This window comes from Dromaius novaehollandiae, chromosome 7 (genome assembly GCF_036370855.1).
Source record: "Dromaius novaehollandiae isolate bDroNov1 chromosome 7, bDroNov1.hap1, whole genome shotgun sequence".
Classification (NCBI taxonomy): Eukaryota; Metazoa; Chordata; class Aves; order Casuariiformes; family Dromaiidae; genus Dromaius; species Dromaius novaehollandiae.
The window spans coordinates 29,496,134-29,784,491 of record NC_088104.1 but is presented as its reverse complement, the minus strand read 5'-3'; the positions used below and the strand labels follow the sequence as shown (position 1 = coordinate 29,784,491).

Below are 288,358 nucleotides of genomic sequence, written 5' to 3'. Positions count from 1 at the left end.
ATTATTATATTAGGATTGATTTACTTCCCCTCCCTCCCCCCCCTCAAAAAAAAAAGGAAGAAGAAAAAGCACCACAGGCAGAACCACCCTCTACTTAATCCAGAGATGTACAAATCAAAGGGCAAATTAAAGAAAGTAAAGATTCCTGACTGTTCTTAGAGATGCACAGCACAATTTCAGGGAAAAGATGACTTTCAAGGATAGGCCATTAGAGCTAACTTGGTGATGCCATCCTTCCCTGACTGAATGTTAAATACTAGTGTTTGAGGGGCAATTGCACTATTCTTGGGACAGACAGATTTTGACCATGGAACCAGAAATTTGATATACATTAAGGAAAGAACAAGGGTGATAAGCACTGTATTAACCAGCTGTCTTCAAGTGATCAGTTTTACTGTATTTCAGACCTGATGTTTTCTGGAAGGCCGCTGGCAAGTTGCCTTCACACAACAGTGAACCTTGGTGGATTAAATATTCCTTCGGGCTGCTTTGTACTACTGGAGAAATAAAGATGGTCTCAGTAAAAGTGATATTCTGCTAATGTCACCAGCCAGTAGGACTGGAAAAGAAATCACTGTTCCTGAAAAGAGTCCTTTCCTGTCCAACATTGCTAGTCTAAATAAGGCAAGACTTTCTCTCCTCTCAAGAAACAGACTTCGTTTCCTTCATTTTCTCTGCTGCTCTTGCTGCACCTTTGTCTGAACTCAGGTCTCTTAGATAGGAACGGCCAGAAATCCACAGAGGCATCTACAGAGGTCAGCAGAGCTCTACTAGCATAATACAAAACCAGTAAATTGCAGTAAATTTTAATATTAACCCAATTTTTTATTAATAAGCAGAAATCTTTTCTGTGTTTGTTTTTCTTAAGGGTAAAGAAAGAAATGAGGAGCAAGGGGATGGATAGTTTGCAGTGTTTGCTATGACAGTCCTGGCTTGTAGCACACAATCTCCAAATGCAGGATCCTGGATTTGTGATTCTTTAAATTGAACTTAAAAAGCTATATTTATGTATTTATTTAAACAAGTGAAATCTCACTGGAAAAAATTTACCATTTTTATTGTCAGCAGCCAAGCAGGGCTGAGAGGAGTGAAAAGGACAGTTGAATTTGAGGAAACTACCTTAATATTTCTAGTTCTTGAGATAACACTTTCCCTCTCTAATATTTCTCTGGAATATTAAGTGTTTTTTGTTATATGACTACTTCAAATCAGAACTTGTCTGCAATCATTTTATACTTCAGAAATATATTATAAAGACTTCCTAAAATCTTTCTAATATTTTAGTATAATAAAAGACATTAATGTAGTGGTAGTGGGAATCATCTAGCTTTATATGACTGATTAGTGTTTTTAATAGTGATCTCCAAGAAAACATACACTTCAAACTAACGAAATTCATGAATTAAGGAGTCACAAATAATGAAATTTAAAAAAAAAATTAGGACAGGCTCTAGGAAAATACAGGAAAATACAGGTATTAATATAAGGTTGTCCTTTAGGGGAAAAAAAAAAAGCTAAGGATGTATTCAGATAGAAAGCATTATTTGAAGACAAGACAATAAAAATGTAGCTATTTGCATCCATATGCTCTTGTCAATATTTAAATAAAAAAACAATTAATACTCATATTATGTCTAGCTCCCTTCTAAAGTCAGTTTAAATATACAGGTTATACACAAATTAAAGCTATCAAGAAAAATAACCCCACTCTATCTTGGCCAGAGGAACAGTTGTGCAAACACTTGTGTCTCCACATATCTCACCCCCTCCAGCCCCTCTGGCCTCTATTGGAGGAAACATCATGTACACAGAATTTCTAGGAGGTAAAACAAAACAAAACAGCCTGCCAGATAACTTGTGAATCACACATGTATACATATTATGATTATTCAAAGGCAATGTCACTCTATCAAAATCAAGAAGTAGCCTGTAAACTTCTGGAGTAGAGAGCTCGATTGATTTTACTGTGCAGCTAGCCTAAAGAAGAGACTGAAGTAGTGCAAGTGGGGGCAGATGAAGTCTCAGTCAAAAGATAAGAAAGCTTTAGCTTTTAGGTAAAACCCCTAGAGGTGTTAGGAAAAGTAAATAAAGTAAATTTCAGAAAGAGTAAATTAGTAAATAACTAAGCAAGTTGGGGGGGGGGGGGAACGTGAAACACTGGGAACACTAGGGCAGGAGAAAAAAGACCCTTTGAATTAATTTTTTAGCAGGAGGAAGATGTTTTGAAAGTATGCAAGACAGGACCCAAGGCTGAGAACTGACAGTTTATTTTATATATATATATAATATTATTTGTGTAAATTTGTAATTTGATACGGCAGCCCAGGATGTTAGTGTGATTCACACTGTAATAACAGAGGTTTTATTCTGTGGACAAAAGAGCTCATTAAATGTTTTCTGTTGGGAACAGCGAGACCAAATTTACCATATTGCACAAACATCGGATGCCACCCAAAAAGATGCAGACAAACTGGAAGTAATTTGGGAGCTGGGAAGGAGGGAAGTGCGTGGCTGACTATGTGTGAAGAAGTTCTATTTAGTCACCTAAACGATTCCACATCTTAATGCTGTTAAGAGACAAATAATGGACTGAATATTTACCTCATAGGTGGGATAGCGGCACATAACAGTGGAATAGACTGGAAAAAATATAGATATACGTGTGTATACAAACACACACGTATATATATAAAAGAAAATGCAATAAGGAGAAAGGATGTCGCATCAGTAAGGGTAGAGGTGTACCAATCCAAGTCTTGAATGAGATTTTGTTTGATTCCCTGAAAAGTGGGAACTCCAGTAATACTCCCAATTTAAAGATTTGTTGGAACATTCTTGGGAAAGTCCAGAAAGTTTTCTTAGATTGCTATGAAGGGAATTGAGCCTGAATTAGCAGATGGTCAATGCTGTTTTGCCAGGAATAAGGGACAGGAAATATCGTACCTTTTCTTCATGCCTAACTGCTAATTCCTAACTGACTCTTATAATCACACTGGTCTGATTACAATGCAAATCACTTTAAATTGGAGACATCTCTTTCAAGGCACACAGCTGAGAATTGCGCCGAACTTTTGCAGTAAGCTTAATATTTACCTTCCATATCCTGGCCTTGTTACTGTAAAACATGAAAGGAAAAGAATTAATTTGTTCAGACATTATTGCGTGCAAGTCTGAAGCAACTGACACTACCAGCAACAAATATGCTTCAAGGAAGACGAAAATAACTCCACACAGGATCCTGTTTTGTGCCTTGCTTGTCTAGGAAGAGAACATTACCAATTCTCGCACTATGAGGAAAAGAGAAACAAAGCAGAAAATGGCTCCATTATCCATCTTTGTATTCAACATACTTATTAAATATTTCTCCTTTGGGGGATATTGCTGAATGGGTTGTCTTGGCAATAGTCTAGAAAATGAGAGGACTGTCTGCTCTTCAGTTTTCAGAGATCTTTCTTAATTCTACATTTTATTGTGGCCACAATTTTGTCCCTGTAAAATCAATATAATCAGTAATATATGTATACATATATATGTATAAACATATATTTATATATTTGAATGGACTCACTCACTACCATGAGTAACAGATTTGAATGTGAGCCTGAAAAGTGACGAAACCCGAAGACATTTCCAATTTAAAGTTTTGTTTTCTGTTGGAACATCCTTGGGAAAATGTAGGAAGTTTTCATAAACTCTTACGGAGGGCATTCAGCCACTGTACCTAGCTCATCAGTGAGTTGTCTGCAGAAAGATCTTCTGCAGGCAGCTTAGCTGGCAGCAATGCATACACCAACATTCCTTGAAAATGCCCATGTTTAGTGAATATTAAACTGTTTTAAAGAAATCTATTTAGATTTCTCTGGACTGCAAGCAAGTTTTTGTGATCCATTGTGAGGTTTAAGAAACCCATATGCATAACTAAAAGAGTACCAGGTGCCATCCTTATTTATAATGACAACTGCAATATCATGTCGATATTAAGAAACTAAATTTTCATTCTATTTCCCTTCTGCAATTCTTTTGAGATTTAACTGATCAATCCTCAGCTATAATTCTGAGCTCTGTTGAACTGTTGTAGATGTTCCATTAAAAGGAAAAAATAAAGAAGAAAAAGAACATGTGTGAGCTGAAGTCCTTCTTCTGCAGTCAAATGGTGCTGTAACCTCAAATGCTAAGTTAATAACTTTGTTGGGTAAACCTGAGTTATCAACACCAATTCTACTTTTTCTGATTAAAAAGCCATCATGTGTTTGTGTATGTGTGTGTGCATATGTATGAATATGTATCTGTATACATTTATTTTTATATAATATATATTACATGTGTGTAATTATGTGTGCATATATATATATGCATGTAAAATTTTTATTTTAACTGCTTATCCTTCAAATCATATTCTTGTAGTTAAGAACTTAGAATGTGAAGACAGGAAATACAACTTCTTGTCTTATCTCTGCTATAAACCGTTCTGCAGTGTTAAGCAGACGTTTATTTTTGTCCTTTTTTCTTAAAAGGTGGGCTGTTTGCCCACAAAAAGCAAGTTTGTAACATTTTTTTTGAGATCCTCCAATATAAGTAGCTATACAAATCTAAATCATAAGTCACTACAGTCTACTGGATTACATTTCTCAACCTGTAAAAAGAGCTTAGTTATCAGTAAACAGGATCCTACTGGAATTAACTCACACAAACTAACTTGTCTTTTAAAAATATCTCTGCACTGGATAAGTTCATCTATGACTAAGAAATGGAATTGTTCTGCAGTGATAATCAACCTGTTATTTTATGAAGAACCAAATTTTGATATACTTATTACATTAATATTTTTTGGCTTTAGTGTAGGATTGTTTATATCTTTCCTTAAAAAGTTTATGTAGTATTTCTATTATCAGAACAATTTAGAAAGCTATAATTTAATTATATATTTGTAACATAGCCTTACTAATCTCGTTAATCACATCGTGTTTCTGCAAAGTCAGCTGTTTGTGTCTCTCTGCGTTAACGAAATGAATACACTATTCAGTTCTGAGGCCCTTTTGATTACACGAGATCAAAATAACTTTTATAAAAGAATGAAACAAATAAGCAGCTGCCTAGCTCTTAATCAATGCTAAGCTGGAGCCAGAAGGAAGCCTGCTTCTTAGTTCCTTGAGCACAAAACATAACGGGGTGCTTGTCAGCAGTCTAGCTGGAAGAGACTCTACATCCTACTTGCAAATTCGTGGCTCATCTTATCTTCATGCAGATCATCAGAACGTGCATGAGTTGGTGGTATCGCTGTGAAAGACTACAAACCTCTAACAGGTCACTGTCTCTTCCTTTTTCTGGCTCCTGTACAAGTTTGGACACCTGACATGACAGCAAAAAGTTGTTTTGTAGTTTTATTTCAGCAAGGATTTCAGTTTATTATGAAGCAAACTGACACATATATGTATATATATTTAAATCAACTATATCTAATCAAATATATAATAATCTAATAATAATCTAATCAAATCTGTCTCTCTATTTTTCCGGGTTTTTTGTGTTTTTTTTTTTCTTCTCTCTGTCCTCCTCACCATAGACTTTAGGTCCTACCACATTGAACATATCACCAAGAGTCAATAAGTGAAGTAAAAAACTGGCATACTATACTTACTATCAGCAACTTGGAGCTGTCACATATGAAACAGAATTCTGTTTCCTTGCTTTTGATGCACTGTAGAGATTTATATATTGCAAAGCTATCCAAAGCTCCAGCCAATGTTTTTTTCTAAGCAGAAAGGCCTGCAATTACTAATATGGAATCCATCTACAATCTCCACCAGTTGTTTAAAACTATTTCTTTCAGATTTTCACCTTACAAAGTAAAACACTATGAAACAAAAGCAGTATAACCGTAGAGGATATAATTGCATAATAGGATGAGAGAAGTTGAGTGAAAGGGTTAGAGATTTTCCAGAGGGAAGATAAAGACCTTCACCTTTAAAATATCTCAAATTATGAAAAAAATTATTGTTTAAGTAAAACTGATAATATATCTCTCAGAATTAACCTTTGTTACATACTCTCCATCTGCCAGCCATCTATCTGCTTGAAAAAAACACATACATTATCTTAAAATTTGTCTTGAAGCTTTTTAAGGCCAATGCTTCTTTGTAATGGCATAAGCAGTAGTTGATAGCACCACAGATGCAGAAAACAGAGCTGTGAATATTGACAGTATCACCAATTAAGACATTATAAGTCACCAGTTTGAATTCAGCTTTGGCAGCGGTTGAAAATAACTACTTTCTAAAGGCTGATTAGTCATCCTGATGAAGTAAGATAGCTGCATTGGTTCAGCCTACCAGTACCATTGGCAAAGAGAAATGAGCACACTAGACCACTTTGTAATGGGCAGACATTTGAAATAATGACTAACAAGTCTGTTACCCCTTAAATGCATTTTTTCCTGTAAAGGGCTGGCACAGCACACTGACACATTGGCTATGATAGGGAAGGAAGTTTGTTTTAATGCCTTGGCTGTGCTTCTGCTGTTGACAAAGACACCTTCCTATTCAAAACCAAATGGATACAGTGGTTACAAGGGCTCAAGTTGCTTTTATGGAAGTAAAACATGTCCACACTGGTTTTCATCATTTGTTCTATGCACGACTTTTGCTAGGTGATGCTCGAACAAGAGACTCCACAAACATTTCTGTAAGTTTCCCTCTTTTGTCATTTCATCTACACGTGTGCTTTCTGATACTTCTGGGTCAAACACTTCAGTTTTCTCATTAAACCAGAAGTAATTAAGCAGAAAAATGTTAGGCTATCTCATTCAAAGCTGTAATAGAATAAACTGGGATTGTTCACCAGGAGTTAGAAGCAGCGGCTGTGATTTGAAGCTGATGTTGTGTGTTCATTACATCTCACAAGACCACTGCCTAGATGCAAATCAGAATACCACAAACACAGCAGTATGTATATCTGTACATTAATTATTAATTAGTACATCTGTACTAATTAAATTGCAAATTAAAATCAGTGTTTGGAAGTGCTGAAAAACACAGCAGTAGGGGCCTAATGTATATCAAATTTGCAAGACACAGGACTCGAAGACCTTGCCTAGGAGGCGAACGAAGTAGACAGAACTGCCTGACTCCATAGCTTCAGTCCTACCAGTTTCTGCCTACCTGGAGAAACAGTAAATCACACTTCAAGCCCACCCTCATGTGTAGTATATGCAAGTTCCTACATTTTGTACCTAGCTATATTTGGCTTATTAATCTGGGCTTCCAAAAAGTGTAAACTGGAGGAAGAGAGGAAAGAAGAAGAAGAAAAATTCCAAGTTACAATGGAGAATAGCTTTTGTTCTAGCCTTTTTTCTCCTGAAGCCTCAATTAATTGCTTTAAAGACCTTCAAAACTGGTCACAGGTCATTCACAGGTGGCACTGTGAAACCCGAGGGCTTACCTGATGTGTCTGTATAAATACCACAGTCTGACAATACACCTACATTCATATAACCACACTGCAAAGGTGACTCATACACATGAGCTTAGACATACTATACACATTGCTGCTAGTTGCCTGAACAGAGGGATGATATGCTTTTGTACTCCTAAAGACGTCAGATCCATCATTCTGAAGATTAGTCTTAGATGGCCAACATAAACATCCCAGTGAAAAATTTCTTAGTTTTTTTGGGGGGGTTTTTTTGTTTTTTTGTTTTTTTTTAAAGCAACTGTAGCGTCTATCCAAACAGTCCAGCTCCAGGACTAAGCCACCTAACCATATCTGTCAAAGACATTTATGTATCACCAGTGCCTGTAGTACCTAGTCATTGCAGAGAAACAATTACTGTAAAGAATCTAAATCACTGTTAGAGCAATCTCAAAGTACAGTATTGTAATTACAGTTTGAATTTCAAATACAGAATACAGAGAATGATGAGTCTCTTTTGGGATATAACTTTTGCTAGACTTATTGCCTTTCAATTTTTGTGTTTTATTAGAAAATAGCATTTTTTAAAAATAAAACAGTATTAATGCAAATGAATTTCTACAAGCTTAATATACAATGCTATGAATATATTTACATTTACTCTAAATATTTAAAAGGAAAATCTGGGATACAATAGCATAAGAGCTTCCTAAGCTAATTTTAGATTTTATCTCTGCACTGTACTTGAGCTTAAAATCAGTGAAGAAATTAATCACTTTAATGCTTTTTGACTAACTCTTCAGGCTTTGTCAATTTGCTTGAAATACGTTAGATTATCTTTACTGATACAAAATAATATGCCTGGACTAATGAAGGACCTCTTAATCCAAAAAAAAAAAAGAAAAATCAGGCAAAGCAGCTCCAAGTTTAAGCTAAACAGGCAGTTGCATAGAGCAGCAGATAACCAGAGCTGGCAAAACAGCAGCAGTGCTCCCATCCACGATGGGCCTCCCATGCTGATGCCAGGAGGAAGGGTATGCTTTCCCTGCGCGGCAGCGGCTACTGCCGGGGCAAGGAGAGGCGGGTCCCTCCTGGGAGCAGCTGTGACAGCTCCCACTCTCTCCCTGCCTTCTCCTGACAGTGGCAGAAGCAGCGAGCCTGGCTCTCATGGCTTTCCCACAAGTTGCCCTCCCCTTTCCTCTCCCCTTCTCTCCACATAAGACAACTAAGCTTAATTTTGCCTCCACTTTTCAGGAAGCCCCAAGCATGAACTTCATTCTTCACATAGTGACAGCAGCTTTCACTGACTCCAGTGCTGTAGGACCATGTATACAATGAAAGCTTTTAATCACGAATTTATGACCTTATTGTGGATTATTACTTTGATATATACAAACTTGTATCCACACCTTTTTCTAAAACATCAGATTTTTTTTAGTTAGGCTTAATTGTTAAGAAAATTAAGAGAAAAATACAGACAAAAACCCAATAACATTAATGTCGCCATTCAGCATAGAATCTGACAATAATTCATGTCATCTTTTTCATTAGCTTCTGTATTTCAATTTACTAGCCAGAAGAACAAGTATACCTACATGTCCTACCAATTTGCCAAGACTGAGGCATATGTATTCTAGCTACAATTTTATTACTAATCCTACTTATTTATGCTGAGAAAGTTCAAGACTATGTCTATTACTAACATCAAAAAGCAGTCTTAACATCCCAACTCATCTAAACCAATTTACAAAGTAACATTACACACATATAGATAAAATCCAGATAACATGAGGTATCTGTGAAAAATCATTAAGCAGGTGAACAGTAGCTGCCTGTACAAGTGTTATGTATGCAAATTGTTGTCTTCTTATGGAAGTAGTTACTCTAAGCTGTCCTTTCTACACTGTAAAGTGTAAATGCCATTGACTTAAATAGATTAGCGACAGGCATTAACTGGAGCACAAATAATAAGTGCTTTACAAAATACAGAGAAGTGCCTTCTTTATGCCCTACTCTCTAGGTCTGCAGTTTTTAATTTTCTGAGGGTAAAATTCATCCTTTTCTATCTAGGAGTGTATTTTAAGTTCTGCAGAAAAGTTCTTAAAAAAGGCATAGGCTGATGGTGATGGATGGATGATTTACCCTTCAGCAACTGAAAAACTGGAGCAAATATTTTTAGCTTCTGAAGAATGGAGTAAAATCTTGTGGGGCTTCTCTGTTCTACCATCAGCCCTTGTTTTCGGTGGCTTAAGCTTTGGTTAAAATACCACAGAGTTTTGTACCTAGGCTCTTAGCCAAGAAGAATTTCAGCCCTAGTTATTAAGCAAGACTGTAGTCTTTTCCTCTTGAATTAAAATTCATTTTAAATAAAATGTGTTTATAGCCAGGAAAAGTTAATGCCCAGCTATAACAAAGAATGTTGCTCTAAAGAAGAAAGTGTTTCCTCCAGCACACTATTGATAATTTGTTTTTTCATGATTGTTACACAGAACTACGAAATGCAATGGCTGCCTTGCCAGGGTTGTGCCGCATAATCTTTAGAGTGGTGTGCCGTCATAAACTGACAACATAGGCCTGATGATAAAATCATGTCTCTGGAATCACAGCAGTAAGATTAAATAACATAAAAAACAAAAAAACAAACAAAAAAACCCAACTATCCAAGCACTATCTTATATAGAAGGATTTATTTCCCACAGAACTCTTTTGCAAAAACATACCCTGGAATCTCAGTCTCCTGACGGGCAAGTATCTTTTAATATCCAGCTTAATATTTCCATGGTCTGTTCATTCACATTTAGTTTTTTGCAGCTTCATCCTCTGTCTCAAAGATATATTCATTCTTCTTGGAGTGGAGTTTCAAGAAAACTGGGAGGCAAAGACTCCCAAGCTCCCAATCCAGCATCAGGGACACGAGAGGGCTGGTGTTCTGGCCTGGTCTCCCTCTAAGGTATAGACTAAGAGCTAGTCAGCATGATGTCAGAAATTCCAAAACTGTTGAGAATTCAAGTTTCAGTTAGAATTTCCTAAAGCTTATAGCTTTCAGGAGAGGGACCTGAAGCAAAGACATTTGGACTATATCAATTGGAGAAGACATTTCAGAACATTTAGGCTAGTGCTAAAGCAGAGAGCCATAAGGGTCCATTTAATTACATAGGAGGCTCTCCTTACCTCTGATATTTATTTAGAAAATACATACTTAGGAAATAGGTCTGGTAGTCCTCATGACAGGTTTATTATTCAAATTTCAATTTTCCCATAGCAACATACCAGCCTTCCTAATTCAAAAACAAGCAAGCAATTCTATTTCACCTGCTTACAACACAGATATTGCCAAGATCTGTTGGGAGACTTCCAGGCATTCCTTATTCTGCCAGTTTTCCTGAGGTTTTTTCCATGATTTAAAAAATCTCCAGTTCTGCTCATTGTTTTTCACCATTTGACTGTTCTGACTGGATATGTTTATATTTCTCTCTCACCTCTTCAGAGAAATTCAAGTTTTTGCTGCCTGTGAATTAGCAGATACAAGAGTGTCTGATGTGCATCCTTCTGATGTGTCTGATTTCTTGTTAATTGGACTCAGAGGATGCCTCATGGTGCTAAACACCTATCATCTTTTACCTTACAGTACTAGTACAGTTAATACTAAAGGACATGTTAACAATTTTCAAAATTTATTAGAATCAAATTTAAAAATCTTTTAATTATAATTATGCAGTTACTGACAATAATGCTAATGCTTCCTATTATTCCAACTATCCTTTCAGAATCAAGCACCCCAGACAAACATGGCAAAGGAAACAAAGAACACAGAATAATTTAGTTTACATTAACATCCAGTGCAGCACATGTGTTCAAGCATCTTGTTAGTAACCCAATCAGAGGTTCAACAGAGAGTTAATAATTCTATAATGCAGAGATGTTAAGCCCTACATCTGTAATCTCCTACATGCATTCTTCAGTCAAATAATACACACAGCATGTCCACAGATTCAATAAAGAATTAAGTCCAGTATATCCAACATATATTGCAGAACATGGGTCTCAACTTCAGATTTATTGGACTTTCACTACATATTGAGCACAAACATTTTTTTCTGGCAGCCCTTAACAGCCTGCCCAAGTCACAGATCTGAAGAACTGCCTCAAAGCAACCACATTATTGAAAGCATCCCCATCAGTGACTGACGGCAGTTCCCTTGCATCTGCTGCTCTGTTAGCAGCTAGTATTTCAAACCAAAGTTTTATCTCAAATGGCACCCAGTAAGTCATATGATAGTTTTGTGAATACAGTACATATTTCCTTCATATTAATAAATCTAATTAATTAAATATTTAAAGTATGTTTTCTTAGAAGAAATACAGTAGAGTCAAAGCACTGGAAGAATGGTTTTAACTCCATCATTTAGCAATACCTTGAAGGCACTGTTAAAGCCAGCAAAGTTATAGTAACCAATACAAATTGCAATTAAGGCAGTTAAGAAAGCTAACCTGAGTGAAAAGATTGAAAACCGTAGTGACTTTGGAATTAAAGATTAGAAATTAATGATGGAGTGAGGTAACAAATGTTTTGAGTATCAAGCTAAAACAGATTCAAAAGAAAGACTGCACTCCTTTCCTATAAACAAAACCCTTAGAACTGCCTATTCTTGTCTGAGCCAGGTATTCATTCTGCACTGGAGTATGTGCAATACCGGTATATTTTGAGGACTTCAAAATAGATTGAAAAGATTTTTAGATATCAGACGGTAATTTACTTCATATTCAAAGAAAAGTATTTTGGATCAGAAAACACGCAGATACAGGCAAAGTACGCTAAGATAGAGATTTAGGAGTTGTGTGATGAGGGAGCACATGTTGCATAGGTACATACTACTCAGAGTAACTAAAGCCTTAAAGGCTCAGATCCTCATGAATATACACTGGCAGCAGGTAATGGGCAATGAGATTTAATGAATTATCGACGCAAACCATGGATTTAATCAGGAAGAAAGAAGCTAACTTTGAAATCCAATTCAGCATGAATATACAGCTCTGACACACTAAGAATGTAAAAGTCTGGCAATGTTTTGAAACTTTAGAATGAAACGTTTAGAAAAATCCTCAGGGACAGATGGTACACTGATGAACAGTATATATACAACTTCTGATCATCTGTTGGAAGTAATACTCGGTGGATGTGTTTCCTGCTGCCTCTTCTACAGTATTTTGAATTAGGTCAAATTCAATAGAATACACTGTATGCAAACAATTCACAAATCACAATTAATTGCTTTATGATCCAGACTTTCCCATATACAGAATTATTGGGCACCAGCCTATATGACCATATTGTGGTATAGTAAACAGCAATTGCCTATTGGTCTGCCCTAAAATAAAGGGCTGTGCCCTGACAGAATCAGCAAAGACTATCAGCAGAAATGACCTTACCGACGGCTCCCGTTTTGAAGGAAATGGAAGTCCTGAAAATGTCAGGCAGTAAAAATCACTGTGCACAAGCATTACGTTATCTCACTCCGAAGACAGAAAGTCAGACTCTATTGGTCTTTGTAGTTAATTATAGTCAATATAGGTGATTTATAGTTAACACTTTTCAGCTGTCTCTTAGTCTGTCTAATAGTATGTTTGATCATTAATTGATACTTGCGGCAGTTACTCACTTAGAGTCAGCACACTCTTAAACTGTATTATTTCCATCAGAAAGCGCTTTATGGAGCAACAATGGAAAATACTACACCATCGTGTATCTACAGTTTTGTCTCCAAAAGAGCTTGCTGTACAACCAAATTACCTCTTTTAGAAAATCCAGGTACTTATTTCTAGCCTACAAGGAAAGCACACACCTCTGAAAAATCTTGTCCTAACGGTTCAATTGTTAAAAATGCAAGCAGGGAAGTTACTAGAGGAATTTCACAGCAAAATACTAGGTGTTCAAGTAATGAACCTTTTCACTACTGCAGAATATTAGAAAAGGAAAAAAAGCCATGTTTTCCCCAAAGGAAAAAGTTCTTTTGAGTTTTGCTTGTCCTCTTTTCATTAAAGAGTGAAAAATGCACTATGTGACTGGAAAATTCTGTGATACATGACATTCTCGTTGCATGTATTGGAATGACTGTGAGTGAGATAGCTTGGGCTCATTAGAGAACTGAAAAGACTAAACGTAAAATGAAATCATACACACTGACAACAAATAAAGCATGTATGAAATCTAGACTATTTTCATTTCAGCAGGACTAACAGTGGTTATTTCACGTGGATTTGGAAGGACAGTTGGGAAGTGAATGTCAGCGAGCAATAGCACTTCTAAAGAAATAAATGCAGTAATAAACTGGTATTTTCACTGTCCTATTCATAAGTACAAAAGATGGATTAATGTTATAAACTTGCCAAGCTGCCAAGTAGATTTATAATGAAAGTTAAAAACCTAATTGTGCCTATTTGATATACACATTACCACTGTGTTATTCAAGAACATCTTAGTCCAGAGACCATTAGACTACTATGTTTAACTGTGAGAGGTTTGGAAGTATGTTTCTTTATATAAAATAGTATTCGTATTGCTTAGAACTAGGTTCTATTCTCTTCTCAATGATCCAGTAGCATATTATTTCTTGAAAAACTCACAAGCATCTATTCAACTGTTTTACAGAAACTCTGGCTATTCCAAAATTTCCAGCGACATTAAGTTCTCACAAGACCTTGTATATACTATAATGTAGCTTAGGAAACTATATCAAGGAAAAACGTATCTTAGAAAAATTTTCTGATATATTTCCTTATAAAAAATCATTTACCAGGTCTTTAGCATGTCTAGTGTGTTTATGATGCTTCAAGTTAATGTTCTAAAGAATAAATTTGTACTTTCTCCTGAAAGAGATTGGCACAGTTCTTGACATTTGTTATGAAAAGAATTAGTTTAAAAACATCAAAAAGCTATTACTTAAAGTTATTTAAACATCCAGTTTAAGATATTTGGGCTTTGAAAAAAATGCTTATGGAATTTCCTCCTCCTCAGACTTGCAATACAACAGGACAAATTAAAAACAAATTAGTAAATGGCTCCTTAAAACTTAAGGGCAGTCATATTTAGTGCTTCAAGATTCAGAAAGGTGGCTTGGGCTTCTTGATCTCTGAAGCCCCTCCTCTTCCACATCCCACAATGCCTTAGGTCATTTTACTTATCATTCCTACATCCAGATCTCTGCGACTTCATTGCCAGCAATCAAAAACGAAATGGTGTCCACCTTCCAACCCACCAGATCATTAGAAGTTTCTCTTTGAGTTTAATTACAGCTTGAATGGTTTATCAATTGTCAAAGACTTCGTTACTGGGAAGCATGGACAATGAGCAAACAAGCAGCTATTCACATTACCAAACCTAATTCCCCCAGCTACTTCCTGCAAAGTATTGAGTAACAACCACTGACAACGTCAGTTTGAGACTAAATCTGTACAAGAGCCAAGTAGGTTAACTTAAATAGGTTAACATATTTCCTAGAGTAGAAAATCTCTGTGAGATTCTTTGCCTATGCCAGAGGGCTGGAAAACCAGGAATGTTTGTACTGCTGCTACAACCTTAAGTTTGGGAGATAAATGTGGGATAGGCTTTACCACTGAAGAGAAGCAGCCTTTTCCAGAAGCCATTGCTTCCATCCTTTCCATGCTCCTCCAGCAGCTTGATTTAGTAAGTCCAACCATATACTGGCTCGTGTACCTTCTGATCCTAGGAATGGTGCAGTTCTGGTCCATTATTGTCAGGGCAGCAAAATGACACTTTGCTCAGTGTTGAAGAACCTTGAGCTGGATCTATGTCACTTACTAGCTGCTCAGCAACATGTGATGTTATGAGGGTTCACAGTCAAGAGGAAACCAGGGATACAGCAAGGATTCAATAGCTGGCTTTCTTCATCTTCTGTGTCACACAAAAGTAATGCTGCCCAGACTACCTGAGCACACATCTCAGTGCCTGTGAGCATATGGACATGAGTGCATGAGTGGGTAGAGTCAACCTGCTTAGAAAATTAAATAAAATTCCCCTGTGCAGGGTCTAAATGACTTCTGTTACATCAATAGCAGCCTTTGGAACAGATCCCTAGAGAACAACAGGCCACAGTTGCCTTCCTAAATGCTTTTTCCATGACCCTACCATAAGGATTTTTTTTTCCCTTTGTGACTAGCAACAGAGTGAATGCTGGAGTGTGGATGTCTATACACAGACACACTGCAATGGCAATAAAATTTGAACAACTGGCCTTTAATTATATTCAAAGTCTCCAAGACCTGGTATAATGTAGGCCATATCCCTTAACTTTATTGGTGAAGGTTTTAGCAGTGAAGACCTCAAGTCCAAACACACAGGTTTTACATCCAGATGTGCTAAACACTTAGTAGCTCTCATTATCATCAGGACATCATGACTGCACAAATCTGGATATATAATACATTTTCCTTCTAGGCACCTATGTTTAATAGATTCTTAGTTAAAAAAAAAAAAAGAAAAAAAAGTAATATAAGATCAAATCTGTACCTAAGGCCATTAACTACTCAATCCTTCATCGGAAGGGAAGCCAACACCAGTCTTCTAAATACATTTTGGTAATATTCTTAGAAGTCCCTGTAAGTTTAACTGGTTCCACTACATTTCTGGACAAAACTGTTTTGTCATAGTAGTGATAGCTTGGGGAATAAGCCTGTGCCCAAGTTTGAGTTTAATTTGGTTCTGTAAATGCTAGTTATAAATATGGCTGTCATTATGTTTTACATCATGGCATAGCGGGCAGCCAATACATCTGAAAAAAGCTGTCTCTCAAAAAAATACTAGAGCAGTCAAAAGACCATCAACGTAGCTTCCTCGCGAGCAGAATTTCTTCTGTGTGGGATCTTCACATGTCCACCCGCCCCTCCGCTTTTCTCTTCTTTTTTTTTTTAAAAAACAGCAAGCCACTCAGGCACACTGATGTAGGCCTTAAATGATCAGGCAGGACAGATTTTCCTTTCTCTGAGGAACATCCAGATTTGGAATCTTTCTTCAAATCAAAGGGAACTGTCGCTCCATAGAGATGTAAACAGCTTTCCGCAGAAGAAACAAACATTAACAGGATCTTGTCTCTCAGTGAACTTGCATCAAAACTTGGGATTCACAAAAGAAACTAAAATCTGGTATGCAAGGATTGCTTCTACAAGATTAATATGCTTTCTAAATTTGTGTTTTAATGTTTATTTGCATGTAGATATCTTCCTAAAATTCCATTGCTATTCCTCTTTCTTAGTGTCCCTTAGCCCTGAATGGTAGCCAAGCAATCAGGTAAACTTCCGGGGGCTGAAGCACTTACTATCACATGTGGAAGGCTGGAACATGAGAGCTTGCTGAATGAAGTCTCTCTACCATCCTGCCAGCTCCTCAGTGGGAATTTGGGTATGGGAAGAATCCAGACCTAACAACAGGCATCCAACACCATCCCAGCACTTCATAAATGAAAATTAGCATCTGGAACTATTAATAGCAGTTTAGTTTCCAACTGATGAGCCATGCAGTATGTGATAATACACACTGTGTATTTAAAAGCTCTCTTTTAAGCAGGCTCTACGCCTTTTGAAGGGGAACACACATGCTCTGCCCATTCAGAAATGGTAAATTCCAGCTGCCTGCCATTTTATACTCAAACAGCTCTGCGAAGATAAAGCTCATAGTGCATTTTTCTACAGAATTAGAAGTACTGAAGTGGGTGGTGAATTGAACATGTGTATGCTATGCTTGAAAAACACTTCAGGAGGGAAAATACTGTGCAAGAGACCTGATAGTTTGATATTCTCTCCCTTACACTTATTTTGGAGTACTAAGCTATTATGCTTCTTACATGGTAATACATTACTTAGAACACACTTGGCTTGAATTCACTAGAAAATTCATAATAACACATATTCCACCCAAGAAAGAGTGCTGTGCTACAGCACTACTGAATTGCCACCAACTTACTCCTCCTTAGTAAATGGACTGAAGTCAAAGCAAAGATTTAAAGTTTAAGCACTATGGTAGATATAAGACATTCAGCTTGGCTACAATAGCATTTAGAAAAAAGAGCAGTTCTTCAGGCTACTCAATAGCCCTACACTTACAAATAAAGAAATGTTGCCATGGTCAGACTGGTAGTCCTTCTAATCCACCATTCTCTCACCAGTAGTGGTGAAAGGCAATAGCAGGAAGAGCACAGGAGCCCCTACTGCCCTGGCCCCCAGGGCTGTTGTACTGGAGACGCTGGAGGGTACATTCTTGATCAGCCCTTTCAGTACTCACTTACAGCCCAGCACCAGTGAGCAGCAGGGGCAAGGCTGCTCCATGAGGCAGGGCACGCCCAGAGCTGAGGGGTTCCCAGCACAGACTAGGCAACAACCTCAGCAACAGGGTGAAATCTCATGCCACTGCAGCCAGGAAAGCTAGGCAGGAACAGCAACCATAGCAAGTCCCACCAACAGTCCCGAGATCGCCAGGCAAACGCAGGGTAACAACTGAGGCCTGAAGTCCGTCCAGAAAATCTAAGGAACCAGGAGAAGAAACAAGGATACCAATAACATTGCTCAAACCAACACTGACTGCTCAGGCCAGCCTAAATAAAGATGTGGGTGGAGGTCCAGGTGAGGCTGCTAAGACCAATGAACACACCTATTGGTGTGCTTAGGGCTCTGACAGCCAGGTGCTGGTGCATGGTTTTGCCTAATTCCCTCTTGAGCCTGCTGATCCTCACGCTCATGAGCACATGTTATTGGTCAGTGTCAGAGACCAGGACTGGGCTAGACAGACTTTTGGTCTTGCAGTCCATGGCTGTGCTCAGGTTAAGTGATGTGTTTTACAGCTATGCACGTTGTTTGCATCTGCCTCGCTTTGGTTCAAGTGATGACTGGAACGCCTAAGTGCATACTGGGCTTGTACTCTACTTGCACCTACACACGGCTGCTGCTTATATTGCCACTGCAATATCACTCAGCCTCCTGCACACACAAGGCAATGACCTGCAAGAACAGGCTGGAATTCTGCCCCACTTTTATGGCTATAGCTCTATTGTAATAACCCTTTAAAACAAAACTTGTCCAAAAATAGCAGAGAGACTGTCTTTCTGTTCCAAATCCAGGGTGAGATCTGAATTTCACAGCCACTCTCAATGAAGTAATTTGCATGTCTATGCAAACCAAAGACCCAAAACGGTTTGAAAATTCACATTTGGAAGCTCAGTTGCAGCTCTACTACAGCGTCTACTAAAAGGAAGTGTAATAAGATATTCAACCGTAGAAACCAGGAGACTAACATGCAGTGATATTGCTCATAATGATATGAATAACTTCCATCTTCTGAGTGACACAAAAGATCATATTTCTGCCACACAACCGGGTACAATTATTAAAAAAAAAAACATATACATATGTGCCTTTCTCTACAGGAAAACAGAAATTACACACAAAGAACTAAGTCATCATATTCCATCTGCCCCACCCCAAGCAAGTCTAAAAGGAAAACAATGAATTTGTTCGTTTGCTTCAAAAAAAAGAAAAGAAGCAAGCACACAGTCCAGTAACTTTATAGCTAGTGAAAAGAAAATAAGCTTTTATAAGGCTTCCTTTTCAATGTTCCTTTTAAAAGTCTCATTTTAAATAGGCCATATTTCAGGGAAGAGGAGAAGAGACATTTTTACACAAAGATGTGTCCTTTCTTTTTGTTGTTATGCAAGAATATATTCCACAGGCTGTCAGACATCCAAAGTGTAAGCTGAGATACTTGAAACCCTACAAAGCTTACTGACATTTAGTTTTCTTAGAGATCCTTTTTCTTAAGATGAAGATTGTGAAAATAGGCATCAGAGAAAAGGAACCAATCAGTTTCCAAATGAGATAATCATAAACTACATAAGTGAAGGAAGAAAATAGTATTAAATGCCTTTACAGTCATGCGACAATTGACATGTTCTTTAAATGTGGCAGAACTGGAGACACCTTCCAAACCAAACGCTTCAGTTGACCAGTTGAAGAATGGAAAATGCATCTAGCAAAAATAGCCAGGTAATGAAGTGGTGTTACTGGTATAACACCACTCAGCTGGTTCAGCTAAAGATGAACTTGTATACTCAGCTTTACTAATGTCTGTATCTACTGCGGTATACAACAGACCACATTATCTACCTACTGGAGAAGTCAAACACAAATGTGACGGAAGTGCCCTGTGCATCTAGGAAAGGGTTTCCTTTGGGTATTTACATGGCAGTGTCAGACAGACTAAAATAAATGAGTGATTAAAATAGATATGATTCTTGCCCAAGTATTGCCAGAGTTTAACCACAAAAACTGACTTTAATTCCATTATAATTATAAAAAGGATGCAATCCAACCATTCTAGTGAATTATTTTTAGATTCCAAGAACAAAATACTGCAGTATAAACATGTTATTCATTTATATGATGACCTGATGTTTTTAAAATTGACTCCATTCACCAGTAATATCTATCTTTGGAGCAGTTTTCATATGCTATTACACGTACCATAAGTACTGCAAACATTTTTAAAAGCTTCATTTGAGCACTAGAAAATACAATCATGAGTATTTAGATTCTGATTTATTACATACTAGGACAACCATATACGTGAATTAAAATTTTAACCTTAAAAAGAGCTGTGTAATCATATGTTGACATATGTGTGTGTTGTCTGTGTTTGCACCCTTGGCACATTTGTACACAGACACTGTGTGTCTAGAAACATTGTCCATGTCCTTTCTGGCCTTTGCATGGCACCCTGGCAAATGAATATAAAGTAATTCCCTGCTTCCAAAAGTAACATTCACTTATATGTTATGCCTTTGCAGGCTTCAAAGCATAGTTTTAAACCACAGTTTCCTATAACTTATCAAGATGACCAAGGCAATCTCGGAGGCAATAATACAGCCCTGGGGTCCTGGCTTGCAGCACCTTGTCTGTAAGGGCTGAAGCACCTTCGTCAGTCCTGAAACAAATCTGTAGTTTAAGATGATCTGTCCCTCATCTGCTCATCAGCTAAGACAAACCAGCTGATTTTATGAGTGCTCCTACTTTACCTCCCTAGAAACAGACAACAGTATGCTTGACGCATTGCTGAAAACTTAGAGTGAATGTGTGGATAAACCATGACTTCAGGAGTGCAAATAACAGTGTGAGGAAGCCACTCCAGTAGTGTTTTGCACTGCACTTGGTGTGATACATAACCACTAAAGCTGTGTAACAAACGCGTTTTGTTTATTGCAACTATTGAATTAAAAATGGAACTGTTTGAGAGCAGAGAGAATTGCACTGCTGCTGCTTCCTTTTTCCTCATGAAATAAAATTTTGCTCAGTTCAGTCACTATGACCTATAGCAAAGCTTTTGGCTTTCAGGCTCGTATAACAAAAGCAGTAAAGGGCAGCAAGTGGATTTTAACCTTGGCTTGAGCTCTACTTCCCTGATGGACTATATAGCAAATTTGGGAACGTTTCCCTTTTCCCAGTCACCAGCAACCATGTGCAATTGCCAGGTCCTTCCAAGGACACAGGAGAGCAGCCTCGCAATAGCATCACTGTCCTGCAGCACTTTCAGATGCACCCCCACTACAGCTTATCTAAGCAGCAACAGTAGTAAATGGATGTTGCCAATTCTTGATATTTTACAATGGGAACCAGGTACAGTGATTCTCACTATCTGAAAACAGATTCTCATCTGAATCAAAAACAGCTGCTGGAACTTATCTTACAAGCCCAGAAGTGGGAAATAATCTAAATATTTCTACTTGCTAAATTGCATCATTGAAAAAAAAAGAAAAATCTCATGATTTTCAAGACATTTAAAAATTAAATTGAAAAAATTGAGGAAACACACTTCCATATCTCTGCCCAGTGTTACACCGCAGCTGATGAAATTAGGAAATAGGTGTACTTTAAGAGCCTCATCTAATATGTTTAGGATTTTCAATTTCTAGGCTTTACCATACACTATACAATAGTTAATACTCACTATAGTCATTTTTGATTAAGGTAGAGGCTGAAATTCTGCATCATGAAATAAACATAAGCCAGAAAAGCATTGCTGTTGAATGGACACAATCAGCAAAGGGCGGGGAAAACAGGGAAGCCTTGTATTCTTACAAGTAACAACAGTTTTCTTTGTGACTACTGAGACATATTTTTTAAAAAGTTATTTTCTGCTTTCTTTCTTGAGTGAAATTATCATCAATTTATGTGTAGCTATGGCAACTTTCCTAAGATATGAAAAAATGGATAAAGCAGAAAAATAAGTTTACAAGGAGATTAGGAACAAATAAAACTAAAATTATATTTACTTTTTTTCCAAAATCCAGTGAGTTTCCACTTAATAACGAACCGCTTAAAAAGAAATTAATATTCTTGGGTTTTTTTAGCCTTCGATCAGTTTTCGTAACTGAAACCAAGTCAAGGAAAAGTAAGCATATTTTTTTCCTGTAAGAGAGACAAAGAGCTTCTATGAGAGATTTTAACTACTTACAAAGCCAAGCTTTTGATTCAGATTTGATCCTATAATCACACACTGTGCAGACAGAAAATGTTACAGCATTCACTTGCAGCCTGAATTGACTGAGAAAAGTGTTACAGTTAGACACATTGCCTTATCTTAGGGAACAGTAAACCTGCTGGATGTGATGAAATCTGCTCCAAAGGGTTTATCAAACACTGTGAAAATCTGCAAGATTAGTAACATGGCAGTGTCATCATTTGTCTAGTCAAGGGTAAAAGGTTCTTGGAAACTGAAGAAGGAGAGGGTATTTACTCCAGTAAATAACCTCAGAAAACTTTGACATATTGGGCTGGAAAAGCCTGGGATATCAATGCTGACCACGGAGCCATTTCCATACTGTAACTCACTTGAACATCCTATTAAAAACTCCCCATAGCTTTCAGCATGCTTTGGCCAGGGTTATAGCTTGCACATTCACAGGACTGATGGTTTTAAACTACTGCCCTAAATACGGGCTCATGATGCTGAACGCCTGCTAAAGGAGGAGAAAACAGGCGCTCACCTGCTGCCCCAGACCTGGTGGTGAAGTCCAGGCCCTCTGCCCTGCTTTCATAATTTGAATTACAGATATAGATTAAAGTCACCTTGTTGTTTGCAGAGACATACAAACGGCACTTACACATGATGGAGGACTTGGGTGGGTTCCTCGTAGGCATCGTTATACATTGCAGCTGAGTCAGAGATACTTTACGGTCCAACCACCACACAACTATGCCCCAGTATTTTGGGGCAAAATATCTCTTCTAACATTGCCCTGTATGTTACATATAGACAACTGTTTTCTGCAGCTTATTATTCCTCCTTTGTGCACTACAGAGGTGTGCAGCTTCTGGGTATAGGTAGATTATTTTGGAATTTGTGCTATGAGGCCATTCTATATATTACAACTATGAAACAATTTAGTCAAAATGTAAATCAAAAATATTCCTCTCGTTCAGCTTTTTTTTTTTTCTCCTACTTGTTTGGGTGTCAGCAGCATTATTCAATCACTGAGGTGTTCACGGTAAAAATCAGGAATCTAGCAAGAGAAAAAAACTGTGAAAGCATATGAGAAAGAAGGATGTGATAAAAAAAAAGTGAGTAAAAAGTTGTGTGTGAGTAAGAAGTAACTTAGGCTTGTCAAGGAAAAAGGCCAAATAATGAGAGACCTTTCACATGAAGACTGAATTGCTTGCTTTAAAATAAAAAATGATTGAACAGCAACAGTGTATAAAACATATCTCCTCTTTTTTTAGTTAAAAAACAAGCCACTTAAAAAATAAAGGACTGCTGTCTGACAAAGGGAAGCTTCTTGTCCAATTTTACCATCTGTGTCTCAGATTTGAGACCTTTTAAGAGCACATTGCATCTGCCTTACAAAGGTATAAGTGTCTGTCCTTAGGAATCTGTGGTATCAGATATTAACAGTAAAAGCCTATGCTTTCTAGTGGATACTCCCTATTTTCATTTCTTCCAAACCTTGTGTGCTAGCAGAAAATGAGTAGGAAGGATGAAATCAGATCCTCCTTAATACCAGCTCCAGAAGTAATTATTCCACTAAACAGAGACCTCCGGGGATGCTGGACGCCCAGCGCTGGTGCGACTTCCACAAGACACCGCCGACCGCCATGCCGCTGGCTCGGCCAAGGGAGGCACGTCGTCATCCCTCTGCCGGTCAGCGCTCCTTGCGGACAGCTCGCCGGAGCCACGGCAGCGCGGGGCCGATGGGGAGCAGGCAGGGAAGCCCCCTGCTGGGTGGTGGCTGAGCGCTTTCACCACGGCTCGTTGCTGTGAGGCCCCCGGCTCCCAGCCGCGGCGCGTGACAGTCCATCAGCATGTGTTAGACCCGCAGCTGATTAGGCCTCAGAGAGCTACGGTTGTGAGGCAGATTGGTAAACCGTTTTTAACCTAATCACTCTGCTCAGCTGTAATCTGATTTAACAGCACCCCTGAACAACCTAGCTGTATACTGTGCTATGGCACGCAAATGGGCAGGACAAAGTTCCTAACAAGTAGAAAGCCCGGATCAAAAGATTCATCGATATCTTCCAAGATATGGACATATTGGCTGCAGTCAAAACGGGCAATCTGGAGAACAAAATCATTTTATAAGACGTGGGGAACACATGCTGTTTTGAATCTGTAGGGATTTAATGTTTTATAATGAAGCATGTAAACTGACATGAATGATAACGGTAGTGACACAGTGACAACACTTCTGGCTAAAAGCAATACCTGTGCTGTTGCTTTGCTGAAGTATAATATTATTGGGTTTTTTTCTCTGAAAAGCTTTTAAACAAAATTGAAGAAGTTAAAACAAACATTAGTATATAAAATATCTTGTGAATTAATAATCACCAGTAATTTTTTTTAAAGTGAAATCACTTTGTTGTTAAATGTAGAGCAAAGATATAACTAAAATCCATAGTGTATAAATGCAGTTCCTTATAGCTGTGATGCCTTCTGGCTGTACAGATCTTTCCATGTTTATGACACAGTTAACATTTTTTTAAATGAGTGGTGTGTCCATACTCAGAATAGGAAATCAGAATTAGTGAGTCTTTTGACTCAATTTTACTGCCCTGGAATTGAACGAGGAATTTCATGTTGTAAGTTCCAGCCAATTTAGTGGTGAAGATACCGTGATTTTTTCTATTCATCGGGAATGCTTGGGAGATGGCTGTCTTAAAGACACTTGGATCATCCCACACTGTATAGTTTAAGGTGCCCATTGCAATGCATCTTGGCAGGTACAAGATTCCCCCAAAGGCGGTTTTACTCATCTCTGTTCCTTCACTCTGACATGTCAGTATCAACAAATGTCAAGAGACCAGGGATGTTTGCCGTACTATCGCAGTCATGCAAAATGCGGGGCTCCTAATACAAGATATGGTGCTTGGTGAACTATACAATCTGCTCTTTTCAAGCTCGTGCTGTTTGGCACCTCAGAAGTCCTAGTGAAATACTCCAAGCAACCTATGAGCAGGAATATGCCATCCAAACATATGGCTGCAACCGTAGGCAGCCAAGAGACTCCTTTTTTTCCCCACGAAGTGTGGGTGTTGACAGCATTTCCAGACATAAAATCCAAATGGCTGTGTCAGTTCTGAGCTTCTCGTATAGAGGGGATATGTCAGTATTAATCTACCCCTGAGATTACCATTTGCAATAGAAAATCTTCCCCTTATTTATAACTGGTTTATTGTGATTAACACTTACAGATCTCTCCTTTCCTGACCTCCTATGTACCGGTTTTTGGATACTGTTGGCGGGTGAACTGGATACAGCTTATCCTAGAGGTAGATGTGTCTCAAGAATGAAAGGTTAATTTGTATATGATTTTTTTTTTCCTGTTTAGTGTAATACATAGGGTTAAGAACAAGCTAGTATAGAGACATGTATTAAGAAAGTTTTCTGACTTCATGCTTATGCAAAAAAATACAGACACATACAGACACAATACTTCTTGTTCCCTGCTTACAAACAAATGATTCCACGTTTGCTGTATCATTGTCACATACTACCAGTGTTGCGGAAGGCACTTATGACCAGAAAGCTTCATCGTTCCCAAACAGTTCACAGTGGCGTTGCTTCATTGGTTTTTGAGGGGTAATGCTGATTTATAGAGTCTGAGCCCATGACCTGTCAAGATTTAGTGATGAACTGTGAAAGTTCATCACTAGCTAAGGTTTAAGGCATATCCGCTCTACCGGTAACATTATGTGGAAACTTTCCAATAAGCTTTAACTAATAAGGTGGTGAACAGTTTTACAAAAGGGTGATTTCAGCTAAATCTACATCGTAATAGCTGGTCTGGAATTGCCCAGTATAAATAAGAGTACTCAGAAGATCGGCTTATTTCTAAAGAAAGAATGAAAGGAACGGGAGAAGACAAATTCTTACCCTTTGAGTGTTTCAGTACAATAATACAGCTATATTGTGCTTGTAATAAATCAGCGATGGAAAGTTTCCATCAGCTTTAATTTTCACTTACCTTCTTCATTAGCTCACCGTAGGCTTATAGTAGCCCTTGTTTACCCATTCTGTCCTGTGGTACGTTAAATTGCCACAGCATTGTGCTTACATCCCAGATCTCAGAGGAATCTTTGACGAGGCCTGGCGATTCCAATGAAACCATACCAGGTTAATATTCATTAGCAGAAGTGTACATGAAAACCTCAAACAGTGCAGTTAGTCCCACCAGGTGCAATGAGCATCCTTTCGACACCAAGCCAAAGACAACCCATAAGCAAAGCATGTTGCAAAGCTAACTTAAGGTTGAGTAAGTGAGTATGAAAATCTCTACATGGCATTCTAATCTTTTTTTCAAACAGAGAAAAAATGGATGCAAGAACACCTAAAATGCCTTTATCCTTGCTGTTCGCACGGCACCTTTCATTCGTCTGCCATAACAACATTTGACTTTCAGCTAGGCGAGGGGAGGAGACAGAGCCTCTGCAGTGGATAACCAGTCGGCAAAGCAAGGCTATTGCTGAGAAGCCTTAGTTATTTGCACCTCTCTCGGCCTGTCCTTCCTGGGAGCGCCAGCTCCAATAGCCCTGCGGTGCTTTGATACAGCCCCGGGGAAGGGGTAGGGGGGTCCTGCAAAGCTGCGAAGGGCTGCTAGTGCCCTCCGGGGCACATTCAGCTGCTGAATTACTCTCATAAGCTTGCAGGCAACAACTCCATTTTCTCCTGCGGATCTTAGGAGCCCTGCGCACAAGCTGTAGTTTCAACCTGCAGAAGGAGTCTCTCCCGCACAGACTACCAGCCGCCACGCGCGAGGTGCTCATCTGAAATTCTCCCATAATTGTAAAGGGCCCCTTGAGAAGAACAAATAAGCCCTGCCATGTTTCCTAATCTTGCTACACTAGTTATGCAGAGAAATGTTCACTCCTAATGATGACACAAAAGCTGCTGTAAGCTTTTCTTCTGCAACGCCGCTGCTTATATCAGCTATTATTCAGTTATTCCATCCTAACAGTGGAGAATCATTTTTGTGCTTTTCATTCTTCCTCCCAGAGGGCAACAGATGTAATAACTTATTCCCTGTCTGGCACATTAAGGCTTGAAAAATTAATGCAGTGCTGCTGAGATTTCCACTTTCAGCTTTATTTAGAGTGCCAAAGCTTTGAGTTTCAGTGAAAACATATTAAGTAATAAAAAGCTTATTTTAAATTTGTTAATGCACTTGTCTGTTTTAATGTCTTCCTGAGTTTTCTGCAAAATAAGAATTCCGGTAGCTAATCTCCCAGATTTTCTTTTGCTTCTATGCTATTACTCCGCTTTCTAATTGGGACCGCTCACATTTCACAATTATCATCTACCAGCTAAAATTTAAACACTGTTATCAACTGTATTATGTTAAAAATCAATTAAGAATATCAAATGACTGTCAATACGCTTACTGGCAGTATGTTTTATCAGGCAGCTTGCAAAATCTTCCCGGTCACATCACTCCACACATTGCTCTGTACATGCATCTTGTGCTTTATATTCAGACCTATCCATTCCTTCAAAAACATCTTCCAGTGACATGAGTTTTGTAAGACAGTGAAGTAGTTCAGGCCAAATTTCACCTGTGTTTTATTGCTTTTGCTCAAACCTGTCCCTTTGGAAGCAGTGGAAAAAACAAACAATGCAGTTGCTGCTGCGAAGCTTGGCTGAGGTTTTGATAACCATGACACAAGGCTTGCAGCTTAAAATCAGAGCCTGTCTAGCTGCAGATTTCATCACAGAGGCTCCAGAGGATGTTGCAGAGACACCAGGTATCATGTAATCCTTTGGAGAAATACAGGAGATGGGTTTCTGTATGAAAACGTATTTCCCTCTAAATCAACACTACCTAATTATTTATGCCATACACATTCCACAGCTCCTTTATCATGAGATCTGACCATCACTTTGTTTTGTTTTCTGCATGTGCCTGGGATTGCTGCTGCTTTTGTAACTCACATATCAGAGCAGTTACGCCTAACGCAACGTCTAATGCACTCGACGAGAGAGGCCCAGCACTCTTACCCGGGAGGCAGAGAGCCTATATGTGCCTTTCCTACTTGAAATAGGCACTGGGGTAAGAGGTTGCACCAGCTCTCCAAAGGCTTTTTTTAACTGTCATTTTATCACCTTTCCTTTCTCTTGGCTGCACAGCTGCAAACAAGCTGCCTTTGCAAATGAGAAAATAACCAGCACTGTATCAGCTGATTACAGGGAAAGAAAGAGAAAAGGAAAAAAAAGAGTACTTCAGATCTGGGAACAAAATGGGAGCTGGCCACTACTTCTCATCCAAAAATAATGCAGAGTTTATTTCATCCCCCTCCCAGACCTTCACAGTAAAAGAGATGAAAGAAACCCTTGATTTAGAGTTTATTCATATAAAAGTCAATTCATAGCATCAAAATTCTAACCCAGACGACAGGGTGAAAAGCCTCAGGTTAAATACACAAATTCACACTAATGTATTAGCAGCTACAGGAAGAGAAAATCCCAAGCAATTTTCCCCTAACACTGTAAAGCATTTGCTTAGGGAGTGGCTGCTTCATGTAATCCAAATTTGCAAGCACGGGAACTGGCATTAACCACCCATCATGTCAGACTGTCCTCTCACTCCTGCATGCAGCAGCCACTTAGCTCTCTTCTCCTTCAATAAAAATCCTCAAATAATTTCTCCTTTGTCCTTCAGGCTACTAGCTGGGCCCCTGAGAGTACTGAATGTTAAAGAACACAGACTTCACATTTCTAGTCTCCGGCAATACTTGTTCCTTTATTCCACAGAGAGGGATCTCTGTTTCCTTAAAAGCTGGCTCTGCTGATTCAGGTTTCCTCATCTCGGAAGATTTCAATTCAGAGCCTGATCTATCAGCACCAGTGACGCCCCTCTGTGCAGAGGGTGTCTCGGCAACCAGAAAATAAGGAGCAGAAAAGTTTCAAGCATGGATAGTGGGTCCCCAGGAGACCGAAAACAATTAATAACCTGCTTTTCCATGAGGAGCAAAGCTAATGAAGCCTTATTTCCTACACAGCTGAGACATTCATCTTCAACCCTGTCGGCAAACTGTTAACCCAGTTACTGCTGTAAACCTAGTTGCTCTGCCTCACACCTTGCTAATTCCCTTTACCCAAGCCCTACTGTATCGTGGTGTGATAAACCATCTTATTGTTTAAACACTCTTCCAGCTTTCTCTTATTTCTAGCAAGATGTCCGCAGAGTCCTCATATTCCTCTGGGCACCTTTATTTGGTCCATCGCTTGTGAGACAACAAGAGCAGTGGCTAGCCTGAGCTCTAAGTGTTGAGCGGCCAGCAAGCTGCTGCCAGGTGGACTGAAAAATATTTGTTTTTTCTGCAAAAGGAGTATTAATGCACATATGCCAACCACACAATTTTAATGAAAACCATAGGCACTTTCGTTAAGCAGGCTACAACTAAGAGAAATGGAATAGTCTCTTAAGAGGTGATGCCTACCTTCTAGTCAATTGCTTTCTCATAGGTCCCTGAGGGTAGTGACTGCTGATGCTTCTGTGTCTGCAGGAATTGTCTGCAGTTTTCTATTTCTTCTTATTATGGAGTGCAGCAACCATAGAGCTAAAAAAAAGATAAAAGGAGCATAAAAGCGTGATAGTGAGGAATTTAGATCCCAGACTCAGATCTAAGTTCCACACACCATGTTGTTGGTCTTTTTCCAGATACAAACAGTCATAAGGCCTAAAATAACTTTTCTAATTGCAGATGTTGAAGATATTGAGGCAGATGTATGAAGTCCTATCTTGTAGGGCCTACAGTAAATGTCCTTATTTTCAGTAATCCTCCCAGACATACTGCATTAATTAAACGCTGTATTAAACAGGACTATATTTTTGGGCCTAATTTCTGCTTTCTGTAGTCAATAAGAATTGAGTAAATGGATGTCACCATTCTGATCAGATCATTTACACTTTTGCTTTTAGTGCTCTAAGTACAAAACAGTACGGAATTGAGTCTTCTTCTGAGGAGAGGAAATCTCCAGCATGATTCATTCGCCATGTAAGACAATGTTTCTTTTGTTTGCTCTACTTCTTTTAAGTGATCTACTTGGAATCTAATTATTTAACTTTTCTTCTTCTTTTAACTTGCTACTAAAAGTAAATTGTTCATGCCTTAAATTTAAACTAGCTGATCACAGCTGCAGCAAATCAATGTGTTTCTTGAAAATGGATGGAGAAACCACCAAAGGGAGAATGGTTGGTTTGTTTGTTTGATTTCAGATTGTGAACTAGTTCTAAACTGAAGGACAGAAGAAAGATGCATCAAATGGCATCACTAAGAAGCAACTTAATAGCACAGGAAAAACACTTGGATAAAGAGCCAAAAGAGAAACAGGCTGATAGAAGAAAGAGAGAGCGCAAACGAAGTCATTATTTAGTACATTTTGGTCCTGTCCTAGGTTGACTTCTATCTAGTGCAAAATTGTGTTACATTATAGTCATTGACTGCAAGCTCTTTTATTTCTAGGAAATAAATGTTTACAAGAACAAAGAGATTATTTAATTTTCAAGAGAGTGAGTTTCTGCAAATGAATTTGCTAAACATCCACAAAGTCCTGGAGAAATATTTCACAGCAACAGTGATGGGAAAGCTCTGACTGAGGATTTACAAACCATGTGTGAAACTATTTCAGACAGTTCTTAACCACTAGCTTAAAAATCAGCACGCCCTCTGAATGTCACCAGCATCAAGGTGAATGTTTTTTTAATTGGAAATGTTTTATGTGGATATCACAGATTTTGTAGACTGTCAGCAAGTTGTAGAAAATATAAAAACAATAAAGCTCCAATACTGCATTCAGTGCAAGGCAAAACATTCAATGAAACTTGGAAAATTTTCTGGACATTTATTTTACCAAAAATAGACTTTCAGATTCAGCCCACTCCAAATTTGAAGAAAATGAAAGTCCACAAAAATAGAGTGGGAGGAGGAGAGGACACAAAGATGAAAAGGCAGGAGATTAAAGCAATTTGCAGTGTTCTAAGAACAGATCTTCAGTGTAAATCGCACAGCTCTATTGAAACTGTGTGTGATGGAGTCCCAATAACCTCTGAATTTCCTAGAGAACATTTACTTTTCTAACCTGTATGCTATGTACCCGTGTTGACTTACATGAGTGGAGAATCTAAGCACCTAAACATTTCAATAGATAAATCCAGCATAGCTACTTCTGCTCAAAACCAGAATATTTCTTAAAAAAAATTCTTGAACCAGGCTCAAGTGGAAAATCACTGAGTTTGATTATTCATATCAGTTATACCCCATGAATGCATCAGCTTCTTCCACAGAGCATAGCAGGTTGCACAGACCAACCTTCTCTTCTCCATCATACAACCATCAGAAATTTATTGTAGCCACTGGAATACCTATTCAAAACAGAATGACTTCATAATGAAAGAATCTGTTAATTGCTTTGAAATTACGCCAGCTTTCATTGAAGGCCTTCTTACAACAAAAATAAACAAAAAAGAATTAATTGTCATTTCAGTTGTTAAAGTAAGGTGACCATAGTTTCTCTCTGTCTGTCTTCCTCAGAAAAAAAAAATAGACTACATAAAACAAAAAATCTATATCTATGTTCCTGGTTTTCCAGTCCAAAATTTGAAAATGTTACCTTGAATACTAAAATGGAAATGATTTTTACTTAGCATTTTTTAGAGAAGAAAAAAAAACAGTCTTTGGAAAGTGCAATTGTTTGTTTATGCAATCATTTACAATGTATATACCATTAGAAAATAATCTATGTTTATTAGACTTTCTGAGAGATGCAATAAATCATTGTTTTCATTTGTAGAGCATTATTACAGGAGTGATTTAACTGGAGAAATTCTTCCTTATGGCCCATAGGAGTGAAAGGTTAATGGCATAATGAATTCCTATAAAACAAATAGTAGACTTTCACCATCCTTCAGCCAGCAGGTGGTAAATTAGCAGGTAATAAAGTGTGTATGTAATTTACATTCACAGGCCAATAAATAATATTCAGGGGCTTGTTTTACTTGCTCTATTTGACAGTGCATTACTGTGACTATATAGCTCCATAGCATCTAGGAAAGGTACAGAGAGCAGAAGGAATCTGATTTTGCAGTAGCCTGACTTTTAACACTGATATATGTTGGATATTACTTGAGAGGCTTATCTAGAATATTATAGCAACACTCATAAATTCCACATTGCGCTGTAATAAAGTATTGCTTCTACATGTGGCAAATATACATTCTTGTGGTCCCTTTAGCTTGTGACATTTACTCCACTATCCTATTAATAGTGGTGGCATTTAATTCTGGTAATGGAATAGCTGAGGAAAAAAATCCTAATATGGAGCACCACTCTGAATGCCAAAAAACAAACAAAAAAACCCCCCACTCTCCTACAATATTAGGCTGGCTCTCACTGTGAAAGTTAAAAATAACATCAAGGTACTTTTATAAATAGGTATTAATTATCCATTCAGTCTGAAAGAATCCTGTAATGTGCAGATGCTCTCTAGTTATAAAAATTAATGTTGCATTGCAATGCAAAGCAATTAAATCAAAATGTTATTAAAAAGGAAGTACTTTTTTAGCTAAGACTGTATTGTTTACCCTAAATAATCCCACCTTTCCCTGTTCATTCCAATATTAGAGCAGTGCAGGTCCCCAGATAGGTATTATTATTGATGACTGCGTACTACAAAAGTCAAGTTGTAAGGCCAGTGTAAGGAGTGTTGCAGTGAACCCCAGCACTGAACATGAATTCAGCAGCTTTGTTAGTTTGTTTCTTTGTTTTGTATTTCCTAGGGTAATATGTTCTGGTAGATAGCTGGAAGTTTGGGATAATATTTGAAAAACTTTTACCCTGAAGAGAAGAAGATGGATCAAGTTTCTGAGGTGTTAGGATGTTGCCCTCCTACTCCTGATTAACAGGTCATCCTGGGAGGTTCAGTAAAAAAACCTCATTTTCTGAACCCCATGCACCTTATAATGTAATCAGTCTCACTGCCTTATCTACACTGCTAAATAAAACTGTCCCCTTTGGTCCTAAAGCCAAGTGGCACAGACTGAACATGTCCACACCTGGTCCTGGGTCTCCCTGGGGCCGCTGTGGCCCTAAGATATAATTACTGCTTGTGTGTGATGCTATTTTCCTGAAAAGTGCCTGCAATAACATGATCTGTGGAGAGGGACCAGGCTGCAGTCGACCTTCCTGGGCGCAGTCCCTGCAATATGGGACCCTCAAGACATGCCCCACTATTATCTCAGAGAGTGATAATTAGTATGAGCCAAAACTACATTATAACAATACCAATTTGCTAGAGCCTGCTAACAAGCAGGGAGCATGGTCCAATGCTCAAGCTCTCTCCCAGACCCTGCTGAGCAATAGGGAAGTAAAACCAACTCTAAATAACAAAACCTTATTGAAGAATCCTATAGAACTGGTTAGGCCTCCTCTTAGGCTGGTTTAATTATACTAAATTTCACTAATTTTAGTAACTGATTTTATTAAATTCTGGGCAATTACTTCTGAGTTGTAAAAGATAGTTGTTGAGAGAGAAAAATTTGTATTTAAATACTTAGTTTTACCTCATACAATGTCCTCATTTGTGAGCTGATTAAAAGATCAGATCAAAAGTCAAATGAGTCAGGCTCCATGAATGAATATTTCTAGTTCTCAGGATTTTACTTTATCCTACTTGTTGTGGCACTTGAGGTACAGGATGAAAAAATCATTTTTTGAAATGGAAGAACACCAAAATGGGAAACAATGCTATCACACTGCTATCGATGCCATTAAATTGCTGTCTGTGTGAGCATAGTAACTACCCTGTGCCACTGCAGATGAATCGAGAAGTATTCTAAGTTAGTCCCTACTTCATTTATTTTTACATTTCTATTTTAATATTCCATCACTCCTGCCTCATTACCAAGTTAAGTTTATGCTTTTACTGGCTTAAGTAACCAAAATTGTGGCTGTATGCAAAATATGCAATAACTGTAAGTTAATTGCTCTCTTCATAGAGCAAAATTTATCCCAGACAGTCAGGAGGATTTGTCACTTCTCATACTCCAGTCTTCTTGTAGAATGAGTGTCTCATTGCTTCCTTATTCACATCAGTACAGGTGTTGAAATCACTAATGGCTTTTAAAGAGTATTTAAGTATTTATCATTTTTAAATAGATAACATATGACTCAGCATGGGAATTCAGGGCTTTTATCAGGTAATAAAAAGGGACATTCAGGAACACTGCTGGGTGCACAGATATTTGTAGCTCCAGAAAATGCATTATGTCTGTTCCAGTTTAAAAATACAAAATTGTTTTGAGCGTTATAAAAAGAGACTGGTAATAGCGGGTTGCACTGTTGTATTAATTTTGAATGTTGACATTGGTAGATTGTCTGCTTTTTCATCAGGGCCACACATCAAGTTTGGGTATACAGTGAACAACACACAGTTGCACGTGTTTTGTAATGGCTAGAACAACCCACCCTTTGCATTTAACTCAAGATTTTGAACATCTTAACATTTGAAACAGTTTCTAGCTTATATTGAGTGGAGTGGCTTCCAACACAGCAACATATTTCACAAGAAAAAAAAAATCTGAATGACATAGACTTCTTCATGTTTTTTCTGTAATGTCTACTTATTGCAGAGAATATGCTCCAAAACATAAATAATTCATATTAGTTATGATAGCCTGTAGAAATAAGACTATCTGTTTCTGTGAATCTGTTGCTCGCAATTCTCAGACCCACCTGCATGACTGTGGCACCCAGGCTGAAATCATTTTGTCCAGAATACAACTATACTGCTCTTTGGTTTTGAGATGTCAGCTGTAGTTTCAATCTCAGAGCCTTTTAAATGAGAGGCCGGAGCTCCGGACAGGGAACTGTTTTGAGGTTGCTGGCATGGAAGCCTGCCCTCAGGCACACGCACGCAGTGGTGGGACAAGGCTTTCTCGGTGCCTGCACTCAGACCCATCTGCTAAGATGGAATCGTGCCGGCTCACATGGTCTGGTGCCAGTTTCACTCGGGTGCCAAGCAAAATGAGCTTAGATGGGCAGTTTGAGAGTGGCATCTCTTCTATAGAAAGTCCCTCCTCTGACAGCACTGATGCACAGGTGCCAAATGCTGCTTTACACTTGATAGCATCTGCTGGTATTTACGTGCCAGGAATAGGATACCTAAATGGAGATGGTAACGAAGATAGGAATCTGTGTTTATGGCTGCCAAAAGACTGGCTATGCTCAAACATAAAACCCTTAGGAGGACATAGGGTATCAAACTCGATGGCAAACAAGACCACAGCCTCAGAAGAGCCTGTTAAAGCTAATTCACAACTGATGATGACATTAGAAATCAAAAAAAAAAAGAAAAGAAAAGAAAAGAAAAGAAAGAAAAAAAGAAAGAAAGAAAAAAAAGGGAGAAAGGATCTTTGGTCTAGAACAGAGTTTTGCATCTACCTTAAGAAATATAAAGCACCTGCAGGCATATTAACCATGTGTGTTCATGTATGTTCAGGCATATTAACCTGTGTCAGGTTTACAGCAGAAGAATTAAAGATGTTCTGTTAAGTTAAAGCCAATTCAAATGCAAAAATGCATAGAAAATTAAGTGAAGGCTCAATGGAAATTCTGTAGCCTGTCTTCCATTTGTTTGTATATCTGCTTATGCTCTGCTAATCCTTGAAATGAGTCAACATGCTGAATAATTGGCTATTCCAGACCTCATCAGCAAAAAGAAATAATTTTCCTTTCCCTATAAGACAAAAGACTGCAGACTTTTAAAGACTTTCCTCAAAAAACAATACGTGTTTATTGATAAATATTTTTTCTGTGACTTCCTCCTTGTCTGACCTCACTCACTTGCAAGCTTCTAGGATTTATTTATTTTTTTTTTTTAGAGGCTATAAATCATAACAGATTATAATTAAAGGTTAGCTGATTGTATTGTTTGTACATCAAGAACAGCTTTCTCTTGCATTAGGCACTGCACATGCATGATGAGAAACAGTCTCTCCCATAAAGAGCAAATAGTTCTGCCTTGGTAAGACTCAGAAAGTTGTTCCAGGTGCCACTGACTGGCTCTTTATTTTTCTCCACCTGAGATTATTAAAACAGAAAAAGTTGGCTGCCTTATCACTTATTTAAGAGCTGTTAAGTTTAAAAAATCTTCTGTTTTGTGCAGAGAATACAGTATGGAAAAGTGTAATTGTAATTTCTATCTTGCTCTGTTCTCCAGTGCAGAACATGAGGATGGCCATCCTGAGTCATGTCATGGGTCTATCCCATGGCCAAGTATCTCTCCTGCTTTCCTTGAGCAAACACATTTAGATGCTGGCTACATTGCCCTGTTAGTTAATGGTGATTATATATCTAAATCTTTCAACAAGCTTTGACTTTCTCAGACTTTTTTTTTTTTATGTTAAGCTTTTCAATCTAATTTTTCTTTAACTAAGGTTATCATGAGTGGTTTTCACAGGAATTTTTACAAAGGATGTGTATTATTCTGTTAACATGTAATATTTCAAGAAACCTTTATGGTCTCTTATTTCACTCTAAAATATCTGTCCTATATTTAAAATGTTTGCATCTTGTCTGAAAGAAGCATTATCTGATTCATAGATTAGGTGGCAAGAACACACAGAGACAGAGCACATTACACATTAGGTGTTTTTTCACCTTAACTGTTAATGAAACTTACCTCTCAAAAGGAGGAATCCATCACACCTTTTGCTCTCATTCCTCTTCCTCTCCTAGTTTCAGCTGTATTTTCTGCTCTGCCAATATTGAATGACACTGGTTGTTCATTCAGGGCAAATGTTTCAGTCATTCACCACGACTTCTGTAGCTTTATTGTCCTTTCCAAATTTTCAAGAATCACCCCAGCCATTTTTTTATGCAGAAATTGCAAATCCTTAAATATGTTAAAAAAAAAAAAATCTTCACATATCTAAGTCATTTTACAGACTCCCCCATAAAGTTATCTTTCTTCTTCAATCTGTAGTCAGGTCACTAAAATCCCCCCAGCCTCAGATACACCCAACCTGTCTTCAAAACAGCTAAATCAAAACAGCTGCAATCACTAGCTCAGGTGCACCACCGTCCCAGCAAATTGTGCTCCCAGACCCAAGCTGTGTTGTTCTCCTACCTCTGTTTCAGATCACAACTACTTCTGCTTGGGATCCCAGTGCACAGTAGACCTGTCCTCAGTCTGAATGCAATCTCTATGGCCAGCACTCCATTCTTACTAATAACATTTAGCACAATTTAACTACTATTATTAACTCAATTTAACTGTTATTTAACTCAATAATGACATTTAAAAAAGATCTCACTGGTTTTACTGGGAAATGAATCAAGCCTATAATGTTGTAACCGGTGAAACACCTATTGTGGCTAGCATATGTCTCATTTCCTGACAGCCCAGCCATATTTAAGTACCACGTAAAAATTAATATTATTTACTTTTAAACAAGCATTGCAGTCCTATCGCTCTTAGAAAGACTTTTGCGCATACTTAAATTTGAGGACATGATGAAATATTTTCCTGAGTCAGTATTGCAAGTGCTTTTAATTACAATAATTAATAAATGTATCTTTTACACTGTAGTATATATCACACGTGCTGAATTGTCAATAATTACTAACATTTTTCCACTTTCAGTATCCTCCTTATTTCATCAGCACAGACTGTGCTACTGTTTTTATTCTCCAAACCAGCTTGACTTTATGATTCTGTTCATTTCACACCTGGCATCACAGAAAATGCGGAGGTAATAGAGGGGAAGTCCTTTAGCAATCAGTAAAACAACTAGGACTGCAGTGGTGATGTGTGTTATTTTTTCAACCAGCAATAAAAAGCATGTGAATTTTCAAGGGAACTACAAGTCATTGTTTGCTACAGTGACATGCCAGCATATGCTCATGTTATCATTTAATAATATGGAAGATAGCACTCATCATAACCATCACAGGGCAAAATACTAGGGAAATGGGTGCGGCAATAAAAAGTAACTCAGTGTAAAGAATGTATAACACATGATGTTTACTTCATTGCAATGTCTTCCACCTTAGTTTTTTTTCTGGTGATGAAAAATTTCTACCTGAGATTTGAAAAATAAATTATATGCTTTCCAGTATGTATTAATAGGCAAGAAAAATCTTACATCTGAATTTAGACAAAATTTGCAGTGTTTTCACCTAAACATTGTTTTACGTAGTCATTTTTATCCACCAGCAATAAACATTCTACCACAGGACCCAACTGCTGTTATTGTGAATCCAGATAAAATCCACCTCCCTCGTGTGCGGACGGCAGAGGAGGTGAGGAACCACAGAACAGGCCAGGCTAGAACCTCCTGAGCTGAACTGCTCCAGGACATACCGGAGGATACCAGAAAATGAGTCTGAAATGTAGGGTGGGAGAGAGGTCACGTGTGGAGAAGTTCGTGAGTCATTGAGTTAAACAGCTAGCTGAAGACATGTAAGCAGAAAAAAAGTCCCTAAAACAAAGGATGTGGAGTAAGAAGTGCATCACCACAAAAGTGGATAGATCCAAATCCTTTGAAAGACAGAGCAAAAGCAACCAAGACTTGAACACCCTGCTCCAAAACTATTTTACACACTCCAGACTTCATCTCTGAACTTTTTTTCAAATAAATTCTTCTGCAAAAGAAAAATTCTTCTGCAAAAAATCACTAATAATTTTATATCATTTATAGAAAATTTTGTCATTTTATTTATGCTAACTACTTTCTTTCCCATTGTTTAATTTGCTGCTCCAGTAAATATTGAGATTGCAATGAAACAGGAGCTCTTTCCATCAAATATGTGCTGAGGAACTGGTGCACAGTTAGTGCAGAGAGTGTCCTTGAAAAATCATATATAAAGAAGGCAGTCAATGGATTAATCATATAACAAAGACTAAGTGATTAATAAACATTTAATAATATTAAACATTAAACTATTTTTACATAAATATTTAGTAAATGTTTATTAAATTTTAATAAAACAATTTACTATTTAAATTGGATAATGTTAATTAAATTAATTCCTAAAAGCTCCAAACTCATCACAGGATAGATATATGCAAATATATAAAACTTTTGGAAGAAAAACTTATTATTTTAGTAGTATTTTGTAAATAATCATTATCCCATAATTTCCACTAAAAGCTCCTGTTGTAAATACACCCTTCCAAAAATGTCATCAGTAGAGAAAAAGGGAAGTTTTAACAGAAAAAAAGCATATAGTCTAATAACTGTATGCCTTGTTTTTCAGGGAAGGGCAAGCCTGTAGGGACCTCAGAGAAAACAGGGAACAAATGTCATCTTTCTTTTTTATATAATTGTATACCCCTGTGCTTTATGTAATCAAAATTAATACTCCAATTTGCTACATATTTAGCTGGAGGAATATAAGGCATATGGAAAAAAAGCCCTAGGGGCAAATGATCTCACTCACCTGGAAAACAATGTGTGTGTTAATGGAGTAATTTGTTAATTAAAATTTCTAAGATGTCCACCAAAGCTATTTATTTCTGAATTACCACTTCCTAGAGTTAAACAAGATCCTGGGTAAAATGTAATTAGAAACTCTATTTTTCCTCTATCTCAGTTGTTTCTGAGCACAATCAATTTGACAAGTATCCCAAGAGTTACCTCAGCAGCAGATGGTCTACACACTCGCCCAATCAGCACAGTGCACCAAGAACAAAAAAGATAAAACAATTTCACGCCTGTTGCTAAAGCTCTGAGATACAGTGTTGTATTGAATTATCTTCAAATTAACCTTCTTACATACAATGGAACACAAAACAGGGACAACTGCAGAACACAAATAAATGCTCATTTATAAGACTCCAAGCACACTAGAAATTTTGGGGGGAACACTTAAAAAATAGGTGACTGTTCAGTTCATGGTAGCAAAAATGTGAACTTGAAGATCTGTCCAGAGGCAGATCCCTCTGATTTCTTGGAATACTTTCAATTTCAACTATGTTGCAACCCATTAGATAACTGATAGCTAATTTTTTTTTTTTGAGATAATAACAAAAATTTACCATGTTCCATGTTAAGCAATAACTCTATGTTTTGTTTATTGTCTCTTAAAATAGGAACAAAGACAAATTATTGCCTTGCATTTACAGTAGTAACAGGAAACGGTTAGATAACTAATCCATAGGTGTGCGTTGTTCAGGAAAGTCTTTATTTTCAAGGCTTTCCAGGAGGCTCTATAAGTCAGTATGGCAAGAAGAAGGAAGAATTGTTCAGGTTAGAAACACTATGGCTCTGACTCCTATTGCTGTTGATAGCATTGCCAGGTTTATCCCTCTATGCAATATTTGGTTATCCATTGTCCCTGATGCAGGAATCCAAAGGATGAAAGAAATTCATGTTATGAATATATGGAACAGGGAGTTACTGCTAGGAGTTTACTCCCAGGTGCATAATACTGTAGGAAGATAAGACTAGTAGGTTGCTAAGACAGTGGGGAATTGCACATGGCAAGGTATGATTGCTCTGGTTCTTAATGGAGGAATTTGGCCAAAAGCATTGGCCGATTATGTTTGAATCAATCACAGCAGAACGTCAGAGGGTTTGTGTTGCTAAGAGACATACCATAGATGCCAAAAGCTCTAATGTCTGATCTCCAGCAAAACCAGAAAAAAACACTACTAAAAAAATACTCCCAGCGTTTATTATTATTAGGCTTAGGGACTTCTCAGACAATTGCATCAGTGAAGGGCTATTCTTTATAGGCTCAGCTCAAGTGTAAGCATTGCTCATCGCACGTGTACTCTGTTACAGCAGGTGTTGATCAGTGGGTTTTTTTAAGTTTGTAAAGGGTTGTTCCCTCTTGATTTATTTACCATTGATTTTAAGAACAAGATGTTTTCTTTACTTAAGAAGTCCTCCCTTTGCCATGTATATAGTCATATTTATAAAAATATAGCTATATTTAGTGATTACTTATATCATTTAAATCCGTATGCATAGACATTTAAAAACTAAACCTTACATCTTCTATTTTTGAAGCAAATGCATGTTATGTATCAGTCAGAGAATGTACTACGAATTAGATACTCCTATACAGAAACCCACTGATAAATCATTTTGCCGTAGTAAACATTTAAAAGCACAGTAATTAAAGCCAACATGGAGATAACACAGCAGGGAGGAAAGTACTCTAAACTCAGCATGTAAGACGTGACATCCCATGAAGACGTATGGTAAATAATACTACTCTGTATGCCAAATAATCAGTATTTCTGGAAAAAAATGACTTAAGTCTCAGCACTGCAGCAGCAAAATGGGACTGAGAGTTCATATTCCGGCTATTCTATCCATATAGAGAGGTTTTATCTTTCTGTGCAAGCCATTGTACTTTTAATATTCAGTGGTTCTGATATTCTCCCTCTCCTTGGGATAAGTAGTTACGTTTACTTTTGGCGTCTGTCTTATTTTCAGCCCTTGGGAGCTTCTTATTTGGTTCATTTCATAGCTGTGGAAAGTGTATTTCTTTCCTGAAGAGCGTTTGCTTTTTCTTAACCTTCCAGAATACATTGTCATACCTTTCTTGACTTTAAAGAAAACACACAAAAAATCCCCACAATACCCTGTGAACACAACCAAAACAGATTTTTCTATTCCAACAGTCAGACATGGAAGTGGCTGCCCGTGACCCCAGAATCCCCAAAGTCCACCTGATACTCTACATCAAAAATGCTAAAATGCTTTTCCCTCTTTTCCCTCGTCCTGCCTAATGGCCTCTTTAATTCCCATTTTGCTTCAGTCTATCTCCAACATTGCAGCTAAACTTAAACTCTTCACCTGTCAAACTCGCATCATCGCTCACTGTTTTGAATCTCCCCCGCTAGCAAGTTCAGGCTTCGCATCTCAATGTAGAGGTCCTGCATAATTCTGCTGCTGCCTGTTTCCCATCAGTTTTGAAGATGAAATGGAAGGAGATATGAAGGGTCATTTTCTTCAGAAAAAAACTCTCTTTTCTTCTTCATTCCTCTGGAGGCTACCTTAAATTAATAAAAAAAGCCAAACAAGAAAACCTCAAACAAATCAAAATTTTAGCCTCTATGGAATGCTACAAGATCTATGCTCTTTATTGCTCATCAGAAAAAGAAAAAAGGTACTTGTTTCCTGTTCTTAATTAATATTTCTAGATATATTCCCTAAAAAGGATCTTTCTGCCCTACCTTTTATGAACATTTTTCTCTGCTTCTAATTGTAATATTTTTCAATTAGCTTCCAGGCCATATCTTGTTATCTCATAACAATTTTGTTTTCACTATATCATTAGTTCCAATATCTGTCTTATCATTTTTTATTGTTGCTTTGTTTTTTCTCTTCACTGTAATTGTGCATCAGCATTGTATTTTGCATATGCACCCTGGTCCAGTGTTGAACAATTTTTCCTCATTCTGCTCTGGACAGAGTAAACACACTTAGTGCATAACTGAAATATTAAAATAACATGTTGAAGATTTCTGGGTTATTGTCCCAAGGTCAACCAATATGTGATGAGGAAATATTTTATTCTAATTTATTTCTCTGTATCTTTGCAATGCGTTGTGAAAGCATTGACAGGACATCAAGGTAGACTTCTGGTCTGAAGCAATATTGCTCATATTATTAACATTTTCATGAAATCATTTGCAAGGTGAATAGAACAGAGTAATAGAGTGGGATTATGGCAAAGAATATATTAAAGAAAAAGTTCAATCTTAACACTACAGCTATAGAGACAGGGCCCTGCTTCAGGATGGTATCTGTTGAAAGCCTCTGCTTGCATCATGCCAAATTATATCTTAATCGTTTACTATGGTTATTATATAATTTTTATATAATAGCCACTAAATGCTTATTTAGAATGTGAACAATTGCTGAATAGTGAATCGTCTGTTAATTTTTGCCTATTATTTTGTGTCCCATTGGTGTACTGCAGCCAATACATAAGGTGTGCTGCTAATAGCGCATAATTTATTGTGTACAAGGCCTTGAAAAATTTAATTCCTTTCTTATCAAAATTCTATTAATTTGATTTCAAGTTTGTCTTTCCTCTCTTCCCATCACAGATAAATAATACTAAATTTGCTAAAATATTATGGACCAAGAAGTGGAAAAACAGCCTATTAACTGTCTTGAATTATCTGAATAAAAGTCACCAGAGATAATTGTTTAACGTAGTCAGACTCTGTAAATTAATCAGAACATCACTTTATTCATTTCATTTCTAGAGTTACACAAGGACATTCATAAAGAAATAGAAAAAGAGATAGAACCTTTTTTACCAGTTAAATTTATTTAAATATATGCATCCAACCATTTGGAGCCATATTTATTCTATTAAGCATTAGAAATTACTATCAAATAATGTTATAATTTTGCCACTATACTTTTCTATGCAGATGAACATTTGGTCTGTAAAGTCTAGATGAAGAAATATAAGTCAAGAACAATTGATATTATAGCTTTCCTGTCCTGCCTCTCTAAAACCTCTGCCTAGCATGATGTGTATAAAGTGATTAAATACATTTAGTTCTAATGTGGGGCTATCAGGAGAGAGGAGATACTGATGGGTATTGACAAAGTGAGAATGCAAATTCACTGATTTTCTTGCCCAGCAAGGACTTTATTAACGTCCTTGCATTTCAGTTTTAGTTTGGGAAGAAAACCACCCTCTACTGTATTATTTCCTCCCTAAAACCTTCAACTCATGCCAATATAAGTTAATTTGTTTTTAGCTTGCATGACCATGAGTGTCTTCCCCTGCTAGAGACTGGGATTTTTCTTTTTCACAAGGAGTTAAGAGTTAGTAGTAATGTGGAAATGATCAACAGCTATGCTGTTGACTGGAGAGATCAGATTGGATATCACTCGCATTTCTGTAGACCTTCTCCTCCTTCACTAAGAGGAACAAAGGGGAAACAGAGCTAGAGAAAACAGGGAGGAAGCAGAGGTCATAGAATTTCTAGTAGCTCACACATTTCTTTGATAAGGAAATGTGGTGCTCGCTTGCTGCAAAGGTCTACAAAGAATCCAGTTATGCACTGCCAGTTCGGCAATCTCTGTCTCACATATTTATTTTGCAAAGTAATATTTGCAAGTTCAGGCAAAAGTCTAAATGTATTAAGGCTACACTAAAATCCAAAGGCTGAATACAATTACCTCTTCTAGAAAACCAATGTATGTGCAAATTAATATAAAAAAGGAGAGCATATTACCTGGCTAAGATGAATTGGTTAATTCCAGTTTCCTTGCCTAAGCTGTTTATCAATGGGAAATACATCTAACATTAAATATATGTTTGTTGTTTCTACACAGAAGTATTTTTAAAGGAAAATGTGACTGAAAAAGACAGAAGAGTTTAAGGAAGTAAACTTAGTCTGTGACCAGAAATACTTTGAAATATATTTTAAGGCTAAAAACAAACTATGCTCTTATGGCTGCTAGCAGAGCAGTCTGTAAATCAATAGACAGGCAAATCAATAAGATAATCTAATGGGACCATAAGAACAACTCGAAACTCTAGATGTTGAAGCAAAGTCCAGGACAGATCTGCCACTGTAACTGAACTGTATCTTAAATTACTTGGTGGAATGAAAGAATTTTGAAAATCTTTGACCCATTCTATTTGATAAAACACAACTCAACTGTAAAATAATCAATAAAAGTAAGAATTCCTTTAACATCTACAAGTGAAAAGGTTTCACTTGATGTAGTGAATAAATATAAAGCATAATTGTGGGTTTTTAAAAAATAAATCCATTTCTGATGAAATCTGTAGGGATTAGAAAATGTCAGTTGTCCAAAAGCAATGTAAACTTCATTGTAAGAAAAATGTAAATAAAAATGTCAGGTATCCCCCAAAATGCACCTAAGGAAAATAGGACGAAGTCATTACCAACTACACAAAGAATGAAAATTTTCCTTTACAAGTCAAAAAAAAAAAAAAAAAAAGAAAAAGTAAACTTCAGTTGTCAAAGCCAAAGAGTTCAGTGGCTGAAATTACCATCTACGGTAGAACTTCTGTTGAAAGCTGTTACTTGGGTGAGTCTTGAGAATAGTGAAACCTTTATGAATTTATTCCACTGGAGTTCTTCAGTTTTCAGGCTGCAAGAGGAAAAATAGTACTAGTCACTGAACAGAAATTAGAATGTATACAGTGAAATTGTGACACTCCAGCCCAGTGAATTCAATACTGCCATTAGTAGTAACAGGCTGCAGGCTTTGTGCTGAGTTTGCAAGGCCTCAGGATTGAAGCTTGTCACTTTTACTTGTCTTGGCTTTCCCCTATCTTTGTTTTGCTGTAACAGCATTTTTTCTAACAACTAGGTGGCCATGCCTTGTTTGTTTTACTTTTGTAATGTATGGTATGACCACAGTTTTGTACAGACAGTAGTATCAGGTTGTTACTCTGCATAGAATGAAATATTTATGCTTCTAACATAAAGACGTGCTGTGCAGAAATACAGACCTGGTATGACAGGAGAGGCCTGAGAGCGGGGACGTCCGATGCAGTGCAGAGTACAGGAATGGTAGGGTAAGAGATGTGGCACAGGCTGGCCCTGGAGATCCCAAGGCTACCTGCTGGCCATCAAAAGTCTGCTAAAGAAATGCATCCTTAGGGCTGGATAAAACCGGATTCATGTATCTAACACACATCAAACACTCTGAGTACAGGAAACCTGCATGTAACATGAACTTGCAGAACCGTGAAGGAAGAACAAGCTGTAAAATGTGTTAGCAAACATATCAAAAAACTCTAAGTAGAGCCTAGAGTGAGGAGGAAGAAAGCATCAGTACCAACTTCACGCTCCTCCCAGAGAAGGCTGTGGGATGGTGATGACTCCCCATACCAAGCTCCCCAGCCTGAAGCCACCGAAGCTAGGGGCCAGACCCAGCGGGGCAGTGGAAGGGTAAGTGTAACTCCAGAGAAAGGGGCAGACAGGAGTGTGCACATAACAATCTCAACTGTCTTGTTATTATCGAGACCTTTTCTGTAATAGTGTTTTATTGCTTTTTCTCTTTTTCTTTCTTTTTCTGTAATTATTAAACCTGGACTAATAATAATTCTTTGATTAGATTGTTAAAATTTCAATTAGGCTAACAAAAAATTCTTGTTTTACGTATGTATTGTGTTTCCTTTTTGGCCATAACAAGATTGTATGTGCAATATCGTATCTTTTAAAACACGTTACAAGGAGAAATTTAGTCCCAGTACAAAGGCATCTTAATTCCCGGGCTCATTCCAGGTCTGCCATTCTCTTTGAATCTCGTTGTCTTTAATGGGTGCCCTTTGCAGAAGTTGAACTGCCGCTGGTTTTTATGGCAGCAGCTAGCAATAGGAGACGGTAATCTCTATCATTGATTTTCTAACAAAGAATCACAAGCTTTTGGCCAATATCTTATATTTCATTGAGTGGATGAAATCTTGAGTTCACACAGATGTATTTAAGTATCCAAAGACTAATGAGTTTATTATTGTTGATTTCAAAGTGATCAGGACCAAGGCTTTGAATATCCCCTTTAAACTAGATCAATGGCAAAGACAGCAAGTTAGTGAGAATCTTGCTATGAACTTCAATGAGCCTGAAGATAAGGGCAAAGCAGTGGGCTTTAAACCACCAGAGGGGCATGTCTTTGAAATGAGGATAATGTTAAAAATTTATTTCATATAAAAATCTACCTCCAAATGTGCTCACTGCATAAGCCTGAGACACAGATCCTGTCAGTGTTTGTAAACATGTCATTTAGCATCGATGCTGCCCTCTTTTTTAACATGTACTTTAGGTTCATTGCTTTCACCTCACATTTTATGGGACTTGACACTTATCTTTTGATATATCCATTTGTCATTTCTTTGCTTCACAATTTCACAAGTGATTTTTGTACCAATGATAAAAGGTGAAGGGAAACAAGCAGAATTTGACAAAACCTTTTTTAAATTGGATAATAATCTAGGATTTGAAAACCACCCATCAAACCTGGACCTGGATTATTTTTGAGAGGTTGTTGTGAAATACAACAGAATACAGAGATACTGACTCATCTTTGCCCTAAGTGTGAGATTTAGATGTACCTTTATAATCTGCTTGAGCTGATTTTTAACAGGGTTCCTCTAATAAAATCACCAGGATCTAACTATCTTCCATGCATGTTGGCAGCTCAGGCACATCTGTGTCTAGATGGTTCTTAACAACCTGTAAGGATGGATACTCCAGCATAAGGATGGGTATCCCCTCTGGATAATCTCTTCCACTGCCTTCTGAACTAAAATGAATAAATAAATAAATAAATAAAATTTATAGCCAGCTTCCAGTGCTTTTTTCCCATAGAAATTTTCACTGAAACCCTATCAAAATATTAAGACTTAATTTCCAGCATTTATAGACAAGTACAAAAATAATTTATAATATTACATTTTAAAATAAACTAAAATTTCAAAATTTGATTTTGGCTCGCCCCGTGCATGTCTAAATAAAGCTTTAAATTATGTCATCTTGCACCATTGAGTAGTGTTTCTTTATGTTATTGAACAATGTTTTTATATCACAGCAAAGAAAAACTCAGTATCAGGGAAACCAGGCTTTTCTCATATGTTTTGGGATGTCTGTGTTGAAAGACACTCACTGACTCATTCATGCTCGTCATTTGATCTTTAATTATAAGAAATATATATGAAATATTTACCAATATTTCTAATACTTTCCCAAATCATTCAAAACTATTTTATCAATGACGGTTAGCTTAAACTAAACCGGTATTAGCTACAGTACATTACAATTAATGTCATATATTTTATGACCTGACTTTTCAACCAACAAAGAGGTTTGTCTCTGAAGTCTTAATAGCAAGTCATTCCACTTAAGTAACAGAAGAAGGTGGGACTTAAGCATAGCTGAATTAAATCAGTCACTATGCTAAGTTCCATTATTTTTCATAATTTAAAAATGAACAGGCATTACTCTACTCTGAATGTTGTTATACTAGGAAAGAAGTCAGGCATATGCCATATGTTTTATAGGTGTATTCTTTTGAAGCAGTTGTGCTTTTTTTAGCTGAAAGTTTTATGAAATTTTTAATGTTCTGTTAATTGAAATTAACGTAAGAATTTATATCTAAATGTAAATATATCTAAATATAAATATATGTGTGTGTATGTGTGTATATATATATTTCATTTTATTTAGCATTCCATTATCACCACATAAGACAAATACTAGATGAAGCCCTGTCATATAGAACACCAGATTTCCAGAAGGAAGTGGCAGGAGTTTACTTTATATTCACACATAACATGCGCTTTACTACATATGCCTATTGCTTGATTTATTCATTGTGAATGGCATCAAAATCCAAGAGCAGCCAGGTTATGTTCACGAGACAATATATTAAGGAAAGTGCTTCTTATAGAGAATAAAATCATTACAATGTAACCTAAAATAGCTATGAGGAAACAAGAAAAACTTTTTATAAAATGTTTTTTACTCATATGTAAACTGCACTTACCTAAATTCACTCAATACAGACCTTTGCTAGACTTCAGCCATGCACGGGTCTTCTGTACACAGTGAATTCAGTTCTTGGGCACTATTTCACCTTGAAGATTTTCATCTTTTGTCTTTTGCTGCTGTTTTCTCTGTGCTATGAATTTCACAATGTAAAGTCGAATTTGAGTTATCTAAGTGAAGCTATGCTCCTGGCTACATAAGTGGTGTCTTTAATGGGACGGGATTTTGGCTCATTAGCTGCCATGACCAATTGTTGCCCTCCTGTTCATTTCCCCTGTTGCAACACCATGATGTACACATGAAAGGATTGCATGCTAAGGTAAGTGGAAATATGAGTGGAAAGGAAAAGAACAAAAAACCCTCCAAAGGTGCAAAAAACAAGCAAGACACGGACAGCAGGTTAATGCAGAAATATGCCTCTCTAGTAAATGAAACCTAAATTCAGGCAAGCATCAGCAAGGATCTTCAAAATAAAAGTGCAACTAAGAAGGGATGAGAAAAAAGAGGATCTGCAATCTGTTAATAGATTGAATGCTAGTTCACGGCAAAGCACGCAGCAGAAAGTGGCCCCCTAACCCTGCTGTTTTTATCAGCTGCCATTCATTAGATCATGCACTTGAAAGATATTTTTGCAGACACTATATCCTTTATTTCTGGACCTCACATTTTTAACTGTGAATATTTGAATAATAGACAATGTGGATAACTAATAGGAGCAGGATATACCCTCTGGTAAGGAATGTTTCACATTAGGAGGTTTTCTATTTGTAATTGGAAACCATTGATTAAAATGTTCAAAACGAAAATGTTTGCCTGTAGTATAAGCTATTTGCAGATAAGAATTAAATTCGTAACAGCTGTGACTATGATCATTCTTCTAACCCTCAAAAAACAATTAAGGTTGCTGCAAGGGAAAACATTATTCATGACAGAGCAAAACTGATGAAGAGTAGAACGCAATAGGCATGAAAAGCCCGTTCAAATCTCTCAGTAAACTCCAAACGTGTGGCATGCACATGCTGACAAGGCGCTGTATGGGTAGATTATAGTAGAAAGAGAACGATGCACACCACCACTGAGTTACACATTTATACACAGTTTTCCAGTTCTTGTCTTTTCTTGAGGTACATATTAATTACTTTTATGGATAAAGCTTATTTACAAATAGCTGGCTTTTAAATATTAGGAAAGTAATTTAATAGTGACATCAAAAGACACTTAAGCTCAAACATAGTTTATTTTGTAAACCATTCCTCTGGTAGCCACATGTATTCCATCCCATGACCCAGTACCTGCCTGGGTCATTAAGATATAGTGAAAATTTATATCACATAAGTAAACAAAATTTCACATTCTTTCAATATGTCCTGAGAGAAACATATTTCCAGTTTTTGTGAATATTTGCTTATTTTGACATTTTTCAATGTGAAAGAAATTTCCACACAGCAATGACATGTTGAAGAAAATCACTGGTCATCATGCTCGTTGTAAGAAAAAAAAATGTGTATAAATTGCTATTTTATTTTACAGTAGAGCAAATAACAATTTGAGGAAAAAATATATATATGGTTGTGTGACACACTTCGAGTCACTGATTTTTGATCAGGTCAGATGTGCCTTGATAACTATTTTGAGAACCTTGAGAACCCAACTACATCAATGAGAACTGCTCTCCAATATCTAGAAATATTTGGGTCTTGGATTTTGGTTTATACCATTACGGAATGCCTCACCTTAGGTTTTTGAGTACATGTCTTGTCTTTTGATTCATATCATTATGGAATGCCTGCTTGTAGGTTTTGAATATACAGCCAAACTTTCTCAGAGCTGGGGATGTTGGATCAGGGATTTGGATGTGTCTTTGAGAAGGAAACATTTTCATGTATGTAGAGGCTGTTTAGCAGCAAAATCCAGCACAGCACCTCTGAAATTCAGGCTGCCATTTAGGGCAGTCCACCTACAAACAAAATGCTGAAAATGATTTATGGGTTATTGAGTTCAGCCTCGTACTGATTCAACCAGCCATAAGATTATTCATAAATAAATCTCACTGCATTTACAAAAATTGCTTACTGTGCTTTTAAAACCACTGGTATTTTGGATTTGTCACGTGATTTTTTTTTTATTGCAGCTTTTAGTGTTTCTTTTTTGATAAGAAGTAAATCACGTAATTGAATACCCTGCCGAATGTCTTCGGCATTTTGACTGCATCTCACTAATAAGTTTAAGTGCATCTAAGAGAGTTACAGAGCACTGGAATGTGACTGGTTACAAAGTGCTAGTATACTCCCTGGCACAGACATCGCTTTTGCTAATCAGCACTTTCCCAAACAATTGCTAGGCAGAGTTTTGCACCTTAAGCAATCTGAGGACCATTCCCTCCCTGTTTGCACGTGCCCACTCATCCTGGGACAGTACAAAAACTACCTGACCCGCTTGTCCTGAGACAGTACAAGAGCTACCTGACGTAGGCATGCGTTGTTCTGTATCAGCGCACCTCAGCACCCGGAAACACTGGCAAGCTCATTTAATTTGTTTATATACATGGAGCCTTTGAGCCTCAGAATACTGCAGTCCAGACCCAGTGGGGGACTTGATTTGATTTATAATCATTAGCTCTTCATATCAACTTTATGCAGCAAATCATTCAAAACTGCAACTCAAATGTGTTACATTCAGAGGAACTACAAATGACGTACTACATCCCAGCGAAACAGATTGCTCTGCTTATGAATGCTGCTAGTCTATTAATTGTAGAGTTGTTTGTTTTGCTTGTTTCTTTCTAACTATTTTATTTAATAAAATTTGGGTTGAAAGGACAACCAATCACATTTTGTAACTTCTATTAAGCAAACACAGACATAATTTAAGAACTAGATTTTGTATGTTTGTTTTCTTAAGCAACAAGTGTACATACATATCATATTTATATAGGGGTCTGTTGTTTGTTTTACTATTCTTGCCAGGCTGTTTTCTCACATAAATTTTTTTCATTATGTTCAGAAAAAAACAGCTTAAGTCCTACGAAATAAGGAGAACTTTGTCACACAGCTCATTTCCTTTCTATGCATTTTAATATTCAAAATGAGCACAGGTTAAGACCCAGGTTCCAAAAGTTGCTTTAAAGCTACATTAGTGGCACTGGTGAACATCATCACTCCAAACCTGCATGATGTTCACGAACCTTGGCTAGCGTTTAAGGTCTAATTAGGATCTGGGACCAAAGTCACTTTTAGGGTCTTTTTCTGTATTTCTGTCCTTGTTGCGTGACAGAAGATCGTGTGAAACTGATCATAAACAAGGTACCCAAGTACTCAGAGTAATTACAAGCTGCCTAGCAGAACGCCTTCCTGTTGCTTCAATTATAAGGTTTATTCTTTGTATTTCTTTACCTTTCCTGTTCATATCAGTTACATACTGTTACCGTGGATTGTGGTATGTTATTAGTTGGGGTTGCAGCTTATTATACTGATGAATGAAATTACTTGAAGAATGTATGAGTGTTTCTATAATGATCGTAATTGATTGGAGATCCTCCTCCTGGAAAACGTACTATCCATCAGAATTCATGAGCAATTTTAGACTGGTCTTACCTTTTCTAAAATAAGGGAACTATACTTTCTATTGCTGATGTGCAGAAAAAAAATTAGAATTTATAATTAATTGTACTTAATGTTGCTTTTGGATGCTAAGTTTACAATCAACTCAGAAAATTTTATTTTCTGATAAATAAATCTTTAGTATATTGTTTACATCAAAACAATCAATTTGTTAATATTAAAAATATGATCTTTCTTTTTTCCTAGTTTGAAACCTAATGAAACTTAGAAGTTAATAAAATGTATTTCATCTACTGATCTACTATATTAGAACATAAGTGTTTCCACCGTATTAGAAGCTAATTGTAATTGTTCCAGTCTCTTAAAGGAAGCACAAGAAAATTATTTCTGTCCTGAGTCACATACCCTGTTTGTGACTGAGATAAGAATAGAATCTATAACCCTTCATTTCTATTTTCATGTACATTCTGCTCCTCACAATATAACAGCCTTTTTCAAGATCTTGCATGTGTTTTAGTATGGACATCAAGGACAGTCTGACAGAGACAGAAATTCCTTCCTAACCCCCACAATGTAGCTAGCAAGGCTTATACAGCAAACCTGAAATGTATGCCCATCATAAGCAGCAAAGGATTTTTTCCTTTCCATTTTGCAATGCAGAATGAATTCCAGAAACAAAGAAATATTTTTAATCTTCCACTTCTGACAGCTAAGGTACCAATAGCTTTAAAATATACTACACTCATCTGACAAGGAGTATCAACAAGACCACAGAGCTAAGAGGAAAAAAGAATTGCATTTAAGCAAAGGAGCAGAGGTTCCCCCCATCCCCAATATCTCTTTGAATAGGTAGTAATTCTTTTTTTGCATAACAGAACAGGTATATTAATATTTGCAGATGACTTGAAAGAAAAAGGAATTATTCAGCATAAGATTATTTTTTGTGACAAGTAGCAAGGGAAAGCAAGCTCTCAAATTTTCCCCTGCTTTCAAAAGGAGGATGACTGTGCAAATTATTGCATAGACTTTAAATTAAAACCAATATAACCAGTGCTTTTTGAATGACTGCATTGATTTACTGTAAGCAAAATTTGATATGGAAATATGAAAATTGCCATAAATGTGAAAATGATTTGATGGGATCCCACTTCTGGTTCTTAGTACACAAATACAGTACGCTTACCTAGTTCACTAAAATTCCAGGAACATGGCTGAGTTCATGAGACTGATAAACTGTGTGATAGCTTTGTGGAAGGAGAAAATTCAGAATGGTTCTTATATGAATTCTTACATGAATGATTCTGAATACTCAAGAAGAGTATTCAGAATCTTTTAATGGCTTCAGAAATTCCCCAGATCCACAAAGCTGTCAAGCATAGACCCAGTTCAAAAGTTTGCTATGAAGGTAAATTATCCCAAATCCAAGATTCAGAGCTTGGCTTGCAATATCTGAGCTAAATAATTCTTCATTAATCCAAAAACTTATAGTCATAAATTAGTTCAAGCTACCAATTTAGATTCAGACCAGCTCAACCAGATACAGATGTTGAAGCACGCAAACTTGAATTCATGATTTCAGGTCAAACCAGTGCCTACTTATTATTGATTTAATAGAATTTTGAAAACAAAAGGCCTATATCCTATTCACATATTTGTTATCACATAATGAGAGAGTCACACTTCACTTGCTGGGGTCATTAATTCAGTCTGAGGTGTTACGCACATAAAATTTTTCTGTGAAAGAAAAAGGAATAATCATTTAATAGAATAAGCAAAAATGATTTCAAGCTGAATTATCCCAGACCGAACACAAATATTTGTAACTAAATCATGATGAAAAATAATTACAGTCATTAGAAGTCTGACAAAACATTAAACTGAAATGGTCTGTGTTTATTGTAGATACATGAAACTGTAGGAAAAATCAAATACACATAAAAGATCAAAATCTCAGTTCAGCTGGTATCTTAAAGTGTCCATTTCCGATGACAAGGAGCAATCCATGGTAGAATAACACTCACTGGAAGAACACTTGCAGGACATGGCATTACCCAGCTGAGTGAGCCCTCACTGTTATGAGGAAGATTTCAATAGCTGGGATTTGAAAAACAAAATTTCATTTATTACTGAGTTTTCTATTACCATTCATTTTTAAGCATGAAAGAAATTTTATCTTTTATTTAGTAGCTAAATATGAAAAAAGAAGAAGTCATGAGCTAGTTCTTAATTCCAAGGAAGCCCAGCAGAGCCAACCAAAACACATGAAAACTAGGCAGTTGTCTAAATTCACTAATGCTTAGAGGGCATAGACAACTTGCAACATTTTGCTTTAAGACTATTAAAGGTTCCTTTTCCATTCCTCATTGTTTTGCCCACCCCTGCCACACACCTGCTGACATCTCCTTTTTCTGTTTTTTCTCAACTATGCTTACACTTTTTGGATCCTTCCCTGTGCTCTCAACTTCCCAAAGCTGCTCTCCATCTCATCATGTCACCTTAACTTACATAGTGACACAGCACCAGATTGAACAATCCCACCTCTTTTCCATCAACATCCAGATCCAGACATCTACCACCACAAAACTGAATTTTGCCTCCCTATAAATTTAGTCCTAAGTGATAACATCAAAGTTCATCCTTGTTGCTTATCTTTACCTGGACTACAGCCAGCCTTGAAGACTATCAAAGAATTCCTGATAATGTGAGTACTTGGAATTATGGCTCCAGGACAAAATATGAAGTTACTTTGCACATTTTTAGGATTATCTTTTTTATTTTCCCTATTATTAAGCTGTAATGACTTTATTTGCTTATGGAAGTGTGCACCTCATCTCTAGTACTGTTCTATATTGGATGGATTTAGATCCAGACTCTCGTTTCTATCCTAGACTCCTTAAACAATTTATTTTCTGTGATAGGGGAATGTGCTCTTGGGCAGGAGAGCTCCATTAATATAAATTATTAACAATATGTATATACATGCATTATGGATTTTAAAAGATGAAAAGGAAGCTTGCCTGTTATTCTATAGAGCTTTTTCTATCTACAAGGCCACCACTGAATTTCAGACAGCTGTCTGTGCAGAGCAGTCACAGACATGGAATCCCTGGTGACCACTAGGATTTTTATTTCCTGTTGCTAAAATTGCGGAAAATATTTCAGGAACAAGTTCTCTATGGTTGGCAGTATCTGCTTAATCCTCCACTACTTCCTCCTCTTGTAAGGATATATTGTAAAACAGCTGATAGCTCCCCAGACATCCACACTTACTGGAAAGGGATCTCAGATCTGTCATCAGATGCAAATGTATATTTTTATTTAAAAAAAATCTTACACGGAAGATATTTCTGTAACTGCAGCATTTGAGAAAATTGTGTCATTTTTAGATGTTCCTGCTGACGCATCTGCTTGTAATGTGTCAAATCACATCTATCAGCTATGTTAAGCTTCATAACACTGCGTGATAATGAAAAATGATGGAAAGAACCAGCTTTGATACAGTACATCACACTGTGACACAGCAGCAGAAAGATTCTAAAACATTTATATCTCAAATAAAACCTCTTAGACATGCAGCTGCAGATAGTCTCCATTTATGTTTTTACACAGCTTTGCGCCCTGTGAAAAACATTTTAATAGGTGTTTGCTACTTAAACCTTTTTAGGTAATTAGTCTCTTTGGTACTTCAGGATTCATATCTCCTGCTGTTCATACTAATAGCACACAATACTATGTCAGGAAATTCCATCTTTTGGTATCCAGGGGTTAAAAGGTAAAAGTACTCCTCAGGAGAACTGAATAAAAGAAGGTAGGGGGCTTTCTAGAGATTAATTATCACTACTCTCTGCAGGCTCAAACACAGCCTATTAAGGCTCTTTGTTCCTAACTTTAAGATCGCTTTGCAGCTTTTCCCTTTTCTATTTAGCCTTCCTTGCATCCCTCTGTGCTTTCTTCCAGCTCTGTGAATACTGTCAATTTCAGCCACCCATATTTCTCTTTCTCTAAAAATATCAGGGTAAAAATTACTGCTGTCCTAAAATCAGAAGTCTGAATTCAACAGAGTACCCTATTTACCAACCACTCTATGTCATGTACAGCACTGCCTCCATCAATCAGCTGGTGCCCAGAATACAGTCATGCTTTTCAAAAGGACTGATGACTGAGAGGACTGGTTAAAGTATACATAGATATTGCATACTCAAGGATATTATATATATATATATATATTTTATTTTATATGTCAAGTAGCGTTGAGTATTATTATTGCTATTTTTCATTATCAATTTCTTACCTCCAAGAATTCCCCATGATAGCTTTGTGATTGACATTCCTTATCACATCCTACCATGCAGATTCTATTTGCTCCACTTTAAACAAGCAGAACAATATTTTGCTTTTTTTATTAACCAAGAGCACATTTATTGTCCACATCATATTATCAAAAGTAAACTACAAAATACTCCACATGCTGGACTAGACTTCTTGCTTTCTCCTATGGCTCCAGGTCAGATCTAGTCCTAGCACGTAAACAGAATCCTTCTCAGACTCTGTCACAGGCAGGTCCATGCATCTTAGTTCAACTGATCTGAGTAAATCCAGTCAGAGATCAGCATCTTTCCACTAACTAGGCATAAGTCTGACAGACAGCTGGCAGACATGTGCAGAAGCCATGCATCTGTACCGTACAGGTTTTGCATGCTCCTTTACAGTATACCACTGCCCTAATAACCCTGTATCTCTGCATGTAAAATGTGGAGTATCAGCAGCAGAAGAAGCTCCTCTACATTGCTCTACCAAAATATCTGGTCTAATGAACAGGAGACGGTAACTTCCCTCAGAGTGAAGCACAATTCACTTCCTTCCCTATGCAGATATTAGCCAATTTATTACAGCTTCCAACGCAGAAAGTCTGCAGTTCAAAGAACTCAGCATGTCTACAACTGATTTGCATCTAAAGAGACAATAAAGCACCTATTTTTTTAAATGACTTATTTACTATCTAAAAAAAAAATTGCCTCTTACTTTTACTTGTGGGTTTCTTTTAAACTGGCTTTAATTCATTCTTAAGTAGATAAGAACTGAAAAATGTCCAGTGATTGTAACATTCCTTCTGGTTATGATAATCTCTCTCCTATGAAGAATATGGTTAATTCTCCAGCATGTTTCTTTGCACCTAATACAGGGTAAACTGGTGCTGCTAGATGAAAATACCTTTCTTTTTTTGTGTTTTGCTTCCAGAGAATGACAATTTAGCAGAATCAGAGAGAACCCAGCGCAGATGTAGGCAGTGGCAGAGAAAGTTATGTGCTTCTTTTGCACACTGAAGCCTCATTCCATAGAATAATTTTTCAAGAGAGAAAAGGGATGTTATTTAGAGCAAATTGTATGCAAGTCTTCTCTCATTATTCTGTCTACTTTTGACAATGATGGATTGGCTGACAGACTAGCAGAAGACACACTAAGAAAAACAGCACTGTTAATGTAAGTGGTAAAAAGATACAAAATATAGATAAGTAATAAAAAGCAGATGAAGTAACTTCTCTCAACCCCAGAAAGAAATATATTACACAAAAATCACTTTTCTTCTTACTGTGTGTCACTATTCCTCCATTCCATGGTTTCTTGTCCTTCAATATGTTACCTTCAAACTACCTAGTCACACCACTACTTAACTACAAAATTACACCTGGAAAAGAAGAATCCTGACTGATAATCTGTTCTATGCCACCATGCCAACACACATACATACATACACACACACGCACACTCACATGCACACACAAATATGTCTATGTTTATGTATACAAAATACAATTTCTTCTATTAGCAAACATAATTCCACCAGCAAAAAGTATTATTTAGGCATTTGACAGATTCAGGTTTCCTCCTTACAGCATGTCTTATAGTGAATGTCTCCTTCTTATTTCAATAGTCATTATTAATGTAAAAGAGAAAAGACTGGATTTTTTGCCAGAGCTACAGTGACATAATAGCCATGTATAAAAGAGTCTGTTACATACAAGAAGGTTTTGGTTTAAATTATCTAGATGGTTAACCTGAGCTACATTTCAAGACCCGTGCTGGTCTTTACTTTCTCTATATTCACAGTAGTGCAGATTTACTAATTCAAATGGATTTTTTGATCAATTTATTACTGTATAAGAAGAGGATCATGCCCTTTAGAAGCAGAATTTCCTTTCTGTGTATTAGCCTAATTCTCACCCCAGATTTCACTAGACTAAATAATGTATATGACTGCACTACAAATGCAAGATGTTTCTTTATAAAATGTACAATTTTGAATATGCAATACTCGCTGTTTCTCATCCATGTTTGCACAGGTACCATCTACAATATATTAAAAAAATCTCTAATCACTTTACAAAAGAACTTCCCTGTTTGCTGCATCTTTTGACAAAAAAATAAAAAAAAATAAAACAAGAAATTCTCTTTAAAAATCTCATACATAGAAAGCAGAAACACCACTGTTGTTTAACAATAACCTTCTATAATTCATATAAATAATGCTATATCCAATGCATATTCATATTTGAAGCTTATTTAATTATTATGTTTTTCTCTACATGGATTTGCATATTTTGATCCTATCCCAGCAAGAATAAAGACCAGTCTGATATCTCATGTTACCTAAATATTGTATGAATGTAGTCATGCTTCCTAAAATCTTCTAAATGAGCCTGTACAGGTAGAAAACCCAGCATTTTCATTAACTGTATTTATTTCTTTGGAATCAGAACAGAAGGTACATGTACGTGTTTCAAAACACCAGTGAGATAAAAACAGAAATTTAAAAGATAGCTTTACGTTCATTAATAATACAAGTATCCTTACAGCAAAGGAGGTAAAAGAAGGATTTAAAATGGATTTTTTTCCTCACTGTGTTGTGCTCTTCATAATTTCCTACGATATTATTATTCAGCTGAAAGGAGTTTTAGGGACTTTTAATGAATAAAGAGCCCTAATGTCCTGGGTCAAATTAAATCCTTGCTAATATTAAGGGCAAAGCTTCCTTTGATTTCACTGGCTTCGGAATTTTATCCATGGATCAAAATTCAGACTCACTGCAGAAATCCTACTGACCTCTTATAAAACCCATAAAATAAAAAAGAAGCTTCAAAGAAATATAAGAAGTCTTGTAATTATTACAGTTGGCATACTAATTTTTGCAATTAAAACTCAGAAAAAAGCTAGTTCTTATTCATAGATAAATAAATTCTAAGAAACAGATAGTTACACACAGATATAAACAGAAAAAGAGCAAATTTTATAAAATTCCTGAACTAAAAGGGAGAAGGAAGAACCTAAATAAAATAATATACAAAAATATAGCTGTTATAAACATAACAAAATGATTTACAGAAATGTCTGTTTACACATTAGATTGGAAGCCTTGTTAATTTAAAAAAAATAATGATCTCTATACAATAGAAATGTCTTTACTTTCAATAAAAAGAGCTAACATAGCTTTTAAAATTTTACAGTAGGCCAACATATTGCATAAGTATGTGCATTACTACATATTTATAATTCTTTAGGCAACATACAGCAATGGAAATCAGAAAATTAACGTATGGAGCTCAGACTGTGTAGTCTATGAACACCAGGTTAAAATACCCAACAGATTAAGATATATCACTGTAGTTACAAACAAACAAGTGTCTCAAAATACATTTGTGTGACTAGAATACATTGCCTTAGTATTTAATCTGAGAAGGTTAATAATATCTTTACCATTGCAACATTAGAGATTTTCAGCTGGTACAAATCAATGAAATTCCAGTGACGTCAGAAGGTTTACATTGATTTACACCAATTAAGAATCTGACCAAATATACTTAAAGCTGTATTTTAAATGCCGCATATCACGTAAATGTAAAGATAATGCCAAATATCTATTTTTTTTAAAAAATGCATATGATCATAGAAAAAGAACCCAGAAAAATTATGGCCATTTTGTAAACTGTATATTTTCTAAGAAGCATATTATCATACATAGTAATATATTAAAGAGAAATGGATGTTCCTGTGGTTATTCAAAGCTCAGTTCGAATGCCATTCCCAGATGAGTTTTTTATGAGTGTAAAAAGTCTATGAACTAAAAAAGTTAATGTTGTATGTAAAGAAGATCCTTTGCTTCACAATAATTTCATTGTCACTTGATTACACCAAATAATAAAAAATATTCAATAATAGGCAGGAAAAGATGCTACAAGTTGTTTCTTTTACTAAGGTCTGTGATCAGAGGTTTCGATATACATAAACACCATTACTCACTCCCACAGAACCTTAAATCTCATGGTTTGTCCTAGGCAGTTAAAAGCTTGGATAATGTATAGTTTGGGAATGAGACCAAATAAACAATTTGATTCTTCTGCTTCTTGTAGATATTGGTAGAATTAGAAAAATGTTATGCATTTACTGGCAGGGGAACACAAAATGTATGACCATGCTTAACAATGCAAGAGGAGTATGATTCTTAATGCCTGAAAGATCCTATAGAATATTATTCTATGGCTCATATTACCTGAGAAATGGTAGGTCTCCAACAAGGTCATAGTCTGGACAGATTGCAACTTTTCAAGGACAAAAAATTACATTTCTCATCTCAGCAGAACATATTAATTTTTCAGTCATTTCTCTGCAGAGCTGTTCTGGGAAACCATTTAACACAATCTATAACCTAATTTAGGTTTATCATTGCAGTCTGAATTCTTACAATTCAGTTGGATTAAAGGAACAGAATCACTTTTAATTGTTTACATTAGGAACATAGTCCAATCAGTCCATAAATTGGTAAACCAGACAGGAACATAGACTTTTTAAAAGAACTAGATTTGTGTAAACTTTAAAATTCAAAAGCAAATTAATTGGATTAAACAAATTTGGTATAATTTACTTAGAATGACATAAAATTAAATTATTTAGCACTTACAATAATTTTTACTTATAAATTAGACTGCCAAGTCATAGAATAAAAATGCACATTTAATCTAAAATGTCAGATAACATGAAAAAGAACTACACTTAGATAACATACTCACTAAAAGTTATATATTTAGCAATAAAAGAGAAACTCAAAAGAATATGATATTAGGTAATTTAATTTAGCGTGTTCAATTTTAAACTTAATGTGTAATTTATTTTTATATGGTGCTTGCTTTTACATATGAAGTCACATAAACAAACAGTTCTAGTACTAAAGGCAATACCATGTTAGAAAATGATTACATTTGATGGTTATTAGTCTTTTATTGTAAGTTGTTTATACACTATTGAAAAGCAATTACAGTATATAATAAGTAATTGTGCAGTATCATAAAACTGTTTAACAACTTAAAATAGAATATATTTAATTTCATTTGTAGGAAAAACGTAAAATCCAAAGCTGTTTGAGCATTTTGTTGGAAAAACATAGACATGTAAGTTAATAGATGAGATTTTTCAATGAAGATTAAAACTGAACATTTGAAATTTGTAATTTTTAAACTCCTGCTAGATTAAAATATATGGCTATGATAAGTTGTAATGATAACTGTCCTACATTGTTTCTTTTTTTGAAGAGTACTGTTGTATAACTAGATTGATTTCTTTGAAGAGACATGAGAATCTAGGGAAATGTCTACACTGAATTTTGCAGAAGAGCACAGAAGTACAAAAGCTAGCATAAGGGAGCTAAGACATAAGGCTAACTAACTAGCATGCACCTTTTGCTGCTGTTGCTATATGGAGTCCAGTGCCTCAGCAATGTGGCTTAGAGCCAGCTTGGCACCTGTATATTACAGGAGGTAGTGGAGTCGTACAGATTACATACACTTACTCATGAAACAAACAAAAAAAAAATAGGATGAAGTAACTTAAACTATATTTTCCATGTACGAGACAAAAAAAAAAAAAAAAAGGCAGTCACTTGAAACTACAAGCTAGAGAAAAAATACCCTGTTTATGGCATTATACGCACAGATGCTCAGCTACATCCTGTTGCATGCTACAGTCTCAGGCAGGGGTTCTAAGAGGCTTTCCGTAACCAGACCACTCAGCTGTTGTTATCTTTTTGCTTATTAACATAGTTTAGCCCTTTATAATGGCATGACAAGGAAAACCTATAAACCTCGAGCATCTAACTTTGTGATCATAATTGACAACATGTTGCTTGTTACAGATTTAATGCACTATATTAAAACTTGCAATATTGATATAGTCAAGTTCTAAGGCTATAGATGCAGAAAATAATGTCCAGACATATTTCGGATACAATATTACTTGTTAAATGGATAATGTATGTATCTATTAATACACAATGTATTTTAATAATCTTCAAAATTACCATTCTTTCAGTTCAGCTGTGTATAATTTCATTATAATATATAAATGGTGAAAAGAAGTCAGTAATTTCAGAGCTAGCTTACCTTTTATTACAGAGGGCCTATTGCTAAAGGTCCTGCTGCAAATTCTTGGTGGCACTCACATGACTATTTCATTTTAAGTCAAGGAGATGGTTCTATTTCAGAACCACTTCTGTATTTATCTTGGGCCATCACAGTTGTGAGCCTGATATACCTCATATTAAACCGAATGAGAAGACTCCATTGGCTAAAGTTGGATGAGGTTTGACAACAGTAAAAAGGCTGCAGAGGTAGAGAGAATTCTCTGAAATACAGTTAAAGTAATAGCAGTATATTATTATTATTTACTTCTATATTATTCTTTTTATACCAAAAAGCTGCAGGAAATACAGTGAAATGAGGTAAGGATTTGAATCAAGCCATTGTGGGATTAAAAGTTCCACATCTGAAGTTCTTCATAACCTCCCCTTCACACTTACATATTCTTGCTATTTCCATGTATCACACAAGAAGCAAGGATCTTCACTCTGACAGATTTGTCTCCCACTGAGGTGAATGTAAGATGTGTGTCAAAGACAGCCTATAAGTATTTGGCTGACTCTTCTGAGCGGATTTCCATTTTAAGGTAGGCAGTCTACTGCGCTCCATCCAAAGGGCGGAGGGAGAGGCTACATTGTCTACTACATAGATGAGTACCGAATTTGAACTCGCTAAAACTAAGTATAAATGTGGGTTTCACAGAGCAAAACAGGCAAGACACACTTTCAGTGTTTGCTCATGTGGACATGCAAAATGTAGGCATGCAAAAAAGGAGAAGAGATGGAGGCTTGATGGAAAAAAAGGCCTTCCCTGTGTCGCGCAGTTTCAATACAAGGTAGCTGAACGTTCCATTTTAAGTCAAACTGTCTTTGATTTTTTTCTTCTTCTCTATCATTTATGTTATTTTTGTTATGTAGTCTTTTTGTGGTTTAACATAAAAAGGGATTAGCTCAAACAGTCAGCAGTTTGTGCACATACTCCAAGGAGGCAAAATTTGTCATGGTGACATCAAACTGCTAACATGAACAGATCTATTATCCTTTCTCTCTTGCTCGGTAAGACAGCTGCCCTCAAGGTATTAGCCTCTGAGCCTCTGCGATAAATCACTGAAGTAAAGGAAACCTGATTATCCGAATACAGCTGGAGTAGAGGATGTTATTCAAATGCACAACAACATGGAAGAACATCCATGAGGCTTACAATGACAGATTTTTGATATAATTAAGTAGTTAACAAAAATTTATTGCAAGAGATAGTTTGTCACTAGATTTACAGTTTCAGAGAACATAGTACAAAACATAGTGCATCAGCTTTGTCTAAACATTAAATAGGTGCAAATACACAAAGATAAAAAAACAAAAAGTGAATACTTTACAACGTAAGTTACAGACTAGAAATATATTTTACATACATTATACATATTCTAAGACATGATTTGCACTTATGTATATATAGTTCATAGTATCAGACTATTCAGTGCTTTAATTATAGTATAGGTCTGAATTTTACATGAACATTTGCATCATAATACTTACAGTAAATCCTTCCAAATGAATGAGAATTTTTAACCTGTTTATTTCACTAACTCACAGAACTGTTTTGCAGAGCTGAAGAGACTGTAGAAATAGCAAGTTTGTTTATCTGAAGGCTCCTTTTTCCCATTGCTGCTGCTAGAAAACTGTCCTAAAAGAGGGGCTGCAGTGGAATGACAGCTGGATGTGGTGACAGCAGGGAAGGAAACACTGTGTGTGGCAGAGGGGGAAAAGTCAGGTGAGTTGGATGGAGAACTGAAGTTGGAATCAGGGGCAAATGTGGTGCAGCAACAAAAGTTGCATGGCCTCCTGGACAAAGTCTAGGTCCTACAGACAGATGAGGTAAAGGTGTTCTGGAAAGGGTGGGGACCTGCGAGAGGAACTGCTGGTGGGGCTGAAGAACCTTAAATGTACTTGCAGCAGCTGCTGCTGCAGCTGCATGCTGCTGTAAAACAGTGTGGTGAATTGTGGTAACGGAGGTAGAACACAGTGGCTGCTGCAAAGGCAAGGGCAAAGGAGAACTCGGGGGCTGGAGCGCCGCAGGAGGAAAGGCAAATTTCACTTTGTTAGTGAGCAGATTTTGCTGCATGATCGGCTGATATGCTTCGGACTGGAGGTCTTTGAATTTCTCGTGATTATCTGCAGGAAATATCAATGCCTGATCTGGCAGTGTGAAGGGGGCAATTAACTGCTCAGTAGTTAAAAAGCTATGACTGTTTATATGTGCTTCCTTGAATGGCAAAGGTGGCGGGCTGTTAAATATGCTGGAATTACACCGTACCCATTCACTAGTCACCTCATTGATTTTCTCATGTGGTATAGACTCAGCCAATTCATAGTGGCAAAGAAATGATTTAGGAAAAACTTGTTCCAAATTTCTATTGGTGATGGGCACTTTATAAGGAGCTTGATTTTCATGATTATTTACATTTTCATTTTTCTTTTCATCTTCCAGAATGTCCTCTGTGGATGCAGTTGCTGGAACACTGTGCTCAGAAACTGAAGCAGCCGAATGTGTGACAACTTCCGAAAACGTACTCAAAGGGTTCTCAACTACTGAACACTCTGTCAATTTGTCTTTTTCCAGCAAATGTGAACTATCAGTTTGTAGACATGACTTGTTTTCCACTGGCAGCACTATTTCATCTGTATTTTTTCCATGAACAACTTCAGGATCCATATTAGTTTGCTCTATATTGTCTTGAATCAACAATTCTCCCAAAATATTTAATGTAGAATTCGTAGCATTTTCTTCCAAAGGTCTGGAGGTCTCACTTCTTGCATCCTTGTCAATAAATACATGACGTATTCTAGCTCTTCTCCTCCTGCGTTTCCCTTTTGCCTTGTGACGTGCAGCTACAGTACTCGCTTGCCTCAAATATTCTTCTGCTAAAAATGTCTGTCTGTACAAACTTTCATCTGATGAATAGGAATAGGTACGCTGTCTTCGTTTTCCATGGGATTTCTCAGGTTCATCTGTCAGAAAGTTGTAACTTCTTTTTATGGACTGATTTTGATTCAGACTCTTCTCCTCACTGCAATGTCCTAAACATTTTTGCTCTGGGCTACAGCTTGATCTTCTGACTTTCCAACTACAAAATGCTCTAGAGTACATTAAGTTCTGTCTTCTGGAATTCTGAGCCAGTTGTTTTGATTGTCTCCGAGAGCTTGCTTTGCTCTTCCTGTGGTTAGACTCAGTGCTGTGGTTACTATTTTTTGCATTCCAAACCTCACATGAGCCCCTGTCCCAGTACGCATGAGCTGATGCAGCTATGGCTCTTTTATGACTTTTGTTTTCAAAGCCAAGTTTTTGATATGACTGTCGTATCTCATCTGTAGTTAACCAGATAGTCCCTGCATCATATCTGCACTTCTCTTGATCTTTTTGAAGGTGCTGATGTTTATTTTCTTCTTCATAATTAATTTCCTGTTCAGGCACTGAGGGAATCTTCATTTCTGCCTTTGCTGTTTCCCGACAATGGTGATGATGATGGCAATGACATAGTTTTCTTCTCCTTTTCCGTTTTCTATTTTTACAAAGCCATTTTACATGACTTTCTTTGATCCGGACTTTGTTATGCTTCTCATCTATCACAGTGGTTTGTCGTAAATGACTTTTAGAAATGTGACACTTTTCTATTTTTTTAATCCTGAATGACTCATCTAAGCACATTTTACCTTGATTTTTTGCAAGATCACAATTTCTGATGAGGGAAACATCACTCAGAAGAGGTATTGTATAGTTGCACACACCTTTATTCATTTCCGTTTCATAATCGCCACATTCTGAAGTGGATTTATTTGTAAAATCTAAGACTAGGCTACGGTTGGATTCAGTTTTATAGTGAGAATGAGGTATGTTTGGCTGATGCTTGGGCTTTTCTTGGCTGTCACTTGCTTTTGATGACTTGAAGTCAAAATATAAAGGATTACAGCTATAAGAAATTGATGGGTCTGTATTTGTGTAAATTAACATTTCCGATGGCCACTGAAGTATATTTGATCCATGTTTGCTAAGAACAGGAACAAATGGTTCAGAGGGTCTCTTGCGTGTCTCTGATTTGCTTTGTGGGGTTCTATTATCTTCTTCATATTTTGATGAAATTAATGCATCAGCCCCAAGTTGTTTTATTTCAATTTCAATTGTGGATGAATCACTGTTCCTGTCTTTATCATTTTCCCCTGTAGTATCTTGCAGAGATAAACAATCCTCCATAGCAGTCTGAGCAAGAGATCTGTTTCCCAGCAGTTCATAACTGCTGCATTCTAGGGGCAGTACATGATTATTGGTTGCACCTATGGACAGCGTTTGCTCTGGTAAATCTGTTGTACTTACATCAATATTGCAGTCATCCAAATCAGAAGACACAGGTTTTTTTGAATGAGAAACATCAGGAATTAATACAGGACTCTCTAGTATTCTGTTTTCTTTACTGACTGGTTGTTTTGACTCCTGAGTTTCAGGAGCTTCCTCTGCCTCAGTGCATTTTTCCACCAGCGGGTAAAAGCAGTTATGTTTCTCCTCAGGGCACAGAACTATTTCTGCCGATGGAGACTCAAGATTACAAGCTCCTGGAACAAATCTACTTTTTCTACTAAAACCATGCTCAATAGATGCTTCATCATTATATTCATAGAAAACAGCAGCTGAAGACTCCAGTTTGACCACTGCTTTCTTAGGGAAAGCAAAAGAGAACCCAACTTTATGTCCTTGAGCTCCTTGAACTTGATCTCCAAATTTGTTAGTGTTAGATTTATTACTACATGCATTTTCAGCAGTGGAAGAAATAACAGAAGCAACATCTTTAGAATTCTGTGCACTGTGCGTTAATGTGCAGTTGAAATCTTGTATATCAGCAGAGTCTACGGCAGCACTTTGTGGGATATCATTGGAATTATCATGCACAGTTACTGTAGTGGATTTGAACATGGGGCCACTTCCAGGAGCACTAGAAAGGAAAACAAAACCCAGCATAAGTACATTTCAAAGAAATGCAGATATTAGTACTATATGCCTGCTAGCGAAACTTGGTGTTATGTTGGTGGCTAAAAGTTTCTTAAGGAAACAGGAAGACTCTATAGAGTCTTTTTAGAATAGTAAAAAAGTCATTATATTTTAGTAAGATCAGTTGGACTAGTTAAAAGAAGCGAGCAAACATTGTACCCAGAATTCCTTCATGTGAGGTTATAAGATGCTAATATTCTTATAAAGGTAGTTCATTTTTCCTAGGCATACAAGCTGGCCTAAGAAAAGACTATCTTTCTCTAGAAATCTTGCTTCTCCCTATAGACTAGCATAGTTTCAACACTATTACTACAAATAGTAGAGGTTTTAAATTCCTTTGGGCTGCAAAATACATTAAAACAGAGACCCCCCCCCCCCCCCCATAGATTACCTCCCTCTTAGTCATAATCCTAGTGGCTGCTTCTCCACCTACAGGCAATCACCTCATCAACTCTTTTCTTATTTGTGTTCACAAATGTAACTGTAGCAATATCAGCAATTTCTTTCATGGAAAAATAATTTCAGGAAAGTAGTTCAGCTGACAGTAGTGCAATAAGTGATTCATCCTTCTTGAGAAAAAATTTATCGCTGTCTACTTCTGTTCTTCATTTCATGTCCTCTTCCCATCTGTTCTATTTGACTTCATAGGAAGCAAGGAGAAGAGCAAAAATTGTTTAAGCTGCCAGTTTTCCTGGATCCACAAAAAAACCACTCAACATTAGGAGTAATGGAATTTTCTATGTTACAAAATATTTTTTTGTTGTTTCAACAAAATTTTCTGTATTTTATAGTGCACAATAATACTGGATGATGGGTCATGGGGAAAACTTGCAGCTGTAGTTCAGGACAGAGAAGTGCTGAAGAATGACAAATTTAATCTATTTGATCTAGAAATTAAGGCAGAGCTTTTGTGAGAAAAGACTTCCTCATGAGAAGTCCTGCATTTTCCAGTTCTGCATAAATTGAAAATATATAAAAAAACCTTTCTCTATCAAAATAAAATGTTGACTTCTTCTATAAACCCAACTTAAAAAATGCGAGTTTAAAAAAATTCTGCTTGTCTGCTTATATCACACCTCTAAGGATACAAAGTAGTAGTAGAAAACAATTATGAAATGGAGAAATAAAATTCAGAGGCAATTTCTCCTTCAGAAAATAGAAGAAGGATATTTATAAAATAACAGAAACAACAACAGCAAAATCTGTGTTTCACTAATGTCAAAAAAGAGGAGCAATACATCATTCCTGTAATCTACCAAGGTCAGATTTTGAAGTACTTTTCAGGGAATAATATCTAAAGCTAAGAACATAAAAATCACAGTCCTCAATTATTGAATTTGGAAAGCTGATAGAGCGAAAGAGTCTCTACATCACTTATCATAAACAGATAAAAAAGTAAAAAATAGATGTTATTTTGCTCATGTCAAACAGACCTCTCAAGATTCATGTCATATCCACCTGTTTAGAGACACTTTGTTTTTGTATGTTGCCCAGCATACAAATTATGGACGCTACCACTGACACAGAAATACAGGTCTTACAGTCTGACTTCTCTGCTAGTTCATCTGGTAAGATGAAGCCTGGATAAAAAGAAAATGTTTGCTTTTGAGCATCTGATTTTTTTGATCATCTGAGCACCTACAGGTTTTTTTCACGAGACTTCATTGTGAAAAGTCAACCTGGTACAAACAAGTGGCTTGTCAGTGTATAGTATTTTAGTAAGCATACGGTCACAACCAGCAAGCTCAACATTAACTTCAGTGGTATGCCTAGATTCAACAGTAAAACATATGACTAGTGAGGAGTCATTCTTGCCATGAGACGTAAGCACTCTGTTGAGCTGGGAAAAGGAGCACTTATCTTTTAATATAAAACATTCAGTTATTGAAATTTAAAACTAGATTTCTGGATGCTTTCCCAGGCAAGCCGTTTGAAAACTAAATCACGGAGATCTGTCACATCCTAGAAAGACAGACTGTATTCCTCACCTCATCAATGAAGTAGTGTCAGCCTTCAAATGCATGACCTAGTTCACTAAGCTTTCAACCAGTGTGCCTGGTTTTATGAAATATACATGAAACAATCTTTTTCTTAAACTAAAAATACATGTCGTTTTAGCTTCACTGAAAATCTAACGTTAAACATTTATTTCTTCATATAGTGTGAACCAAATTACTGTATGCATACTGCTTCAAAAATGCCACAAAACTGTGTGCTCGGCTCCAGCTGAGGATTCTAACAGCCATGTGTCCCAAAGCACCAGCTAATAGTTCAGGGATAATTTAAAAGTATTTTCTACATTTCAGTAGCTGTTCACTTACCAGGCTGTCTCTTTCCTTAGCTCAGCTAACTTGTGCAAACGTTGAAGGGCCTTTTCCTGTTTTCTTTCATCTTTTCTTGACTTAGAAGCTACATTTCGAGCAAACTCCCTCTGTTTCAGCTCCTTGAGTCTCTGTGAGAAATAATCACATATACACAAAAAAGGAATGATAAACATTTATAATCAGAGTCATTTTCTGGTAAGCATTCATAATGAGAGCTGTTTTCCAACAGAGTGATCCAGTCAATAAACTTATACATTTCAAGTGAATTATCAAAATTTACCATAGCGGTAACCTAGATAATTTTTACTGTAGCTTTTTTGATGAATATAGACCAGTCTCAGTAGGACTAGGACTATGTTCATCCAGAATTTTGCTCATGACTGTTAGCTTCCATTCCCTCTTTTCCCATAAACATTCCACAGACTTATTTCTCTTTGATGTAGTAATAAGTAATAATGAGACTAGGCCTTAAGCAAATGAGCCTATATATGCATACCACCACCAAGAGTCTAGTCCTCAAATGACTTCACTCTTCTAGCCTGCATATAATAGACAGTCTTCAAAAGATATTCTCCAGCCTTCACATAAAGCATCCTCAGACTTCACCAAATCTGGCAGGCATAATATTGTATTACATGGTGAGGAATGCTTTGTTCTTGTTGAACTAGTGGTCAATACGGATGGTATGTGCTGTGTTACTCTAACTGCTACCCCTCCAACCTGCCCCATATTTTTGATTCTCATTTAAGAGAAGTTCAATATTGACACTAGACAATACCAAACAGGACTGAATAGAATATGCTCTTAAGTAAAGGGTAAAGAAAGGACACTACTGAAATTAATGACTTTTTGTGGTTTATATATCCTATTATATTCTAGAAGGCACCGGAATAGGAAGAAAAGCAACAAATTAATCACTCAGGTGGGAAGGGACTTCTGGAGACCATCTGTTCAAAGCAGTTCCAGTTAAAGCAGGTTGCTCAGGGCCTTGTTTAGCTGCGTTTTGAATGCTTCTTGATGGCACTCAGCTGGACTTTGTTCCAGTAGGGCAGTATCTTTCTTGCCCCAATCAACACATTACTTCAGATGCTGTCTCACAAGGGCTAAATAAAAGGAATTACTCTCCTAGAACTGCTGGCTACACCCTTTCTAATACAGCCCAGCATGCTGTTTATCTTCTTTGCCACAGGGGCACACTTTCAACTCACATTCAACTTGTTGTTGGCCAGGACCCTAAGGTCTTCTTCTGCAAAGCTGCTTTGTAGCCAGTCAACCCCCTGGCCTATACTACTTCCTCCATGGGGCTATTCTGTATTCTGCCACTGCTGCATTTCATGAGATTCCTGTCAGCCCTTTTCTCCAGCCTACTAAGTCCCCCTAAACCTGCCCTGCCCTCCAGTGTATCAGCTTGGCATCATCTGCAAACCTGTCCTGCACTCTGTCCTGCCATCTAGGTCAGTAATAAAGACATTAAAAAGTACTGGCCCCGGTATGAATCCACAAAGGCCTTATGGCCAGATAAGACTAATATTTTGAAATTGAGAGGTTTTCCCTTTGAAGGAGTTTCTGTTTCTTGCTCACACTGGTGTTCTGCTCTGATGCTATAGTCCAACAGACACTGAAATTTGATCCAGCATCTCATTTGACTTCATGTCCAGCCTGTTCTTTAGGTGAGACTAACATGCACAGCTCTAATTCACCACACAGAAAGGGGATATTGTTTTCTTTCTATCACAGAAGAAAAATACACAGAGCCCTTCCTAATCCTTCATGTCAGTAAAAAGTCTTTCCCATAGGTCCAAAAATTCATTTGAATGCTGTTCAGTTGTTCGGTGTGTCCCTGCTATGGGTAATAGTCCAGAGGACATATTTTTATAAGATCATTATTTCATGAGTTTGGGAAGAACCTGATAACTTGCCACTGTTTTTGTGTAAGGGGCCTAATGGCTGGTCATGATCAGTGGCTATTTGAACATGGAAAAGCAATAATTCTAGCTTTATATCATTCAAGGTGTACTGAGATCTAGCCTTACCGCTGGTGAAAGATATGAGGTAGACATGTAACAGAGATTGCTGAACTCTATAAATATTGTTCTTCTGTTATTGCTCTTTCACATTTTTTTAATGTGCTCCTTTTGACCAATTTTTTTCCTACTGACAGAAAAATATTCCTCATACAAAAATCTCATTCATTTATGCACAGAATGATGCCTCTCATCAGCCTAATCACTCATTATTTGTTTAGCACATACAAGTTCTGGTACAGAAGAATTGTTTACTATTTTTAAGTGATCAAATTGTTCTGCTTGACTGTTATAAGTAGGTGTCAGTGTGTAAGACAGAAGAGTCTGGAAGAAGTTTCATTTGCACAGACTTCTGGTTGGACTGTTTGTCTTTCCTTCTGGAATGATTTGTTCCAGAGTTTCTCTTCTGTCAGCTGTCAAGTCAAATGAAAGGTCCTTTTTTCACTGAGGATTTGTACTGAATATAATTGTTTTAAGCATAACAGGAACTAGTTCTGCAATGGGATTTTTTTTTTTTTTTTACAACTAATATTTAAATCTTTTTCATGGAGAGCTTTAATAATTTATATGAATTATATATATTGCAGTTATTTTTCACTTGTCTTTATCTAGCCACTGGATAAACTCTTACCTGAATTCCTGTACCACACTTAGTCATGCTAGTGATAACTAGCATTGCATTTATGTTGTACTATATTTGTATTTTGTAGGTTTTGCTTGTGGGTGTTCTGCAAATGAAAACAAAATATTATCCAAATATATGAAAAATATCTTAAGTGCAAGCATTTTGAATATTATTAGGCCCAGCTAAAGCTGGTCAAAGTAAACAGGAGCAATAAAGTATGCCTTAAAAAGAATCTTTTCCTTAAACTTTTTTTGCCTTTCTATGTGGCAGAATTATTCATTAATGCTAAGCTCAATAGTTTAATGCCTGATGTTTTTTCTGTTTGCTTCCATGTATCAGTATGCAAATAATTAGCAGGCCATCATATGCTATTTAAATATGATTCCCTCATATATTTTCCTCTGTTTATGAACCAGCTCAAAATGTGTAAGTCCTAGGAAGTACAGAGTCCAACGAATAGTTCACAATGAATAATTAAATGAAATTCCTTAAAAGAACTAAATGCCTCATTCACCATTTTCCTGCATCATTACTATGATACACTGTACTACCACTGAGAATATGCAGAGCATAGATCAAAGTCTTTTTCAAACAATTGCACAAAGTACTGAGCAATGGAAAGTCTGGCCCTAATTCTCCAGTCTTACAATGGGATCCTGCAAGAGGGTCACTTGTGCTCACGTGGAAGCTAGATTACTTTAATGAATCTAAATATAAAACTAGTCCTGAAGCAAAAACATCCCACCTACTTAGACAGAACTCAACTGAGAATCTTTTTCCACATCCATTTAATCATGTTGAACTGAGCTATATAAGTCCAGATGAAGAGGAAGACCTTATTAGCTCATATACCGTATGTATCAATGGAACTATACATGAGAACAACACGAGGAACAAATTCGCGTCTCTGCATCTCACTCAAAGGAATCCAGCTCACGTGTCTCCACGCTTGCAGCAGAAGATACCAATATACAAATCAAAGAAATCCTAAATTATTTTCCAAAGGGAAGCCATTTCTGGTAACTTCATCCTTGTCCTCTTCATTTCACCATTTATCACATTAGGTAGTTCTTTTCAGAAGCCCACTTTTCAAAAAGCCCAGGCAGAATATCCTAAATCTTTCCCTGCATTATAAAAGGAACCACAATGCCTAATTCACAAACACAGATCTTGCTGTGGGAGCCAGGTGCCAAAAGACCTTTGTGGATCACAGCCTCTCTGAAGCAAAGACATTATTGCATTAAGTGCACTTCTTACTTCATCATTACAAGTCTTTTACTACCCTGCAAAATTGTGGGCTTTTTTAAACTCAAGATTAAGCACTTGTAACAATAATGCTTCAAATTAATAGGTCTTAAAAATATGCAGAAGACATTAATTAATAAATATGCTCAGGCGAGTGAAACACTGTGCCTGAATACTCTGCTAACAAATGATAAAATGAGAGAAAAGCAAAAGGAACTATATTACAAAATCAGCCTCAAATTAAACATTTGATACTTTAAAACGTATAATTTGATGTTGACAGAACTGACCCTGAAGAACAAAGGGTCAGATAACATCACTGGAAACCAGTGAGACTTGAACAAAGCTTATGAAACTGAAGAGGAACTCTTAGCAAGCCACGAGCATCGATTCAGGCTCTCTCAGTAGCATTAGTATCCTACACAAAAACCAAAGACATTCTCCCCACAACAAAAACACCAACTAAGGACTGCTTATTCAGAGATGCTCTCATAACCTCTACCTGCACAAAGCTTATCTCACTAGTCTAGGAACAACTTTGGTACAGTCATGAAGCAATGAGAACAGTCTTCGTAATGACAGGAGTCAGAAAGATGCTTATGAGGGGATTTTAGCACAGTGCAGTTCAGATATTATTATGCCAATTTGCTTTTAACCTTAGATTCATGGTTAAATTATGTGGACTTTTAATGATGTGGACAATACGCAGACCATATCATAAATTCATTTTCTGGTCAATGGAAGTATAAAATTACAAATCTTAATAGCCATGACAGAAAATTTTGCTTCTTTGTTGACTTTTTATTTTACATAAAAAATCAGGAAAAATGACAGTATTCCCAGCAGTCATTGAATCATCTCTCCCAAATTTACACTATTGTTAGCTTTTAAAATCAACTCATTGAAATAAAATTTCCTTTTCTTGCCCCCTAACTATAAAATATTCCATAAGCCTCAGCCCAAATAGCATAAAGAGGTTGCTACAGATCTCATATCAGGCATGTTTCCTTCCCTCAAATAACCCTGGAATCTACCAACACTCTGAGAATGTAATTTAAGCTCCTGCTTCTGAACCAAACCTAGCTGAAAGGGGAAAACTGCAAACAAGGGTTTGCTAATTCCACTTCATGTGGAATATCTTTTTCAGAACCAAAATGAAGTTTGATGATCACAAACGTAGAGCTCAAAAAGACTGTACCCTATAAAAACAAGAAAAAATCCCTACTCGTCTGGTGAGAACTACCTTGTGATAGATTTGGCTTACACCATTTGGATACAGACCTTCTTGTCTCATTATGATTAGGGAAATGTGGAAGAGTACGGATGTGCATGAGCTTCTCTTGTTTGGAGAATCTTTTCTTTTTTTCCTCTTGGAATACCGTTCTGTAGATACCTTCCCTAGTTAGATCTTTGATTCTCTACATATTAATAAGCTAATAGGAACAAAAATAATTACAATAAAGATTTCCCTGGCATTCTTACATTGTACAAACTATCACCATAATTGATGAAAATCACAGTTTCACATATCATGTGATAACTGTTTTGGACTGATAGATACAACTGTTTTTTAAGAAGACCATACTGAAGGCTGTAATCTTGTTTAAGTGCCTTTCTGGAAGGTAAACACACGCTACGGAATGTACATAATATACATATTTGAGCAGAAAAGGAAATGAAAGTAGCAAAAAATTAATTTGCTAGATTCATTTTGCATGACAGTAATGATGCTGATATTCCAACCTCCTAGAGAATCAAGTATGTTAATAAATGCTTTTACGAAAACGTGAGCTAGAGCTAAAAACTATTCACAGACTATTTTAATAAATTATAATTTTGATTAATGTATCATGATTGTGACACCCAGGAAAGAAAAATATTCCTTTAAAATTTTTTTGTCAAATGCACATTTACTGAGCTATTTCTACTGAAAGGCAATGCAGATGTGAAATTTATTTTTTTAAAATTAAATATTTCTTCCTTTTAAATCTGTATATGCTATAAAACATATTTTTGATCATTAATAACTTTTTTGATTAGATTCAATGTTGTTTTTAAAAATCTGATTACTGATTAATATAGGGATTAAATACAAATGTTTCTTATTTCTTGGTGATTATTCTAGATAATTCCCCTTTCTGTGATTAATACATGACTGTTCTCTATAACTCCCTTTTAACTGAGATGTGTTATTGTTTCTTAATATGAATTATAGTACGACAAGGAGAGTGACAACATGCTCAAATGTGATGCCAAACCTTATTAGTATCCTTTTTCAAAGAGGATTGAGCTTAATCAGGTTTAAATAACTGAATAGAGCAGAGTTCTCATAACCCCTGTGACCACTCAAATGGGGAATGAAATGTGCCTTTTAAAAGAAAGCATTACTTAGTAATATGTAAAATACACCTACTTTCATTCTGTCTTTGGGGATTTGCGTGGGTTTATCTCTTACTGTTATACAGCTGGAGACCCCCTCACTTTACTGAGCACAACACGGCAGCATCTCCTGTATTGTGGCCTGCAATTCTACGTATTTTTCACAATTCATATTTCATATTATTTCACCTTTCACATTATTAAAAAAAAACCAAAATTGCTCCTTTTGTAAAGATTACAGGAACAATTAAAGCACCAAGGAAATATTAACAAAAAAATTTATATTATTAGTGTTAAAAGCCTTCCCTAGCAGAAATTAAATGAGAAAAGTTATTTCAACAGAAAGGAGAAACAGCAAGATCTCTCAATGAAGTGAGTAATTCAACCACAGAAATAAAGTAGGCTAAGGAGGAAACTAATAGACAATTTTTTTCACACTGCCAGTATTAAATTAATTCCTAAAATATATTCCTGCAATTGAATAGGAGCTAAGAGGAAATCTAACAGCAGCCTATAACCATTTAAGAGGAGTTATAAAGCAGATGGAGCCAAATTCTTCCTGAGAGTGGCTAGGAAAACTTCCTTGGTAGGGTAGTGCAGCACTGGAACATGTTACCCAGAGGGCTTGTGGCATCTCCAGCCTTGCGGCTATTCAAGACTTGGTAAGCAGGAAGCTGAGCTGGCGTTGGGCTCCCCAGAGATTCCTTCCAACCAACATTTTTATGATTTCTGTCTTATACAGTGAATTATCTCATCTTCTCATTTGATCAATGGATGACTTACTTTAACACTGGTCATTTACTTTGTTTTTTAGAAGTCTTTAATAAATCTGTTTGGTCTATTGCTGGCTTGTGAATAATTTTCAGATTGTTGCAAATTATATGCTGCTTCCAATTGCCTCTGCCTATGGCTATATGTACCACACTTTAAGCTATAAAACTTAAACTCTACCTTAAAAATTGAGAGGGGTCCACAAATTTGCAACAGAATCACGTTTTATGCGTTCACATATTAAGACCTCCAGATGACAAAGACTATTCCTTTGTGAATAATCCTTTCCTTTTCTATTTAACTGCACAACTCCGCAAACTGCAGCCATATCCTCCTGATGGTCTTTTAATATTAGAAGAAATCTAAAACATACAAATATAGATAAATGCAGGAATTTAAAATAATAAGTCCTTGGAGTCCACACTATCACTGAACATGTGGATTCAGTTGATGCGAAACTGTGCTCTTTTTCTAGCACTGTCACAAGCACTAATGCCAAACTCGCAGTAGCAAGTGGGGATTAAATAAGAGGAAGGGAAGGATGGGAGTGTTTAATGTGCCTGTCATGGGCCAGAATGGAGACTGGAAATCAGAAGTTTTATTTGCAAGTAAGCAAAAACTTTCACTCACTGTTTCTGCTGGGGAAGAGAAGGAAATTAGGGAAGAGAATGGGAACAAAGACAAAGAGGCAGGAATGTTCATTTCTAACAGCCAAATAATTAATGCACTTAAACAGCAACAAATAGCAAGTTTCAAGGAAACTATAATCCTTAGTCTGTAGGCACCATTTTTCATTTTGAGAGTGGATTAAACTGTCTATGACTAACAGTGACATTCGGATCTGTTAGTGCAACATAGTATTTATTCTACCCTTATTGTTTCCCTCAGGAACATATACAACAACAGCTTAATCATAGAACACATTTGAAATTCTTTGTGATTTGGAGGATGTAAATTAGCTTTAATTTTAAAATGAATTGATTCACTGCAAATGTTGACAAATAAAAAGTGGCTCAGGAGCACATTCAAGCAATGCATAGTAGTTCAGTTTGCTGTATAGTCTGCAAAAAAAGAACTGTTGAACTAGCTCTTATATTCAAATCTTATACACAAAATTTATATTAATTACTATATATCTTATGTTATACATCTAAAAATTCACATTGATCCTTTTATCCTTTTGTAATACATCTATTGTTTACTGAAAGGAACTGCTAGATCTTAACTCAGGACAGAAATAAGCTGAACAAAACTGTTCTGAAATTCTTTTATCAAGAGAAATGATTAGCTTTAGTCATCTATGAAATATCTCTCATTAAATTGTCTTCAGCCCAGTTAGATTTCCCTATGTAAGCTCACAGGAAATATAAATGAAATCTAAGCTTAAAATGAAAAGCAATAGTAATTAAAAACTTTTCAAAATTATGAGCAAAATCAGAACATGAAATACGTTGGAATACCCATTTAGTATACATGAAAGCTAGTAACCTTTGATTAAGATCTTACTAATTACTATTGATTAGGTCATTGCAAAAGATATGCCATGGAACAATAGAAGAAAAAATAGACTTCCTTTCTTTACTTGCTATTCCTTTTAATGTTTATCCTTGAGAAATTATCCGCAAGAAACAAACACATACTTCACTTTGTAATGATTAATGCCCTTTCTAGCATGATAAGTCTTATGTTTAATTTGACATCATTGCGGTGTTTGAACGTCAACTCCCTTACTGTATGCCCTTTTGCAGGATTCAGATAGCACTATGGCTTGCGCTAGAACAAGAGCCCAGGCTTTTGTCAAGTAACAGTTTCTGAAGCAAAAATTAAGATTTTTGTAGTTTTTGTTTTAAGATAACTATGTTATCTGGAGCCAATGGCCCCAGCTTTGCCATTGTGCAAAAACTTTGTTTTAAAGGTGCAAAACTGCTGACTGTTGCATACTGAGTATTTCACCAAGATAGCCAGTAACCACGTGTATAAGAACGGTCTGATCATGTTGCAAGCTTTAGGATATTTTTTGTTAGATTCAGCAAAAGTCAGCAGAGTGCTTCATAAATATTAAGGCCAAGACCAAAGAAAACAGCATAAAAACACAGATTTAGCATCTTGCTAAACAAATTAATTTAAATAGATAATGAAAAGCTCAGAATGCTGAAACACATTTGTACATCTCGAAAGTGGTTACATATGCTAGCCCATGATTATAAAGGTATTTATTTAATGACGCTAGGCCTATTTCTGCTTCTCTTTAAGTCAGTAGAGAAACACCTGCTGCATTCAGGAAGAGCCAACTTTTTAAATTAAATGTAGGAATTTCCAGTAACAGTCAAAGGAGCTTCTTCAGCCACAAAGATTAAAGACAAAGTAGGTACATGTCACTTCTTTAAGGATCACTTTACCTTTTTGCCCACTTTGGCACCATTTAGGATTCTAATTTAAAAACCATATGCAACAGATCATTTTCAATCCCGTTAAGAAATGGCTATGTCTAGCACAGTTAGAGAGAGGGGCGAAGCTGAGGGCTTGACTCCACACATCTCAGAAAATGTAGGGCTGCTCTGAATGTGGGGCTGCCCTCAGAGACAACGGCTTGTACTTGCTTCTTCTAAATGGCAAGCGGAGTGACTTGGTACACAGCATGGATCATTTTAGACATGACGTGTCATTCACTGATCCCACAGCATTATCCACTACCCTCCCTTCACTCCACCAGTGAAATTAAGTATTCAGAATATTCCTTTTAAGCATATATAATATTTTCAAATTCTGACAGTTCTGCTGTGACCAGAATATTGATTCAGTCAGCCACTGCCTCTTAATATTTTGAGGTTGATATTGGTCACTGAGTGCTAAATGCTGATGACTGCTTCATTCTCTGGCTAGTTACAATCTGCCATGCATAACAAGAGCTCCACAACATCCCATCTAAACTCTATCTGTAAAGCTTTAAGCTGGTGGGAAAATACCCATTTGAACACCATTCACCTTCCAAAAATCATTTCACAGGAACCATGGCTTCCTCACTCAGAACTCCTTTTAGAGAAAGGTCACCTCTGCCTCTTGGTTAAGAATCACTTAGACAACTTTAGAATCACTTTCTAGTGTGAGACGATAAAGCCACAAAGTGGAATACTGTTCTATATTGTTCTTTTTTCAAATAAACACAAAAAATGTGCATATGTGAATGTATGTTATGTTTATCACTGTGATTATTAAGGTAGATACAATGGGACATTTTTACAGTGAAGCTGGGCGCATAGCTGAGGATGACTCAGCCTCTAATGCTATCAGTATAGGTCAAAATGATTCATCGTGGCTCCAGCACTGAAATTCTCTATCTCTTGTAGGATCATGCTGCTATTCTTAATCTTTTTCCCTCCTCTCTCTGTATAGTTTGTTGCAAGCACTTCTAGTATTATACCTGGGGAAATAATTCCATGATGTCCTGGTTGGGTACACCTACCTAATGCACCTAATTCCATGACTTACCAGTTGGGTACAACTGCCTGGTTAGGTCCGCAGTCCTTGTTAAGACTGAAGTCCTACTTTCTTATTTTAGTTCATTTTAAATCATTTTTCATGTCAAAGCTGACTAATCATTTTATTATTTTTTTTTTAAAGCACAAGGCCCTGAAGTTCCACTTTGAGATACATATATTTCTTCATGCACTCATCAACATTAAAAAAAAAAAAATGGTAAAGATACTCTGGCTACTAGGGAAACAATCTTAAGCAGATATTCTTTCACTTAGAACACAATAACTTTTTGAAAAGCACATTAGAAGTTGGAAGCATACATTTTTAGACTGTTTTCTGTTTTCAGCCTCTTCAGTAGCTGACAGTTTAGGAAAGACTCCCACAAAGACTGAAATGAACCTAACAAATCTCAAAATTTTCCAGTCTTTACAATGTGTACAATAACTGAAAATGAGGAATGAATATTTATGGTCAGGTCCACTAAAGGATTTTTTTCCATAATCCTTGAAGGATACTGTAATAACTGTGATGGGCTGAGGCAGATACAGGAATTTGTCCTAAGTGAGCTCTTTATTTTGACTCGTTCTGTCAGAGTGAAATCACAATCACATTTTTATATTGGTTATATATTGGATCGCTGAGGCATTCAAAGCCTTTGTTCAGGAACTGCTTCTCAGCAGCAGGGTCTGGTCCTTGCCAGAGACTTTTGTCTCAGGACCATGACAAGCTTCTTCAAAGAATACATAAATTTGACTAATGACACACAGCAAACTGAGAGAAGAACAGGCCTTTGCAAATGTTCACACATATCTCATAGTGGGCTGACACAGGCAAAATTTTAGTTACTCTTTAAGCCAACTTTTAATACTATTTGTACAGACCCTCACGAGAAAAATACAAGATTAAGGAAAAATAATTATTAAATATTAAGATTGCATATTGTAGAACAAATTAATTGTGTTGTTTGACTTATGCCTTCATTATCGACAATCCAATTGAGGTATGTTGTAAAGTAACTTTGGTAACATACCACTGACATTACTGTAAACAGGAGATATTGGTAGCAAGTGGTTTCAAGAGCAGTGCCTGTATTTGTATGTGTCTGTACTTACACGTGTCTTCTAGAGCATCATTGTTGTTGCAGAGTGAACCATTAATAAAACTACAGCAACGATAAATGTGTGACCAGGTTGTGCCAATAAAACAGTGCTTAAGTTATCAGTAAGGCCAAGCTTGAGGCTACTGAAGGAAAACAGGATTTTAAGACAGACCCCTGAAAGTACAAGCACATGATCATAGCAGAGGCCTTGAAAGTTTCATCCTTTCACAGGATGAAACCAGGGGCCCCAGGGCTATAAACAATACAGCAGTGGTCAATTACTGCTCGTTAATGTAACTTTGGAAAATGGATAAAACTGGTTTTAGGGATAAAAAGAGAACAAATATTATCCAACACTTTTAACAGAAATACTGTATATAACAAATGTGGTTATAATAGGCAAGTGTAAACTAACAAAGAAAGAGCAAGTGGTTTGTGTCAGCAAATGTATAAAAATGACCCCAAACAAACTCTAGAATGAAGAGGAAGAAACCATCAGCATCAACATCACCCTTTTCCTGCTGAAGAGGAGGAAGAAAACATCAATATCAGCTTCATACTCCTCCACATGAAGAACTCAAGATGCTGAAAACTTGTGATGAATCTCCCTTTTCTTCTTAAGCAGCACTGGAGGAGGACCATAACACCAGAAAAGGGTTAAGGAAAGTTTGGATATATCAGTTTTAACTGAATCACTATTGGGAATGAGCTGTAATAATTGGATAATTTGAACTATAAGTATTAGCATTATTGTAATTGGCCTAATAATATTTCTTTCATTAGGCTGCTAGACTAATGAAAGACTTTAACTAGACTAGCAACAAGTTCTTGGCTTTTCATGTAAGGTGTGTTTCTTTTATCCATGTAATGGCAAAAGGTGTTTGGTTGGGTACCTGAGTTTTGAAAACTGGCTGCTACTTTGGATGAACAAGTGATAATCAACATAGCAGATCATGCTCTCTGTTTTAATACATCCCAGAAGCAATTCAGGGCAATATATCCTTTGCCTAAATCAGATACAAACCTTTCAGGAGACAATCTGTCCTTGATTAAGAATCACTAGGAATGAAATAAAAATAATAATTAATTAATGGGATAGAGCTCATTACTGAAAGGAAAAGTACCCAAGTCTCAGTTCACATTCTCAATGGTGAAGACAATTTCTATGGAAAACTGACAGTATCGTATTTTCTTTTTCTTTCCTATAACAACAGTCATACTTGGATAAAAATGCTTCCACTGTCACTATACAGGTTCTGATTAATGGGTGAAGGTCACACTAGGAGGAAAAAATAAAGCAATATCTAGAGCATTAAACTCTGAAATCTAAACTGTTGTATGTTCAAGCTTTGAAGAAAAGAAGAAAAAGAAGCACATAAAAAGTTATGTACCTGACAAATAACAGGTGCAATTAACTAGGTGGACCTTCTGTATATCTCAACAGAAGATAGATTTAAAATGTCTGTACTCAATAGGAAGGTATTTCTGGATAAAACATTGCTGCAGAAAAGGGAAAATAAGAGCTGCAGCTTTACCATTTCAAAGTCAATGTAACTATATATTTAGGGAAGTAAAAAAAAAAAAGTTCTTCAGACTGTATAGCAAACACAAAGAAACAAACAAAAGTAGTTTTCAACTGAGAACTACAAGTGATAGCTATGAAAACCTTGTCCAACTCTTCTTACAAACATCAGAAAAAATCATCTTATTCTGAGAACTCTCCCACCTCTGCAAACCAACTTCTTACTATCCTCAAGCACTGCACAAGCATAACTACACTCCACGATTAACAAGTATTTAGAGACTAGTTGCTTTTTTTTTGGGGGGGGGGGGTCAACTACACAAATCTCATTCTTTCTACAAAATCTTAGGGGTATTTATAATGAAGAACAAAGGAAAACCTTTTCATGAACTTGGGTTCAAATTCTTTTATATACATCTTTTCCTGTGGGCTTCTATAAAAAAACACAAAAGCAAATCATGAAATTTCCATACATCTTACCAAATATTTTATTATTTTCTGCATGTGTTATCACCCATGGAAAGTTAGATATTACAGTTATCTGCCCTCAGTCTTCACAATATCACTCCAAGTATGCTGGTTTTAAAACGTTACTTCTGCCTTATGGTTCTCATTTAGCAGTATGTTGTAGAGCCCTCTGGGTTGGGATGGGGGGAAAAAAAATCCCTAAGATGCTTGTCTCCCCCTACCACATCCTGTTCTTTTTTGCAGAATTTCCATAGATAATGCTTAGGGAAGATTAAGAGGACATAATTTTACACAACTGACCCTTTTTTTCCTTATGCATATCTTGGATAGATTGCTGGAATATTTATTGGAATTCCCATTCTCTTAATGCCAGCAAAGTGACCCATTCTTTATTAAAGTCTTTTATCAGTTCATCAAGTTGTCATCCCCTAATATTTATTGCATTTTTGTGTGGGACACAAATACATAGTGATAGAAGGACTCAGAAAGACTTAGAACATTTCTAAAGTTCCAAAGCTTAGAAAATTTCTAAAAAAAAAAATCTTCCAGCCTTACCTCTAACACAAACATATACACATAAAAGGGTCTTCTGCATACAGTAGGAAATACAATTAAGCAGAGAAGACCATGTTTCCATTATTCAGTAAGCATGCTGAAAGAACAACAGTCTTTAGCTGTGTGGTGCAAAACTACGCTACATGAGCAAATGAAACCATTGTATACTGGGTGATTAACACATTTGTAAATTAAAGGAGAGCCTGGTGAAATACGTTCCATATAAGGATAGTCAGGAGATCCATATGCCATTTCTGGCTCTGACTCTGACGACATCAGGGGACTAAAGTAGTAACTACTTTACTTTGTTGTAATGAATTGGTTGGAACATTTGCATAGTGTTTCCAAATCTTAGTAACACATAGCACTTTACAGCACAGGGATTTTTAGTACCTTTTGAATTAAAATATCAATATTTTGTAGTGTTAAAACTTCAAGCTCTGGTACACTTTTATTTGTGGGTAGAAGTTGGTGAAGTCTAAGAAAAAAATCACTAAATGTCTAAGTTTAGACTGGCAGAATGACTTCCTGCCAGAAATTCAAAGTCTTCCCTGATACTTCGCGTGTACACAGCCACATGCAATACAGGCGCAAGGTGGGTCTATTTATCAAACCTGCATACACTTAAGGAACAAGAGTCCCAGTACTCCTCGCTACTGAAAACAGATCTATGGTTTTCCAAAAGGCAACAAATAGTTCAGATAAGATTATATACAACAGCCTTACACCCTTGAAGTAACTGTTGAACTGTCAACTGATCTGTTTAGATGGTACTTGCAGTTTGAAGATGATCTACTCTGTGGGATGTCTATGTGTCCCATCAACAGTAACACTGTCAATCAATTCTCAGGAAGAAATGACTCCGCAAGTCACAGAAGTGATGGCATACAAAAAGAATGTGCTTTGCAGGTAAAGGTAGATTTAGGAATGCATCCCACTTTGCCATGCTGTGTAGCCTTGTCAACTGAGAGACTAACCTCGGAGACTAACTGGATGCTAGATTCCTACAAAATATAGAAGCACTGATCTCCCTAAACAAGCAGATACATTTGCACAGTTTAGACTTGCCTTCCATTTTTAACAGATGTTACGGAACAAATCTTGTGTGCTTACAAAGAGTACACATCACTTTGATGATGTGAACTTTCACTTCTGCCTGTGGCAATATCACTAAGGATAAATCATTCCACTTCGAATTTCTACTGACCCTTAAGATACCAGCTGGTGTGCTATATGCAGCACCTCTGCAACCTGTATCCAGATTTCTGCTTTTCTGTATCCTGATTTCTTTCTTACCAGTGAAAACATTGCCTTTTTCATTTTCATTCTGAAGGAATTCTCCAGCCACTGACATTCTACAGAACAGAGTTTGAGACCTACATTCTTCCAGTCACTTTCCATCTCCTCTAGCAATTGTTTCCAGAGAAAGTACAATTACAAGTTTAGATATTTAATTTACTGTAACACAGAAGAGTGGCTGAACTGGTGCAGAATTGGGCCTATCTAGCCCAGTATTCTGTCTTTGAACAGATGACATTAGGAGATGCTTCAGGAAGAATCCAGAAGCAGGTATGAAGCCTTCCCTCTTCTACTCTTCCAGATCCCAGCTATTTTTAGCTCAGGGTATTTCCTAAGCTTTTTGTGACTTCAGTAACTGCCAGAAGAGCTTTTCTCCAAGGCTTCACTTCAGAACACCTACTTTTTAGTATTTACATTATATTTTGGCATCGAATTAAACATGCTTTATATGCATTGCCTATGGAACCACACCCTCTGCTTTGTTTTGAAGCTCGTTCATTAATTTCATTTGACTGCTGCAGTTCTTACTGGAAAAATAGTGACCAGCCAGTCTTCTCAGTGAGCCCTCATTCTTACTCTCTTGAGCAACTATGTGCAGCAGCAGGCTTTGTTTCCTCACTGCTCACCCTTCCCCAGGCCGCAAATGAATATGTTAAACAACACTCTGCACTTCAGTGAGGGTATGTAGTGATGGTATCCTCTCTTTCCTGTCCTTTAATCAGTAAAATATTCATTCCAAGACCTTCCTTCTTTTCTCAAAGCTGTTTAGTTCCTTAAAACTTTTCATCAGAAAGTCTGTCAAAAGCCTTTTGGAAACCTAAACAGACTGTATTAGCTATACCACACCTATATGTGTTGATACTTTCAAAGGTTCTAAAATGTCTGAAAGGCAGGATTGCCCTTTACATGATGACTCTCCCCCTTCACATTTAAACAAGTTGATCCTTCCTTTGTACAATTCCTGAACTATTCCTCATCTTCTGCAATGGCTCTCTGGATTGGTTTATGATGGAAATGTCTTCAGTTTTCTCACTCTTAATCTTAAAGGTAATGGCGAGCCTGGGGTGACAATTATTTCTTCTAAGAACTGTTCTTTCTATATTCCCTGCTCTTTGAGGAGACAGAGTTGGCAGCTTGGTTTTCCAGGCTCAGCCCAATGGGAACATGATGATAAAGCTCTAATTATAGCAGATTTTGATAGGTTTACCTTTCACTCTTGAGGATTCTGAACAGAGTGAAACAATTAATTATACTGCCATTTTATCTGAGGTTATTAGACTTCAGAGCCAACAACTCTTTGAAGAGGAACAGTTTACATGCCTCTCACAGATACTGTGGGTTCCCCACTTCTGTGTAACTTCACCATCTTCAAGGTCAGAGAGAGAAAAATTTCAAAACTTAGATTCTAAAGCATGTCAGAGTAGTCACCAGGAAAAAAAAAAAAAAAAAAAAAAAAAACCACACACTTCTTCCAAATAACTTCCTGCTACTGTAGTTTCAGCAAATGGAAGTAAAATACTGAATTTAACTTCCATTCTCTCCAATTTGATCTAATTAGTGCCAGGGTAATCACACTGTTCATCTACTGACATGTAACTCAAATGCAGAAACTAGTGATTTCTGGTAACTGAAATACTTAAATACAAAAAGTACTATTTTTGCTCACCTCAAACCTATCTTTGCAATATCAAAGAATTTTACAGTGTAACAATTTCCTTTCCAGGTGCTAGGGTTGATGAGTACATCTGTATCACTCCATTCATCAATGAAATATAACCACTGCTGATAAAGAACATGGCAGCTTTTGACAGTGCACACCATTTGACAGCGCACACCAATTATACATAACAGCTAGGATGGGGAGGGAAGAAGATACTATAATCAGCTGAAGCTGCAGGGGGGATTAATGTAACAGAATCTAATTACCTGACTGGAATTTGGCCAGCGCACTGGAGTTAACATCCTTGCTCCTAAGAAAGAAGCCTTGGAACTTTAATTATCACAGTGGTCAAGGTCTTGGTTTTATGTCCTGGAGGCAGCAGCTCCAGCATCACAATTATATTGCGCCAGCACTGACTCAAAGGAGAACATGCCACCTGTTGAAGTACCACTATGGCCTGTAGTACACGGATGTTAATTAGCAGTCTTTTTTAAAAAATTATGAGTTGCTCTAATCTTACACAGTGTGAGATTTGATGAGATGAGAGCACTGGGTGGTACAGCTAATAAATCAGTTTACTGTACAACCACATTTCTTTAATGAACAGAAAATACCTACCTGGGACTTAGTAAAACAAGAGCCCTAGGCACACACTTGCAAAGTAAAATGCTGGATTTAATTGTTGCATTCTTTCTGAAACAGAGATTGCTGACCTACCACCAGAACATTCTCCTGTCGGGCACAACACTGAGTGCAAAATTTGACATAAGAACAAAAAAAAAAAAAAAAAAAAAAAAAAGGCCATTATAGAAGAATAACCAGTAGTAGAGGTACAATTTTCATAAGAAAATAACTTTTAAAAATTGACAAGAGCTGTCATAGTGTCAGGACAGGAGAAGAGCCAGAACAATTAACATATACTAGACTTCAATCTACTGGGAGGGAAAAAAGCAGAATTTGTTTTGGACAATTACAAATTAATAAATGGAAGTGTCAGTTCCTCTATAGTTATTTCTAGAGCACCCATTAAAGTGTACTGAAGGCCAAAACCTTTTACAGTCTCTGTCACAGTAGAAAACACACTATCATTATTTCATATTTCAGGCAATTTTACTGTCAATGACAGCAGTTATAAATGTACAAGAAAATATTTTCCTTAGCAGTATACGAAGAAGTTTACTTTGCAGAAATCATCTGTGCTCCCAGAAGTGAGTATTATTTTAGATTTTTTTTTTATGAACACTTATTTTTTTTTCAAAACACATGTACATGAATGAGTGCTTGAAAAAAGTGCTCAGGAGAGCATGCCATACCACTTCTTTATATTCTTCAGCTCAGCATGCTACCTGATTGGGAAAAGAAAGGGACCTATTCAGTGTCTATTGCTGCAAAGAACTGAGCAGACTTCTGCATTCCAGCAGCCGCTTCCCTCGGGCAGATGAGCTCTTCCTTCAATAAGTGCAAGGTCAGGCAGGGTATCACACCACTTACTGAACTCACAGGCTGTCCTGTTTTCCTGGTTCTAGCTCCCCATTAAATTCAGAGCTTGCACAGCACACAGAACCATGATCTTGTTTATGTGAGACTTGCTGCAAGAGCTAACTGAGCTTAAACCCATACTTCTGCTTTTTTTCTCCTACTTCAAAAATAAGAACAACAGGGTTTTATTCCTCTATAGAATTGTACACCACTCTGCGGTAGACCAAAAAAAGTTATATGCACTACTTAAATCCTGTTAGTCTCAATAGCCTACTTACAGATGAATTACATGCCACAGATAAATATTCCCCTTCACATGGCAACTCAAGGGGGTTTGCAAAGGAGTCAAACCTCTCCGTGCATACCCATAGAGGAATGCACAGAAACCCCTTTCTAGTGATGTATCTACGTTGTAAGATGAGCAGGTAATGAAGCTGTACTCAAAAGGGTCATAAACCTTGCATTTTTACTTAAATCCTTACAGTTTTCTAATGCTGAAAGAAGAAGAAACTTACACACCCAGCACTTTCTAATACACAATTTTTCTCCTCACTACTGCTTAGGGAAAATGATTTGATATTATTTTTGCCCTGTTGATCTTCTTGTTAATCAAGTCAGAGAGTTGAATCATTTGCTATTTTATCTTCCTTTTGTTCACAGTCAGATAGGTGTGCAGAGTGAAAGCAAAATACTAGAATGCCATTTTGTTATAACAGGCTATTTGAAAAGAAAATCCAGTAGTAGCAGAGTTGCAGGTATCATTGGGAAAGGACGAGCTATCATTTAAGATGTTATCCACCATATTTAATATAACCTTCCACCTCATCATCATAAATGAGGTTATTCACACCTATCATTTTAAGACTGCCCAGGTTTCACAATTGCAAATTCTATTTTCCAGTTGTTATGAACTTCAGAGTTCTGCTTGGGTTGCCACTGCTCACCCTGAAGTTCAGGGAATTATTTTTGATTAAAAGTAAAGGATTCTAAAACCAGCTTGGGAATAATATATGCCTTGCAGGAATTCCGGAATGCCGTAGATGGACCTCTGCTTCAGGCCTGACCTACTTCGATGCATTTGAACAAAAAAAATTCTCTTTGTAAATACTCCCTTTTTAGTTGTCCCTTTACTTTTTAGTTGTTAATGCCAATGATGTTGCTTGCCCTTGACAAACTTTTTTTGCTCTTCCAGCTCTGAGCTGAACTCAGTTATATTGGATCTAGTCATTTGAACTTTATCATGTTAATAATGTTGGTTGCCAAGGAGTAACTCAGAATAGAGCTTTCACTATGCAGAGCAAACACAAAGTACTCAATGAGCCGGTTACAACCTTTATAGACAAAGCAGACATGACAGATTAGGAGCCAAACACGTTCTCATTCGGTCATACATAATGCTCACAGACAGACAATAGTAATTTATCTAAGCTGGTATTTTTAATATATTTCTCATTATACTATGCATAACACTTTACTAATCTTATACAGCAGGCTGATATCAGGAAAATATACTAATTGTGGTATTCCTTAGCTTATATAGACTATAGCTAAGCCTGTAACTATGGATAGGAATGAGGGAAGAAAATGAAATAATCAAGATCAGTAGTATGTGTTGTATCAGCATCCTAACAAAGGGAAAAAGAAAGATTCATTAAGCAAGAAATAAGTCTTGAGATGGCATAGAAGAAAAGGCTCCTGCTGGGGCACAGAAGTGGGACTGCAAAGAGAATAGAAGAGACAGAAGGAGAGAAGGCAGCAACCTCTGTCTTACAAAACACAATAAGAAGGGTGCCATTCATGTTAGTTTAATGCCTGCTTAGCAAAACAGAGTGAACACAGCAAAGGATGATTTTGATAACTATCATCTTAATGCTTCATTTAGTTATTTTATCTTTTTGCAATTTGTTTCATTTGTGTGAATCCTTTTTAGAAAAAATATACTCTTCCATTCTTTGTCATACCTAGTGACAGCCCTGTCTCATACACTATCTTTTGTCTATGAGGAAAAGACTACCAGAGAACTTAAGCAAGTACCCTGCTTTCTAGTGCATTTGTGTGTGTGTGTGCCACCACAAAAACTGTACTGGCCGGGGCGGAGCTGCTTATCTTACAGGTCAGGAGAGGAACAATAGTAACGAGAGGCACATGCACAAAGGTAGTGGGGAGAACTGATCTTTGAGCAAATCTGTGACATCGGCCTTTAACCTCTGGTACTGGTGCAACCCTTCTCTTCCATGCTACTGTTTTAAGTCTCAGGCTTTGTTCCTAGCTTTGATGACAAGCAATTTGTAGACAGATATATTTCTGTGTAGTTATAAATGATAAAACACAATGAGATCCTGTACCAGATGTGAATATGCAGATGCCAGTGCAAGCAAGCAAATAATAGCTACACAAAAATATACAGAAGAGGTGGTCCAGAAGGTGGGGTTTTATCATTTAATAGACTTTTTTTAAATAGATTTTTAATTTCATTGATTCTCAGTACCAGAAAGGGGAAGCTGGGTTACAAATGCAGAGCTAACTTTTTGTGTTGAATTTTGGCAGCATTAACATATCAAGATGACAGCGGTCAGCTGTATCAGAGAAGCCGGACATTTTAAAAGTACCAGCATCAATCATGAATGAACTTGAACTAATATTATTTATTATTTATATTACTGTACTGCCAGGGGCCTCTGTCAGTTCTAGCTTAAGAGAAAATGCAACGTGCTGTTGTAACATACAATTCAAGGAAAGAGAAGGATGCCTGCAAGAGGGAGGCACAGCCAGAAAGACTGGTTGCATTTATACTGTCTTTTGCTGATTGAATGTCTTAAAAAACTAATTCAATCAAAAGACATCAACAATTTCAACTGTTTGGTGCTGAAGCAGTACTGTTCTATCACACATGGAGTTTTCAGAAGAAACTGAAAGGTTCTTTACAGAATATTTCAGATTTGTCATAAGGATGTTTGTCATGAAGCACAGGTGAAAGCACAGAGAAAAACCAGGGGTTATTACTGGAATAATGGCATACGGTATCCTTGAAATGAAGGAAAAGACTAGGCTGAATACAAAATACAAGGAAGAGGCACACTTCTAGCTTTCCTTTCCACTGACTCTAGAAATCTTCTTAAACAAGGGCTATTGTCTGTTTGGGCAGGCCTTGCCAATGGAGTTCAAAACAAACTGCATCCCTGCTTATTTAATCTGCCCCTTGAAATGCCCATGGAGCCCTTATTTAAGAGACTTTCTTATTCCACTCATCTGCTGCATGAGGATGGGGAAAATTTAATTCAATGAGTCACTCAGACCTTTGCAGGACAGCTGTAATTGTAGTGTTAATTAAAAAAAAAAAAAAATCAACTAACCACAGAAGCTCGAAACCAAAAAGCCACATGTAAAAGGCTCTCCAGTTAAGTTTTTCCAAGACTGCATGGACTGCAATTGGAAAAAAAAAACAAGAAAAGTAAGTATCCGAGTTCCTAGCTTAGACTTTGCTGAACATTCCTAGAGTGTTTTATGAACTTGAAGACATCTCTGTATAAGCTGCCATTGAACTGCAATTAAAATATTAATAATAACAGCAATTATAATTTCTAGAATGGCATTAGTCTGCCTAAATAAACTACAACTACAGGCATCTGATCTAGGCATACAACCTTTCCATATATTTACTACAAGTTAAATCCAGCGTCTTTGTGTATGCAGTGTGCAGACTGAATACGGATCATTATCCAGTTGAAACTAAGTATCACTTGCATATATTTTGTTTATCAAGCTACACCTCCTCACAAAAGGCAAAACTGATTGTAATGGCATGTTCCATCAACAGGTCAGAATCAAGCTTTCATAAGAACAAGTTCTTCCTGAAATGAATGAAGCACTGATTTGGCAAAGAATGCAGTAATTACCATACGACTTACTGTTGTTTGTACTGAATAGGTTGCTCAGGTCTTCCCAATGAAGTCTCATGTGTAAAACAGCACGTACATACAGTAGAGCAAAAAATATAATTCTAGCAGAGCTCCTGAGAAAAACAATCCTAAAACTCTTTTTTTTATTGCTAGCAAACACGAAACTATAAGGAAGCTTTTGCAGCATTAAATATGGAGCATTAGCCATTCACATACACCATTTAATTGTTTTAGCAAATTAAATAGTGTTATTTTCACAAAAAATGCTTCATTTTGAGAGGTCAGAATTTCATATATTACTAGCAACATATTAGTTTCTCTTTTATTGGAGAAAACTTAAAACTTTATTGTAAATAAATTTTTTCTCTATGATCACTGACAACTCAAAATGATGAAAGTAATAAAGTGCTTTTGATATTATTCATTACTTACACAGTTGAAAGACTAATCTATATTCTACTTGATTATTTTCAGGACAGCAATGGAACTGCATTTGGAATTTCTGAAAATTACAGAAAATTTATTCAGTTGATTGGTTGAACTTGACAGCCATAGTAATGTTAATATAAATTTGAGATTGATTATGTAAATGAATGAAAAGGAAAAATAGTATTTTTCTTGCAAATAATTGCGCAGCTGATCTATAGCCTAATATGACAAAGCACACAATAAGTAAACTATCATTTGATCTTGAAAATTGTGTATCACAAGTTTTCAATTGTTTCTCTCCATCAAAAAGGTTTGATATGAAAAGTAAATATTGTATGCCAAAAGATGCATTGCAATCTGCATAATGTTTCCGGAATCATGACTAGAACATTATATCATTTTCTATCTTCAAATCCTAATTATTACAGCTGTTCTTATCTTAGTGTTGAATGGAAAAACGTATTTCTTTATGCAACCATGGTGGCCAAACTGCCGAAACCTCAAAAATGCTGACACAGCAAAGTTAAGTTTAAAATTAGCCTTACGTTCAGCTAACTTACATGTAAAAAGTTTCATGAGTTGATTTTAAAAGACAAAGCTGAACTGAAACTGTAGAGTACAATTTTAAATAAAACAGTGAAACATACAACAGCAGAAATGCACACTGGGCAGAAGTCTGTACAGGACATCCTAAAGTAAATTATATGGTCCCTTATAAATTATTCCTTCCTTTTTGGGTTAGGGCTGTTTTTGGTTTTTTGTTTTTTGGTTTTTTTTTCCTCCCATTGAAGTAACACGGTCAATCTAGATTTGGAAAATAACAATAAAGGAGTAAAGATACAATGTGGAACCCAAGGTAGAAGTGGCCTACACACTTGCAGTAATAATGTACATTTGCCATTGTGTAGACAGGAATCTGATAGATGACAATAGCGTGGCACAATAGAAGATCTTAGAGTGAAACAGTGCTGAGACACCAAAGCACACACTATATGCATGATGAAAGCTGAAGCATTGTAAGTAGGGACTATCCACATGTTCAAAAGTGCACACTCGATCTGAACAAAAACGTTAACGCAAACACACCTGAAGTGGTGAAACCAGCCCATGGGGTGGTTGAATGGGACGCGTATTTTATTTGGACAGAAGCAGAGGATCAGTGATCTAACAGGTTATGAGGCTGAGCTGGATATTGGAAAGGTCAGAACAGAGGAGGCTGCAATAATTCAAGACAGGAAAAATAAAGAACTGAGCATAAATATCAACTTTCTAAACTCAGAAAGCATTTGCAGTTGACCAAGTCTACTTTTCCCTTAAAGAACAGGCTCCTTGTGGAATCTGAAGTGCAAGTGTATAGAGTTAATATTATGTTTGCAGACTACTAGTGTGACTGGATATACTTTTCTAGTGTAATTATGTTTGTTCTAAAAAAACCTCTTCAGAAAAAAATAAGTTAATTAGATAATCAAACATTATTGTAGAACAGAACTTCCTACACTGGAAAGAAAGAAAATGTTATGCAGTATCTTTCCAGTCAGTTATAATTATAAAGTAGGAACATAGTTATATGGCTTCTTTGGCAATGGGGAAACAGAATGTTAGTAATGAAATTGCATTTTGCAGTATTTATATTTTACTCAGGAATATCCTAATCTAAACTATCAGTACATGTTATGAACTAAAGAGTAAATACTCTATGAGACTGATGCCAATCAAGAAGCCAATTTTTGGGATTAAATTTATGGGTAAAATAAGTACTAGAAAGAAAATAAATCCCAGTTTTTTCTTTGACTCAGGAAACATAGTATGAAGTTTCTCTGTAAATAAAATATTAATTACTTAATTAATTATTAATTAATACACAGAAAACAAACTATTTAATTTTAAAATACTTTATGTAAAGCAGAATAAAGGCTATCATTTTCAGCATATCAGTGCAGACAGATTATTAACAGAGATCAGCAAAACACTTTTTAGTGTGCTTGTGTACTAACATAAAGGCATGATATTTCCTCTTTTTACTGAAACTTTCCACTTCTCATTAATTACATGCTTGCACTTAAGGACCACTTCAGAGAGGGCATGTCAGAAGCATTAGTACATCCCACCTGTCACTGATAGATGGCAGATAAGCACTGGAGTTTTAACGAATGCCATTTACATCATTTTTGAGATATGAAACACATGAATTTCTGTTGTCACCCAGGAGAAACTATGCCTTACTTTGTCATCAAAGGTGCTATCCAACTGCTGCATTCCCCCAGGCTCTCAGGACCAGAGGCAGAGCTTCAGTTTCATTTACAAGAAAACAACTACCTAAGGGAGGCAGGGTCAATAGCAAAATAACCACTGTTGATAGTCTATCAACCAAAAATAAACTCTCACTTAGAAATTTCTCTTTGGTTTTGTGCTTTGGACACATTCTTAAATTTCAATGGAGCAGAGATCCTCATTTCTGTTTCTCCCCTTCTTCATGGCCCAGTGCTATCCTGTTAGGCTGGCAATTTTGCCTTTCTTTTGGGAGCAACATTAACAGTATTTTTTGTTTTTAAATTGAGTTGAAGGACAAAGTAAAAATTCTATCACAATATTCTGTTCCTCTCCAGTGTTACCAGAAGCTCTTATGAAGATGTATAATTAACAGGCCTAGTGATGACCCTTATTAGTGTTACTGTCAGGATAACTGCTTAAAATTTCAATTACTTTTTACTTAAGAAAAAAACCCACAAAAGACCATTAAATAATGCAATATTCATGGAAAAAATGGAATACAGTGATAGTGCAGTGTGTGCTTGGAAGAGGAGGTGGTTGTTCTGTGGATGTATGTGTGAGTTACAAATATACATATATGTATACGCACACACCCAGCTGAACAGTAGTTAATGTTCACTTAATACTTAAAAGAGTTGAAAAGATGACCATCTTCTTTGAAGGAAAAAAAAGAAATGCATGAAAAGATGTAAAGTTACATTCTGTGAAATTTATAATAACAGCAAGAAAGAATTACACAAGATTCAGTTCAAATCATAACTTTTAAATCCTAATCTATGCTTTCTTAACATGCAGGAAAGTTAAGATTATGTGCACACAAGGACACACAAAAATGCTGCTTTCTTCTAACATGAGAAACAAACTGAGATCAGGGAAAGCATATGATATTTCTCCATTCCTGAAAATTTAAATGCAAGAATCCTGGACTATCTGGCATGAAAAGTGATAAGTCATTTAAGTACAAAGAAGAGAAAGTGCACTAAAAGGTGCACTAAAGGTGCTAAAAGGTACTGCAAAAAATTATTTTCACTTGCAAGAAATGGGAAAAGTAATGTTGTAAGTGCTTCCCAACTCTGTTTTCTACAAGTTACACTCTACAACGTGCAACAAGATTATATTTTTTTCAAGTGAAGACATGAAATAGCTGTCAATAGAACTGTATTTTTTTGTTTGTCCCACCATTCTTGCAGAGGGTCAGCTTTGCCCCCTCAATCACAAAAGACACACTGGTTTTGGACTGAGGTATTTATATGGGCATTTTTGTGATCTGTGATTAGCCCAGATGATGCTTGAAGATGTGATTTATTTCATCACTCTCAGGGATTCTGATGGCCGTAAGTTCTCACTACAGCCTTCTTGTCTATTCTGTCATCGTAAACATCCCCCTCTGGTAGGGCTCACTGCACAGTAACGTCCAACAAAATGTAACGCTATTTCAGTCAGCATTTAGTTGCACCAAGGCTGCCAACAGGTGACAGAGTATACAACAGTCAAGAGCTGCTGACCTCAGGCTCTGCCTCCAGCCTCTCCTCTCACACAAGACAGAATAATCAGATCAGTTCAAAGTGGAGCTCAGTTAAAGCAGAACATATGTCACAAACAAACACTGTCTTGCTCTGCATCCCATGCAGGATTAGCTTGGTTCTTTGTGATCGCCTTCACTCTTATTTTATCAGTTAAGCATCTCCTGTTAACCCACATGAAGAGCTAGATTTACAAGTTGAGAAATAGACGTTTTAATTTTTGTACTTCATTAAATCCCTTATTTTGAGCACCCCCAAAACTATGTCCCACTAGACTTTGACATCAGGTTTGGTTTTGCTTATGATGCAAATCTTGGGAAAATTTTTGAATTTCTTAAGGTTTTGTTTTGTACTAGAATAAAACTCGTTTGACATACTGCTCTAGAACAATACACATTTTTGAGGATCATTGTTGCTGCATTTCCAAGATGATATAAAAGATGAACTATGGTCAATAGTTGTGACTGCAACATCAGTGGCCTAATGATTTTTTGCCTTTGTCTTAGCTTGATCAAGTAGCATCAGTGTGACCCAACCTGAAAAAAACGCAGACCTGAAAAACATAAATACTGTTGGCTCCCAGTCAATAGCTAATTTCTTTCACTTTTACCAGGTGTGGGGACAGAACTACTATAGTACATGTTCTTATCTATGTAAATTCTGTTCTTCTTAATCCAACATAAACTGATGTAAACACAGAACAACCAAGGGGCAAAGCTGCTTTTGTAATTCTGCCACTACAAGTCACATTTCCCTTCAAATACATATAAAATTTTTGGCTATGTCTGAAGCTAGAAGAGGGGCAGCAGATTCATTATGAGCAGATACATTGCAATGTCCTCAACTGATCTACTCACGATTGGCAGATTCATCGCAGTACACCTTCTGCAGATTCTGTCCCAAAAGAACACTATGAATTTGGCTTTTTTCACTCTTCTCAACTGATTGTGCAGTGAAGGTAATCAGAAAGACATTGCCAGGTTGGGGAAAATTCCTATTTCTGTTATGTATTTTGTGCCTCTTGAAGTTATAGAGAAGAAAAAGCAGTGAGGTGTAATAACATCAGGTTTCAACAGAATACCGCTTCCACTGGCAACCACATATCTCCCCAAATTTCCTGAGGTACAGTAAACACAGTCTGAAAACTAAGTCATTCTTTCAAACAGGTTTTGTCAGTTTTTCTATCTGACCAACCATGAGAACCATGACCACTGAAGAAGGCTACATGAATTGCATAGGTATTCTTAACATATTGATAAAAAATATACCTGCAGGGTCATAAACTTTGTTTTAAAATGCTGTTTAAAGGAAGGCAGTGCTGCACCTTAAAAGTTTTTCAAGTTTTCTCTAATGAAACAAGGATGTTTTGTGAACAGCAACTGGCAGAAGAAAGAATGTATAGTGCCAAGTTGAAGGGAGAGGATATTTTTTAAGAGGAATACATCTACAATGAGATTTTTTAAAAGCTATAAGGATGACTGCAATGATTTGTTGTTTTGTTTTTAAATTGCAGAGGCATCAAACAACTGAGAGCATATAATTATCTTCGCTGAGAATACTGGCATCAAAAAAATGTGCTTCCTGCTATACTGCTCTCACCTTACGTGCTAAATACCTGACAGGAGACATAAATCTAGTAAAATTATGGTTTTATTATGCCCAATCATATCTTTCCACATCAACATTCCTTTTTTTTTCCTCCCAAACTCCATGAAATATTTATTCAAATGTATAAAGATGTTCAAAGTCCTGATTTCTGATTGGCTACAGATAGGTCTTCTCTAACCAATTTGACTGTAATATCCAAAAATGTGCAAAGAATAAAAACATGTAGACAGAGGATAAAAATGTAGACATGAGAAATCCATGGCTGGAATAGGAAAAGAGGATATCTACTAATATAGTCTTTCTGTATAATCTGGGCTTTAGTACTTCCACACAATTTTAAATACATTTTTAGAACACAGAGATGACTTTCATCCAGGCAGACATAGTTTAAGAAATGACTTCTGATTCTGCAGTGAAATTTTCACACTTATGATTTACTCTATCGTATTTGCATGCCTAGGTGAAAATACATTAGGGCTATTCATTTTATTTTTCATCAGAGCTTCTTTTTTTGTTTTGATTTGGAAGAGCACTCCTGGGAGAGCAAATAACATCAAGCTTGGGTGTACTGCTGTGATGTTAGGTGATTAATCAGAAGTCCTGTGATGAAGAGAAAGACTTTCAAATGCAAGAATAAAATCACTTAATTCTTAAAACAACAGGAATGACTTGAGGAATGACTGATGTAGGAGACGTAGCTCTGTCATCCGGCCTTCTTCAGTGACAAGGCAATACACTCACTGACTCTGAAAGACTATGAGACAAAGGTCATTCAGAGCTTTAGACTTAATGCTCAGCCACATTTATCAAGCTGCAGCATTTCTAGGAACACAGGTAGGACGTTTGTTCCCCTGCACGCCTACAGTGCTTCGGACAGCTCCTCGTGTGCTTCCAAATAGGCAAAAACCTGCACAGTATCACATAAATTTTTCACAGTCCTGTTGTGGGTCTCAAAAGCTGGATTCCATGCTTTTAGATCATCACAATCAAATAGTTATTATTGTATTAGTATATTAAATGATGCTGATTGTGCCTTAGTTACAATCACCTCTTTTCTGAACTGGGCTAAGAACACTTGAGTTTTTAAAAATCACTGTATTATATATATTTTTTTTTCCCTCTGGGTTTTCAAAGCAGACAAAAGAATTATTTTCTTCCATTATCACTGACTGCCTTCAATTTACTTTTCCAGCAATATTTCATAAATGCTACAGATATCACTCTCCAAACCATACTGTCAAAGCTAGGAACAAGGACATGTTAATAGAAGCACGTGACATTATGAAACATTGGTATGAACACTTTCAGGCCCTAAGAAAATGATAAATAGATGAAATAAAATAAGATTTGCCCTATCCTTTCTTTCTGGGCCAGTCAGAAGGACCTCATACTATGTCAAAGCAGATGTTCAGAAGCTGTATGACACAATAAATCAAAACATAACCAACCCCTGACTGTCCAGTAAGCTCCCCCTTCACAGGAGGAAAATAATTACAAAATCTTAGATTTTAATCCTGGGAATTTTCTGTGCTAGAAATTTCTGAATTGATGGGATGTTAAAATGAAAATCTTCTGTAATAATGTTGAGATACAGGAATCGGTAGTCTCATTTGTCAGTAGCTTTACAGAAAACAATCTTTTATCAGACAAGCATCCATAGAATTTGTTTTAGAGATGGAGTTAAACTGGAAACTGCTGTCCAATTTCCTATCAGGGACATTAGCTTTGTGGTTGCCTTACAGTGGAAGAGTATGAAACATCCAGTGTTTGATCAAACACACACACACACACACACACACACACACACGCACGCACTTGCCCTACACAAAAGAGACAGTGGCAGAATCTGCCACGCTTCTTCACATGCTGGTGCAGTGTTTAGCATCTTCTGTCTAAAGCTATTAAAAAACAAGATCAGTTATGCAAATCACCAAACACAAGTCCCTGTTCAGTCTCACAGCTGACCTCAGTTTCAAAATCCATTTTTCACCAATACTGAATAGAAAGAGAAATGAACAGTGCAGTCTTCAGGTTCTCATTATTTAAAAATGCTTCAAAATTCTGGCAGAGCCTGTGAATGCTGATGACTCAGCTTGTTCTCATCCTATTGAGAGTGGAGTACTTTTTATGGTGTCAGTTCCAGTGACTATTATTTCTCAGCTTTTCTTTTCCCCTCAAGCTAGGTTCAGCTCACTTTTTGAGTTAAAAAAAAAAGGGGGGTAAATCAAAGATTTAAATTTAGAATTATAGAAACACAGGAACTGCCAAAAAGATGCAGGCTAATGCTTCATCTGATGTAGAACCATACCTGTGAAACCAGCTAGAACAAGAAAAAGTCCTAAGAGAGTCCAAGTGTGGAAACTTCTGCCCATCACTTCCTTTTTGCTAAAGTCCATCAGCTAGATGTTGGTGTGTGATATAAAGCACACCATGAAGAACCAGTTCCAGTTGTACTTTAAATAAAAATAGTTGAAATTTGCAATAAATAGCTATAGTAAGCAATGAAGATGCCTACTAATTTCTCATCTAATATATCTTTCTTCCAGCTTCTAAAAGAATGTTATTGTTAATGAGATCCACATCTCTACTTCTCAACACAAAATGTAAAACTAATAGAGTAAATCATGGGCTAAATAAATATATCAGAGAGAGAGAGAGAGAGGGAGAGGGAGGAAGTGTTTCAGGGAAAAGTGCTGAAGGAAAGAAAAGCATATCATCGGTTTAAATAATACAGATGTAAAGTGCATGTGTAGCAGCTCTTCTGCTTTCACTCTAAATGAAACTACAGGGCAAGGGGAGATTCAATTAGAATGAAAAGCAATCAATCCAAAATCACTACCATTTGGTTTTACTAGTAGCTAGATCTCCATTTTATTTGACCAGATAAGAAAGATAAAGAATAATCACCATCTAAGTGGACTAAGTAAACTTTCTGTATAATTTTATCATTACATATCTCTTTGTTGGAGGCAAGATGCAGTTCTGACCACTCCAGAAACTATGACATGGCACTGGTATGCTATTGTCTTGAAAGACAGTCACTTTGTCTCCTTCTTGTGTGGAAGCACTATTTTTACAACATAATAGTAGGATGCAGAATTTGGAGGTGTGGTGATACTAAAAATGTAAACACCAGGGTTCCAAAGCTTACACACATCATATCATTAGCTGAGCCAAAAACTTATCATTACTTCAGTTTTTTTATCCTCAGTGGGTTTAAGTAAAATTATAACCTATTTCAGAACTGTATCTGTACCAAAAGAAAGTTTACCAAAGAATACGTCAAATTTCCTACATCTGTGGCAACAAATGCTTCCTAGTAATGTTAGGTATACCACAGTATGTATTTATACGCAAAATTAAACTGATAAAGAGTGATTTTTGCACTTCAGTTTTTCATTAAATATTTCTTCGTTCTTTCTTCCTCTTCACAATTAAATTGTTCACATTTCCCTTAGAGTGTTTCCCATTCTTTTCATCTCAGAATTTTTGGCTGTAAAAATCTCCATTCAGGATTTGTTTCTAAGAAAACTACCTATTTTGGTTCCCAGAGTCTGAAATTGAGGCACCACTGACACCTGTGATGTCCAAGCCAACCGGAAGGATACGGGCACCAGATCACATTTCAATACTCTACCTGGAATGCTTAAGTAGTAATTCCTCTTACCTGTTTGTGAGCATGATCATATGAGTTAATGTGATTGTCAAACTCCTGGTGTTTATAGTACTGCTTGTCACAGAGTTCACAGTAGAAGTTCGCTTTAAGATCTTCCAGAGCTTTTGCTATCGTGTTTTTCTTTTCAGCATAATCCTGGAGGGGGGGGAAAAAGTCATTTTAGTTTTCCCTCTGATGCTGGGAATGGATTTTGTGCTCTGCAGTTAATCATATTCGTAAACATTTACACACCCCCATAACTAAAAGCCTTCACATATTTGCTGTGTTACACTGCACATATTTACTGTATCTGCTGAGAAGCTCATGATTTGCACACTTCAGTTTGCTATACAGTTGACAGCTTCCCTTACGGGCCCTGCCAGATGCTGTGCTACAGAAGGATTTCCTCAGGTTCTGTCCAAATACAAATATTTATCGTACTGAAGGTTATTTTCAAGTAAATTTCTATCAAAAAGTCACTGCTCAAAAGATGTGGTAGGTAATGCACCTAAGCAAAATGAGCACGAGGATACAAACTCCAGCAATTTAGGTATCAGATTTTTACCATGAATTATGCGTATTAAAAAGAAGACAAATTAAAGAAACCCTGCTATGTCATATACAGATGAAAAATGATGAACATTTTCATAGCTGAGATTTATTAAATGTTTTTCATAGCTTTGGTATTTGTCATCCAATATTAGAAGGAAGGACACATACCTGTTTGCCACCCATTAGCAAAAAAGCATTACAACCTTGATTATTATTTAGTAATAAATTATATACAGGCAATACTTATTAATTTCCTAAATGTATTGACCATAACATGGCATGTTCTAAAAGAGCATGAGAAAGGTCTGTCATCTCGAGTTAGTTTAACACCAGTTAAACACATTTAACTTCAGTGAAATGACTCCTGTTATTGAGAAGTCTGAGATAGAATCGCACCTTAAAATCACAATTGCTGTAAATATTGTTTACGAAAATATACACGAGGGGGTGTATTTATCTATTATTACTTATTTCTAAAAACCGAATCATTGTGACCTCTCTGAAACTGACTGTAATGACTGCCTGTTTCTCTCTTCTTCCTTGTTCAATTAGATTAAGATAAAATATGAAAATATGATCTCATAACCATCATACCTAAAATTAAGTTAATTTTGCAAAAAAAGAAAAAGGCTATTTGCAAGCAAATTTTAAAGCTTGTTTACTTTCAAGTACATTTCAGGAGTTTAGAATGGAAAATTTATTATTATCACATTTTTATATCTTCTTAACAATGATGTTTATTAAAAAAAGAGGAATAATAGTCATATCCACAAGGACATTTAAACTGGTACTTTAAATATAATTCAGTGTAACTGGACTGCTAGCAGATACTGTTGATTTGTGTCCAGAAGTATTCCCTCATACAACTTCATTCATTAAAACTATAAGGTAGAATCATGAAAAGAACAGTAAAAATCATGTCAGAATTATACTTCCAATACAAGCTCACAGGTGAGGAATTCACACATTTCAAAACACACTTTTATATGATGGTTCATAAAAACTAAGTTCCATATACAAACATAAAGTCAGTCAGCGTATCATTTCAAGAAACTGAAATATTTCACACTTTGAAGTATATTTATGGTATATGGAAATCTATTTTGGAAACTCTGCACTTAATTCTGTGTATTAACTAGTAAGGAAGTATAGCTTCTGAATCACTTTAGTTATTACTAAAGTGTCTATGCGGTAGAGACAGCGTATTTAAAACCCTAAGTGGACACATTCCCCCGAAACAGCTTAGAAGTAATGCTTGTAGTCCCCAAAGGGATCCCATCTAATTTTGCTTTTTTGAAACACAAATAATAAGAAGAATTTGTGGAATTTGGGGATTATCAGAGCTCTGAAATATCATATAAGCCATTTGTGAAGGACAAGGGCAAATTTGACAGGTTATAAAACAAGAACAGTGTTCTGTTTGACAGTAGTCAAACTATTTCTCTATACAAAGACCTCAAAATACATTATCGATTAACACTGGAGCAAAATTTTGCAAGCCTTACTAATGTAGTATAACAGCTTGAATAATGTTATTTAACTTCATTGGCATTTCTCTTGACATAAAGTGCCATTTTTGAAACAAAATACTTATTAGCAGAATCTGATCTCATTGGGATCTACTTTGCAATTATATTTGACATGCCCAATATATCATAATAGAGCAGAGACACCACAACTCAAACAGCTTTACTGCAAAGTAACAAAATCTCACAGTGGTCTGTCAGTGGGGATTCTACTACTAAAGTCCTTCAAGTAGGGTTCAGGGGCAGGGGACTAATTTTATTTTACAGTACTACATTAAAATTTCAGAGGCAATGTAAAAAATATCACCACAGTCATCTAAAGTAGATTCAAATAAATATGGAGAATATAATGATGGAATTTGATCACACACAAGAGAGGAATCCACCCATTCCCTCCCCCCACACACACTTCTAAATGATGAGATCTGCAAAATCTTGAAAAACTAGAAATATCTGAACCTTGATAACATATGAATGGCATTTCTGGATCAGATCAACTCTTTGAATCTATGTAAAATTTTATTTTATACAACTAAGGCAAAGTGACCCTTAACTAAGGACCATTCCTGTCTTTGTTTTGAACCTGCATTCTTCTAGTTTCATTTGTTCTTATACTGCAAGAGGTTGTAAATGTTCATTCTTTATTCCTTTTATGCCATTCATAATTATACGAATCCCCATCACGTTGTCTGTTGGGTATCTCTCTCCAAACTATATAATTCTAGTTTATTTAGTCATTCCTCATATGCAAGCCATTCACTATCTTTGCTTGTCCTTTGCACAGCCTCCAAAGTTTTCCTCCAAAGTTTTCCCGTTATAATCTGTCTCTCTGAAAAGAAGACATGACGAAAGGCTACATGATAGTGCCATACAGTACTATATTAATGTTTTCTATTTTGTTCCCTATATTTTTGTAATAATTCTTAGCATTTGGATTTTTTTTTTTTAATCACCATAGAGCACTAAGCCAACATTTTTATAGAACTGCTTTATCACCTACATCATTTGCTGCTGCTGCACAATATTTTGCTGGCAGGAGAATTTTCTTATCCAATTACTAATCTTCACTGGACTTGTGAAACTGTGTGCATGAAATAGAGTAATCACGAAGTACTACGCACAGCATGGGAGAATGCGGTGCCTCTTTAAAAACAGTGGCAGATGATCATTAGTATGATGTATATGAACACTCCAAAATGCGTCCATCAGCTTCTACAGTAGGAACAATGGCTGTCAATCAACCTAATTGTCAAGATATCCTCTTGTGATCTAAACATGGACAAAAGGCATTAACTACTAATTGTGGACAGTTAGACACCTATGTGCAATATATGTTTGCATTTCATAATTTCTAATGAAAGGGTGTTTATTTTTACAAAATTTCACATTACTGGCGCTTTAAACAACTGTGAAACATGAAAAAGGTAGTTTCTTCATGTTATCCTCTAAAACTACCAGATGAGACTTTAATTTGGTGGAAAATGATACTGAATCATTTCTCCAAACATCTTTGTTTATTTTTTTAAGGTCAGGCCTTTCCAAGACACCAGACTGTTTTATTGCACACTTGCATACAAAAAACCTCATCCATTTCCCAGTTGCATCAAAGCCACTACTGAAAAAGGACTCTAAACTCCACTGACAGATCTATTCTTGTGTAACCGATACCTCTCTCTGGTGCTTAAGAAACAATGCAGAATTCTAGAGATTTCCTACAGCTGTGGTATTCGCCAGGCTGTGTGAGAATTAAAAATAAATTACCATTGCTGGATGGCATTGGGAACTGAGGAAAGCCAGATTTCAAGGTTGGATATGGAATGAAAATATGAGAATACAGGCTGCTGATTCTCCATCTATTAAATTATTTCTATTGATTTCGAAGAGCAGCACTACCTTGGAAGAGGAGGCTTTTGCTAGCTCTATGAATTCTGATCAGAGACAGCTGTCCAAAAACTGAGTGTAAGAAATCATAGTTGCTGGACCTTGATAGTACTAGGCAATGTATTACTGTCACTGGCCCAGATACTCATTGGAGAAGAATATTCTCGGAGTAAAGCAGTAGCCAAAATTCACTTACAATAGTTAGATCAAGCTTAGTCTCAGTTTCATCAAAAGACCTGCAGACCATAGTGGAAGTTTAAAAAGATAGTTGAAATATGAAACTGAGAACTGACTGTGACTTAGTTTCATTATTTTTTCCTGAAAGGCTTACTATCTGAAAGCCTACAGCTATAATTCACTGTAGCTCTCTTTCATAATTTATATGAAAGATCTCTAGTAAGTGATCACATCCATCAGCTGGCTTTATTTCCCTAAATCCATTTCCTCCATCCCCCAAATCTTTAAGTCACTGCAAATGCTACTGCAAGCATCTGACAAATTGTATTAAGAGCCACCTTCATCTGCAGAGGTGCTACTTCGAACTAACTAGACTAGACTTTCTGATCACATTATATGAAAGAAAAAGAAGGAAGGAAAACTACAGAAGCATTTATTTACCACTTCACATAGATATCTCTGGAAAGTTAGCTGGATCCCTCAATCTAGTGGATATTTTTATGGAGCGCACTTCAGGCTCATACTTCTACCTTTGTCTGCAGAAAGATTAAACAGAAAAATAACAGAATGTGAATTTACACTGTATGATCTAACCCATGGTGACTGCCAGTGTGAATATTCTTGCTCCACAATTAATGTGAGCTCCTTTTATCGGAGTAATAAGCTATTTTGCATTTATTGTAGTCTTAAAAGGGTCAGGCATGCAGTTACTGCGAAGTAAAATATGTTACAGAAACAGACCCCTTCCTACTTTGTGGTAACTTACTGGCAGAGTCATCCCTTAGGAGGATTAGACTACCCTGATCCAGAGGATCAGACCACATTAGATCTGACAGATGTTCCAGCACAACCTCATCTCACAAAAAATATTTAAAGCATTTTTCTGTTCCAATACCCCCAAAAAGCAAATTTATATTTGGAAAGTGGTCACAAAACTCCAGCTAATTCTCTTACTTTTATAAAAACATTCTATATAATTGCTGAATTTACATGAAAGGATGCTACTTAAAAACTCGTTGTTACCAAAAAAGAAAAAAATAAAAGAAAAAATCCAGGGAAAAAGAAACAGACATAGATTAAGAGCAGACATCCCTATAGTCAATTAACTGGAAAGGCTATGGATACAATTAATAGTGATTCCTTAGTTTCTGGTATATTCATTACAGTATTATAAGGACTTATGAAGAAGCAGATTTCACTGAATAAAATGTATAATTTACTAATATCTGCTCTGCTATCTATCTTGCTATTACTATGTGCATATAATTTTTTTAATGTCTTCACATATCACTTTTTTCTCCTGTAAGCAATCCATATATCATCCACCAATGCACTTGAAGGAATAAATAAAAAATCAGAATACATTAATGATATTAATGCACTCTAAGACCAAATCTAATTATTTATAAGGTTCTTGTTCTTATTAAGACGGTGAGGTCAAAGCAAAAGGCAGTTAGATACACTGAACAAATTACTCATTGATTTTAACAAATTCATTTCCATGCAGCGTATAATGAGTTTCAGTTTCATACCCAAGTTTAAAAGGAGACTGGCTGGGAAAACAAATACCAGCAATATTGTCAGATCTTTTTGGTTACCTTATTCCAAACTTGCCCATTAACTGTGAGATATGATAACAACCTAAAAACCAAGAGGTCATAAACATCAGATGATATTTCCTTTATTTCTTGATCCTTTCTGGCATTCTCCTTTCAGGTAAAGGAAGAAGTTTCAATTAGCAATGACCCCACTATTTCACTGCTCTACTGTCCTAGATAATTATGGGCCCAATAAGGAAGTAGTACCACAAAGACCCCTATGCTACCTGAACATCACAGGCTGAAAAAATCCCCCCAACCTTTATTTTCTCTTCAAGATTATCTGCAGAAAATCGACTCACCCAAATCAAAGCACTTATTATATACAAAGGAGCTAATGAGTAGTCTGCTATGTGTGTGCTTGAAAATGCTATTGAAGAGGTGCAAATAATTACAAAACTCTTTCCTCATCTTCCTAATAAACACATAGACAGTACATCACGCTTAAGTACATACCCTATTAGCATAATTAACAGTGAAATTAAAAGGAAATATTAAAACTGATTCTGTTAGTGCTGTCTTCTGTCTAATACCATTCTGATTTTTTGAAACACCAAATTTCTAACCATATCTAGTAATGTGAACACTTATGTAGCTGAATTCTGCACTCCTTGCACTTTACCTGAACTTAATGTGATGAGGTGGATGTGAATGGGGACAAAGTTGGACTTAGAAAGCAAACAACATAAAACATCATCCTGCAATGTCAAGATTGAATTAAGTTCAAAGGAAGCTTATGATGAGACAGCAATTTGTTATCGGATTTGTTTGTCTCATTAACTTACTTAAAGCACTTTTATATATGCAATTACTTTTAACTGGGACTCAAAATTACTTGATTGGCTTTATTTGCCATTAAAATTAACTGTTGTGCCTGTATCCAGAATTATTTCCATTCTAGTGCTTTAAAACCTATTTATAGTCAGAGCAAGCACTTAAAAAGATGACAGTGCTTGTCACAATTTTTTGCTTGGACACTAGTATTAAAATGGGGCTCTTCATCACCATTTATGAGAAAACAAACATAAGTCTAGTTGTAATGGAGGAAAAGCAATCTATCCCACCTCTGTCACTAATCTTCTGGAGTCCGTGCGAGACAGAACTGAAGAAGCTTTTGCTGTAGAGAGGAACGGTTTATCCCTAGAGAGTGAAATAGTTTTCTTAGATCTACCTTAAAAAACCCTCAACTTTTTCACAGAATATTTATCATTGCTACACAATACACAGAGGAAGAGCAAGCCCAATATTAGTCTCCTTTACTCCTCCACCTTAAAAAGTCCAGACACTCACCCTAATTAGGATAGAACTTCAGTTTAAAAAAATCTTGGGGTTGATTTTTGGAGTTTAATTCCCTTATATAAATATCTTTTTTTTTTCATAGCTACTTATTATAATTTCAGTGACAGGTTAAATATCTAATGTAATTAGGCTCTTCTGAAAATTAGATCCTCACAACATCATAACAAAATAAGTGCCTTTTAACCCTGCAGAACTTGCACTCTTGAAGATGGACTGAAAACTAATCTTCAGCATAAAAGCCAAAACCAGCAGCAGATTTAAATCTTTATGCCCAGCAGCCCTCAATATAAAGACAGTATGACAACATTGCATAAGTTGTTTCATAAACTCATAAAGGGCAAAGGAGAGGGAAAGGGGAGTTGTTTGTTTATTTTACATGAAGTTAAGACTGCCAATTGACTGGTAGCCATTAACTTGAGTAAAAATGTTGCCCTAGAGCTCTTCAAACATTAATTTGTTTGTGTAGTTAGTTTTCAGCTTAGTAAAAATTGCCAGTTAAGCGAGCTATGACTTCATCTCGAACTAAACAGCAGTCCGAACTACTAAACTCCTCTGTGCTGCGGTTGGCTCCTCGACTGACCTCTTTTAAGCCAGTCCTGCTAAGTACAGGGTATCAGCATTCAAGAGACTTTTTATGTCTCATACCAGCACATACCTTTATTTCAAACATTACACAACCAATTATCAGGCACCAAAATAATAACAGCAATACAGAAGAAAACAACAAGAAAAGAGAAAGAAAGCTAGGAAAACAGAAAATTGGAGTCAATCGCATAAATATTTTTAACTTTAAATATGTGATTGATCAATGGGACAGCTTACACACTGAAGTCTGTTTATCTATATTTCCAGAACTGGAGCTCTTGGTGATTATCAAGTTCAGTTTTCATAGCTTTGGCCGCTGTGTTTGATTGCAATAATTCTTTTTTTCTGCAAAGATAAGTTTATCATCATGATCCTCCATAGTGCTTTTCTTGCTAAGCATTCAAAACATTATTTTTCCTATATTTTTTTTATTTTCTGTTTCTATGTTTTTTTTTTTTTTTTTTTTTTTTTTGCAAAGAGAAAGCAAAATGGAATATAATCATCTTTTGTATGGAATTAAAGATCTTTCCCCTTTCATTGCTCTTAAGAACACTATTTCTCAATGACTGGTTAAAATTGCAAACCGTTCTGCTTTTAAATAGAGAACTTTTTGTTCTTTAAATATAAATCAACGACTCCAAAATATGGTTATTATATTGTATATTTGCCCTACTGAGGAAGTCTCAAACCCATATTTTAGTTTAAATATGTCCCCCGAGCTTTTACAGTCAGCGTGTTTGTTACGAACAAAGCACTACGGAGCTTAGAATGATGCCGATCGAAGTAAATGCTCATTGAAATCCTGACAGAGGGCTCAGTGCGTTTTCTTTACAGACCCTGTTACTGATTCCATTTTACTATGGTTTTCCAGACCATTAAACCTTTTCATGCAAATTTACTATCTTTTTATAGCTTCAGGGACCCATCATTACTACCCTTACTTTATGTGTTTTGAAGTTATGTGCCACAAGCACTTAAATATCAAGTCATTGGAAAGATACCTTATAACTGGGCAGGTCTAAAACACTCATATGCAGGGTTGTATGTTTCTGCCCTAGAAGTGCTGGAAGCAGACAGGAGACACTTATCCCACTGAAAAGGAGTAACTCCCAAACAGATATCTGGCTATTAAATGGAACTCATCATACAGGGCAGTGACAGCATACTTTAAATTTTAGGAGTTGTCTCATGAAAAAAAACCCTTGAGAATTAGACTATTCAATTCCTTCAGTTGACCACTTATGAATATGTATGAACTTAAGGTTTGCATTATATTATTAGGTTGCACTATGATTATAATTTACTTTCCTAATCCTCAATGTCTCAGTGTCACCATAGTCAGAAAAAGACTGCATCTGGGCAGAAAAAAAGTGAGAAAATGCACTATTTCCTTTGGCATCTTTAAATGACATGAATAAATCTTTTTCTCCCCACCACCTAAGAATCTCTTCTTTTACACAGTGTTGTCTGTCCAAGAGAGTGACAAAATTTCTCCAAAGCCCACAGAAAAAGTCTGTCCTAATTGGAAATGGAATTGAGTTTATATGTCCCATAGAGAAAGATTCCTTAAAAAAAAAAAAAAAAAAAAAAAAAAAAAAAAAAAAAAGAGAGAGAGAGAGAGAGAGAGAGAGAGAGAGAGAAAGAAACAAAAAATACAGACTTGCAATGGTGAAAATAGAGGTTACTGATACCAGACAGTCTGGAATTCTGTCCTTTCAGAACAGAAACATCAACATTTCAATTTTGTCATCATGGGCATGCATGACATGTTTCTTAGTCCAAGGGGACTTGGAAGTATGGAAACACAGTAGGTTTCTGATATTACTTTTTCTACTATAAAAGCCTATTGTTTTTTTCTAATGTAAGAGTCTGTTGTTCTGGCTTTTCTTTACAGTAGCTATATTCTTCAAGCGTTGCCCTGCTAACACATTTCACTCATCATGTGCACATGCACTCCCAGACACCCAGTCTCCCTCTTTCCCACACAGCTAGAGGAAGTGGGATCAACTGACTGTCAGCTTTCCTGGCAGTGGAAAATGTGGGTGTTTGAGAACAGGGATACAGGCTGATCACAGAAGGCATGGCAATAAATCTGCAGTTTTTACTGCAAACGTCCACCTTCTAATTTTGGGTTGATTCAACATATTCTTCATAAGCGTAATCAGGAGATGGTCAGTCTAACTGAAAAGAGACAGTAAGACTACACTGACAAAGAAAAACTATCAGTGTTTTCAAATGCACGGACTATTTTTGAAGACAACATTCTTTGCATTTTGAAGACTGTAAAAGTTTTGTGAGCTGACAAAGCATGAGGAGAGGCCTGTAGGAATGCTTACTTACCCTGGAGGATCTAAACTATCTAAACTATAAGTGAGCTTAATGTATTCTTAAACCCATATATATTGTCTTCAAGATGAGACAGACCTGGTCTTTGCTCTCTCCAAAATGTAACAATGTCGTGAACTCCTAGGTAAAGTCCAGCTGCCACTGAAGCAGCACTAAATACAGTGTCAGAACATACCATGGAGGAGGATTTTCTGGAGGAGGATTGTTCAGGTCCAGGCAGGCCTTACTTAACCTGACCCATGGCAAATATCTTTTGTCAATAATTTTAAATTAGTTTCTCATACTTTTTTTAGTTTTGTGAGAAACGAATGGCAGGCAGAACTTCTATCATTACTATGACCCTTACTTATATAAAAAGTTACATAATAGATGCAACTCATGAGAATAGCTACTTCATGTGAATCATAATACTTAAGTTTTGAAGACTTTAGGTCATAAAACTGAACAGATGATACCCAATAATTACAATAAAAGGGAAAGATAGATAGTAGAATAATAAAAACACCACTTAAGACTCTTAAGTGCACAAAAGCCTGAAAGCACGCTGCTTTTGACTCCAACTTCTGGCCAAACGGAAGGAGAAAAGATTGATGTTGATTAGATGCACTTCGCCCTTGCCTTGGAGAAAGGGAAGAGAACAAAGACCTGTGGTACAGCCACGTGTCACGATATACTATGGGCCAAAAGATTCTGAAGCTGAGAGCATCAAGCACCGAAAAGGCATGCAAAACCATTTTTATCTCTCTCTCTGTTGTCTATCTAGGCAATGAGGATAGCGAAACTGAAATTTCTTACACACAATATATGTAACACAAGAGTGCTGACAGCAAACATGTAAGAATGACTGGCTGTTATCACCAATAACATTTTCAAGGAGACTCTTAAAAAGGTGTCAGGAGTGTGGCAGTGCTCTATGCTGCTTTACTGCCTGAAGTGCTGTATGAATGACACCAAGATAAATGCAGATACAGCATTTACTCAGCATTGTCAATAAATGCGATTGTGTTTAAACAGACACAAAGAAAATGAGCTGTGTCCATAGAATATTCAAAACTTCCCCCAAAATCATACTTTAATCCACATTAGCATAAACAATACATTTAGAGGGGTCCTTAGTCACACGTCTCCATTTTTCTCTGCTTTCTGTCCCATTTTGTACATAGAGTTTTGTCAAAAATACCTAATGTTGAGGAAAACTGTAGGGAATGTCATGCTGTCATGCCATCAGCTGAAGACAAATTTTGTTAAATATGTTTTCAATAAAGATTCACAGAAGTTCAAGGCGAGACAGGAGACTGAGATCTGACTGAAGTATTTCTGCCAATCTGTCACAAACCTGCAGTTCTCAAAGCAACTACCAGAAAGAGAGATGCTAAAACCAAAAGCTAATGTAAGCAGTGCTAATATAGTGGTATCTAGTTTTTCTGGTAAAAGGTAAATAGCAATAAATTGAAACTGCAAACCAATTTGAAACTGCACAATAAAAAGTATTCCACATACCTTCATTACTAACCATTTCTATCTGAGGAGTAGCTAGAGGTTCCCATTGTTTTAGGGACTATCAACAGAAAATAAAAGACAGACAAAAGTTTTAAGAGTATGATTCTCGGTATCTTCTCCTCGATAGCAAGGCTTCTCATGTATTCCCAGTTACTCCTTCTCCTCTACTGATTGTGTCAGTACAGTTGCTTGCAGGAGCACACATTCAGTTAGATCAGCAAGCTGACTTAGGCTAAAAATACTTCTTTAGGGGAAATATGTATGTATTTAATTAAAAACCAAAACAGTGCACATATCTGGTTAAGTGATGGGCAGCTAAATCATCATCATGCCAGCTCAAATAATAGAGTGGTTGCCTGAAATGTAGAGCAAGTGACAGAGCTGGCAAAGAAAGGCTATCAAGGAGGGGTCAAAACTAAGACCAGAAGTATAAGGTCCAAAAAAGATTAGTGCAAGAACCAAAAATAAAACCTAAGTCTCATAAAATTTTGTGCTTCATCTGATAAATGTGCAATTTCAGGTTTCCATAAAGCTACAGATCTATAGCTCTTTACTTCATCTTTATGAAGGAGGAGTTCCTGGGGTTGTAAACCACTCACCCATTACAAAAAAAGCATGACCTTGAGGATCAAACATCCTGCGATACAATCAGAAAAAAAAGACAGGAAGGGAGAGCTACATAATGGCACAGCAAGCTAGATTGAAAGGTATAATGAGAAGATTCTAGCATTAATGTTGAGCTCAAGGCATTCAGTAAGAAAAACAGGATTTTTACATACAAGCACTGACTTTTTTCAGAGGCTTCATATTCTTGGATTACTCAGTTGTTAGTTAGCCTTAAGCCATCCCTGCCCAGCCAGAAGTTTTCCATTTTTAGTTGAAAGGAGCTGCAGCTGCCATGAAGAAATAAACAAAAGAAAAATTCTCAGCACCATGGAAACTACTTGATGCACAACATGCTTTTTCAGCATGAAGAATCTGTGAAATGTATGTGAAATTAACATTTCTGAACCTGCTAATGACAGAAACCATTTTGTTAAGAAGCCAAAGTACTTGTAATATTGCTGATATAGGAGTGAGATTTGCAGGACTGCAGTTTATCTACAGCTAACAGCACAATAAGAATAACAAACATTATATTGCAGTAACATAGTTATTTACAGAAGAAACTGATTCTACTAATGCAAATGAGATGGCCCAGAAAAATGGCATCTGGATACGGAGACTAGTTGGGAGTACTTAAAATACTGATCCTGAAGTAGCAATAAGCAGACGTAAAGAGAAATGACAAAGTCTCTCTCTCTCTCGTGTGTGTGTGCGCGCGCTCTCTCTCTCTCTCTCTCTATATATATATATATATACATATATATACATATACATATATATGTATACATATACATATATATATACACATATACATACATATACATATATATATATAAAACTTATAAAATTTATATATATATATAAAAACTTTCCCAAACTTTGAAGGTCTGCAGATCTAAGACTTAACCTTGGCCTTTAGCAAAGTAGAGAATTCAGCCAGCAACTGCACCAGTGAAGTCTGATATTCTTTGGACTTCTGTTTCAACAGTAAGTGTGGATTCTCTAACATTTATGAACAGTATGCTCATGCTATGGTCTTTTCCTCTTTCACTGTGTTTGTTATATCTCTATCCTCTATGGTCATAAAATGTGTAAAACTTAAAACTTTGAGATATTTGCTTGTCTATTAAATTAGATTGAAATGGATTTTGTATTTCATGTATACACATGAAGCACATGTATATTTACTTGTGCAAATACATAACATGGCAGCATAAACCTCAATTTGAAAACCAGCCTTAAAATACACTATTTTGTAGCTAAAATGATCTACCATGTTGATGAATATTCTGTAGGAATAGAAATGGATTTGGCAGGCTATCAGGGTCATGCTCAATCTTACAAATCTCCAGGTATACAACCCTAGAAAAATGGTGAAATCAGGTAAAATCAGCATTAGAAAAAAATGGCAGCACAGCAGACAGTCTTAAGCTAATGACTCAAATCTAGACAGTTTTAATTATGACCTTACCAGAAAGGAGTGTCAGGCCTGTCTTTATGATCCAAACGCCATGGAAAAAAACAGTGTGAAAGTGATAATAGCTTGTGGTGAGTAATACTCATAACAGTATATCTAATGCTTCCTCCTGCCCTTAATATTCAGTCTTTCAGCTACTTTAGATAACTATTCCTGTGGTATTTTAAAATATGCTGATTTAGCACAGGTGTACCACACAGATTAACTACTATGCCTTGTTTCTTGAAACAATGTGCTAAAAAGCTTGAGCTAAAGACTACAAGAAACTGATGTTTTGTCATTGCAAGATAGTATATTCTGCGCATCCAGGGAAAAGTTATACCCATTTGTCCAAACTGGATTCCATCATCTGGTAAAGTATTTCATGCTGACGAGTCTTTTAACCACTTCAGACAACCAATCTGCTTCTGAAAAACTGGGTGGAAAGTTACTCAGTAGCAAATGTTCATATTAAAGTTTTGTGTTTAGATGCTGCCAGGAGATGTTAAATGAAGATAAAGCACTTACGTTTTTTCCAATTTCATCTACAACAGTGCTAGTGAACTTTTAAGGCCTTTATATCTATTTTAATAGCTTATTTCATTTTATGCATTGTTTTATCAAGAATTTCACTATATTTTGATTTCTTTGCCTGTCATAAATTTTACAAAGCAAAGCTTAAAATTATATGAATTGTATATAAAAATAAATTAGTAACTGCATTTATCATAAGTAATATAATCTTGTTTTCATAAACTGCTTTTCAGTTTTATCTATGGAATCACATTAAATCAGCTAATGACAATATCCCTGTGTACAATAAGCCCAGACTGATAGCAAAACACAAGCTCAGCCAGTTCTCATAATATCATTCAGCAATATCTTGTGATATCTTTAATTTGTTACAAGCTAAGTCCTCTTAAGGACACCAGCTAGAATTCAAAGGTCAGACAGGAAAGTGGCAGAAAATCAATACTGACATCTTCTGTCACCCTCCACAATCTATATCACTCTTTATAATATTAATTGTTTCTTTCTAATCTTTCTAAGATTTGGGGTTTTTGAGTCTTGCTTATGTAATATTAAAAAAAAAAATGGGTCCAGAAGAGACACTTGTTACTTTTAGCATTAAAAACTAGAACCAAACTTGGCTGGGGTTTGGGCAGATACTATTGTGATCAAAATCACAGTTTTATACTGTGACCATCCAAAGCCATGGCACTGTGGTCATTTCACTGACTGCATTCCTGTATCAGATGGAATAAATGTGAGGTGGATTAGCCCAAAACTTTAAAGGCATATTAATACCAGTTCTGCCCATATTGATTTTATTATAGTTCTTTAAAAAGTACAATGCCTCCATTTACATAGTAAGTGTTAATACATAATGCAGCAAAATAAAGATGCCAAAAGGCTTTAGATCAGGCTTTAAAAATGGTTTTCTTGCCTACTGCATTTTCAGTTGTGAACAAAATACCAGGCAACTACCCAGCAAATAATAATCAATATATGCATCCTGGAGGAAAACATTAATTTTTCAAGAATGGGATTTTAATATGAAGCCAAGAAAAGGTCATTCTAATCGAAAACAGATTAAAACTAAAATAAATGCAACATCCTTTTCACTTTGATATGAGAATTTAATGAGTGACACATCTGTTATCAATCTTTTCTTAAACAAAGATCCCATAACAAAAACAATAGGGCAAAATGCAGATTTCGGCAGACTGGGAAAAACAGTTTGTGTCCTTGGAAAGCACATAGAAAAGAATTACTGTATCCTGCTTTTATATAGTCTTTGCTTGAGAATGCTAGACATGTCTGCTGAGTATTTTGTATGCAGTTTCTTCTGCATCCTGAACCTGTGAGTTTTTCGGTTCTGTAACCAGCCCTTGGAGCTAACTAGAGGTGTGCTAGCTTTCCAGGGAGTTGTGAGCACTGAGATCTCAAGTGACCATACGTGAGTGCTGAGGGACAAAGAACAGATCCATCCTACTTTTCCTTCAGATTCCATCTGCTGTCCCTACTATTCTTTAGAAGTGGATACCCAGCTCATTCAGGTCAATAATTTATCATTCTTCCTTCTTCATATACAACTTTCTTCTTCAAAAGCTTCAGAACAAAAGCTGGAAAACTCCATTTCAAAGCCATTTATGTGGCTCCACTACGTAAAACATCATGTATTGTGAAAATCATTGGCCTAAAATTACAAAGGTGCTTAAAACACATTTCTGAAAACTGAAAAATAGACAGCAGCTCTACATGTTGTACAACCACCACATAAAAGCCAAGGGGACTGTGTTAACAGAATCACAAACTGCAAAATTGCCCATGCTCATGAATGGCCTGGTGCACTCAAAACCAGGGCCTTCCTATGTAAACCAAAGGATGGCATTTCTGCTCTTTGAACAAGTGTTTCAACGCTACATGTATAACACTGCTGAGAGGAAAAATACTGAAGAGTCCTAACTCATATGAACTATACAAAACCCTGTAACAGCATGATACTGATAGATTATGTATTTTGCCTAACAGACTTCCTTTAAGAGATATCAAATATTCAAAACTGTCATCCAAATCTTCAGGAGAATAACCTATACAAGACTGACAGAACTTCACCTTTTATGAGGTTAGTTCAGATATTTTATATAAATATATTCTCTATATGTCAAGTATTTCCAATTTGGAAGTATCTTACAAGAAGGAGTTAGATTTAAAATTGACACTTCTAATTACAGCTCCTGGAAAAGTGGCAGGAATAAGTAAAAGTTTTCACTCTGTTTCTGTTTATTGAGCCTTACTGTTCTACTTTTTCTTTAAATAGCAAATCAGAGCCTGAAAATAAGAAAATATGGGGTTTGTAACAATGACTTTGCATGCTTAATTTTAAAGGCAAAGAGAATAGAACAATTTAATAGAAATTCATTTACCTTTTAGAAAGCTTTCCTACACTGTTTTCTCTCATAAATTGGTGACAAAGTTATTAGCATGAAGCTTTTTTAATTAATAAATACTTTCCCCCACCTAATTCTAGTCATAATCTTGTTCTTTATGACATCATAACTATATACCACACAAATAATTGTGAAATAAAATATTTCCAAATTCCATTTATAAGTTATAAAATCACAGAAAGTAGCAGAAAGAAAAGTTATAAATTAAGAACTGTTCAACAGTATAAGTGAAAATGCAATGTACATTTAAACAGCTGTTTGCATCTAAAGATGTAGCCCACAAAATAAAAGAGCTATTTTGAAGCATGACTGGAAAACCATGACCTGAAAAATTACAGCAATCTCCAACAGAAACAAAATAGAACATTATTGTCCCGTGCTTGTGTGCATGTGTGCATACAAACAGGAAAACAGGAGTTTAAAAGCATGTTTTGAAGCACGTCTTTCTAGCTTTTTTTCAGCAATTACAAAATAGATCTATATTACAAGCAGTGTTTGTACAAAGCAGCATTGACAGTATGCTTCCTGAGGTTGAATGATTTCCATCTTGCTTAGCTACATGCTTAGCTATGTTTCTTGAATGGATACGTAAGCATCACTCACAACAGTTTCAAAGCTCCTTGACTCTTGCTTCAGTCTTTATTTTGGACAACTAAACACAGCAAAGGATGTGTAGAGGAGGGAAAATCCCCTGCACCTCCTCAGAAAAACTGAGCAGAAGAGGGCTGAATCACAGCAGAGGAAATCTCACATGCAAATAACAGAGCCAAAGAAAGTGCATTTGCTATATTTTAGGGCCTAAAACCATTACTGAAGTCATATCTAATCACTTGCAAACAATTAGGTGCACTATCACCACCTATGCCATGACACCAAAATGAGTCACATCAGTGGGATTAACAGAATTTTCTACTGGCATCAGGGAGCCAAACAAGTTATCCTGTGGGAATTTCCAAGCAGAAAGACATGACTCAGGACTCATTGCTACAGGTCCAAGTCCGGTGTCTATGTCCAGCGATACAAATTCCCTTCGCTGTCTAGAAGCAGGACAAACGAGACCCTGCTGCCAGCAACAGACTACTGTCTGGTAAGTGTGAAAGTCTAAGAACAAAAACAGTATAACAAGTTCAACTACTCTCCTTACAGACTGACAAAAGACTCTAAATTGTTCCTTTGACTCTCATTTATCATTGGCTCAGTGGATTTTGTTTTACTACCATTTCTAAGCTGAAAGATAGGTCATAGCGTAATGAGAATTAGAATAAGAAATTCTCCTCTTTTTTCCCCCTAAATCTTTTGAAGTCATGAAACACATTTCAAACATACAGTCCAACACACTCTCAAATTTTAGGAAAGAGGACCCTCATAGCAATTTTCCCAAAGAAAGGCTTAGTGAAAAATGCTGTCCAGCCAAACACAGCATTTCCTATCCCCAATTCAATAACATTCTTAAACTGAAAAGTCTGTTTGGTTTTCTTTGTTTGTTTGTTAAAATAGTGATTTGGATTTGGATTTTGGATTGAGCCAGTAGGAAGTCTTTGCAGATATTCCCAAACATTTTGGGGAAAAAAAAATAGAAAAGACATCAATCACTTGGTTCTGAAACATTTACAGAGAAATAAACAGCCATAGCTCTGGAACATTAACAACATTAAAAAAATATATCTCTGATTATATATCCCAATACATTTGGAACGATGAAGTTTTAGACTTTCAGGTCTTCTTTCTTCTCTAGAGATCTGTGAGTTTTGAACTGTATCACTTCATATTAAATAACATGATTCTACAAAGAGACTATAGCCTTTACATATTATTTCTAAATTATATATGATATTATACGTATAATTTTTTGTACTTCTGCTATTTCCTTCCAGGGCTTCTCAGTCATCCCACACTGAATCAGTAAGTAGGGCTTCAGTGGGGAATTTTTGAACCGAACGTTCTAAAATACAAGTGCATTTATTAGTGTCAGAACAGGCCTTACAACTTTCCTGCAGCTTAGTGTATACTAATATACAGTGCACTAGCTGTACTATAGCACAAAGGGACCAGAAGGCAAAGCTGTACTATTGTACTTAATTTTTCCAGTGAGAAGGGAATAGTTCCTAATCTACTGCTGAATGTACCGACTTGATGCGAACAGAATGGTTACATCAGTGGCATCAGTGGACAAAACTCAATGGAAAGGCTAAGAACTCAAACAGCCTCACATAAACACAAAAGGGCCACATTAAAGCCACTGTAAAATTAGATAATGCTGATATGATTGAACAGCACATCACGCAGGAGGAAAAAAGTGATATACTGGGCTAACACTTAACTTCATTAACCAATTTAAAGCAGCGTCCTTCAGATTTGGTTATCAACATAACTGGAAATACACACATTTGCAAAAAAGAGCTGTATTGGATCTCTTCTGTGCTATGTAATTAAAAGCAGACATTGATCATTTGACTGTTGAAGCCAGAACCTCTGTCAAATACAGCTTTATTGGATAATAAATTCAATTTCAAATTTGCTTGTTATTTCAAGATTAAGCCATGCTGTATTACACACACGGAGCTACACACTCAGAATGTGAGCACAAAGTATTCATTACAAAAGTAGTCATGCTTCAGTGACAACAATTATTATCTCACAGTTGTTAAATGCCAAACGAAATGTCCAGTCATGAGCCCTACTTCAGCGAGTTTTGTTTCAGCCAATCTGACCTGAATCTAACTAATGACGTACTGCAAAAAGTACTCTGATAGCCAATACTACCAACTGAATACCCTCTGGACCTCTTATGGGTCTTGGTACAAAACCATCGTAGTAAATACAAAGAACAGTCTTCGATTTTAGTTTTCTTAAAATAAAATAAAATAAAATAATCTGTGCTTACCTCCATCACAAGAAAGTAGTTTTATAGGTTTCTTTTCAACTGATGGAGTTTAGTATCATTCTGAAGACTTAATTTGAGGTTGGGCTCACTCCAAGTTTACAATATTGAATTAATAATATACATTTATTAACAACAGTTGATCAGAACTGATGTCTTCAGGATAAGCATGACAAGATTTCTTTGTCTGTTCAAAATTTGTGAACACATAATATCAACACATAATATCCAATAGTATCTAGAAAAGTGGTTCAAACTCAAGGATACACAGGAACACTAACAATAACACTTACCCAGCCTTCTCAAATCATCCTGAAAAAAATGGCTCTGTATAGGTGGTTTTCATCTGATTTGGCTATTTATGTTACAGGCTGCAAAAAATTTTTTTCAAAAAACTGCAGAGGAGATTGTGAGGAATTTCATGCCAGTGACATCTGTCAATTTTTCTGTCAAGGTTTCAAAATAACTCCAATCATACTGCAGCTCTCTTAAAAATAACAACCGAAAGCAAAATATGAATGAAAGGCTGATTAACTGTCAAAACCTACTTGCAAAAAATCATTTACCTTCCAAGTAATTAAAGCAAAAAAACTAGCTATCTTCATACCTCTCTTAAGAGGACTTGTATACAAGTGGATCCTCAAGCAGGTTTTTTCTGAAATGCAAACTAATTTTGAATTAAGGAGATATTTTGACAATATTTCTTCCCTTTTTTTACATATGTTTCTAAAGTCAGCTGAAGCCACTTTTTCCTTGCCATTTATAACCAGGTAACAGAGCTCAACTAAGGGCTATGCTCTCATCCACTTCCTATTTCAATCCTCTAGAAACCATGGCAGAGCACAGGCTTTTGTCCAGTTCAAGTACCAAAGAAAAGGTTCTCAGCAGAAGAAAACAGACTTTGAGTTAGTGGAACAAAAGTGCTGTAGATGCTGCCAAAACTTTCTTTAGCATAATAGATTTTCTCTTGACTGATAAAGTCCTTAATACTTTAGTAGAAAACTCTAACTTCTATATGAGCAGGTTTTGTTGGATGATGAAACGTCTATGATGTTTCCATTTTCTTCTCAGTTCTATATATTTTAGAGTAAACTATATGAAATATTTTATATAACTTTTACCTGGAGAAGGAAAATTCTTTCGCAAAATAATTTTCTAATCTAAACAATCAGATATATGAGATAAAGTTTGTTCTTTGAATGTGACAAAGACATTATTCCCATTTGTAAGCACAATCTGTGCCGTTTTTCAACCTCAGTTTAAATAAGAAGGAAATAACTGAAACAAAACATTCCATTTCTAAAAGACTCTCTAGCCCTAACATAACAGCAGCATTACAGGGCAATACTACTCCACTGCAACATGATGTTCACAAAAGCAGTAAGTGGGTTAAGAATCTTGTTTGAATTCCGCTTTCTGGAGGCAAGCTTGAGACCCAGTATCCAGCCCCTTTTCTTTTTTCCTGCATTTGATCATTACATAATTGAGAAAACGGCTGCAGCTTTGGGAACTTAGATACATAAATAAAGATTACATAAAAATATAGTATTAGGTTGCTTTCAGTCAGAAGTAAAAACTGATTTTGTTTTGGCAGATTTCTCTATAAGCTTCAAGTATATTTTAAAATATATGATTGTGCTAAAATGCTGGTAATTTTCTGAACTATTTCTGAAAGGGCATTTTGCATTTGCATAACAGTGCAGAATGCTTATACCACTTGGTCAGCAAAATTTATTTTACAAAAACTTGTCAAAATATATTAAATATATTTAAACAGTAAATTCCACTCAATAGACGGCACAACATTGCAATCCCTGCCTCCACAGCTCTGGAAGTTCTGATCATTAATCATCTGGCTGAAGAGTTCACTCTTCTTCTTCTTTCTTTTTTTCACCTGTATCATCTGTGTCGTTTATACCCCAGCTGCAAAGAAATCAGTAGATTTGTTATTAGACCACAGTACAGCTAGAAATTGGTGCAGCAACCAATTTAGATCTGATCATGCTGATGTCCCATTCTATTTGAGGCGTTTGACCTTAGTAAGAAACAAGGAGGGAGGCCACTGTCTTTAACAATGGCAATAACGAAATAAGGAGGACCTGCCTGCTCCAAAATGTATACAGGTCAAGTGGTGTGGAGGAGGCTGATACACATAATCAGCTTCACGCTATTTGCCTTAGACAGCTACACTAATGCTTCAGAAACTACTGCTCACCTCTGGTCATTTATTCATAAGCATTTCTAACCAATGCTTAAGGGAAAAAAAGCAAGCATCTTGAGAGCTGACACTGAAAATGAATAATTTACTGCAAGAACACTTCTTGCTCTAAAGCAAGCATGTTTTGTGATTGTTTCCTGAGTATCACATTACATATAATATGCATTCAAACTTGAGAATGTAAAATTAATGGGCAAAGAAAACTGAAAATTCTCTACCCCTTTTCTTTCTCCTTTCCCCAACACTTTTAGGAAGTGCCAATCAGAAAGAGTAAAGGGTTCAGAAGTGTGAAAGTTCCCATATTTACATATCTCTTCTTTGCTAAGAAGTCAGAATGTCACTAAAAGCCAATAGGTCTTTGAAAATATAATTTAGATTCCTGCAAGCCAGATTTACAAAGGTACTCAGGAACCCAGTGACTGATATCATCATTTATCCATCTGCAAATACAAATGAATTGAGCAAATGCACTCTTCAGTGAATTTGAATTTTTTTTCAGCAATATCTGAACACATAAACCAAACACTTTATACCAACAAAGCTTTTCCAATATCGTCTATTGGTACTATTGCACTATCTGTTGTTTGCTGAATAACTTCCTATCCCCCAAATTTAGCCATGCCCTTCTATTTACTACCTTTTTCTCACAGAATTGAAAGGTTAACTTTTCTTCTTGCTTTCCTGGTTTGTGTGATTTGTTAGACATCCGCTCAAAAATGTCTACTGAATGAATCTGCTGACATGAATTCAACATCAGAAATTACATACTTAATGTATCACTCAGAAAAAGGGTGGAGTGTGCACTGTAGCTATGAAGCAACATCATACTCCTAGTCACATTATTAAAATATATTTCATTTATTCCCCATAAACATCAATCAGCACAATTTCATGTCACTTCTGAATAACCAATACAAATGATATAGTTTGAATCTAATAATAGCACATCTTCCAAATGCTGAATTTCTCTGAGTGCTAATAAAAGATGGGCAAAATTTTTCAGTTATTTGTTTCTGTAATATTATAATCTTCACATGATTTTGTATTAGAATGAAGTTTCATATCAGCTGAGAGATAAAGGAAAAATTTTATCTTTGACAGCTATTCACAGGAGCTGTGAATCAGCTTTCTTAAATAGATGCCATACGGAAAATGTATGAATTTATCGTGCGATGATCACGTCTGCAGTTTTATAAGAAATGTCTGCTACACCAGTCACTTTAATAATGACAATAATTTCCCATCTATACTGATGTAACAACAAAACATCAGTAAGTCCATCCATTGGGTTCAGGACTGTACAAATATACAGAAAAAGAAAACTTGTGAAGACAGAGATCTAAATAAACCATGTAATTTCAGATGAAAAAAATGACATGAAGCTTCATGTATATGGTTACAGAATAGTGAAGTAAAAAGAATATTTTCTAAGGCAATGCATATAGCATATCACTAAGAGATACAACCAACTAATACGCAATTTCTAAACACACACACAAAAAATCTAAATGAAGATCTAGCAGGAGAAGAGTTCTGCTGTGTCATATTATTAGTGGCTTTTCAGGGATCTAACACATTCTTTTCTCAAGATATCAGAGAACTTCTGAGGCATAAGGAAGTGGTCCCCAAATAAGGAATTGTTATTGTCGTCCTTAAGTGATTTTTCAGAGTAAAGCGGGAGTCTTTGATATCAGAAATGTTGGTACTGTGGCCAGCTTCTAAGTCATCACTGCTTCCTGCATTTCATCAACTATTTTTCAAATGGTATGTTTTTCTTTGAAATGTGAATGTCTAAAAAACAGTAGCAGTCCTCATCTAGCAAAACTAAACAGGAATAAGGGCCTGACCAGTGCCTTATACTGTGTTTTTTATCCTGGTTCATAAGCATTTCCTGTAGTCAAAATATACAAGCAAGCTAGATTTTATCCTGTGGGATGTTCTCAAAGGTCACAAAACTGGAATTTGAGTCAAATTAGTTTCTTCTTCAGAAAAAAACAACCACAAATTCTACCTCTGCATCTGTAGAAAATTTTTCTCTGTAGAAAATTAAGAAGCTTAGAAGTCCTGCCTTGGTCCAATTTAAATTATCTATGCACAGACATAAATGGTAATTATGACATTAGAATTTTGTCATTACAATATAGAATTTTGGTCAGTACAGCCCCTTATTTTGACAGCCCCTTAATAAGGAGAAAATTGGGTACACATTTACCACACATACTCGGAAAACAAAAAAAACTAACCAACCAACCCAGAAGCCCTTGAAGACATCTGGGTTGGATGTACGACACTCAGCTTTCCAAAATGCAGTTAAAAAGGGCTTAAGAAACCAGAAGGACTGAATGATTTTTTTTTTTCCTCCCAGAATCTGCATTACTGGACTCAAGTATGCTTTCTCTCTAGTACTTTAGAGTGTATTCTGACGATGCGTGCAGAATATCACCTACAACATACCCATCTGAGTTACTTCATCAACCCAAATAAAGCCAGTTACTTTCTCCTCAAGCGTAGATAGCCATGGGCTATGAGAACTTGCATATGCAAGCAGAACCCATTTTCATGACTATTATGACTTAATGTAACAATGTAGTAGGCAGTACGGTCACATGCATAAGGCTGTAAAAGTAAGGAAATGAAGTTGTCCTAGCTTTAACACTGACTTGCTCAGTGATTGCAACAGCCACTGTGACTGCTTTCAGTTTTTGTGCATTGCACTTGCTTAAACAGGTCACTCTTCAGGGTCAGACTGGACACCCATTTGGATCTCAGCAGATGTCTGAAGAATGTCTAGCAGATCAACAATAACCTTCCTGAGAGTGGCCTCTATACAACACCCTTAAATGTCCATCTTCAAAGTATCTTAATAAAAAAGGGGAAATGTATTTCCCCTAGAATGTGTAAGGAAAATAAATCATATAGCTAATAGATATCATAAAAAAGTTAATGTCCACTCTGCTCATTTGTACCTCTCACTGCTTCTGACACGCACAAATGTAAGTTCTCATTAGGGTTTTTAAGATAAGCATTCCTAGGCATAGTCTAGGCATACGAGATCAACCAGCTCTTGCAGATCAGGCACACGCGGAAAGAAGTAGTAATGTTATGCTTTTCCCTGCCACGTTCAGTTCAGAGGAACCTGGAAACTGAGCAATTTTTAAAATACATTGCTTCCTTGTGTATTTTTAAGAATACAGTCTAGGATAAGTCAAATACAATGAGAATACAGGATATGCAAAAAAAATAAAAACAAAAAATAGGTATGTCTGCACAAGGACTCATCTAAGTTTTGTCACTGAACTAAGAACTTCAGGCTTGAATGTTGTGATTTTGTCCAGGATAAATTAGGGAATGATGAAACTATTTCATTTCGTGAGCAAATGTGTCAGCTTGGTGTTGGCATTTGGGATTTTTTGTCCCCACCGCCAGGATTATCTTCTTTACTTCCAATAAAAACATTGTTGCTATGAATATAAACATTTGCTTGATTTAACCATGATAGCATATCATAGTAGGAAGAATATCCAGAATAATTTGTTTGGACTGATGGATATATTAATAACTTATATCCATATGTATTAACTGGTTTAAAAAAGAGACAAAAAATTAAACCATAGATTCATAGAAAGTTGAATTTCTTATATGCAAGAAAGGATGAGTTAGCGTACAAGATTTTCCTGTGGGAGAAGGACAAAATTACAACACTTCTACTATTTAGTTCTATGGGAAAAGCAAAAAACTTTTTGTCAAAATAACATTAGCTCAATATAAAAAAAGAGAAGGAAGTAGATTTTTTTTGCTCTATAGAATGCCTAATTTTTAATCTCCTCACAGACCAACCCACTAGCTGGCAAGGAGGGAAGACATGAAATAAATATCTGAGATACTACAACAGATAAATGTTCCCACCAGACAGAATAGTTTATCTAAATTTCCTTCCACCCTTGTAACTCTAATAACATCCCATTATACTATTGTTAATAAACTCAATATCAACTTCCATTCTTTCAAACAGGGACTTAACAAATCTACATACATATCTACAAAATGTGGTCTCAATGACTCATATGCCCAGATAGAAGGAAAGGATAAGCACTAAAGATGCTTTGAATGGATGAAAAATAATGCTTTGATATTTGCATCTTCAAAATCTCATCAATAAGTTATCCTCAGAAGAGTATATGATGCACATATTCTTTGACTCAGATCTTTCACCAAAGTGTATTTCTATCTTGGTAAATCATATTGTGATACATCAAGAATTGCCAGTCAAAAGAAAAAAACTAGAGAATGCTCAACAGCTGGTCACATTTCTCTGATGCTCTAATTTCTAAGTTTGTATTTTTCCCTCAAATTTTATATACATAGCAGAACCTGCAATGACCTCCACAGACTGAAGAAATAGTCACAACAAAGGATTTCTGTATTTATAGCTTATTTTTTCTGTTTGCAAATGAAATTAATTTGTTTTTCTTATTACTCCGCTATGTCTGAAATAGTTCTCAATACATGCATTATTGTCTGTTCATTTTCTACTCTTCATTTTCCATGATTACGGTTGATCGCCTAAATCATATATTTTCATTTCTTTTCTTTCTAGGCAAAATTCTGAATACCAGATGTTCTTGTTGATACAAAAATACCAAAGCTCATGCAAAGAAACCAGAACAAGAACAAACAAGAAATTGCAACATGCCCCATTCATGTGAATAAAGCCAATATACATATTCGCAAGTAATGATTAAAAAGAATGGTAACTGTAGTTCCTTGAGATGTCAACATGGCCTCTGTACCCAGTAAACCTACTTTCACAATCAGAGGCTTTTGGAACTACCCTGTATACTGGGTTTGTTTTGTGTAAAACGTGTTGGAAACTAAAGAAGCTCAGCTACCAGAACATAGATGACTCGTGTTATTTATGTCTTTTTTACCTCTGAGGAATTGGTCTCCATTTATTCTACTTATCATGCCTTACCAGGAGTAAGAATAACTGAATATAACAAAAATTAGTACATAGCATTTGCAAAGAAGTCCTAAAAAATCTTGACTGACCATTTTTCAGCCCACATATTTTCAGTTGACCAAACATTTTCAGCTAAATTGATCTGCTAAGGCATTCCACAGACCTGGAACCTTGCTATTTTTCTTACACACACCCCTATTCCAGGGCTTTCTCCATTGGTTTCCGACAGAGAGATCATGAACACTTTGCTCTCATTTGTTCACACAGTGCACTAGCACAGCCAACCATTCTTTTTTTTTTTTTTTTGGAGACAACATAAGTAATTTGGGAAAATTTCTTCAAAACTAAATGGCTGATCTTTTTTCCATTTTATATTTTTGGAGATTGCCTTCAGTCCTCTCACTGACTAGTTTATGTAGGTACTGTAGCAATGCTGTATGTTGCTGTTTTAAGCTAGAATCACATTTCAGACTTTTACTAACTAGTCTTTATAGTAACCAAGAATCAAATTGTTCCTTATACAAATATAAATCTGAAGCAACTTCAGCTGAGTTACTTTGGCTTTGCCCCAATGAGAAATTAATTTTTGACACCTAACCCTAAGTATTTTAAATAATCTTGATGGATATAGCAACTCATCTTAATTTAAGCAAATTCCCCAAGAAAAAAGCAATGTCAATACCATTACTGAAGCTATAAAATCATACGTGCATTGTGCTGTACTATTAGAAGATCTCAATAAAACCTTTATTCTGAACTATGTAGACAGGTAGGCAGTTGCATTTGTAATATCATATTCTATATGAAAAGACTGAGATTTTATTGAGCAATATATGCTTAATTCATTCCACACTTACGCTCAGAACTCGCTTTGTGTGTGTGCCTGTGTTTTGCATTCTGATGGGAAAAAGACTTTTCAGGGTACCTTGAAAACATACAGTTCTCTCAACTCCTACCTCCCCTTCTGCCTTTCTTTCACTCACTGTAAAATAGTGAGCAATTAACCAAGTTGTTATATTTGGCGTATCTAAACTTCACAACTTGATAGCATAATGATTTTAATAACTACTTTAAATGTAACAAAGTGACAAGTTGACACCTGGGTTTTGCGTCCTGCAATTTTATTTTTCCAGAATTCTTTCGTTATGCCTCAGGAATAGTAATATGATTAGGAATAATTTCTTGTTAGCACTTCTTATTTTTAATTCTTTTTTTTTTTCTCTCTCTTTCATTTTAAACATTGCAAGTCTTCTAAGTGCAGGCCCTCTGCCAGGTGCAGAATGTATTGTAAATATAGCAGAACTGCATTTATAAAAGCCGTAGACTCTTCTACAAATACTGTGGGTAAGTGCTTTATCAAAAGGCACAAAGTAACATTACTAGAGGCATACAAATCACCATGTATTCACATCCCATGTGAGATAACACCAGATATACAGGTTCACAACAGCAGCATTTCACCTCCACAATACCCACCTGTTCAGAAGCTCAAAGAGCTTTGCAAAGAACTTGCAGAGTCCTGTTAGCAGAATCAGAACATCAGAGTCCGTCTGCGTCCATAACCAGCAAGATCTAGACCTCACAAGGAAAGTAATTACCATGTCCATTTGCTCTCAGAAGAAAATGAAGCAAGGAATCCCTAAGTCCTTGAGCCAATGTGAGAGCTAAAGGGTTCATTAGAAACATATATAGAAACTGGATTCTGACTCACACATAAAGGTGACCTCATTTTTTGGATAGAAAAAAAGTTAATAGCACATGGAAAATATGAAATGGTGCTTAGTTTTAAGGACTATTTTAGGGACATACCAATTCCATGTCACACACACTATATTTCTCAGCTCTCGAAAATGTATTTGTTATTTTTCATTACTTTCATTTGTATTTCATTATTTTTTAATATTCCATATGGTACTTTTTCAGTTTTACTGCATTTTAATATAGCTTTGTATTTTGAAATCCTCTCATAAAATTACTTACAGGTACTACTGAAAAAAAACTTTAATTGGAAGTGCAGACTTATGAGAATTGATATTTAGTAGATTTCTGTAATCTACTCATAGAAGTTTACAGAAGGAAAGCATATTCCACTGCTGCTTTTGAGATAAGAATGGATGCAATAAATTCCAGATTTTAAGACTGCATGTAAAGCTCAGGGAATCACTAAACAATATTTCCAACACAAATTTTACATATCCATCTTAGTCATGCTCCAGTCTCTGAATATCCATGCTGTTTACATTGGCTAAGTCAGATGCAGGTAATTTTGTTTGCTGTCTGTAGCCACGTCAGAGGAAGTTGAATATTTTGGAGTTACTGAGCACCATTTAATGAAATGACTGTTTTGCTATGATTTAAGATAACACTTGTATTTATAACTAAAGAATTGGTCATCAATTTTTCAAGGTAAATAAGTCTTCATTGAATTTACAGTGTCATAAATTTAATCACATACAAGACTGGTAAAGTTTCAAAATTGTGTCATAAAAAACGTAGCAGATTCTGAAAGAATGTAAGTGGTATTCAGTCACTGAAAGCAGATTTCCATCATCTCAATTTTCACCATCCTTAATGGACTTACAAATGTAGTTGAGCAAACCTCGGTGATATATAAATGTAGCTTATGGAAAACACTAAGATACTTTAACTATGGAATATAGCAATAACCATCTTTCTGTCTTGTAGAAGGACATGTGAGTGTTATTGTGTATCCAACCTTGAAAAAGTTATGTCTGGCAGTGCCAGAAGTTTCCTAACAGATATGGAAATTTGATAAAAAGTACTTTTATGCTATTTTCAAGATCAAATTATGATTATCCAGGGATCTTTGGCATGCAGTATGTGCTCTGAGAAATTAGGAAAAGTGAATATTTATTCAAATTATATCAGGCAAAGCATGGTCTTCAGAAAGTAGCATTTCCATTTTTAGTTGCATGTGATGAAATACCATCCCAGTTTAAACCATTTACTTTCTCACACACTTTTTTTACATTTTGAAATATTCTTAATGGTATTAATGGTTTTGAAATATTCTTAATGGTATGTCATTGCTGTTTTGAAAATAATCAGGCAGACATTAATTATTCCCTTTAAACTGTGTTCTAATTAATTAAGGAAGTATTTCTCTGGAATTCAGGTGTATAAACCTGGAGATCAGTTGGCATTTTTGATTCTCTAGAGTGCCCAAGACATGACAGGACCTTGAGTACACCTGCATATTTCTGGAGGAGTTGCTGGTAGCCAGACTAAATATAAATATATCTTATAGCACCGAGTATGACATTAACCCTCTATTTAGAGAGCTGAATCCATGCAAGCCTTTAATTGTTACTCTGGAAGCAAGTTAAAATATTTATGGAAACACAAAAAGCTCTTGCCCTACCAACATTTAAAAATTCAAAGGACAACGTTTGTCTCAAACAAAGCAATTGTAGCCCAGCAGCCTGAGATCCCTCGCAACTGGGATTGTTCTCTTCCAACAGACTGCTGAGGCTAGACTCTAGCACAGGCTCCAGCAAGGCCGCTGGCTAGAGAATTCCAGCCTGAACACATTATGCATTTAACTTTGCAATTTAATGTATTAAGACCTATAGGAATCTTCCAGAGACTTTTTGCCTTTTATTTCATTTAATACTTAATCTGACTTGTAAATTTAATAACAAATACCTCAAATAATATAAAATAACAGGTGAGGTGAGGTCTCAGATTTGCAAAGCTGGACAGTTTTACAAATTTAGAAGTTCTTGTGGTTGTTTTCTCTTAAAAATCCGTGTTACTTCAGATATAAAACAACATTTATGCAACACTTACTTTGCTGTATGATTTTGCTTTGCAAAGACTTGTTTGACTGACACAGACTTTCCCTCTCTCACGCAAATGCACTGTTCCTCAAGTTAAAAACAAGTAGTCAACCCAATTACATGAAAATATCCTTTCAAGCCATCCTTCTGCATCCCGGAACATGAGGAGCAGGTAACACTCATATTTTAAATTCCCACTTCCTGACAATTGCAATTTTCAAGTACTTTCAATTTGGTCAGTTCCAGTCTAAAACTATCAAATAAAATAAAACATTTTGTTAGCATAAATGATTCAGCTAAACACTTAACACAGATTTCTCACCTGTGATACATGTCTCATGGGGAGGAACTGCAGTGCACCTAAATGATAAGTTCAGTCTATATCCACACAATCCACAATGTTATCTACTACATTATACATATATCAAGTAAAATCTAACTGACCACTCCGTTTCTTTAAAATGCTTTCTGTCACATCTCCCTCTCAAATGAATAATACAGGTCTGCCATAAAACTACATGTTTATCTAACAGGCCTATATGTATCAGAAAGAACTGGAGGCTTGGACAACAAATGTGAATGGTAGTTCAATCAAAGGAGTCACATTTCTGCATTTCATTAAACAGTGCAGACTAAATATGAAAGAATTATGTATCTTGTAATCTCAGAAATCATTGCAAGACTGCAGTGTTTGTACTAAAAAGAAAGTAAAATATAGAAAGCCTATCAATTGCAAACAGATGAAAAGTACATTTTGAGGTATTTAAAGGTATGTTTCTCTTAGGATAAATGAAAATCAATGACCTTTGATTTCTGTCCTCAACCAGTAACATACTGGTGTATCTACTGATGTTAAAACAACTGCAACTGGATTGCAGCATAATCATTAACTTGCCACAGATGAAGGATAAGGTATCCATTCACTTCTCTAACATTCAGAAAAACTAACAAAGAATAAAAGCAGAAGACATATAGCAGAACACTCAAAACACGCGGTTAAAAGGAATGTTTGGCAGTGCAAAGATGCAAAGTCTTGCAATCAGTGTAAAATGTTGCAGGCATCTAGAGTATAAATTAGAAATCAGAAATGATACGATGGCTGAATTTCATCTAAGTACTGCTGCACTTTGAATTAATTGCATCCTATTCAGACTCACGTCTTTCTATTTAATAGCAAAAGATTGTGCCTATGGCAGAGGATCAGCATCAGACCTCTAAACAATGCAACATCTACAGGTGTCACTCCTGCAGACTGCTGGACGTTGATCTTAAAGAGATTTTTCAGGGGCTAACATTGTTTACATGTCTGCAGGATCAGATCCATCCAGGCTGTAAGAATAAGTAGTCTGTACCTATTTAAAAAGAAATATAATAATAATATGATTTAAAACACCGTAGACTGCAGGCCTAATTATTATTTTAAAAGGTTACACGAAGATGCATATTTTGGATTGCCTAGCAGGTAGCATGCAGTTCATCTTCTTACAGCTATGAAACAACATATCATTCAGCATATCTGAGTGCTACCATCTATCAAATCAATGAGAAAAATGTCTCTGTATAAGTAAAAGAAATTATAATACAGAGGAAAGAAAACAGTACAAGTGAAAGGTCCAGCAATTAATTTGCTTCCATCAATAAAACCTTGCTTATCTGAGTGCAGCACAGGAAAATGGCTGAGAGTCACGGAAGCTTAAGCATCAGCTGCTTAGAGACTACAGAGCTATAAAATCAACCAGAAGCAAAGGTTGCACACTTTTCATATTCATTTATTTTCATCTGTGTGGTGGTAAGTCTCTAAACTAGAGCAATGTAAAACTCCAGAGCAGCACAATGTAAAACCTTTTGTACGTACTATTTTAGTACAGGCTACAGAAGAAAAAGCAAGACAATCTGCATTGCAACATTTCTTGTTTTTCTGTTTTATTTTTAATTTCAAGGATTTAGAATTACTCAGGAATTAAAAAAGCTATCAGCACCAAAGAGGGTGCCCTTCCCCTGAGCCTGGCTTACTTAAAATATGTAAGGGATGAAATTATGTTTGCTTTTCTGCAGAAAGCTGATGTATTTGTTATGAATTCAGGTTTTAAAACTCAACTTAACAAAGAAACTGTATGGATATACAGAAATGTATTTATATAATTTATTAAATACTTTAATCATAATGCTATTCCAGGCTCCAATCGTACTATGCATTTTGAAATAAACATACTGTATCTCAATGACAATTTCAAACCATGACTGTTTTGAAGTGAGAGTTATAGCAAAGGCTAACTAAATGTTGATGGAGAATTCCTAGGATTTTATTTAGCCTAGATTTATGTAAGCTTCACAGAAAATACCTGAAGTGCTTTCCTGGCATAACAACTTCTCCCTTCTAGCCTTTCACACCTGAATTTTCATTAGATGCTTTCTTTTAGCAGAGCATCAATATCCCCTTAACAAACATGAATCAGTTCTTTCATGTCCAACTCTTCTACAAATTGTATTTCACTGAATCACATTGTCAATTATTGCAGGATTCTAGGGTTACTTATAGATACAAAAAGTATGTAAACTGAAGCAATAAAAATAGAATATGATTTAGGATAGACATTATAAAATTGGCTTAAGTCCTAACAGTAGTTTGACAATGAAGTCAACTGCCTTCAGAAAATCTTGCTGTTAGTTAGCACTACAGCACAACTAGATGATATTTTAGAAAAAAAAATGCAGAAGAAATTCTTTCCAAGATCAGGAGTTAAACACGGTGTTTCTTCATCTTCTTGTCTACAATGAACTGCTTCATTTATGCTTAATACAGTGTGTGTGTAGACACAAATCAAAACTTTAGACCTCTTAAGTATTAGGATAACACAAATAATAATGATAACTGCAACATCAGTCAGATTAAATTTAAATGCCAGCAAATACTAGATAGAAAATACATAATTTTTCATATGTCATTTTTCTTATAAGTTTTTAATAGGAACATATATGAACTATGTATTTACATATACTCAGATTTAAACTATTTAACATGAGACATTTGCAGATTAGATTAACCTAAGCCAATAGTTATGCTTTAAATGTTTAGGCACTCTGTAGGAGGAAAAGACTATTCATAGAACAAATGCGGCCTCTCATTCAACATCATCTTTGAAATTGCAGTTACCTCACAACACAAAAGCTTTTTCAATAAAATAATACTATTGTTGTGGGTTTGCTCTATGTATATGAATTCTGGTATGGGATTGGAGATAATTTACTTTAAAAAGTACAGACAAAAGCTGGGGAATCGAAAAAGCCCCACAAACTTCAGACACTCAGTTTGACCCTATTCCTTCCCTTCAGAGTGGGAAATTCATGGGCACATCCCCAGAAACCTCCTGAACACACATTTCTTTCTTCAAGCTGGGACAGACTGGCGAGAAAGAGATTGAATGGTACAGGTCTGTGTTATGTCAAGAACAGTAATTTATACAGCAATAAAATAAGAGTTACCAAAACAGCAAATTCCAGTGTGATTTTAAAATCCTCAAAGTGAAATAAAAGGTGGAAGAAACAAACAGGAATAGGTGTAAAAAAAGAAATGAAAGAAACAGAGAAGAGGTGGAATGAGGAACAGAAGGAGCAAGGAGAAATGGAGGATTAAATAGTCCAAAAAGAAAAGGGAGTAGCACTGCAACCTTTTTAATCATCACTATTTTAGAAGGGGAATGCCAGAGCCAGAAGCTGAGTATAAAACAGAGGAACACTTTTTTTTTTTTTTTCCTTAATAAAAACAAAGTTTGTTGGGTTTCCAGCTCTAGCATTTTGCAGGATTAGGCAATCTATATGGAGTGGATGATACCTTCTATCTAGAAATCTATCTGATCCACCTGTGTTTCAAAATGACTGTCACGAAGGTGTTTACTGTGATCTCACTGCTTGGAAAAAGAATATAGCCAATGTATGAGAAGAGCCAGCCATAGCAAAAGCGTTCTCAGGATAAGAACCACAGGCCATCTAATGCATCCTAATATAGCTCACACAATCATACTACACATAAACAACAATCTGTTCTGTACCTGTTTTCCCAATTCATATTTTTGAAAGTTTTCTTCCTTATTCTCTCCTATAAAAGTTGAAAAAACAAACGTCTTTCAATTCTCTGCAGATGGAAAAATACAGCATTTTTCTTTAACTTCATTCTGTTATGATTATGATCACAAATTGACCTAACTTCCCTGCTTTTTCCCATAAAGGTATTAATATATAGAAACCTAGGTAACTTTCTTGAGCTGAGTTAATACCTAGGGAATTAGTATATTTAATACGAACAGTCCAGTGAGTTTAGCAAGTCTCTATGTAATTGTCTTCAGGAACACTTCTAACTCACTTCTCTCCTGAGTCTCTAACATTAAGAGTATAATTCTGTATTTTGATTTCTAAAACAGTATATTCCTTTATTCCCGTAGTTTCCAAACACACATACACAATCACTCTACTGAAACACATCCCCAAATTATAATGCCTGCTTTTCCTTTTTTTTCCAGTCAGCTATTGAAAAAATAAGAAAAAAATAAAAACGCTATATCAACAAGCTTTGAGAACAGCATTTTTAATATATCAATTTGCTTTACTCGTTCTCCAAACATCTGCAATATTTTTAGCTATATGTAACAACACTTACACATTTTAACTAAGCTTCACTATAAAGATTAGAATTTATTATTGGTTACAATCATTGCTAAATCAACCTAGAACATTATATTGTTTCGACAAAAACAGATGTCTTTGTTTAGTATGAATATTTCAATACCACAGATGTATTTAATTTTGAAACCGTAAGAAAAGGCTTTTCTGAAAAAAATGGACTATTTTAATCATTACTGTATTTTAGATTACTTCCTTAATTAACTGCCTAATTTTCCGTAAGTAAACTCCGGAAAAATATCATTATATTACATTCAGCAACGCACATTAGAAATATTTGTGTATGATCAGGTTAAAGTGGTATTACAATTACATAAAACTTGGAATTTTTAAACTGTGTCTCTATTTATTTGGAGACACATTCCCAGATCATGTTTCATGTCCAAGGTTTTACTAGAATCTATAAGAGGTACACACCTACTATGTCTAGTTTATATGTCAAAAATCTATATTTGCACTGAGAAACACTTACTGCAAAGCTAAATACAAGTACCTATTTTCTGGGATATAATTACAAATTCTGTGGATTTTAATAATTTTTTTGAAAATTCTCTGCTTCTCTGCCAAGTAAATTAAGGGAGACAAGAATAACCACATCAAGATAGAACAGAGATACCTTCAGTTTAATATCTTGCTTTCAACAGTAGTAGATCTTTTCAAGGACATTAAAAGTGTTTCATGACAGATGATGGAAAAATAACTAAAATAACTATTTGACAACAAAATTTCTTTCTCCTAAGGAGTGGTCTTTTGTTTGTTTGCTTGTTTTCAGAAGAAGAATGAGGGTTTTTTTCCCCTCTTTCATTTTAAATTTAATCTCCAGCAAATGTAGATCCAAATGATTTCCCTGCTTTTTCTTTAACCATGCCCCAGTGGTATTGTGTCACACTGAGTTCTCCATGATTTTAAGTTTCTTCTCTCAGTTTTAGATTTAACATCTTTGTTAGTTCACTACTGGAATCCAAAAAATATTAAATAGGCCTAACTGATTTACCCTGGAAGGAGAGAGGGAACCCTCATTATCTATGGGGAAGGGAATGGTTTCTTTTGTTTCCTCTGTCATTAATAAAAAACACAACCTTTTTACATTTTCCTATCTAAAATTACTTTCAAGCTTTTTCACGTTTCACACTTTTTTTATGGGCTCATGCGGCAGATAAACGGACAGCACGCCAATCAATATGATTAAATGCTGACACTTTATTAAGCCCGAATAGCGTCTTTTATATGCCTTAACCGTGATCCCGTGAATCAAACTATACAGTGATTGGTACATGTTCATTTTGCACGTGCATCTAAACAGTATATGATTGGATAGCATGTACTGTCCACGAGGAGGCAAAGAGACTCCCCTAAGCCCGTAAGTTTCTCACTGAACATCAGAGTTGTTTTTCTCGTTCCAAGGACAGTTTCTCACCACATTGCATGCCCTCTAGTAACCTTACCGGTAGGCTGCAAAACCTACTTTCACACTCTTGCTATTAGCATTAGGGCTGGATTGCTCACATGTCCGTTTTCCTCCAGATAATCCTCCACAGACTCATAAACTGTTAGTGTGATAGCCTTTTAGAAGTACCAGGACAAGAAATAAATATAAGTAATATAACTACATAAATGAGTAAAAATGAGTGTCCCATTAACTTACGTAGTTTATTTTAGTATCAAACAATGCCCACTTCAGAATGGTGGCACTGGAGTTTTTATAGTAGCTCCTGATACATCAATGTAATATCACGTTGCACTTGCAGTTTAATCCTAAGACTGCTTAATTTTAAGCATGAATCCCTCCTTAGATGGCCAGGAGAAAAGACTAGGTCATGTAGAGCTGTGAAGAGTCAAACTAAAGTTGATTCTCAATCAGAAGGCTTCACTGGAGAATATGCTGCCAGTAAGGCCCACAAATTTTAAAACATCTGGAGTACTTCTATTTATCTTAACCATAGAATTATCATGTTTTCAATAAAAATCTATCACATTCTTGATTTTTTTTTGCTTATTTGTTCTCAGAAAAAGATTCATGAAGTTATGAAAATATTTTCATTTTCCTGAATCTTCACAAGGACATCCAGATGTTTTCCATTCATGATATATATAAGCATTATTATGTTTATTATATGCATGTTATAAACATATTATCCGAGGACCAAACACTCACCTTCAGGATAACTGATTTGCCCTGGATGGATTTTACTACATAAATTTTATTTACTTACACCTAAAATTCTGTATGTTTATAGATTAATCTAAGTTAAAAGATGAATAAAAAACTAAAAGACCAATAAAGCAAAATTAATTATTCAAGATCAATTATTCAAGTCAACTAAGCTAAATGTGATTAGAGAGTTCTTACAGCTCAGTAAGATCTCTATCAACTTCCAAAATTCTTCTTATTCTTTGTGTTTTCCATTTCCACATAAAGCATTGGCAAAACCTGACAAAGATCACAAGCAAACAGCTGCACTGGCTTGAATGTTTCTTAGGAGATTTTTCTAATAGAGAACATCAATTCACTCATACTACAGTTTTCCAGTGGAATGCAGTTGGATGTCCAATAAAAACTTTGGGAATGAAAGATTTATGAATTACTCTTGCCATATTGCTTGACAAGTTTTTCTTCAATTTGGGCTGATGGTAATGTGGAAGCCTTGTTTCTATTCTCTACTTCCACTGATAGAAAACTTTAAGACCTGAATTCCCAGAACAACACAAATTATTATTCCTCAGGAGCTTAACAAGCAACAGATATAGAAGAAAAACTCTGATTTACTTTTAATTAATCTTTAGAAAGCAAAACCAATGATTTACATAAGAAGAAAATATTAAAAAAAAGAATTGTGATAGAACTCACTAAAAAGGGTTAAATTTTATCTCCATATATGCTAACTACAAATTGTTATCTGCTGGCCTTTGTACAATTTTCTCTGATAGTAAGGGCCACAAGAATGGAGTCACTTTTATCATGCTGGTCAAAAAAAATTACAAAGTTCCCAAATACGGGAAGCACGATGTAGCTGTGCCTAGAATTCACTTCCATAACCTTTTTTCTTTTTTTCAGGCGGTTGTAAGATCTCTTTTCTGTTTGTTCATAAATCTTTCAGTTGAGATTTATTTAAAATGTTCTGTTAAATGTACTCCTGTCCACATGGTTGCTAAAAACATTTAATTGAACAAAAACTCGAACTGACAAGGCAAAGGATCATATATCATATAGGATTGCCCTATTTCTGCTCTGAGAAACTTAAAGAAATGCTACTATTTGGCTTACAGGTAAGCATGTCTATAGCTGTCAGACGGTATCACCTTTTGCTTGGTCATTGTGGTATGAGAATATTATTTTTTGTACCTAAATCACTTACATATTTTAACCACATTCAGAGCTTGACTATGCTAGATGCTGTACAAACACAGCATCTGGCATACGCAAAGAAATCCACACAGGACACAGCTGGTCAATAAAGCAAGCAGAGGAAACAATAAAAGGATGATTTTTTGTTATAGATCGGTAGTTTGGAAGATATCAAAACCAAAGAACCACCATGACTACTTCGACCTCCTGGTCACAGGGCTTCTCCCAGTTAATATACTCACAAAAATAACTTAAGAAAAATAACTAGTCTTTTTGTTTTAAAATTTCCAGTGGCTAACTCTTCTCTGCACCACACCTAAGTAGCTCCAATGATAATTCCTTTCACTGTTAAACAGGTCTACTTTGAACTTCCATTGGATATCTTATGTCCCACTAACAGATTTAGGAGCCTTTAACAGATTTCTGATTTTATAGATGATTATATATGCTTATGTACGTACTCTCACCCTTCACCCATCACACTTTTCACCTTTAACTGTCCCTTCAAATTAAGGATACTGTGTTCCTTGAGTATTTTTACTCAAAGCTTGTAGCAATTTAAGCTTCTTAATTCTTTTCTTGAACCTCTCCATTTATCAACATCTTCCTAGTATGACAGACACCAGAACTGGAGAAAATTATCACATTCTTTGCTCACATATAACAAGTAGATGCAAGTCTGATGCACCTACTAGATGTACCTAGCCAGCAATTTCATTAATCTATCTGCTGTGACATCATGCCAGAAGCTCACACTTGGATGATAATTTAACAAAAATTCCAATACTTTTTAGTAATTATTTGTCCCAGGAGAGGGGACAAATTGCCTTGTCTTCCCAGCTGGGGAGCCCAGATGCAAGGTGGAAGATACAAAGGGGGATTCAATATATGTAATTGAAGAGAAGATTACAAAATACAGATTGTAACAGGAAGAAGTTGTATATTGAATTATATTTATTTTAGAACTCAATTTGCTGCAAATATTTAAAGAAAGTGGATTTTTAATGAAGACTCAAATAATGGGAGATCCTTGGAGATGGAGCCTGAATGTATTTTTCTACAGCAAGCCCTAAATGACAGGGCTTATCTCCAGTATACACCTTTTCCTACCAATAATCTTGATATCAGATGGTATTCAAACACATTGCTCACAGTTTACCATCTGATCCAAACTGGTTTTAGCAATAACTAATTGTCTTCATTATTTTTTCGACGAATCCTGAAATACATTATGCTCTAGGGAAGCAGCACTGTGTAGTAAGTAAGTGTGGTCTCTGTCTCAGTAGAAAATGAACCAGTGTCTACATTTCCAAATTATGTCTGTCATCATCTAAAGCACAGCAGCAGTAAAAAAACAAAAATAATAATGGTGTTAATCATAAAATCGTGAACTTACTCATCTTACTTTTATATTGCGAAATAACCACCTATATTTTTCCAGATTTCCATCAACCTTTTGTACAGTACCAAGTCAGTGCCCTACAGAAGTTTATTACATCAGCCAAATTTGTAACATCATAAAAAATGATACCACGTTAATTTGACAAGGTCTGTTTTTCATAAACCCATGCTGATTAGCAATAATTATATTATCCTTGTTTAATTCTTTATTAATTGAGTCCTTTAGAAACCATTCCATTATTTTGCCCAAGATCAATGTCAGGCTGTCAGACTTATAATTATCTGGGTCGTCCCATTTACCCTTTTATTGGCACAACATTAGATTTCTTCCAGTCATCTGGAACTTCCCCAATATTCTAAGACTTACTAAAAATCAATGTTAACGACTCAGAGCATGACTCAAGCAGATTTTTTAAAACTCTCAGAGACTTGTAATTCAGATCTGTTGATTACAAAATGTCTAGAGTTACTATCAGTTATTAAACATTGTTAGTTATTGTTGAAATGGAAGGTATTTTGTCATGCACTTACATTATCTTTCTTTCCCAAATACTTCCCATTAATACTTTCTCAGAACTTCTGACTTTATCATTATTATTTAAAACTCTATTTTTCATTTCCATGTTATTTAAAACCTTTTCATTTTCATTACTAATGAGGTAATCACACTTTATGTTTATTTTTACTTATTTATATTCTTTTTCTACATTTATTTTTAGCCACTCTCCCTTGCCCTCAGTGAGTGCTCTTTTTATTTAGAAGTGTTTAGATTGGCCTCTTTAGCATGTCAAGCATATACATATATAACTTATCTGAAATATCTTTCTTCTTGCCGTTCAGAATTTAGCAAGTCATATTCTTTCATACTTTTAGCAATTATTTCTTTTGGTACTACTATCACTAATTTTGTCTTCATCTGTGAAGATGAAGCCTAATACAGATTTCTCTAAAAAGCAGAGAGATATTGCAGAAAGAAATTATCATCTACAATTTTTTTTAGAAATACAAAGAAAGCTTTAGAAGGCAGTGTGATACCAGTAACATACAAATTGAAATCTCCTAAAATAGTGGGGGGTTTTGCCTATACATTAGAGAATACACTTAAAGAGCTGGTCATACTGTTCACTGCTGGTGGCCTTCAGCACACAGTGAATTAGTTCCCCTTTGTGCAAATTACATATTAGAAGGTGGAGCCGTAAGCATTCAAGACAATTTGTTCATAAATTATTAGTAACACAGAAACACTTCATATATTCAGAGTCACTTTTTCTCCTCTTCTACCTTCTCAGTGCTATTCAGATATGTTTTTAGAGTTCATTTCAATTTTCCCATTAAGATATATTACTAGCAACTTGTTCAATTTTGCTATAAATGAGCAATTTCATTCCTTTTTGTTTATCGCAGGCTCTTAAATTTTGCACACAGGCAAAGAATTCCTTTTTTTCACATCCTTTTAATTTGGTTTTCCAGTATCTTGCTTTCATGCTAAATTAATGGTGTTTTTCCCTTTGCATCCACTGTTGTCACTACAGTCTTGATCACTCTTCCCTGTTTCTAAAAGATTAGTTCCTCTCATAATAAAATGCAGTAAATCTCTTTTCCCCAGAGACCAATCCTACCACAAACGCCAAATGCCTTATCTTGAAATACTGTCCTGCATTAGAGTTCACATCAAGAATCTCTCTTCCTCTATACATACAACAAAGGTTTCTCTCTTCCTCTATACATACAACAAAGGTTCCTTTGAGTGCTACTTTCATTTGCTATTTTTCCAATTTTATTGTGCATTTGTTTACATGAGTAATTCACCAATATGGTAGGATAAACAGAGGTAACGATCTTGGCTTCCTAAAAGCTCATGGAAGACAGAAGTGTAGGAAAGCATTAGTCAACACTTTTGAAGATGACCAACTGATCAAGCTAGATGAGGATGGAGTAGATGACTAGACTGCTAAAAGCAGGTCATTAGAAATTTTGATAAGACAGTGTAGTGAGGTACTAGCTGGTCTCTTGAAAGGAGTGTGAGAATGGTTTAACAGGTGAGAAAACCTAGAGATCAGTTAGGTACGTGAAGAAGTTCATCAATATGAAATAAAAGGGGAAAAGGAAGATGGATGGAAAAGTGAGATTCATTACTCTTTTGGGGTTTTCTTAAGACGATGGAATAGTTGATTGCAATTTTTTTTTAATGAAAGAAAAAATGAAATGCTAGTGAACAGCTAAGGACAAGAGTGAGAGTGGAAGGTAGTAAGGAGGCAGAAGCTAACAGCTTGGGAAGCAAAAAGATTGAATAAGTACAAAAGGAACATCTCTGATGGTGGCATAGAAAAAGATACAGAATTTAAAGAAGAGGCAAAAGAAAAAGAAAGGGGAGATTAGTGGAAACCTTAAAAACATGCTTGGTCATTAAAAAAAAAAAACGAGTTGCAAAATGTATGATTTTCATGCTTATTTACTTGACAAACTATTTGTGCAAATATCCATGTATCTCATCCTGTTAAAATAAAGGATGTAAAGACGACACTTCATCTATGCCTGCATTAGTAAGTCATGTGGTGCAATAGCAGCGGCTCTGTGAATCAGAACAGTTAGTGCTGGGGACCAGATGCCTCCACAGCATGATTTCAGGCGGCCTTCCTTTGGGTTAATCTATTCTTCTCTCATCTAGTATACTCATACCACTAATGTGCATATAGCCCATGGCAGCAGACTCCAACTAACGCAAAGGAAGATTTCCTGAAAACAGCTCTGTAAAGTGAACCAAGGTGCGGCAAGATTCACTAGACATTCACTTCAAAACTGTGCTCCTGATCCACATTAAACTGCTGTTAGATAAACCCTACAGGATGTTGCCTAAATGTTCAAAACCTGGTGGGGTCAGAAGTGCTTAACACCGTGTTGATGATGTCAGCTTAAAACAGTTTGCATGTGATTTTAATTGCATGAAACCTTTGAAAATAGTCATTTCCATTACCTAATTCAACAAGATACTGACATTTTCAGTCCATTCCTAGGTCTTCTGTTTTGACAGTTCAGTCAAGTGAATGATTAATATTTGTAAGCAGGATACAAATGTCATGAAAAAGTTAGAATACCAGAAAAAACATTAGCTGTACAATATAAATTAAGGTTGATAAATCCACAACAGCTCCTAGTGCATATTGTTCCTAAAGAATACTTTAATTTTTTCCCTAAAATAACTCCTCCAATAACAAACTCCTCCCCACAACTAGACTGAAAGCACTGACTTTTCTTCTGGCTTTAGCCTTAACAACTGCAGTAGTTCAGCAAAAGCATTCATTAATATGTCATTAAGGTGAGAGATCACACTGTCTACCGTTGGTAACAACAACAACAACAAAAAGTTTATGATTCTCTGGAAAACAGACCACAAAGAATGCAATTATACTGACAAAAGCTTTTCTGTATATACTGTTACAAAGTAAGTCTTTGAATCAAAACCTGACATGCCTTTCTGCCAAACTCAGAATGATTTATTTTGATAAATTTAACTTTGAATATATATTTTCTTAACACCTCAGAATATGATATCGATTCATAACTAAACAAAGCATTTTTAAGCAATTTAGAATGACTAAATAGTAAATAGATTATTTTTAAAAGGAAAAAAATATTTTATGGTGCAGCAAGGTTTTATTATCTTTAATATTACTGCAATAACCAAATAGGTACATGAAAATGATGCAATACTGAATAAAAAAGTGTTAGTATGACAGATAATATGCAGCTAGTCTCCCTTCTGAATATAATGGTTGACATTGGGTTTTGATCCTGTTCCTAGAAACATACCACTAAAAATACAAAGCCTTCATATTGGCATCATACACAGTAATGCTGGCTGGGTGGGCTGGCTTCTTGTGACATTTCTTTTATTTTTCCCCTTTTCTCTCCCCTCCCCCTTTCCCGGAAAGATAACTTATTTAAATACCAAGACATTCTCCCTGTTTGAGCATGCCACTATATTGACAACCACACTTCGAAATATCAGTAAACAACTTACATTTTGATCATTCAATGATACAAATATTTTCACCCTTCTAATTAAATTCCACTTGGTGTTATCTCTCTTGGGATATAACCTCACGTTAGGCAGCACCGAACCCGATGGCTCCATCAACCAAGAGCTTCAGGCCTGAACAGTTCTGAAGAGGGCACTATTTGTTCTCTAGCAGTGCTTCCATTTGGACTATATCCACGGGAAGATACATGAAAGCTTACAAGGTTGTTAATCATGCAGCATTAGTTTTCTGGGTAGAGAAACTATTTAAGGGTATTTAGTTTGTAAAGTCATTAAAGAAAATTTAAGTTCATATTTTACAACTAATATATTTTTCTAGTTTTAAAAAAGGTTGTGTCTTTGAAATAGGTTGGATAAAGTTTGTGATGTATATACATCACATTTCATACAATATTACACAGTTGTCTCTTAAATACAATTAGTTGTCTCTTAAATATAATTATTGCTTATTAAAAAGTATTACTGAATACTCTTTAATATATTAGCTACTTCTGCTGAGATTTTGTTATCACTGGTTAATATATGAAACGCTGCATCAATCTTTTTGTGGAACACTAAAGCTTTAGTATTTCTGATATTGCCAGGTAGATTACAACACATTACATTTTTAAAAAAGTGAATGCCCTTTATACCTTTCTTGATTTGTTTTCCTTTGTTTTTTTCTTTTTTTTTAATTTTATACAGATTCATCAACAACTGTGATAAATGGAGAGCCAAATAAGATTTTAGTATTTCCTCAATCATACTAAACCATAGTGTTTTAGAAAAGCAGTTATCAAAATACCATGTAGGCAGCAACTCAGTCTTGCTTTTTCATATGAAGTCACTATGGAATCTGTAGAAAACAGCTAATGCACATGGTACATTGATGCACTGATAGAAACTTCAGCTATAGGCACAATTCTCTTTAAGGACCAATCCCACTGACAACAAAACCACAAAAAAGACTGCCAAATCATTCCCAAATGCAGCCTGCATTAAGTGAATTAGAATACACTTAGGCGAGTTAATCCTTGAGAAAGTTGTGATACATTCTCACAAGTGGCTTTATGCTACAAGTTTCATATTTGCCCTGGAAACAAAAGAATACTATAGATGTGGATTATTCCATTTAGATATTAATAAATAGGTTCTGATGCCCAGTGGAAAAAAATTATTTGGGCATTACCATAAAAGAGCACTATTCTTGTCTGCTGTTTTAAGTATAGCCATTTCAAGTGTTCTCCATGTATTCAAAAATGTTGTATAAGCATTTCATTACAACAAAATTACATATAACATCAAGATAACAAGGGTGACATGCTTGGAAAAAATGTTATCTCATTAGACCACACAAACACAGGTAAACTTATTTACACACTTCAGAGAAAATCTATAACACATTGTAAATCATCACATATCCAATCATGATGTTACCAACCAATTTTAAATTCAGAATATAGCCAACAAAATTTATTTAGATAAAGTTAAGGGAGGAAAAGTATGTTATAAAAATAGAAACATTGCTACAGGGAAACTGGGGAGTTTATTATTAATGTACAGAAACCTACCTTTCAAGGTGCTGCAAAAATTCTTTTTCTTCTTATATTGCTTTGTTGAATGCTAGCTAAGGGTGTGTTTTGCTTTTTAATAGTCATTTTCTTGAATACAAGGCATGCTTTATGCTTTATTTGTGAAACTATGATCTTTAAAAAAAAAATCACCCCAATTCTGAATGGCAGATCCTACATACACCAAAAGGAAAAACACTAATTCACATGCAGGCAAGATTTTCATCACCGACATTGCATAAATACTTTTGTTTATCAGTTGTAAATAAACAGACTATGAAATCCAATCATTATCTAACTGTAGAAACAGTCTATCTGGCCTCCAGGCTATCTGGATGAATTTCAGATGTTTCTTTGTATTCTAGACTCAATATATTTTGTAGATTTTTCAAATTTTCATGTAAAAGGTACATTATCTAAAAATTATAGTAGTCTGTTTATCTTTTTTTTAACCATTTCACCTGCAAAGTATTTGTAGTCCATCTTTCCACTATTAAGAATGTCTGTATAAACGTAAAAGCCACATGCTTTGCTCACTGCCACTTTAACACTACCACTTCTGCCCACATAAACAGTATCTTATTAAGCAGAGGTGAAATCATAATTATTCAGAAGAAATAAAGAAAATTCAACCTTACAGACTTCCTCACAGAAACAGGATAAAACGTATATGACACATGGATTACAGAATATGGAACAAGACCTTAAGGTACGTAAATCCTTTATGTCTCTGCTTTAGTCATTCCAACTATCATCATGGGGTAATTGTTTTAAAATCATGAATGAGAGGAGGAATAGGGATCAGTTATTCACTATTCTAAAACAGGAACTGGTCAACATTAAATGAAATTAGCATTAGCCAAGGTTAAGACCAAAAAAAAAAAGAGGTAGTTCACCATATAGGGTGTAGTTAAACTGTGAACACCATGCCACAGGATGTTGTGGATGCTAAAAATTAAGGATCCAAGGGCAGACTGGACAAATTAACGTAAGAGAAATCTGCTGAGATTTAAAACTTGATATCAATCACGTCTGGCTTTGGAAGCAGCTGAGTTGCAAAAGATTAGAGGTGGGACTTCAGAAGGTCTTTGGCCACTGTCAGAGACAGAATACTGTGCTTTGGTATGACTCAGAAAAGTCCTTTTTTGTTTGTTTTGTTTATCCATTTTACAAAGCACTTAAAAAACCTCAAAATCAGAATTTTTATGTACTTATAAAGTATTGTACCTATAAAATAAATAACTAAGGAATACTCTAAGAAACTAGGTGACATGACCTAATTTTAGTCACTTCAAATTAAGGCATCTAGCCTAGGGTCATCATCTAATTTTCTCTGCACTTAATGAAAAAAATCAGGTAGCATCAGAGGTCTGAATACACTCCCTTTTAATACAGATGGCTAAAATAGGATTGTCCACTGAAAGCACATGAAACTGAGCATAAATTACATGTCCAGTCTTTAGATGGCTAGAGTTAATTGAGATGAATCTAACCCATTGTGTGCACAGATGTATGTTTGCACAGACATTTTTTCTTCCCATTTGTGAGTGAATTTTGACTAATTTTATACCAAACACAACTCCATTGCTTCTCTAAGAGAAATAGTTGAATCTGACCCAACATATGCTATGTTGCACTTCTTTTTCTAAAGAACACAGCATGTACTGTTCTGATTTCTTTCACAGATTTTCTCTGTAGTCTTAGACCTACCACTTAACATCATTCTTGTCCATCTGATAATATTGCTGCCTTTGCCTTACGATGTGCTCTAAGGCGTTTGGTGCACCTATGGAGTAGTCCAGATCCCTAAATTTCTGCTGATGTAGTAAGAGCTGAGAATGATCAATATTTTACATAACTGAGCTCAACACATGTAGAATGGTTAGTCATCTTTGGCTGGAGAACAATTTACAGACATAAATCAGCATTATAATAATGTGAGGTTTGAATAAGGTTCAATGGCTATTAGATGGATTGCTGGCACACATTACCAGACTGGTGATAGTCCAGTATTTTGATAGCCATTCCCTGCAATTTGGAGACTCTTAGGTAGAAAACAAAATGGCAACTACAGGCAAAACTAAGCATTGTATGAGGACTAGCTTGGCTGTTAAATTAGCAAAATGACTGTGCAATAAAAAAGGGGACAAAATCAAAATTAGCCTAACACTGGAGAGAAAATAAAATTTTCTCTTGGTCTAAAATTAGATGTTGTAGAATCCACAGTTTAAAAACTTTCAGCACAAGCAGTCTATCATTATCTACTGTAACTCTGCTGACTTTGGAGAAGGTATAGCAAAATTTGATCCAACATCTTTTTAAGTATTTTAATGTTCAATCCTACATTACCTTTACTTCAAACCAAACCATCCTACTACTTCTATTTTCCATCTTTTCCTCCATTGACCCATGTAAATATCCATCATTAACTAGTAACTAAATTTCCTACAGTCCAACTTTTTCATTTATGACTCTACAATACAATTTTTTCTGCTCAGCAACACTCCTATTCAGCTTTTATGTCTTTGCTTTCCTTACCCTCTTTGACAGGATTATCCTCTAGGGTAGCCCAAATGTTTCAGTTTCCATTGAGAAATCAAGTTTTCAAAGCTTTGGCCTAACACATGCCACCGTTCACCTTACTTTCCCTAATCCCAAAGTGTTATTAAGAGTATTCTCACAATACATGCTTTTTGTCCCTGTGCTGGCCGGCAGAAGGTCTGAAAAATCTGCTTAGTCTCGCCAAAGTCTGACAGGTAAATCGTCAATCAGCGTGAAGGAAGGAAGCAGCCCAGCAGGCAGCCCCCACCAGAAAGCTCTCAAGTTCCTCCAATAGACCCAAGAGGACGCAGCGAACGTCTCGTTGCCTCCTTCCAACCTTCCTTCTGACGCAGCAACAAGACAGCACAGGGCAAGGCCACAGTTAAGCCCCTTATTGCCACAGTAAGACATTTGGCCTAGAGCGAGCATGTGCTACGTACCTTCTTCAAACATTTTTTTCTTCAAATGAAGGGCAAAATAAGGAATCTTCTTGAAATTGTCTGAAGTGGATTGACATTTTTCAGTGAAGACTGTTGTTAGTTTCACAGCAGGTCTAATTTTTAAATTTAATGTTCTAGCGCATATAAAAAGGAAAGCATCCTAGGGGGATAATAACTTTTAGCAATCAATTGATTGCATATAGCTGCTGTTTTTGCAGGTACAATCTCTTTAAGGAAGCTGTAAAATAGGAAAATTGTAGCCTTGAGATGTACAGATCATCTGAGTCTGCAAGATAACATTAATACCAGGGCTCCTTGCTGCTATGTTTTAGATTTTTTTTCATAATTATTATATTACAGTAAATAAAGCAGCAGCAAATGGTCATTTGGTCAGAATGCATCACTTCCATTTTCTATTATCGGTCTAGTTTTTGGGTCTCTGAAGTCACTTCAGAGGAAAACTTGTTTGTAATTTAACTCGGAAAAAGATAAATAACATTAATCTATACTATTTTAGCTACATACCTCTATTTAGTCATCTGAGATTGCCTAATATATTAATTACATAATTATATTATAACACATTCCTGCACAATACTTCCCAAATTTTCATGAAGTCATTTACTTTTGCTCTCTTTTTCATAAACATTTATACACACACACAGGTACACAGAGGACAAGATAATATTATAATTTAATAACAGAGTATAATAAAATGCTGTATCATATTTTTCATATAAAATATAACCTCTCAGAAGAAAAAAGGTTTCCTAAAACCCCTCTTCAGGTTTGTTTTTACATTCCTTGAATATGATTCAGTATAGTGAAGAAAAATTAAGCAATTGAAGAAATTATTTTAACCTATGTTAGGATGTGTTTTTTAAATATACATTATTATACCCATTGAATGAAATTTGGCCACTAGGGGAAAATAATAATAATAATAATAATAATAAAAATAAAAATAATAATAATAAAGCTATTTTCCACATACAGGTGTATTACATTTACAAAATTTTAGCATTGGTGGAAACTCCAAATATATAAAGATGATGATGCAGTCATACAATCCCCAATAACACATTTTCTTTTTTAACTGATGATTGGGTTTCTTTCCAGAAATTTGACTGTAAAACCCAAAAGGAAAGGTAGTATTCAGGTACTTCCCTGATTTACTTTCTTCCCATATTACACAGTTAATAACCTATATGCATATAAAAGCTAAATATGCACTAGTATAAGATACTGTAGCAATTCATTTGTATTAAAAAAAAAAGTCTTGAAAAAGTTAAATTTTTCACGTATGGAATTAGTTATACCCAGCAGAAAGCTAGTCACGCAGGAACTGTATTGCACAAACATTTTCCTAGTGATGTGCTTGAACAGGGGTCATACCGGCAGACAACAGTATTGCTCAAGCTTTCCAAAACTATATATAGCATAGAAAATTCCAGGCCTTAAAAAAATATTGTGGAAGTTTGAGTAAAAGGAAAAAGGAACATGAACACAAATGGCAAATACTTTTTATGTGAACACTATAAAACAAGGCCTGTAAATATTCAGGTTTAGATTAGACTGAATTGCAATCTCACCTTAAAAAGTCAGTATGGCATGCTCAGTCACATCAGCATAATCAAGATTATTTCCTAAAGGATTTGTTTCAATATTACTCTGAAGGGAATTTCATACCAGATTTCTTACAAAAGTGTCCTCAAACAGGACATTTTTATACATATTATAAAATAATACCATAAATGTACAGCTATATTATAAATTTCTATTAAACATTTATATGACATTATACACTTTATATACAAAATCTGAGTTGTTTTATTTTAAATAATGCCATAAAGTTACATTTAATTCATAAAATGAATTTATTCATGATAAAAGTACAGCTTTTACTAGAGTACCGAGGAAAGTGTAGGGGGATTTGCTTGATGTAAGTCAATGTGAAATCCATTAGTGATGGATCTAAAAATGAAACCTCCCACTTTGTCTTGCATCACAAAAATAGGGAAGCCTGAATACTTGCTACAATCCCAGAGATATTCTGTGCTTTACTTTAGTTAATAATGGCTCCTCACAAAGAAAGATGATGAGTTAGCCATACAGCTACCCTCATTTATGAAAAGTGGCTTTCAAGACAAAGAGTCATATTTGTAAGCTAGTTATTTTGAAGTCTATTAGCCTAAAAAGCAAGGGTTAACTTTAAATTTATATTTATACACAATAGATTATGGAATATATGCAATATAAAATTTGGGGAGTGGCTAAGTTTTCACAATTTAGAAGCACATTGCAAATACAATATAATTTGCAAGTTTTTACAATTCATAATGGTATAATGTCTGATCAGTTTCTTCCTATTTATCTTGTAGAAGCTTTCTATGTTTCTATTACAGCTAAAATAACAGGATACGTTCTCGCTAACTTTTGTACCTGCTGTTATTAGCCAGGCATACAAGTAAAAATGAGACATAATGTACCTCCAGAACAACTGAGCTCAAGAAGAAGTCTTCAAGATCTCTTAGTAATGACTTCAACAGAAGATTGTCAGTCAGATTTCTCTATGAAAACCATGTGGGTATAGTAAAAGCTCAAGTCCACAGATTCTAATTACAACCAATCAGTGAGATAAATCTATGTTATTAAAAATATATTGCTGCTTTTTATCCAATTATTTCATCACAAATATACAACGTAGGAGATGAACTTGGATTTAAGAGCTGAAGTTTCTGGACTGTTCGAGCTTAATAAGGACAAAATAATCAGTTGCAGATGCTTTCACTTAACATTCAAAAATACCCCATGGGACAGCAAGATTTAATTTTATGGTCATCTGCCATTTTAATGATGTGCTTGTTATACTGCAGAACATCTCTGACCTACTTGCCCTGGTTATAGAAAACATACTAAACTAAATTGGGAATGCATTTAGCTGTACTAATTTTTATCACGAACAAATAATTTAAGTCCTTAGAACATGAACTACTATTATATATACTCTTTTTCTTTTTAGGTGGGGGAAAAACACAAATCCCTGCCATTTAAACATCTTTTAAGTCTATCTTTTAGTTACAAGTTTTTTGCTTCCACAACCTTGAATTTCATGCACCCTAACACATCTTACATATCTTCTAATGGGTTTAACAGACCAAAAGTATAGACGAAAAGAGTATGAATTTCCAGAAGGAGGGGGAAAATGTCATACAAATGAGTGCATTTTTTGTCAATACCTACAATAATACTTGCCAACATTTGAAACTTAAGAGTGGTGACTCCCCATACTTTTGTCCAGGAAGAAATTAATGCAGGAAAGGAAAACCCATGCATATACAGTGGCCATTTCTTTCAGCTTCCTAAAGTCCAGGTGGAGTTACTGCTCTGACTGGAGTCCCAGCCAACAGAACACTAACAAGACCAAAACAGCTTACCAACAAAAGCACTAAATTTAGTATGTATGCTTTCTCTCTCTCTCTCTCCCACTCCCCCATATATATCTTTAAAATTTGTATCATTTAAAACTCTTTATAGCATTTTGAGATCCTTGTGTTTGTCTTAACTTCCAGCAAAGAAACTATTCATCTGAAGATGAAAACTTTTAAAGGTTTTAGAGTTTTTTGTAGAGATTTTTTCACACTTAAGAAAGAACGGAACTATGCTTACAAAAATGCAAATGAATTTCTACTCTTTTGCTTCCATCTGCTGTGTTAGAAATTGACCTTTAGGATTCAGAGTATAAAAGTCATTACAGAATAGTTAGCAGAAGATCAGTTATAGAAGAAATAGAAGAATGTACATATTTTTCAAATATTTAGCTTCAGGAACTTGATGCAACATACAAATACTGAAGAACCGAATAAATAAATAATCACAGCTGGTAGTATTATTCCTGGTGTTACTATATCACTTTTACACATAATTAAACTGAAAAACAGAGGTGCAAAGTAATGTGCCTAGATTCATAAACTAAGAGAGCAGAGACAGCACAGGACTCAGATGTTCTGATTCTTAGCTTCCTGCTCCAAACAAAAAAATTTAAGCACATATTTTCTTGTAATGCCACCTCTTTCCATTGAGATAAAAGTATTGCAGCTACTAACACTTTACAGATATGCCCATATTTCCTTGTAGAGTCTCTTATGGCAAACTATGGGGTGCTTCCTCCAAAATCCACTCACTCTGGTACTGTACTGTGCTTCACTTTTTCCTACATAACTTACAACAGAATTCCACATGCTACAAGTCCTCATGAAGAACTGCCTCAAAGCAGCCTCAGTGTGGCACAAACTATCGGGAGCAGCAATATCTACAAGATGTGAATCTGCGACCAAAAGCTGTTCAATTCAAGGGACAGTAATCCCTGCAGCTGGTCAGGAGCTTGGATACTCCCTTCTTGCTTGCACTGAATTTGAATGTTCCTACTTTTCTACTGGAATGAAATCAAATTTAATCTCTTTCTGGGTAGTAAGACTTAATATAATCCTTTCTTTCTAACTAGCATTTCTATTGCATCCCCATTAAAGAACTCAGCTCAGTCTTATATCAGCAGTTTAAAACAAACAAACAACTCCCCTCCCTGTAAAACGTAGCAGCAAATATTATTTATTCTGCTACAACATGTTGTTGCTCCTAAGTTCCTCTTCTCACTAAACCTGATGGTAGGCACAACAGAGAATATTTCAACATTTCCATCTGTCTTCTTGGCACTTCATACCAAGAGAGTTGCTGTCACTTTGGTGGTAATTTAGAATTTCCCATATTATGCCACAGGCTGCTGACAGGTTGCCCTGTTTTCCTCAGTGCCATTTTCCCTTAAATCTATTTTTGACATAGAACGAGCTGTGGATTTTAAGAAAATAATTCTACTTAGCATGTTTTAAAATACAGAATAATCAATAAAGGAATAATACGGTTTGAAAAAATCCTTCCATAGCTGGAGAAGAAAACATCATTAAGTTTATTACAGTATTTCTAGTACATCTTAGACAGTCTCACTAGAGATGCTCACAGTGCTTGGGAGGGAGCAGATGGACATGATGCTCAGATGTACCAACTTGCAGAGAATTTGAAAACGAAACGGAAAAATGAAGCCATGACTGTTTCAATTACTATGTTTCAATATGTTCTTTTAAATTTAGTTCTCGTCCAGATTCCAGGATGCTGGGAAGATAAATCACGATAGCTACTTTAAGAAAGTTACAGTCCTAGTTTCACAATACTGAGTAGACTCTTGCCTGAGACAAACTAATTGTTTATTTGATTTTCGATTTTTTGTGCTTTAAGATGTAGGTTTCTATTTGACACACCTGAACTAAGACTAGACTTGCAAGCTTTCTTCCATTTCAGCATTGCAGGGGGAGCATGTATAAACACTTAAGGAGCCAGAACGTGTTGAGAATATGGTTCTTTTTGTCATGGGGTGAGCAAAAAAGCACAGCCTGAGGAATACCCATTTTAACATGCAGAAAACCATATTCCCTAGCATATTTCAACCCAAAATCCCAAGTCTCAAGTTATTTACAATAATAAGCCCAAATAAAAAATATTATAAGATTCCAAATTACTTTAGTGGGACACAGGTTATGTTTAGGGCAAGCGATCAAAAAGTGATTCAAAAAAATCCATTCAGAACCAAGTAGTAAGAAAGACAAGTAAGAGAAATAGTACTTTGGAAGGACAGGAATCCTCTTTCCAACAAAACCTCTTGGAATAGCAATGCCAGCCCTTGCAGAACAAAATGAAACAATTCACATATTGAATTTAGATCATAAATAAATGAATACAGAATAACATTTAATATGTAATATCAAGCTACTTGAAGAGAAAATGGAATATAACACCAATTTCTAGCCTGATGCTGAGATAAATAAGGGTAGTGATCAAATCAATACTATTACCAATGGTTTCCATTCCTGCCTGAACAAATTATAAATGAAAATTTCATAGCCTGTGGAACACTCTTTTCAATCTTTCAACAGAACTAATTCATATTTTCATGACCACCTCATATTTCTTACATTGAAGGACATATCAAAGTGCAATAGATCCAAGATCATTTGTTTCTAAACATGAAAAATAACAGAGGCATATCTTAGCAACTTTTTACTTAACTGATCTTGAATGGAGAATTTGGGGTACTTATAGATTTTGTTAGTGACCTGAAAAATTAGAAAATATAAATTTCTTATCTGAGTTCCACTTGATATAGAGGACTTCCAGACTAGGTAAAAAGATCCGATAGATTTAAATGCCTGATCCTAGGCAGATAAGTGACTTTACTCATGGGGCGGGGGGGAGGGGGGAAGCTATGAAGTCTGCCATATGCAAGCTGTCAGGAAGGCGGTTGTCTTCAAAAGACAAATCTCCTCCGAGAGATACTCTCATTGCAATAGTCACTGCAACTACAAAGCAAAGTTTACATTAAAATAAAAATTACAATATTTACTAGCAGTTTTATAGGGTAAACAGCCTAAATAATTGTTGATTTGCCCTGGGCTGCTATTTACACAGGCTTCTTCCTATTCTGAAATGGCAACTAACTGCTTTGGAAAGGTTGTAAACGCCCTTGCTCATTGACTCAGCTCAGTGTGATCTCCATTTATGCCAGTCTGACACATTATATAATACAACATGTTATTCAACATATATTAAGAGCAGAGGACTTTGTTTAAAAAAAAGTTAATAAAATGTTAAAAAATAAAAACAGATATAAAACTCAAAGAGGTTGTCTGATAATTTCACTCCAACACAGAACGCGGCTACGTGGCCTCGCTAGCACTGGAAGGGAATGCAGTTCCCCTTTATGACCTGAAGCAGTATATTAATGTTTTTCCCTATATCCTTGGGACACGAGGCCCCCATTTGGCCTAAATCTAGATTCCCCTCTTCCAAATAAAAGTATATTATTTATGATTTCTCTCTGGAAACCATCTTCCTAGATTTTTTTAAAAAAAGGATATTAATCTACAAGACTCAAATTTAGGGGTTTATATTGCGAGACTCTACCACTAAATTTGATAAACATGGTGCCTTTGAAATTGAATTTATTGCTACTAGGGAGGCTGTAAGAAATAAATTACTATAAACTATTATCTCCATGTGACAAGTACCAGGAAGTGTAAGTCATTAACTTACCCAATTAAACTTAGAGCAGCAGTGCTCATCAAAGACAAATACAAAATAAGCTGAACTTTCTCTTATACACATTCCATCCTTCATCAGGCCTAAACTCTCTGGAAATCTCTTTGATTTCTGCTTGGCTAGTATGGTCCTGCCTAGCCCTTCCTGTTATCCACCAACATCCATCTTAGGAGACGCATGACCCCAGAAACATATTTAGCTCCTTTGCCTCACGGGCTAAAATTGCAAGGGGAAATACTGGCAAAATATCTTCTTTCTCAAGATTTCCTTCATTCTTACTTATCGTGTTCATAAACTGACAATAGGAAGTGTTCCTCAGACCAACAGTGGAGAATCAAAGTTTTTACAATAAATCAAATCAAATTTGCATCAGAATCTGAATTAAAACACATTTAATGATTAGAAACTTTTGACTTGCCCTCCGACACCTTGGCTTTCAATTAGTCTCTAACACTCAAAGAAAGCAAGAAAGCAAAACTGTAGCCAAGGGAAAATTCTAAAAGTGAGGGAGAAAAATAAAGAGGAGAAATGTCTTCAAAACGCTTTTAAGCAACCACAAGATAACGTAAAAACAATGTTTGTTATAAGTCTTCAATAAAAATGTTTTTTTCTCTTCCAATAAAAGATTTCTGTGTACGATTACAGTTAACTAACATTAGTGTTTGAATCTGCATGATTTGAATAGTTTGTAATATTCATTCAATCTGAGTTCATTATTTCTATCTTCATTGCTTTTAGCATTTTGAGATGTACTTGATTTTTCCAGTTTTCACTGAACCTTTATCCTCCCCTACCAGCAAAAGTATTTAATCATTATTAGACATTATTACAGTGTTCATACAAACAAATGGGGAAAACCAAGCAATGAAAAGCATCTTAACAAAACCATGAAGGTCTCTAGTTCTCATTCTTTGTGTCTTAAAAAATAAACAAATGAAAACTTTTGGGTTTTGTGCTGCCAGTAATATCCATAATGCAAATCAGTAGAAAGAGGAAGCACAGAATTCACGGCTTTACATCTACTCAAGTAAAGTCACTTTAATAAGCTAGCTGAGATGCTGCATGGAGAACATAGCAAGCATCAAAAAAACACCAGTTCCCCCCCCCTCCAAAATCACTGGTGTTCAGACAGCATTTATAATTATCCTGCAACTACTCTGAACATATTTTAGTGTCCAAGGAATTCCCTCCTTTGTCTGGTGCTGCTTACCCTTCTTGAGCAGCAGCAACACTACATTTGTGCTAAAATGATGCTCCTCTTGTTCGCCCATGCTATTGTCTGACGGTATAATATTCCTTGCTTGTGATTATAATTTACTGGTGCTATGTTTTGTGACAAACTGTGGTTGTCCACTCAGTTTGCGTTATTTCACTCTAAGTGGAGGACTGGAATTACTTCTTCATTTATTCTCTGAAAATAAACATCAGAAGAAAATGTATGCTCCCAAAATCTAAGATTTTGATTCAGACAAAGTACTATGGAGCCTGTGCAGAAATACAGTTTGACATCTAATAGATTCTGTAGACTAACCTCCCAGCCAGACTCTCTTAGCCTGTGTTACACCTAAGCCATGACACCTAGTACTGCGTCTCCTTCTTGTACCCAGGATGAAGACTAAGCTGGAATGAGGGCAGAATTTCCACAAGGAAGCCAACCTTCTAAGACTGGGAAGCAAAATCACAGGCAAAACAAAATGAAACAAAATGTTTTGAAACTGCACACAAAAAGCCACAAAAACACAAAAATCCCCACAAAAACACACAGAAAACCCACACCACACAACTCTCTTTTCCTGACTAACAATAACAATAACTCATTTAATAAGGCTGTGACATTTGCTTTCAAAACCATCTGGGACCAGGAAATAAAGTTTAGTATCTAGCCTGGAGTCAGACCTATTGCAACAAAAAACAGAGACCATTTCTGTATGACATAGCAATGTTTTTATATTCAGAGTTTCTCAATAATCTCTTTTCTCTGATATGCTGTTCAATATATAAGTCACATCCTGGCAAAATCTTTTCTAAATAGTAGATCATTGCAAATATATCTTCAGATAAGATGCAATTACATCCCTTTTTACATTGTAAATTTGGCTTCCTCTAAAGAAACACAGAAAACAGGACCAGGCAAATGCTTCAGGGCTACATATTAGCATCGGGAAACAAGACAAAGGTGGAGAAAACAATCTGCCATTTCGTCTCATTAGAAATAGAAATTGTTTGGATGCGATGACTTAGATAAAGTTACTTCTTTGGATGAAAACCAGCTTGTTTAACAGAGTCCTTTTGACCACAAGGTGACATAAAGCCTAGAATTTAATTTCAACAACTGTAAATGTTGTATCTTTTGCCAGGCCTTTTTCTGAGCCTAACGACTGGAATTATGACAGATAGTTATAGTTCTGTTTACTTAAGCAGAAATTTAAAAGTAGAGTAACAGTTCTAATATAAAAATTGAATAATATATCTACCTATCTTAATATGATAAGCCGCATGGTATCAGAAAACATTAACTTGCCAAAATTTGTAAAGATTCATTAATTTTTTTTTATTTTATCTACTTTGCCTATTTATTTCCAAAATATTTCTCAGCTAAATACATTAAAGAATAATCTCATTGGTTAGATAAATCACTTTTATCAGCTCACTATCAACTTTCATTATAAAGTTACTATGCTGATACTGTTAGAACTTTGTTTCATCAAAAAATCAACCCCCCCCCCCCAAAACAGGCAAACAAAATAATCAGGTTGCTATGAAATCTCTGAATAGTATGATAACTTCCAGAATAATATGCACATGTACAATGCAATTCCCTTATCTCAAACTTCTCAGGCCTAAAATCTCCATCCTTGCATGATAAAAAAATCCAAAAGATTTTTTTTTTTTAATTTGTATTTTACCCACACTGTGAGTGTGCACACACTACGTGATCTACCAACACTATGTCATTACAGTAATGACTCACATTCTGGATATCTCAAGGTTGTCATAAACCCTCTTTGAATGGCTCCAAGATCTGCTTGACCATTTCCAGCTGCATCAGGGCATAGCAGTACTATATTTGGAAGAATAAGCCCTAAGCTGTACCCTGGCCATGGAAAATTTTGTTGTGCATTCTTAGGTCACCAGCCCACCATGATTCTGTTGCCTGGGATCATAAAATGTGAAATTTAATCCCATGCATTCAATTGAGAATAAGTTCTGCTACTTCACTTTATATTTTTAGCATAGGAACACTGTCCATTTACTGCTTTCTTTCCTCCTTGTCTCCAAATTTATTTTTGCTATGCAATTACAAGAATGAAACTTGATTTCTGGATTCTTATTCTACAGATAAACTAAAACATTAGCTGCCTGGTGAACTAAATGCCTGTGTAGTGGTTGGATTTTACAAATTACTTACTGTATGATTATGATTAGAAACGGATGTGAAGAAGCTACATCTTCAGTTCCTGATCACTATCACACTGTGCAACTAGAATTCTAAACTGGTTGTGTCAAACTTAAAATGCAGAAGCTATAGCAGACCTTATAGAAAGAGCGTACGACGACAGACAGCGTTGCAAGCCTACAATTTAGACGAGCAATTTCTGCACAACAGAGAACAGTGTAAGGAGTTCTGAGCTGCAGCCATCCACATTTGCTCTGAAACCCAAAGCAGCAGAGCCTGCTCAAACTGGCAGAACTGGTCAAAGCAACTCAGTGCTTGAACTAAAAACCTCTGCTTAGCAAATTTATAGCTCAAAGACAGCACCATACTGATGCAACTGTATTGCTTTTGGGACCTGACCTAGAATTTCAACGTAGTGTTTCGAACTCCATGTGGATACACCACCACTTCAGGTTACCATTTATCAGTTTGGCACACGTGCCCATGAAGCTGGAGCTATTCGTCATATTAAAATCTTATAACATGTAATACATTTGGACTATGCAGGGATTGAAAATATTTTGAAAATTTATTTTTAAAACATTTCTTTTAAAACCTTTTAAATAGCTATATAAGTACATGAAGTTATATGACTAATGATTACTCTGGGATGATCAGACTCAAGCACACATTGTCCACACTTTCAGATGAATTTTGCCCTTACTTGAAACTACATTAACATACTGATGCTGAAGCAGAACAGCTCTCACTCACGTGTTAGAACCAATGGTAATTATTAAGCATTTGGTGAGAAATTTGGAACGTGACCATTTTTATTCTCTTCCCAGTGCTGCCCTTTAACTGTTGGCGGGCCGACTATTTCTTTTACAAGCCTTTTAAAAAAACCTTTAGAAGTCAAGAAGAGTAGACACTGCCTGCTCAGTTCAAACGTATGTTTGGAGATTGTGACTGTTTTTTTTCCTGAGGAAAATTCCAAGTTTATTTAATGATTACATGGCTATGCCAAGAAACTATTAATACACATGCCTATAACAGTCTTAATTAACTTTTAGTAATCAGACAATTCTTTCATGTTGTATCTACCGTTTACTTAATGAATAACAAATTATTCTATAAAATATATCTCCTGTGTAACACCTAGGTCTATTAGAAAGGTTAATAGAGCTTTTTATAACACTCAGGCTTATGACAGAGAGTAAAAATGCTATTCTGAGAAGCAGAAATGTCAATATATCTCTAAAGACATAAAATGACACAAAATGAAATGTTACCACTTGCTGAGTCTGAAGACAGCTTTCTTGAAGTTAAGGGATGAAACAAACAATAGGACAAATTGTATTTTAAGAGCATAATAAACTACTTAATGAAACTTTATGGAATGCTTTTTATACTCTTTAGTTTCTAGAAACACTGTTCATTTCCTGTTTACTACAATAATTTCAAAGAGTCTGAAAACAGGTCCACAAATGGTGATCAATAATCCTGGAACTTTTAATAAGTGTCTGAGTACTTCATAAGTATCTGAGCTTCCACATCTTTTGGGAAATTAGAAAACAGTCAACAGAACATCATTTTTTGGAATAATGTTTTATAAAATGAATAATGAATGCATATTTAATTTAATTGCATAAATAGGGATGCGTGCGTGTATATCCATATGCATACACATACATGTCCATATCCATGCTGTTACACTCTGTGTATACACACACATTTACAGAGACTATAACCTGACATCACTGTCTCTGAGTGTATACACATATAAATGTATATAGATAATCTGCCAATATATAATTCCAGATATTTGGAATAGATTACATTCACTGAGTTTCCCTGATGTAATCTGCTCAAAACTACTTTAAGGGAAGGATCGGGTCATTCTGGAATGCAAAAAGGAAAGGTGGGAGAGAGAGCTTGATCTTCCTTATGTACTAGGATACAAGAATGATAAATGATATTTGTTCAAAGTAATTACTAACACTTTAAAAAACTAAGCATTACTAACTTTCAATTAGCCCAAGCAAAAACATCAGTTAAATGCAAAACAAGGAGAATTGCCAGCATCCTAGTTTCCTCCAGTTTAGTTTACCAATTTAGTCTATCAGTTAGCTTTAGGAAGGTTTTGGAAAGCTAGAAAGTTGCAAGGGTCTGTATTTTATCAATGGTGTCTATATTTTATCAACAACAATAAAACGCAGCTGCAATAAGGCAGCTATCCTTATCACCCTACTGATTCCTGAATTATCAGCATCAAATCTTGATGTCCTTAGGTTTTCGCTGATTGCTTTTCAATTAACTGATGTCTAAGGGCTAACATCTGTAGACAATAGCATAGTCCGAGGTGTTGGGCTGCAAGGAAGTATAAAACACAGTAGCCTGCACACTCAAATACTCAGACAAAAACCCACTGAAAGCAGTTTTCCAGAAACACAGTAATAGGATTTCAGTGCAAACTGTAGCATACTTTTATTACTGGCTCAGTACTGGATCTCTGAAACATGAAACAGGCCTTGGGAAAATGTCAGGAGTGGAGGTCAGTATCCAGATCTGAGAGGCAGGAGGTCAGTAACCATCAGACTTGATTTACAAAGGGAATTTTAATGCTGTATAGTTTTTGAAGTCCTAGGCCAGTTTCCGATGCCAATTTTGAACTACAGGTGCCCAAGAACAGTTATGTAGTAGGTAATTTTAATCATAGTACAGATACTTCAAGTCACTATTGGAACATCTCGGCGGTCAGCGTCGCTTAGGAAGCCAGCTATTTTGTGATTTTTTGAGAAAGTATATGTTAACTACACGGATAGGCATGCGAAGATGAGTACAGTCTCCATTCTTTCAATGTAGTTGCTACAGAATGTGCAAAATACTTTCCTTTACACTACGATTATGACACTATAATGACTATTTTCCTAGCAGACACTCGGAAAAATGTGAAAGCCAGTTTGGCCCTCTTCCTTTATGACTTTGAGCTAATCAAAACAAAATCTCAGCCAAATGGAACAGACCAGTTAATAAAGCCTCATCTACCTCACTCTGGTGCAGCTCTACTTGAAATTCATACTTATTTCCTCATTTCAAATTTCTAATAATGAGCATGGATACTTTTTTCACTCTGTGACAGAAATGAAGGCAGAAAGGAGAAAAAAAGAATGACAAATGATGAAGGTAATGTCTCTGCTTGATGTTACTAGTCATTATAATGGAAAATGATGGGAAAACATGAGAGAGAAATCCGTCCTAAGATATTTAATCCAATTTTTCATTACATTGGACATTAGAGAAAATTTCATTTCTGTAAGACAAACACAGTACGCGAAAGTATTTTTAGAGACAGACAAAATCAATTTGAAGGAGTATGGATATGTGCAAACACAGATGTTTGTACAGGTTCCAGGACAGGAAGAGTATTTTAATCTAACCAATTTTCTATCAACAGCCATGATGCTGAATAGTTCCACAGAGTAACATTCTTCTTTCTCCTTCTAAAAAAGGGGCAATTATGAGATGCACCACTAAAGCATTGACAAATACTGTGACAATTGTAAAAAAATATGCCCTTTAGCTTCTATATATTTCTTCCTTGAATACTGAGTGGATCAGACCCTGGGAAGGAGATACTGACAGACTTCCAAGATAATAGTTATTTTAGTGAACAATGCTTAGATACAGTTAATGTTTTTAACTTAGATTTTCATGACAAAGACATTTTTCTTCCTGTCAGAGCAACTTCCAATTGTTCTAACTCACACAACCCATCAGTAAATGGTAAAGGGTTACACAGCAAGAGTGGCAGCAGTCATTCGATCCTGCTAGTTTAGTCCTTTCCTATGAAAAGAATCCAGAATATACTACCTGTACACAGCCACCTTTCCACAGAGAATACAATGAAAAGCTATTTTGAAATTCTCTAATTAATCACTGATATTGTAGAGATGCTCAGACATGTGACTATGTGTTGTGAAGACTAAGGTCCATCCAGATAATTATTAGCTTTGACAAAGTTAAATTAAGTTAGTAAGTTAATAAATTTATAGTTAATAGCACATTTTTTGGTTTTCCTTTTCTTATAATTTTCAAGAGAAACATTTCCAACTATGACAGAAGTAGGACAAGTAAATCATTTCCGCAAATAAAAAGTACATTTAAAAAAACTGTCTGAGGATATCTGGGCACTTGAAATGCACCTAGAACAAGTTCCTCAGGTCACAGACATGCTTCCTTGATGGCTCAGCAGATAAACAGGTTCAGTTCACTAAAACCTTAGAGTGTGAATGCACATATGATTCCTTTATTGCTGAAGATTCCCAAGCTACCACTGTTACACTACCATCATACATAAGTCTCCGTAAGTTTCTCAAAAAAAAACCCAGAACCAAAAACAAACAAAAAACACACACCACACACGACACCTCTGGATTGTTCACTAGGTATGTGCATTGCCTTTCAAAACAAAGTTAAGATAAAAGTTGTAGATTATGTTGCAGTTTGTGATTGCCACCACTATTTTCCCTAGAGAAGAAAAGTCTTACTTTGTAAGTCTTTTAGGCCACAAAGATTTTTACTTGGATCAGTGGAAGTACTTCTGGAAAAAAGATTCTACTTAGCACAAGTTTGTAGCTTCAGTGTCTTGCTCTGCGACATTAAGCGAACCTGCGTGACTTTGAAAAGAGTAAAGTGCTATGATTTTAAAATGGCTAAATGGCTCATGATTCTTGTATGATGTGGAGTTGCCTTAAAAAAAAATAAAAATAAAAAAAATCATTCTTTTGAGGTTTTGGGAATGGACCCTGCCTAACAGTCAGGGTAATATAAATAAATGTTCCATCTTTTTCAGTTCTTTCAGATATTCCTTTGTAGTCCTCAGGACCTGCACAATCTCTTACTTTACTGGACGCATTCAATTCTGCAAAGTATTATGCTTTTTATCCCAATGTACTAGCTATGTGCAACCCCAGTCACAGGCTAATCCCCATTTATCTTACGGACACCAGGTATGGAAATTCCAGCCTGGCCCTGGAAGGTCCTAAAGACAGTACGGTGGTTACCCTCCAGCAGGTATTATCCAGCAGGTCTGCAACAGCTGGTGAAGGCCCAGACTGAATAAAGCCCAAATTGATGTATATTTTCCAAAGCCCTTGACAGCTCTCCAATTCTTGCTGAATCAGAGATCTTCCACACCCACTCACTAAAGCAGAGGATAAGCAATTACAACATACTTATTAATATTCTAATTAACAGAAAATAAAATGCCTACTTTCCTTCTTGCCAGAGATCTCTTGTAGTAAAACCAGCTTTGCCCTCTAAATTCATCTTTGTTTTCTTACTAGCTTTATGCTATGCCAGCTGGTTTGCTTAGAGCAATAAGCTGTTGAATTAGATGACATGTTTTTTAAATGTGTCAGTCTAGCATAGCAGTTTTGAATAGCTTCACAATGCACAGATGTCTAAATTATCTTTAAATAATATTAATACTAAATGGTAAAAACAGGGGTTTACAGTTGTGTATGCCAAGTCCACAAGTGACAGATACACATTTTCTCAGAGTAGCTATTGTCTTTTAATTAGCATTTTAATTAGTCTTGATACAATTTCACATTCATATAGCATTAGGAATCATATTAGACAAATTGCAGGTTAATATGAATAAAGTACCCATCTGAACTCAGAGCTAAATTCAATGCACAGAGATATGTAATCCCTAGGTAATGGTGAATAAGGAGAATTTATGCCATAGGAAGAGCTTCATTTCCTGAACTACTCAGACTTTTACTTATCCCAAGAAAACGGTCCATGAAGATCTAACCTTGTGGCAAGTGGTAAGCTCAGGAGCTCTGTATGCTTCAGTACGCACCTCTAAGATTCCTACTGCTAAGACACACAGACGTAAGGAGAGAGGAAGAGACTCTCAGATAAACTGAGGATTTTATTGTTGCCAAGGTCCAGCAAGGAAAAGGGCCAGCAAGACTTCACGCAGGACGTTAGCAAGTCTAGCCGAGCTCAACTCGGGAGGCAGAAGCTACGCTGTCCGCTCACGCTACCTGTGCGCCAGAGCAGCCGGCACAGCGGGGACACAGAGCAGGAACATTTGCTCACTGGACGTTCACATCGCAAGGAAGCACAGTAACAGAAAAGAACATTTTACCAGCCTGCCAAGCAGCTTATTAGTACACTGAGAGAATACTAGCTTCGGCAGATGTCTGCCGTATCAATTCACTGTGGTATTCAGGGGTTCTGTGGAGCACAAGAAAGAACGAAGCGAGCTCTGCGTGAGCAGAGCGGCATTATGGCACTTCCAAAGTGACCGTCCTGGCCCCTGCGGCTCTCAGCCCGCGTGCCAGCGCACAGCCATAGGGGTGCAACGGCACAGAAATGCAGCAGACAGGGCCTACCTGGGTCAAAAGACTTTCCTGAGACTAACAGGAGACACTGCTGCTGATGTGGGTGCTCTTTAAACACAATAGCCTACCAAAATTAAAGTGTTTTGAAAGGTAATCAAAAAAATATTTTGACATTTCCCTTGTACATTTTCATAAAGTTTTCAGTAGTTTTCAGAGTGTTAGTTAAACACTTTTTATGACTAAAACCTTCATTTGAATTTACACAAGTTGGAAATGCTTTGGACTATGTACTGTATTATTAAAAAAAGAAAAAAAGCCTTATAAGCAAAGAAAATATGCATTCTTTCTTTCATAGCATAGTACTCCAAAAATAAATTTGAAACTTAAACAACAAAATACATACCAAAATAAAGCAAACTATATCTTTAGGTTAATTTATTACATCTTCACAATATTTTATAGTTCAATAGATCAACTTTAATAAAAAATGATTACAACAACTGGACAGGTTTATGGCATTTGCTGACCTTCATGAACAACCTCATTTGAATAATTTAATAAATATGAATGAAAATGTTAGATATCATACAATACGCATTTAGCTTTAGCTTCACCACAGCTTCCAACAACTATGACATGATTCATCTCCACAAAGCCAATCCTTTCAGTATATTTGTTTGTCCTCTAAACTTCACTAAATCGTGAGGGCAAAGGTAACTTTGCGTACTAGCTATCAAGGCAACCCTGACTATTTACATCAACTGACTCCAAAGGGAAGCTCAATCTTTGCAGCTGCGTTACTGCATCAGATGCGCAGACCTTCGGTGTGGCGGCCTTCGGAGCCCTGCCTGAGCTCTAGCCCGGGCAGTTGCATTCTCATGCAATTATACATTGCATGTTCCTACTTTCTGTTAACCACCGTGAACACAGCACTCAACATTTCTTAATGCACACTATTACTCAAGTCAAGAGGAAAATTCTTATGGCTTATCATGAGGGAAATTATGCTTCTGATAAACCGCTACACATAAATGGGGCCTATGCGTCTATTTTGGCAACTTAATCAGTTTCTGTAATATGTAAATATGCATTTAAATCCTTCAAAGTGAACTACTGATTCACTTTCATTACTGATGAGCTATCCCAAAAGAACCATTTCTGAAATCAGTGTCATAGCTGTAAACTCCAAATCCATCTATTTTTAACTAATAGTTAAGTAACTGAAATCATAATCCAGCCCATTGGCTTCCTTAACAGACTGGAAATCAGAAATGAATTTCCCCAAGATATTTGAAATACTATTAAATGAGTAAAATGGACAGCTTCACCTCAAGAATTTTAGATGACAGACTATAAAAATAGAGAGGACAAAAATATGCATAAAGAAAAGGTGAGAGAAAAATGATAAAGTATGGAATTCTTTGTTTAGAAGAGAAATCCACATCTTTCTAGATTTAATTGAAGCATTAAAACTGAAGGGGTTATTGTACTTGCAACAGCCAGTTCCTTCACAAAATTTATTTCAAAAAATATAGAAATACTGTAAGGTATATACAAAACAACTTCAAAGGGTTACAGATGATCCACTGCATTCCTGAAATGACAACTCCTCCTTCTATTGTGTCTAAGAATTTCAGTATTTTACTGATCAACTTTAGACTTATACACAGCTCTGCTCAAAGCTTAAAGTATGGCTAAATGAACTAAAAAATATTAAATGTACATTAGAAGTACCACATGTAATAATTAAGATAGAAATCACAGGTTTCCTTTACAGTAAAGTAGATTTTAGCTCAAATAATCAAGTTAACATGATGTATTTAGTAAAGAGGTACCTCAGTCAAAAAGAATGCTGAGGGTTTTATTAATTTATTTCTCAGACTGCTAATTCTTCAAATCAGCTCCTAAAGGAGCTTGAGATTAAGCAAAGCTGAGATGAAGGAGTAAGTCTGTGGCTGTGCAACTAATAATTGAAAGAGACACACACCTTTTATTTTCTGTACCAAGAGAAAATTCAAAAAGAGAATAAATGTAACTTCAGGACAATATGGACCCATTGATCAAACTGACAAATTGTCTGAAGTTGTTGAACTGGGCTAAAGAACTGTCTCAGAAATGTGCTACGATGGACTAGAAGCTTATAAAGCCTCCAAGCAAGAGGCAGATAAACTACCTTTTAAAAGAAGGTGGTCTTGGGGAAATAATGACTTACTAAATCACAATTGGAAAGTCTTTGGTTTTGGCTCATACTTACAGCTCTAAAATACCAAAGGTTTTTAAATTCAAATAATGCTACAAAGTATTTGTCCTGTATTTTCTTTTTCCAGATAATGAATACTTACTACACATGTTTTTGATTATGCTCAGAACTTTAAATATTGTTAGTAGTAAATTTGATAACATTTATCGTCAAATTTATCAAATGATCTTCCAGTAACTGAAAGATCAGTAAAGTCTATATCATCATCCTTAGCCACTGAAGTTCACCTAAACTCCATTCATGTTTCATTCTACCTTATAAAAAGATTCATGTGTATCCAGGAGTATCTGGATTTCAGAGTTGTTATACAAATTGAACCAAATTCATAGGGATTTCTCCACTGCACTAAAAATGGATGCTCTCTATGCATTAGAGGAAAAGATTTTAATACACTGCTTACAACCATTTATTTCTATAAATGAACTTGGAAAGTAATGTTGCAAAATATGTTAGAATAAGGATTCTCACAGACATTTTTAAGTTTAGGTCCTAAATCATCTTTTGTGAATTGCCATGGATACCAGCTCCAGAAATATAACATAGATGAAAAGAAGGAAATGCCAGTTCTCAAAGAATAAAACAATCTTTAGTCTGTTGTCAAATTCTGCCTAATCCTTAGAAACGCAGATGTACAGACAAAGCAATACCACATTAATTTTTGTTCTGGCTTATCACTTTTGCAGCACTGTCTCTTGCAGCTCCATATTATAAATAATTCAAGAGAAGCTGAGTTTCAAACCCTTCGTGTTGTTCCAAGCTCAAAAACAGGCTTGCTTTTTAATACTGCTGAGTCCTTATACAAATACACGCACACACAGGCACGCACACACAATACTCTGGTATTTCTGCTGGCAAAAACCAACATGTAGCATGCCTAGGTGTGCTACATATGTGCAGGTAATACCATAGAAGCCCCGTTCAATAATATCTGAAGATCATTATCTAAAATTTCTATTAAAATCTGTTCATGGATGGAAATTGCAGCAGAAAACCCATGCTTATGAGCTACTATAACTCCTAAAAGCTAACACCAGTGTTGACACCTGTAATTTTGTTCTTGGAAGCGGTAAAGAAGCAAGAAAAATTTAGTAATAATGGTTTCAGGGAGATAGATGCTCAGTCATTCAGACTAAAATATATCTGGCAGTTGTATATCGAAAGACTAAAGATGAATGCTGGTATACTAGAAATTAATATGGAAAAGAGACAAATACTTCTTCATCCTCACAGGGCCTTTTAGTATATTCTAATGATGCAATGAACAATATACACATGAATTATTTTCTTGACTAATGCTGCCTTTGCAGAGTTCATATAATATTTTAAATATTAACCGGTGTGTGTGATTTGCATCCTGTTTCAGTGCCAGTTTTAGAGATTGTGGTAACTGACCTTAGTAGAGATGGAAAGATTTGATTCATGGGATTCAGTCATGAAGCTCTTGGCACATACATAGATAGCATAAGTCCAAGAGAAGTCCTGCTGAGATCAACTGGACTTTGTAGACATGAAACTCTCAACAAGGAAAGACTCACTGTAGCCTTATTCGTGAAAGCTGCCTACCACATCATGGGGTACTTAACCTTTAAAATGAGAAAGAAGGTAAACAGTTGGTATATGGAATTTTGGATAAGCCTCAACTTTAAAATATTATCAATAAATTTCATAACATTTGTTGAATTTTCAAGTTAATCTTATATAAGGAGATTAGTAAACTCTGAATTATTCCCTCAGCAAAGCAGTCATCCAAGTTTTTTTTTTTTATCCTATTTTCACTTCAAGCTATAAAGAGAGATTTTAAAAAAATTAAATTGAAGAAATAGTTCAATTACATGCAATTAAAATAGTGGTAACAAAAGTCTGCTTATTTTGCAGGACTATGATGATATATTTATCACTAACAGATTATATTTCTAATAGTATTCAGTGCTTTACTCAAAACATATAATTATATACCAGAACTATAATTTGCAGATGTCCTTACTTCATTCAACACAAAGAAATTAACTGCCCTTTTTCTAAACAGAATAAAAACTTTGTATATGGGTCTCTGAGCAACTGTCAGAATGTTAACAACATTAATAGTATAATACAACATTATATAAAATAACACTAGTGGTAAACTTTACACTTCACATTAATAGCTACCAGAAGACTGCCAGTGCAAATAAGCTCTCTCATATATTCAACCATAGCCAGTGTCTTTCCAAAAGAAACTGAAATTACTAAAAAAATTATGAATTTAACAAAGACCTATTTCTTTGCAGTAGGTATCAGCAATACTCTAACACCTTTTTACTACAATGTATTGTAAACTCCTTAACGTTTAGGAGCTGAATTCAAAGCGGCTGACTATGCAAAATCCTCTAATGGGCTGATTCTGACATGCAATACTTACTTGCAGTCTATAAGAATCCAAGATTCTCCCAGTTTTAAAAAACAAAAAGAAAAAAAAAAATCAAAATGGCCCTTTTCTGGCTCCTCATATTTCAAACTAGCATATTCTACCTCATTCACATGGGCTTATCATACAGTCTGCCAAGACTATTTGAAAGTTTGGCATGAGTATGGAACACGAGCATCTCCATTTCAAAGTCGTATCTAAGATCCTCAGTGTGTGATATACACTCACTCTTGGAGCTATACTCTATCAAGTCTCATTTCACTGTGGCTATTTCAGTCATTTAGTAATTGGCTTACTTTCTGGTTTTCAAGATAAAATGCATGGTTAGCAGTTTCTCTTTGGCTGCAGAGGATCACTTGGAATAGTTCCATGAAAAGCAGACTCAAGTGCTTAAAGTTTTTCTGCACTGTCCCAGAGTCCTTTTATTTTTCTTCACTTCTTTATAGAGTTGACCTGCTTTCTAGATTCACAGAATAAACCTGCTATGATGTTGTCTCAGTTCCTTTCTGTACTCACCACTCTTTTCAGCCATATTATACAATTCACCTTAATTTCACTTATGTGATCATAATGCCTGACCCTCCCAACCAACCTAGCACCTTGGTAATTTACATTATAGTCCTAAAATGGGGTTGCAGTAAGTTTATTGGATTTTATTTCTATTTCTGCATCAAAAGGGACAAAGTAATTCTACCTCTTCCAGAAGTGATGTTCCTCTTCCTCTCTCCATTACATCTTAATTCTTCTATGATAAATTCAGTATTTCATAAAATCACTATTACAGTAGGAATTTTTGAAATAATTTAAGCTATAAACAACTACCAAAAAACTATACCTATGTTGCAAGACATACTTCATACATATATCTACACATAAAAGACCCATTGACCTCTAAATGATACTGGTTAAAAATACATTGATTATTTGGCCCACAATGACTGCCTTGGTAGTGACCAAGCTTTTTCTAAGATGTGTCACTTTTTTTTAGTTTACATTGCTGTTTTGCAAAACTAATGCTTATTCTGCACAAAAATGACAAGATAAAATGGTAAACACAAATTATCATCAGTGAGCTTTACAGGCCACTTTCCAACTTAGTTAGTAATGTTTTCCAGATGCCTTGATTTCTGTTTCTGGACACAGCTTGGTGTCACTCAGTCCTGACAGCACTGCATACCTTCTTTTCTCTATTATGCCTAAATTCTTCAACAATTAACAAACAATACCTTCTTTTGCCTGCCTCACTGCTGATAATCACTTTGGCAGTTATTTTGATACACTGCCACATCAGATGTTTCCTAAAATGCTGCTGTCTCTTCTCACATGGTACACCAGGATGTGAGAGTCTTTGGATCAGTTAATTCTTTTCCTGGAGGGTACCTGAATATAAAAGCCCTCTCTTCAGAATTTCATAGGGAACAGCTTAGGTACACCTCTAGCTCTTACTTAGAGCTGGGTTTCTTGATCGGGATTTCCAAGGCCTGACTTGCATGGCTGGGTAACAAAGGACAAGACACCTGAAATTTAGTCTCTGAAATGCTGCTGTTCATTACAGTGCCCAATTTTTCTTGGGGGTTTTTGTACCTCAACTCCATATCCGTAAGAGAGTAAGTCACATTAATTCCACACCTCATAGACACATTGTAAAATAAATACTTTGTAGATCTAAGCACTGCAGTACTAGACTATTTAAGATTATACCAGACCCCAGTTCTTTAACTTGGATGGAGTGACCCCTCATTCCAAAATGAGCAAGTTACTACTTTATATGAGTAAAAATATCAGAATCTCTTGACCAGGTTCTCAGCCTGCCAAAAGCAGCATAGTTCTTCTCAGGTCACTAGACAAATCATTATTTATACCAGCCGAGCATTCTACTGACTTAACAGCTCTGACTATTTTACCACTTCCGACTGCACAAGGAAATACTTTCAAATACATACTTGTAGTGGCAAGAAGGTTATTAAATGGCCTTTTTCCCTTTTATCATTCTGCTGCAGCAAGTTAGAATGCAAATGTAACACTGCAAAGGAAAAAAGCCTATGCAACCTCTATCAGTTTTATATTTTATACTTCTATCCTTACTCCTTTAAAGCTTTAGTTCTGTTTTACTGGAAGCAGATTATAAACACTGTCACTTACGCTCAGCTAAATAAAAACACTGGGGATGAACCTTGCTTTATTCTAGTGACTTGTGGTTTCTGAATAACTTGTTTCCAGTAGCTCTGGACAGCAGCATAAACATGAGTAAGAATGAGATAGTTTGAAAGGAAAAAAGCCTATAGTAAGAAATGCAAGAGCTGAACACAAAGGAGAGGAAAAAGTCAGAGAGAACTCCAATTAAGATATCTCCATTTTCATAAAGCAGAACATTTTATTCAAGACAAGTTACTTTCCAAAAGTGTGAATTTTGAGTGAAAAATGTCCTGTAATTCTTGACCAAGATATTTAGGCTCTGTATATGCATAGGTGAATGCCAGGTAAGTGAGTAAGTTATCCAACTGGATAACAGTGAAATAGCTCACAGCAAAAGCAAGCTGCACACTACTATTTAGTTTCCCTAATACTTTCCTTTATTTACATTATTTTTCCATTTTCCACAACTTTGGCAAACTTCAGTCTTAGGATTTCTCTTCTTCCAGCTGGTGCTTAAGACAGAGGAAATGTTATGGAAAGTTTCAGCAGAAAGGGTTTTGAGAGCTATGTAGAACTCTTTTTGCAAAGAAAGTTAAGTGGAAATAGGTTATTCCATCCACATAAAAATAATTACTATATTTTTTTCATTGGGAAGCTCAAGTCGCTTTATAATTTAGGACTCTGACTGAAACTTTACAAAGAATTGACCCTGGTATCAAGAGGCACTTTTTGCCATCCCATGAAATTTTATGAAATTAGAAGCCTCTGAAAACATCACATTTCATGTATGTTTTTTTTTTTACACACTCCTCAGAATCAGCAGTTAATTCTCTGAAGTTCCCTTTTACAGTAGATACCTATAGATGGTGTGATAAAGGAAAAGGATTTTTAATGTAAAAAAGAAAATATTAAAGACAACATAAAAATAGGGAAGAATTCAATTAACATCTTATATCTTAATTCCAACAACTAAAGATAACAATAAACAACTTTTTGAGAAATGGATGATAGGGAATCTGTTTCGCTGCTCTGTATGAGCAGCAGCATTGGAGGAAATGTTCCTTCATTACCATCCTGCAGCAGAATGGTCATAAGCTTAAACAACGTATCTGAGCTAGACATACAGAGGTCTAATGTTTCCTCAGGTATGTCTAGCCTCGAAGATATTGTCAATGCTTCATGCTTATTTGTCTCACTCATATTTGAAAGTCATGATCTCGCTCAACAGAAGGGGCTAACAGTGTAAAATGGTGCTGATGAAGAGCACCTAAGTTTTATGAGAGAATCTCTTCCGCGATCAAGCAGCTCCAAGTGGATATTCCTGCATACTGAGAGCAGTGGACAGAAAGGAGCTTCTGTAATTCTGAATGATAGGAAAGGCTGTGCTGCAAATCTGGTTCTGTTAACCTTTGTTTTCAGTCTAATTGAGTAAAGTTAATTCTCTTGGCACATAACTAGAACAGAGGAAGAAATTAGCCTTTAAAGTCCATGGCTTAATTTGAGCGTGTTTTTATAATCTACAAAGGTTAAAAACTTTATAAAGTTGAATTTGTTTGGGGGAAGTTATTGCTATAAAACTTACAGCTGGAGTGGCTGTAAGTCCCCATAATCAAGTTTCCTTCACCCTCCTTTTTCAAAACAAGAAGCTCTAAAATGCAGAAGACATTCTAGCAGACACATCTTCAAGAACTACTGCAGCAGCAGAGTGCGGTATCTAACTTTTTTAGTGCTTACTCAGCATTGAGTTGATGTGTTATCTGAAGATAATATTGACAGGGCTTTGGGAATATCTAAAGGCAATACAGCATCTCTTCTTGCAAAATTTATATTCATTAGTTTTAGTGTGCTCTTATTTGGTCAAAGTAGAGGTGGATTAGTCACCAACTTGTGAGTAAATATAGGTAACTAAGGGAAATTCAGTTAAATGAACATTTGGTGCCAGGAACGCAGACAGAAGTCTGAAGCTGTGAATTTTCTAGACCTATTGCAAGATACAAAGGGAGATAAGGTACTGCTCATAAATCCTGAGGGCTGCCACGAAACCGGAGTCAGATGTCACAAGCTATAAACTTACAGTGATGGCAACTCAGAATAATCCTTCCGTGGCTTAGTTGCACTGTCATGAATTATTTCTGCTGTGTAGTTTCATCTCCTTGCATACACAGTAGGGTTGAACAGATTCTTGTGGGCATGTAGTAGTAGGCTAGCATCTGTGATGAAGCTCTCCAGGTACCTCTGCAAATCTTCAGTGAATTTGAACACATGGTGCTAGTTCTAAAGATACGAGAACTCTCACGATGATAAAAGACTAAGCTGTTTCTCAAATAAAAAAGTGATGACTTGGTATCTGTAAAGTCTTGCTATGACTAATTGCCATGTACAAAATAAAGTCATTAACACAGTTCTTTGCAATAGTTCTTTCAGTATAACAGTTATTCTCTTTCTTATTCTCTCTACCTTCTGAAACTACATTTTCCTATCCAACTTTTTCTTTTTTTTAAAGAGGAAATTAATTACATCTGAAATAATTAGAAATTTAAAAGCCTTTAAATTCACTTCTCTCAGACACACAGCTTTAGAATATATTAAGATGTTAGATCTAATACTCTCCTCAGAAGCCTGAGAGACTAATTTATTTTGATGGAAGGCACATATGCCTCTGAAAGCAAATATAGCCATTAACTCCTTTAAGCCCTCCCTATCACAAATTATCTACTTTGTTATTTAAGTTTTAATTACTGAATCATCAGAATGTTAATTAAGAAAGGCTCCTATATACTCACACATGTGCGCAAGAAACACAAACTGAAAGCCTACCTTCCTCTAACATGTGTATTTTGTCCTGGCATGCAGCAGTAAAGCATATTGCAATGTTTACTACACTATCTGGAAATTATTCCATAGTCTGTATACTTACTGTCAGAACAGACTAAATTCTTCCCTGGCATAAATTTTACTAGAGTTCTTTAATTCAATTCACCAGGAGAAATTTGGCACACTGTATTAAAAACAATAGGCTTGAAATATTAAATTGATTACGAGTTTTCTGAATTATGTGTTTATAAAAATATTAACTTTGAATGTAATTTATGCACTCACAGCTGAAAAAAGGCATATTGCAATATTATACATTTATTTTTGAATTCTAAAACATTAACCCATCTGACAAAAAAAGTAGTACACTAAGATGATTTTATACCACATTGCTGAAGTATGCTGGATTTTAATATCAGTTAGTTTTCCATTGTATGGCAAATTAACATACTGGACAAGTTCAAGTTCTGACCTTTTCCGAAGAGGATATATTGACAATGCACAGCGCACAGCAGGATGAAGGAAGAAATAATATAAACTTTTACTTTACATGGAGTTTCACACCAGACCTGTCTTCTGTGCATTTTGGCTGCATTAGATAATTTAGCCTGATGGCTATATATAGTCAATGGTCACAATCTGTTCTCCTAACCTAGCAGATTAAAAATACATCCCAATAATCAACAAAGCACAATATTTTTTTTCTAATACTACAAATGTTACATGACATAATAGACTGGGGCAGGTACCCTGAAGTTTCAGAGATTATCTATATAAATATTAAATAACAAATCTATAGCTCTGCGCATATACATAGGCTTCAAAATAAACTGGAGTTGGGCAGCTCAAAATATTTGAGGGGGGAAACGTTGATGCATCAGTAAAATTATCTGGGAAAAAAAAAAAAGTAGTATTCTGGTACCCAGAGAGCAAGTTTCAAAGTAGCACTCCCACTTCACGAAATGGATCAACACTCAGCAAATATTTACTTCATAGACCACCTACAACAGGCCTGTAATGATTTTTTTTCTGGACCTTTAGCATGAAAGATTTGCAAGGGTTTTTTCTGCTTTTTGTTTTTAAAAAGCAAGGCACACAGCCAAACCAGCCTAAAAATGAAAATTTGAAGGCACTTAAGGACAATTTTGGAAGCTTTAAGATTAGTGGCTTGTTTTGTTGCAGAGCAGTTAACACACTTGAATTTGAGCAGGGAATGATTTTTTCCAAAGGAGGAAGTGAGTGGACAGAACACGCATGATTAATAATTATCCTAATTTACTTTCATCATTCCTGTACAAAGAACTGGGATTTAACAGCAAAGCAGGATAATTTGAGTTTGTATGCAGGGGATGACGGTGAAGATTCCCCCCTCCACTGCATGCTCTTAAGTCAGGCCTATCTTGTTAAAGCTTAGGGTCCCTTCCCATATGCAGACTTCATCTCTCTGTTAAGAGACTTGCTGGCACCCATCCACATGGCAAAAAATGTGCTAGACGCTGAAGCCATTTTGCAAAACACTAGAGAACGATTTTCAAATGTTGTATCTCATCCCTAACATCCAGCACTAGCTACACACTAGCAAGTTACCTTGAAAAGTCTATAAAACTTGAAGTGTTTCAAAAGTGTTTCAGAACATGAAATGATATTCATCAACAGCAAAAAAGGCAAGAATTTTGGTGTACTCTGCGTTATGTTACTAGAATAGGGCCTTTGGGGACCTCCATCCTGCCTGACTACTACTACAAGCAGAGGGACACCACATGTGTAGGAAAGATGGGGTGTATATGGTATAGCCCCTGTGGGGACTCTGCATGGTTCTCCTTCTTGGAGGCAACCTGCTGTAAAGCTGAATTAGACATATATGTTCTTTGTAGCCTGAATTTCCTTGTTACTGGATTTATAATTTCAATATTCTCGGAGAAGATTTGGTTCCTACAGTTTTGTCATACTAAGCAATCTGTGTACTACTTTTTTTTTCAATCAGGTATTGTAATTGTCATTGTGATAGGGGTTTATTGAGGCAAATGAGGCTATTTGTCATTCAAGCACATGCCCATCTTAAATGCACTTACCAAGTTTAAATTGAAATGATGAATTTCAAAATATCAATCTTGTGCTCCCTTCCCCTGGACTGGCCCTGCTCTGTATGAACACTAATCCATTCCTTCCCATCCCTGGTCAGCAGCTACCTGGACAGCTTCCTTGTGCCACCAGCGCAGAGGTAAAGAAGCTGGCCGTAATCTGTTCTCTCATGCGCACGCTCAGTTTGGCCATGCTTTTCCTTTCAGCAAACTGCTAGAACAGAGTAGAGCTACTGTACATTTTGGGTCAGTGGCAAAAGGAAAGTACATAGGAGAGAGGTATATGCTTGCCTCAGGGGGGCACTAGGAAGGAATAAGGATGTCCCCAAAGGATGGGAGAAAAAGGATGGTACCCCAACGGTCCCAGTGCCCACTATAGATATCTTCAGTTTGGTAGCAAACAGGCTGTATTTGGGTCAGGCCAAGCTGAATTTTAATCTCCCCCAGCTTTGAAATATAAAAATACATCTTACCTAGTGAAACTATTTGGGGTTCTCAGTTTTCCTTTTCTAAATTCCCAAGCGTTGGTTTTACACACTGCTTTTTTCTGTCCTGTAGTTTAACATGACTGAATGAACAGTGAGTAATTGCTGTCTATAGTCAGGCTTTCTGCAAGGTTTTACTGCTTGTTAAAACTGAGCCCTAAAGTTTCTTTAGTCACGACTGAAGACGACTGAAGACAGAGTATGCAGTAAGAGGATATTAGAATATTGACTATTTTAGAAGCAAAAGTTTACTATTAGCTATTTTAAAATAACATTAGTTACAATCATTCAATAAAAGCAGGGTACTGAGGCATGGTAGCCACCATCAGGCCAGTCATATCTGCAGCAGCTTGAAACAATAACTTTTGAAATGCCTGCAGTCTGTTTTGATGCATTGAATAATAAGTCGCCTGTGTTTCTCATAAAGGGAAGAATATAAACAGTTCTAAGCTTTATCAGCTGAAGTATTAAAAAAATTAAAGCAACGAGCTCCACATTACAATGAATCACCAAAGGCAAGGAGTAAACCCTAGTAAACTGCTAAAAACAGTCTTTAAAAGTCAAACTGAATTATAATGGTAACCATTAGGAGACTACTGAGTTTGCTTGGAGATGTTAGACTACCGAAGGTGGTCTTCATGCAAGCTTCACACTACAGTCATCTACATTTATGAGACACATTAATATACCTTTTTTCAATCAGAAAATCTTCTCCTATCCTGTTGAGCAGAGCTACTTCTGAGACCCAAACACTTCTTAAGAAAATTGTAACAAAGACCTATATTGGTAGTCAAAAGGAAAAACTGCACAGAGAGTTAACTGCTCCTGCATGCCATCAATAGCACAATCCCATGACAGACGTAGAAGCAATCCCCTCAGCAACCTATACACAGTGACTGTATAAAAGGTCAGCCAGAGGCCAGATAAGGCTATTGAAAAATTATTTTTCCACAGCTGGTAATAGCTGGGGGAGGGGAGCCAAATTAGAAAAGCCCTATCATATTAAAAGAAAACTGGATGAAATGCAAAGTGACAAATGGCATTTTCCCAAATGATTTTACATAATCTTTGAAAATAATCCGAATAAAATATTTGATAGAAAAAAATCCATTTTTAGAAAATAAATCCATATGAGCATTATTATTTTGAAGGTTTAATACTTAAATGCCAGCAATAATATACTTCCTTTTCCCAAGGCATAGCTGCGAACATTGGTTGATACATAATCCCGTGACTTTGTTTTGCAGCAACAATTCAATTGAGATCCAGATGTCTTAGTGAAGCAGCAGAGAGGGAACAGAGCGAATGCAGTTCATGACATGATTATATTAACAAAAATTTCATTTTCTTATTTTTATGACCTTGGAATGGATAAAAGATATTATGAAAAACTTAGACATGACCTTTATGATGGATTCCCTACACTGTACTTTCTACTTTCATAACTACATACAAAAGCAGCAGTGGCAGAGCGGAGTGGAAGAGGCCTTCAAATCTAAGTAACTTAATTTTAAGAAGAAGCCACAGTTAACTTCTCTGACATTCAACTATATCAAAACACTTCTTTAGGGAAGTGTCATTTTATACATGATAACAAAACATATTTTTTTCATTTCTAGTTTTATTTTTGATTAATTTTCTACTTTTCCAAGCCTAGGCTTTGACAAAATTGTTGATCCAGTATAGTTATTAAGTTAAAGGGTTTATAATCATCATTTCTTATCAACAGAATCATTCCAAGTTGTTATTCCTTGTTTTACCTAACAGATGTATCAGATGCTCTGGAATACCCTATTATACACTGCAATATTCTAAATAAGTAAATTTGATTCATTATACTTTCCAATATGTTTATGGTTACCATATACCTACAGTAAATAAACCGATATAAGCAAGAATTCCATATATAAAGAAATTAAAAAAAATCCAAATATCATCACAAAAAAATCTATTTAAAGCAGAGTCAAACCTCTAAAATACACTTTATACATATCTCCTTTCTGTGAGCTGTCTGTCTTGCTATCGTTCCTGTCAGTATTTGTGTCTCGGTGTAGCATTCACAGAGGTTGACAAGCTATGCAAATTTTTGGGGCTCTGCACAGTCATCTACCATGAAAATCAGCTTGCAAGTGTGTATCTAGAACAACCTCTGTATTTAAATGTGTGAAATTCTGAAGAAATATTAAGAAACACAATGAGGATAATGAAAATCAGAACAGGCTCAAGTCGAAATTTGCTGTTTATATGAAAGCTCTCCAGTTCTTTGTAATTCTGATTTTTCCTCAGTTGCTAAAGAGACAGTTTAAACATAATAGCTGATGTTAGAGGTCATAATAAAACAGGAAATAATGAATGTGCAGATAGGAAATTAGGGTTAAAATTGGTGTGAAAATGCAGAAGTCTTACCTTTGGCATAAACAACACAGGGAAGATCAGAAGGTCATTTTGCCTGCTTGTAAGAACAGAGAAATTAGAGTAGTGAAATTTTGCCAGAGATTCTCAGGGATAAGTACGGGGGACTCTTCTGCAATCAGGCTTTTCATTTTTCTATCATCAGACTCTATGAGGATTGACAAACTTAGCAGAGGGACTGACTTCCCTCCTCTCATTAAAAAAAAAAAAAAAAAGCACATTTTGGGGCATTGTAATAGTTAGTATGCTCACAGGAAACGATGGGAGTATATTTACAGTCATCAAAAAACTAGCACCTAGCTGAGACAAAATTTAAGTTATCTATGCCAGAAATCTGCAAAAAGATAAATCCAATATCTGAACAAAACCAACAACTTTTTCAACCTGCAAGCTCAACAGCAAAACAGATGGAAAGCAGCACCAGGCTTCCCACTCCCCATTTAATCGAAAATCCCAGAACAAAGATGCTTACTTTACATTCGGGTTGTTCAGTGCTAGTGTCAGAAAAGTTGTGTGTGTTATGAACACTACTGATTCTAGCGAGAACAAAGCAAAGAGTATTGAAATCTCAGTCTTACAGCTAGGAAAAAAAGGCAAACTGTTAAGACAGTCACAGGTTCATTCCTGATGATGCCATTTCTTTTCTAAGCCATATGGTGCTTATGACCTTCAGGAAAGAGTGAAAAACAGAAAATAGTCATTGGCTACTTGGCTTTTGCAAGACACTCCTCATCACTCTGAACTGGTGCTCAATACCTAAATAATATATCTGTAACGAAACAAGGCATGTGTATGTACACATAAATACCATGCTTATGTATGATACCAGCATCTGTCAGTGATCAGTTAGGACTGCATTCCAAAATTAGCTTAAAGTGAGCCCTATTTCTTTGTTTTTCCAGTTAGTATGAAACTTCACACTAGCTTAGCTTTTACAGGTGGTGTGGGCACATGTGACCTCTATTCATTTTCTGACAATAATTCTGTAAGAAAAAAATGCACAGAGTATTTTTGAACAAAGTAGCTATTTTTGGAGAAAGACTAAATTGGGCTCAAAGTCGGGCCACTCAGGCAACATGAACTCCATTATGAAATAGTTTGGGTAGAAACACATACAGAGACCTACACAAAAATCAGGTTCCTGCAATAAGAAGTCAAAACATGCAAGAATGTACGCTGTGTTCATTCATTACAACATATCCTCTAAACATCCCTGCCTATGTTCGAGGCCTCTGTTCCTTAGCACTACACAACTCAAAACTTTTCTTCCGCATACCACACTATTTCAAATTACTTACTAAATACAGTTAAGACACACATACCTGGTGTTGGTGTTAATTAAGGTAAAACTGTGGGGAGAGAAACCGTAAAAAAAAATAGATACCAAATTAAGGGAAACTTATGGACGAAATACCCAACTTGTCTGTGAACTACAAAAATGAAGAGTCATGTGAGGGTCTCTCCCTTGAAAGGGGAAGCAGTTCACAACTAGGACCGAAGCTGAATTTGCCACAGTCTCTGCTAGTAGAAACCTGGCAGATCATTAGAGCAAGTGAGTAGTTTTAGAATCATGAATAATTCTCATTAAGACACTGCACTTGTCCAACACAGGCTCCAAACAGAGTGAGAAGCCATCAAAAAATTTTTGACAAAAAAGTCTCTAAAAATGGAGTATAAAGTTAAGTCTCAACAAGATACTTCATTTTTATAACATTTCCATTGTATTGAAAACATATCTTAAAAAAGCAATTGAAAATCTATGTTGTGTAAAATCTGTTGTGTCAACAATTTATTTTCAGACAAGTTTTAGTAACTGAATTCTTAGTTTTGACTAAATAAATCAAAATTTCATTCATTTGAAGTTAAATTATTTTAGAAAATTGCAGGGAATGTTACCTAGCAAAACTTTTTAGTGCTTCATAAATGTACAGACATTTGGCTTTACCATTATTTTATCTACTGTTTTTAATGCTTTACCATTGCAGGGTAGGGCAAATTCCTCCAGAGCTCCAAAGGAGAGTTTACACTCTGAAGCAACGGAGCCATTCTGAGAGACATTTTACAAAAAAGAAAAAAAAATACTGAAGCAAAGCATTAGAAAAAGAAACATAGAACAAAAATAACTTCTATAGTGTTCCTAGAACAAACTTTAATATGTAGAACTAGATAACTAGCTGAACTATAGCAGCTCAGGAAGATCACTGAAGTGGCAAAAATTGAGCGTGACCAGTATATCCCTCCTGCCCCTTCTTTCTAAGGGGACATTCCAATTGCCAGAGTAATGAAGTTGTTTTTAGTAAGTACGGACAATTTATTAAGTAGCGACAATTATCTACTTTTGTCAAGCTATAATTCTCACGGAGATCTAACCAACTACTCATTGCGCTTCAGACATACATAAATGACAGGCAGAAGGTCCCCTTAACTTTTTTTTAAGAGCATGTAGTAATTTTGTGTGCTACCAGAAGCAATCCAGTTTTTATCCATATGAAATAAAATTTAAAAATACATATAGAATTGAGTTTTAAATGTTTCTTTTTGTAACTGTTGTGGGGAGTTTGGGGGTTTGTTTTTGTTTTTTTTTCTTCTAAGAAGCTCTTTAATATAATCTACAGATAAGCACTGTACTGAAATAAAAAATTAGAAAGATTTCACATACTATATTCATATATTTTTAACTAAGTATCAGAAGAATCAGTGTAACGAAATACATAGAGGAAAGCTAAGTTGGACTCTGCACTCAATTTCCGTATTGTTAATACAATACCCCAAACGATATAAATTATATTAGGACCTTTAAAGCGTACAATAGAAAATAGATGAAATTTTATTAATGAAAACTGACTTGTTGACAAAACTGCACATGCAGGCAAAATCTTCATGTGTAAATGGTCTCAAACTTGTAATCCAGATTTGGAGTAAGCCATGGTAAAAACACAAATAAAATAAAATCAGAAAAAAGCAAGACATAAAATGATTATACAAGTAAAGGCATCAAATTTCCTAGTATGTTTCACATAGAGACACCTGCCACTAAACAGAACAGAATTTAACCTATGACAAAATACCTTATATACGAAAGTTGTCACAGTAATCAAATATCAGGAAACAGTAAAAAGTACAGCTGTCCCAAAAACCATAATTTCTTCTCTTTTCCATAAGCATTATAATACATGCTTTTGAACTAAAGGTTCACAAGACACATTCTACACAGAACTCTTGCCTAAATCACTACTTTGGGTGGATGCTATTCAATGACAATGCACAACTTTATTCTCAACACTTACTTTGTATTTACAGGGCGTAATTGCTGCACATAACGTAATTAGAGTACTGGACAGAGCATTATTAATTTCCTCAGTAGCTCTTCTATAGTGATAAACGTTAAGGCAACAACTCTCAAATCATGTCTCTGAGATGTTATGTCAGCTCCATTTTTCTGGCAAGAAATTAAAGTACTGAAAGATTAAGGCCAACAGCGTAAAAAAATAAAAAAAAACACACAAAATACACCGATTATCTGGAGACCCAAGCACAGATGCTTAAACACTGATATTCCGTTTTTACTGCTTGGAAGAGCAATCTTCTTATTGAAATAGTGGCAACCATTTAATACATGTTTACATAGTAAATACAAGTATATTCCTACAGAAACTGTGTTTTCCTTTTTAAACTAGAAATCATTCTCTTTCATTTGTAGACAATATTGCTAGTAAGAATTCTCAGGGCAGTGCTTCACACAATGTAGATGAATGCAAGATTACATTTCCAATCCATTTCCAGAACTTCCTTCTGAAATTAACTCAGGAAAAAGGGGCGGGTGGGGGGGGTCATTGCCAAAATACAGCTTACACTATTCTTCTATTACATAATCATGAAAAAAAAGCTTGGTCTTCTGTACTACTTAAGAAAGAGTCTTTGGAGTAAAATCGGTAAGAAGTTTGCATATAAAGATCAAGATGCTCAAAAAACTCTCCAAACTTTTAATTAAATATCAATCTCATTATCTTCAGGGTTTTCTTAGTGATTTTGGATATTATGAAATGTCATAGAGTGCTGAAAAGTAAACTACTGTTTAGTTTATTCCAATACAAGAACTAGTAAGCATGAGATAAAATCAGAAGCTTTAGAAGACCATTTTGAGACGGTTTCCAAGTTAGTTGTAGGACCCTGTCACAGAATGCTGTCAGTACTGTAAGTTTAAGCAGAATTTCATATGATTAAAAGCAAATAGAAAGTAAAGGGGGAGGGGTGAGAAATCAATCAAGGGCTATTAAATAAAAATTCAATAAAGATCAGTCAAGGGATTTCCAGTCCAGGAAATCCATGGGAATGGAGTCTGGAAGAGTATCCTGTAGAAATATCACAAAAGCCTGCTCCATACATACTGTTCCCCAGCTGTCACTTATCTGTGGAGGTAGGATACTGGAGTAGCCAGATTTATAGCAAAATGAATACACGTCTTTATACCTTGAAGGAGGAAAGAAAACTGTAGATCACCGAGGTAGCTAGGAGCCCAACGAAACAGTCCCAACAAGGCTGTCACTAGGCAGGGGTATCCAAAGTGCAGGAGCTACAGGAATACAAGAGCACTCTGCAAATGGCTTTCCCAACATACAAACCGCTGTTGTGGACCCTCGTACTCAACAGCAGAGGTGACACAGTGCTGGAGATCAGGAGAACTGTGAATTTGAAGATTATTGTTCTGAAGCACATCAAAGGAGAGAGAAATAAACTCAGAAAGGACAAGTAGAGATTATCAACCCAAAGAGAATGTTTTAGAAACTCGGTATGTCCACGTAACAAATGCTAACTTTCAGAATGCAAACACAGAAACTAATACAGCTACCAAAGGCTGTAATGGTAGTGAAGACATGACAGTCTTTAGGACAGGTTTTCTAGGATGTTTCTTTACTTGGGGAAAAATGATGGTTCAGTTAACATACTCATCTTAAAGCTAATCCAATGCTGAATCTAGCTTGTTGCGAAACCCCATCCCTTTGCTCTCTGTACATGCAACTATTAACATCCTTCAGCAAATGCATCCTCCAGAATAGACTGATGAAGATATCTAGACTGTTCAGGAGAGAGGAACATGTTCAAAAACTTGGCAAAAGTTTAGTCTTGCATTAGCTATGGAAAATTTTACATATAACAAGAAAGAAAAAAGGGGTTATGTTGAAAGAGCCTTGTTAACAATAGTCTGAGCTCAGCCTTGGGCCTGTTCTTATACCATTCATCCTCCAGAGTTTTTTTTAAGAATCTATAGTTTCTATTGACTTTATCTTGTTTTATAAGAGTGAGAGGCAGGTAACAATCAAATTTTGAACCCTGCTATATTTACCTTTTTCCAGGGCTCTCCACTACACACACAGCAATTTAAGGCATAAATACATCCTTACAAATTTTATTCCTCATAAAGCCATACATTCTCCGCATACGTGTAGCTACAATTCTTAACGCGGAACTGCTACTGAAAGAATATAAGGTCACTTCCCCATTAAGGAGTATTGAGCATGAACATCTGTCACTTAAACAAACATCACCAAGTAGATCAACCTGAAGAATTCATTTATCCATACAGAATGAAAAAGAATTATGCTTTCAGGTTTATGAGATGACATCTGTTTGAGTGACAGATGTCCGTGCCACTACAGTGCTGAGTACAGTGTTTTACTGAGAGAGTAATCACCTCCAAAAGACTTTACCCAATACAATAAATTAAGCATTCTTTCTTTTATGATAAGCTCTCTTTATATTTTTTAAATCCCATTTATCAGGGATTGAAGCTGCAAAATGTAAAAGAGTTCCATATGTTACAGTAAGGCAGACTAAAGCACTTCGTGACAACATGTTATTTGTGCCTAAGCTTAAATCCTTGTGTTTAGATCTCATTATCTTAGTTTGACCATGAGATTGCAAACAAGTCATGCAAATTTGTAAAACATTCAATGCAATTTGTATTAGAATTAGACACTGCTTTGGCATGTATGGTTTTGGAATATTTATTTTTTTAATCCTGAATACTGCACTGATCTGTAAAGGAATTGATCATTTTGTTGAATTAACTGTTATTAGATGGCTATCTCAGGCAGAACATAACAACCCCTAACTAGCAGGTACTTAAAAAAAAAAAACAGATTAGAATTGTGAAAACAGTTTCATAGTTTAGCAATTCATATCTTTCAGTCTGTTTCATTAGACCCTTAATAAATCCATTACTTATAGGACACTATAATCCCTAAAAAAATATACTGTCAAGAGTACTGTTTTCCCCATTAAATTACCTGGACTGCTTACAGAAGGGTCTTGTTTTAATCCCTTTGATATTATACAGGATTTTATACCAAAAATAGGTAGGTAAATTTTATATTCTCTTATTGAAACAGTAACTAGTAAAAACAAACAAACAAACAAACAAAAAAAAACACCTGCATACTGTGAAGCTAGATCAGAACATTTTGCAAAATACAAACCAAAAGACTCCATAGGCAGAATACATATGGAATAATTAAATCAAATTCAAATTCTCCCTTGGAAGATATACTAGAACCATTACAGAATTCTGTCAGAATGACAGAAAATGATTTCTCTGCAATATTTATCAGACGATTCAATGTTTTTTCTCCTTTTGCTTTGTATTAAACTGGAAATCTTCAATAAGAATTACAGTATTTTGTTAAATTTTAAAAAAATGAAGCGCTTAAGAGCATCTTCCTATCTTCCAATGCCTTTCAGCTCTTTCCATCCTATTCCTTTGTATGGGTTTGTTTCCCTGGAGAAATCGTACTTCCATTAAAGACTTCCGTATCTTTTTAGCTATATGATAAATCATATGAATTACAAAGGAGTTGCAGGTCTGGAAATAGTAATGCAGAATTAGCTTGCCTCTTTGGAGACTGGGTCATCAGAATGTGCTACTGTGACAGGGAAAATACACCATGGTGGGAAAACGTAGCTCCATATGAAGCATTCTAGCAGTTGTTCAGCAACCCCCAAGTAAAACATTTATATTTTGAAAACATCAAAATATTTAGTTTTCAGCAAGCCTATCAGAACCATATATATGTATTTTTTAAATCATTTGGAGAAAAGGAAAAAAGCGAAATTTAAAAAACTTTTCCCTGGTGTGGGATAAAAAAGTAATGCAGAGGCACATAAATGTTACACAATTCATTCACTTTCCTCTGCTCTACTTCTTGCAGAAGTCCAATGCATCTGCTATGACTTATGAGTCTCATCATCAGAAGTGCTGACTGTTGTTCACAATGGCTATCTGGACACCTTGAGTGGATCTCCCTCTTCTCATCTCAGTGAGAAAGGGGACAGAGTTCACAGCAGATATCTGAACGTAAGACAGACAAGAAAACCTGCCAAGAATCTGCAGTGAGGGAAAGCCTGCCGGAGAAGAGTGGTCTACGAGCACAAAAGAGATGACTGTTTGCAAAAAAGAGGGTAAATGGCACCTCTTGCCTGAGGCATGCAATCCGTCCAATGTAGAAAGCCGAGGCCAGGAGGAGTAAAGAATGAATCGATTACTGAACTGTAGTCTTCTACACGCTCTCGACATGAGAGCCTGCACTGCACAAGTATTTTCTCCAAAACAAATTTAATGCTGCAACACTATAAATTTAAAGCAGAACAAGTGACAACTGTCATTGGTTTGAGTGCATTTCCACTCAAAAAAGGGCCATTTTCCAAATTCCTATAATTTAAGTCTTTTTTAAGATAAATTTAGCACGTTTATTCTTACTTTCCAATTTATTTTGAAAGCTTTGAAATAAAAATAATTAGAGCAAAAATATGGAAAAAATCTTGCTTATCACTATATATTTATGTGAAATCACTCAAATATATTTTGCAATAGCTGCTCAAAATGTGAAAACTGTCAGAACATACCCTTTAGACTACTGATGAATCTTCTGATTCACAAAAACTTACTAAGCTAATTTCTTCTTCTATTTTATTATTTTACACAGTATTTAATATTTTGAAAAAATGCTTAACTGTGGAAAATATTACTGCAGTATGAAGTTTAGTATACATAGTACACAGGACACATTGGATTAACACCTGAAGTTGTTAAACGAAAACCATGGTTCTGTTCCACTAATCTCTATACCAGTATGCCACAAACAGTTTTCTTTTCCGAACATGCAAGTCAAAGAAAAGCAAATGCAAAGGAAACAATGTTTCTCTTAATCTTTTTCCTCCAAACAGTTGAACTGAGGTACAGTCTAGGATTTTTCACAGACATTAATGGCATTCATGTCTAAATTTTTCAAAGTTTCCTGCTCAAGGGAAAAGAGAAATTAATGAGTTGAATCCAGATCTCCTGCATCCAGGTAAGTCACTAAGCCACAGAAATCAAACAGCCTTTCAAGACAAAAGTCTTCTTTGAAGCATAAAATAGTTTTACATGGCCAAAAGCCTCAGCAGACTGCTACAAATACCCGTATGTTATTTAATTACTTGTTACTACAACACAGTACCCATGTGTATCTATTACATTAAATACAGATACTGGAAGAACAATATTGAAATAAAACTTAACCATATGCCTTTACAACCAAGTACAGAAAACTTATTTCTATTTTATTTTAGAAAATATGAGAGGAATAGTGTTTTGTTTCAACTAAAGAGAGTACGATGAAGCATGAAAGACCTGATAAGTTTAGTAGAAGTAAGCAGTTCAGTATAGTGAAATCAGCATGACTAATATTATAGGTGCTTTTCATGGTAATAAGGTTACCATAATTTAGGAGAAAGTCATGCTAGAAACCTTTCTTTTTTAATCCTCAGCTTTAAAATGTCACCTTACAGACTACACTGACATACTGTTATGGCTACTTGGATAATTACATCCCTTATAAAACACTTGGAAAGCCTTTAGAATGAAAGAAAACTATTTCACTATGAATATTATACTGTAAAAATGTAAAATTAACTTCTTTGTTTTATAGTCAATTAAACCAGTCCACACTAACATGGTTAGAAGAGTTAACTATTTTGATTACATTATTACTGGAACTTACTGAAAGAAAAAAAAAAAAAAAAAAAAAAAAAAACACACACACACACTTTCTAACCTCCTCTGCCCTTCTGTTTTCAAATTATTTCAAGTTCTTCCCTTAATTCCATGTTTCACACCTTTTTTCAGTTATTGTGACTTTAAAGCAACCCTTCTTATACTTCAAAGCATTTTAAATTACTTAAACACAGAACTGAATGAAGGAGTTCAGTTCATTACTGTATAAAAAGAAACTTGGATTTCATGGCAATCAAACCGATATATATTTAATTTAACTCAGATGAAACTAATGGGTTTTTTAAAAGGTGTATTTTACGTTAATGATTTTAATTTATTCACATTAGTTAAATACATCTTAAACACTGTGCAACACAATGGCTCACAGAAATAAACTTAACAAATCAAAAGTTTGCAAGTGAAATTTAAAGAATTGTTGGAATTACCAACGTGTGTCAGCATCCCATAAATCAATCAAGCCACAGTTGTATTGTCCCAAAGATCATCCTCGCTCAACTATCCCCACAGCCAGATTACATTACAGTCATGCAATGCACTGTAGGCACAAACTTCACAGATATTTGTCTGGTTCTAATTCTGGGCATCCTTCTGTCTTAACCTAACAACCAAGTTTACAAAATTTTAACTGCCTCTCCTTGCAGAAACCTTTTTGCTATGTTCTTTTAATTAAAATTAGAGGGAAATTGATACTTTTCCCCTTGCAAAGGTTATTTAACAGAACATTTGCTAGTTATTGTATGTTATCTCTGATTCCTTTCTATGCATGGTCCCTCCTCTTTTCTTCCTTGTAATATAGCTTCCTATCTCTCTCTTTATCTTTTTTTTTTTTTTGGGGGGGGGGGGGGAGGAGATGTCAACTGTGTTGAGTTCAAGCCCACATTGTGTATTATCTGGTTCATATTGGGTTTAGTGCTGTACAGGACCAGCTGATGCATCTCCTTTTCAGTGCTGGCACTGAATGCCACGTATATAACATATATAACTGAATGCCTGTAAGAACCTATAAGGATTATCTAATATTCTGAAAGGTTTCCGATAAGTTACAGGGCAAAAAGCAGACATATGTAGTCCAAGTGTGGCACTGAAAGTATTTTTCTTTTAAGTCTTGGCAGTGATCTTTCCTTAAACAAAAATTATACTAAATAAGAGCTGGCACTCCAAAGTGTACAGCTTTAACATCCATAAGGAAAACATATCGTCAGATAGTTCATTATTAATTTCCTCCCTTTACATTATTCTTGAAAACTTATAGTTATCAACATGAGGAATTGGGATAAGATTCCCTTTGTATTTGTCAATAAGAATTGTTAAATTATCTAAAAGAGAAGTTATCAAACTAATGCATTACAGATGCACAACGTGAGGTATCTTTAGCTAAAGTTTCATATTAATAAAATGCACACTAAAGAATCTCAACAGTGAGGGATATACAGAGTTGTTAAAATAATTTAGAAGTGTATTTCCCTTGTGAAGCCTACACTGCTCTAATGCGCAGCTTAACCAGAAGAATGAAGGAAACAAATAAGCAAAGATCTCATTTCTCCGAGACCAGTAGTGAAACTCCTATTGACTTCAGTATTGTAGAATCAGGGCTTTAGCACATCACTTTTTGCCAAGAGAAAATGAATAACCTCTAGGAGTTACAAACTTTAATTGTGTAAGTCATAAAGCATCACAGAGTTTACCAAAGTACAGAAATATTTTCTGAACCACTGGTCTAAAAATTTACCATGTTGGCATTAAGAGAAACCAAAAACTGTTTAACTAAAGTGACAGCATACTGATGTTTTGAATGCTAAAATTATTTCTGCTGTAAGTAGAAACATTAATACCTAGAACATTACTACAAAACAATAAAAGGGGTGAAAATTATTATTTGTTAAGCAACGAGTGATGTATTATGAGAAGAACTACACACAAAAGATAAAAACATTTTTCACTGAAAATAAGAGACATTTTCCCGTTCCTCTCCCCACTACTCCCAACTTTCAGGTACTATTTGTAAGGGCCTGTATATATAAAAGCCTCAAAATTCAGTTTGCCTTTCTGTTGAGAAAATATATATTCATTGTGAAAAAAATATAAGGTTATTGGTTTTTGTATTATGAAGTATCTTGAAAAATTAAATTGGACCACTAAGTTTTCCTAAGCATTTTGAAAACTCCTTTTCTGAATTTATACTGTTTTGTGTTATGTTTACTGTAACATTTTGGAAAGCATGTTGAATCTACTGTTTTACATTACATATTCAAATATCCCAGTCCCAAGGATTTCACTATCATGATAATAACAGAAAGCAAAACAGTAAGCACAACTGGTGCAGTATTTTAGGCAAACCAAGAAACCTGGTTTCAGTTAGTCACTAATGTGATAAAACACTTATCAGTAGTAACACATTTTTTAAAACAGTTGTGTACTGTGTGCACAAAATTCAAATGATCTCTTCCCATATTTTAAACAGAAAACCAGTCTTTCAATCTACCCACAAATTAATACCTTTAGAAGGAAAGCTGGGATTTAATGCTTCATTTGACTCAGAATAAGGCCTCCAATATGACTATAGAGATTAGAGTTTCCCAAAGCCTCCCCAAATCATTCATTTCTGTGCTATTTCAAAAGATGCATACATATACAATATATACTATTATATTTAATACACACCGGCATAAAAACAGAGAAGATGAAAATTTACTTCAATTTGAAGATGACAAAGCTGTGTGCTCACAATGAGCAGTTACAAACCAACTAAATTTTGGTCAGGGCAAGGGAACTGTGCACAAGTCACTACAATCTTCTGATTTCTAAGAATCACGTTATTATGTGTTATACACACGATCAAAAAGTCACATGTCCCCATCATGCACTCCAACGCATCAGGGCAAAGCACCAGAGCTTTAAGTTTAAAGGAGGACAAAGACAAGCAGAAGGAGGGAGAGAAAGAGAGGTTTCTTCGCAGCAATCCTTCAGAGAAGCCTGAGGGAGTTTCCACTGAATTTCGAGCCATGTTAATACCAGCTCCCCACCTGACTGCTATAAGCAAGCATAATGCAGGTTGAGAACAAACTTATAGGATGTCTGCTGTCATAGGACCTGAGCGTGGAACAGGTGCCTATAGCCCCCCTAACACTGAATGGTATGCAGAAATGGCACAAACCTCTTATTTCTGGGTCTCTTGATGGTCCATGAACATGGCCAAGGATTTGACCCTAAACAAATAAAAAAAAGTGAATGCTGTAGTACACACTGATAAAAGCCAACTGCCCGCCAAACCAAAACAAATAAAAAGCCCTCCCCACAAAAAAGTGCCATTAAGGAAAAAAAAAAGCCAAACAAAACTGAAATCCAGACAATGAAGTCAGATCAATATAAATACAGCAAAAAATATGCTACTGAGTTTAAACAGAGTACCCAAGCTCAGATTGCCTTATCTTCTTTGGATTTAAAAAAAAATAAATAAACCTTCAATGGATCGACAAAGGATATAGTTATGGCCACTTCCATAGTCCAGTGGGCACAACATTTAATCTCACTAGAAGGATAACATGGTTTACAATAAAGAGCAGCACTCAGGAAAGGAGTGAGGAGAACAATTTCAATAAAAGTAATTTGCCAACCTATGATTTCCAGTGGGTGGGAATATGGGGTGTGTGCAGAGGGGAGGTGGGGTAGGGTTATGGGTTTTATTAAATTGCATGTCTACTCAATCCCCAAATCATCTATACAACAAAATTTGAAAGACAGATTTCAGTCTGTCCAAAATTCACCTTGGAAAGAATTATGCCTATGCAATTTATCGTTTCTCAAGCTTTTGATACAGGACTGAAAGCATTAAGTGCACTAGCCAGTACTATGTGTTTTAAAGGAAAAGCCATTCATTTTACTTTTGCATCCTTGACATAGTCTTCCAAAGAAACCAAGAAACAGTCAAATTTCCAAAAGGTGTTTAATGACCTCAATTTCATTTTATAAATAGCAAGTAGCACATAACTCCTCAGGGCCATTTATGAGAGCCCATTAAAGATAAGCACGCAAAAATAATGCTACAGATCAACCAATGCTAAAATTGTAAATGTGAGGAGGAAGAAAGGAAATCAGTAAGTATCTAGAGTCAGGCCAACTACTTGTACAGAACAATTTTTAATGTATTTGAGGGTGACTCTTGGGTAGAAATGGCTGAGCATCACTGCATTAAGAGGAGGCCAGGAGAATCCCTGGCAGGAATTTGAGTTGAAATTCCTGGCAGGAGTACTCGGGACCTGCCAGAAACTGCAGGATGTATATGAATCAGATCTTCACACAAATGTCCAAGTGAAAAAAGAAAAAACCTTCAAAGTGAAAACCAACTTGTTTCTGTGACTAACTATCACAGGATATTATTATTTTTTTTAATGCAGCTTTGAGGAAAAGCAGCATCTATTTACGATAGTGCTTCAGTAGAGCTGTTCGCTATTAGATCACAAAGCACTGTATGCAGACGGTCAATATCAATCTCCTAATCTCAGGAGTGGATAATGAATGAGACTTGTAAGAGGATATGACTTGTCTAATACCAAGCAAAACAACATGAAAAGGGTAAAAAACAGACATATGAAAGTTATTACAATAAGAAAAAAAAAAATGAGAAAAATAATACCCTTTGTTCCATAACCGAGCACTTTGCTCCTATAATTCAGCTAGTCTTTTAACGTATACCATTACCTAGCAACGTTTAATTCCAACCCTTCTTAGAACAGAAGTAGCCAAATCTAATCAATGCAATTAAACTAATTAGGAAAGTACAAAGTTCTTGCAGAAAACTAACATCTTCATTATTACCTAATGCAACTTGTGTCACAGAAGTTGCACGGCTTACCTGAAAGGGAATCAAATTAATACAGGCAAATATAGGGTGTCTACACTTACTCAAAATAATAAAAATAAACCCTGGACATGTACAAGAGAAGCATTACATTTCTGAAGGAATTACTGGCACATATTCATCACAGGAGAAGTTGACCGGCCATGCAGAATGGACAAGACAACAATAATGCCCACATAAAATTCGAATTTTAGCTCTTCGGACGTCAAAAAAAAAAAAATCTGACTATGAAAGTCTATTTCATGGCAAAATTGTAATTATTAGGTGAGTTATCTTACTACAAAATAATTTTAATAATAAGTTTAGCTCCTTGAAATTGCCTTTTTAGTTTCCTAGTAAAAATATTTTTTGCAATAGTCACTTATGAAGCACCAAATTGCTTTGCTCCCATTAGGGTTTCCCCTTTACCTATTTTAGTTTTGCCTTGACAACGTGTTTTAAAAGCAGTAAAGCAAAAAGCAGTAAAAGAAGCAATAATGAAGGAAGAGGCACACAAAGTGATCCTTAATGGATTGTCAGCTCATGAAGGCAATTCACAAGCTGCAGCAAAATGAGTTTTATGCACAAAAGAAATCAATACTCATTGTAGCATCCTTCCTGCTACACTGCAATTTATCAGCTAAACAGAATACTGTCACATCTCATCGGCTTCAGAAAACTAGCTGCTCTCAGAAGCAATAGTTATTACACTGGTTTCACCACAGCTGGAACTGATCCATGCAGAGCATTGGTTTGCTGACATCCAGAAGATCAGATCAGAATAGGGCAGCTTCTTCAGTCACAAAGACCAACGAGTCTGTTTTATAAGATGAGCTTGAGATGCACGTGCATCACAAGAAATACATGGAATGAAGTCTTGGGGAAAAGCCAGTTTTACACATCAGACAAAGTAAGACTGACCAACACAAACTTACTGCTGGTAAGTCCAGGTACAGTAATGTCTGTTTAGTTATCAGACAGGTATTCACACAATTAAAATCATCATAATGGTTTGTTATTTAAAAGTAGGTAGATTCAAACTCCATGAAGTTTGTATATCTAATGAGTTTCCAAGGCAGCTGGTAGAGTGGAAATGTCTGGGAAAACCTTTTTTGAAAAATAAATAAATAAATAAATAAATAAATAAATAAATAAATAAATAAAAAGAACAGGGGACCATCCATATTAATGATTAGTTAAACTTATGAAACAAACATTTTGAAAGCTGTAAACAACAGGAATAATTTTGCCCTGGGAAAAGCTCATGGTAATAAAACTACTACATCTAACCTTGAAATAAACAAATACTTCCTCCAATTCCAAGTCATAAAATTTGTCTTATTAGCTATTCCAGCTTACGAACATGAAGCTTTTAGAGCCCAATTCAAGTTCACAGATGCACAGCTCTGCACACCTATTACTGTGGTCTGAATAAATAAGACTGTAGAACCAAGCAATACAAAGGTCACAAGCTCATCATTTAGCTGATGGAGCATATTTCTGCATAGCAGATGATACGAAGTCTTTTAATGAAACATAATAGTGTTAAATAGGATAGCCTCACAGTTAAATACATGATCACATCAATTCATTGCGAAAAGAAACATTCTCAGCCTTCTAAATGCACCAGTCAACTCCAGTAGCATGTGAGCAGTGTCACTGATTAGCAGAGAAAAGAAACAGGGATGAGCAGGCAGAATCCTTTTCCTGGAAATAATGATTTTGAACAACCTGCTCTTTCATGGGGCAGACTGAAAGAATCTTGGAAAATGTGGCCACGTGTTTGGAGATTTTGATTTTGAATTGCTCAGGGATCAATCTACAAGTGTTAATTTGATAACTACAAACCCAGTTAGGAAATCTGTCCCCTGTGAAATTTTCGAGTGTCTCACCCATCCACCCCCAAACTGTATGGGCAGTATTTAATATAACTTTGACATAAGTACACTTTCCATTTCATTGCCAGGTGAATGGGAAAAAATTGCATTAAAAAAACACAGAACTGAAATAACAGAAATGGGATCACACCATTCTGCTTCACCAGACAGGGTCCTGGCATGTGGCTGCCTACTGCTGAAGAAGGTCACCTGTGAGACTTGTCAGACATTAAAACACAGGCTGCAGTAATGACAGAACCAGCCCTTGAAGATTTGTTCAACTCTCTGAAAAGGTAATATTTACTGTTCCTTCTGGAGAGAAAAACAAAACAAACCATAAACCCAGAGAAACCTCTTAAAGGGAATCACTCAAAACCACATTCATTTCCTACCTCCAAATACTAGCTATAAACTTTTGGAGTTTAATGCTCTATTTTTTTTTCCTTTTAAAAACAATCTATTATAAACTGCACAGTAAAAGCATATTTTTGATTGAGTATTGTTAGCAGCACACAGGAAAATTCAGATAAAAAAATTCTCACACTTTTTTCAGAAGAAATTGTGGTGACATTACTTTTTCCTCTCTTCCTTTTTATTAGCAATAACAGTACCAAAAACATGAAAAAACTGAGAAGTAACACTGAATCTACATATTTTAAAAACCTCTTCCTGAGCAATTCAATCTCTTCAAGAACAGATCCATTCTTTCCCTGATACCTTGCCCCTTTCTCTCTCTTTCACCCAAAGGAGAGAAGTTGATCAGAACATGTAAGAAACAGCAATGACAGACAGAGCAAATCAGGAAAAAAAGAAAATTCTCCCTTGCAAAAGAGGTGCTGACTATTCCAGCAACCTTGGCTGTTTCTTTTCCTAGATGTCTCACTAATTGCAATGGAAGTACTCAGAGTAAAATATTAGTTAAAGGAGGAAAAGGATTCAAATCCAAGTCTAATTACTCAGTGTTTCACAAATACACACGAAAACAAGTCAACTACAAAATTTTCTCTTGAGCTCCCATCAGCTAAAGAGCATTTAAGCACTTTATATTAATATAATGCAGCCCACAGAAATTAAGTGGAGTGTGAGGCTGAACATGAGAGCATGAAAGAGAGGGCGTATGAGAGAGAGTGGTTACAATTTTTTTTTTTTTTAAAGAAGCTTCATAAGAAGTGCAGCAGACTGACATCTTTTCCTAAATTATCAACATTTAGTATTACTTGCAACATGCACATAAAACTGGATGTTTTGTTTGGCAAAAGGAAATAACTGCATATTTAAAAATAAGCTATATATATATTTGCACACACACACATTCAAATATGCACATTTATGTAAATATATATATATTTTGCATGCACATATGCACACAGAGTGCATGGAGACAAATGATAATCAATGGCCATCATATTATAGCCACGGACTGAAAGATAAAGCTTCCACAGTAACTTCAGGAATTAAAAACAAAGCTGACCTGGATAACTCATCCCTACTTGTTAAAAGGCTTTTTTTTTTTTTTTTCTTCTAATCCATCACTTAGGAGAGGATAACATTTAAACAATTTATAATAGACTGAACTAGCTGATCACCCATTAGTAGCAAATTACCCTTTTTTGTTTTTTTTAAGTAAATTCCTAACCCTAAAGCCAATAGATTTTTATTTGACTTCAATATAACCCTTATTCCACTTACAGCAAAGTCCAGTAAAACCACTATACAGTCTCAATATTTTGAAACTGAAACGTACTTAACATACTTATCTAATACAAAGGTTTTCCCAGAGAGATCCATAGCCTGGTAGTTGAAATCAACTTTCTTCAAGAAGAAAATCCATTATTTACTACAAGTAAGTTGGTCCTCTTATGACATGCTGAGATTAATTAGTCTATATTACCACATTTTTGGAAATCTCCAACACTTCATTTTAATCAATAAAATTCTTGCCAGATGCTTCAGTTCTACTTGGGCAGACTTTTTACAGGCTCCTTGCTACATGCAGAGTATGTGTAAAAAAGTGAAAACTTTATACACAGGAGTTAGAAAATTATTTATCTTCTGCAACATGATGGGCCTAAACAAGAAGTTGGTATATGTTGCTGAACTGAAATCCTACTATGCACATCATAAGACTGTGAATGCGTACCAAAACCAGGACCGTACCTAGTAAATGATCAACAAGACTAGTGTTGCCTTTCTGAAATAGAGAAAAAAGACTGAGTTATTTCCCTCTGGTTATCAGCAAACTCAATAGACTTTTTACTACTCAAAGATACAGATACTCCTCCTTCAGACACTCCATGAAAGCATCTGGGCTAAATACAGAAAAGAAGATTTTGCAGTGTCGAACTCTGCCTCTCCCAGTCCCGCAGTGCTAACAGCCAAAGGCAGACCTGAATGCATGAGGCAAGATCATACCTCTTTCAACAGCCTGCCTACCCCTTGAGGCACCCACCCTTCTTCCACCAGCTGTTAAAACACCATCCACTGCAAAACTCCCACTTTCCTTGCATGTTATTTTGTCCAGAAATAATATTTTGATATTACAGTGTGCGTGCCAGGTTTCTCATTCGATTCTAGGATGAGGCATGTTAGCAGCCACACAGGCACTGAGCAAGTGACTTAGAGACAGCTCCCCCTCCTTCGGCACTTCAGAGGGACGCATGAAGATGACTTTGCCCAATACTTGTTTTGTCTTTTCAGAATCCTTCACAGATAAGAAATAACATGCAAGATTCTCCTCTTCCACTCCTCCCTACTGCCAGCCAAGCACATAAGCACATATCCCATTCACTTATTTTAAAAGGACACGTGTAGGTGTGTTCAACTAGTTAAAATTTGTTACCAGAAATATCATACGTATATTCCCTAGTATACAGATGATGAGCAAGTATTCCTAGTTAGTATTTTCAAAATGTATGTATGATTTTACTTTTGCAATATTCCAAGGTATTACAGTTCTTTTAGTGAACCTTGATGGTGCTCAGTACTTCTAATAACCACTGATATCTTTAGCTTTACACATCACTTTTCAGATTCTTATTCATCTTACCCCCTCATCTGTCTGCTGTTTGCTTCCACTGCCTATCCAAGTCTACCAGCTGAGAAAATGCTGGGAATAATCATGAAGTTCCCAAAAGAAATTATCATAGATTGTAAGAAAATTGTCACTTTAATGGGATCTGTCATTCTGTATTTTAAACAAACTCGTTAGATCTAACGAGGATAACAAATACTTTAAAACATAAGACCCAATCAGCCATTAGATACATAATGAACTCTTTCATTTCACATGTAAATCCTAGGGAGCATACTCATGAGCCTAAGTGTTTTGCAGGTTCAAGACAGAAAGCCAATGTTGTAAAACACACTTCACCTAAGTCTTTTACTTTTCTCATGTAATTATTGCAATAATATTATAGTAGTCTGTGTTGTAGTAAGCCATCTTCTACATCACAAAGAATTGTAATTTGCTTTGGGTCTTTTAGGAAAAAGAAAGTCCCTTTACTCCACTAAAATCATTCCTAAAAGGAACAAAATAATTGGTTCATCTCATAAATAAATGATACTTTCTTTTAACCTAATTGACAGTAAAGTTAATCTGAAAACAGTCACACACACCCCACTTGCTGATATCCTGCCCTTTTCTCAGCAAGATCTGTGACTTGATAAACAGCAAGGGGGAAAGCGGGGGGAGGAGGACCGACACTCCTGATAGCCCTGGAGTCTGTAATGCATTAATAATCTACCAGATTTCCACCACATTTGTTCTAAACATTAAATGGTGGAGAAGCCCACAGCTGTCACCAATATAAAGATTTCATATTCATGGAAATAGTATGAATCTTTCAAGAAAAGAAATGTTGCCTGTAATGTTTCAATTTATGGTTTCCTAACCTGGATGGCCAATACTGTTAAATTTCTGGTCCTGAAAAGAAAAGAAAAGAGAACAGTACCTGAAAAAGACCCATAACTACTAGCAGGCCAACAAACCAAAGAAAGTAATAGTTCTTATGGAACAAATGCTTCTTGTCTTTTAGAATTTCTTTTTTTTAATGTATTTTTCTCATAAGAAATATCCAGATTATGATACTCCAAGCAGAGAAGAAATAATTCACTGTAAGTTGAGGGAGGGGGTTGAACATATAAGTTGAACATATAAGCATTTGATAAGAGCACCATCTCTGTATTACCGTAATCTGCATTGAAAAAGATCATACCAGTATCTGGCTTTAGGGCACACCGTCTATAATCTCCCCCTTCCAAATACATAGTACAGTCATAAAATTATCTTTTCCATATCAAAAATCTAAAAAAAGAGTGGGGGGAACTAAAATGGAAAAGTGCCATTAGTAGAGAAACAGACAGAGCTAATTTACTATGGGCATATTCACAAAATGCTGTTCAAAACGTGCATCACAACAATATAGATAGAGATGCTCATAGGACCGTCGATTGGAAACACATTTCTGTTTTAACTTTTTCTCCTCTTCATACATATCAACATAAGCAGTTATCAAATGCTACTTAAATCAAGTCAGAAGACACAGAACTGAGTTTGTTTCACAAGTAACCACAAAGCCCAGCAAATACAATTGCGAGCCTTCACAAGGATGCCAAATATAAAACCTGTGACATTAGACTGGAGCTCAGACAACCTATACTTGCTAACTGCTGCCCCAGTGTGGTGCATGTTTTAACAAATATAAGTATTTCAATTACAGAGAAAATACAATCCTGCATTTTCTCATATTTCATGATTCTTTAAAGTTTTTTTTTAAAAAAACTCTATATAAGAGACAGAGAACACTATGCTTACTTACGACTGTTAGATATCAGACTTCCCCTACACTGGAGGGAAAAAAAAAAAAAAAAGGATCACCTGAATGTACATTTATTTTATTTACCAATTCAACTGTCCATTAATTTCACCTCAGGTTTGTCAAGCCAGATACGTAGCCAGTCTTAGTTCATCTTCCTACCCCCTCCCTCAATCAAGGATTTGGGAAAAGCCAACTTAAACAGAAGAAGAAAAAGAGCTAAAAGTAGAAAGTTCAAGAGAACAAATAAATACTGGAGAGGAAAGAGAACATGGGTCTATAGCAAAATCCAAAACACAGTCACAGAGGTAAGGTAACATCTAAAGCCTGTAAGAATAGACACTCCGGTCTGATGATCTAGGAACTAAGAGTCTCCAGTTCACCTGTGCATGCATAAGTCTGCATAATATTTTACATACTCGTTTCTACTTTAAACAATAGACTATCTCAAAGTCACTTATCCTAAACTATACTATGAAAATCTAGCCTGCCCCAAATTATGGTGGCAATGACAACATAAAATAAATAGAGTGAAATTTAAATCCTTCAGGATTTCTAAAAGTTTGAGCCCACTACTACATTCTATTAATATCTGTCAAAAAAGCTCTTATGGTGTGGTTCCCTCCCCTGGGAAAACACTTCTCTGGCTATGCATATGATTAGACCTTTACCTTCCTTCTTCTTCCAGGTACTGTACACACACTTCATCTTTAGCTGAATCAGCCTGTTCTCTCCCAGACTCTCCATACTCCTGCTCTGTTAAAACTAACTGGTGTAGCAAGCTCTCAGCCTTTTTAATTACTCTTTTCACCAGCCTTCAAAGAAAACAGAGCCCCTTTCCTAATCCTTTCAAACACAGAGGAACAGAAGGAAATAAAGCAGCAAATAGATGCAAATTCTCTTGCAAGTCCCCAACCTGCTGATGGTAGTTACAAAGCCAGCTCCCCCAACCTGTTTTCACATACCCCATCTTACCGCATTGCAAAACCCAACGCTATGCCTATTTTCTTACACTTGGCATGCTCTCCCAAACTTTGTCTCTAATCCAAGCCTGTGTAAGAGTTTATCGATTCATTTTATAAATGATTAAAGTGAATTAATGATTAAAATTAATCAGAAATGATTAATATTAAAAGCAAGTATAAGATATAGATACAAAAATGGAATAATTACGCATCTCATCTTTAATACAAAAATCTTTCCCATCACCCAGAAACTACCAATACCTCTTACTGATTTCATCATGTTGTATACTTGGCCACAGCACAGATAAAGATGAACCATAACAGGACAGCAATCCTCAAAGAGAGCTCATGTTTTCAATCTTCCCCTACTACTCAGAAATCAACCCCCTACTTTCTTCTCTTGCATTCTCTGTAAGATGCATATTGCATCACAGGTCACTTCCAAGCAATTAAAAGAAACAACAACAAAACCCACAAAGACTGTGTTGCTAAATCACTGATGGAGTGCAAGTCTGATTTAAGTCAAATACAAACACATACTCAAATTTCTGTGAAATGTATTTTATGCTGGATTCATGGTGCTGGTGAGAGGACAAATAACATCAACTATTTTAACATTAGAGCAGCACAGACAGACTATGCATGTTTCAGTTTAAAGTCCACTGGCCACTGTTACCGCTTCATATTCAAATTAACAGTGAATTCTATGCTAGGTCCAAACATTTTTCTAGATTTGGCAGCTAACTCAAAGGAACCGCAAATAAACTAGAAACAAAAAGCTATGGAATACTCCACCCAACTCTGAAATTTATTTTCTGTTTGCTTGCAAGCAGTTGACTAATACCTATATCCTCCTGTACTGCAATTCTGTAACCTCCAGTCCATTTTTCATCCTCATTGTATTATAAGGAAATTATATTCAAACAAACACATCAATGTGTAGGTAAAAAGCCTTATATATGTAGTCCAACTACAACAGTTAATGATTCAAATGTATACAAAAAATTTTGGATGAGGTGCATTGTATGTATGGGTTAATTATTTAATAATAAAAGACAGGAAGATGCTTTAATTTCTTCTAAGTTTTTTAAAGTTTGAAGATGCACAAGTTCTTTAAAACTAAAGAACTGTGTCACAGATGAGTGGAACTATGCCCACATAATAGGTTTCATGGAATACTTATTACAGACTCACAAACTTGAACTTCTAACATTACCTCCTAGGCCGATTGCTTCATAAATTCTCACTGCAATGTTGTAAATGACAGCAATAATAAAATGTAAAATATTCACTATTATCTTAAAAATAACTGTCTATTAAAGTCTTCCTTCCTTTGCAGAGCTACATGAAATCATTGAAATGTAGTATAGCTCTCTTTTTACGCATTCAGATGTTGCAAAAACAGATTTGGAAACAGGACTGAAGTGATGACCTTCACTAAATTAGCATGCTTGGAAAAGCTCTAGATAAAATAATCTATCCTTCTAATAATTACTGAGGAATCTGGAGGGAGGAAAAAGAAAAAAGTCTGCTGTAGTTAGAACCTAACTACATAAGTAGCATATGCCTTAAACTCCACAAGTAGCTTTTGAGTTAAAAGTTTATCAACCAGAACAAAAAGTATAAAACAGAATAAAGGAACTGGAAGAGAACAAGTAACACTGAGAGAAAATACACACACATAAAACCCAATATTGGCGCATAATAATGATATTTAAGTAATCCATCCTCCATCTGATGACACTGTAAACCAGAGAACCTGTTAAAAGAAAAAAAATGTGATAAACTGTGATATTCATGATATTTTGCATACTTCCAATCTTATCTTTTCAGCAAGAAGGCCTCAATCCATGCTCAAATGCAAAAGGAATGTACCCTGTAGCAGCACTGGTATGAAGTAGCCTAAAAAGAGCTTAACTTCCTTGCCAGCTTCAAAGGGCTGCTGTCCACAAGGCTGTGGAAAAACACCGCACACAGGGAGCTCTTCACAATAAGTCATTTCATTGCCGAGAGAAGCATCAGACTAGGAAGGCCATGGCACCTCCACGAGTCAGCAGGGCACAGACAGGGCTGGACAAACCAAAGGAAGGTCTCCCCACAGAGGGCAGCTGCAGAGCTCACACCCTACCGAGCCTCCCTGTCCTCAGAGGAAAGAAGGAAATCTGCCTTTTTTAGCCCAACCAGCTGAGACTGAAGGAGCTGACTAGCTCTCAAACGTCTCACTGCATTCCAATTTAAACATCCTATCGTATGTAATGGACCATCCTGGTTTTTATTGCAACTCCTGCCCTACCCTTAAAAAACACCCTCTGTGATCTGTTTTTCCTAGCGACTACACTATCTGAGCAACTGCCTGGGCTTGAGATGTACCAAGAATTTTGGGCCAAATTCGCTGGGGACAAGAATATTTTCCTCCATCTCTAATAAACAGCAAAACCACAGTTTAGATGAAAAGAAGTGAAGAGAAAGTAAACTAACATTCAATTTATCATGACTTTGCAGCTTGTTAAGCATAAGGAAAATGGCTAACTTCTTTGGTTTGTGTACTTAACCGCCTGCTTGCATACTCCCTGGTCCATGAAGCCAACAAGGAAAACACGTTTAGCAGCACCTCAGAAAAGAGGATTCTTTGCCTCCTTTGAAAATCCACTTGCAATCAAAGTCCTAAGTGTTATGTTGCAGAGTATGTACCCAGCATTACTGATCAAATATTGGGAACTCCTATTCCCTCAAAAACACTTGGGCCAATTATATTTCTGCTATTTGAAAAGATACCGGAAACTTATAAAGGAGGGAGATGCAAAGAAAATTAAGTTGGGGTCTGTTGCTTAAATACATCTTTTGCCTTTTTCTATACCTGCACGTCCTGATCAAAACTTTCATTTAAGAAAATTATAGACCAACCAGCTGGCAGAACAGATGAGTATTTAGAATTATCTCAAAGTCTCAAAAAAAAAACCCCTCGAAACTTCTTTCGTAAAATACATATTTTTCCCTGTTGCCCTTTTCTCTCCTGCATGTTATTTCAAAGATACAGATTTTTTTTCCAAAACATGATCATCCAAAACTACAAAGTAACTAACTTAATTAGCTTTCCTCTAATTAACTCTTCTAAATCTTCCCCCCCACTTCTTTCTCAAGCTGAGTATCAAACAGATCTATTCACGATACAGACCAAAGTTACTTCATTTTAATTCCAAGACTTTTCTAACTGAATTGCAAAAATCGCAATACAAAAGCACAAAAATACTCTACTTTTAATAAACCACTTTTTGGCAAAGCAGATTAGATGAGCTCAAGGTTTCTCCAATGTCATGCAACAAAATTGCCCCAGTACCATCCTGCATCAGAGTCATCTGATTCTCACTAATGCCTGCCAGGACTTAGGTAATGGCTATTTCCAGGCTTTGGCTTCCCACTGCTGTACCCAGCTGTGCTGAACTACTCTTGTCCTTATGCTATCTTTGAGTGAGAGCCAACTAATCTTGGTCAGATGTACCTGGCAAGCCTAAATCACGACTCTTTTTCTATCAAAATCCCAAACCTGAAACACAACAAAACCCCTGTTTTTTGAGAACATGTATACCAAATGGCAGAAAATGAAAAAAGTCGTCACAGTTCTACAAAAAAATGTATTGACACATACAATATTACTTGTGCACTGGAAAAGTGCATTTATGACCCACAAAATATCTAGTGAAGGCAAAAGGAATTAACTAGATTTTGTTTTTTTTAAGAATGGGAAAGATTAGCAACTATAGATCAGGTGACATTGAGAGAAAAATCATTATGTCATATAATCTATAGTATCTGTGTTATTTGTTTGAAGATGAGTGTTTTTAGCTATTCCACTATTAGTCTTCAACAAAAGACTGAAATCTGCATATTTATTCTTTTACCTTACACGTTTATTTGAAAATTAGCTTGACCACATTTCTTTGCAACTGAGAAAAGTCCATTGACTTTATTTTCCTCTAACTTTAACTATACAAATAATATTATTCAGCCAAGGAACATCAATAAGTATTGGAGGTAAAATAAGGAAGGTAGCTGGAAGGATTTTAAAAAGTGATCACTATATGCCTATATATTTTACTCAAATTCTATTAAGCAATTTATAAATAGGCAAAATGCCAGCTGAACAGAAGGACTCAATCCAGGCAACTAATGCTCAGACCATTTGCGACCATTATGTCCAGTTGTTAAGGGGAGCTGTCAGCTCAGCTTATATGTCAGTAGCAAAAGGAAAATACATCACCAAGCTAGCTGCCTTTTAAATTAAAATATAAGAAGTGGACTATGTGTATATCGTTCTATAGGAAAATTATATTATTTAAACCCTATGCAAAATATTTATATATGCTACCAAAAAATGTAGGTCACTTACATTTTTCTTTTAATAGGTTAGGAGTCTGCAGAAATACTAGCCTTGCTTTTACAAATATAAATCTTTTGACGTACTAAAACATCAAAATTCTAACAGTTGTAGCATTTTGCATACATCTCAGTATTTTGTTACAGCAGAAAAGAGCAATGTCCTAAAATTGGCGCAGTATGCATTTAATGATCTATTATAAGCAATTGCAAATATTCTATATAATTAGGAAAAAGAAAAAAGTCAGTCTCATCCAAATGGTCAAAAATATGAGGAGAGAGCTCTGACATGAAACTCAACAGGAATTTAGCCACCAATTTCAATAAGAAACCTTAGACATTCAGGTTACCAAAGTGGAACAAAAGCTCTCAGAAGCAAGAGTTTAGCAGACTGGTAACATTAACTCCTGTGACCACGTAAGGAGCTCCATTTACAAGAGAAGTCTTGGCCATGTACCATATGGGTGTGATATAACTGGTCATGAAAGGTACGAAACAAAGAACAAGTCCAAGCAAAATATTCAGAAAGCCTGAGCTATCCATCAGACTCCCCTTCACAGGAAGGCAAAGTAGAATTGTCTGCATTTCCTCCCCCCGCCAAAGAATCTTTAAACTAAATTACCTTTTCCTCATGCTGTCAGATGTCTGGATCTAAGGAAGGTGATTACAGAATGCTGAACAGAAGTAATAAGTTATTTTGGATGTAGTGATATGGTAATAACAGCTAAAGAAATGCAAAAAGGTAGCTTTACTATGCTGGTGCCAAGCTACCCTTTTACATGTGAAGCACAGCATTCGATTTGACTTAGTTGCTGAACTTCTACAACAAATTCTTCCAAGCATCAGATGAAAAGCATTCAGGATTTTAATTATTTCTAAACAGCTTTTATAAATAATATTTTATTTTTCTGGCTTTTTTTTGATTTGCACAAATCTAAATTGAATGAGATTATTAAACTCACAGTGCTAAAAATCAAAAGCTTTTGTTTGTGAACTTAGTTAATAAAGTGAAATAAAAAGGATAAACTACTTAAAGATGCAATCATTGAGCAGAAAAACTAGAGAACTCAAAAAAAAAAAAAAAAAAAAGAGAGAGAGAGACAGACAGACAGACAGACAATGAACACCTAATTGCCCCTGCCTATGTAATTACACCTATTGAGATCTGCGAGACTATTTTCATGATCTGATGTTCGCAGATAATCCATGATCTGATGGGGGTGTGCACGCGTAGGGTAACAGAACAGACATCTGAAGGTGGGTCCTGTTTCTGCCATCAGATATTCAAGAGTAACTTGCACTTTTCATTGCAAATCCAGTTTTTGAGTGCTTATTTCAATGGTGTCTCCATCTCCACTGATTTTAATAAGGAGTGGAACAATCAATTTCAAAGGTGGCATGAATGTGCAGCTAGACGAAAACATAATCCAGTAGCTAATATAAACTGACTTAAAAACATTAGGTGCTTCCTTAAACATATCATGAACCTTTCCCATACTTCATTCTCTCACCTGAAAAAAGCCTACTTCTAGTAGTTCTGTTAAACAAATTTACATCTGCAGTAGTAGATGCATCTGCATTAGTGGTTTCACTCAAAGTTGGGCACTTCTGACTATCCCAACTGTTCCCATTTACTGTGCTTTGATTCACACCATGGAGAAGCCTTGGAGTACACATAAAATCAGAAGATGTACTGCAAGACTCGCCTAACGCACTCCCAACTGCTAATAGACTTTCAGTCCACTGGACCAGATTAAAGCTAACCAAAAAGAAAAACCCTGAAATCTATACAGTATGCACAATGGGTTTTCCAACACTCTTTTGCTATACCGACCTGCTTCCACAGTGCCTCATTACTTGCTAAAACAGACATAGCCAATCATTTGGTGAAGAAATTTTATGTGCGTTTGTGCATGAGAGAGCGTTTGCATGTACGCACATAATATGGAAAAACTGGAAATAATTTATTCTTATCTTGCTTTATCACCTCATACACTGCAAAAGAGGCAGTATGTGGTTCTACTAGAATTATAATAAAATAAGTAAAATATCCAATACATTACAGTAAAATCCAGATTCTGTAAACAGATCAGTTCCGAGGGCCTGAAGACAGTCATGGTCACGTCTACATTAAAAAGTAATGACTCAATAGCAGTGGATCTGTAGATAGATGCAGGTAGTATAAATACATGTACACCATGAGAGAATCAGGGAGGTTACTTCAAACTAGATTTTATTCCGATTCCCTAGACCCAATGCATGTGTTTTAAAGCTATCCAAAGGCCAATCATTGGTTTAGATCCTTATGTCCCTCTCTAGGCTTAACATACATTTTGGTAGACTTCTGCAGTAGAGAGTTTCCTCCAAAGAAATCCAGTTCACGTGCACCAACACTACTCTGTAAATCAAAACAGTGCACGGTAAATGGGAAAAGGGGATTCACTTCAGAACCACAATATCTCTTTGAAATAAAGTATAACATAAATGCAGACAGAAACATTCTTACGGAATTTAAGCCAGGACTCAAACAGACAATCGAGACATAACAAATTAACATTTGTCAGCTGTCCTCATTCTTGCCCTTAACTATAAGGAATGTAAGGTGATTCCAATTAGCTTAGCCTAGAAGAAAAGAAAGCTAAGCTAAATCAATTTACTCTTCATCTCAGGCTAAAAGCATACTCAGATAACACATGGTAACATTTTAAAGTGAAGTTAATGTGATCATTCTTACATCCCCATGATTAACTTAAACATTCTCCAATTACTGCCATAGTAGGCATAAGTAACTCTCTTCCCATCCAATTTCCATTCATTGGCATGGATCATTAAAGGCCATGTGAAGACAGATAAGAACTAGAGCAATCTTCAGGCTATTCAACAGGTCAGAAACATGCAAAGATTCATACAGAAACTTTATTTTTTCCTAATATGTTCTGTATACACTGACATCTCAAAAGACAGAAATATCTGGTTCAGTCACCACTGTCCATTTAAGGCAGAATATATACAATAACTCATTTACAATTTAGATTATTATTGAAAGAGCAATATATGACACTATTTTAAAACATGCCACTTACTCATTTTTAAGTGTTCGTAACAACACATTGCAAGTTACTGTGAGATATATGCTTTGCTTCAGGGAGTAGGAGATGGGAACTACTGGTACGTGTCCTGATCGCCTTATGTAAAACTTAACAAGTCTGATGATAAACATAAATGCTTACAAGATCAAAACATATGCTTGGCAGTCAGGTATTTATAGGATTGAGCATACATATGAATTTACTATGGGATTCATTTTATTTACCACCGGCATGCAATCAACATTAAAGAAAACAGAAAAAGCTACAGAATGCATTAGGAAATGAAATATAACAATGAAAACTACTAATTGGAGTTTAAATAAGCATCACATTCACTACATGTGCAGGAGTCTTTTCCAAAAAAAAAAAAATCTCAGGTTTTGTTTTCATGTGAAGACAGTTAAGAGATCTATGTTAAAGAAAAAAAGATCAGGAGTGTTAGAAAAGCTTTTTAAGATTCCCACCTGCCTGACAACTTGAAGGTATCAAACTGTTATTGTACATGCCTTTATAAAAAGTAATGAAGCCAGTTCTTTTATGACATCCGACACCTTTAAAAATTTAATGTATTTTAGTATAGGCTGTATTTCCAGGCAGTAAACAGATCTAAGTACAAAAATATCAAGAGTTGGTTTTCCTATCAGTTGAGTAGCTGTAGTATTAAATATGGTAACTATGTTGCATAAGAACTGCTCGTCTTCCTCCTAAAAGATTCTGATCTTTAAATATTTCAAAAAGTTGCTTTTTAGGCCTCTAGGCACTAAATATTTTTTAAAGATGTTACCTCCTGGCTCATTAAGTGCCTTTCTTGAACAAAATAGCTACTTTCCAGTCATTTAGGTTTTCTACACAGTCAGAACATCAATTTGATGAATGGGTAATTTGGTCACCTAACTCTTTACAAATGACTTTTTTTTTTTTCTTCCTTTTTTAATGTGCATGCTCATCCAACAAGCACATGCATGTGTACACATATGTTTATTCTAGTGTTTTATTATAAACATTGTCATTTAGATAGACTATTTTTGGGAGACAAGCTAGAGACAAAAGAGAAACGTTGAGAAAGCTTCACTGAAATTTGACATTTAAAAGCAGGCAACATTTGACAAATTAAAAAAACAAAACAAAATACAGAACCGTTAAGTTTGGAAGGGCTCTTTAAAGATCATCCAGTCCAACCCCCCCTACTCAGGCAGGGTCACCTCAAGCAAGTTGCCCAGGAGCCTGCCCAGATGACCAAACACTCAATATATTCCTCTAACTTTCAAAACCAAGATCTCTAAGCAATATTAAATTTTTGTTATACATTTTTAAGTATCTATTTTTTATACTTTATGTAGATCACTACAACAAAAGGAGCAATTTGCAACACAGTTTGTTACATATCTAAGCAAAATTACATTTCACCACAGATCCCTAGGATCTGTTCACTTAATACCCAGCAAGTCACAGACCTCTCTTAAAAGTCCATCTTCCTACCAGCATGAATGTTGCCCTCTTCTAGCTATCAGGGAGTTAACTCTTCCTTACCACTTATGGTAATGCTACTTAAACAATCCATATGCTTTTTCCTCTGTTACCAGTCAAACCCTCCTCCCCCTTACCCTTTCTTTAAAATCACTTTTGCATTATTTTGGCGTTTTTGTTTGGAACAGCAGCTCAGGTCTTTCTCAAAGGGATGAAGGTTATCTAAGGTCTTATTATATGTTACACATCATAATAAGGAACAGTTTAAAACAGTAAACTTATGTTTTGCCACATTTTCCTTGTCCAAGGAAATCCAAAAACATTATTGCAAGAGAATTTTACACAAGTCTTTTTATTTTGTGGCCAGATCCTACTTATTCATCTACCTAAATACAGCCTTCACCACAATGCTCATATTTTGATAGTGCCCATTTCTTTAATAATAATATGTATATAATTACACACACACATTCTGATATTCCAGCTATGTTTTAGCAAAAGAAAAAATGGCAATTATCATGTGCTTATTTAGAAATACAAGCTTTTCAGTTCTGTCTATTCAGGTTTTATGAGGGTTTTTTCTCCCTAACTTTTCACAAGAATAAATGTAAAATTTTATAAACAGAGAAAAAGAGTGGCATAAAAAATTTTCACCACTCTTCTGCAATATCTAAATACAAAAACTGTCATGTTTTTCAAATCAGCTAAATGCCAGCTGCAATGGTATCATTAAATCTGTACTAAATCTAACAAATTAATGAATAAAGCAATTAAGATAATATTAGGGACCTTATTCCCACTACACAATCAAAAAATGCTTCTTTACTTTTAACAAAAAAAAAAAGAAAAAAAAAGAAAAAGCCAAAACAAAAGCTCAGAGCTTGAATTCTCATTATCCAATTGACCAAAAGCAATTAATCAATTTCTAAAAAGGCACCTGTTTTCAAAGTGCAACTTGCACAGATTTGGGATATGAAATGGAACAAAGTAAAGGGGAAGTAGAGGGAAAAATGAGCAAATGAAAAAAAGAAAAGCAGCAGCAAGGGAGAGATAAAGACACTAAAAGGGACAGAGAATACAATACAAAGAACTGCATTTATCAAAAGTCATAATTTCAATTAGAAGTAATGAAGCAGCTGGCACCCCCCTCATAATGCATATTAGAAGGGGTGGGGGAGGAGCAGGAGAGTTAAAATAGCAAAGAAAACTTAACCGTATGGTTAAAAAAAAGTTGGGTGATGTCAAGGAAAAAGTACCACTAATTGTTTTTTTCCAAGTATTTCTCAAATCTAGCACTTTGTCATCAAAATGATGGATCAGAAGACAATCCTGGCATCCCTATTTTTGGTTTAAACATGCATATTAACTTGTTAGCATGGTATTTAAAAGTTTAATGAGGTTCTCTTTCCTTCCTTTCATTGTTAAATTCAGTACTTTAACCACAATGAAGCCTATGTAGTCCTGTTACACAGCATGGAAGATTAGCAACATGCTAATGGCACACTGCTCCCCAGCAAACCTTCTATTTCATCCATTTCTTAACATAGCTGGGAAAGAGATTAGGGTCCAGATCAGAGTGGATTCTTCCTCTTGCCCACATGCCCCATCACAGAACTCCTGGGGTCATCAGCACTGCTTGGGTGGACTTTGATCAGCAACAAAACCAAGTTTTCACCTTTCAGTTTTCAAATGCACTCTTCATGTCTTCAGAGCATTAATTTTCTTGTATTTAGAGCAAGAGGTGAAAGAAAACTCAGGAAGTTCTCCCGTACTTCACTGTAGCTCTAAAGGGTGAAAGTTACCTGTCACAAACAAATGTAAAGGCTAGTCCAGTTATGGAAGATATCACAGTAAGTGTATTATTGAACACAACTAGTCCACCATTCGTAGGAAATGGACCCTGCAAGAGTGGTTCGATTATTCAGATTAAATACATGCACATTGATGGTTCTCATGTTTTCTTAGAAGTAAAAATTAACCTAAGAACATTAATAACTAGTTCCCATGAGCTTCACAGAAGACAGTTTCATTCAATTTATATCAGCTGTTTTAAGAATTCAGTCTATTTAAAAAATGATGAAAAATATGATCTGCTCAGAACAGTACAATTTAGAAAATTAAACTGAACTGAGATCTCACTGTTGATTCTCAAGAAGTTGTACAATACAAAGTAGGTATTTCCAAATATTTGCAGTGAAAGCAGCTCAGTTTTGACAATGTTTTTTCAAAAAATTCAGTGCATTCAGATCATCTCAGAATGCAAAAAGGCATGAAAGGACAGTCAGCTAAAGTGGATTGAGAGGTCAAAGAGCTGAGATACAGAAAATGGAAATATCCAGTGAGGTTAGGTTTGCACAGAGCCAGGCGGCAGTAAAACAAGGTAGTGCTAACCAAGCAAGTCAGATTTTCCACAAATAGAAAAATAAAAAAATAAAGAGGAAAAAGATAAAGATTTAAAGACAAGAAGGTAAAGATAAAACTCATGATACATCTTATTGTGTAGAAATAATTGATGTTTTTGGTTTTTTTCCCCACAAGGGAAAGAACATATACATAGATATAACAAAGTCTGAGCAATCAACAGCATAGAAGAAATAACTGTCAAGTAATTATTGATATGGATCACATTATTCTCACAAAATACAAGCAAGGCTATCCTACAAATATTGTAATAAAGGATTTACCTAAACACCTTCCTGGTAAGTTGGGAGTTAAATATGAGATATCAAAGGCAATTGAGAAGCTCTGGCAAAACTAAAGGTTCCAGAAAACAAAAAACTCTACCCCTAACAGAGCACTGAACTTGTGGCAAGGAACTTGAGGAGAGGAGGAGGGAAATAGCAAAACAGTAAGAACAGGACACTGAAGTCCTTACTCATGTTGGTGCCACTTCTGTTAGCAGTGCCAACGATGTTAATGAGACTGTGTATGGACTAAGCACCTGTAACTGTAAGCAGAGCCTGCATGATACTTCCTCAAATAGCTATACATTAAGGAACCATTAGCAGTATTCATGGAATTCTTATAATTTCACCCTTTATATGGACTACTGGGAACCATTTTGATAGATTGATATTGAAACATTGGAGTGAATAAAAAAAAAAACCTCACACAGCATAATCAAGACTAGAGGAATTCCAGAGGAACTGATATATGAAGAAAGATTAAAGATTAAATATGCCAAGCTTGGAAAAGATGCAAGTAATGAGAATTCTTACAGTTTACAGATATCCCAAGGATATAATAACCACAGAGTACCAGAAGTTATTCAGGTCGGGAGTGGCTTAACTTCAAATAATGGAAGGGAAATACAGCTGGGGGGTGGGGGAAGCTTGAAACAGGTATCAGGAAATGTTTCCTGACAGAAAAACGCAACAATAGCTTCAGTTGTTTTAAACTAGATGGATAAAACAGCACGCAGTGAACACAGGGGAAGAGAAAACACCTTTTCTAACTTTAAATTGCACCATTCTAAACATCACAGTTCTCTTCATAATGCTTAAATATTAAACGCAGCCCATCCTGCTCTGTCAGATTAAACTGATTCTTGTTTCTGTGCCCGAGAAGTGATTAAATCAAATCTTTTTGCCCAAGTGGTCACGGCTCTGGACTAACGCTGCAGAGGCGCAGTGGGTGACCAGGGTACTGCTCTGGAAAGCAGAGGGGACAGGAGGCGCCGCGCGTGGAGGCAGAGCCCGCAAGGCGCCAGAGCCAGGGGTGCCCAGGCAGCGCTGCAGCAAGAGACCCTGACAGGGTAACAGACCACGAGGTGGAAAAACTTTTTTTTTTTCAATTCTATGCCTTGTTGCTTAAAGTGCAGTATTTCATATACACACACACACACTGCTCTTTACTTTCTAGTAAAATAAGTTTTCTTCTCTTTTACGCTTAAGAAACAAGTTTCCCTACGTAGGTGTGCATGTTGGATTACGTTACAGCGAGCACAGTGGTAATATATGAAAGTGGAAATCTCCAAAAAAATCTAGTAATGATCCTACTAGATTGCTGCTAACACAAGGGTTGACTAAAGCCTTTTCCAGTTTTTATTTTAATTATGACACCTTCTATTCTAAACCAAACCGCACAATAGGTTTGCGTGGAACTAGCTATACTGAGTACGTATGGCTATTCATTCGAATGAAAATTTTAAAGTAATTACAGCTCATAAACATGTTATTTCCAAACCTCTGAAGTGGTATTACCAGTGATAGACCATATGCTTTCAGTGTATTTATAATGCAATGAGCTCCTTAGGGCCTTTTTCATGTTAGTTGTTACTGAGGAGCAGTATTGGGCATAAACAGCGAGGTTTTGGTAGCGGGGCAGGTTAGCTGTGGCAGGAGGCCAGAACTGCCCTGCACCGGTCACAGCCAGTTCTGCCCGGCTCCCACCCAGCCCCAGTAACCCACCTGCCGCCAAGCGCCCCCCTCCCGGGACAGCCCATGCCAGGGCAGGGACCCCAGGGGCCGCAGCAGAAGAAAACATGTAAAAAGCAAGGCGTGACAGAAAGAAAGCATTACACACACTGCCCCAACCTCTTTCGCCATCTGTCGCCTCACCGATGGGGTTGAGGTGGCCTGAGCTACCGCACAGCGAAAACAAGGGAAGTTGAGACTAGGAAGGCCAGAAGAGATGACTTGGACTGACACTGAGCCTGGGGAAGCAGGAGGAAAGGCGGCTGCCTGAGCGCTTAATTTGTCTTCCCCCTTCCTCCTCCCCCCCCCAAAATCAGTAATCAAAAGTTCGTGTTGACTGCCAGTAAACTAAGTAAAATTGCTCGAGCCAAGACTGTTCTGCCTGCAACAGCAGCAGGCACTATTCTAAAGGTCAGTATTTCATTTACCAAAAGCCCATCCACTTGCTAAAAGGAAGAGTGAGAAGACTGTGTTATGGCTACAGCACGCAACTGGGACAGGCCAGTATCCAGCTCTGTCAACAGCTTTCTCCTGTCATGTTGGGAAAGTAATAACTGCCCTCACAAGTAAATGTGAAATATTACTGAATAATGCCGCTAACTTCTTATAACATCAGCCCTATTCTTTAGATGGGTAACAGGAGAAGCTTTGAAACTGGGCATTAAGTATTCATAGGTCACCAACACACTAATATTTGTTACTTATTGTCACTGTGTTCAGGTAGCGTAGAGTTATGTCAAGAAACATCCAGAGTACAATTACATTAACCCTATTATAATCTTGCTATTTGGTTGAAAATGTGACCTATTAGTAAGTAATCTTAGAACTTGAGGTAATGTAGTGCTCTCCACCAACAGCAATGCTCATCATGCATTTATAGCTCATACAAGGACTCTTGACAGGGTAGAGAGAACTAGTGGGATGCATTAGCAACTGCAAAAATGAGATAAAAGCTACTGACTTCGTAACCTGTAATTCAGCAAAAGCTGCTTCTTCACTTTTCTTTTGTTAAGCACATATTCTAAGAGACAAAAGGTCCGTCTTTTTATTCTTGATGCACACATGTGGGACTCATTAATGTTAACTGGATTTATGAATGCCCATTGAAAAGAGAAGAAACTGCAAAGATTTCACATTTGCAGGGAAACAATCAAAGGAACAATTTTTTGTGTCTAGATGAAGAGATGAGGAAAGAATGGGTGAATCATTTTACATTATGATTCAAAGTTCTTAAAATGGTCAGAAAAGATGAAAACACTAATTTCTATATGGGGTCAGATTTGTGTAAGGGACTCTAAGAATCCAATTTGAACCTTCAAATATGAGCATTTGTTCCTCTGATTACCTGTCTGAGAAAAAATTATGTCCTCTGAATTGTAATTCTACAAATGTGTAGTTGTAATTCAGTTTGGCAGGTGTAAAATACAAGCATATTACCCCTCCACCCCCACAGTCTAAGAGACACTGAACTTCAGACTTTTTTTAAATTTATTCCATATGGTAGCTTTCATATTCACTATACGTCAAGTTTCTGATAGTTTTTTTTCGTTTTGTTTTGGTTTTTTTTGGAAGGGTGATAATATATGGTTCTGGTTACTTTACCATTTTAAAATAAATCCAGCATTCAGTTGCAACTTGACTATGACATTGTCAGTTGCACCCACTGTGAGGCCTGCAGTGAACAGAACAGAAGAGTAAACTAAAAATTTAAGATATTCCATGATTGGAGGCAGGGTGGGAAATACAGAGTCTTTATGGAGAAGATTTTGCTCTCTAGGAATTCTCCACATTTGGTCTTCTGCTCAGTCAGAAGCCCCACTGAATTATTTGGGAACTGTCTATATCACATAGCCTCCTCTTACAGGAGATTCAACCATTCTTAAGTAGGCAGTGCCAAAGGATAGCTTCCTCCTGTCCCAAAATCTTATTCACTCTAGGTAAATCATGAACAGTAAGAAATTGATACAATGCCATACCACTATGTTTAACCATAAGTCTACATATAGAGCTTATACTTCAAACATACCAAACAACAAAAACAAACACTGCATGAAAGGATGCAAAATACATCACCAAGTTCCTGGAAGTAATCAAAGTATAGAAGTATATACTGTCCATTGCACAGTGTGTGATATTTGCAGGATGAAGAGAAGATAACTGTATGGCTTGTTCCTTATTTTCCCCCCCTCTTTGCAACAATCTGCATCTCCAGTAATACTGAAAAAAAAGCAATTGCTACGCACTCCAAAATCTGAGTACTACACCTGGTTACTGCACACAGTAAATGAGCAAATACAGGAATGTTGCCTATGCTTTCCTAGATCCACCCATCTGCATAACAAACTGACCCATATTTAGAAACAAAACAAAAACTAATAGAGAAATATATGTCTTAACATTCTTTATGTTCCTTACTTCAAAAGCAGATAAAACCTTCCCTCCTCTTAAACACTGGAAAAAAATGCTGTCTATTGTAGGATATGGAAAACATGAGGATCAGAACAGGTCACTGCTTCACAGATTTCTTTGCCAATGCAGAAGATACATCTGCACATGACAAAGAACTCTAGCTGAATATCAGATTTCCCAATCTTTGTGAATTTCGGACAGTCAGCACATGATCCCTTTAGAAAAATGTTCAGTTTGATCCTTTTTGCCTCTGTCCAATGCTGTTATAACAAAGACAAATCAGTGCCTCTATTGGTATTTCTCTTGCGTATCTTTTAAAAGCCTTTCCAAAATTAATATCATATTATCTACTAATTTTTAAATGAAAAAGTGTAATAAAAAAGCAACTATTGATTATTCATAAGATTTCAGGGAAAGAAATTAAATCACTGAATTAATTGAATGGAGAAGTTCTGAGGATTGCATCATCTTTTTTAATTATAAATTGGCTCACTGCTTATGAATTGTATGAGTCGGCTCAGGAATCCCTAAAAAAATTTTCAGTTGATACAACAACTACATTTGATTTATTTGTAAATCGGAGCTACAAGAACTATATTTTGGACCTCTGAGAGATAAGGCATTCCCAGAGAAAGTTAGTGGAGATATCACTCCTGTCGGCTATATCTCATCTGGTACAAGGTGAGGTGAAAGTATTCTCTTCCCAGTCAAGTTTTGATTATCTCCAGTCTCTCTGTTCCAGCATTTGACCACCATCATAGTGATTTTTCCCCCCCTTCATACCTAACTGGAATATCCCATGTTCTAACTTGTGTCCATTGCCTCCCACCCTACCGCTCCACACCTCTGAGAGGAATCTGATTCCATCTTCTCCATACTCCCATTAGCTGGTTGAATACAGCAGGAAAACCTCCTCCAAAGTTTTTCTTCTTAAGGCTAACGAACCCAGTTCTCTCAGTCTCTCCTCATATTTCATGTGCAGCAAACCCCAAGCATCTTGATGGCCCTTTGCTGGACTCACTCCAGCGTGTCGATGTCTCTCATATAGACAAAAAACTGAACACAGTACTCCAGATGCGATCTCCAGTGCTGAACAGAGGAGAATAATCCCTTCCATTGACTTGGTAGCCACACTCCTAATACAGAGCAATTGACCTTCTTCACTGCAAGGACATTTAACTTCATTCTAGGTAACAAAGAAAGAAAAAAAAAGTTCCTTCTTTCAGTTGGGATTTCTTGTCATTTAGGCCATCCTAACAAAGAAAGCACATCTGCAAGTCATATGAAATGCTCAACAAGAATTCTCAGTCTGTCAAGTTGTTCATCATGTGATAGGCAAAACTTTTTTTATTGAACAACAGTTCTCTTCCTCTGATTCCATCTTATCATTAATTACTGTAATTGTTAGCTATCACTTGGTAACATTTCCTTTTCTCCGTATGAAACGGCATGGGTATTTTTAGGTTTCCTTTGCACATCTAATTGTCATCCTCCCCCCGCCCAAGACCAAACCTCACCAGAAAACTCTGCTTTGTGTTTACTTCTCAGTTATTTATAAGTTAGGTCCACTCTGGGCACATTCTATCACCATCTGTAGTTGCCAGCATATGGCTACAGCAACCATAATTCACTAGACTTTTTCTAATTATACTGCCTTGACAGATTTATACTCAAGAGCATTCAAAGGTGTTTCATAAAGAAACTCAACTATTTTTGACATCCTGTTGGTAGCAAGCCTATCTCTTTCTCAATACATCAAAAAAAATTAGTATTACAATTCCAGAAACCTGTGCAAGTGTGCCTTTAAATTTTTTTTCAATTTCTAACTAATCTTTAACTCTACCTGCTGATTCATTCTGATTTGATTATTCGCCAAAACATCTTTACACATATTTTTCACTTCTCTCTACACATACATAGAAACCACAAACTTTAACTCGTAAACTGCTCATCAGAGTCAGTGCAGGGGAGGGGGGGGAAAGAGAGTGATACAACTTTTGGCTGCCTTACTCCTGCACTTTCAAATGGCTGTTAGATGATTTAGTGCCTTATTTGCACAGTAAAAGGACAACAAAATATCGTTTTGATTTTTCTCCCTCTTGAGGAATTTTCCTCAAAAATCATTTTCAGAAAGTCACCATCACTATTAGAAAATCTGTGCAAATAACCAGCAAAACCCAGATCTATTCAGTAATATATTCCACTGTTAACCAAATAGTATTCTAAAGCATCAACAAGCAACTACATTTTAAGAAAGAAGAATTTATCATAAATGAGTAGCATAAAGGCCTGTTGCTTTAAAAATCTACCTATTAAAAAAGTTTGATTCATATAAACACTTATTTACTGTTCAAGTAAGAGAACAAAATGTTCTTTAATTTTGTGAACCAAATCATTATCTTAATTGCATTAAGATTCCAGAGTATCACTTGAAGGTGAACCTAAACTTTGTATCAATCAGTTTTTTCCCCCCCACACTATAAACAGTATTTTGTAAAAATGCGATATTTTTTTAAAGTTTCTGGAAACTATGGTGTAGTGTGCCATGCTGCTAATACTTAAGAAGCCCAACATCTTTGGTATAAAGTTACTTCTACCACCTCTTTACTTTGCCATTTTTTAAATTCAGAAACAAAACCACGTGATTACACAATCAGTACTTAACATTATCTACATAAACATCTTCCTATGCTATTAAAAGCAGATAGTAAGAACAGGTTTTGCATTAATAGGTAAGTTATTCTTGATATCTTCTGTGAGTTTTATAACACCAAATGTTAATAATGAGCAAAACAAAACAATTTATTTAAACACATACAAAAGAATTAACAAGAAAAAGCCTCAACATAAAAGTTACCTTCACTGATTAATTCATACCTGTTGGTCCAGTGTTTATTACCACAGCCACAAATACACTTATGAAATCTTTTTTCAAAATACTTAACAAATAACAACTTTTACTCCTTGTCTACTCTGAGTGAGGAGTGTTCTTCTACAACTACTACCAATACGCTGTTCAGATTTCTTCCTGATTACTCCCTGTTCACATATGACGAGGCACTCTTCATTTTCACCCTTCCAATCCTTTGCAGCACAGCCAGCAATTAGCAGAGAATAAGTTTAGGAGGAGAAGCTAACTAGACATGATATTAAAAGACTATCTTTTTTTTCTTCTTCTTCTTACGATAGAAAAGCAGTGTTCCTGAAAAGGACAGCAAGCAAACCTGCAGACTGGGAACTGCCTGGGACCTAAGCAGACCTAAGTCTCAAGCGCTAGAAAGACAGGTTTAGAGACTGGTAAGGTTAGTATATGAACTTCTTTATTGATACTATTCTCCTTTACGATAAGCCAACCCTCTCCAATGGAGCAAATCTGACCAAATATTTTATACAATTAAGCATCTTTATTTAGGGAAGTTCACTTAATTATAAAGTTTGACAATAACTAGTTTAGAAAATATTTCTGGTATTTAAGTGACCCACTTAATTGCTCTCAGTGACAGAACAGTCGATACGCAGCTGTCTTGCTGGAATCTCAGCAAATAAAAGCCAAAGCTATGTGTCCACCTACTGAATTACCTTTTTCACTTCATTACTGAATTACCCTCTTACTTTCTTGAAAAACAATCAGTTTTTGCAGATTGTAACAGAGATATACAAATGCACCTAACAGAATTGCTTCCATTTAGCTGTGCATTTTCCACTTCTACCCAAGACTCCATGTCTGCCATGCTTACACAGGGGTCCTCTAGGTCCACATAATATATTTTATTTATATATATATGTATGTAAATTCTGACCAAGAAAGAGATTTAATTGTTTATGACGCTGAAGGCAGCTACAATATTTACTATTCCTGTAGCCTGTGTTAAGTACAAGAAGATTCACCCACAGTAGACCTGTTTGACTAGTTTCAAATCTTACCATTAGTGATAAACACCTTTTACATTCCCGAGGTTCTAGTCCCTTGCATAGGAAGGGAGAACTGCAGTTAAAACAATTGGAGCTGTAAGCCCTCTATAGGGCATATGTAAAACATGGTAATAAAAGTGGGTATTGCAGAAACAAAAACAAAAGAATACTGCATTTATTCTGTAGGACAACTAGCTAAAGTTGATATAAATGACTGTAAATTAGAACAGGTTCCTTTTCCATGGAACTTATTTCTGCAACGTAAAGAGACAAAATCTAGCACACATTTTACACTACAAAATTTTAAAGAGGAAGGCCTGACCAGGCCTTGGCCGATGAGCAAGTGATACGGCTATATGCAAGAGACCTAATAATTTGAATATTTAGTTGAGCTGAGTCTGATAAGTAGCCTGATCATTTGCTATCTGGGAAAAGGATTCTCTCTAAAAATACCATTTATAAAAATTCATTTTTAATAAATGAAAGTCAGCAGAGTCATACAAAAAGCCTGATCAGTCAAAATTATGTTCCCAAATCATTTATACAAACCAAGGATATTGATAAAGTTACTAAGAGGTATCTCTCAGTTTCTCAAACTAAACCTAACCATTTTCCAATACATTTCAAGAATCTGTTAAATCGAAACCCTAATCTTTTTCAAATATAAATAGGATAGTGATGCCAGGCTGAAGATCTGGAGATTACTCACCAGCCCTTATTTGAGAATTTGTTCTTAAAGCAGTGGGGCAAGAAACTGCATTTTCTTCCTTAAAGCACTGTCTGTATAACTACTATCATTTAAAATTACATGTGGTTGAAACCTGGATTTTCATATTGAAAATATTTAGAAATTGACTATCTCAATAAATTAAAAAGTGTTCACATGAATATGAATTTCTGTGATGTTCAGAACAAACATTCTCTAAGAAAAAAATGAAACCCTCTATCCAATACATACCCCGGGAATAGCTAGCTATTCCCTTCAGGGGAAGCAAATTGTAGATATATTTTAACAAAATAAATTAATTACAGTATAAGTTATAAGATTCCCAGTTTCCAGATTACTTCAGGTAGTTTCTTATCTGTGCAAAAAAAAAAAAGCTTAAATATGACAAGCATTGTGCCTACTTGTGAGTAAATGTTGTGTTTATTTTTGTTTAAAAAAAACAAAATTTTATTTAAACAACATTAAGTTACAGCTCATCACATAACAGTCTCTGAAGAATGCCAGAGGAATAGTGTTTGTTCTGTCTCTGAAAGTGTGCAAAAAAATAAAAGGTCTGACTAGTACTTGTTTATAGTTATTGGCCATATATGGCTAAATTAAGAAGGATCACTACTTCTCCCACATTTACATTTGAATCACAAGTGAGCAAACAAAAAAATCAAGTCACTTTTTCCCCACCATCAAGCAGTTATAGAATTGATGCTATAAATAAGACCACCAGCATTATTAACCATGTTAAAAAATAGAAAACATTGTGGGTTGACTTTGCAGGATCATCTGGTCCACCCCTATATCCTAAGATGCATCTATTCTATAGTTTTGATTTTTGCAGAGATTAATTGTCCCTATTGGCATGCACAAGTGCCATTCAGAAAAGAAGGTACATACAGTTGCCACCAGTTAGTAGCATCCATGATCTTGCAGTTACTTAGTCAAATGTCCTAACCCAAAGCTTACTAAACGACTATTTTTTGCTAAACTAAAAGACTAGTTTTGATTTCAATATCCTCTAGATCTGGTCCTTAAATAATTAACTAGATTATTCAACGATGAGTCTCTGCTGGTAGGAAGACTCAAAAAACTGGTGTGTTCCAAGAAGCTCCAGGAAAGATGAGATTTTTAGAATGTAACCTGTATATTGAGCAAGTTAAATAGGATAGCTTAGAAAGTCTAATGAATTCACAAATATTACTGGGTTTGAATATACAAAAACTTTCTATTTTCAAGGTAGCATATTTAAGCAATGTGTTAAAATTAATATCCTATATTTATGTGCTAAAAGATTACTATTGATATTTGCATCAAAAATATTCAAGGTAAAGGCTCTCCTCAGACTTGTTCTTTAAGGCCTTCACCGGAAGAAACTGAACAAGTGTACTAATTTAACCATGGTAATAATCTCATTACATTCAACCAGATACTGATGTGTTTGAAGTTTTTCATGCATTTAATAAGCCTTAACTGTATAAAAGTTTATCTCAGGAGTAATTATTTAAATCAGAGAAGTTGTCCCAGTGCAAGTCTGCTGCACATTAGAATCCAGCTCCTACTATTGTTTGATTACACTATGCATTTGTACATAATCCAATGTATATGAAATTGCAGACTTCATGCTGCATTTCAATAAAGCATAACATGTCATGGAAAAAGCAGCTGGAGCAGTTAAGTGCCTTCTTCCACAGTTAAATCTGAAAAGTGGATGTATGTACCAACCTTAGTTTTGAAAAACCTCATGATTAAATGAGTATAAGGAAAGTATTTTATACTCACTGTATGAGACTTGTGACCTCTCAGAGTTGCTTTAGAAATGCACTTAAGTTCTAATAGCTGCCTGTTAACTCCATTCACTGGAACAATCCTGTTGATGATACTTAGAATCAGTACTATCGCCTTCAGGTTTATAAGGGTATAGGTATAGGTACCATTTGCATTAATACAGATGAATTTGGGAAGAATTCTAGAAGTAGAGTACAGATACAATTTAACTGCTACTTTCATTTTATTAAATTTTATGCTCTTAGTAGCTAGTGTCAATCATTATTTAAATGACATTGTGCTTGTTCAAATTAAACTAGGTAGAAATTGTAATTTTTGCTGTTTTAATGAGTTACGGCTGTTCAGCTTCTTGTATAGAAAAACTTGAATGTTTTGGTGTTCTAAACTCTGATTGCAAGCATCCTGATACGCCAAAGGCTTTAAGAGTTCCACATCATATACACAATGGATGAAAGTAACAGTTTTTCTTTAAGTAAGCAAATTCTAATACTTGGCTTGACCTTTTGCAAGTCAAAGCCAACTAAATTCTAGTTTAACTGTTAGGACATACTTTAGGTGAGACAGTGGCACTGATACTGCTACACTAGTACAGTCCTGCAGATGCACACTGCATTTGTGTAATACTGACTGCTCACAACTGTTCTTTAGAAATAAGCATTTGTACAGGGTCCAGTTTTAAATGCCCAAACACTCCCTTCAAATCACTGTGATGCAAACCTACGCTTAAGAGGTCTGCTGAATGAGGTCCTAGTCAGCTAGTGTCCAGTGTTGAGGCCCCTATATTTGTAAGTCACATAGGATACTGAGATACTTAACTGCTTGTAGCACAGAAGCTATATATAACTGTACCCTAACAACTGAAACATTATGTACAAACTCAGTAACACCAAAGATGGAAAAGAATACATTGCAATAGTTTAATAAAACTCAACATGTGCAAGAATTAAAATACATATCTCTAGCTATCTATCTATATCCTCAGCTACTGGCAACATACAATATGGCAAGCTGAGTTGCAGGAGCTGTTTTTCCTAATATTAAAAATAAAACTGTGGTAAGTATTGTTTATATTATGTTTGTATTAGGAGACTCAAAATCAGCACACATTTCTACCTGATCATTCATGAAGAGGGATAGTTTCTACAACAGGAAGTGGGTTTACAGATAGATTACTACTTTCTCGCTATAGTAGGATACAGATATTTGTAACAGAAATTCTCATAAAATTTGTTGTGGTGGACATGAAAATCTATTTACTTTAGTTGATCTGAGAACACAAAAATATTCTACAAAATGTACAAGAAATAAGGACAACAGACAGCCTGAACAACAGATGGCATTTTTCAAGAATACACCAGTTTATCAGTGTCTGAACTCCATGGCATTTTTATAAAAGCGTAATTAAGCCCTGGGACTTAAAAACATTTTATGTATTCACATACATAAACACACATAAGTAAATGTGTATGCATGCATGTGTGTGTATTCAGAGCGGGCTTGTTCACTCAACTCTTAAAAAGAGAGGCAAGATAGCTGTTGGCACAGATGATTAAAATACTCAAACACAGTCTAAGTGGATGTTTAACAGGTTTTAAAACAGAACTGTACCTACAGAATTCTAAAGGACGTGTGTCCTCTGTGCCCATGCTCCAAGCTGACTAGAAGTGATGATGCTGTATTAGCATGGTAGCAACCCGGAGCTAATGTGATCTTCCTTTCCACAAGGCTTATCAATTTGAACTTGAAGCTGTGTTAACCATGGCAACACAGGTTCCAGTTTTGAGATAATTTGTGCCTGCCTTCCTTGGAGTAGGGGAGAGCTAGTTCGCTTCTACCCCTGAAGTACTCTGTAAACATAAATATTTATATATATTTTGACTATAACCAAAATTTATGTTACACACACACAGTGGAGACAGAGAAAGCGCACACAAGAGAGCTATTACACATAATAGAAGATTACCGTGTTCAGTACTTTTTAAACTACAGCCCTTTAACAAAGTACTTCACAGGAAACTTTTGATCTTATCCACTTTCTCTCAGTCTCAACGACCCCAGCTTAAAATTTGAGTGAATTAAAGTAGCAATTTATACCTTTTATGGATCTAAATCTTTCATTGAAGTCCTCGGGCAAGTAATAGACCTTACTCATTCTGATCACTGATAGAAAAAAAAAAAATGTATTTGTCCAATTAAAAAAAAGTAGACGAGCCCTATATGGCCAGTTCCCCATCACTGTAAATCTTGATGGAACAGATACAGAGCCATTTACATGAATGGAGTATCTAAGGGTGAAATAGCAGCTATTCAGTCACTAGTAACATACTAGTTACTTTATTTAGAAGACTACACTGAAAAGTCAGTTATCTTGCTGACCAACCAGGAATCATGTATGTAACTAGGATAAAGCCTTAAAATATGTTGGTTTATATTCTGAAAGTTATTTTAATAATCATCTGTGAGTGTCACTCCAAACACCTGATCTCTCTCTCCAGAAATATATTCTTCCCTACAATTTTCAGTGCCTCCTGAGATTACAAACTGCAAGACAGTTGCCACAGCAAGGAATATGAATTGCAAAAGAAAGTGTAATTTGACCTCCATAACATATGGCATAAAAAAAAGCGTAATATACAATAACTTTAGAAGATCCATGGACATACAGAAGAGTTTGTAGCCACTGAAAATTTACATGAACTGCACCTCATTCTGAATTAGAATTCTACTGCTGAAAGAAGAGAATAGTCTGGGGAAAAGCTCCAAAGTCATGAAGTATGAACCCTGACCATAAAGGACCATGCAATCAGGCTATATTCACTGATTAAAACACCAGTACATAAAAACGCAGAAAAAGCATTAAAACTTTGTTTGATTTTGTTAGCTTTCATTGACACACATAAGCTGCATGTTTCCAGTTCACAAAATCATCTGCCACACAACAGAACAGCAATCAATTAATTCAGACAGTATTACACCAAGAAAACTAACCATCATATCAATTCTTTATAATGGATGTTAAGTGAAGTACGTAAGTAGTAGAATAGCTATCATTAAGAGATTGTACATATTTGAAGAATGCTTTAGACAGTAGAAATTGCAGTGAGAGGGGGTAAATAAAGCCTTATTGAATGGCCCACATACCACCAATTTCTTTTAACTAGACTCCTATATTTTCTAAAGAAGTTTTAAGAGTTTGGCTGCTATTCTTCCAGATATGTTGAGCCACTTTTCCATTAATTTCTAATTCTACCTAATTCCAATTTATTTGCTTGATAAGGAGTGACATTAAAATTGTGTGCCTCCATCCCTGCACATTCAACAGTTATTTAGGCCTATTAGCATGTGTGCACACTGTAAAACTGTACAGCTATTCTTCAGATAGACAGAACTGTAGATATGCATTCCTTCATTCTTCTCATTGTCCCACTGATGGTACATTAAAAAAAAAAAAAAAAAAAAGAAAAAGCAGTTTTCACAGTACTCGTCTCAGTTTGACTAAATCTACCCTTTATTGTTACTCCTGCCTTTCCCTTCTCTCCATGCTCAAGTTTCCCTATATCTCTTCTGTCAACTTACAGACCTGTGGCCTTCTTTCTTTTCTCTACTTAACATTGTCATCCCTCATCCACTTTTTTCCAACTTCTAAATAAACCTGTCTTAAAGCCCTGCTATGTATACCTGCACTCAGTAGGCATTACTGGTATATAATACTTACGGAAAGGATGCCTCCTGTGGCTGAGTCAATGGCATCATTACTATTCTTTCTCTTCTCCAAAAGATAACTTTCTTATCCTTTATGCTGAGGATGTAAGAACTATGCTTCACATTCCCCACATCCATTTGAAAGCTGTGTGCGCCTCTCAGCCTCTTCTCCAAAACAGGACTTGGGCAGAAAGAGGTTGGCTGTGACATCCTTTGCAAACTGGGGCAAAAGGGGCTCTGAAATGCCTAACTGGGAAATTTGGGTAGAGCTATTAAAAAAGAGGAGGGAGGACAAAGCTTTGTGCTTCATGTTCCCTACTTGATGCGCAAGGGTTTGTAGCTTTTTCTTCTTACTAACTTGTGGGAGCTTTGAACCAAAATATTTTCAAGCTTTAAGCCATTTTAAATCTTGGCCAAACAAAACATGGACAAAGGATGAACATGTAAGGAACAGCTACAGGGAAAAACAGTCAGTAGAAAAATGTTCCTTGGTGTCCTCTCTTGGAGGGCAGGAAAAAGAGTTTCCAGGTGAATACCAAGTTGTTCAAGAGTAGGACAGTAACGACAGGACCTTCCACCCCTTAAGTCTCATGACCTTTGATCTTGCAGATAGGCTAATATTAAATCATCTTGAAACAAGAAACAATTTGGATTCAGCCTTGTCAGTCAGGTTGTTTTGGTGATACCAAAAGCACAGATGCTAACATATGAGGGAGGGGGTTAAACAAACAAACAAAAAACCCACATAACACTCATCAGTTGACTATGCCCACCCCCTTCCTACTTCCTATGAAATTCAATTATAACATATATAGTCTTGTTTCTTTCTAATAAAGTATCATGCCAAAGATCTCCAGAGTATAGAAGTACAGCTTAATAAATATGCTAAGTTTTGCACAGAAGCAATTCTACATTGTATAAACAAAGGGCATTTTCAGGTTCCCCATTTACAAAGAAGCAGTTATTTTAGCAATCTTGGATTGGGGCATAGAGGAATATGGACTGAATGCTTTAAACCAAGATGGAAAGATGTACCTGAGCCGAAGCATCTCCAAAATACTTGGTTTTTATAATTAGAAATCAGGGGTTTTCGTAGACATATTCTAGGATGGAAGATGCCGCGAGTATATTAAAAGGTTATATTCTTACCCAAACTTCTAAATACACATTCTACAATGTATTAATAAAGCTCTTCATCTTTCTAAGTTTGAAAGCCTAAAAGTGACTGATCTGCTGAATTAACATTTGATTTTTCTAATAGAAGCTGTTTGAAATGTATTTTAGCTCCTCAAAGCTATTAGTTTGAACTATCTTATCAAATCATGCTACATCACAACTAAGCAGTATTTTTACCTCCTTTAATTAAAAAAAAAAAAAAACACTCAAACATAAATAAAATAGTCTTCATGTCTGTATATACACACTATTTATTTCACAGTGAAGGAATTTATTACACTGTCAATAGAACTTTCCCTTTTTAACAAAGTGAGAACTTTGATGGTTTATACTGCTACTGTCTATAATGAAAGCTTTTAAAGGCAAGTTTTCTGATGGCAAATTCATAACCAATATTGTCTTGGTTTTTCACAACTATTCTACTCCACTGAAGACCCTGGTCCGAGTAACATTTCCTTCCAGAGTAGTAGTGTTCCAAAGCCCATGCAATATATATTTTTTTAAATTTTTAAGTTAACACCGGTCTCCCCAAAAATATTTTAGTCAGTAATGTTTTTACAAGATCAGGATTGTTAGATTACAAGACTGTTTTTTTTTAAATCAAGTAGAAGAAAAAGGGGAAAAAACTGATATAATCTATTATGAATAGCAAGACAATACACAGTTCAAAAGTTGCATCAGGCTATTTCCATTCTTGCCTGACCCATCTTTCTGAAATTGTTCAGCATAAAGATGGCAATATATTGGGCAATTATTTAAGTGCATCAAAAATTTCTATAGTAGGTCTTAGGTTTGTAACTGGTAATGTGTGTAATTTCACTATTACATCTCATGGATATTATAAATTTGTTTAAAATTTAAAAATGATACTTCCTCACAGATTAAGATGCAGAATTCATAGTAAATAAAATTGTTACCAGATTTACAATGTGAAAGCAGCAGCTTTGCATTTGAAACAGTCCAAAAAAAATCTGCCTCAGATTGTCCCGTAGTAGTTGCTATTTTTATGACTTGGCTCAGACTTGCTTTAATTTCTTTATTTAGGGAGAAAGTGCAAGCTTGCCAACTCTAGGAAATGTTAAGTACTTCAGTAAATTCCTCATCAATATAGGTCATGCATTCGAGGGAACAAGAACATGGCAAGTAAGTTCTGTTCCACCTCATCCAAAGGGAATTTCAGAATAAGACAGTGATAGAAGAGAGTGATAAGCAATATGGCTAAGCCCCTTTCAGTTCTCTGGTATTCTCCAGGCATCTGTCCACACTTTGTTGCACTGTGATTGAGCGACTACATGGTGTAGCTCACCCAGGCTACTGTTTTTCTACATCAGTTATATCCGAACAGACAGAACAACACATGTATTGCCAATACTATCATGCCATACTTCTTCCATTAAAGTTCAGAAATAATAGCATGTAAAGCCCAAGAAAGTCAGCAAAAACACAGGAAACCCAACATGCAAAGATAACAAAGTGTGGCACATCTCTACAGAAATAATGTTAATATTCTATGCAGACTTGCCAGAGCATCCAGCCAAATCACCTAAATAGTTCAAGTCCTTTCACAACTGGAGTCTGGTTGCCAGGCTTCAGAAAACAAAAACAAGAAAAACAATACAGATAATTTCTGAAGCTGTTCTTGAACAAATGAATCTCTCTACCCAAAGAGTTCAGGCCTCAAGTAAACAAGTTTCTGCTTTCTTCTTCACATTTTAAAACAGAACCCCTAGCTGGTCCCGACACCTGAAAAAACTGGAATCACCTGGTGACCCAGACCGAGTCCTTCTTGACGAGAAATGTGTATCAGCTGCCTCACCAGAGAAGTTGATAGCTTTTTTTCAGAGTTTGCTCCCAAACCTGAAAGTGATTAAAACCCCAACTATGATGCTTGCAGATCTCGGCCAAGAAGGGTCTCTGAGATTTCCATTCCCAGTGTTTCCATGACCAGATTAAAAATTAACAGCCTCAGAAAGGACATGCAGGCAGCTGCTCTGCCAGTGCACAGAGAGCTCCAGCAAGCAGAGCCATTAGTAATTCCTCAATAAAAGAGGGGGACCGGGTATGTGGGAGAAATGCCTCCAACCCACTCCGCCACTGAAAGGACTTGATCCCCATTACGCTAGAAGCACCATCAGACACACAAGAAACTGGCCAGGACTCCAGCTCGCTGCACCACAGATAGTGCACACACAGCAATTCCCGTTTCGCCGGAGACACTGATAGGAAGAGGAGGGAAGGAGAAAACGGGCGGGGGGAGGAAGCCATTACCAGAGTTTTGTTCCCGTTCTTGCTGAGGGGACCGCGGAAAACTCCCTTGATGTTGCGAAAGTGCCCGTTGCTGAGGTGCGCGGAGCTGATGACGATGTAGTAGCACTCCATGGGGCCGGGGCCGCCGGGCGGGAGGGCAGCGCGGCGCAGCGGGGCCGCAGCCGCGAGGCATGTGCGGCGCCGCCGCCGCCGGGGCGCGGAGACCGGCACCGGCCCTGCACGCCGGCCCCTCCTGCGGCCGCTGGCCGCGCCGGCTCCTCCGCGCCCCCCGCCCGGAGCCGCGCTGCTCGGGGATGGAGGGAGCCGGCACCGGGAGTCCCTCAGCCTCAGCGCGGCGCTGGCTGCTGGAGGAGGAGCAGTGGCGGCGGCAGCATCTCCGCGGCTTTGCTGGAGCCGTCTGAGCTGCCGCCTCTCGCAGGCATAGTGTTATTATACTGTGCAGCGTTGCCGGTCCATTGCACTGAGCCAATGGCAGGAAGCCACTAGGCTGATACTGAGAGCTGTCAGAGGAGTACATCTGTCACACGCCGCCTTCCCCGCCACCCCCGAGCTCCCCATCCCGCTCCCCCCACGGCTCAGCCCCGCCAGCCTCCCACCGCCCGGCGGCGGCAGGTACCGGGGAGCGGGGGGGCTGGGGGCGGCGACGGGAGGCGGAGAGGGGGCCAGCAGCGGGAGCGCAGCCGGCCTCCGACCGGCGGGGAGACCCGTCCCTTCAGCTGCAGCAACGCCTAGCGCAGCGAAAGCCCCGCGTGTGACCCCGCTTCCCACCGCGCTGGCTCTGCCAAGCCCTGCGGCTCGGCCGCCTCCTCCGAGGGGGCTGCCCGCCCTCCCGGGTGGGGGCCGCCGCCGAGGGCGCTCGAGGGTGCGGTTTCTCTGGGATGGGGGGAAGGAGGGGGGGTCGGGGGCTCATCGTCGCTGTCCCGCAGCACCAGCTCCTGCTCTCTCCCGCCCCTCCTCCTCCTCCCCACACCCCCCCCTTGGGGAGCCTGCGACTGGCCTCCGCTTCCCAGCCGCGCCGCACCGCGGCCCCGGTGCCCGATCGATACGGTGCTCCGAGCCAAGGCGTGATGGGCTTTCTTCGGACGAGGCCGCCGCCGCTCTGCTGATGCTGCCTTTTTCCTTTTCTTTTTTTTTCTTTTTTTTTAACAACCCGGCAGGCCGGGTTAACCCTTCGAGGGCAGAGCAACAGCCAGTGCCCCGGCGCGGGGCTGCCTGGGGAGCGCGCTTTGCGCGCCGCACCGCGCCGCTCCCCGAGCGGCCTTGGCCGGGTTTGCGGCGGTGCTGGCAGCGCGCACCGGGCGCTCAGCGGCGTCAACAGCCGCCCGCGGGAAGCCGAGGGAGCCGCCCCGCCTGCGCCCAGTGGGAGCTCTGCGCTCCTCTTGCCCAGCGCGGCTTCTCCCTCCTCTCGCAGCGCAAATGCCGTCGCGCAGCTCTCGGCGGGACGCGGTATAAAACCCCTTCGGTCCTTCAGAGCAGCGCGGGCGCCTCCACCGCGGGCGCGGGAGTCCCGACAGCGTGGCCGCCGCCCGCCGTGCCCGTGCCCGTGCCCGTGCCCGTGCCCGTGCCCGTGCCCGTGGCGGGGCTGCGCGGGGCTCCCCGGCAGAGCTGCGCGGCTCCGGCACACGCGGCAAGTGCGCGGGGTTTTCCCGTCACCCGCTTGTGGGAGACCGGGAATCTCGCAGATAGGGAGCCCCTTCACAAAACTTGCGGATAACGATCTGTCATTTAGGTGAGGATGGGAGAAGCCGTGGGAAGACGTTCAAGCCACCCTCCTGCACTGCCTGCAGTTTCCTTGCAGTCTCACCAGCTCCAGCGGTTCTTCGCTATTTTCTGCCCCCGGCTGCTGCTGTGTCCCAGCCCACGGGGAGCCCCTGAAACCCCGGAGTTTTGGGTCTGGTCTTGGCCTCTGCGGTCACGGTGCTGCAAGGCCTCGGGGACTAAAGGGAAAACGAGAATAAACGTGTTGTGTTGCAGGCTCTGACACGTACTCTGCAGTCCTTACCCTCAACCTTGAAATGTAAATAATGCACTCTGTTTTGTAAAGTACCTTGCAAGCTATGGATTTAGGTACATCAGTATGAGGTAACTATAGTATACACCATACTCCTTATTCATAAGGTTTTATCTCTTTTCGTAACACACAAATAAGAACTTACTGTCAAAAATAGAATTTGTCAGAGTTTAAAACATGTTTATTAAAAATGCTTATATCCTTTTTCTTCCTTAGGGATCTATGATTTACAGGTTTATTACTTAAGGCATTAAATAATCTTAGATGGCTCATAAAATAGGCTAGCCTACTTTACCTTTGGTTACAAAAAAAAAAAAAAATCAAGATTTACGGTGTGAAATTCCAATGCTAAAAGGGGGAACACCTACAAAAAATAAACTCAGAACCATGATATAACATCACAAAATGCCTCCTAGCCAGCATTTACTGCTGGCAACAAAATATCATGATCCTATCATCTTGTCCTCGAAAATAAAGGAACTGCTTCCAGGAAATGCTGATGGGTGTCACTTTCCTGTCAGAATTTCCTGGCTTTGCTATTCCTATCATTGATATAGGAAGCAATGGCTTATGATAAGTGCCTTCCTCCGGTAAGAATTTTTTCTTCTCTACTTCCCCTCTTACTGTGGGTAGTAAATTTTGACGGGTGTCACTCATCCTTCAGAATTTTCAGCCTTTTGAAGGAATCATGCAAATGGTAAAAGGAGTAAGTTTTGACAGCTGAGACACAGGTGAGACATCAGAATTCGCTACTTCTTGTTAAAGCCAAAAAATGGAGTGAAAACGCACAGGCACATAATACTACACTATTTTGCTGCTTACAGGTATATACATGCATATCCAGAAATAATCAGCAAGATTATTTAAGTATAAACATGAAGTTAATACCATCAATATTTGATGTATTTAATAACAGCACATTTAAGGCCCAGTTCCAGTTTCTGACAGGGTGACAGCTGTAAATCGCACTGATAGATTAGACCTTCAATGGTATAAGGTTGCAGGAAACTATAAGATTATAGTGGAAACTTTTTTGTTGGTGGCAGTGAAAAAAACTGCCAACTGGAAGGTTTAGCCAGGAAGTCTTTTTAGGCAGTGAGCTTATCTCTTTCAAAAATTTCCCAAGTTTGGGTGTGCTAGTATAATGAAAAGACAGAGAAATGAGAACAGAAAAGAAAAGAAATAAATTTATGCAACTCCTTTCTGCGAATAGGATTTAAGACTTTTCCATACTTGGACTAGAATTTTCCAGCTTCTAAGTATAATGTTACTGGTATGTCAGGAACTGCCTGGAAGTGAAACTCTTTGCAGACAATTTACTCCCCAGATTCACCATTTCAGAGATTGTTGCATTTTTCTCTGAAGTACTTGCACTGACCATTTCATTACATATCGCTGACATAATTAATTAACTATTAAAATCCATATATTCACATTTTCAGTATTGTATGGTTGCTTTCAGATCTTTCAGAAGCATACAGACACTGCTGGCATGCTCTTGTTAGATTACAAGGATATGGTCAACTTTTTAGTGTGGCAGAGTGGAGGCAATATGTGAGTAATCTCCTCCCTTAGCTCAAGTTTGAAAGGGTCGGTGTTGTGCTTTGTAACAAATGAGAATACCTGAAATGACTTTAAAAGCTACTATAGCTTCTGCTAATGAAGATAAGGGTTGTCCTCTTCTATTAGACTAAAAAACAAGTTAAACAAGGCCACTCAATTCCTCCAAAGCCCTGTATAAAGAAACAGCGAATTGTATTAAATGGCACCTAATAAGCCATGTATTTGTGTTCCATTCCTCCTCCTCCTGGTTTGCTGCTCTGATACTCTGTGATCTCCAGTTTTGTGTGTGTCTTCCTTTAATCCTTAACTCTACTTTTTTAATGTCTCATTTTACTTCTCCGTAGCCTGTTGTTTCAAGCTCAGACGCTTCTTCCTTCCCAGATCTCTTTTTTTTTTTTTTAATAAATTGCTAACTTCAAAAGTCCCTAACCCCATGGCTCCTACACACAATCAGTCTTGGCTCTTTCTGTCTCTGTCCTATTCCCCTGACGTTCTCTGTCCTATTTCTCTGAGTAAATATCCGGTTCTTGATCTGTGTAGTTAGACTGCTATTTATTAAATTCTCTGCCATAAAATAATAGCCAGTGTTGCTGATTTACTCATTCTCTTTTTCTACTTGATACTCCCTATTTGAAAAAACATTCGAGGAGTTGTTCCTGTACAAAACTGGAAATATCAACTCAAGAAACAGGATATGGATTTGAGACACTTTCTGGAAAGTTTCTGAACTAGAAGCCAATGAACGAATTGCATTAATTCATATGCATTGTTTTTCTGCCAGTGACAAATATAATACTCAGTATTCTGCAGTTTAGTGTTTAACAATGTTCATCACTCAAGAAATAGTCCTAGCATAATTTAGAAGAAAATATTTAATGGTGTGAACAACCTCTTTTGTTTAACAGTCTTTAAAGCATGTCACAGACTATACAATACCAAGTCAATATATTCTGAGAAATCATTTCACTCACTGCTGAAACACATCCATCAAGGATAGAAGGAAACATCTGTACAATAAGTCACAAGAAACTCAAGTCAGCTCCCATGGCGATTCTTACTGAATTCAGTAAAATTCAGTTTATCCTAAGAATCTCCCTCTGTATGTAATCTGCTGTGTGAGACACACCTTTGTACCCTTTTTACTGCCTCCTATACTTTCAGTCTCCTTTTATTGTTCTCCTTCATTTCTTTTTCTACTTCTTTTGCTTAGCCTTCCATGTTTTCCCCTGCTCTGCAGATATCTTTCATCTTTGCATTAAGCAGAAAGAAAAATAGGAGTATCCTCTTTACCTTTTAAATGCCATTATTGTGTAATATACTTTGTGCATTGTATTACACATGCATTCATGCCCTGTGAGTGTGGTGAAACTAGAAAAAGGGAAGCTGGGGCACTTACACCCTAGTCCCTCAGTGCATCCTTCCCTGTATCTGAAGAGTATAGAGAGTATAGGGAGTGGGTTCCCAATTTCAGTTGTACAAGCTAAGTGGAGGGCTGGTATCACATAAGCTAAGGAAAAACAACAGTATCTTGTGGATCTGATGGTGACCCTGTCAGCTCTGTGGCATGCAGTAAGACCTTGGGCTACGCCCTTCAACCTTTAAAAGTCACAGGAAGAGGGGCAGAGAGGCTTATCCTAATATTTCTTCCTGGTCTGAAAAGAAGCAGAAAAGATTAAAACACACTGTTGGACTGTGCTGATGAAATCGTCGGTAAGAAATTTATGCTGAAGAAGCCAGCTTTCTAAGTGCCTATTTGTAGATATTTACTGAAATACTATTCCACATGCTAGGGCATGTCCACCCTCTCCCCTCACTCAAGGGATGGCTCAATCTGTTCATGTATACATGACTGACAAATAGCAGTGCTTCTATACCCAGCACCAGGCTCTTCCCTAATTTTCATTTGGCAGAAAAAGGAGGTGAGGAAGGAGGTGAGGACTGGAACCAGTAAGGGAAGTCACAAAATTAAATGTAGTGTGGGAGCCTGCCTAATTCACTTTGTTTTTCCACCCGGTCCATGCATAGCGTATGCAGAAGATTTTTTTTTTTTCCCCAGCCCTCCAAAGCCTGTAATCGATACCTTAGCCCTTGCAGAATGGTTCCTGGGAGAAGCAGTCTGGCAAGACAAGAATGACTGTGCTTATTCTTTTCCTTATATCCACATAGCATCTATATCTAACCTTGAACAATTTCATTTGATGGGAGATGCAAAATGTTTTCTGCCTCATTCAAATTACCAATACTAGCACTGCCTGCTTTAGGATGCTATTGGGAGAAAAAATTGTCTGTTACAAATAAAATACACTGTTCTCTTTATCTTCTCTTCTTAAAGTTCATGCTGCAGAATTTCTCCACCAGCCCATGCCAACTCCTGGAATGAGTTTTGGTGCTTTTTGCCTTCCTAACCTTTCCCCCACCCTCCCACCCCCAAATACAGACATTTGTGAAAAGTCTTGTACTATGTACTTGTACCCCTAGCACAGTTCTCAAGCTACAGCTTTAGGAGCATAAAGGATGCTAGTACTGTTTGACTGAGAGCATTGCTATTTTATTCTCTTCTTTCAATTTGCAAATGGGGGGGGGGGGGGGGGACAAAGAGACTCTGAGTATGACATAACAAAAAAATCAATGTATCATGAAAGAGTTAAATAGAGGGAGACTTTTAAAAGGGTCATAAACACCTGCTGGTCCAGCCAAGGTGGAAGAGTCATCTTCATAAGCTGCTGTTGTCTGTTTCAAACATTAAAAGTACAATTCACTGTGCTATGTTAAACAATACAGCACCAGTCTTGCAAGCAAGTCCTCCATCACACACACTTGAAGAGTGACTCTACATGAAAATTGAGTGGAGTCCTACGACAGTAACTTATAAAAGAGCGCTAAGAACAATCTGTGATGGAATTAGAATTTCCTAACACCCAGCCAAACTAAACATCCAAGTCAAAATGGAACATAATAAATAAAATCAAATTAAAACAGGTGACAAATACTGAGGTAGGAAAAGTGCTTATATAAACTCACTGGTTGCAATACCTCAATTTTTAATAAGTGATTGCTATATAAAAGTCCTCTTCAGTTTCACTTCTATAGTAATCTAGTACAACAGTGGAAGGAACACTATTCCAGGCACAGCACTGAAAAACTCAGTAAAAAAATATACTGCTCCCCTACAATAGCTCAAAATGAAATGCAGTAAGACCACAGAATTTGTGCACTTCCTCAGAATCAGCTTCTTCAGTATGTCCAGCAAAAAGCTCCTAAAATCCAGAATGCAAATTGCATAGCTAGCACAATTTTAAAGCCAGCAGGACATTAATTCCATAAGCAATATCCTAGGAGATTTCAAGCAGATTTTCAATGTCTTGTACTTTTCTGAAAAGCAAGTTGACTAAATAATGAGCACCCAGTTTTAATTTTTACCAATTAAAATTTTTACTAATTACATTTTAATTGTAACCAATTAAAACTTGCTCTATTAAAAAATAAAACACTTCAAATATGCTTAAGAAGCTAAAAGCTTGTAACCAAAATAGAGGAGGCATCAAAGAGAAAACCCAGCAACTAAAAGCAAATAAATAAAAAAATATGGAAAGTGTACATATTGAGATCTAGGATAGCAGATGAGTTGTGTCCATTTATCAGAAGTAGATTATTTTCCTTGCTAATGTCCATGCAGCTTTTTTAGAGTTAGAAGTCCTGTAGCCTAAAGAGTTGATCAAAAGCCTTCCAAAGTCAATAGGGAACTTCACCTCCAGTGAGCTTTGGTTCATTTGCTTAAGGAGTAGGTATTTCCACAGGAAGAAGTCCTGACGTTCCAATCAGGACTTGGCATTAGATCCAAGGTTTTCCACTGGGTGGTGGTAATGAGATCAAGAACTTCAGGAGAGCTAATATTAGAAGAACTGAGAACAGAACTAGTATTCATTCATTCTCTCTCTATGCATGTAGGTATGTGTGTAAATATATATACACACATTGGAAATGTATGTATTCATTGGTCTTTATACCACACTAATGAAAGGATGAGTAAAATGTTTTCTAATATCTTTGAACTTCTAATTAGCATTATAAAAAAAGAGGATGAAAAAAATTAAAACATTTTTGGAAGGGCTAGTGTACTAATCCTAAAATTCATCTTAAACACCATTCACTTCATTATTATTCAGGTCAACAACATAATGCTTTCAATGAAAATAACTGAACAGAACCAGAGAGGACATTGTGACAGGTCAGAAGGTAGTACTATATTATTCCTGAATGAGCCAATATAAATTAGAGACCCACTGGGGAGGAAAACAGTGGATAATATTTTAATAAAATTCATTGAGTTCAATGTCTGACACATTATTATAGCTCTTTGTTATAGAACATATGATCCATAATAGTCTCAGAAAAGAGTGAAAATGAAATTAAAAATGATGTGTTATTTCCCTAATATTAGACATTGAAGTGAGACCTGATTTTTAGAAGGGGAATGCTTGGCATCATCTTACAATCAAAGCCCTTTACACTATTTATGGTTGCAGCCTCCCAGTTTAAGACCCATAAATCAAATCAGACATTAATTGGTTCACTTTCACAGAGTGCTTGTTCTAACAATACCAAAACACTGCAGAATATTAAGTACATGCTGGGGACGGATATTTTTAATATTGTGTGATATGACATATTGCCAGGTATAATTTACATCATACCCCTTTACACCATAGCTTATAAAAAGAGCATGTAATACAATTTATACATATATGACCAAACGCTTTGTTTTAAACCATCAGAAGTGGTGAAATTCATTATGATCATTTATTTAAAGCAGTCATATCTTTACACTGTTTCCTAGGCTTTAGAGCACATGACACGTTTTGTCAAATCCATTGTGAGGCTTGCTTGAGAAAACTAATGTAAGATTCAGAGCCTCATGTCTACACTGGTTTACTGTTCTAGACTTTAGTTTCATCTGCTTTCTTTATTTGAATAGACTTTTATGGTTAATTTACCTTTTTTTGCTGTACAAATTTAAAAGGCACTGAAACTCCTTGCAGGAAAATGTATGAGCTATATTATACACAAGAAAAATAAAAAAAATATGATCTATGATTTAATAGATTTAATAGATATTTAATAGATATTTAATAGATATTTAATAGATATTTAATAGATAGATATATGCAGTGCTTTAGCATTTTTAAGTACTCATTATGGTCCTCATCCTGAGTGGTGCTTAACACTATCAACTTACTGTGTGAAAGGCCCTGTTTACTCATTAGAACAATTATATAGGTTTTTTTTTCCTTAATACCTTAGGACTTACCTTATCTGTCTGCCTGTAGAATTATCTGTCAAGAAAGAATATTAATTAGAAATAGACATGCTAAAAATACTATGAAAAGAATTAATTCCAGTTTTCAAAATGTTAATAATTTATGTGCTTAATTAAAAGTAGCCATATCAAAATGGCCTTGAGCATATTAAAGATTTCTGCCTTGAAAATTTTCATTATAAGAAACAAAGTCAATTTTGTTCTAAAAATAGAGAGGATTTCCAAAGCCCAGTATATCTTTGTTGGCATTTTGACAATTAAAAAATGTCTACATAATTCATTTAATTAAATAAAATCTTACTAGCTGAAACTAAATAAAGCATATTAAGTTTTATCCAAAACTACATTTCCTTGTGTGGCTGTAAAACCTATGTAATCAGAAGACAAGCCGAATCCTATTTATAGTAATATCAAGACAATGGCCATTGGTAATCTGAAAACCTGTGCTCAAGCAGCAACACAGCTTTTTTTCATCCAGCTTTTCAGTTGCCTTAGAGTTATGTTGCTCTCGTAGTGCTGAACCCTGAATTAAAATCAGTCCTTCTTGTTCCAAGATGGAAGGGAGGATGAAATGCTTTTACTTTTAATAATCAGGCATTAATTTAATGAAAATGATATGCATTCTGACTTCATTTATTTATTATTTGAGCAGAAGACAGTTTGTGCAGTTTTAAGATTTCTGTGCTCTACAGCTATGTTCAATTGTCCCTTTAAAGCAACAGTTCCTGGTGATAAAAGAGCATAACCCACTTCTATCTTTGCATAATTGTGACACAAGGTATATATTTATAACATTAGGAGCTTGATTTTCCACTTTCATTAGGGCTATGTACACTCCAGTGTCACCTATCATACTTGCACAATTGTATTTTACTCTTTGTCCACTCAGACCTGGACTTAACATAGAATATCCATTAATAAAATATAAACACTCAAAATTACGCATTCTTACTTTTGCAGAATTTCCACACTGACATCTCCTAAGCAAGCAATTCACCCTTGAACTGACCTTAACATGGGCATTCCCATTAGAATCAGTGACACTAATGTACTTGAAATGGAAAAAGAAACAAGAGGAAAACAAAGTATAAAATGTTTTAAAAGTCAAAATAAAAATGAAACTGAATGCTTCCCTAGAAACTGGTGCATTGTATACTTTATACAGGAAAATGCATTTTTCTGCCAAATTAAAAAAAAAGAAAAAAAGACTAAACCAAGTAAAATATATAGAGGAGAAAAAGTCATGTCCATTCAAATTCTCATGACTCCAGAAGAAGTAAGGTATGTATAAACTTGCTGAATTGGAATCAGCTTGAAAACAAGCAAAAAAGATTAGCAAACTTTCTCCTACTGGAGGCTAAAGATACAACTTTCCTCACCTACCTTTAGACTGGATGCTTAATAGTCAGCTTCATCTTTTTTGCTTTATACTCATAGAGCTTGTCTGGCTACTGCTACAACTGATAATTTGGTCTAACCGTCTGCTATCTCTTCAGTGTTGGCAAGCCCATACTATCCTTCGTATTGGCATCACAGAATCCTAACATTCACAATTTGTTTTCTTCATTGCTTAATTTTTAGTACAGTCAATTCTTTGACTGCAACTGATGCTTCATTTTGCAAAATGTGTTTTCTTATAATTTCTCATCTGCAGTTTACTCACTATTCATAAGAGGAACTAATGAGAAAGCTACGAGAAAACCAAATACTATTTGTTTTAATTTATTAGCAAGAAGCCAATATTCACTCTATATTTCAATCATGTTTTTTGGATTTAATTGAACTTTCCTTGAACTGAAGGCTACTAGTGCCTTCAGTTTTGGACAATTATTTTCTGACTTCATGACAACAGCAGCATGAAAGCAACTCCAGTGGTCACATTTGGTTCATAAAGATGAAAAAACATACGTGTTTCTGGTCCTTAAATTGCTATTCTACAGAGTAATAGAGACACCATATAGAACCTTATCAGGATTTAATTTTCTAACAGAAATGAGAAAGGAACATGCAATATTTCCCCTTAGATTGCTGTACACGATAAAAATATCTTCTCAATGGGCGTATACCTAAGGAGGATAACATTCCATGTAGTGTTCCTGAAGATGCTTCTTATATACAAATCTCTTTAAAAATAGCATAGTTCTGTTTTTTCCTGTACATGATTGACTTCTTCAGGAAGTAAATTTTTTTGGCAAAATCTGCTCACAGTAACAGTATCTTTTTAGTGCTTCTATAATGATATCTCATAAAACATTGTTAGTATACCAGATTTATGAATGAAACCTGATGGAGCATACATAGTACAAAAAAAAATTGATATATTTCTTTATAGTGTAATTCCTAACTACAGCCTAACTATATCCCCTATATTCCTAACTATAGCCTAACTTTTTATGATAATAAGGGGTCCATACTACAAAATACACACACAAAATAGAGTATGTGCATCTTTCCTGTGTCACTCTGTATGGCTTCAGTATCTTTTGTATCCTAAAACTAAATATATGTATACATATGTATATATATAAAATTGTATTTCTAAGATCTACTAACTTCCAGATCAAGCCAAATTTTGAAAGGTTTCACTGTGAGCAATATTTTCCTTTCAGTCAACAACCTGAGTAAATATTACCACAAATTCCTTTCATATTACAATATATTTACTGCAGGGACAATACAAAAAAGTTCTACGGCTGGTGCAACCACAGCACTAACCAGTGTATTCAGAATCCATGTATGGTCTCTGGCAGTAATGGAGACAAGCAGTGATCTCAATTAGCAAGTGCTTCCTCTACTGAGTAATAGTCAATATTTTAAAACAGGTTGATTGTAGGAGATGAGGGCTTCATCCCTCAACCTCAGCATTTTTTTCATTTAGCAGATTTTGCAGCTTGACCCCTTAGTGTTTGTACCTTTTTTAATGATGAGATTAAAAACTAAAATGATTGTTAAAACAGTCAGAATAGGATTAATTCTGTAACTATACTGACACATATGTGTGGTATTCTCATTTTACAGCATTACTAGTACAATTAAGATGAATAGCTTTCTGTGGTGTTATATTTTTACTGGGTAAATAAAGAAAGGTAAATTGTTGATAAAATGCAGTAAAAGATGCATTCCTGAACACACTAAGGCTATGTCTATTCTGTCTTATTTTAATAACTTCTGAGTCCCACCTGCCATGCTTCCAAAAAAGCCTGCTAAAAAAATTTATAGTATATGTTCATAAAATAGCTTCCTAAAAATGGCTCAGAAAAGGTTTTTTTCTCTCCTCATTTATTGGATGATGAAGCAGATAGGATTTCCCACATTTATCTACAATATGTCTTCTGCGTCAGTTTGTTATGTGAATCTGTGGAGCATAGTATATATCTTGGTTGCGTGCCAAGTCTGCTTGTGAATCCAGAGTTAAAAGCAGGTCTTTATGCCACAACGAAAATTATATGACCTTATGAAAATACATAGCAGGCAATACTGTTAAATATATTTTGGTATAAAAGCTTCAGCTAAAAGGTTTCAGCAAAGCATGACCTTTCCTTGGACATAACTCAAGATGTACCATAATACTATGTTCCTATAAAAGAAACCCCCCTCAAATGAGTAAACAAATATTTAAATTTTACAGTTATCATCCTAAGGAAATTTTTAGTTAAACATAAATGGCATGGTTGCCTAATGGGCATAATTGAAATGTTAGGAAACTGAAGTGTTTGGATAAAACAGCTACAATTAATTTTTCATTTAATTTTTTTCTTAAATATAACATGCTTCTGGAGATCATACTTACTGAACATTCTCATGGTTCCAGGCCCACACAGAATTTCAGTTCCATAAGGTGCGTGGGAGGCTTTTTAAAATCCACATAATTTTGTGAGTTTTTTTTTTCTATGTTAAATTATTATCATCAGATGGAGGGGAAATTCAACATTCTGAATGTGTTAAAAACCTCACTCTTCTTGACTCCTATTACCAACTGCTAACTACTGCTAAAACTCATCCATTTTTGGAACATGAACAACCTTGATAACATCAGATGAAGACAAAATAAAAATAGAGCTTTGGCAAACTCTGTGAATTGAATTCCGGTATTTTAGAACACCATGTAAAGCTCTTTATTGCCTTACCAAATGTAACTCACTACATTAATATTTTAGCTAACTCATTTCCTAACTTTTCTTTTAGTAAGAACAGCCAGAATTATGGTAATACTGGAAAAGAGGGGAATGAAATAAAATCTAGTCTTATGTAAATAGCTGAGATTTATTTTTCCTGACGGATAATGAGAAACACTGTAAACTGACAGGAAAGGTTTTGTGACAATTATTCCTAAACAACCTTATAGCTAGTTTTCCTTTCTTTTCTGAATACTGTATATGTTACATTTCCCCTCTTTTCCTATGAGAGGATGTAAGAGTGAACTTCCATATTGCCTTACTTATTTGGCTTTTGAGAGATGAGAAGTAAAACACATCCCGTGTATTCTTTTTCTGCACATAGACCCTATTTTGACACATGGTCCATGTGGATTTTATCAGTATTCAGATGTGAGGATTTTATCAGTATTCAGATGTGAGCAGCAAACTCAGGTTTTGCTGTCTGCATTGTGTTTATAGAACATTATATACATAATTGTGTTTCTGATGCATTGAAAAGAGTTCCCTGCAGCAAGGCCCTACAGTGTAGGTGAAAGCTGAGATTGCTGAACAGGATAGTGCTGTCCTGACCCTAGCCTAACGCTCTGGATGGATTCAGAAGGCACTCAAAGTCTCAGCCCATCCGTGCTCCTTTGTTGCTTTCTTACATATGTAACATGTCAAAACCCATCAACATCAAGAACAGCAGTGAAAGCATTGTAAACTGCAGTGACAACATCAGGAAGAGGTAGATGTAGATTTATATTTAGAGGAGAGTAATTTATGTTGATCCACGTACAACAAAAAACATTCTGGTTCATGCATTGCTAGCCAAAACAGTACTGCTGGTCCTACCAAGGCTAGAAAAGTACATACGCGGTGTCAACAGTGGATGCTGTCAACAGAGGGTCCATCAGTCAAGTGTAGTGCTTCACAAGGCAAAACAGGGCCAAGCTGCAGCCGTGATCTAGTCTGCACTTGGGACGGAAAGACACAAGGCAAAGCTCTAACTTCTGCTGTTGTGGAAAATGGAGTAGAGGTTCAGTAAGATATTCACTACCCCTTCCTCCCCCCAGCTCTTTCTTATTTCTCTTCTCTCCAAGATGTATGGACATACTAAAGCAAGTCTGCGGATGAAGAGAGCTGTGTTACTCACTGCCAGTGGCAACTGAAGGAATGGTGAGTTGGCAAACAAAACGTGCAGGACAAGGAGCTGTAACAGCTATGGCTCCATGTGGGGAATATACAGGAATGGGTATTGGTGCATGCATAAAGCAGGTGAGTTGAGAAAACTGTGCAATCACATAGGGTGCCAAAGGCTGTGAGGTAGCTATCATATCCCTGTGCGCTCCTGACAGAGGATCATGTGTGGCTATGAACACATGAAAAAGAGGAGCAAGGATGGATGCACCTGAGGAAAGTCCCCTGTTCTGGGAATGGTTGTGGGCCCCCAGATGCAAAGATCATATAATGTGAGAGTGCCTGAGGCTATAAAGAGGCCGGAGTGAGGAACCCTCTTAATACGTGCTTCTGCGTTCCCATGAAGTATAGTACCAGCTCTTGATCAGCAGCACAGTTTTCTTTTTTCTACCTTTATATTTCTATGACATCATGTTGATTACACAAGATTGAATCTTATACCCTGAAAGGAGTCCCTTAAAAAGCAGTTGTTCAGTCTAGCTGTAAGTTAGCCTGACACTTACAAACACTAACAGAAATCAAATTCATACTTCAATTTAAACATTTTTTAAAATGCTAAAATGTGATAGTTACATGATCAGTGTTATTTAGGGAACTTTACTAATAGCTTTTCTTTGGTATAGTCCTATGTACAGTCTTCTTGCAGAACAGAGAATAGATGTTAAAAAAAAGAAAAGTGGAATGCTTTAAGCATCAAGAGCCACCAAAGACCCTGGATTAATTCAATTTTGGATTAAAAAAAAAAAAAAAAAAAAAAAAGACCTGAATGTCAGGCAGCCTCACTGCTGGTCATAAATATTTGAAAGTTGTGGGATTATTTAATGCTTTCCTCCGTTCAACAGCAGCACATTCTCCAGAGATCACTGGCTTACTGTGTACCTAAGGAAATTAAGCTACAGTTAAACTATGGTAAATATATTTCATTCCCCCTAGGAATGGCAGGGTAACTGTGCTTCAGCTCAAATAGATGCTAAATTAAAAATAGGAAAAAAGTAAAAGAAGTTACTTAACCTCTAACATATATAGTGAGGCCCTTATCTTGCTCAGTTTTGCAAGCATATCTGCCTAACAGCCAGTGTAGAAAACAGTATTTAGAGTATATAAATTCATTCTAATTTGAAATCCATTTTCAAACCCTATCTTTTAACAATCACCTTTTATTCAATAGTCATGGATTTTCTGGAGTCCTTTAAATGGTAGAATTAAAAACTAAACTAAGCTAAAATAAGCAATATGCAGCATTTCTTGATCCCCATCTGTATCCTTGTAATGGCAGAAGAAATAGCTCCAGAGTAACACATATATATATATTACCACACAACTCAACAACAGAAGGGTTCTTTCCATTGGAGTCGGTAAACATATCGTGCTTTTATTATGGTCTTTATCTTCCCTTCTCCATTTTTATTTCACTGTAATTTTGATGTAGTTCCTTATTACAGTAAGTGGAATTTTTTTATCCTATAAGCTGTAATAGAAACCACATCTTTCAACATTTCTTTTAAAGCTTCTACAACATTTTGAGTATTACACTGGAAATAGTTTCGCAGTTGCTGGTTTTGCTTTCACTAAGTTGTACTTTTGATGATCCATCAAGATGCTGAGGCCATACTTCTGGAAAACATCCTCAAATCCTTTAATGTACACCAGTGAGTGCCCCTAATGAAGTCAGTGAGACCATCAATACACCTGCCTTTAGTCCTAGAACCCTGAAGAGGAGTTTGCTGAAACGGAGATACATAAATGCAAATATACTGGTAGTAAACAGAATCAAACTGGAGAGCCAAACAGCTTTACTGACTGCTTTAAAATTAAGATTAATTCAAAGATAGTCTAAGAACAAGAATATCTGCTCTATTGACAGAGTACAGTAAATCAGATTATATCAATTATATCAGAGGCCTTTGAGTTTATTTTTTTTTAAACTGCAGTCACTACCAGCCATTGACCAATACTAACATTTAAATAGAAAAGGAAATAGCATCAATATTGTGTGAGAAAAATGACCCAGTACCAGATTAGGGAATACACTGTAGTGGGAGGATAGTTAAGCACTGGAATCAGTTATTTAGGGATATTGTAGTGCCTGCTGCAACCAAAACCAAAACAAAACCTTCCATAGCATTTTCAGAAATGAGCTGTCTGGCAACAATATAGTCATAATTTCAAACTTTGCTAGAAGATTTCAGCTTAATTACTGTGATGTTATTCCTCTTTCTTAGCAATGACAGCTAGACACAACATTTGCTAACCTTATGATAAAAGACTGGTTCATGGCTTTATTAATAGGATATCCAGAGTCCTCACTTTTCTTTAACAGGAAAGTTTAGATGTAAAAAGCTCCGTTCAAGTAGTTGAAATGTTTGAAAGCACCGCTGCAGCTCTTCAATCTCCTTGCAGTTGAGATACTTCTTGTAGGCCACAGACAATTACATATTATTTCTTACGGTCTGTGCTGAGAGCCTACAAATCAGTAAAAAGTCTGTTTTTCAAGTACATTTCTATGTATTTATTACATCCTTTTGCTCTTATAATTAATCAGGACTATAGCATATGTTTCTGTAAGGCAGGAGCTTCAATTTTGCAGCTGATATGCTGGGTTATATATATAAATATATAGGTATACACAACAGAGAGATATATAGGAGTAAAATAGAATCATGCAAGTTATGACATTGCTTAAAAATAAATCTTTGATTGATAAAATGAGTCAAGTAGCAATATTATCAGGACTAGAAATACAGGTTGTGTCTTCTCCAGAATAGCAGAATGCATTTAGGAACCACACTTTTAATCCAAAGAAAAGCAGTCACTATTGGCATAATGCTTTTTTAATGGCAAACAGTGCCAGATTGTGTGAGCTGGTACAGCCTCAAAGACATAAGCTAGTGCTATATCAACTTAAACCACACAAGGTTCTAGACCAATAGCTGTGGGGTGAAGGAGGAGTCTTCTTTATATATTATTGAAATTAAATGAATATAAAAGGTAAAAGGAAAGGCAAATAGATTACAAATGAGGTTGCTGAGAAACTCCGACACATGGAGTTTCCTCTTCTTCCCCTCACCCCCTGAATTCCTCTTGCCAGTTTATTGTTCACATCTGATTGAGGACTACCTTACGCCTACCAGAAATGACCTTCACCTTTTATGCCCTCTGCGTAAGCCGTTTCTGGCAGCCTTAACATTCCTTTTTTCAGTTATTTTAATGAAGAAGCTTCTTAGGTATCAAGATGCTATTTTCCATAAAAAATTAAATTGATGGGTTAGTCAATACTTAGAAGAAGCAGAGAAACTATGTGTGAACAAAGTATAAAAAAGATCATTCTATGTGGTCAGCTATTTATTTTTGCTAAACAGCTATTTATTTTTGCTAAACAACGATAGTTTGTACTGCTCTTCCTCAAGGTACTTTTAAAGGAGCTATACCACACAATCTCCTAATGTTGAAGTATAGGAAGTTTGCTGATAGTAAATAGTTAGACTTAATAGAGAAAGGATAAACGATATCTCAGTGGACATCTAAAAAGCACACTACACTCCCAGTTCTCAGGTGTCATCGGAATTATAGTATTATAAATGTATTTACAAAGTAGCAAGATCCAACAGGTCACATTTACGATGCAGGATGCTGTTGGGGTAAGGTAACATAAAAAAGAAATGCTAAAAATTAAAAACAATCTTTCCACATACCTAAAAAGTTATACAATTTTATGCAGATACAGTTGTATGACTTTTTTCTTTTTCTATTATGTCATGTTAACATAACACCTTTCCCTGCTCCTTCTAACACACAAATTATTTCTTGATCACACAGCTGCTGTACTTCATGCCCTTCTGGCTCCTACATCGCAAAACAGAACAGAACATATGAACACTACCTTTGCATCAGGATGCCTATAAGGAAGAGGTATTTATGGGGAGAACAGAGATAGCTGTAGGGGTAAATGTGCAGTCTTTGACCCAATTTCATATAAGCTGAATGAAATTTCAGCTGTAGAAAAACTGCTGAAAATGTGATCTGATGCAAAGGATGAGGAAAACAGGGTTTAATTGGTTTTTGTTTGTTTCATATCCAGGTGAACACTTTAAAAAAAGGCAGCTGTAAAAGCAGAACCCGAACATACAATTTTTCCAGGCAATTCGTTTTCAAATCTGCCTTCATTCTTTTCCAGTAATTTCACAGGAAAATTCATCTGCATCAAGAATGGATAATCAAAAGTTACAAATAGAGTACAGAATCAGACAAGACACTTTTTTGCAAGAATTAGTGCCACATAAAGGAGTTACAGAGGCACTAAAAGCAATCAAGGCTTAAATCTCTGACTTTGAAACCTGTGACATAGATCTTTCTCCCTCCTTCAAGATAAAAGGAACTAGCGAAAACATGTAGATCTTTTACTGAGAAATTTCCAAGCCTTCATTTGAGTAGGGAAATCTGAATGGTACTGAAACATTGTGTAAAAGGTTTGAAATACAGAAAGCTGCTATATAGTTCTATATATTGGATATCCTGCTATATAGTTAGTTCCTGGCATCAGTTAGTTAATTTGGATAAATAGATCAACTTTTTAAATCTCTTAAGAAGACAGAGTCAGGATCAACAAGCTCAGCCTAAACTTGTTCAGTCATAGTGCCTGGGGCTCATGTAGCAACTAAGCTATTAGCTGATTGATGGCCAGGTGAATTTGTGCGAAACCTGCTTTTCTCCTTAATGGATGACATCTTACTGTCATTATCCTTTGTCTGTATCTTTATTTTATTCATCTGGTCAGGGCTGTCTTTGGTAAAGATAATCTCTTTGATGTTCAATAGAATAATATTCGGTAACAACTTACAAAGAATGGCTTTATAAAAGGATCATTTCCACTATACAATTTCTAACATCAGAAGTCAATAACACTTTCCTCTTCCCATTCCTCTTTTTCTTACAATAGAAATCCAGATCTACATCCTTTACAGAGAGAGATTCTCCTACATGATCTTAGGCCAATAATAAATTACCTAAGAGTGAGAAATTCTATGGAGAGAGTTTCCTTTTCAGTGGTGGTCACTCCACATTCAAAGAGTTGTTATTGCCAAACCTCTCCAAGACTCGAAGCACATAGATTTAATCTCTATTGCTATGACAGGTTTCCTATGTTATACAGGAGACGGTGCTTTATTTTTTCACTCTTTGCTTGTCCAGGGTACAAGTACTTCAAGTACTTGGAGAAAGGACCCCTAGCCACTATGTGTGCATCTACAATACCTGAATTTCATATTTACATAGCGCAATGCTTTGACACCACCCAGGAGCGCTGCCCCTCTGCAAAGCATCTCGAGATTTAAGCCAAATTGAAAATATAATTTTTAGTAATGTCAATGCTTCTGCTTTTTATTTGCATCAAAAGCACGTACACTATATTTCATGTTGGAACGTAACAGTTTTTCCTTCTGTTCAGTGAATGGATCATAAAAAAACAGCTGTAAACCTTTACAGCCAGCAGATGTAAGTGTGCTTTCTCTCCAACTGAGCTGTACCTGTGTGCCATGGAAGTACCACGTGTTTTTCTCCTGCCTCTCACAAATGAAAGCAAAGCGATACAGCTGCTTTGGAACAAATAATGATAGCATTCATTTTTCTCAAACAAATGTAATTTGTACACTGCTAATAATGTTTTCTCATTTTTATGCTATTGTAATCTCTCTGCATAAAAGAACCTCACTTATGGAATAGATAACGTAGGAGGGAAATGTATTCATTACCACAGGTAGATAAAGAGCTAGCAAGAAGAGGCTAAGTGGCTGAAAGCATCAAAAATCCAGCTATGCTTAGGTTAAAGAGAAAAAGCAACAAGCTGGAATCCCTCCTCAGACCAAATTCTCCCCATTCCCCATTACACATGTCTGCTCACAGCCTCAGAAGCCAAAAGCTGTTGGTCAGTTCTGATTTGTCTGTGCTTCCCTTTCTGTCTCTGCTTGCTGGATTAAAGTCAGCAATATCAAAACTACTCCCCACAGCCTGTTTGAATTCAGGACAAGCAGCAGCCAGCACTTGGCATCATATTCTGCAGCTGTCAGCACATCCCAAAAACAAAAGTGGAAGAATGAATCAGCTGTTTTAGCATTATATTATATCTTGGCCATTAATAGAATAAAACTACAGAAGATAAATATGCTCTTCCTTTTTCTGTTTCTCAATTTATCTTTTAAAGGTTTGTCCGTTAATTCACTTTCTTTTAAATCCTGTCATGCAAGGATTTTCCCATATTATAATTATCAAAATACTTAAAAAAAAAAAAAAGTGTTCTTGCTCTTCAACATCAATAGTTTTTGAAGAGCACATTATAGCTCAGAGAAAAGGGAGAAAAGAATAATAGATCAGTGACAGCAAGAACAGTATTCAAACACTGTTCTCATAAGCACTGATAGTTTTATTTTCCCTACTAACAACAATATAAAGTTGTAATATAGGTATCAAAGAAGACTGAGGAAAGGAAGAGTGAAACATTTCTTTTTCTTCTCCCTCCTTAACAGGGGACAAAAAGTCCTGTTCAGGGGATCAGTGAGGGTTTCAAGCATGACTGATGTCCACCCAGTCTCACCTATGAAATGGAGAATACTAAAACATCCATTTTTCCTCTGGCCAAGTCAGTTAGGACCTAGAAATTTGTTACATCTTGTGACAGAACCTCCCCCTGTTCTTCTCCCAGGCACGGCTGAGGTGGCTGGGGGCTTTCAGAACCACAGGAGACCAGGCAGAAGTTAACAGGGTTTGGAGAGAAGCAGATTTGGTGACCAAGGGGGATTAGGCACTAAGCTCTAGTAGGTCAAAGTGTATCACTCAAATGACTCATGCTGAAGAAGAATTGTAGGATCTGGTGACTCACATGATGGCTAGTTTGGAGCTTAGGCTCTGGGTTCAATCCTTGGCCTAAGATCCTTTAAATAATCTTTTAATATGAAGTTTAGTTCATATACAGGGCCAGCAGAGTTCCCTTTGGTAAAATTATTTGGAGATGGATTGTGAAAAGCCACTCACATTAATCACTGTGAATGGTAAAAAGAAAATATACATCTTGGGCTTTTTTCACTTGATCTTTCTCAAGCACAGCGTAAGTCCTGCTAACCAAAGTCAGAGTGATTCAGTCAGAACATGCAAAGGCTTTTCAGAAACCTTTGTGAGCATACGCTGTACTTATGTCAGCTGATGTAACAAATATCCTGACTTAGGTTCAATCAAATAAAAACCCTCTACAGGACACATTCCCTCCTCCATCAATCCAACCTTTCCTTTTTTCCTCCCCACAAAACAGACAGACAGCTTCAAAAATTTGTGGACTATGACATTTTAATTATAGATCACCTTCAGATAGATATGAGGGCTCTCTAAAGAATAGAAAAAACAATAAAAAATGATAGGCTTGATTCTAATTTTATATATTCTCAGATGGCAGAGTGAGAAACAGGAACAGATAACAAACCAAAAGACAGACCAATTAAAGCAGTTCCTTTGGTTTGGGTGGCATTGGCACTGGGCCCAGATTTAAGCTGCTGGTATCCCTGCTGCACACTACAGCATGCTCTGTCTGAAGGGAAGTAGTTCTCCTTACATCCCAACAGAGTGAGCTCAGGTCCTCAGCAGACTACTCACATTCTTAAAGTCTGCCATATGCTTCAGTGCCTTGCTGTACTCAAAAACATCTTCCACTAATACTAATGAAAATATTTCAGTAAAAAGGAATTGGCTTAAAACGTGCATGCCACAGCTGATCCCAAAATGATCCTCAATGCATTTATAAAACCGTGATAAGATTTCTGAGCTTTCTGTGGACACAACTGACCTTAGATTTAATAGGTGTCCATCCACGTGTCTAGAGATGCTGTTAGACAACATCAGATGAAAACTTTGATTTTTGTAATAAATCTTTGCTGCCTGCTTTTAGTTAAATTGGCATTATCTTTTAAGTTCAATCCGTAAATTCTTTTATATTACTAGTAAATGATTTCTTTTCATTCTTTATATTAAATGGTTATTTGAATTCTTTCAGTTCTGAAGTGCTCCAAATCAGTCTTCTTAATTCCATCAATAATAACCTAATAAGCCTACTTTAATCTTGCAGTAATGAATACTACTGGCAATTTACTCTAGTCTAGCCTTTAATTAAAGCAATTTAGCCTCAATACTGGTCACAGCTGAATGATAGTCTGCACCACTGAGGTTTTACATTTGAGATTCTTTAGTTCAAGTCTTCAGAGCAAGCCATGTAAGGGGAAAGAAACTGTGTTTGTGGATTGAAGTGGTAAACTACTCCCAAAAGCTTGTGCATACCACCTTGCCACAGATTAGAGTGAATGCTGGTGAACGTTAACAAGTATAGCTGGCTTTTCTGGCTGATGTCAGCAGTTTTCAAGTAGTGGTGGAAACATTACTAATGTTGGACCTTTAACCTTCATTGTCCTTCCCTGTCCTGCCTAATATTTCCTGTGGCTAAAGGACTTCTTTTTCTTCCCATTATTAGCTGACACTAAAGTGTTTGTTAATTTGTGATGTACGAAAGCAGCAAAATGATTCCCAACTACTTTCTTTACACAGTTTCATTTTAAAATTTTTTTCTTTTCTTTTTTTTTTCTTTTATGTGAGATTTTGGGACCAGAAAAGCAAGGGGTTCTCTATCACAGAAAAGTAAGGGGTTCTCTATCACAGACACCAGTATAGGTTTAAAAGATAACACAAGGGAACAAAATGCCTCTGATCTCTAATATGTCCTTGGAATTCACTTGTTCCTTGAAAGAGATGTGGCTTTCAAACATGGTAATTTAAAACAGGAATTAAATATTCCTGTTATTTTCTGTCCCTCCTCATGAGTTCTACATGAAACAGACACTGTTGCTGCTTATCATTATTCTCTTTTGCTGTCCAAGACTTTCTGTCCTTTCATGTTCAAATGATGCACAACTAATTAATTTCTCTTTCTGTATAATTTGCTTATTTTAAAAACCTTTAACAAATATTACATTGAAAAAGAATATTAGAATCCAGATTGCAATGGTGGACCGGGCAGTCTTCAGCAGCCTAAACAAGTGACTACTCTAAGACAGCTCAAAAGCTGCCAACATAAATGCACCACAAGTCTGGAAGAAGACAGATGCTGCCATTTTATTAATATCTTCTAAAAATGAAGCTTGTCATTAAATGCAGGAAGAAAACCAGGGACTGATACAATATGAAAAATGAAAAGATGTGAAGTATTTTTGGAAAAACGATTTATGATGAGAGCAGAGCTATCGTAAATTTAAAGTCTCAAACTAAGTTAAAACTGCAGTTATATTAAATTTAACATATTGTGGAGAAAAATCTTACTCTTTTGTTCAAAGACGCGCATCTCAACATTTTCTTGACTGATGACATATTTAACCTGTGTTAAGTGATCAGATGGTAAAATATTAAACCAATGAACTTCTTAGTTACAAAGTAAGACTTAGGTACAAACTCCTAGCCAGAGCAAAACAGCCGTGAGTTGTAATAACAGTTATCACATTTTTTAAATGGAATTAAAACAGGGACAGTGTTTAAATTTCAAAGTATTTCCATTTGGGGGATAAGAACAAGAATGTTAACATCCAGGTATTTCTGTCACCAAAGGAAAGTGATAAACTTTTCAAAACAATATTCCCATGGCAACTTTGTTACTGCCAGCAATGAATCTGAGACAAAGGGATACATCAAGTTTGTAGGACATGAGCAAAAAAGATACTGTCTAAACGTTTGCTATTTTATAAGCTCATAAAATACCAGAAAAATAATAGATGTACCCCTGCAGTGAAGAAAATGTATGGTGTACAATAGGAACCCTTTTGCAACCATTAGAATAGACATACACTGGAAAAGGTTACTCAGAGGTTACAGAATCACTTCTATTAGATTTTTAAGTTAGAGAAAATAACCATCTATCCAGAATTGCCTAGGAATAGTGTAATCTCACACGACACTAGCGCATGGGCTAGGCAATGCATCTCTTCCAATTTTAGAATGCCAAATTACTCAGAGGTCTTGCCCTCTTGTTACTTCCTCTGACAGAGTCCAGTCTCCACCTATAGACTTCAAAAATGGGAAAATAAAATAAAGAGCAACTCAATGCATTACTAAAGTTTCTTCATGTGTATGTTTCATGGACTTGCAAGGACATTTTAGGAAATACTAGAAAATAATAATTAAAATGGTATTATTAACAGGCATATTTAGAATGTCTTTTGCTCTAAAATTTCTGTTTCTCTCAGCTTTATAGTCTAAGATATTGCCAAGCAGTTAAGTGACTTTCTTCTGTGTTAGTAAAAGTCTTTTGATCTTCTGTCTGATAATCAAATTAACTTTCTCTTTCCCACATTACTATAAATCCATTTCCCTAGAGACTTGAACATAATTACCTCATGCTGTAAACTCAAGACATTTCAGCAACAAAATCATTAAGTCAATTCATTGTCTGGGGACAGATGCATGTATCTACTTCAAAAATTATAGTATTTGGCAAGTATCTATATGAGAAAGATCATAAAAATTGCAACATTCCCTCCTTGTCTTTGGATATCTGCCTCCATGTACAACAGATTATCTTGTTCCAGTGAAATTTTTTTTTGTTTTTTATTCTGTTTTTTTTTTTTTTAAGACAGATAACAAGCCAGTAGTTGATTAAATGCATGTAGGTCCTTGAGGGAACTTGTTAGAAAATGAGAAGTGTCTGTGTGCCTACAGCCAGACCAAAGAGACAGACTTACACATGATACAGGAAGTAATGGCAGAAACCGTACAGCATAAACTGTGACCATTTTCTCCTTGGATGGAGGAAAAGTGGAGAAAAGAATGAAGAAAATTTCCATTTGATGTGGTTCCACATGGTAAGAAACTACAGTCAAAACAGATACTCAGGGTTCTCACTCTGATACGACAGAAATTAACTGAGAGTTAGGCTTTCAGACAGAACTATCCCTAGCAAGCATCATGTCTTTTCAAGTGAGGAAAATTAGGTCAAGAAACTTCCACTGAGATCTCCAGATTGTCTTATGAACCACTTCATAAGGACACATTCAATCTGGCTTTATCTATCCTTACAATCACAAACTAATTAAAAAGTGCGGAGTACTTAATTCTCAGCCACAGTTTCCAGATTTAAGGATATTAGTCAAGATCTACATGACTAGGAATCACATATGTTCAATAGCTTACAATTTCTGTCATATTCTGGTAGTTTAACTGTGGGGTATCTTTCTTAAGCAAGTTGCTACAAGGATTTAGGTAAAGGCTCAAATATCTTATATCTCTAATTAAAATGGAGAAAAAAAGCTCTTAAGAAATACCTTGCAGAGTCCTGTATCACCTGACAACATTAAACACAAACATTAAGTATGGTGGTATATGTCTAGACAGTAAACTTCAAAGTGTGGTTTCAGTCATGGTCAGAGACTGCCTTCAAGGACACCAGTAGCTCAGAGTGCTGCTAGCATGGCCGCACAGGTACAGTCTACTGCCTGTCTGCAGGGCCTCTCTGCAGATGAGTCTTTAGTGACACTGGAAGTGGCGCTCTCTTGCCCTTTGCAGAACTATTCTTTAAAAGCAGCAGGCACCCAATATTCCCTGCAGCCTAGCAGCAGTAACCAGAGTAGGCAAACACTTCTCAGTTTCTTCTTCTGTCAAAAAGGGGGAAAAAAACTGGAGTGCCAACCCATACTGATGCAAATTCAATTGCATTTGTAATAATAGGTATTGTCCTCCTTACCTTCACAGTGAATGTTTTCTAGGTACCCTCCTCCTTTTCTCCTGCACTAAAAAAAAAAATTGTATTTGAGAGTTCTTTTCTCATAGCTTATTCAGTGCTTTGAATCCTAATACAAATGGAAAGTACCATTATGCACCATTGTTGTGGTTATAATGGGATTAGTTTCAACATTGTATAGCTTACCTATGATGTTTTTGTATTAATGCACTGGTCAGAGCATACTGCATGTTCAAGGAAGAAAATAATTCCTTATTATGAAATATTCCATTCAATAACTTTGCAAAATTTCACTCTCTTGATCACAACTGCAACCAAATTATTTTTATATTTAAAATAACCGGAGTAGTTATTATCCATTTACAAAGATGTTTATTCCCCAAAATATTAAATGACCTTTATTTGTTCCCCTCCCATCCCAGCCTGCTGAGTTAAATGTCATTGTGTGACCATATGTGAAAGCTCTAGTTTTCGGTGTTCCAGTATCTTATGAAAGTAAAATTTTGTTGCAAATGCCAGGAAAAGTTTCATATTAATATATGGTATTGCTCTCTGTTGAGAATCTATGTATTTTGGATTTTAAAATATAGACAGATTATTACTTTATGATCTAGCTACTTCCAAAGTTGACATGATGTCTAGATTAATAGTCACTTTTTCGTATTGAAATACCACAAGAGCCAGCTCTGTACACTTCGCAACCTCTCTAGCTGTTTCTGTAGCCATTGGCAGGGCAAAGTAGTAAGCACGTATTCCAGTACTATATTTTCACAGTGAGAAGCAATTCTTTTTGGATATTATACCTGTAAGAAGGTATTCTCCAGAACTACTCTGTCTCTGCTAACAGGGTGAGTTCTTAACAGAAAACAGAAGGGTTGTGGTGATAGAAGATACACATTTTTTTCCCACAGTTCATATTCTGTTCCCTATACATCCACGCAAAATCACTGACAGATTTTTTCCATCATGCTTTTTTGTTTCCCATGCTTTCAAGACAGTTATCCAAAATAGTATAGTTCATGGGTATCCCAAAGACCTTTAACAACCAGGAAACTGAAAGGAACATGTGAGCAGAAACAGGGAAAAAATACTTCTGGGGGAAACAAATTTAGTTTTATGTGTCAGATGAAGTTAACAGACTGATAGCAATTTACACGTTATCCATGAGGATAGAATGTATAATTCTGCAGAAGTCTATCATAATTTCAGTGATCACTTTACTGTATCAAATAGACCTAACAGTTTCTGATGTCAGAGTAAGAGGGTGTCTATTCTCCATGCATAGCAAATACACCAAAACAGTGCGTGATCATCTGAATTACCTTATTTCTTTATGATGTAATGTTGGTGAGAAAAAAAGCTTAAGGATGGAGTTAATACACTGTGTAGGCAGAAATGTCTTGTCTTGTTGTGTATTGTACTGTCTTTTTTAATGCAAGACTTAAGAATTAGGTCAAATCAGTATTAAAATATCTTATTTGTAGTCAAATCAGTCTTATTGGTAGCTCTGACTTGCTAATAGCTTCCAACGATTACTTTATTTGCTTTTCAATCCTCTATATTAGACTTCAGACTTCTTATATTTATAAATTTGTCTGCTTTTACCCTTTGGCAGGGCTTCTTATTAAGGAGGAAGCTTAATTTTGACTTCTACATTTCTACTCAAAAAGAAATCTTTAACATTTATATTATCTACATGGTAAAATAAAAATGCAAATTACTGTCAAAACTCTAATGGGATCACATTGTTTAAATTCACTGGAAAACCAAGGTCATTCCATTCAGCCAATAAAAAGTTTAAAGTAGGAACATTAAAAGAAATAAACCAGAATGCAAATGGGCAGTAAAACATTCTGGGGAGAAACATGGATTATTTTCTTTCTTTCTAACTGGGAAAATATAGGTGGCAGTATGAAATGTTAAAAGTATTCAGCATGGGAACAATTGTGGGGACTTTCTCACTGGCTTCAGCAGAGGAAAAGTTATGGTAGTAACAAATGAAAAAAAAATCCCTCAGTACTACAGAGCTGCTTTTATGTCCTAAATTCCCTTTGGGCTAAGAAGATTTAGGAAAAAAAACATTCATGGGTAAGGAAAAAGGAGAAAGATTGACCTCCCACTAAGACAATAAACAATCAGTTCTGAATGGCTCAGTCAGGCACAATTCTCCTTAGAAGATTTTCTTGCAGAAGCGCTGATTTTGCACTCCAAGAATTGCAATACTAGTTGATATCGGTGAACTTATGGAATATACAGTTTCTGCTGAGCTGCTTGCCACATATCTTCTCTGCTATCCGACATACAATGGTATATGCATTAGGACCATCTTAAGCCTCAGACCTCTTGAACAGCACCTCTGAAACAGCTTAGAAGATCATGACCTACTATCCCTTCACTGTCCATCTAAGCTCAACATTCCCAAAGCCCACAGTACCAGGAAATTAAAGAATGCAGTTGATATTCTTGTTTTAACAACCATAAGGAGGCAGAGGGCCTCTCCAGATACTATTCCAATTCAAAGCTGTCAGTTCTTTGCTAGAACTTACTCACAGCAGAGTAGTGTCATGTTTCTTGTAAATGAAGAAAGATTGCCTTATTCTTCACCAGTGCATTCACATACATCTGGAGAATGCAATATAGGGGTGGCAAGCGACAAAAAACCAAAATGTTTTAAAGTAATAACCCATCCAACAGGAAATAAAAGCTTCACATGCCTATCCTAGACACCAAAAGAGTATGTTCTAGAGTATAAAAATAAATTAGAATTATCAACACTCTAGCAGAAGAAAGAAGAAGAAATCAGGTTCAATGGAACTAGTAGTTTCAATCTTTCCTTTCCTCAGAAACAACAATCATATTATCACATAGCTTTCCCAAATAGCGACAATTCTTTCTTTACAAAGACAGCTAAGGGCTCATTCCATTTTAAACATATTTTATTATTGAGTTATTCCACTGAACAGTTTGATAATATCTACTTCTTACTGTGCTTTCACAGGAAGAGCTATCAGGTTATTTTGCAAGACAATTTCAGTCAATAAACTTTCAAGAGCTTTTTTAATGTGCCATGTCGGGAGATAAATCTCTTCTTCTCTTTACTAAGTTAGATAAAAAGCCAAATACTCCAATGAGACTGTTTGATATCTGCAAACTTTGAAAAATAAATGACAACACTTAAAATTGTACCAAAATAAAACCTAAATAGAAGAATACAACTATGCAAATAGAACAGACTGTTTTCAAGATACAACACTCAAAACTCTTATTTCCTGAAAAAAAAAAAAAAAAAAAACTCAGTTCCTACTTATTTTGGGTCATGAGTGGATTTTTCCAATGACGATTCCCCTTCTCCTATCCACAATGCTACATATCAGGCCACTAGCAAATCAAGATATATAGCACAAAATTCTTAAAGTAGCCAGAGTATTTTTATATAACATATAATTTTTATATAATGTAAAAGCAAGATTGACAGAGTTTTATATTCTTGACTTACTCTACATGGTCTTCTAAAATAATGAATTCCTTAGATAGTCTGATTAATGCATCACTATAGTTGAGGAATTGACAAAAAATAATTTTAAAAAGGAGGGGAGGGAAAGGAAAGAAAGTATTAATTCAAACTTAAAAAAACCTTTTCCTGAGCCATGTTTCACAGAATCACAGAATGGTTAAGGTTGGAAAGGACCTCTGGAGATCACCTAGTCCAACCCCAAAATATTTATGTTCCACAAGAATTTTTGGGGTCATATTACAGTAAACCCTCAAAAAGCATATACTGATGTTGAAAGAAAGAATTCTGGTGAATTTCAAATATTATGTTTGATGATAATATGTAAACAATCTAAACTACCAAACAAACCAGTGCATCTAGGGCAGGACAGGGCTAAACCAGGCAACCAACTTCAATCAGGATTGCATGTTATACTTTTGTCTTCAACAGCGGAAAAGTATTGCTAATGGTTTCTCTATTATAGCACTGCTGAACTGTAGGTCTACAGCTGTACCATTATTTCCTCAGCTCTCCAGTGATAAACAGGCCCCCACCAGTTTATCATCATCCATAGAGAAAAGCCTTATCAATATGACATATTTTAAAACTACGTGGACTAGTTAAGCCTGCTTTCTAATGTGGTTAAGTTTGACTGTTTCATTGACATGCATCACTGGTTGCCTAATTTCATTAGTATAGCTTTCAGTTACCCCAGGATTACCAAATACAGCAATAACATTTCTTGAAAACACATTTTATAATTTATAATTCATTGACTTTGGGAAAATTCTTTTTTTTTTGATTTTGTAAACCTGGTACCAGCTCTTTCTTTCACTTTTTCTTTAGTACTCAACATCATATTTGATTTTAAACCATTAGTTCATGTGTCCTGCAGCCTGCAAGGACAAGAAAAGGTAAATTATGGACGTGGAATTATCAGAGCAGCCTGGTTTTATTAAGATTATACCAAGAGTAGTCTGTGTAGGTATACGCTTCCTCATTAAAAAGTTCATACAATTGTTTAAGAAATTAGTGGATTAATTAAAATCAATATTTTACTTATCCTTCCCCACAGACCTCCTATTCTTATTCAAGCATTCATGTCTCATTGTCATACTGTTTTTCTATTATAGTTATAGGCTGCATTGTATGTATCTGCTGTGATCTCTTAGGTAAATTCATGGCCTATCTCCACTGATAGAAGTAATACATTTTTTGTTAGATGTACTGTAAAAATGAAATACTGACAGGAATCTAAATTTCTGTACTTAATCTTTAAATATTTCTGTCTATTAAGGAGTGATACAGAGAGTGTCCTCAGCTCAAAGACAATAAAATCCACATGTAGGCTTATCAGTCTGGGTCCAGGAAAAATATAACCACATGCATGCAATGTCACATGTAAACTAACTAGATCTGCAGAAACTTTTTTCAGTTTTTAGTTTGGTGCATCGTAACTGAAACCACATTTACAGAGAGGAGTAGGAGGCAGGATCTTCCTATCAATGCAGCTTACCTGCCAGGCAGTAACACCACACAGAGTTTAAGTGTAACTAAAGCTTGGGGTGAGGGGATGTTATATCAAAGGGGAAGTAGCTCCTTAACTAAGATAACTACTTTGCAAAGTAAACTGGACAAGGGCACTCAAAGACTTGCCTGTGGAAGAGGTAAATTTGAAGGTACTGTCTGGAATTCCTATCCCAAAGCTTCTGGAAATAGTTTGTGGGAAGAAGCTTCAGACATAATTGAATGAATAACCATGTCAAGAAAGAAATAAGGAATAAATAAGAGACAGCTAGGAATAGAAAATAATATTAGTCATCAGAACTGAAGCATTAGTCATAGATGTCGTGCCATATAGGGATAAGTGACAAATGCCCAGAGTCACACTGAGCTAGACATTGTAAAGAAATAGAAACAAAGAGGAGGGAAAAAGGCTTTTCGGATGAATATTTATAAAAGAGAGACATCAAGGAAAGAAGAAACTTTTTCAGCTTACTAGGCATAGGATAAATCATGCCCTGAAAATAAGACAAGTAATTTGCTTCAGATTTCAAATACAATGAAGATGATGATGACCTCAGGAGCAGGAGCAAATGAAATAACAGAAATATGGGAATGGAAAAGGTTATTATTACAACTGAAGCACAAACAACATTCAGAGCATGATAAATCTTAAAATCTAGGGAGAATTGGAACATGATATTACAGATCCAGCAACAAGGACTTTTAACAAATGATCAAAATCGTGGATAGCTCCATATGGCTAGAGACTAAAAAAGTGAGCACTCAAACTGAGGTGGAAAGAGGGACAGAAAAATCATCTGGACCATTTACACGACTGTTCAACTTATTGTACTAGTATATAAGAACAACTCTTCATTTCTCAAAGAAAAGGATGTAGGTTTCCATACGATCAAGCAGAACTTAACTCTGATAAATGGGGTACAATGTATTATATGCTTATATTACAATTCTGCATACTAATGTCACAAAATAGTTTTACATTATCAGCTGAGATTTTATCTTGTGTAAACCAATCAAAATAAAATGTAAAAGATATCTTGACAAAAGTAAATGTTGATATGATAAAATTGGTGCACTGGCAAATATTTATAGTTATACTCAAAATATTAATGGCAGGTTTTAAGAAGAAAGTAAGACATCAAGTCAGGCTCTCCTGTTTTTTGTCTGTGGGTTTTATTTTATTCTATTTTTAGAAACAAGGTGCTAAACACCAGGTGAAACTAGGTGTTTCTGATATTAAAACAAAGCATATACTTATGCTAGTCGACTTTCATTTTAGAAGGTTACTTCCATGAAAAAAGGGAGAAGGAAAATAAGGTGTGAAGTCTTATCAGCCAAATTGTATTTGAAGATGATATCGAGATTTCCTCAAATTGTTGAGTTCCTCAGAGCTTTCTTTGCTCATTTTGTAATCTGAACAAAGTTAAATGTGATTGCTGTGCCTTGCAATGCTGCTGCCCTCCATTACCCCAAATGAAAGCATTTAAATAATGGAAGGAATGCATATTCATATGAAATTTTATAGACATAAACTATTTTTGACTCAGATATGGATGATTCTGTGTTAGAGAAAATAAAGAAGGATTTTTCCAGTCACATCAAGAAGGTAGTTTTAATAGCAGTGATACATTTGATGGTAAGTATTTTATATAAGCTTAAGCTTCTGTAAAAGATTCCTGAAGGATACAGTAGGTTTTAAATTTCTGTGTGGATGGCTAACAAAAGTAGCCATGGGCTTTTACTTCTTCTTGAACATAACTTGTCACCTAAAGTTCAAGAAAAAAGTGACAGTTCTTTACATGGATATTCAACTGCTCTACTTCATAGATATTTTTTATTTATTGGAATGAAAGTATGTAGAGTCATGTGGTTTTCATACGCAGATATGAGATGTTGCCTATTGTGTATTTTTATTATGAAAAATAAATAGTTTAAAGCTAAAATAGAATTACCCTAACTTAACCAAAACAACAAATCAGACTGTCTGGGTTGCACATCTCAAGTAAACTTTCTTTCCTCACCTTGAATAAGTATTGGTGACAGTTTTGCTACACTGGCATTCATTATTTGCTTTAGGCACTAGATTTTTTCATCACTGCAGCTGATATGGCAGATTTAACCTGAGATATGATAAACTAAAATAAACAAGGTGTGATGGAGCTGATGAAGTGTGCATCTGAAAAAAATATTAAGATCATGATAAAAAGGATATTATCCAATACAAATCTTCAGAAAGACTGTGTCCTTCAAAAAACATGCATTGATAGACCTCAGCTTTACTCGCTAAACTAATTTGTTGCTACTGAGACAGAGTTTCAATGTTTACAGCTAGATTTAGCTATGACTATTACTCTCCAAATCCAGTCATTCCCATCAGTGTTTCCTTTGTACAGCATATGACCAGAAGTCAAAAAATAATTAAACTGAAGAGTTAAAAGTGTTTGGAGAGTACCCTAGTAACTGAGGCCTGAACTCAGCTTCCTCCCAGGTTAGTGCAAAGTCTTTCTAAATGGTGCAACATCTGGCGTTAGGTAAAGAAGCAGTGTTTTTCACCAGTTACGTCAATGCTGCTGATACGATAAGATTTTCCATTGTGTCGATCAGTGTTGGCCAGGGGAGCTGCCAAAGAATCCAGTTACATGGACCTATACTTCATGACAGAGCATGCATTTGGCAACGCGGGAAGAGGACACTGGGTGTTTACACATCAGCTGCGTTAGGGCTTTGTGTAAGTCCTCTGTTGACAATCTGTGTGCTTTGCCTATCTCGCATTTCACCTAATTACTTAGAATTTGTATAAGTTACAGAAATCTCAGTCAAAAGGATCATAATTTGGATATAACTCATTGTGATTTCCCATTTAGCAGTCTTAAAATGAGAATCACTTGGGAAGGGAAATCCTTTTTGGGGAAACTACCTTTAGGATTTTAATTCTTTTGGTGAAAGTTGTTTCTGAAAGCATCACCTTAATAAAAACATTGATATGGGACAATGTATGCAACAGCGTGGACAGATCAAGACCAGCTGGTACTTTTTACTTGATCTACATTTTCCTAGCTCAAGGTGATTCTTTGTTACTGGCACTGATGACTCAAAGATCTGAAGTACTGTGAAAACTGCATATTCATGAGGTCAAGGGTATAAGAGCTCAGCAGCAAAAATAAGTAAATAAACCTATAAAAATAACATTCATAGAGATGTACAGTTACAATTATAGATACTTTTCCATTAAGGTTTCTTTTATTCCAGTCAGTCATGTTATTGATTAAGTAAAGCTGTGCATAAAGACCAGTTATGAGAGCTGCTACAGGTGAACAGTAGCAGCCCAGGAACAGTCTTAATAAATTACAAATGCAATTTATTTTATATTAAAGTCTAATAAGATTAGTCTATATCTAATACTGTATGCTAACAACCTGGGCCTAAAGTCCCTCCTATTAGATTACTATCATGGCCATAATGCTATGATATTAAACAGCAATTGAAATACAGGCACATTAGAGATGCTACTGTCTCTAGCAGCAACTTTAAGACAACTGAGTCTTTTTTCAAGTACATTGTAAAATTTCTAACAGATTTTTTACGGCTGAAGTGTTAGAGCTAAAATACAAATGGTATCATGTGGCTGAGTGATAAACACATCTTTCCCTGTATGCAGCATGTAGCAGAATGGGACCCCGAATGGGACTTACATGGTAGCTTTCAGGAACAAGATTTTTGCAACTTGAGAAACAACACTGTATACATACAGCTGATTGATATTCAAAATAATTAGAAAACAGATTAGGAAGTATACATTTCTTTAGTTGCTTGCTTTATCAATTATTGTAAAAGAAGAAATAAAAAATAGCAGTCACATGAATAAACCCACTATCTTTCAATATTGTCTGGATTTATTTGACGTCACCTCTTTAGGACTAGATTGAGTTTTGCTTTATGTCCACTTAAGACATTAGAGAAAAAGAACTAACTCTACTGCAGCCACACCAGGCTCTCCAAAGCCACCATGCCACACTCACAAGAGAAATCAGAAGGGAGGACTCAGCCCTAGCAGAGGGAGTGCTGAAAGGACACAAACTGGCATAGGGCAGGTTTCTACAAAAGGGGAACATCAAGAATGATTTTACTTCTCAAAATATTGGCACAGGGCAGAGTCACAGGGCCACCATTCGGACTTCAGATCTCACTTAAGATAGACAAACCTTAATTTCAAAAGGGATCAAACAGTGCTGGAATTAATTCCCAAGCCACGGTGCCTTCCTAATGCAGTTCCCACCCATCTGTGGGTAAGGGTTCCAGTTCGTCCTCTGCAGGAAGAACAGAGAACGGTGTTGGCTCTTCCACAAATCAGGCTCTTTAAGGTTTATAGGTTCAAACCAGCACTTTGAGCTGCACATGGAAGCCAGTGCACGCCCTTCTACACACCACTGTTTCGTAGGTAAGCAGTCACCTTTGCGCAAACCCTCCGGCCCACATCCCATATTACAATAGCATGGTTCCAGGCCAACAAAAGCATGCAGTAAATGTCTCAAGCTCCACATGGGAAGGAAAAGAGTGCATTCTTCCAGCCAAATTCAAATGGAAATAAGCACTTCTGGCTAACACTGCACCCGAGTACCCATGAGTAACACAGATGTCCACACGCTAAACTACAGTCAAAGAGAGCAGATGTATTCCTTTAGTCGGGAGTGCCAAGGACTTTTGCCAGATTTGCCAGCTGCTTTTCCCAGTCTAACATTAGTGCCACCCAAATCCCAAAATCTTAGAGGCACTTGGCAGTTCATCCCAGTGAGCCAGCTGGGCCAGGCATTTGTTGGCATTACTATACATCATCAAGAGCGTGAATGCACCACAGCCTTATTAACACTTCCACTGAGCTTCTACTCTTTTGAGCAAGAGGAATCTCTGGCTGGAGAGGATTCACTGCCCAAAACTCAGACAGAAAAGTCCGAGTTCAAGAGGGGCAGCATCTATACCTCTGCTTGGCACGAGCATGTGTTCCCCTTGCTTCCCGAAGTAACAGGTAGATCTACAGCACAGATTAAATGACTCCCCACAGATTATCACTGGCCAATGTTACCCCTGTAGCCTGTAAATGATTTTTAGGACTGTATTTATGGTAATCACACAATTTCCAATAATTAAAGACACTGAAGATTTTTTAGAATGCTAAGAACTACCATATTCTTACTTTCCAACAGCTAATCTTCCTCTCTGGCCTTAACCATCTAGGGAGATCTTCAGTGTAACTCTCAAACTGCACAGGGAAATATCACTATCATGTGTAGCTTCAGAGAGAAGATTTGGCATTTGTTTTGGTTGAAGATACTAATCTACTTCAGTGGTAACAAATAGCCTGGCCAGGTCTGAGCCACAAGATAACAAGACAATTCTTCATTTTAAAAAGTGTTGGTTGTAAATGAGAGAGGAAAAATGCAGATTAATTATGCTATTAATAACCGAGAACAATTCTGTTAAATGAGATTTTTACATATGTTGCAGTGTGCAAATGAAGTCTCTTTCTCTACATCACTCATACTGCTAACCCAGAATGCTTTGGCCAGCCCGTCAGGGTAAGAACACTGCTGTAAAAGCCACCTTTCCTCCTGGCTTAACTATTTGTCACGAGTCATCTATAAAATAAGGTGACCCAGGGGAATGAAGCCAGATGACAGAGGGCATTTAGACTTCCCTTATATTGATAGATGAAAGTAAAACATTACAAAAATAGCCTAACAAATATTTAATACACAGCCAGCTGGTTTGATAGTGGTCTCGATCACGGCTGCTTCTGCAGGCCCTTCAGAACGGGCTTTCACAGGAAGTACCTCATTCCAGACTTAGACTAGATGAAATACTTTCCAGTGGCAGATGTTACAATTTGCTCATATTCAGTACTAATTCAAACATGCATTAAAACAAAACCTCTTTTTAAAAAAATGGAAAAAGAAAAGGAAACTTTTAAACACTAAAAATTGTGCTTTATAATCATAACTTTCTCCAGAACAGCAATGCACCTCTTCCCCACCAAGGCAGCAAACCCTCCCACTTTCTTTTTCTGTTTCTCTGACTCATGGGTCAGTTTACTGATTTAGCAACGGCTATAATTTAGCAGGCTTTTCTTCTTTAAAGAAAGCTCATTTCTCCCTTAGTGATCCTACATGCTTTCACTATACAGTCTTGCAGCTGCATTTCAACTTCAAGAGAGGTAAAACTGTTAGTTCCCCAAAGCCAACCATATGGCCGTGGTAGTGTAAACACTCACTGTTGCTTCTGTCTCCACACAGGTTGCTACCCTAGATTAAAAATAATACATCCAGCTTTCTAGTTTCAAGGATATTTTTCTATATATCTTGGCAAATGTCAAAATTTGTATTTTCACATGCAGGATGTTTTTACAGTATCTGTACCTACAGAAGGCTATTACAATATCTATTAATTTCAGGGTTTTTTTTCCCCCCATTCTTAGATCTCAAAGCACTTAAAAGGGAGATCAGCAATATTTTTCATATTATATCTATCAGAAAAGCTATAGCACACTCAGGAGAGTGACCTACCGAAAGCTTAAAGAGTGAGCTAGAAACAAGACTCAGATCTCCTTAAGACTACCTATCCACAATTCAACAATTCAACACAGAACAAAAGAGAACCATGGCTTTTCTGGGGGTCCATTGTCCTTTTCATTGTGCCATAAGTATTCAGTGGAAGCCTGATGGATAAATTTGGTAAAAGTGGCTCTGATATCACAGTCACATCCATCAGCGCAGACCTCTTCACCTCAGTGGAACTCCATCGATTTCAGTGGAATTTCATGAGGCAGCATATTATAAAAACATGGGTATCATTACAAGTAAGTGGATTCGTCTGCGTGTAAGCACATATTTCACAACAGCACAACACTATTAAAAGAACAATTTTTTTCCTTCTATTTCAGAAGGAGGGAATTATTTTTGCAAAATGTAGCTCATAAAATACCTTTCAAAAATCTGTAAGATGCTATGGAAGCTGACATGTTCACGATAAATAGTTTCTCCTACAGATTAATTTCCATTTTATTCTCTAAATGGAGAGCATAGCAATAGGCTTTATACAAAAGTGAGTTAAAAGTAAGTCTTTTTGAAATAAAGATTGTTGTCATGTACAACTCTAAAACAACTGTAAGTCTACTTTCGAAATAGGGACAGATGGGATTTAAAAAACAGAAAAACCCCTACCCAAATCCTGTGCCACATGTGATGTATCAAGAACATTTATGAAGTACCACATGTAGTTAAACAGGTGAATGACATCACTCCCTTTCAAACCAGAGTACGCTCTTGAATGTTTTTAATGAAGGCTGGTTTCAAGTGGTATTCAATTAAACATTTAAAAACATACAATGATAGAATGTCCATATCACATTTTCGAAACTATGCTCAAAAAAGAGCACTGTCTTTCTTGAAAGCCATATTCTAAAGGCACAGCCTCCCTGTGCTGATTATTAGCTTACAGTGAATTTTTACCATTGAGCACCATAAAGCTCCTAAAACAGGGTCTAAGTAGAAATACTGACACCAGTACTAGAGAGGTTTGTGCAGCCTATAATACATTTTTATTTACTTCGGTTGTTGAATCTTGAGAACTGGACTTCAAGGTGACATGGGAAGAGGGAATTAGTTATGTTGTGTTCAAAATAGCTATTTTTAAAGATTTCTTTATTTTTGATGACTAAGTGCTTATTCTTTTTATTATTCATATTCATATTAATCATTTATCTTGCTGTTAATACCATTATCAGTCTTCATCAAGGTTTACTATTACTAATTTTAAGGCATAATGAAATCTTTCAAATAAGTCTCTAAAAAGCTGCATAGATGAAGAGAAACTCCCTGAAAGTCCTTCTCTGAAAAGGTCATCCTTATCGGCAACTCTTCTATATACTTAAAACTGATTGTGGCATTCAGCAAGTTTCATTCATCTAAATTATTCAACACCTGTAGGAAGCCATTCTGAAAGCTTTTTTCACAGCACGAGATGAAGCATAAGTGGCACACGGATGCATAGCTGAAATAGCAAAGTTCCTAGGCATCTGAACATCCAGCCAAAACTCGTGTCAAAAAGAAAAACAGTTGGCTAAACTCTATCAAGAAAAGCGGTTTTAGTTAGGAGACAGATAGACTGCAATAAATGGTATCAATCATAAGGTTTTCAAGGGCATCTCTCCTCATGCTGGTGTATCACTTTTAGATCATTTGCTCCTTATTTGGTTATGCATAAAAGTCTGCAGCCTTCCAGATCCTGACCTCCTCTTACCAGTCCACAACCCTGGTCCTGCAGTATTTGTTGCAGCCGTACTTGAAACAAATTCACACATCCAAAAATCTCCCATGGATAGATAACACAGCAGCCCACATGTTTCGCAAGCCAAGATTTGGTCTATTACTCAACATGCAGTGAGGACTGCTTCCATGTGAGTAAGAGATTATTTCTCTTTTCACAACCCTGATTTCTCAGAGCAACTAAGTCTAGTTAAACACTGCAGTTAGCATGGTAAGAGTCATGGTAAGAGAAACAAGTGACAATGCTTTAACAGAAATTTCATCAGGACTATGATCTTGCTTCAGGAAGAGGAAGCATAAGCACAGAACTAGACCATAAGAAATGGAGACTGTCAAATGCCTGTGCAAGTCTAAAACTGCAAAGAGAGCCAAGGAAGTGGAGAGAGCTTTTACACTGTGATATCCTGAAAAAAAGAATGGATATATGCTATTGCAACCACGATTACACAAAAAGCTTCAGATGTATGAATAACACGTTAGATAACTTTCTATCTGAAGATAACAGCCAAAATGCCCCAAAAGGTATTGTTATGTTTGAGTTGTATAGAAAGAGCATATACTTCAAGAAATTGAGTTCTATGGTTCTTTTGAATGATTACTTCACACAGGATTCACTGCCCCAAATAGTTGTGTGGGACTTATGATGCCCCCAGATTCCTCTGTAAACAACATGCATGCTCTAGAAGACATCACAACTTTTCCTAGGTGTTGATGTCATACAGTGATACATGGAGCAAGTCCTATCAGTTAGGCAGGAAAGAAGAAAGAATGAGACTTAACAGATTAGTCATACAAGCCATACTTGTGTGTGACTAAAGAAATAGAAAAGAAATACTTTTTTAATACAGTATTTCTTACTGAAATCATATACACACCACTGTTAACAAATGTGAACTTAAATGTAGCCCTAGCTATTTGCCATATTAAGCCAAAATTAGATTGCTTGTCATGGTAGAAATGATAATGTGAATAAACCAAATGGGATCCTTTTGCCAAGAAAAAAGATTATTATTAGCAGTTCAATTTTCTTTACATTAGGTTTTTAACTAAAGCAATACACCACCACCTCCCCCCCACCCCAAAACCCACAAGTGACATAGACATATACGACATGCACACTCCAAAAAAAAAAAAAAAAATCACATTCTGGCCCAGGTATATTGTATTATCTCAACGAGATGTATTCAAAAATAGTAAATCTTAAGAGCTCATTAAGATAGCACAAGAGATGTATTCACATTGGAGGATGTGAGTATTTTTTTTAGTTAAGCTATCAAATGCCAATTATAATCTATCAGCTAATGTTATTTTAGGATAATCTTTCTCTGACATTTTCAGAAATCATTCCATTTGGTAGAAGCATCAAGTGAGAGATCACACTTTATTTTCAGTTATTACAGATTGTTATGATTGTAAAATACCATTTAGGCTAATCTTTTCTTTGACATGTTTATGATAAGATAGACTGTTTATATTTTTTCCTTCGTCTCAGTGCCACCCCCCCAAAAAAAAAAAAAAAAAAAGAAAAAAGAAAGAAAAGCAAAGGCATGTATCGCAAGCAGAATGTTAGTTTCCTTCATTTAAAAATATAAATGGGACAGAAATACAGAGGTCTGATGAATCCTTTTAAATGTGCTCTGTTAGGGAAACTGACACTTGTCCTTTATAGGTGTAATATGAAAGTCTAGTACTATTATTTCATAAAATTTTAAGGTTCAGATGATGTACTGCTGGACAACTGCTTTTACATATAGTTTCCTATATGTAAAACCAACTGCACATAATATCAGTTCCATTACCAGATTACACAACAGAGAACTTTTTCTCCCTGCTTTAAATACACACCTATGGACAGCTACATGGAAGAGTTAAAGTCACAGTGGGAGTTTTATGTTGGCATCTCTAGCCTTTCTGGAGGTTCTGCTACAGCCATTACTTTAATTCATTATTTCCTAAATTTTTGAAGTAGTGATGTTGACACCTGTATATTAAAATGCTTAAATATTAAAAACACTTTCCATAGATACTTAAGAGAACTTAGACAACCTATACAAACTAAACTGACTGAGAATAAAAGGTATGCTAACTGCTTCATTACCTCAGAAAAGCCTGTCCTGTTCACTAAACAAAACGAACCCCATCTTCCAGGATGAGCTAACAGTGGATATAGTCAGGGTACAAGGCTAAGATCACAACAGTAATGTTAAATACTTTGAAAAAAATACCACTATCAATCTGTTTTGTAAACTATAAATGCATACACATATTTTGTATACATATAAATATACATGTATACATATACATAGGCATGCATAATTTTCTCTGCCTTCTTTTATTAAAAATATTTCCTGTTATAATTCTCACAGAGTGAGAATAATGCTTTAGTTTCTAATTTTGCACTAATAAAAATAGACATTTTTAAAACAAAATGTTTTAATATCAAAAGTATCAAAATGAAACAACTAAGAAATTCTGCCTTTTTCCCTCACACTGCCCTTATTTAATCACAGAAATTAAGCATTCCAGAATTTTTACAGTATTCATCTTTGGAAAGCTCCTTAAAGATACTAACAGCTACTGTTACTATTTTACAGTTGGCGCACTGAAGCAGAAGAGATTAAAGCTTATGTCACACTGCCTAAGATAGAAACATTTAGGGAGCATTTACTGCCATATCCAACAGAGTTACTCATATCATCATAGTTATCTCAGCCGAGAGGAAGCTAATATTTAGCTACACCTCTGCTTTGGTAGTGGCTGCTGTGTGAGTATGGTGTCTGTCCAAGTCTATTATTAGAATTCACGCCCTGAGCTATACTTTGGGAGCCAAGACTGAAGATCAAAGATACTTAAGTTATGTATTTCCATTTTATCAGAGAAGAAAAAAAAAACCTCAATGTGCCTAAAAGACATGTAATCTGATGTCTCAAAAGCATTCCACCCAGGGACTACTTATATATTCTGCATTAAAGCAACATTAAAATAAATAGTATCAGAAACAGAAATATCCCCAAACTTCCACCTCTCCTAGAGGAGTATTTTCTATCAGTTGAGGCACAGAACAGATTCTTCCTTGTTTGCTCTTTCTCTAGTCTCAAATCTCGCATTCCTAATAGCACATTGCCCATATTCAACAAGAAGGATGGAGGGTATTTTTATTCCATGCTACTGCTGGTCAAATAACGTCATTAGAAGTGATAGTTGTAGAGTCAGACATGCTCAGGCTACCAAGGATATGGTATTCAGGTATACCACATTTTGCACAATTATTCTAACCATCAGGCTACTGCATGAAAGGTAGCTGTTAACTACCATTACCATTTCCACTACTACACAGAGAGATTCTGAGTGGATCCAGTTTTTGTTTAGGTATTTATTAGTTTTCTAATCAACAAATGAGAACATGGATTATGCCTGTAATACTACACTGAATTCAGGCTTGCATTCAGAGACAAACGGCTCAAGCTAGTTGTATCGCTCCCGCTTGTGGGGAAGAGTTGGTGTGAAACCATCTTTACCTCGCATGCGCTTGATGATGTAACCAACTCGCTCCAAATTAGAATCATAGGGAACACACAAATCAAGGAATTAAGGCTTTCTGAGAGATAGGAAAGACGTGACTCACCTGCTCTGCATCATTCAACTGGGGCTTGTGCCTTCCAGGTAGCTGCCGCAGTACCAAGACAGGCACCTGTAGTAAAAGACTGGAATAGATCCATATGCTACACGTAACAGGTAACACAAGAAGTGCACAGTCCTGGTACTGACCAATCCTTTCCCTGCACAAAGAAGGATATCACTTTTTCCTTTAACTAGGTTCAAACAACAAATCAGCACTTTACTTCCAGTTAAGGAACCAGCTCCATGCACATGCAAACTAGCTCTCTAGCAAATACCACCAGGGAAACAACATATAGTATAACCCTACCACAAATATACACCGAAGATGATACGTCAGATCCAAAGCAGCAGTGAAGAAATGTTAATTCCTAGGCAGCACTGAAATACTGCTTTCATGCTCACCCAGTCATGGATGGTCTGTGCTGTTGCTAGGGCAAGTGAGAATTATTGCAAGGTCCAATCTACATTAGATGCCAATGACCTACAGAGGCAGCTGTAATCTTTTAAAACAAGTGGGTAAAAGGGTGAGTAAAAGGGTGTCACAGTCATTGTACAGGCCACACAAGGCTTGTTTTAGGAGCTTCTCAGCACATTACTGTTTCCATATCCTAAAACATCCCTGGCTTGGCCATCCCACTAGCCTTTGGATAGCTTTATGATAAGATCATCTAGAAGTTATTTGCAATTATGGGATTAATATGGGCATTTTAAAGCTGTTATTAGTATTGAATTATTCTGTGCAATGCTCTGTATCATTTAATACATTATAATTTTTTTTCTCTATCCAGTATGAATTCACATATATGTGCACCTTCTTCACATAATCTGTAATGTTGTTCTTTATTTTACAGATCAGCTTGTGCAGAGATATTCAAATAATATTTTAAAATTTAGGGAGGGGATTTTTTGATGATCTCCACAGTTTTTTTGTCTCTTTATAGGACATACAATTTTACTACATTGTTATCTCATGATGCAAACAGTCAGGATTGTTTTCTTCTGGGCAAGAGGAAGGAAGCTGGATTTTTCAGAGGACTACAGAGACCACTCCATCAGCTTCTGAAAAGCTAAAATTCCTTAGTAGCAGGCAATTTCTGCTCTAGAATATATGCTTATGGAGCTTGTAGCAATTGGCATTTAATTCTTGCTTTGGGAAAGCAACACTGAAAAAATGAACAAATTGCAACTTATTGTTATTTTGGTTCTACTCTTATATATGCAAAATTAGTTTAACACAAACCTTTTGCTAAAGAAATTAAGACATTTCAAGGAAACTAAACTTCTGTGTGGTGAACCTGTGGCTTACATTTGTATTGGTATTTGCACCGCCTCAAGATTCAGAACCCATCCTTCTTCAGCAGGCAGAGTCTGCTCACCTAAGCCAGGCAGTCAGGCAGAGTCAACCCAATTGGCGAACATGCTGAGTGAGGACAGCAGGATATTAATCTTGTCATCCATAATGGAGTTGCTTATGTTTATTCTTACCAAGCCCCCAAACACGGCAATATAAATATACTTAACCAGATTCTTTGTTTTCATGACTAAATTTTTTTCAAAGGCTTTCTTCACTCCACAGAAAATTCTGGGATGTTTCCTCCCCTCCTCCTCCTCTCCAGTCCCAAACTGAAGTATAGCAGTGTGAGAATACTGTCTTGGTGTCTAATGGGAACTGTAGTTCTAGGTTTCTTAAAAAAAAAATCCTAAAATTTCAGAATACTGAAATTAGATCATGACTAGTTAAAACTGACACATCATCAAGAACATTAAAAAAAAAAAAAAAAAAAAACTCCTTTATGATCTTCTGGAAATTGTCAAGACCAAGATGGAAGTAGTCAAATGTGGTTAAAATAATGAACATATTGGATGAAATTCTCCTTCCACAGAACTCAGTGGTGAACGTCTCATTGTCTTTTCTTACGTTACACAGAAGACTTGCACACTTCATGCATGAAGTGTGTGAAACCATGAGAAGGTTGAGCATTTAATTTTATTAGTAAAAACACAAGTAATAAAGTAATGAAAACTCAGTATTATATTTTTGCAAGAATAGTAATGGACAAGATAATCTAAATGTAAATTTCTTCAGCAATGTAAAATATATTTTTTATTTGCCTACAAGTTCAAAGTTTATATTCAGATAACTAGTTTGATGGTAGTGAGTTAGTTTTTGTTTTTGCATGTGGAAAAGTTCAAATTTTTAATATTTTTTCTATGTTTGTAGTTTTGAGGATACAGGCACAAACATAAAGACATAATAATTTATAAAATAAAGGTGATGTTTAATTTTACATAGGACATTAAAATTACATCTCACTAACGGAAGAAGTTTATCTGGACCAGAGCTCACTGTATTAGGTTAAATACGCTTAGGATAGAAAAACTGCCTGAGGAAGATGAGTACGTGGAATTTCTGGGTTGGATGGAAATGGGCAATACAGAGCGGGAACATGACAAATCCCGAAATAAACACTCAAAAAAGCCCTGTATCTTGTTTCTGTAGATACTTTTGATATAAGGTACATGGCAGAATAGTAGCTCAGCGTAATACAAACACACTTCCAAGAATTGTTGTGTGTAGTTCTGCGCAACTTAGGAAAGCATCACTCCTCTCCTTAGTGTAAAGACTGAGCATTTCCTCCTGAACTAATACAATAACAAATACTTATCATACAACATAGAAGAGAAAATAATAATATGCAAGCACTTCAAAAGTCTGAAGATTTGACTTAGGTTTTATTATGCACAGAGATAAGCGCTAGTAGCCCTCAAGGAATGTATGCTTACACTTCTGTACAGCATCTGGAGGGATGAGGCCTCAGACCCTTATTTCACTCTAAAGTTGATCAGTTCTTTCTCTTTACTATTAAAAATGTGCATTTCTGAGTCTGGAGCAAGTTATTCCATCTCTCTGAAGTAAATATCTTTTCATACATAAAAGTAACATCAGTATGTAAAATTCAGGCAAGCCCAAATGTGATAAGCACTACGCAGCACAGCGAAGCATAAGGCAGTGTACATAAGCATCAAAAGAAGGTACTTACACTCTCCAGCCATGATGTTTTTCAGAGAATTGCTTTTAAACAGTACTCTTAACTCTCAAAAATTAAAAGGTTTTCTTAATAATGTGCTCTACCACAGTTAAGTTGTATTGAAGTGTGATAACTGCCAGTTTTATAACTTCTTCTGCCCCAAATCAAGTATTTCAAAAGTCCCATTTATTCTAGCATATGGCATTTTTAATAGCACATATGAATTGTCCTGAGGTAAAAATTTTGTGAAGAAAAAGAATTTTAGTTTTAGCATGAGGTAAACCTGTTGAGGTCAACCTCTGAGACCTTTTGTATTTTATTCTTTTTTCCCCTAAATAATTCATTTTTGACCAAAATTTTCTTCTCTTTCTTTGCCCCTATACATTCTCTATACTCCCACTGACAAGAAAGCATTTTTGAGGTGTAACTAAACTGCAGTCAGTGGAAATTATGAACTAAATAAGCAGGAACAATATGAACCCTGCTGTAGTAAGATTCTGTATTTTACAGTATCTTCATGAACAGTACACTCCAATGAACACATTAAATAAATAAATAAAAACCATATACTTTAAAGAACCTTATCTGTGACTGCCATATAAATAATAATATAAATGATAACTATAAATTCAAGAGACAAATGAGTAGATAGAAATCTCTAAAGAAATTGTTTTCTTAAGCACAGAAAACTTCAGAGAACTAACATGTATTCTGCACCGCAGAGGTGCAGCCACTTACTGGGAAGAACTGTAATAATGGCTCTTTAAAATAGATGTTCGTGATGCCTAGTTCCAGTAAAGCATTAAAGCGAACACATGCTGAACTTCAGACATCTGATCAATCTCACTGAGTGCGAATACAAGTTTAAAGTTAGGACATGTGTAAATATTCCTCTAGACAACTCCTATAAACACTTCACACCAGGAAATATGTTGAAATATCATGCAACTTTCATTTGTATGATGTCCAATTTTCAGTTACATCAGTTTGTTTTAAATTCCTTATGCTGGAGTTGGACCACATCACAAAAGTTAAACTATTTTTACTTTTACTGTTACAAAAACATTGAACTACTGCTTTGACCACTGAGTTTCTAATCAGTGAAATAACGATATGTTTTAGCCATCAGGTACCAGCTGCTAATATCTCATGCCCTGGAATCTACACAAAGAGGCATTTCTATTTTTCAGCAACCTCGTTCTTACCTTCAGTTATGGAGCAATCTAATATTCACAAGAAAGAACCTGATATTTTCTGTTATTATTGTACCAGTAGATATTGTACTCCAGGTGAAGTGATTCCATTTCACTATAAAACCCCTTGACCTTTATTACTGCTTCAGGGAGCATGAAAGCCAGACGGGATAGAAAAGGTCAATAAGATAGACTAGTGTATATTTTTATGGCTTTCTAAAGCAATAGGGGAAATAATAACCATCAGGGTTAAAAACTCACTTTGAATGAAATGCTTACAGACAAATAGATATGATAATTGCATTAAAGACTAGTCAATCATACACTGCTTGGTTTTACTGTGCTTTAGAAGGGACATTGAATTTTACTCTCAAATTAATTTCTAAATCACATTTTAAGGTGTATTATTTAAATCAATCTATTCAAAAAGTTTGCAAATAGCTAATACCCCATTTAGACATCATAATGTCATCAGTATTTCATTTTGATGTTAAAAAAGTAGATGAAGGCTTAAAATAAGTTTGTTAGGCTGGAATCTTATTTGTAGGCAAATAAAATATTCATATGTATTATTCACATTTGCATGGATAGGAAAGGTTTTCATGACCACATAGTGAAGGAACTGCCTCTTGTATTTTGTGGTACTAAATTTAGGGATTTGCATATACTTCGACTTTGCATATGCTTTGACTTCATGACAACTTATATGTCATGAAGTTTTATCCAAGGAAATATATTTGATATATACAGATAGCACCACGCACTTGGAATTGACCAAAACCCAGCATGACTAAAGCAGTATCTCTACCGGTATTTTACTACAGACTCCCATTCTGATATCCTTACTCTACTTCTGCAGGACTTTCCTTGGCATGTGATGAAGTCGGTGGCATAAAAATGACAGAATTTTGCCCTGGGTTTGAGTGAATCTTACCAGGATCTGGGAATTATAAATAAAAAAATTAAAAGTCTTCCTAGACTTCACGGGAAATGGAGGAAGGGGACAGTTTCCATCACCAGTAACAAATCTACCAGTAACAAAGCTAAGCAATCGAAAAAACATACACGAATGCATCACATACATATGGATCCATAATCCATTTTGAATTGCTTGCAGGATCAAGAGACATAGGTTTGTCAAATTTATACTTTCTAGGTAGAAAACGTAAATGTTTTTAAGGCAATTCTGTAAACATCATGCATACCATTTCAAATATCCTTTTCAGAGAAATGAAACACAACCAATATCCATAACAATGTAATTCTTCAAGGGGTGTAATTATATCCAGTTGGTGCCAACTTCTTGTACTGATGTTTTCAGGACCACAACCCTTCTACTTGGAAAATATTTATTATCTTACTACTTCAGCAGTTCACTCGCTCCAGGCGTGAGCAACGCACGGCTTTCCTGAGCTCCTGGGCGTTCCTCGCGGAGTATCGAAAATTCCTGCTGCCTGGGCTACAGCCCAGACCTAGGTGACTCACTCAGCTTTTTGGCCCATAAGCCTATTTACAAATAGGATTGCAGGAATGGGTTTTACAGGAATGTTTTTATAACACTGAAGTTTGGCTAGTGCCAGCAACCCACCACGAACCCCTGCTTTAAGAGGTGTAGCTTCCTAAGAGGTCTTGACTGTATCTGATTAACAAAGATTTTTTCACTGACTGACTCAGGGAAGTGAAAACCAAACCACTCTGCTACTATTTTAAACTCACATCAATAACAAGAAACATGTTTACTAAAGTTGGATTCATTCTCACTCTTATGTTAAAATAGGAATTCTTAAAAAAAATATTTCAAGATTACATAATGTATCTTTTTTATATTAAGCTAGTCACGTTCTTAATACTCAGAAATGGGCTTCGGCTCATATACATTAGTTCATATCTTTATTTAATACCCCTGTCCATATTAATATAACACTCCATGGTTTTGTCTGTCTACAACAGCTCTTTTGGAATTGTTACAAACTGTTTAACGAAATGCACTAAATATTTCTGTTCAGTGCTGCAAAGAACAGTTCATAGGACAGCGCACAAAACTCCACATTCTGCTCAGGTATGTCCTTCTGAGGCCTTTTAAGTCTCTAAGGACTACCTTTTCCTTAGCAAATACAAATATATATTATCTGGGGTGGTGCTAGAATGGGAAATTTTAGGCTTTTTTCTCTGAAAAAGAGATTAAGTTGAAACTATCTACTTACAGTAAAACAGTATCAAAGCTGAGATATAACCCAGCAGGAATAAAGAAATAATTCATAAGTATCATAGATTTTTTTACAATAGCTTTTGTAAATTTGCATGAAAAGTCAGCATTTAAATGCACCTTTTAAAATCAATGCTATAATGAACCAGAGGCACATTCAGAGGCACTGCAACGCACATTTTTGAGTACGTACCTTCAGGGAGGCAGTCTTCTCAATCCATGTGTGCCTGTCTCATTTATATCCTAGCGCAGGCACAGGGTACCCAGATCAAGGACGTTATTACTATTATATCTCTATTTAGGAAAACAAGCATTCATTGCTAAGCCCTTTGGGTACATTCACATTAATAGGGAAATATAATTTATAACAAAAATAACAGGCTGCCGACGATCAGTACTGTCTCAACTGCCATAATAATATCATAAAAAAAAAGCATGCTGGAATTCCTTTCCCAAAAGGAACACAAAATTATCCCACAAAATTATCCTTAAACTACCTTTTACATTGAACTTAAAAAGGGGAAAGCTTAAACAAGTAAAACAGCTTTGGGTCATACCTTGAAGATCAAGCAACCGATTGTGATGAACCACAAGGAAAAGTAGTTTTGGGGACAGTCAATGTGTACCTGTTGGACTTCACTTCTACTCCTGTATTTCCAAACCCTCCAAACCTCTTTTCCCTACTTCAAAGAGGATATTACCCCGTTCTTCCTTGTCATCCAGCTTCCCCTCCCTGCTGACTCTGACTGCTGAATTTCTTCCTTCTTCCAGTCATCCACAAGCGGAGTTGTAATGAGCCAGACTTGCACCGGCCTTTCCTCCCGCCTCTCCCCGGGCACCTCTGCACTGCCGCCGCCAGCCCCGACCGGGCTCCCTGCCGCAGCCCCGCGGTCCCACTGCAGAGCCGCCGGGGCCCTCGCTGCCGTGGCCACGCTCGGGGCACGGCAGCCCTCCCTCTGCCATTGCCAGCTCAGACTCGCATTTCCTCTTGCTCTCAGCAAAGGTAATAAAATCATAAAAGCTTAAAGGTGGAGGGTAAAGCTTTAAAATAGCTTTCCTCAGCTCCTCAGTTCTGATTTATGTGCTGTAACTGCTATGCTACGCGGGAGGCATCCTGCATCATTGCTTTCACCTTCCTCATTTGATTTCCAAACTTCCAGTACCTCTTCACTTCACCAAAATGGCGATTTTGTTGCCCTTTATTTCCGATCACTAGTCATATAAAATTCTTCTTCTGTGAAAAAATTCTCTTTATTGACCTGGTTGTATCTACTCACGTGACTTCAGTGGACACAAAACCATGCTACCATGCTAACTTTGACAGGATTAGGACTATGTGATCTATAAATCTACCTCAACAACAAAAAAAATAAACAAACTCATATTTTGTTTGGCTTTCTTCTTTCAATATTTAATACAAAATTCATAATTTGTACCAAATTCATAATTCAATGTACATTTTTATTTTGCTTCAGGCTAGGAGAAGTTGCATGCCAAATAGTATTTTTAACAAATTGCAAAACATCTCTCTCATTTTGATGTGTATTGGGGGGGGATTATGGCACCCAATTAAAAAAATACATATATTTTTATAAACATGCGAAAAGATGCTGTTCTTATTTCCATCAGTAGTAATTTATAAAAGGCCACATTCTATCAACATCTACATAAAACTCCATAAAGGTAAGATCAGTTCTTGTTCCTTTTGATTATTTTTGTCATTCATTAGCTTTAATCTTCTGATTTTTGGCCTGTTTAGAGATGTTAGTATATACACATAGAATAACAGAAATTCACATACAATTAAAAACTGTGTAGTCGTATTTTGTACTGATTTCCCCTATCTGTCCCTAGACAGCCTAGGATATACATATATATTACAATAGCATTTGGCCCATGGTCTTTAATGGGTAGGTTTCATAATATAACCTTCCCAGGATTTAATTAAGCAAGTCCAGAACATGGAAATTAGAATTAAGGAGCCACTACAGAAAGATAAATTTAAAGTTTCCCTCCATTTTTAAGCTTTTATGATTTTATTACCTTTACTAAGAATGAGGGAAAATGCTAACATAGTAGATAAACAGCTTCTGTTTATCCTGCAAATTTAATTCTTCTGTTCTTAAATTAGACTTTCCAAGGCAGAGAGAAATCATTTTCCTCTTACTGTCCCACTAGGGATGCATGGATATGAATTCATGCATCAAGCAATTCTCATATAATATATGAGAATATAATGCATTAGGCTTTCTCTTATAAACTAACCGGGCTTTTTTTATATTCTGAACATGATGATGAGGGCAGCCATGGCCCCTCGTGTTCAGGCTGAGACTGAGACATTGAGATGTTCTGTAAATGCAAAGAGCAAGCAACCATTACAAGAAGTTACATCTATATTGAGGTTTAACTGAAAAAAACTTTGTAAAATGACAAGACAACATTTGGTTCTTTATATATATATATACAACCTTTTGTTGTTGACAAATAGTTCTGAGCAAAAGCTGTTTAGAAGTGTTTACAAAACTCTCAAGGCAAATTTTGTAAATATGTATATATCTGTATAAAGTCTTTGTGCCATATTGTCTTACTTCCAGTCCTATGTTCTATCTCTGTAATTCAATAGAGCAGATAATTTTTCATTTACCTGAACTCAAGACTTCTCCCAGCCTGTATTTCTGATGATAGAAGGAAATACTGTCATCTATAAAAAGAAAAAAAATCTACTTTCGAACTTGTGGAATCTGCATTAGCTTTTGTATAAGCAAACCAAAAAAGCCTTTGCTAAAAATTGCAGAACAATAAATCTCATAAGTATCTAAAAAGAAAAAGCTAAATGGTCAAACATGGTTCCAGTATTAACATATAAAGATCTTTTTAGTATTCTTTTTGCAATTCATGCCTTTTCTTTCTCATTATAAAAGATCTTCATTGTCATTTATTATTTTGAAAATAATCAGCAGTACTGCAACTTCAGAAGTAAGCACAAATGTCCAGGAGTGCTGTGCATTTTTATCATTTCAATTTTACTTCATAAAGGAGGAAAAAAATTGTCATTTGTTTAAATCCTTCAGCATCTATTTATTTATTTGGAATTTACTATAATAACTGTCTTCTGACCTGCTTGCAGTTTCAATGCATATCTCAAAGAAATATATGTTTGCCAGCCAGCATTTTAGAGATGTCAATTACAGTTAATTTAGTCTTGTTAAATTTCATCTAGACTAGGAACCAAAATAATCTGATAGTTCCAACAGAAGCAGTAAGGAGCTCAATGGATTTTTGATTACTTTTAGATATAATAACATATGTTAAGTTTATAACAGTATTTCCATATTTATAGCCCTTCTGTCTGTAGGTTCTTAAAAAAATAAGTATTGTCAATGACTCTAGTGAAAGGTCATGAGAAAAATGTGTTTCCATCTTCTACAATGGATTAGCTTAAACAATGGAAATGCTAACTTTTGAGTTCACTAAAGCAGGACAGAACTGCAGGTGAAAGAACTGCATTAAGCTTATCCCAAATTCTATTTTTCCCTCTTACAAACATAACATTGATAATGCTTTTTTTCTGTACTCAATGCTGTCTTTGAAAATATGAATGCTAGTCTCAAGGCACATATTAGAGAAGAGACTGAACTTACTGTGTGTATAACTTGCTGTATACCCTGCTTTATTCTACATACCTGCACTCTCCTTCTGAACACAGAATTCACCAAGGTTTCGTGATGAACCTTGACAAGGGAGGCAATACTAATTTTCCTCACTATTTTCCATTACTTAATAATAAATGCCTCATTCCATATCTGAAGTGAGAGTTCATTGTTTCCTTTGTTATTTTGCTATATATGGAGCACTTCACTTTCAAGGGTCTCTCAATATAATATAAATTATATTTATACAGTTTATACAGTTTTATTATATGTGTATTTGGTAACTTATATGAAATTAAAACGAAGGCATTCCTAGATGACTAGACACCATCAGTTTGGCCAGTATTAGCTAATATTCACCTGAAACACAATGGGCTGAAATTACACAAATTGAATAATTCTTTCACTAACAAAACTTTAATCAGCTGTCACAGCAGAGCCATTTGCTACCATGGTGGGGGTCTAAATCCACACACACTGCACATTTAACTGAGTTAAGTTACCGTACATCTTGTACAACGTCATACTTTTATCTGAATTTAACTGGAGTGGGTACAGCTACGCAGCAAACCTCCCATAGCTAATATACCTGATAAATGCCATTAATATACATTACAACATAACTGGTGTCTGCGAGCTTATCAACTACTGCTGTAGTAGTTGAGTAGAAGTACTTGTTTTCATCAGCTCTGAGAGTCACGGCAGGCCCGTTCCTTCAGCTACCTCCTCGTGCTTGGTGTGACGCTCCACAGAAATGTTTGCTTTTTTCCATTCTGTCCTAAGGCTAGAGAAGCCGGACACCTTGTAAGTGGCAGATAAGTGCTTTTCAAGTTGAGAATAGGTGGTATTGAAAAATAAATGGGAAGCAGCTTGTGCTGAGGTCTGAGCAGAGCTACTAAAAGCAGATTTAGTAGCTTTAGGCAGGGGTAGCGCAGTGGGTACAGAGCTAGGACAGGCTTGCCTCACCGCGCTCTGGCTGCTAAGCTTGAGCGTAGCTGCAGGCTTTGATGCAATGGGTCAGAAAAGCAAGGAAACTCCTGGTTTGGGAGTTCAACAGTTTAAATATAATCGATGATAGGGATCTTAGATATGGGGTAAGCCTCAGACTGCATAATGTGAAACGTACATATATAAATAGACAGGAGCACTGGAAGAACACTGAACTTTACTTAGCTGACATGGGTCAGTGTTTTAGAGATTTATTCCAAGAAAACCACTGGAAAGAAATGATTAATCACCATTGCTTTCTCCAGCTGTTATTGTTCCTACCTGGAGTATTTTGGCCACTTCTTTATCTTGCCAGCATGTAAAATTCTACAGCTTCTCCATACTATGTCTATAAGAACAGGACCATCTCCCTTGTTCAGGAAGACAAGACTTCAGATGACTCATATGTTTATTTAGGAAGAATATTTATTTAGGAATATTTATATATTTGTTTAAGAAGAGTACAAAAAAGAAGCACGGAATCCAATTTGTTCCTTTGTGTACTCTCCCAGCTTCTGGGTATCAGCAGTTAAAACCCGACAAACTTCACCAGTGCTGCAGAGCAACGCCTGTTCTCACACCGATGCTCTTTCATGTGGAATTGTAACAACTGCTCGAACTCGTTCCATAAATCCTGTGTTTAATGAATAGACATTCTTTTTGGATCAAATGGCGGCAATCGGAGCTTTTGCAGCAGTGAGATTCGACTCCATTTTTGTTGCTAACATGAACCAGCAACCATTGAGTAATCTGATGCAGCAATGTGTTTCATAAATCAAGAGTAAAATGCCTCCATTCCCTGAAACATGCTGAACTCTTATTACCCGAATCCTAGGTGAAATCCTAGCTTTATTCAGTTTAATGATAACACTCCCATTGACTTCAATGGCTCCAGGTTTTCACTCCCTGAAGCCACAGGGTTTAGGAAACACTGTTTGTGTCATACAAAGGAAAACAATAATAATGTCATATATTTGGCATTTCTTTTACAGTAATTCAAGGCACAGTAACATATATTTTCTTAAGATAAATTATACAGTGTCTTCTACTTCTCTTAACTATTGATTATTATGGGATATATATATTATTTCAAGCAATATATAAAATCTATTACCTACTTATTGACAAAGTGCTTGTGTAAAGACCAACAGTTAACAAAGCAAACTCCAGACATCTCACTACCACAGGTTATTATCATTTTGTGCACAAGTGGACATATTAATCAACTAATCACTGGTCTCTGAAACCCCTAAATGCAATACTGGCAGAGCTTCTTAAAAATATTTCCAAACTCCTATGACTGATCTTGCGTTTACTTATGTCAACGTATGTCACATAAAGGACTAGTTAGTGAAATTAACTAATTAATTGACAAGTTAAATGGAAAAAATAAATCTCAAGATTATTGAAATGTTGTCACCCGTTACCAACTTCAGTCATTCAAAACCCCTTGAAAGGCTTACACATGATAAATACTGCTAAATTTTAAATGTGCTTGATGCGTGAAATGTTTACTGTTTGATCTGACTAGCTTATCTCTGATTTACCTCATAATGCCTCAACCACGTTAATGGTGTTTTGACTGACCTGATGTGGGAGTTAGAATAGGACTAGCCAACACTTAGACCACTAATGGCTTCTTAATTGTAAAACTCTTGTAGGATGCATGTGTAGCTATATTGTAATGCCCCTTGTCCCTTTTATCCTACTTTAACTTCTTGGTATTAGCGACTGCTTTAATCTTACAATTATTTTGTTCAGATATTTCTTTGACAATCTCTTGCTTCTCTCATTTTGAGTAACTCAGCTACAGTTTTGAGATTCATACTAATCAGCCTCTTCTAGCATCTGCAGTTTCAGTTTGAAACTGATTCAGGAAAAGGTCATAACATGATAACAGTACTGCTTCTACAGCTTTCT

The 288,358-nt window shown here is 36.2% G+C and overlaps 1 protein-coding gene across 2 annotated transcripts; it reads right to left on the bottom strand.

Moving 5' to 3' along the window:
- Positions 1-63,644: 63,644 nt before the first annotated feature.
- Positions 63,645-232,579, bottom strand: ZNF804A (zinc finger protein 804A). 2 transcript variants are annotated; one of them, XM_026109903.2, is made up of 4 exons: positions 232,436-232,579; positions 101,785-101,928; positions 69,782-69,912; positions 63,645-67,404 (listed from the first exon to the last, which is right to left on the bottom strand). In XM_026109903.2, the coding sequence occupies exons 1-4, from the start codon at positions 232,544-232,546 to the stop codon at positions 64,107-64,109; spliced, it is 3,684 nt and encodes a 1,227-aa protein (XP_025965688.1). In that variant the 5' UTR covers positions 232,547-232,579; the 3' UTR covers positions 63,645-64,106. The 2 variants fall into 2 exon arrangements, with proteins under 2 accessions (XP_025965688.1, XP_025965686.1); XM_026109901.2 differs by lacking the exon at positions 101,785-101,928.
- Positions 232,580-288,358: the final 55,779 nt, after the last annotated feature.

Excerpts from the sequence above, each read along its gene's own strand:
- ZNF804A (XM_026109903.2), bottom strand. The coding sequence starts at position 232,546 with ATGGAGTGCTACTACATCGTCATCAGCTCCGCGCACCTCAGCAACGGG. Across the intron at positions 69,913-101,784 it reads ATGATCATGCTCACAAACAG|AGACTCAAGGAGCTGAAACA; the intron begins GTAAGAGGAATT and ends TATTTCTCACAG. Across the intron at positions 67,405-69,781 it reads CTAAGGAAAGAGACAGCCTG|TGCTCCTGGAAGTGGCCCCA; the intron begins GTAAGTGAACAG and ends TTTCCTTTCTAG.